The following is a 255,737-nucleotide window of genomic DNA, read 5'->3' as shown; positions in this document are numbered from 1 at the left end:
GGAACAGAATAGAGAGCCCAGAAATAGACCCTCAACTCTATGATCAACTAATCTTTGACAAAGCAGGAAAGAATGTCCAGTGGAAAAAAGACAGCCTCTTCAACAAATGGTGTTGGGAAAATTGGAAAGCCACATGCAGAAAAATGAAACTGGACCATTTCCTTACGTCACACATGAAAATAGACTCAAAATGGATGAAGGATCTCAATGTGAGAAATGAATCCATCAAAATCCTTGAGGAGAGCACAGGCAGCAACCTCTTCAACCTCAGCCACAGTAACTTCTTCCTAGGAACATCGCCAAAGGCAAGGGGAGCAAGGGCAAAAATGAACTATTGGGATTTCATCAAGATCAAAAGCTTTTGCACAGCAAAGGAAACAGTTAACAAAACCAAAAGACAACTGACATAATGGAAGAAGATATTTGCAAACAATATATCAGATAAAAGGCTAGTATCCAAAATCTATAAAGAGCTTAGCAAACTCAACACCCAAAGAACAAATAATTCAATCAAGAAATGGGCAGAGGACATCAACAGACATTTCTGCAAAGAAGACATCCAGATAGCCAACAGACTCATGAAAAAGTGCTCCACATCACTCAGCATTATGGTAATACAGATCAAAACCACAATGAGATACCATGTCACAGCAGTCAGAATGGCTAAATTTAACAAGTCAGGAAATGACAGATGCTGGCGAGGATGCGGAGAAAGGGGAACCCTCCTACACTGTTGATGGGAATGCAAGCTGGTGCCACCCCTCTGGAAAACAGCATGGAGATTCTTCCAAATGTTGAAAATAGAGCTACCGTATGACCCAGCAATTGCTCTACTGGGTATTTACCCTAAAGATACAAACGTAGTGATCCGAAGGGGCACACATGCCTGAATGTTTATAGCAGCAATGTCCACAATAGCCAAACTATGGAAAGAACCTAGATGTCCATCAACAGATGAATGGATAAAGAAGATGTGGTGTATATATATAATGGAATACTATGCAGCCATCAAAAGAAATGAAATCTTGCCATTTGCGACAACGTGGATGGAACTAGAGGGTATTATGCTTAGTGAAATAAGTCCATCAGAGAAAGACAAGTATCATATGATCTCCCCGATATGAGGAAGTGGAGATGCAACTTGGGGGGTTTAGGGGGTAGGAAAAGAATAAATGAAACAAGATGGGATCGGGAGGGAGACAAACCATAAGAAACTCTTAATTTCACAAAGCAAACTGAATGTTGCTGGAGGGAGTGGGGGGTCGGGAGAGGATGGCTGGGTTATGGACATTGGGGAGGGTATGTGCTATGGTAAGTGCTGTGAAGTGTCTAAACCTGGTGATTCACAGACCTGTACCCCTGGGGCTAATAATACATTATATGTTTATAAAAAAATGAAAAAACTTAAAAAAATCTGATCCAATAAAATTTGGGCTTTTTTGAATGGGTAGTTTCTCAGTCAGTGTTTGATATATCTTCTGACACCAGGAAGGCCCCTCCCAGCTATCTCTTTTCCTGTTTCTCTTAAGCAAACCATGTAGTTTATAGTTTAACCTATATCTCCAGTGAGTATCAATTTCATCCCAATTGTCTTTCACTGCACCTAGATTGCTTTTGAGAGCACCTTTAGACTTGAACTTCTCATGTTCTGTTGGAACTGAATTCAGTTCCTTTGGGGAACTGCTTCACCCTGTGTGCAAAATCTTTGAGCTTCTCCCTGTGGACAAAATCTCTGAGCCACAGGTTTGGTGTTGAGGGTATACTTTTCTGAGTAACTCTCCCACTTTAGGAGCTAAGCTCTTTTTTTTTTTTTTTAAAGATTATTTATTTATTTATTTGACAGACAGAGATCACAAGTAGGCAGAGAGGCAGACAGAGAGAGAGGAAGGGAAGCAGGCTCCCTGCTGAAGAGAGAGCCCAACGCGGGGCTCAATCCCAGGACCCTGGGATCATGACCTTGGCTGAAGGCAGAGGCTTAACCCACTGAGCCACCCAGGTGCCCCCTGGAGCTAAGCTCTTCATGGAGAGGGGGCAGTAGTCCCGGGTCTCCTTGGCTTTCCCCCTATGATGTGGGACCTCCACATCAGAATCCATGGAAAGGGCAACTGGTGTCCCAATATTCTCAGTGGCCTTGAGGTAAAACCTCCCTTTCAGGAGTGGGTTCTGGGCAGAGGAACAGAGCCCCAACTATCAACTCGAGTTTGGAAAATGTGATATATCTTCCATCTTCAAGGAGATGCATTTAATTTCTAGCATCAGAATCAAGGCAAAGTTGGCAAGACTGGTCTATAAAAAGAATTAGCATTCTGAGGAGTTCTTAGATTCAGGAAATGGGATCCCCAGGAGACAGGTACTAAACTTTCTGCTAATCTGGGTAACTAGGTTTTAGTGTTACATTGGAGCTGTTTCTAGGATGATCAAGACTACTCTACTCTCTTCCTCTAATAGGTACCTCTTTTTTCATAATCACAAGTAGATTATTGTTCACACCCCAGACTTCTTAGGACAATACCAGTTGTAAAAGATTGTTGCATCCTCTTGATTTTCTTAACTTCCTACCTGCTTACTACTAGAATCCTTGTATCTTAAGCTGGAAGACTAGCCCCTTATGTATTTTCCAATATGTGGCTATCTTTTATTTCATATGGATTCTGATTGTGTTAAAATGAATTTCTTTGTCCCACTATCTTGTCTCATTATGAGATGTAGAGTTCGGAAATGTCAGCCCATAGAGCTCTTCTCATCTGTCTCTACTCCCAGTTGAATAACATTGCAGAAAATGGTAGCAGTACTAATTGGGAAGGAAATAAAACATCTCAGATTGCCTTTGAAATTAACTCTGCATCAACCAAGTCAAACTTCAGAGGTTAAAAACCTGGTCTGAGTTGAAGGATTTGTTCTAATGTATTTTGTCCTATGACTTTGCAATTGTTTATAGATTTTTATCTGCCATTGGCTGGTAGAATTTTTCATAGAATTCATATCATAGATGAATACTGCATGTTTTTAGGGTTATTGAAACTTGCATTTCTCTGTGGATTTTCATTAAGGTTTCCATAGTAGGGAAAGGAGGTTAAAAAAAAAAAATTAGAAATTGGTAGTTTTCTACCATGCTAATTATAAAATCTAGATTTGTATACTCTTTTATGGCAGAGATGAGAGTATTCCCAGGAGTCTTACAGTTCAGTTGAGTCATGTGGCTAATTATGGCCAGTGGGTTATGGGGTAGAAATGACATGTGTCACTTCTGAGATGAAGCTTAGAAGAGGCCACATGAAAAATCTCCAGCTCTTATTTCTTTCCCATGTTGACCAAGAAAGCCATATAAAGGAGTCTCCATTACACAGTGGACTCCTGGAGTAAAGGAGAAAAGGCCCCACTGACCCAAGTGATGGGAGCTCCCTTTCAAGTATTGAGTAACAAAATTTTTGTTTTTTGTTTTGTTTTGTTTGTAGAAGCCAATGAGACTTTTGGGTGGTGTATTATTGCAGTTGCTTTTTCTGACTAAAATGTCTTCCTTCTACATTCCAAAAGTCAGTTTCCTTCAAGGCGTTGATGATAAAATAAAAATCCAGATGATCTGGTGGCTTTGAATTCAAAGTTGAATATGTTATGTATCTTTAGTAATTGAAAATGTGAAGAGTGGTGACTGGGTGTGTCAGTCGGTTAAGCATTTATCTCTTGATTTCAGCTCAGGTCATGATCTTAGGGCCCTGAAATCTAGCCCCACATCAACCTCCATGCTTAATGGGGAGTCTGCTTGAGATACTCACTCTCTCTTCCTCTTCCCCTCTTACCTCTTGGGTACTTTCTCTCTCTCTCTCAAACAAACAAACAAACAAACAAATAAACCTTTAAAAAAAAGTGAACAGAGATGGCAGGAAAGTTATTCTTAAAAGGACAGGATAGTGTTTTTTTTTTTTTTTTTAACATGCCTCCTGCTATATACTAACCTTGCTTTTTAACAAATCCAGTAGTGAGGTAACTATGTTTATCAGAGTTTATTCTCCAAGTATAGGTTTAAATGATGAGATTCTTTTACTTGAAAATGTTTGAGAGATTCCTTTGATTTTGCTGGCTAGTGGTTATTATTTATTGACATCTCCCTATTATGTCTAGTCAATATGTGATGAGAGATTGCATGAATAATCATAGGTATTAACCAAAATCTTTATTCCTCTCTCCATTTTTTTTTGTTTGTTTATTTGCCTTTTGGTGTTTATTCTGCTTTTATTTTTTAAAAATTTTAAAAAGATTTTATTTATTTATTTGACAGACAAAGAGCATAAGTATGCAGAAAGGCAGGCGGGGAGGGGATGCAGGCTCTCTGCTGAGCACAGACCACCCCTCCCCCATATGGGGTTCAATCCCAGGACTCTGAGATCATGACCTGAGCCTCTTTTAACACCTCAGCCAGAAGGCTGGAAAGGAAACGAGAGAAAATTAAACTCTTTTCCTATGCACTGATTATTCTGATTTTTAAAGGATATACCTTTTAAAGGATATATCCTTTTTAAAGGATAATACCTCATATGAGTTCCAGGAATGTGTGAGTGTGTGTGTGAGAGAGAGAAAGACAGAGGATTAAACATTGATTTTAAAGGTATCCACATTCTCTGAGCCTAGAAATTTAGGGTTGTTTCTGTTGCTATAAGAGTTAAATGACTGTCAGGAAACAAGAACAATGAAAAGAGCAACAAAAAAGAACATCAATTTAATATTTGCAAAATATTGACCCCACTAAATTTGAAAGAAGCTGAAATTGATAAATATGAAAGTTTTAAGAAAAATGCTGATTAATTGTATATAGAGACACATGAAGTCTGATGGCTAGATATGTAGTCTATCTAGTGGATGGTAATGTCAGTCAACGATATGAACATGGTTGAGAGATGGGGGAGGTTTTGGGGGGTAGGTCAAGAGTTCTGTTAATATTTGTTAGCTTAAGAAGGTATAATTATAGGTGGTTATTTCATTTTAATCCTCTATTTTTTGGTCCTCTAATTTTTTTAAAAGGATGCTTTAATAGTAAAAATAAGTTAATGACCAAAGAAAATATGTAGGTTACATTCCGAGTTCTGTGTCTGGGACATCTGCTGGTTCTAAGGCTCCATCCCAGCCTGGGCTTGGCCCTATCCAAGAAGGAGGAATGTTGCTTGAGGAGCCTGGGATGAGCTTCCTGTGGTTTTTTAGATGCTTCTTGCTGAGTGGAAGGGCAGGGCATATGGCTTAGGTTGCCAAGATGGTGCTAAATACCTCCATTTGGTACAGGGTGGCTTAATGGATGGTTTTGAATTTTTTAAAATGTTTCTCAACTTGAAAATATTTCCAAGTTCCATCTTTTTCATGGGAATTTATTGAACATAAGTAAGTGAAATGTTTTTCTCATTAACTGGAGGACTTAATCATGTAGCATGACAAAAGAAAGAAAGACAGAAAAGATTCACAATTCCCAAGAGTGGGCAATTCTGTTGAAGGGGTGGATTTTTCAGTGAAGCTGTTTGTTTGGCCTGGGTTTTCTCTGAGTTTATTGTTCTCCTCTCTTTGGAGTGCAATTGCTACCTTGAGTGTTTCTGACTACCTTCCTTAACCCTATCAGTTTTTCTCAGGCTTGTGCTCAGAATACAAGGCCATCCAAGGGGCTTGTGGGACCTCCAGCAAATGCCCTTTGCCTCTCAACTCCTTTTTAGAAAGGTAAATTCTCTTACAAGGAAAAATGAAGTTATGTAAGGATAGCCTGTGTACAATGTAGGCTAACCCAGTTAACTCAGGTCATAGTGATTTATGCTTTTTCGTTTGCTTGCTTGTTTCAACTGTTGCTGTTGAAAACTCTTATTGAAGAACATAGTTATTTTCCTACTTTGGTAAATAGATTGTTTTTTTTCTATGGCAAATGAGAATTGTGCTTGTGCAAAATAAGTCAATCAAAGAAAGACAATTATCATATGATTTCTCTGATATGAGGAATTTGAGAGGCAGGGTGGGGGGTTTTTCAGGGAAGCAAGGGAAAATGAAACAAGTTGGGACCAGGGAGGGAGACATAAGAGACTCTTATTCTCAGGAAACAAACTGAGTGTTGCTGAACAAGGTGGGGAGGGAGAGAGTGGCTGGGTTATGGACTCTGGAAACTGTATGTGCTGTGAGTGCTGTGAATTGTGTAAGACTGATGATTCACAGACTGGTACCCATGAAAGAAATTATACATTATATGTTAATTAAAAAAATTTTAGATCCACAAAAAAAAGAGTTGTGCTTGTGTCACATTGTAAATACGTAAGTGGTAGGCAATAAGTAGAGATAGGACATACACAAAACATATTTTTAAATATTTCTTCCACAAACTATTCATTTCTGTATTACTAAATGCTTGTCATATATTGCTATTCAACTGTATAGCAATTCGGAATTCAGAATTATTTTTAGGAATGGTAGAGAATGTTAAGATTAAGTATCTGGTCTTGGATTGCTTATGAACCAGATGGAAAGAAAACTTGCAGTTGGGAAAATAGCTACCAATACCTGGAAAAATATGACAAGTGCCATGTGATCCAAGAAGAGAGAAGTGACTACAGGAGTTCAGTAAGTATATAGTCCTGATGCACAGCATGATCTGAGAAAACTTCTTGGAAGAAATGGAATTAGACTTGAGATTTGCAATCTGAATTAGTGGAGTGGACAGTGGGGAGGAAGTTTTCAGGGAAGGACAAAGCAAAGGCATTGAGATGATAAAGTACAATACATGTTTGAGTGGGGCAGGGCAGCACTGCAATGAACAGATATTCTTGTTTGGAGCAGAAACCCTCCCACCCTGGTCACTAATCCTATTAACTGAAGGATTCATGGAATTAAAGTAGAGTAAGGTCTACTTACTCTTAGAAGGGTTCCTTACCCTTCTAAATCTGAATCAGATTTTTTTTTTTTTTTAATGAAGTTAATCCTATCGACCAGTCATGGATGCTGTAAGGATTAAATGAGATACAAAACTAAAAAGAAGGTTCTAAGCAGGGTTCCTCACACTATATCATCCCTCTTCACTTAATTCCTTGAGTTCAGCTTAATTCCAGTGCCACTACACCATAAATAAATCTGCTACTCCCTTTTATAGATCATATAAATTGGACTATTATTGCATTTCTCTAGACCAATGTCTAGTCATTTTCTAGTTTAGGAGAATTTTCTTGGCATAAGTCATCTGTATGTGAAAGGATACCAATGTTACAGTTAAGAGCTTTCAATGAATAAATAACTAGTGCAGGATGACTAGAGCCTAACAGCTAATAGGGAATAGTTGGAGATAAGAAAGCATTCTTTTCTTTTTGTAGTTATATCAACATCTTCTGTGATATAAATCTCCCTGTAAACAATAGGGAAAATATATGCCATTACTCTGAGAAATTCATTTAAAACTGATTGCTGTTACATTCGATCCATAGGGGAAGATGACTCAGGTCTGGGAAGAAGTGGCACCATATTATGTCTAATCTCCATGCCATATTAGAATGTTTATACCAGCTTGAGTGGTTGTGATGGGGTTGTCTGCATCATTTGGTTCTTGTCCTTGTGACTCACTGTTTCTGCTGTGGGGTTAACTCCCTGCAGCGGAAAAGGGAGGAATTACTTGCCAGACCATATGGAGTATAAAAGAGCAGATTGACTGAGGTTTAGGTAGAAGCTGAAAGCACATAACTTAAGCTTCCCAAAGGATAACCTTGGAAAACTCTTTTTAAATAGCATCTTCACAGAGGTGTCTAATTTTCAAGATTTATCTTGAAACCTTAAGATTCCAAAGTTAGTTTATGCAAAAATGTTGAGAGGACAAATGATACATGGGTATGTAGTTTCACTGCCATTTTTAAAGTTTCCAGTTTGGAGAATCTAGAAAAAAGAATGCTTTCCTTTGATTTGTTGTAATTCTTCCTAGACTAGGGGATCTGACCATGGCCATAGGTGCATTGGAGATTCTTGGTCTTCATCTCTGTAAACTGGGTTTCTGTAGTCCTATATTGGACAAGCTAACATTAAAGATTGTGAATAAGCCAATGAAACTGGAAAACTGGAAATGCATATGTTTCCAAGTGGGATTAGAGAATGCTCCTTCTGGCATCTAACTAACCCCAACAACCATAGATTTACTGATTAATGGTGGCCTTAAATCTATAGTGTACCTGGATTATATTTAGAACTATTACAGAAAATGTATCTTCTTTCTCTAACTTATTTGTGAATCAGTTATTAATTTGCTCAAACTTATTGAGCAACTACTGTGTACCAGGTGTATGTTAGATGATAGGAATAGAAAAATTAACAGGACAGAGTCTTGTGGAAAGTTATAGTCTAGTGGAGATCTGAGTGTAAACAGCTATAGAGTTGTGTGATAAGTGTTATGATAAAGAAATCGGTAGTGAGTTATGGTAGCAAAGAAGAGAAAGCATTTAAATCTGCTGATGTTTGGAGGGACAGGTCAGAAAGGGTTCTGTAGAAGAGCTAATCCTATAGTATGTCTGGTAGGATGGGTAGGAGGAGGCAAGTACTAAAGACAGATGGAAAGGCATGAGCCCATGGGTATGGGTTAGAGAATAATATGTTAGGTTATTAATTGTATTAGCCCTCACTTCTTTTAATTCCTGTAGGGTAAATAATCCAATTCAAAATGAGGCAGAAATATCATCAGAGAGATCTTCAAATTAATTGGCTGATAGGTCCCAAAAGTTAATGAGGAATGAGAAAGCAGAAATAAACTTCCAAGTTAGAACACAAGCAAACAAGAGTGAAATGACTTAGGGGGTCCTTGCAGGAAACCCAGCATACTTGGAAGAGATGAACTGATTTATAAAAGGACTATTTCAGGTCCAAGTTAAGGGAATCAACAAAGGATAGTGAAGCACCTAGGAACTAGTGACAGCAGGAAACCATTACTGCTTTGGGGTCGGAAAGGACAAGGTGAGAAAATGGTGCTATTGCAGCCCAGCGAGAGCTAAAGCCATGCGAGAGAAGAAACAGCTGCTCAAGCGCAGTGCCTGTGAAGAAGCACAGCTTCTGTCAAAATTACTAAGAGGCAAGAAGGGAGCAGGGAATGAACACCCCAAACTCAGCTTCCTTTACCCTCTGATATTGGTCAAATCAGTGGCAACCAGGGGACAAGAGAGCTGAGATGACAAATTCTGTAGACACTAGCCCTTAGATTGCTTCCCAGCCTCCAATACCACTTTCTGTGTTTATTTATATATATAAATTAAAGTTGTCCCAATGACACCTCATTGGATCACATTGCCCCTGGCTAGAACCAAACTGAATTCTCTGAATTCTCCCACAACAAACTTTCTGTTGCTACGATTAAAACACTAATCTCATTCTTCCTCAGGGTCTAACTGGTCATATACATGTCAATGTCCCCATTAGGTTGTTAAATTTTATAGAGAATGCTTGTGCTATACCTCCCAGAGTCCCTGTTCCTCTTTAGGACCAAGTCATTCATTTCCCTAGATGCAGGGAATATTGGGGGTTGACCGCTCATAGCTGTGTCCTTCATTGGGAACTGTCCTCCTCCTAGTGGGCAGCTTGGATTCAAGGACTGGACAATGTAGGGGTACAAAAGCTTAACCCCCTTGCTTTAATTGGAACCACTCTGTAGGCCCATCCATCTCCAGAATTCCCCATGGAATTGTCAGGGCCTTTTTGGGGGGGGGGGCCGTGTAGCCCACTATTCAATCTTGCTTCCTTCAGTGTTTCATAATGTTACTCTCAGGAGCACTTCCCAGTAAATCTTCTGCAGGTAATAATTCCTTATTACCTTGTGTTTTCTTGTATCCCTACTATAGTGTTTTGCACATTCTAAGATATTAAATCAAACATGATTGGAATGATTCAACAAACATTGAATGATTCAATGATTCTTTCACTTATTTATTGAGTAATAATTTACATAATAAAAATTCGGTTTTATTAAGTATACATTTGATGTGTTTTGAAAAATGTATAAAATCATGTAACCCCTGTCAAAATACAGAATCAAAATATACAAGCAAAATAAGGGTAAATTCATCACCACAATTTCTTTCATTGTTCTTTGCAGCTAATCTTTTTAACACCAAACTTCTGACAATCACTGATCTGTTTTCTGTACCTGTAGTTTGACTTTTCTAGAACATCATATAATGGAATCATATAATATTCAGTCTTTTGTATCTAGCTTTTTCACTCAGCACAATGCTTTTTATTTTTTTAAGTCATGAGGTACATATACTAAAGTTTGCCTTTTATAAGTGTAAAGTTCTACATGAATTTTGAAAAACAATATAGTTATGTACCCACTGCCATAATCAAGACAGAATATTTTTATCACATCAATTATTTTATTTATGTATTTATTCATCAAAAATATGCCATATGTAAGTGTAAAATGCTATCTCATTATAGATATAATTTGCATTTTCCTGAGAAATAATGATATTGAATTTTTTTTCAAGTGCTTATTTGCCATTGATATTTTTTCTGTAGTGAAGTCTTGGTCCAAATTGTTTGTTTACCTTACCTATTTTCAAATTGTGTAGGGGTGGCATTATTTTTCTTATTTTGCAGCTTTGAGAATTAATCTCAGAATTAATTTGTTGAACAAATTTTGACATGCTGCACTTTCATTTTAATTTGATTCAAATAATTTCTAATTCATTATTTTACTTTCATTTTTGACTTGTAGGTTATTTAGACATGTGTTGTTATTTTCCATGTTTGTGGATCTTTAGATCCCTTTTTAAAAATTTTAATTTAATTAGTTAATTAATTTTATTTATTTTAATTATGTTTAGTTAGCCACTGTATAGTACATTGTTAGTTTTTGATGAAATGTTCAAGGATCCCTTTCTTCTATGGATTTCTAGTTTCATTATTATGTTTAGAGAATATTCTTTATCTTATTTAATCCTTTTAAATTAGTTACTCTGTGGCTCAGAAAATGGTCTTGGTGAATGTCTATGTTTATTTGAAGAGTGTGTATTCTGCTGTTGTTAGGTAGAATATTCTTTTTTTTTTTTTTTTTAAAGATTTTATTTATTTATTTGAGGGAGAGAGCACAAACAGGACAGTGAGAGAACAGACTCCCTGCTGAGCAGGGAGCCCAGTGCAGGGCCAGTCTCAGGACACTGAGATCATGACCTGAGCCAAAGGTAGAGGCTTAACTGAGTGAGCCACCAAGAGCCACCAAGCTCTAGTATTTTCTTTCTTGGCATCCTATTTGTTTTCTTCATAGCATTCCTTAAATAGATGTTTGTTTATTTGGTTTTTAAGTTTCTCCCTTACTAGAATGTGAGCTTTATGAGGGTTAATTTAGCGCTCTATCACCTGTGTCCAGCACAATGGCTAGAGTGTAGTCAGTACTCAATAGAATTAGGTTTCTTTTCCACCTCAGTTTGTCTTCATTCTAACATATATCAAAGACAAGGGCGCCCCTTTTCTAATTTATATTTGTGGACTAAGAATTGAAATATGTGACATTTAAATGATGAAAAGCAGATTTCAGTCTGGTAAGTCAGGAGAGACTGGTTATGACCTCAAGAAGTCCTGGCTACCCTTAACTCCATGGTGGTCCAGCTGCGAGATGCTGTAAAAACCACTAGCCTTCTCTGGACTTTTGTTGTCTTGTTTGTACAATAATACATTTAAATCTATTAAAGGAGGCTAGAAATTAAACAGATTACTTATAATCACATAATTAAACAAACATCAGAATACAAAGCAGAATAAAAGTACAAATACAAAATGAAAATATAAGTGTTTAGAAATTTATCTCAATGCAAAGTGAGTTTATGAAATAATAATATATTGCCTGGAATTCATGTCTAAATTATTGCCTTGTGCTAGAGGAGACAAAAATGCTTTTTTCCATAGTTTGCAAAATACCATAAGAGAAAAATCTGAACTTATAAAGTAGATGGGGTACTGGTTTTTAAAGTGATTTATAACCAGATACTATTATTAACCTATGTCATTAAATATATTTAAAATACCTTATTGTGAAGATTTTATCTATGCAATGCTTTATAAGAACACATCTAGAGAGGCATTCCCAACTTATGCATGTTTGAAGAATCAGAGCATCCCATGAACATAGCCCTGAACTCTGAAAACTTAAAAAATATAAAATACTATTCAAAAAAGAATTCTGAACTATATTTTTGAAGAGATATCTCCTTGTGGTTAAGGATTCTAAACTTTAAATCATCTTATTTCAACTTTGCTTATTTTTTGACCTATATGCATTATTTTCTTCTCTTTCAAGCCTGACTCATATTTTTCACAGTTTATTTTTGCAAACAGACCATTGACTCAAAGCACTACATTTACTGATAACAGTGGATTCTTCTGAATCTCTTTATACCCTAATTGATAAAATGTCCCTTTGGTATAGAGTGCAATGCAGTTTGCTCAGGGTAGGCATGAAGAAGTCAGGATATCTGTCTTTATTCAGTTTCCTGGCCATTACACTTCATTTGGAAATAAGTCTCCTTCCTACAAGTAGTTAAATCTTTTCCTGGGGAACAACTCTTCCTTTATGTTTTTTCTTTTCTTTCTTCCTTCCTTCCTTTCTTTCTTTCTTTTCCTTTCTTTCCCTTCTTCTTTTTCTCCTCCTCCTCCTCCTCCTCCTCCTCCCCTTCTTCTTCTCCTCCTCCTTCTCCTCCTCCTCCTCCTTCTCTCTCTCTCTCTCTCTCTCTTTTTTAAATTACATCATGCACATAGTTTGACATGAGATCTTGAAGGCAATGGTTTCCTGTGGCAATGGTGACTTCCCTGTCACAGGAAGGGTTTAGTTGGGTGTAGATGCATAGCCATTTGGAACCATTCTTCCATTCAAGAATAAATATTTATTAAATACTTCCTTTGCTGGCACTGAGATACTCACTAGGAGTTCAAAGGTAGAACTGCGTGGGGTGCCTGTGTGGTGCAGTTGGTTAAGCATCCAACTCTTGGTTTCTGCTCAGGTTGTGATCTCAGGGTCTTGATATCCAGTGTTGCTCAGTGTGGAGTATGCTTAAGATGTTCTCCCTCTCCCTCTGCCCCTCCCCACTGTGTGCTCTCTTTCTCAAGTAAGTAAGTACATCTTAAAAGAAAAAAGAAAGTCATGCTCTTAAAAAGGGTCCATTTTAGGTGTCAGACATACAGCTTTAAATCAAGTGCTGATTATTCTAAGGGAAAATAGAGAGTTCAACTATCTACCTATTACATGGTCTAGAAGACCTTTAAAAACACTGAGTAATTTCTGAGAGTCTAAAAAGTCCCCTTCAAGCTTTCTAGAAGGATTATTAAAGAACAAAAGTGAGAATGGTCTTTAAACCCAGACAAACCTGGACTAGAAATCGGACTATACCAGCTCTTAGCTTTGTGAATCTTGGGCAAGTCCCTAAACTTTCTGAAGCTCAGTTAGTTTTTTTTTTTTTTTTTAATGTCTTTAAAAAAAGAATATTTTGAAGAGGACTAAATGGGATAATACATATAAATCCCCAGGACCAAATAGGTATGGTAGAGTAGAGGCATGTTTAATAAAATTGGAGATCGGATTTAAGCAGATACTTCAGGGTCTTCTTTTTTACTCTTTCGAGAGAGAGAGAGAGTTGGGAAGATGTATTAGGAAGGATGTTTTATATTAAAGAAGCAAAGGGGAAGAAAGATGTGAAGATCTAGGGGAACACTACAGTGAACTGTGACAGGCAATAAACTGTACAGCCTGAACCAGCTCTGAAGGCAGTGAAGCTCAAGCAAGAGAATCTTGTGTGCACACAAAGAAGATCCCGACATTCAGTACATTCATCCAAGTGTACGTGCCTGATGACAATTTTAAAACCGCTCTCTGTTCGCAGCCTCAGAGAACCTGTAAAAGTTAATCTCAGTAGTCTTTCTTTTGGAGAGAAAATTAAAAAAAAATACTTTATTGCTTTATTTATTATTTCTCACTAATGAAAGAACAGTACATTCCTGACCTAGTCTTAACTGGTTAGCAGCTAGCTCTCTGTGAGGCATTTTAGTAATAGTAATGAGTTTTGGGAGCACCTGGGTGGCTCAGTCAGTTAAGCATCTGCCTTTGGTTCAGATCATGATCCCAGGGTCCTAGGATCCGGCCTTTCATCCGGCTACCTGCTCATTGGGGAGTCTGTTTCTCCCTCTCCCTTTGCCCCACCTCCTGCTTGTGCTCTCTCTCCTCCCCTCTCCCTCTCTCTCAAATAAATAAATAAATAAATAAATAAATAATCTTTTAAAAAATAACCCACTTTGTAGCATTGTAAGTTGCAAATATTTTTACATGGGTGATCTCATCTTTGTCATTCCCATTTTACAGATAAGGAAATAGAGTTTCAGAAATTACTTGTCTGAAGTCATGTATTTGGTATGTGTTAAAGTAGAGATGAACTCTGGTCTTTCCCATCATACTGCACATAAATGGTCCATGCCTCAGATTAGATCAGAATTTTCAATGAAATAAAATTAAAATTGGATTAATATCTGTCATTCTATTTTATATCAGTCTTAAATATGATTATATAATCTTATAAAAGATCATTTAATTTACCCCTGCTGATCAATTTCTATTCTCAGTTTTTATGTTCTACAAATATGATATTACTGAAAACTTATGGAATTTCATGAGCTAATGAGATTGGACAAACAACCCACTCAAAACACACATATGAATGCCCCTAGGCACTTATTTAAATATAAGAACTGTATCAATAATTAATTTAAGCAACTAATATTTGCTTATTATATTATTAGTAAGTTACTTTCAAGTACTCCAAAACAAATGGTTTGATATAAATTAATTCATACCATAGGGATGATCAGTTATAGAAATGTAGTGGCAACAGAGCTCTAGGGAGGGACAAAGTTCTGATTTGTATCGTTTGCTGATTTCTGTTGTGCAATTATTCCTACCATAGCCAGTTTCAAGCAACAGTGTGAGGTCACAGAATGCAGTGTTGGAAGAGATATACGCAAATGACTCACAGCTAGTATAAACCAGCTCTAACATACCCCTGTGACCCTACAATTGTCTACTCAGGGCTCCAGATCCAAAACACTGCTGCTATTTAAATCTGCACCAGAGGGTTCAGTGATGAGTGCAAGGGAGGTTGGACATAATTTCTAGGGTGTAAGTGAATGATGGTGTGCAAGCATATATCAGACTAAAAGAAGATTACATAGGCATCTCTGTCCTTGAAGGAACAAAATTGAACGATACAACAAAACCCAGAAGCCTAACATCTTTAGTATATGTTCTAGGTCGAGAATTTTGATTCTGTGCTTCCCTATTTAATCAAATCTGTGTCACCTGATCTAATTAGAAGTTTTCCTAATTTTTGTATTCAACTCTTATTGTAAAGCTTATTGGTATGCCTAAAAGGTAGAGAGCAGAGACTTCCTCTAGTCCATTGGAATAGTCTGTATGGCTATTTTGAAACTTGTCTGCTACTAAATATTTCTATGTGGCAAAATTTGGTCCAATATTTACTTTCACTACACTTACCACCTAGTGGTGAGGTAGGGGAAGAAGTCATAGCTTCTACTTGTCTTTTATATTGCCAAATATTGAGGCAATCAGTACTTACCAAAAGAATCTGTAGGGCCAGCTCGGCATATATCAATTTTCATTATCACTGAATAGGTACTATGTTTGGGGCATTGTAGCATGATAAAGTCCTATCTACAGAGAGCTTTAAGGTTGACTGTATCATGAATCATTTCAAAATGCAATGTAACCATTTGTATTTGTAAAGAGTGAAAACAAATTGGATGCCAACATCACACATGCCAGCAAAGAATGGTTTATTCATAATATGGGGTTGTAGTCAAGGTGAATATACAGATCCCTTCACTTTCTTATAAGATAACAAGGGCTTAAATAAAAGGTAATGCAAGTGTGTAGGTGATATTTAACTCTAGTCATTATGTGGCACCTTGGTGTAATGGGTTTAAAATATGGCCTCCAAATTTCTGACCCTCCTTCCGTCTAGATGTGGGAGGTCTGTATCCCTTCTCCTTGAGTCATTATGGATTATGATTGCTTGACCATTACAACATGACAGAAATATTGTTGTGCCAGTTTCTTAAATATGAGTTTGGGAACTGGCACTGTAAGATACAGGACCAGGTTTTAACAAATTGCTTACAACCTTTGTAGAGTGAGGGAAAAGGCTCACTCTAATAAGGAGATACGTACTAGAGGAATATAAAAACGTGACCCCCACACACTACCCAATAACCAAACAATGTATAGTCTTTTGCACCAGTGAGCATTCTTTCTATCAGCCATGACTACTTGGAAAGGACTGGGCTCCGAATAGAAAACTCTGAGGGAACTAGATCTAAGGCTTGATGGTCTGTGCACCATGTGTTGGGGTTAGGAGATGTCAATAGGACATCAATAAGAGCCCATCGATCTGAAAAGATTAAACTCAAGTCCTGATTACGATTCCCTTCTCCCAAACCCCCTCCCCCCGGCAACCCTCAGTTTGTTTTGTGAGATTAAGAGTCACTTATGGTTTGTCTCCCTCCCAATCCCATCTTGTTTCATTTATTCCCTTCTGTGTGTTTCACTCACAGCCTTTCTCATTTCGGTGGAATGGAAACTCCATTCTTATTGTTGGTCAGGCCAAATCACCATAGATGACTCTTCTTCCTCTCACATGCCCTGTCTGATCCCTAAGGAAAACCTGTTGATTCTACTTTTAAAATACATCCAGAGTGGACAAAATAGATCCATTATCACTGTCTCTACCCTTGTGCACACATCCACTGTCTCTCACCTGGACTGTTGAAGTAGTTTCCTATTGGCTTTCAGCTCCTACCTTTGACACCCTACCTCCTCTCCATTCTATTGTTTAACACAGAAACTGGAGTAAGTCTGTTGAAAAGTCCAGTGGATGTTGAGGTGTAGATTGACAAGCAATAAATGCACAAATTTAAAATGTAAAATTTAAGAATTTTTGATACACTTATACACCCATGAAACCATTGCCATAATCAAAATAATAAACATATCCATCATCCCTACAAATTCCCTGTTGTCTTTAGTAAGGCTTCCTTTTCACCCTCATCTACCCCAGGCCCCAGACAACTATGGAGCTAGTTGTTTTCTGTTACTACAGATTAGATTATATTTTCCATAATTTTATATAAATAGAATTATAGAGTATATATATTTTTCTGGCTTCTTCCACTCAACATAATTATTTTGAGATATAGCTATGTATTAATTGTTCATTTGTTTAAGCTGCTAAAGAGTATACCGTTGTATGGTTATGCATTCACCTGTTGATGGATATTTGGTATGTTTTATCTTTTGGCTCTTATAAATAAATCTGCTATGAATGTTCATGCATAAATTCTTGTATGATGCTATGATTTCATTTTTCTTAAGTAAATACCTAAAATGGAATGGCTGAGTCATATGGTAGGTTTGTGTTTAACACCTACAGAAGAATTTCCAAAGTGGTTGCACCATTTTATGTTCCCACCACCACCCTGTGACAGTTCCTCTAAAACCTCACCAACATTTTGAAAGACCATTTAAAAAAATTTTAGCCATTCTAATAAGCATGTGGTTGTACCTCATTGTGGTTTAAATTTGCATTTTTCTAAAACTAATGGTGTGAAAATCTTCTCATATCTGCCATCTGTATATCTTCTTTGGTGAATGTCTGTCCAAATTTCTCAACCATTTTTTTATTATTGAGTTTCAAGAAGTTTTAAAAAATATATTCATGATAGAATTTCTTTATTGGGTATATAATTTATAAATATTTTCTCTCAATGGCTTATATTTTCATTCTGTTAATGTTTACTATTTTTTTAAAGAGTTTTAACACATGTGAATTATTTTACAAACTGTTTTATGCTTAAAGAGGAGGATAGGTGGATCTGAGAAGAAAAAAGTAATAGCAAACAATTCAATGGTTTGACATTGAATGCCTTTTGTATGATTTTATTTATTTGGCATGTATTGAGTAACCTTTCTTTATAAAGCATTGTAGTATAAATAAGCATTATGATAAGTAATGTTTAAACTTGAATTCTGGGCCCAAAACAAACTTTTAGAAACACTTTCCAGTTTAGGGGCACCTGGGTGGCTCGTTCAGCTAAGCGTCTCTCTCTTGGTTTCTGCTCTTGTCATGATCTCAGGGTCGTGAGATGGTGTACCTGAGTCAGACTCCACACTCAGTGGGGAGTCTGCTTGGGATTCTCTCCCTTTGCCCCTCCCCAACTCTCTCACTCAAATAAATCTTAAAAAAAAAAAAAAAGTTTAAAGAAGACCTTATTCTCATGATTCTCACTGTATTATGTCTGGTATGAAAACATAATAAACACCCATGCACTCTATCCGTATTTCTTTGCCTATATTGTCATCTGTATCTATAACTATTTTTATTTCTAAATATGTATGAATGACTTGCAAAAAAAAATCCAACTTGCATTCATATTCAACTCATATCTTTGGTCAGACATAACCATTGGGAACACAGTTATGAACTCAGAAGTAAACTAAGTGATAACATAACATATATCACGATACTCGTGTACTTTTAGTCCACAGTAAGAACACAGATCTTTAGTTAGGCCCTTATTCAGACAATTATTTATAGAGCAAGATAGATTATAACCAGTGAGGCCACGCTGACAGTATGTGGAATAATACTTTACAATTGTGGGAGGAGAGAGAGAGAGAAAATACACCTCCAACAACCACAATGCACAGAAGTCTTATTTTATATAGCTACAGAAAGCCTTATAAGCACGAATTCTCCAGAGGACTTATAATAATTTATTTCTAAAATTGTTGAAATAAATTATAACTTCTTAAAAGGAATAACGTTTTGAAGAACATATAATCAAATCATTGATAATACAAAAGGATTTATGTTATGAAAGGACCTGAGGCTGTATAAAAATTGTAAGACTTACAAAAGAATGGTGTCAGAAATGGAGCTAAGGTAGAGAGTTTATCTTGAAAATGCTTCCCCTTTAAGTATTCTAAGTATGGAATAGAAAGATACAGTTAATTGGAAGTGAGAAACTAATACTCAGTGAATGGGTTTCTGCGTGGTGGCAGTAATTGAAAAGAGTTATTTCCATGTAACTAATTACTAAGCCTCATAATATCAAAATTTTATCAAACATTTGGAATATTTGACCTAGAGAATTAAGAACAGGTAGGATCTGAAGGAAAGAAGTTTATTTCCTCTGTTGGAGCTTTTTAATGCTTAAGAGCTTAACTTTAGAAACAGCCTAATCGAGGTCTGAGTCATAGCATGATCTCTGTGTTGGTTTCCGGAAACCCTAGGGTTCTCATCTGCAAAATGGAGCTAGAAATCTCTATCTCACGGGATAATGGTGGAGATAGACATGGAAGGCAGGCAAAAGGCTTAGTACAGTACCTGGTCCAAGGTTGCAGACACTCAATAAATATGAAATATTACAATTATCATTCTTGATTCCTTAGACAGAAATTTGAAAGCAAAGAGACACTGGAAAATTCAAGCAAAGAGCATCAGCTGTTGGTCCCATAATTTGGGATTGAGGACTGAAATCAGAGTGTTTTGTTTTGTTTTTTTGTTTGTTTTTTTCTGTGTTGAAATCAGGTTTTGTTTTCATCTGCTTTTGTTTTTTTGATTTTAGTACAAAACTTGAGGAAACCTCCCAAATAACTGACCGCTTTTTGAGGGTATCCCTAAATGCTTTGTGGGCTCAACCTTGGTTGCTGCCATTATTCTACCTACTCCAGACAAGGATGTCTCTGAGGTTAACTTCTCTTCACAACTATACCCAGGTTGAAGACAGAGTTAAAGTATGCCCCAGGTCGCATAGCTCATTCTCTGTTCAAGAATCTTCCCTAATCCCCGGTGCCATTTGGGAATGGTTTCAAAGGCATTCCAACAGCAGAATCATGCCAGTGCACTGGTTATCAATTATTTTTTTGATCCTTTAGCAAATCCTCAAACTGATTTTTCTACCCTCCTGGGACACAAATCACAAAGCTGACCTTAACCGCTTTGGCATCCCCCTCCATTCCCAAGGCACACAAAAGAGCAATGCGGGGCTAGTGATTTACTGTTTTCCCACACAGGTCACCCTCTAGCCCAGACAGATAGAGAAGATCTGTCTTTAATGAGAGAAATGTACCATTACTTGGTCATAAATTCAACTTAATGGTAATTTTAGTAGGGCAGCTTGCCCAGGCTTTGTAGAAACACAAATCAAAAATCCCAAATTCCAGGCATATCCTCCTAGAAACTCTTTTGGCAACTCCATTCCCTTTGCTTTTTAAGGAACTCCATTTCCCTAGTTATAGTCCCTAGTTGCTTAGGGTAGATTTGTACAAAGTCTAGAATCACTGTGGCAGCAGAGAGGGGAGAGGGTGGCATGCTGCTCAAATTATTTTTGCCAAGCATTAGGCCCTGACTTCTGTCGTCAAGGAGGCACAAATGAACTGACACACAGATTCTGTATACAGCCCAGGAAAAGTAGTTTGCAGTGAGTATTCTCACAACTCTGTCTAAGGAAAGGTTTTATTTTGTTCAAATCTTTATATTCTTGACCAGTTCTAAACCAACTAATAGTAGTCCTTACCAGGCTTAGATTGCAAAACAAGTTTTTATCCCCAGAGTTGACTTAATTTGAGTTGCTCGGTTAGAAGTGTACATAGAGCACTGGGTATGGTGCAAAAACAAAGAATTCTATTACGCTGAAATAAAATTAAAAAAAAAAAAAAGATATTGAGAGAAGTTGGTACTTATATATTGAGAATGCTGCTCTCCCAACCCCCACTGTTTTGGAACTACAGGGAGGGTGGAAATGGGAGTGAGAGAGCAGTGGAAGCTGGAGAATGAGTCAATGGGGTACAAAGGAGAGAGGACGACCTCTCCTATGTGTGCAGGTGTGACCTTGGCCACTGTGGAAGGGCAGGAAGCTGAGAAAGTTGGGCATTGTTCTCTTGAGTGGCCCTGCTCTCCCTTACCTGTCTCAGAGTTGGTTGTGGGGGAAAATTGTTGTCTGTATACCACAATATCTTCTTTTTTGGTGTAACTAAGATTTAGGTGAACCTCAACTCAAGGTAATAATGGAGAGAAAATGGGGAATTATTTGGGGAAACAAAAACTCTTAAAAAACAGAAAAACATATTGATCCAATGATTAATAGAAAAGTTATTGCTTTATTTTCTATAGCTGAACATTTTTTAAAGTACTTCTGTTGAGAAGAATGCCTAAAACTGATTGTTGTTTTTTGGGGGAAGAATACCCACTTCAGCAGTTGAATACTTACAAGTGTAATTAAATGATTAAATGTGGGGAAAAAAATGTACATAGAACAGGTTCAGGCATAACGGTACCAGACACCTTGCCACACTTATAAGTAGACTTGAATGTATCCTCTTACTTTGTGTCATATCCTGTGCTCACTTCCATTTTAACAACTAGCAGCTCCTTTTGTGCTTAATTCACGTATGCTGCCTTGGACTAAACTATGTCCTCTCAGGTGTAGGATTAATTCTGAGTATGTCTTTCTAGTTTCTAGCTCAGTACCTGCCATGTGACAGATGTGTAGTTAACATTTGTTGAATGAACAGAAGTATGAATAATCATACCTTTCCAGTAAGGGCTGACTTTTAAGTAAGGGAGCCTGGTAAATGGCCATTTCTTTCTATTTTCAGGATGATATACTTGGCTAGGTGAGGCAATGCTATGGATGACAGAGAAAAAAACAGCTGAGGACAACTGCCTCCCATACATAGGGTAATTGGAATCTATTAAAAACATTAGTTGGTTAATTTAAGTGAATATGTACAGATGGCCAACATTGCTAAAGCAAGTGTGACAGCTACTGAAGATCATTCAGAGTAACCAGAAATCAAAGAGCTTATAATCTTTTAATCTTTAGTTCTAAGAGCCAATGTACAATGTTATCATAAACTGTTTTTTCCAATAGCAAACTCTATCCAGAGAAAAGACATGAAATTCCAGCTCTTTTCCTCTGATTTGGTATTATAGGTAGGTCTACTGGCACTCCTCTCTTCAGTTGTAGAGAGAAGTTTAATTGGCAGTTTATTTGTGTTGCTATTCATTCATCTAGCATATGGGAGGGTCAGGATTAGAGCAGGGAGGGAGGCCTGGAACACCCATGGGATGTTTGGATCCTTAATTCTCCAGGAAAAGTGATAGAGAGCTTATCATTTGTACACCTTCCATTTACATAATGTTAACTTACATATGGCGATTATAGCTCAGTAAAACTAGATAAAAGGAATTCAGCGATAATGACAAAAATACAGTGGCTCTCAAGCTTAGGCAAACATCAGAATCACCAGGAAGCTTTATTAAGACACAGATTGCTGGGCTCCACCTCCAGAGTTCCCAAGTCAGGGGTTCTGGGTTAGGATTCCAGAAGTTGTATTTCTGAAAAGTTCCCAAGCAGTGCAGATGATACGGGCCAACACCCGCTGATCCGAGGTAAGCCCTGATACTTACCTGATGTCTTTTTCTGCCATTCTCTTGTGCAACCCCATAGGGTGATTCTATTTTTATGGTTTTGTCAGGGTAGCCTGGGGTGAAAGAAAATCAGTTGGAATTATTCTGTAGCTATTTCTTAGTGACCCAGGGCAAGTTTTTAAATGTCAGATATTTTCCTTTTGCCATTTATCCTATGTACTTATGAGCTGCCTCTCCTGCCATTAGTTGGAGGTAAAAACAATGATAGTATCAATGAAAGCAACACATAAATGTACTGTTAGCAAAGACATGTATACATGTGAAGTATTTTACTTATGCCACTGACCTTGTGTAAATAGCTACTTGAAAGGATGAATTTAACATTAGCTCTTGGATTCTTTCTTCTTTCGTTCATCTGCTCTAATTAGGAAAATAATTGTAGTTTCAGTCTAAATGGGGAAATATCAGCCAGGTCTTTCTGTCTTCTAGATAGTTCCTGTAGTCCAGCCAAACTATCTGGTTTTCTGATTAGACAGTTTTTCTAAAGAGAAAAAAAAATTTTTTTTCCCAACAATCATTTTTAGTTATTTTCCCATCTCATGATGAAAGGCTTATCTAAAAGCTCAAACTTCATTCAGGATTCTTCTGCACTCTTTGTCATCCCCCGTCCTTCCCTGACCCAACTCACCCCTCAGACAGCCAGGGATTTAAAAATATGTTGGAAGATTTTAATGGTGTCTGCAGAGTAGAATTATATTCTTCTGTAATGTAGCATTTGGACACTGAGCAGGAAGATAATACAGTCTGTCTAGCTTTTTGTAATTAGTTTCATGATACTGTTTTAATTATGGCACAACTTAATCGCGGACTATGCACAGATTATGCCACATAGTTAAAATAATTATGGGGGTTTGATAAGATAATTCTTTGAATTCATAAAATGCTTCTTTTCCAATGGGCTCCATACTCGAAAAGGAAAGAGAACAAAGGAGGATAGCCAACTGAAGCTAGTATTTGTCATTTTCTACACCTTGCCAGAGCTGGTCAGGAGAATATTATTCATTTATTTCAGGTCATCTTCCAGCTTCCCAAGGCAACATTTTATCCAGTACTCAAAGATTCTGAAGATACTGTGAAATGATACATATCCTGTTTGCAGGTAATACGTAATACAGATTACATACCTAGTAACCGACACAAGCCTGTGTGGATGCATTAGTTCTAAATCCAGTGCTTTATTTACATAACTGATGGCTGCTGTCTTCATAAGCAGTTCTTCACTATCAGAAGAGTGCAGTCTGATCTCAGGTCTTTCTTAGAAGCACTCTACAATTTGTATGGTTTATTGAACATTCATTCGTTCACAAGAGTATGCCTCCTCTGTGCCAAGTGCTATTCTAAACCCTAACAGTAAACAAGATAAGCAAAATTCCTACCCTCATGGCACTAATGTAGGGGACATTCCAGACGTAGGGGAACTGACAGTAAACAAGCAATAAAATAATGACTTCAGAAATGATTAGTCCTATGAGTACAATAAATCAGGGTTAGGGAATAGAGAGTGTCTAGAGTGGGGAAATTTTAGATAGATCAGGAAATAACTTTTAAAAAAAGATAGCAGTTGAACAGAGTCCTGATGATGAGAAGGAATTAAACATTTGAAGATTAGAGGAGAAGGAATTTTAGGCAGAAGGAAGAGAAAGTGTAATGGGCTGAATCTATATTGAACTTGGTGGCTCTGGGAACAGCAGACAGAGTAGAGGGGTTGGAGCAGAGTGAGTAAAAGGGAGAGATGTTGGGGCTGAGGTAGAGGCAGAGACCAGGTCAGAGCGCTGTGCCCAAGGGCTGCAAATTTGAATTTTAAGCTGATAGTAGGTCTTAGAGGGTTTACATTGCCTGATTTACATTTTTTTGATTTTTGATTTCTAATCTGGCTGAAGAGATTAGATTTATGAGCAAGAACTGAGATGGGAAAGATAAAGGATATAAGATATTATTGTTAGATATTTGAATTTGAGATAGGCAGTATACATCCATAGGTCCAAGTGGAAGAGATATATGTGGAGTCCTTCTATATACATATAGTATTTATTATCTAAGCTGGATGCAGGGCAAGTGGAGAAATGAGGTAATACAAATGAAAAATAGACATCATTGCTCTATCCTAAAAGAGATTTTTAGGAAAAAATATATTTTTTTAATTTGAGCATAGCTGACACACAATGTTTTATTAGCTTTAGGTGTACAACATAGAGATTCAACAAGCTTAAACATTATTTTATGCTTTTTTATGATGCTTGTAATGAGTAATAAGAAGTAACAGAGTATGACTTTAATACATTTTTTATTTATCTGTTTGATAACAAACAGAAAAATTTAGATACTCAAAAAAATCTTATCCTTCAAAGAAGCCATTTGGGAGGGCTAGCCGATTGTCCTAACAATGCTGTCATTTCTTAGAACTTTCCTGTAAAGATTGGGAGCCAATTCTAGTTTGGCTTATGCCACATGAGAAAGTCAGCGTAAATTTTCATAAAATTGTATCTCACTTTTTTGGTTTAAAAAATAGAACTGGCTTAAAATTGACCTGCTATTATACTTGTAACATTAAAAAAAAAATAAAACCAAATACTTCACCATAGGGAGATGAGTTGACATCATGATGATTTTATTTTATTTATTTATTTATTTTAAAGGTTGTATTTATTTTTTTGACAGGTCATAAGTAGGCAGAGAGAGAGAGAGAAGCAGGCTCCCTTCCGAACAGAGAGCCCGATGTGGGGCTTGATCCCAGGACTCTCAGATCATGACCTGAGCCAAAGGCAGAGACTTCACCCACTGGGCCACCTGGGCATGCTTCATTGATGATTTTAAAATGAATTTTCTCTTGCTTTAGGGATTTTCTGAACATTTGGATATGTTTTGAGCAATGAGGGCATGAGTGGGCTATGTACACCCTGTGTACTCTGTGGTATGTGATAAATTTGTGATAGCTTGGAAGGAAATGCTGTTTTGGGGGTCTGAAGCTTTAATCATTCATGAAAAAAATGTTTAATCTGCCACATGGCAAGTGGTTTTCTAGGCAGTTAAAAGGCAGTTATGAGCAATTAAAAAATAAGAAAATGTTTATTTTCAGGACTTCATCTTCGGCCCAAAAGATTAGCTTTCAAAAATCTCACTTCTGCAAATGGATCCATTAATCAATTTATTGAAACAAAAAAATTTACATGAAGGAATAACATTTAATTTTACCTTTGCCTTCCCCATCTGTTTTCCTCTTCCTATTATATTTCCAGAAGCCTAACTCTTAACCTCTGATTTTAAGTTTAAAGTAATCTGTGCACATATGCCAGAGATCCCCTTAAGACATGGAACACCTTGTTATTTTCTTTGTCCCTCATTTTGTTACCAGGAGATGTTCATAAATTTCTGAGGTAGGATTCTAATTTATTAATTAATTCATAGTAAGGTGTAAATGACTTAATGCTGATTTACTATGGCCTGAATTTTTATTTTAACAACAGAACAAGATTCAGACCAAAGAAATACATCTGTATTGATGATAAGTAAAGCATTTGCAAGTAGTAAAATGATATATTTCTTAGCTGAGAGCTTTCTCCATGTCTATGAAATCACAGCCTATACAGCTTACTTAAATTGGCAATCATAATTTCTAGGAACAAGAAACTTTCAGTTTCCCCTTGTTGCTACTATTTCTTTTTCTTTTTAAGAAATATTCGTAGCCCTTCAGTGTCATATAATAAATTGGCAAGCCATCCTCATAGCTTTGCTAGAGCAATGGACCAAATTTTGCCTTGGCCTTTGTTTAGCTGGAAGGTGCCTACCCACTGAACTGGGGCTCTCCACTACCATTCCTCCTTCAGCCTTGTGCAGCATATTATTACAATCAGCTTCACTTGTTCCCAGTTCTTTCAGCATCTGTAGTGGCAGCTGGCGAATCTCCCACTTCATCAGGAAGTGCATTCAAGGGTATCCGGCTAGAAAGCTCCCCCAGCAAGCATTTCTTCATATTACAAAATGAAGAAACAAGGTTTCAGTTGGAGGTATTCATATTTGGGGTCAAGTAAGGTAGAGTAAAGTTGGGGAGATCTTCCATCATCAAAATGTCTTCATCATGGGTGAGACCAAAGCAGTAATAATAATAAAAATCTGTTTTTTTTTTTTCTAATGGACTGGCATTCCTGACCCTGGTTTAATCAGAAAAGGGATGAGCCGAATTATGTGATTGGCACTACCCTTGTTTGTTTTCTAAATTCTCAAAGAGAATTGTTCTCATACCATGGGTTTCCCTCAAGATCTACAGTTCCGATTACTTTGGTTCACTTTTGTGTGGAGTTTTCTGCATTTTGCCCTTGGACACCCATATCTCTCTTTATTCCAGCAGTTAATAGAAAAATTCCATTGTGCCACTTGTGGTTTTGTTCTTTTTTTTCTTGAGAAAACAACCTCTATTGTCCTCCACTTGCCTTTACCTGCTGTATTCTGTACTAATGTGTAATTGCTTGTCGGAGAGGTGCTGTTCATGTCAGAAAAATGTTCTGGTTAATTAGAAATTCTAGAGCTACGGTTTCAGAAGTTTAGTTCATGTGAAAATAATTATGGCCCAGAGAACTAACTTGTATATTTTCTCCCTGGGGAAGAGCTTTGGGACAACATCTTTCAAGGTCACTCATTTTTGCCTTTTAATTTTTTAGTATGCTATGCATCTAGTAGTGAGCACTAGAGCCAGAAGTGTTGCCAGCCTTCAACACTCTTTGACAGATATTGAGATAGATATGTCTCTTAAAGAAATACTAATTGGAGCCTGATATATTTAAGGAAACTAACAATTATTGAGTATTTACTTTGTGCCCGGCAATATGCTAGGAATTTCTACAGGTATTATGTCATAAAGCCTCAATGTTTTGTGTGTGTCTTAGTTGGAATATAGATTTTACTTAGTTTTTTTTTTTTTTTTGGAGATTTTACTTATTTATTTGAGATAGAGTGAGCGTGAGAGAGAGAGAGAGAGAGAAGGCACAAGCAGGGGAACAGCAGGCAGAGGGAGAAGCAGGCTCTCCACTGAGCCAGGAGCCCAAAGCGGGGCTTGAAACCAGAACTCCAGGATCATGATCTGAACTGAAGGCAGACACTTAACCAACTGGGCTACTCAGTGCCCCTGGTTTTACTTAGTTCTTCTTCTTCTTTTTTTTTTAATCTTGTTTTTATTAATTTGGTCTGAAATGTTACCTATGTAGTTTTATACTAGAGGGAAAGTGAATTTGGTGTTCTAAAAGAACAATGGTGGTAGTAAATAATTTGGAATTAGACCTGTTTGTGAAATATATCAACTCAAACAAATTTAAATTACAGTAGGGCTAGTCCATACAACCAGAGTCAAGTGAGTAATTCCAAGAATTTGGTACTCTGGTAGTTATTGAGACTATTCTTCATTATTCCCCGATAACCCCCCGAGGAATGCCCTGTGTCCTATAACATGTTAGTAAACAATCCTCATAGTTAGACTCTACTTTCCCACATCCTTAACATTAGGTGTGGCCATGTAACTTACTTTGGCCAATGCAATATGAACAAATTGATGAGTATCACCTTCAGGGAGAAGCCTTTAAAGCCAGTGCACAAATCACCATCTTCCTGTTCTTCAGTCATTATGACTAACAGCACTCCAAAGGGGGAGGCTCTGCCAACTGAGTTGTGAGTGAGGATAATACTAAGCCAAATTCACTACTGACCCAATACAGCATAAATGAGAAGTCACCTTGTTCTAAGACATTGAGATTTGGGGATTGTGAATGGAACACGACCTAATAATATAGGTTTCATCCATCCAGAATGTAGAAACCCCAAAGTCCTTCCTAAATGTATCTGCTTTCCTTATCTGAGTGGTTTAACCAGAGTTTTGAATTGGCTAGCCCCTTGTAATAATGGGATAGTTTAGAGGTTAAGAGGTCTGTGCCATTAGGCTGCCTCTGTTCCTGTACTGATCCTGCTATTTTCTACCTGTAACTTGATGGAGTTACTCCAACTCTGAATCTCAGTTTCCTTATTTGGAAAATCAGACAATTAAAATTCCTACCTTACAAGACTATTGTGAGGTGAAATAAAATATTGTATAATAAACACTCAGCTTGGAGGATACCCTTTTAAGGTCTTAGGAGGGAGGGAAGTGGGGAGTCACTAAAAATAGGCATAAAGTTTCTGTCAAGTAAGATAAATCAGCTCTAGGGTCTGCTGTACAACGTAGTGCATACCGTCAATAGGCATATATTGTACAATTAGACATTGCTAAGAGTGAATCTCACTTTAAGTGTTCTTTCTATGATAATTAAAAAATCAGTGTTAACTATCATTCTGATACCATGAGTGAGACTGGCTTTATAGATTTGATCTTCTTATAGCCTAATTTTTTTGGGTGAGTGATCCTTAAAGTTCCTGACAGCTTTAAAACTCTGTGCTTACATGAAATACCTTGCTTTCTAGTCCCCTAACTTTACTTAAAGTAGCTTTAGCTGTGGCTTGAATTTTGTGGTACATGAAGGAACAGATGCTAGCAGAATTTCTGTGGCTTAGGAAGAAATTATCTACCAAAAAATCAATTTATTCTGCTTCAACTTTCTCCTGTTAGTCCACTCCATCATTCTTTGAAGTTGCTCCAGAATTCTATTTAGCTTTCTAGTTGCTTGCTTCTTACTCATTCTGAAATATATTTTTATTTTTGGCCTTTGACCCTGGACAACATAAACTTTTCTTTTAGTAGACTTGCTTATGTATATAGTAAATAAGTCCAGGAATATGTCGAGGAGACTTCCCCAAGATATTATGGAGGTTTTTGGTAGTAAGTGTAGCATACTAAGATCTTCTAGAGATACTGAGGAGGAGAGAGGAGAAACATTGTTAGACACATATTGACTTTAATATGAAACCAAAATATTTCATATGCACAAATTTGTAGGAATATTTCTGATTTGCTATGTATATTTACCAGTACTCACTCTGGGAAAGAATGCAGTGTCCCCTGAAAAAGTAGTCATCATTGGCTAAAAATGTTTTGTTAAAATAAGAACGTGCAGTCTTTAAGTATTTCAGTAGTGTGTTTGGGACCAATGACTGTGCTTTGAAATGCAGATGTAGACTGTGAAGCTGTGGCCACCACCGCACAAGGAAAACGGCATTGTCTAGGATGGAGGAAAAGGGCAGGACTTGTGTCAGATGTGTGCAGGTAGTGCCAAGTTTATGTGTAGAAAAGATGATGAGAGAGGAGGATGGTTGGGTTCCTGGGACAATAGCCTGAGAGTTTGGGGAACTGGAAAGAGAAGGGGGCAGGAAAAGTGACGCTGGGTGTGGGGGAGGTGAGAAAAACTCAGCAGGAAGAGGGAAGAGATCAGAGAGGATGTAGAATCAAGGCAAGCTGCAGACAAAGCCCTCAGGACCAAAAGCCAGAGAGAATCCCAGTTTGTTTAGTCCAGAGACAGGAAAAAGGACATCCTCTAAAAAGACCTAGGTTAAGGGCTGGAGGGAGAAGATAGATAACAGGAAAGAACCCAGCTTCTCTGGGGACCCAAAGAGCAAAGCCTGCCCCTCCACCTCCCACCCCCTCTGTATCCCTGCCCTTGTAACAAGACAATAGCTTGAATCCGAAAGGTAGAAATGGAACAAACTGCCTGAAAGGAGAGAGAACCTGAGCCCCCCAGCCAGGGGACTGCCAGGGAGGGGCTGGCAGGAAGGCCAGCATACTAATGAAGCCGGCAGTCACAGGACATGCCAGGAAGAGCTTGTCTCATACTTTGAAAGCATTATTTTATTGAATAAGTGAGTGTGTGGAGTGGGAAGCATTGAGCTTGAGTTGAGCTTACCAGCAGCAGGGCATTCAGTTCCAACTCTAGAAGCTCAGAGCCTGCAGTTTCCTCACAGGTGGGAAAGTGCCTTGTCTGGAGTTGATGCCAAACAGGTACTCTGTGAGGGAGATGACTCCTTCCCAGAAGCTGAGTCAGATGTGAGTGGGGGTGGAGAGAGGGAGGAGGAGAGGTACCCTGTGCTGGAAAGCAAGTGCATTGCGGCAATTCCCTCTTTTCTACTGCTCTCCCTCCCCAGTTCTCAGATTAGGTGAGTACTGGGAAACTCAAATTGATAAATCCATCACCCTAAATGGCATTGTATAATTTACTGTAACATTTCCATCATCCAGGCTATATAAAGGGGTCACTGAAAATCCAAAGCAAATACAGGAAGCATTTGGAAAACAACTAATGCTAGACAAATTTCCAGAATCCTCTGTTGATTTGGTGTCTTGAGTCCTTAGCTCTTTTTCCTTTGCAGTCTTAATGGTTCCCAGTTGAATCAGATCTGATTTAACCTTAAGGGACTTTGATTCCCCTAGTTCGGGTAACTAGAGCTTTGATTTGCATCTTTTCTTCTGAGGGGTCTCAAATATTTCCTGGGAAGATAGCCTTGGATGCTAGTACCTCGATCTCTGGTTCTCCACTTGTTAGCTATATCTTTAGGAAAGTACCTTACTTCTCTGAATTCTGTTTCCTTATATATAAAGTGAAGTACTAGCACTACCACAGGGAAGTTCTATGAATAGATTATGTGATATATTTGAAATGTGCCAAGGTGTATAGCATCCAGAAGGCAACCAGTAAATATTTCCCTTTTCTCAGAAGGCTAGACATCTAGTATGTTTTACTGGGGGTCTTGCCCCAGCGAAAAAGCAAGACAGCATGGTGTAAGGGTGTCAGAGGCTGCTCTGAAGAGACAAACTTTCTCCTAAATGGATGAACAAGCATGAGTAAGGGACAATCTCATGGCCACTTTCACCACCCTGAGCAGTAGAGCTCTTGAGACTAGAGACAAGAACTTTGCAACTAGAGACAAGAGCTTAGGACTGGGTCAGCCACTCCTCCATCAGTACAACAGAGGACTGGGCTTGAGAATAGGTGAAAATGGGTACAAGTACATGAATGTTTTATGTGAGTTATACTTCCCTGAGATCAACTTAAAGGAAGTAGGTCTTAGCAAGCCTGAGGATGATATCAAATAGGGTCATTTGCTAAATTTGACCTTTTAGGAGCTTGCAAGTCTTAACAGGAGATCCAGTTAGGTGTTTCCCCAACTTCCAGCCACATTACCCTAGAACCCAGTGGGGTGATCTCATGATTGCACTAACATTGTATTCCTGTGTTCGCCACAGGTTATAAACTAATTTACTAGATGTCACACAAATGTGACCTTAAAGACTTCTATTTTAGCCTTCCACCTGGGAGAGGCTGAGTACCTCCAGCCTGGCTGGGACCTGCAAGGTTAGTGCTGACGGCTGCTGTGATTCAGAGGGTGAGCAGTGTGCGTAATGTGGAATCCTATGCCTTCTGGTGGACCTTGAAGAGTTCAGACCATCTGCATGCAGGGAGCTACATTAACCAGGTTTCCTTGCCACCTCGTTTGCAGGTGGGTCTGGCCACTGTGAGGTATTGGTGGAAGTAGGACAGACCAGAGTATTTCTCCTCCTTTTTGCTTCAAATGAGGCCTCCAGCACTAGCTGCTTTTGTATGCTTGTTTATTTATGTAGTTCCAGCTCCTATCAGGCAATCCCATCTTCTGTTTTCCCAGCTTCTGTGGCATGTTCCCTACCACAGTTCTAAATCTCAGCCACTGGCTTCAGTTCCTGGCTCTGGAAATGCCCCATCTTCCCTGGGTCCCTTCAGCCCTAGGCTGGGGGCATCTTTCTGTTCTTGCTAATAGCTGAGTTACCTTACCATCCTTCCTTGACTTCTTAGCTCTTTCGTCACCTGTGTAACCAGTTCCTTTGACATTGTTTCCCTCTGAAATTCTTTTGGCATGTCCGTTTACCTTGCTGGACACCAACTGCTACACCTCCTTCAGTTAATGCTATTTTATCTTTGTATTGGAACTGAGGCTCTCGGGCAAGGTTTGTAGTCTCCCAGGCCATACACTGGGAAACCAAGCAATGGTTCCTTGCAACAATTAGGTGCCTGTGAACATGCCCTGGGTTTCACTTATGCTTTGGGCTTATGACCCTCTGAGGAGGACAGGATGCTTGTCCTTTCTTGGTGAGCTACTTTATACAAACACTAGTTAAGCTTCTTGAGATTGCCCTTGTCCTTAAAAAACTTAAAAAAAACTGCTCTTAGCTCATCATTCATTTTCCCCTTTTCCTTGGTTTATGTTACATACTCTGTTATTTCTCTAGACTTGGCTACTAGAGACAAGCCTTTATATGAAACAAATAAACACACACGCAAAAACAAGTCAGGGATGCAGAGGCTTGGGGATGCACAGATCCATTACAGTGATCAGTAGGTACATTTGATTTCCAGGGACAGCAATGACCTCAGGGCTATCATCAATATACAGTGGTATTGGTAGTGGCAATGGTGTCTTTACCAACCAGGTTCTGTAACATGATTTTGAACATGATCACTGAATGTGTAGCATCCGAGCCTGGTTTGCTGACTTTCCTAGAGATTTTGTGAGCTACCTAACATCATTTTTTTGGTAAGTCATAAAATTGTTTCTGATACTTATAGCTAAATAAAAGATACAGAAATTGGAACCATGCACAATGTTTTCTGATCCATAAAACCCCTACATTCTGGTGTGCCCAGGTGTACTTTTTAACCTGTTGTATTTTCAAAATGGGTCCACAATATCTGAGTTCCATATAAAAAGTCACTAAAAGGGTTTGTGATAATTAGGTGATTAATTATGATCTGTCCTTTGAATGCCAGTATGTTTTTGACCTCAGCTGTGCCAATATGCTGAGTGGACTCATTAGTTAAGTGGGCATGGCAGCAGGAACTAACCTACTAGTTTAATTATGTGGAATTCCCTTCACTAAGGATTTCCAAGAATCACCAACTTGTCAGCTCTAGAGACCAACCCTAACTGTCTCAACTAATACCATTACAGTCATTCATTCACATGGTGGCAGGTTCATCATTTTTTACTTCTTTTGTGGAGGCAGAAGCAGTGTGTCCTTACTAAAATAGATAATATTTGGATTTGGATTTGTTTCCCTTCCCTCCATGCTTCTGCCAAAGCCATCATCTGTAGAGACTCTGAATGCCTTGTTCACTGTCACAGTATCTTACCCAATGTTGTTTCTCACCATGAAACTCACATTTTAGGAAAGGATGCTGATAGGCTGATGCCTATGGAAATTTGTAGTCTTACCATAAGCTCTGTCCTGGAAGCACCTGTTTTTTTTTTTGTTGTTGTTTTTTGTTTTGTTTTGTTTTGTTTTTTAACAGTAGAATGATTGAGATAAGACCCAGTTACTCTGCCAAAATAAAGTTAACATCTTGAAATGTTGGGGTACCATTTTAGAGGTGAGACTTATGTTTACTTGTGTTTGATATGTGGTGCAGACCCTTACAGAAAATATGGATCCAGGGACCAAAGTGAGGAAATGGGAGTGCCACTTCTCATAATTACATTTAATATTATGGTCATTATACTATGACTTCTGGGCAATAGTTGTACAGCAGCTTTAGTACCTGGAGAAGACATGCCTCTCCCAGAGGAAAAAAACAGAGACTGCCACTCTGCCATCCCAGGCTCCTTTTACCCTGAGCCAGGAAAATATAGACCATAATGTTGGCTGGGGTGACTAATGTGACTGATCTTGTCTACCAAAACTGTCTGATACAGTGTGGTCAGAGAGGAGTATGAATGAAATCCAGAGGAAACTCATAGGACTTCCCTCTTCAATCACAAGTTAAGGGAAGCTATTTTCATTCCCTATAAGCGAGAACCACTGAAAGCTCGTATCTTTCAGGAATAAAATTTTGGGTCAATCTGAACACTAGCCATCTGAAGAGAAAGTAAAGGGATGAGTAGTGGATGAGTACTGGAGTGGATGAGTAAATATGGTCGACCAAATTTGGTCGACCATATTTACTATGGTCTTCTTACCAGAGGAGTTATTGTTTGAGAGTAGACATGAAAAAGAATAGGAAGTAATACTCATTTTTAGGAACATAAAGGAAGCCCTCTGAATATTTACTTTTGCAACAAGAATAAAATCCAAAGTTTACTCTGATTTACTGTGTGAGTTTGCCACTGCCTAACTCTCTCACTTCATTCCATTTTAACCATTGCCTGTCATGTTAAAGCTTACCGGCGAAGTTCATTCTAGTCTCCAGGATTTGTACTAGCTGTTCTCCCAACCTGTAATGATTTCCCCCCAGATATCTACATAATCTCATCTCTCACTTTATTTGGATTTCTGCTCAAACGCCCCTCATCTGTGAAACTTTCCTTGCCCACGCTAAACTTTCCGTCCACCTCCTCATCCATGCTTTAGTTCTAATGACTATATTGCATATTAGATAGTAGACATTATCTATGTCCATTATCTATGTCTATGTATAATAGCTAGTAGGCACATACATATATTTATTGTTTGTCCCTCTCCAATGGAATATGATCTCCATGAGAACAAAAACTTTTTGTTTATTATTATATCTATAAGGCCTAGAATAGTGGAGGTGTTCAGATACACATTGAATAAGTGATCTAATTAATTAGTTAATTAGATAAATTATTATCTAAATTAGATAAAATGTATTACCAGATAATGGAAAGCCTTGCAAATCAGATTGTATCTCTCAAAGTTCAGACAACTTACTAAGCATTACATAAAAGAAGTTTGAGAGAGTTTTTGAAATTGCTCTGGGTCCTTTGCTATCTTCCAAGTTCTTTAGCCATTCAGAATTGTGCTGATGGCTTATTCTACTCTGAAATGCTTTTATGTATTATGTACCTATTCTTCCCAAACTACTCCCAATTCTTCCTTCCAAATCTCCCAAATGAGCATCCTCATTTCCTTTTCCAGGAAACTACTGACTTCTGTTTTTTTTCCCCCAACATTTTCTTCTCAAGTGATATATCTTAATTATCTGGCAGCTGGTTCATAAAGATGGTGGAGGGGGCCTTATATCTTTGTTATCACCCAGCATCCTGATTAATGTGCCTGTTTGCTTCTGTGTATCAGCTTTTGAAGTTATTTTGAGCGTTTGTTTGGTATTTTCATTATCAGAATGTCCACATTGCTGCTCAGATGACTGTCATAAAATATAGTATGGAGTTAACTCTTTACTTTCCCATCCGGGTGGTCAAGGTGGCCTTCTCTCCACTTGCTCTGTCCACACTATACTGCAGCTTCAAGATTTGTTCAGAAATTTCTGCTGCTCTTCCATGCCTCACTGCTTTTTCCCTTTGAGCTCATTTCACATATACAGTTTCTACCTCACATTTATGACCTTAATTACATACTGTTTGGCATTTTATTTCAGTGGGGGTTCAAAATCTTTTCTGCCTCCAGACAGTTATCAGATCCCACATTCTCATTACCAAGATCTCCTCTCCCACCAGTGATCATCAGTGAGGAGAATTTGCTATGCCCCGCTGCTTTCTATTTGAAAACTTCTGCCTATTTCAATTATCTCCGTTATCTTTCTCAACCAGTTTGTAACTTCTGGAATCCTTGATTGTGTCTCAATTTTCTATAGTATTCCTCCAAACAGTGACTTAACATCTGGGATAGTGCTAGGCACATAGCAAGTGCTCTTTTCAACAAAAAGTAATTGATTGATAGATTTTTTTTTATTGATTACTAACTGAGGGTTATACTGAAATTTAGGTGAGCCATTATATGTGTGTATACACACACAAATAACACACACACATACATATAATGACATATATATATATATATGTATATATATATATATATATATATATATAATATACAATGACACACATAATATATTTGAATACTTTTACCTCAATTCCAAACTTTCAGGAAGGCTGTTCTTGGATTGATGCCATGATTGCCATGATTATGTATTATGGATGGGGGTTCTACAACTCCTTGGAAAGTCCAATTTTAGTTCTGCAAACCTTACCTTCCATTTCAAGTATGGCCAAGACCGGGCACCGGGTTACCCTCAGGCCTCTTAGTCCAGCCTCCGGGGAAGTGAAAGTGCCACTAGAGACTGCGTTCAACAATGTGGGCAATCAATCAATCAATCAATCAATCAATTATAGCTATGTAATAAAAGCCAGTAAAAACTCTGGACACTGAAGCTGAGTTTCCCCAGTTGGAAATTACTGTATTTGTACTGTCACACATTGATGCTGAGAAAGTAATGTGTCCTGAAAATGACCCAAGCTTTGCATTTGGAGCTCTCTGAAACTCTGTCCTATATGAATTTTCCTTTTGTTTTAATCCCTGTAATGAGTCATGACTCTGTATAGCATAGGTTTCAATGAGTCTTTCTAGTGAATGATCAAAACTGAGGTGGTGTTGGGAATCCCCCAAACTTATATTTAGTGTCAGACATGGGTGAACTTTGAGAGACTGTGCCCTGAGACTTTGCAGCTTGGCTAACTCTGGTAATGACACCCCCATATTTCCCTCCTTTCTCAGAGTGTGAAACATGACCAGAAGTATTATTTTAGCTTGAGAGAGACAGGGCTGACCTTTGCTTTTGTTTTGATTTATTTTTCCACCCCCTCAGTCTGTGATGGTTTTATTTCTACAGCCTTTCTCAGCTTCTGTTTTCATTTTCCACAATGTCCATTACCTTATACTCAAACTTGCTCGGTTCTTTACTTCACAGAGGTCGAATGGATAGGAAGAGCTTCCTTTCAGCTGGTGTAATTCACTATAGGTTTTCTAAAAGTTAGACATGGTGTTCAGGGATCTAGGGATGACCCATGCCCAGTGTTCCCCAGACTTCAAACTTTCCTCATTCCCCACTGCATAGAGACTTAGTACCACAAGGACAGGTCATCAGGTGCTTGGGGGTGCTGACTTTCCTTTGCATTAAAAAGCTTTTCTGCCTATTCTCAGCACTTCCTAAATTTGCTTGGCCAGATGTTTCATAAACCTGAAGGATTATAAGTATCAGTTGAGACTCTTGTTAAACTTTCAGATTCTCAGCATATCTCGTGAAGATTTTGTTTGTAGGTCTGGGCTTTGGCTTGAGTCTGCATTATTTGAATTTAAATACTAAGTGTGTCAGTTATTCTTATGATTACTAACCATATCCTTGAGTCTGGAATTCTGCTTCATATATACTTCTAACTTCCAATTACTATCTTCTGTGTTTTCCTTATCCCTGCTGGTGTTAGGACACAAACCTGAGTCTGTTTTGTATCCTCTGTGTTGAAGGAGTCATGCCCTAGCCTTGGTCCTGGGGCTGGCAGTCCTCCGACCTCACCTTGTTATGGCCAACACTCCTCTTTGGCACTAGAATCTTTCCTGTTCCATATCCCAGCGTCTGTAGTCTTGCCACACATGGATGGATGGATATCAAATACGATGACCAACTTCACAAACAACTTCATTTAATTCAATAAACATTTACTGACTTGAATTATGTCCCAGGCACTGTGCTAGGTGCTGATGAGATGAAAAAAGGAAAATATTCATAGTTTAAAGACATATAAAGAAACAGCCATAATACCATAAGATAAATGCTTCAGCAACAGCATGTACAAAGTGCTATGGAAACTCAGGTGGGGAAAGTGATTAATTCCTCCTGGGAAGAGTCAGGAAAAGTCACAGAGAAGAGTTTACATTTGGAAGGTGACTGAAAGTTCTCTTAGAGGTCAGGGTGAGGGGAAGACATTCCAAGGAGAGAGCAAATCCGAATCAAAGCCAAAGAGAGTGAGAGTGCTCTCTGTGCTCAGGAAACTTGGACTGAGTAACCTGGTGGACAAAGAGCAGTGTTTTTTCCAAGTGTGGTCCTCATGCCATCTGCACCATCATTCTCTGGGGAATATGTGGAAAATGTACATTTCAAGGCTTTTACCTCTTACCGATTTAGAATCTCAGGGGAGGGAGCTAAGCCATCTTTCTTCTTAACAATCCTCCTAGATGATTCTTGAACCAATTAATGCAGTGATTCTCTACTTCGGAATGCTATAATCACCAGGGGGCTTTACAACATATTAATGCCTGAGTCTCACCTTCAGAGAGTGTCATTGATTGGATCTTGGGTGTGGCCTGAGCATTACAGCAAGCTCCCCTGGTGATTCTAATGTGGAGAACCAGTCCACCCCACATTGAAAACCACAGCACCACAGCATCAGATTCAAGAAGGTGAATGATGGAGATGTAAGAAGTTCATGAAGGAGTCTGCAGAGATTGCAGAGTTTGGTTTTGATTTTATGAGTGATAGAATGGGGGCGGGGTGAGTGGCTCCTACAAGCTCACATTTTACTTTTGGTCTCATTAAATACTAGTAGTAGGAAATAAGACCCAGTCTGGTGTGTATACACTTTTTGTTGGGGGAAGAGATATTTTCCTGGGAGCTTGTCTATATGAAGTGGCTCAGCTATGTGTGACCGTGCTTACCTGGTAACTGGGCACTGATTATTCCTGTTACTTTCTTCAGAGATGCATTGGGCACCTATATGATGCCCACTGTTGAAAAATCCCTGTCTGCATCCCAGGTGAATTCTTAGCCATGCTAAGCTTCAAAGAGGCAAGACTGCAAGGAGATTGGTAGTAGGAGTTACACATTTACATAGTCTCCTTTAAGCTCAGAGGTTAGAGGTATAAACTTCAACCAAGGCCTTGAGATTAATGAATACAAAGAAATGTGTGGATTATGGTGCCTTTGGAACACAGAGGAGAAGTTTTGGAGTAGAGCAAAATAGCATGGATGAGGGAGAGATAGGAGATGAGGGAGAAAGTACAAGAAAACATCCAGTCACCATCCCAGGTTAAGATCCTAGAAACTTTGTGATCAACTTGATCAAGATAGAATAAAATATTTCATGGGTACAGGTGTGAAGGCAAAGGAAAGGGGGTCAGAAGTACAGGAGCCTACCTAGCAGCTACTCAAGCAGACCTCAATGAAATCTCTTCCTCTTAGAGTCTGCTCCAATTACCCTTTTCTCTTCTGTATTCTCCATGCTTTCTCCTCTTCATTAACACCTCTGCTTCCTCATTACACATAGAGCTCCCAGGAACAACCAGCAAAACTTTCCTGACTCAGAAGTTTTTTATTTTTTATTTTTTTTAAAAGATTTTATTTATTTGTCAGAAAGAGCACAAGCAGGCAGAGGCAGAGAGAGATGCAGCCTCCCCGTTGAGCAAGTACCCCAATGGGAGACTCAATCCCAGGACCCTGGGATCATGACCTGAGCTAAAGGCAGCCACCTAATTGACTGAGACTCCCAGGCATCCCAGACTCAGAAGTTTTTGAATGAGCCCACAAGTCAGAGCTTTTGTTGAATCTTAGAGCTGAGAAAAAGATTCTTGGTCCAAGAAACTTTAATTTGTGTATCTTCTCCAAAAAGGAGAAGATACACAACTAGTCAGTGGTAGAAGTGAGACAGACCACTTGCTGTTATATGTAAGTAATGAATCACTAAATTCTACACCTGAAACTAGGATTACTGTATGTTAACCAACTGGAACTTAAGTAAAAACTTGAAAAACAAACCAACCAATGAACCACATAAATAAAAGATAGACCCATGTCTTCTGACTTTCTCTCTAGGACTGTGTCTGCTTGTACTAAGCTGTTGTCACAATGGTGAATTCTTAGGTTTTGCATGCTTTGAGTGAGAAATTTTATATTCAACAATTTGGTTCCTATAGCCACTTTATAAGAAGGCTACAGCAATTAGTTCCCCATGTTTGCTAAGTCAACTGAAGAAGAAAACTACCTTGCTTAAAAATACAATTTTCTCTGGAAAGGAAATACAAATTTACAAAATAGGGAATTTCAGACTCATATAATTTTAGGCCATATGATCAGATTTTTCATATAGTAGATTCTAGAATTATAGTTTGCCATTATCACTATTTAGAGTCCCAGAACCACTATCCTGGGACAGGGAGACAGTTTTTTGATTCTGTGGTTGAGTGCAAGAAAGGGATATTGTGTGATTACACTATGTGTGACCTTTGTCTTACTTTCTTTTCAAGTCTTCTGACCTTATCTGTTGCTGCTCTCACACTAGGATGTGGGAAATGAGCTCATTGCTTCTTTCACAAAGCAACACAGTGGCGCCTTTGGCTATGGCTTTATGGAACTTGGGAACCTAACATAGTATCCGACTCAGGGCCCGACACTTAGTGGGTACTCAGGTTATTTGCTGAACTGAGTTGAGATGACATTTGCAGAGTTGCACAGAATTACTATCAGGGCAACCTTGGACAAGTCGTTTCCATTCTCCAAGTTCACTCTTTGTTCCTACAAAATAGCAGACAAGAACCAGACACTTTCTGATGTTCCTTCCCACTCAGAGATTATATATATTTTGGCATCTCTTTCAAAAAATCCCAGAAATTTGGACCAAGAGTGACTTTGAAGGTCAATTAGCCCAACCCACAGCTTGTTCAAGGCAGAGCCAGACTATTCAAAAAAATGGAGATTTGGCAACTTTGTGGTTTGTGTAACAGTGAAAGTCAGCCAAAAGGAATAATTCAGATTAAAAATCATTTGAGGGCCAGAATTATTCTTTTTTTGCTCAATATCCATCAAGTCAATATGAAATAGTTAAGTCTCTGCTTTGGTTTTCTTCTTTGTTTTCTATGAATGTATACCATATATACAATAAAATGCACTAATGTTAAATGTACAGCTTGGTGAATCTTTACATGTGTATCCATCCATGCAACTACTTCCCACATCAAAATATAGAACATTTCAACACCAGGGGAAAGCTCTTTCATACTGTCTCTTAGTCTTTGTCCTCTCTCAAGGAATAGAGATCTAATTCCTACCACTACAGGCTGGTTTTGCCTAGTTTTGAACTTTACATGAATGGAATCACAGAGTACATGGCTGTTATGTCTGACTTTTTCACTCAGCATTAAGTCTGAGATATATCCATGTTGTTTTCACATGTCAGTAGGTTGTTTTATTTTTACTTACTATATATGAATTGTATGATTATATCATACTGTATGACAGTCACACAACTTAAGAATTTACCAGTGCAGAATATTAGCTACAGCTCAGGAGAAAAAAATCAGAAGACTTGGGTTCACATCTTAATTTTACCACTAAGTAGCTTTATAAACTTCTCTCTGGGCCCATTTTCCTCATTTGTAAATGAAGAGATTGAGCTAAAGAACCGCTAGTAATTTTTCTAGCTACAAAGTTCAACAAATAGTATGAGTCACAGACTCCATAAGGAATTGGAAGATAGTCGCTATATATATATCTGACTCATATTGAGAACTCATATCAAAGAACGCATATCAAGAATGTGTAAGCAAGAATGCTGTGTCAGGGATATGAGAATCTGCATATGGTTCACTGTCCATTTCCCAATTAGGTTCCCTCCCTAACACAACTAAAAGCAGGAAGTATGCTTATATGCTCTGTGTGTGTGCGTGTGTGTGTGTGTGTGTTACTGTTGTTATGATGGAGTAGAAATTTGTCGAGTGGGGAGTCTTGAGGGTGCTATGACCATGTAATGAATATACTAAGGCACTCAGAATCATTTGGTCATCTATATGCTGCAGAAATGGATTTTTCAAAAAGTGTCCCTTTGTGTTATTTTCTGTAAGGGAGGTACCATAGTTAAGTGAATGCATGAAATGTACACAAAAGGGCTTCATAGACTGTAAAACTCTGCAAATGAAAGGCACTGTTATTATTCCAGATATAATACGAATGCAGCTGACATCAACCTCCATTCATCCCATTTGCAGGTGTAACAACCAACAAGGGTATTTTCCTTTGTTCCTTTGCCATGGCCATGGGAGAGTTTCTGAACCCAACACACAAATCACAGCTGTAATTTTAATTGAGACTTCTGAGTGGATAGGCAAGGGGTACACTGAATGCATAGCAACAGATAGACTTTCACTTGGGCAGACACATTATTATTTCCTCAGACTTTGAAAAGGAAAAGTTTTAACAGACCTCTTGGAAGTTGACCCTTATTTTCCCCCAACCTGTTCACAGTTACTGTCACAGAAGGCGTCATCTCTCTCCCACGCACACAGTGGGAAAACAACTTTGCCATGCAGAGCAAAGAGACTTTTTTGGTTGTTGTTGTTGCTGTGTCAGGGATATGAGAATCTGCATATGGTTCACTGTCCATTTCCCAATTAGGTTCCCTCCCTAGGCACTGGAGTTTCCTGCCCAGAGAGCCTGTCTGGGATCCTTATCATTTCAGCAGAAATAAGTCATCATGAGAGGCTCCTGCAAATCAGAATTTGCCAGAATGCTTGTGGTCTCTGCCTTGCCCTTTCTAAAAATTTTGCAACTCTATTCTTGCCTTAGAAGGGTGAGAAGTTGTCCCAACAATGTAATCAACCCAGATTGGTCAACCGAAGGGAATTTGCTTGTTCACTCATATTTGCTTTCTGTATCTTCTTGGATAAAGATATGCCCAGGGCTCTGCCCTTTGACTAGAATGACTAGCTATTGGGTGTTTCCAGTAGTGGGCATAGATGTGTTTTGGAATGTGTATTTTCTGATTAATGTTTCCCCTATCATGGACTTAGCAGCTGTGTAGTTACACACACACACACACACACACACACACACTCACACACAAATGTAGAGTGAAAAGGGCTTCAGAGTTCAGAAAACCTGGGTTTGAATGTTGGATTTATCACCACACCTGGATGATAAGCCTCAGTTGCCTCATCTATAAAATGGGGATGAAAATACTTTCCTTGCTCTTAGGATTCTTGTGAAGTCAAGAGAGGCAAGGCATATACCCCTTCCCAGTGAGATTTGCCTCATGGTAACTGCCTTATAAGTGGTGGATTGTTCCATAGGTTGTACAACCGGAAGAGATTATCCAGTAGTGCAGGGAGGAGGCCAGCCCAAGTTTTGCAGTAAGTTAACGGCAGACTTAGGACAAAAGTTAAGGCCCAGAGCTGTTTTCCATTCTGAAGCAAATCAGGCCATGTACAAGAATTGCTTCCACAGGTTTTGGGAGGCAAAATGAAACAAAAGAAAATGAACCAACATATTTCAATGAAACAAATTTTTAAGCTTTGATGATTCTTTTTTATGTGAGGTTTTATTTTTTATTTTATTTTATTTTTTAGTGTTCCAAGACTCATTGTTTATGTACCTCAATGTTTATAGCTTTGATGATTTCTTAAATTGAGTAGACTATGGTTGACTGGCATGAAAGAGAGTTTTTTATTTTTATTTTTGTTTTTGAAATACTAACCTCTCTTTATATTTCAGCATTTCTTCCCTGTTTAGCCACAGACATCTATATTGCTTTGAGGACAGTTAGGATTGTTAGATAAGGAAGCAAAAAGAAAGAAACTAATAAAATATGTCCGTGCAGCCTACAACAGAAGCATAGATTCGAATGCCAGAACTTTGGATTTGGAAGAGACAAGTTTTGTTGACAGAGGGAAAAAAAATCCTTGAGAATCCTAAGGAAAGTTCCTTAAGGAAACAGGCTATATAATCTATGGCATAAAATCAGGTGCCATTTAGGGGAGGGCCGTGTTAGCTGTTTCAACCTTTTTTGTTGAGGACCTTCCATAAACAGCAGCCTGCATGTCACCTTTGCGTGGCTCTCAGCAGAAGGGAAACCCCACAAGGTCCCGAGATTTGCTAAGATTCCATAAAAGCACCTATTTGGATATTTCTCCTTTAGCGGCCAATGACACTAACAAATAACCTCCAACACAGCCACACTTCTCAGAAGGTGGGTGGAGATGCGGAGCGTGAGCCCCTAGCATAAGTATCCTGAGTCATCGGCTATCTTCATTAGGTTTAACATTAATTTTGGGAGTTAACAGAGCACAGTGATTATGAGTATGTGCCTAATATCTTGTTTCTCTCCCCTTTTTAGATGAGGACCTCTGAGAAAATTTATGAGACTCTCAACCCATTAGTTTCCTTGTCTGCCAGATGGCATAATCGCAACGTCTGCTACATAGGTTTGCTTTGGTTAAAATGAATTTATACCTATGAAGGACTTAGTTAGAACAGTGCCTGACACATAGAAGTGTCCACTAATTATTATTTCTAGTTGTTCTTACTATCTGTATTCAGCCACACCGGAGCAAATTTTTGTGTGTGTAGTATAGATCTGACAAACTGACAGTTTTTTTTTCTTTTACAATAACCCAGAGGTAAGTTACATTTCACTGTCTCAACTTTCTACATTGGGTTTTTTGATTTTCTATTTATTTATATGTGTTTTCAAGAAATGTTTATCCAGCCCCTTCTATCTGACTGCCAGGTAGTGTGCAAGGTGGTGAGGATAAAATGACATGAGAGACATATTTCCACACTTGTGTAGTTTGCGACCCCAGCTATATTTTCAAATAACTTCTTTCCCTTTATCTGATCTGGGGACACAGGGCAATCTCCTGAGCATATTCCCTAGTGCTGGCAATCTGGGGTCCTGCAGCAGGCCATAAAATGCATGGTATATGGATTTAATAATGTCAGGGGAAATTTTCAGTTAATCCCTTGGACTGTGGGTACACTCAGGATTCAAAGGCCAGACCAAAATGGCATGAAGAGAAACAGAGAACTGGTAATTATCTGGTGAATTTGGGTCATGTGGAAAGCCAAACTAAATTACTTTAGCCAAGGAAAAAATGATTTTTTTTTTCTCTTCACATGAATTGGTAGTTTTGGTAAGATTTTGCAAGGGTCTTCCTTCTTCTCTTTGCTTTTTATTCCACCAGGTATTTCCTAGAAACCAGCATATTGTGAGAAAGATCTGAAGACAAGGACTTTGAGGAAAAGGACAACTGTCCATTATGGGATATTATTTAGGGAGCACTGGTCTTTTCAGTGCATATATGGAAAATCAAAAAGGTTTTCAGTCATACTAAGTCTGCAGTACTATTAAAAATCCAATCAACTATTAGGTGCTCTAACTTTGAACTAAATCTGACAAATGTTTTTCATTTGTGAAACAAATGTTTTGAGTTAGATGCTTTATGTTATTTCTAAATTGTATTATTAATTTGCATTTCTAAAGCAAGAAAAGCAAATGAAGGAAACATGCTTTAATTTTTATGTTTTGAGTCATTTATCCTTTTAATAGAAGATTTCAATGTATTCCCCATCCAGGAAATGGTAATGGAAATCTCCTACTTCAACATGTAATCTAGAAAATCTTGTTAAATGGTGTAATGAGAATTTGTCACTTTGTCACCTAGCTGAACTTTTACAACCCTGAGACCCAAAGTGAAATGACACCTTCCCAATTCAGACGAAATGCCCACATATTTTACTGTGTTCTTACCAAGAAAACCCTTCAGCCAAAATCCAACTAGTCCAAGTCAATTTTTAAGCAAAGTGCATAACCAGAAATTGGCACAAACATTTGTGTATCATCCTTTCCATATTCAAAAGCTGTCTGAGACTCATTTGATTAAGCATAAAAATAACTCTGTGAATATCATTAGAAAGGCTGATGAACATTCCATGTCTGGTCCCTTGAATTTGTATTCTGAAGGTGCATTATTAAGTCACTGCTAAATACTTTCTCTTGTAAAAACCTGATCATACTCTCTAAAGTCTGAAGGAATTATTTTTATATTGAGTTTAGGAGGTTTAATTTTTCTATTTCCATTCAACAGAAAGGAAACAGCTGGTAAATTAGGGAAGACTGTTATAGTTTATTTGACTACGTAATCTCCACTGGCTTCTTTGGTTAATAGAGCATCTTTATTCCAACCAGGGCCCCCTCCCTGCCAAATCTCCTCATTAAACTGAGTTGTGATTAGAAAAGAATAAATGACATTTTATTTCATATGTGGTTCCTTCCAAGCTTCATACTCCTCTTTAAGTTTTCCTCTTACACTACTTTTCCTTGGCCTTAAGCATTTCTTCTCCCTGGCAGCTCTTCAACACAGGATGTGCAAAAGTTTTTTCCAGTCTTATAGATTCCTACTGAATGTAGCATCTCCTTGTTCCCTCCTTGGACTCAAGTGTTTCCATTCATTTATTCATTCCATAAACAAATCTTACACACAAAATGTTATTATGTACTTTAGACTCAAGCAGTCATCTCTGAGGGTAATTTATTGGTTCAGAGATGGAAGTCTTCTTCGCTTTCTTAGATTTGTTTCTCTATTAGGTGGGGCAGTGGTGTGTGTGTGTGCGTGTGCATATGTGTGTGTGCATGCACACACGTGCTTGCTTCTTTCCAGAGTCAAGAAAGACCAAAATATACCTTGCATGTGGTAGAGTGTGTTCCATACGTGGACAGATGTTGACTGAAAAAGTATCACTTGAGAAGTTTGACTGAAAAAGTATCACTTGAGAAGTTTGTTAAAAATGGAGATTTTAAGAGCTTAGCCTGAAGATGGCTTAGGAAGATCCTGAACTTACCTCCCAGAGACACAACGAATCTATAGCTAATGATTCCTTCTGAAAACCTGCTGAACAGCATCTTCACAACAAAGGATAAAAGGACCATATCAAGATAAGTAGGAGAGGCAGAAATGTAGTCTTGCTAAAATCCCACTTCTGGCATGATGACCCACAATTGTGAGGGATCTCACAAATATGGAGCTTATCCCTAAGGAACCAAGGGTTTGTGCTCCACATCAGACATCCCAGCCCTTGGGATCTGTCCTGGAGAGACAAGTCACCAAAATATGTGGCTCTGAAAACCAATATGGTTATGTCCAGGAGAACCAGAGTGCTGTAAGGAATGAAGATTCCACTTTTAAAGAGCTCACATGAAGACTCATTTAGCCTGGGACTCAGTGAAAAACCAGCAGTTTGAACAGTACCCAGACCAAGTGATAAAATTAATTTGCTAATCTTAAAACATCTATTAGAAGGACAGGAGCTTGTTAAAACTCTCTGGGGACTGAGCCACTGGCAAATGCCATTTTTGCATTCTCCTTCTTACCTGCCAGCAGGGGATCCACCTCTGTGCTGCTCCTATGGCCCCTTCAAAGCCATACATGCAGGTCATACGGGGGATGCCCCTTGAGCACTTAGGTCTGGTGGGCAAGGGAGTAGTTGTCTTTCTGGGCCCCATGGATCTGAAACAATCAGGAGATGGTTCCCGGTGGGCTAACACTCCAAGGCACTGCACAGACAGCAGACCAAATAAAATACCCTAGTCTTCCTGTGAGAAAGGCCTATATACTCATCCAAGAGCTTCAGTCTGAGGTGCAGGTTTAAGCTTACCACACATCTAGAGGCTCTCAAGAAACACAGCATGGGATGCCATTTTTGTGCTCTCTCTTGACCTTACTACATGTCTCCATGACCTCCCAGAAAGGAGCTAATATGCTTGTCTGGAGTCCTGATTTTTGCAACTGTTCCTGAGGGGACTTCTCCAGGTCACATGGTTTGAAGGCCAACTGGCTTTACAATTGCAACCCCACAGGACAGTATGCATTTTTATACAATAAAAGCTGCTTCCTGAAGTTCTAGCTTCCAGTCAGCCTGAAATTAGGTGCTGATGAGATCCTGTCTTCTGGAACATTTGACATACCTTTAATAATAGGGTTCTATCAAGAATAAATCAGGCTTCTTAGCAATCACAAAAGTTCAGGAGACAAGATCTAGGGCTAAGTTAAATGATAAGGTTCATCTTCTATACAAGGCTGCTCCTTCAAGACTGGGTGAGATGTTTCACCTAGTACACAAATATAAACCCAGAGTCAAGCAAAATGAGGAAACAGAGGAATATATTACACACATAATAACAAAATAAAACTCCAGAAAAAAACCCCATAGTAAAATATGAATAAGTAATTTATCTGGTAAAGAGTTCAAGTCATCATAAATATGCTCACTGAGCTAAAGAGAATGGATGAACACACTGAGAACTTCAACAAAGAGAAAGTATAAGAAGGTTTCGAAGGGGTGGGGGGTGGGAGGTTTGGGGAACCAGGTGGTGGGTACTGGGGAGGGCCCGTATTGCATGGAGCACTGGGTGTGGTGCAAAAACAATGAATACTGTTACGTTGAAAAGAAATTAAAAAAAAAAAAAAAAGAAAGAAAGTACCAAACAAAAGTCATAGAGCTGATGAATATAATTATTATATAAAAAGCAACAAGAGAAAAACAGCTTATCATTTACAAGGGAACCCCTGTAAAACTGTCAGCAATTTATCAGCAGAAACTTTGCAGGCCAGAAAGGAGTGGAATGATATATTCAAAGTGCTGGAAAGAAAAAACTTCCAAATAAGAATACTCTACCTGGCAAAGTAATCATTCATAATCGAAGAAGATAAGCAAAAGCCAGGGAAGTTCATAACCTACTCAACTGGTCTTATAAGAAATTATACAGTAAAGGCAACAGATCAATAATTTATAAAGCTAGTATGAAGGTTAAAAGACAAAAGTAGTAAAAATAACTATACCTATAATACTTAAGAGATATACAAAATAAGATGTAAAATGTGATATCAAAAACATAAAACATGAGGGGTTGGGGAGTAAAAATGTAGAGTTTTAGAATGTGTTCAAACTTAATACACTATCAATTTAAAATAGACATATGTATTTATATGTAAGCCTCATGGTAACAACAGAACAGAAACCTATAGTAGATACACAGAAGATAATGAGTAAGGAATCTAAACATTAACATTAGAGAAAAACCACAGGGGAAGAAAACAAGAGGAAAAGAAAGGAATAGAAAGGAACTACAACAAATAGAAAACAATTAACAAAATTAACTTTAGGAGGGTATGTGCTATGGTGAGTACTGTGAAGTGTGTAAACCTGTTGATTCACAGACCTGTACCCCTGGGGCTAATAATACATTATAAGTTAATAAAAAATGTAAAAATTACTTTAAATATAAATGGGTGAAACTCTCCAATCAAGACATAGAGGGACTGAATGGAAAAACAGACCCATATATGTGCTACCTACAAGAGACCCACTTCAGATGTAAGGACACACAGATTGAAAGTGAAGGAATGGAGAAAAGATGTTTCATGCAAATGGAAGCTGGGATAGCTGCTATACTTGACAAAATGACTTTAAAACAAAGAGTGTAATAGAAGACAGAGATGGACATTACAGAATGATAAAGAGCTCATCCAATAAGTATAACATTTATAAATTTTTATGCATTCAACTTGGGAGAACCTAAATATATAAAACAAATATTAACAGACTTAAAGGGAGAAATTTACAGTGCTATAATAATAGTAGTGGACTTTTATATCCTATTTACACCGATGGATATATTACCTAGACAGAAAATCAATATCAGCCTTAAGTGACATATTAGACCAAATGGACTTAATATATATATATATATATACACACACACACACATACACACACAGAACATTTCATCCAAAAGCAGAATACACTTTCTTCTCAATTAAATATAGAACATTCTCCAGGATTGAACATATACCAGCTCACAAAATAAGTCTCAAAAGATTTAAGAAGATTGAAATCATCGCACATTATTTCTAACTACATTGGTAGGAACCTTGAAAAGGTTAATCTCCACAAATATGTGGAGATTAAACAACATGTTACTGAACAATCAATGGGTCAATGAAGAAATCAAAGGAGAAATGAAAATACCTTGAGACAAATGAAAATGGAAATACAAGATGCCAAAATATATAGGATGCAACAAAAGCAGTTCTGAGAGGGAAATTTATGGTGATAAGCCCTACCTCAAGAAAAAGAAAAATCTCAGATAACAATCTAGCTTTACACTTAAAGGAACTAGAAAAAGAGGAACTAATGAAGCCAAAATTTACTAAAAGAAAATGAGAAAGATCAGAGAAGAAATAAATTAAATGGAGACTAAAAAGACATTAGAAAAGATTGATGAAACTAAGAGCTGTTTCTTTGAAAAGGTAAACCAAATTGACTAATCTCTAGCTAGACTCATTAAGAAAAAAAGAGCAGAGCAAGGATTCAAATAAATAAAGTCAGAACTGAAAGAGAAGTTACAACTGATACCAAAGAAATACAAAGAATCTATAAACAAGTCTATGCTAATACATTGGACAACATAGAAAAAAATGGATAAATTCCTAGAAACATACAGTCTTCCAAGACTGAATCATGAAAAAATAGAAAATATGAACAGACCAATTATTTGTTAGGAGATTGAATTGGTAATAAAAAAATCTCCAACAAACATAAGTCCAGGACTGCACAGCTTAAGTGGTGAATTTTGGCAAACATTCAAAGAAGATTTAATATCTATCCCCCTCAAACTCTTTCAAAAGAATCGGAGAACATGTCCAAACTCATTTTATATGGCCAGCATTATCCTGATACCAAAACCAGACAAAGATACCACAAAAAGAAAATTACAGGCCAATGTCCCTGATGAATATAAATGCAAAAAAAAAAAAAATCCCCAAACTCAACAAAGTATTAGCAAACCAAATTCAGCAATGCATTAAAAGGATCATTCATTATGATCACACAGGATTTATTCCAGGGATGTAAAGATGGTTCAATCAATCAGTGTGATATGCCACATTAATAGGATAAAGGATAAACACCATATGATCACCTCAGTGGATGCAGAAAAAGCGTTTGGCAAAAGTGAACATCGTTTATGATTAAAAAAAAAAACTTTCAATGAAATGAATATAGATGAAATGTATCTCAGCATAATTAAGGTCATATATAACAAGTCCAAAGCTAACATCAGACTCAATGATGCAAAGCTGAATGGTTTTCCTTTAAGATGGGAACAAGACCAAGATGCCTTCTGTCACCACTTTCATTCAACTTAGTATTGGAAGAGTAGTCAGAACAATTAGAAAATTTTAGGGGAAAGAAATAAAAGGCATTTAAATAGAAAAGGAAGAAATAAAACTGACACTGATTGTAGATGACATGATTTTACATACAAATGATCCTTCAATAAGGTTAAGGGGTTAAGGATATGGGCCCTCTGAACAGCCGAACATCTGTGTATAACTTTTGACTCCATCAAAACTTTGTTACTAATAGCCTACTGTTAACCAGAAGTTTTTCCAATAACATAAACAGTTGATTAGCACATATCTTGTATGTCATATTTTGTATACTGTATTCTTACAATAAAAGTAAGCTAAAGAAAACATGTTATTAAGAAAATCATAGGGAAGAGAAAATGTATTTATAGTACTGTACTATATTTAGTGAAAAAAAAAATCCATGTATATGTGGACTCACACAGCTCAAACCTATTTTGTTCAAGGATCAACTCTATAGAAAACCCTAAAGTCTCTACCCAAAACTTTCAAAGCTAATAAATTCAGTAACATTGCAGGATACAAAATCAATATAGAAAAATCTGTTGTGTTTTTACACACTAACAACAAACTACCAGGAAGAGAAACTAAGAAAAATATTACATTTATAATCAAAACAAAAATAATAAAATTACTGGAAATTAAAAATTTTAAATTTATTAAAATAAATTTAACGAAGTGAAAAAAACTGCACACTGAAAACTATAACACTGGTAAAAGAAATTGAAGAAAACACAAATAAATGAAAAGATATTTCATGCTCATGGGTGGAATAACTAATATTGTTAAAATATCCATAATACCCAAAGCAATCTACAGATTCAATGCAATCCTTATCAAAATTCCAATGGCCTTTTCACCGAAATATAACAAATCTAAAATTTGTATGGAACCAAAAAAGATCCCCCAAAGCCAGAGCAATCTTTAGAAAGAAGAACAAAGCTGGAGGCACCATACTCCCTGATTTCAGAATATATTACAAAACCATAATAATCAAAACAGTGTGGTCTTTAGAAGTTTTGAACCAGTTTGGATAGAGCTTGTGGATTCTTATGCTCAACTATCTTCTGCCCCACTGATATGCAGGGCTAAAGTAATAGCAGTAACTATGGAACACATTAGAGAAACACCCAAAAGGCAGAATGGGAGGGCTTGCTGGCTCGAGGTAGCTACAGGAAGGAAGGAAAGAGAAGGATCAAAGGTAACTCATTTACACCTATTGTTTCTTAGTTCATATATATACAAAAACAAAAAGAATACTTTTCATTTAAGAAACTTTTGGAGAAGTTTTTGGAACAGCTTTAATGAAACAACACTAAACAATATTCTCCAAATAATTCTTTGATTTCAAAAAATAAATGTTTGGTAGAATGTACACTTTTTGATTGACTATAAATTTACTGGAAAACTTAATGCTGCTCATTTTCTCTAGTATATTTAACCTATAGTCACAGACAGGTGATCATATTGGCATATATATTTGTAATCTTCAACTTCAAATAGATATTCTTTGCTAATACATTTCAGTACTAAGGTTGTCTTCCTACCTACCACAATAAATGTATTTTAGACCTTTTACTCCCACCTCAAACTTTGACTACCCTCACACCCTACACTGTCCTCACTTTATTTTTTTATTATATACGTTTCAGGCATATAGCATTATAATTCAACATCCATATACACCAAAAAGTGACCCTCCCCCCCAGAAAGTTTAGTTACCACACATCACCCTACGGTTGGCCACACCTCTAACCCCTTCCCTTCTGGTAACCACTGATCTGTTCTGTGTACTTATGACTTTTGTTTATTTGTTTGGTTTGATTTGGGTTTTAGATTCCATTCCATTTGGTGAAATCATATGGTATTTGTCTAATTCCTCTGATTTATCTCATTTAGCATAATACCCTCAAGATACATCCATGTTGTTGTTGATGAAAACGTTTCATTCTTTTTGTGATGACCTTGAATCCTACCTACTTCACAGAAAATGTAGACATCCTCAGACGTGCACACCCCATTTTTTTCTTTTGTTGCCAACGTTAAAAGCCTATCTGAAGCTTCACTTTTTTCCTTCCTGTTATCATTGAAGAAGTAGCTCCTCTCTTATCAAATATGACTCCCTCCACCCCCACAAGGGTCTGGATCTTATCCCTTCTCATCTTTTCAAGGACTTTGTTCTTCAAGTTTTCCCTTTCTCTCACTTTTGTCTTTGATCTTTACCTTTGCACTGGGTTCTTTCTGTTATCATACATGCCTTCTCTAGTATTTTCCATTAAAACCAACTTAGACTCACATCCCCTTTTGTCTCTGACACCTTCTTGATCAAAAGTTCTCTATACATTTTTCTTCATTTCCTCACATCTCATTGATTCTTTACCTTTACCTTAATGTGTGTTCTCTCTCTTATCTACCAATATTACTCAAGAAAAGTCATAATCTACTAATCATTTTTATCACCTTTCAATCTAGTGGAACACTGACAGTCTCCTTGTAACATTTTCTTGACCTCATTCTGTGGCACCTCAATGTTTTTGTTCTCTTCCTATCTTTGGCATTGCAGCTTCTCAGAATCCTCTTCCTTTACCCAAACTCTGAGTAATATGGCTCCTTGGGATTTAGTCCCCGGCCCTTCATTCTTCTGCATACTCTTTCCTTAGGTGTTTTTATCCATTTTCTTGTTCCAAATGATCTTCCTTTCTTTCCTTCCCCCTTCTTCCACCCTCCTTTTCTTACATCTATCTATCTAGTCTATTGATATGGTCTGAATATTTATATCTGCCCAAAATTCGTATGTTGAAAACCTAATGGTCATTGTGTTGATATTAGGAGGTGGGAGCTCTGGGAGATGCTTAGGTCATGAAGGTAGAGCCTCATGGATGGGATTAGGACTTTTATGAAAGAGACTCCATAGAGCTTCTTAACCCTTTTGTCATGTGAGGATATAATGTAAAGTCTGCAGTCCAGAAAAAATCCCTACCCCGAGCATGCTAGCACCCTGACCTTGAACTTCCAGTTTCCAGAACTGTAAGATATTAATTTCAGTTGTGTATAAGCCACCCAGTCTGTACTATTTTGTTTTGGCAACTTGAATGGATTAAGATATTTATCATCTATCTATTTATCTCCATAGAAAAATGTATTGTTTTGTTTTCTATTGCATATATTATGTGCCACCATAGATATCATTCTAAATCTTGCTTTAGACATCTATTCATGTAGTGTATAGAGATACAACCCATTTTTAATACTAAATGATAGTGTTCATTACCTGAATGCAATCAGAGTTATTTAATCATTTCCACACTGTTGACATTGATATTATTTACATATTTTTGCTTTAACAAATAATGCTGCATCAGATATCCTTATGCTTTCCTTATGCACAGACTTGTCAGGGAGTCCCTAGGGTAGTGAGTTGAATTGGTGGAGGATACAGACATTTTAAATTTTAATAGTTACTGCCCACTCACCCTCCAATGAACTAGAATATACATCCACAAGCAGAATATGAGAATACCTGTTTTTCCATACTCTTGTCAATACTTGATATTAACAAACCTTAAATTTTTGTTTGAATACAGGTTTTAGGGGGATTTTATTTTGGACTAAATATGCATTAGATGGTCAAATGTGTTGCTAAGGTGAACTCCAAGGTTCTGAACTTGGTTGATTGAGTGATGGTGCCATAGACAGAAGTTCCAAATGGTAAATTCCTTACAGAGGTGGGAGCCGAGAGAGGAAAATGGGTTGAAGTCAAAGTGATGGAAGATATCCAAGTGGAAATTTCCAGTAAGCCTTAAGATGACTAAGGGATTCAGAGAATGTAGTCTCTTTCCAAATCTTTTTTTCTTTTTTCCTATATAGAAAGTGTTTACTTTATGTGTTTCCCTGTGGCTCTGTTGATTACATTCTTATGTGTGGTTTGAAGCCAGAGGAACTTCAAACCTGTATTTGTTTTGGGCATGGTTGGAGTAGAGTGCTAATGAGCCCAAGGTCAAGGGTTTGATCCCCAGAAGGGCCAGTTAGTTTCATGGAGAAGAAAACTGTGTTCTGTGGTTCACAGACTTCACCCCTAATCTTGTCTACTTGTCTCTAAACTATGTAGCATTGGTCCCAAGCGGCCCATGAGAAAGTGTGATTGATTGTGTACAATCCATTAAAATACTGAAAGAATGGCTTCAAGTGGGTTTATCTGGGTTGCTTCTTCAAGAAATTTTGTCTGCCTCCCTCTTTCAGCTTGTGGACAGAGAACATATTTTCAGAGACAATGTTATGACCAAAAGCACATGGAACTGTATTGTTTAAGACCACCCACATCTGTTTTTCCACATTTATTTACTTCTCAGGTAAAAGGCAGTGTGATGATCTAAGACTGGGTTGTTCGGTGCAAGTGTCTTCTTGGAAATATTTGAATATTATCAGTCTGACTTTGTGAATCAGCTTACTAATATTGTACAAATAAACCCTGGCGAGCATGAATGTACCCAAAAGACTCTCTTAGCAAACCTTTCACTGACAGATTTTCCTTATCTTATCAGGCTGCTCTAGCTTGCTGCATACTCTTACTGGGAAATAAAAGTCTACTCTCAGAATTCTTGCTAAATAGTCATACACAGTCCTGTGTTTAAACGAGTGACAATGTCCATAGAACAACCTTTGGAAAAACCCACAGGAGGCATCTTCTACGCAAGCACAGAATTGCCAGGATTTGCTGGGATAATATCTGAAGTCTTGTTTGTGGATACTGCATTTTCAAAAATCAATCCTAGACGTTCTCAAATTGCTTTTCCAGTTGAATGATACATCCCTGGGTCCTACAGGAGCAACCCCAAAGAGGATTTGGAATAATATTTTGCACATATTGAAAGATTCAAAGTAAATCCTCACAGCTTAGGAAGGACTTGAAAATAGGTTCACTTTTCTTTCAGGGACTCTGTGTTTGCCACATCAGGGATATTTCTATTTGACATTATGGAAAATTTGAAAGGTCGAGGAGTAAGAGACCAGACCATCAAATGTAATTAAATAGATTGCCAAAAATTACAGTGATGACTTAGAAGAATATGGTGTAGAACAAATATGACTAAAAGTAAGTGGTAGAATAACAAAAGTTATATGCTGATGAATCCAGGAAAAGTGGTTAAAAAATTAGTGGAGTTTGGGTTATACATAATGACACACAAGGGACTTAATTACTGTTTTCTTGAATTGATTATAGTGACACGAGGAATTATTTTGGTACTACTTAGAGATAGCCTGAAAATACCATATAAGTAATTAAAAATCATTATTTGGAAAGTTTGTAGCCCTGATGGCTGGGCTGGGTGAATAAAGAGGATCAGTGACACAGCATGAAAATGCCAGATTTGAGATTTTACATTGCCTTTGTAGTGCAAGGAATTTTAGGTTCAAAGAGTACTGTTCACCTGGTTTTGCTAAGTCAGAGTAAAATTAGGGAAAAAAGTGACACTGATCACTTGGTCACTGTCAGAAAAGTTGAGGTTATGAGCCAGAATGTATACAGAAAAGAATATGACAAGGGACACCTGGGTGGTTCTGTCAGTTAAGTGCCCGACTCTTGATTTCAACACTGATCATGATCTCAGGGTTGTGAGATGAAGCCTCCTTGTGATTCTCTCTCTGCCTCTCTGTTCCTCCCCCTGCTCTCTCTCTCAAAATAAGTAAATAAGTAAATAAATGAACAAATAATAATTAAAAAAGAGTGTGACAAGCCAATGGAGATGTTCTACCTTGGATATCTTAGATCTTTAATTAATTGTCTCATAACTAATAATAACAATGGAAGTAGTGATACTGAAGGTGACTGTACAAATGTTAGGAATCACACCACACAAGAGCTGATAAGCAGACCAATGCAGAACTGCACCAGTGTTTTAATCTAGCCATAAAGAAACTGAAAAGATGGGGCGCCTGGGTGGCTCAGTGGGTTAAGCCACTGCCTTCGGCTCAGGTTATGATCTCAGGGTCCTGGGATCGAGTCCCGCATCGGGCTCTCTGCTCAGCAGGGAGCCTGCTTCCTCCTCTCTCTCTCTGCCTGCCTCTCTGTCTGCTTGTGGTCTCTCTCTGTCAAATAAATAAATAAAATCTTAAAAAAAAAAAGAAACTGAAAAGATGAAAAGAACAAATTAATACAATGTGATGAGTTTCCCTAAAGGTTAATGTATTAAACTTCCCTTTATTCTGAGATTATATCCATGTTATTTAAATAAATTCCCTTGTAATGACATAATGGTCGATGTTTCTCTAAAAGAACTTCTTATTTAGCCAAATATATTTTCCCACTGTAATTCAATTTATAGTTTTATTTTTGGAAATTTCACTATTTTGAGAAATCTAGAAGTTTAGGGACTTGCATGATCATGTTTAATCCTCAAATAATAAGAGGTATATTATATTGTTATTATTATTATCACTTTACAAAAGAGGCAGCAGCCTCACAGAAATTATTTTAATTTTCCAAAGCTTCCAACCAGAAGTGTCAGAACCACAACACAACCCATGTCTGCCTGATTTCAGTGCCCATGCTTCTTACCAGTATGTTATTCCTTTGGGTATTAGTTAGGGTCCAATGAGGGAAACAGAAATCATTCTAGGTATGTAAACAGAGGGTATTTAATACAAGCGATGGAAGAAATGATTAGACAAATTAGAAAGGGGAGTCAACCCAGATATCAATATCAAGAATTCCCCACCATCCCTAGGACTAGAGACCCAGAGAGGAGGTGGTGTTCCCAACTGAGAAAAACTATATGGATAGGTCTAGATTTCCTCCAGGGACAGAGTGCTGATTCTCTAGAGACAGGGTCCATGAGGGAGGAACTGCCATTGTTGCCAAAGATGCTACTTGAAGCAGAGAGAGAAAACGGGGGGCAATACCCTGGCTTCTTCCCTCCCCCTGCTCTGCTTCTTTCCTTAGTGCCTCTTATTATTAGGCAAACCTACTCAGAAACCAGAGAACACAGGGACTAGGAAATGTTCCTTATGAACATAGTCAAAGAAGGGAATGTTGGGAAATGGATATGAGAGCGAACAGATAAATGACCAGTATATTATAGCCTAAATATGTAATAAATTATTTCAGTGTACCTTTTACTATGGCAGTAAGGTCTAGAGATACCAGAAGGGACTTATCAGTATTAACAGTGAGTGTAAGAAAATTTATTTGGCCATAGGAGGGGGATGGGCAGGTTTCCATTTCCAAATGACCTTTAAAGCAGAGAGAGACAAAAGAAAGAGAGAGTTTTGGTCTTAAGGTAACCTTGCCTTTGAGTATTTTAGGTTTTATAAGGGTGGCTAAATTAGAAGTTCTAGGTCATAAGGTGGCAAAGCCCAACTCTATCATTTCTCCCTCTGTCATTATGTCTCCTTTCCTCTTTAGAGGAACAATCACTTTCTCTTTACTCTCTCTCTCCGTCTCTCAGAGATTTGGAGTTGGAAGGACAGTTCCATATTTGTGGAGTAGAATGATGGATTCGGCCATTGCACTTATATAGAGACTAGTCATAAATGGAGACTAGGACCTCCCCCCCACCACTCTCCAATTGCCATTTGGAGAAAGAGATTAGTATTTCCCCTGGAGGAGGCTGGGGCTAAGCTGGAGCCATTGAGCTAAATAAACAAAATAGAATTTGGAAATTATAGGACAGGTATTCCAGTTTTAACTTTCCTGGTAGTAGCCATTAGAAAGAGAAACCTCCTGGGGTGCCTGGGTGGCTCAGTTGGTTAAGTGTCTGACTCTTAGTTTTATCTCATATTGGGATCTCAGTTCATGAGGTTGAGCCCTACCTTGGACTCCATGCTCAATGTGGAGTTTGCTTGAGATTTTCTCTCTCTCCATCTCTGTTTGCACCTCCCCCTGCTCTCTTTTTTTCTCTCTCAAATAAATAAATAAAATCTTGAGAGAGAGAGAGAGAAAGAGAGAGAGAGAGACCTCCTTTATAGGTCACATTTCGTACCTTGCTTGAGATCCAAGGTCAAATTTTACTTCTGATGTACTGTTGCAATTGTCTCAAATCCAATTTACATCTGTTTCTGTTTTTACTGATTGCTTTATTCTTTTTAGAATCATCTCATCCCATCACAGGGTGAAGGAAAGAACATTTAGAAACCAGATGTTATATTAGCCATAACCATTATCCTTTATTGGATCCCAAAGAGATTTAATCTCTATCCATAAACAGGTGAGGAAGATACCAGCTTTCAGCTCAGCTTTACACTTTAAAGATGCCTCACTAAGAAAAGGACAAAGGCTCTGCCATCCACCTGTCATTATGACCCAGGAAGGTTCATAATTGGTATGTATAGACAAGTGGTTCATTTCTATCAAACCCAAGTTCTCCTTTATGTAACAAATATTTTATGATATATCCTCTGGTGTCCCGAAGAGAAATTTATAGATAATGCTGACATATACAATTTCAATAAAAATCAAAATGATGCCTGAACTATAATATAAAAGAGAACTAAAATGAAAACAGTTTATAATAAGAAAACATGCATTATAAGATAAAAAGGCTCAGACACAACTCTATTAGAACATGTAATGAAGTGGTCAGATGTTTACACTTAGGTGGAGATTCATGAATGTGACAGTTGCAAGTAGACTGATCTGCTCAGAGAATGGAGAGATTTAAACAGCACAATTAGCATTGTCATCAATGATGTTTTTTCTAAAATTGTGGACAATACTTGGCAAAGTTCCAAGTGAAAAAAAGTACCACCTTCTTCTTAATTTACATGGTAATTGCATTCCTGAAAAATTCCGTTTATATTAAAATCACGCAGAAATACTTTGAGTTTGTAAGTAAATTAGAGTTATAACCTAAGCCTAGGCTATAAATAAGTCGATGACAAATAAGTTTGTTGTATAATAAGTTTGTTGTATAAATAAGTTTGTTGACAAATAAGTTTGTTATCTACATGAGATTTCTGAAACCCTAAACCCTGCCCAATTAAATGCCAATAATGCCTTCCTCAGTTACCATGAATGACAACCCCAAATGTCCCTACACATTTCCAAAATGCCAAGTAGGGCTAGCCTTATACCCTTTGGAACTCCTGGAAGTGGGGTAACTAAGCCCTTTTGAAGGGCAGAGATATAAGAACATGGGTCTCATGAAACTGACTCTCCAAATTTACATTTTTAATCTGTGGAAGCCCTGATTCAACCATGTTCCTTCAGACCACACTGGCTTTGACACACAGGCAAGAGTGACAACACTTGGCAAGCTTCTTCATCATCAGCTTCTAGTTTTACTTATGTAGAAATGGTTTATTTTTGGACTGTAAAGACAAAAATCATACCTCCTCACTGAGGAATCCTGAGATTGTTTTAACGTCTGATATTACATACACCATGTGAAGGAATGCCAAGAACTGACATTGCAGTGTGAAGGAGCTGAGAAATGGCAGCAGGTAAGGTTGAAAGCCCAGTTAGATACATGGGTTATTGAGCAAAAATGCTTATTGATCTTGATAATGTAATATTCATAAATAGTTTATCACTCAAAGGTGCAATTACCTGTATTTCTGCCTGTACCATGTATAAACACATTTTAATAGGAATGTATCTGTCTCTTTCTGGAACTGTCCTTGTGTCTGGATTGGGGCATGAAAGGCAAAGTAGTAAAAACACAGGTTTGATGTCCTTAAACCCAGATTCAAGCCCATCCTGCCTTTCTGTGACCTTTAGCAAATTACATAATGTCTTTGAATCTCCCATTTCCTCACCTGTAAAATAGGGTTCATAATAGTGCCTGACTCAGATAATTTTTATAAAGACCAGTAAGATAATAGAGGTAAACCACTTGGCATAGTGACTAACCCCTAGTAAGTACTCAGCAAATATGGATACTATTTTTATTTGTTTTGTTTTCCATGGGAAGGGGCAGAGGGAGAAGGAGAGAGGATCTTAAGCAGGCTCCATGTTCAGCATGAAGCCTGACATGGGCTCAGTCTCACAACCTGAGATCATGACCTGAGTCAAAATCAAGAATCACATGTATAACCAACTGAGCCATCTAGTCACCCCAAATTGAATATTATTAATCAGCTGTATTAACCGTTATTGTTGGGGTGGTGATAATTACCACTCATATAGACCTTATAGGAAGGAAAAAATATCATTTTTTAAAAGAGGCTACAGTTCGACTTGGATGAAAGAAGGAAGACAGAATTCCTCTTAGGGACAGAATTGCTTTTCTCTTTAGGAAAAATAATCTTCGGGGCATATTCAGTAATAAAAAGTGAGTAATAAAATTGTCACTTCCGTCATGGGTAAATCTGGGTTGGTCAAGATTGCTCTGCAGGAGAACAAAAGAGATTTCCTTGCATGTCCTTATTTATTTTTAGGAAGGGGGAGGGATAGAGGGACAGGGAGAGAGAGAATCTTAAGCAGGCTCCACGTCCAGTGAAGAGCCCCACCGAGCGCTTGATTTCAAAACCCTGAGATCATGCCCTGAGTTGAAACCAAGAGTCAGATGCTTAACTGCCTGAGCCACCCAAGTCACCTAACCCCCATTACTCCCTGCAAGTTCTTTTTAAGGGAGAGGATGGAGAGTTGGATAGGAAGTAATTCCAGGAACAGTTTGCTGAGGGGAGGAAGGAGGCTTACTAAAATGACAAGAGGCACATGAGCAGCCAAAATTCCTCAATGAATTTTAGTTAATAGTGATGTTTGACATTAGCAGCCAATTTTTGTCACGTGCTTAATTGCCTCCCACTTCATCATTCCCAAAACCTTAAGTGAAAGACTGCACCCAATTTAGCCTAGTGTGGCCAAAGGGAGAAAAGTATTGTCTAGGGAGAGAAGCAATGCAGTTAGAAGCTCATGGCCATAGGCAGCAAGATGTTGAGCAGAAATAGGACAAGGAGGTCTAGAGGATAGGGTTAAGGAGAGCTGCGGTAACTCTGAGGGAGTTACGGGAGTCCTGGTGAGATGCACATGGGAAAATAATGAACTGGTATTGCTAGTCATTCCTTAAAATCAAGTACAAGTCTCCTGAGCCTTTTTTACATTCAGGTAAGTTTTCAAATACTTCATGGAAGTTTTAAGAAAAGGAAAATAGGACAAAATACTTTCAAACAAGAAAGTGCTTCTTCCACCCTGTGCTTCTACAAATGCTGTTGTGCGTTTGATATTCAGCAAAGATTTAGCGAGATTTATTGAAATAAAAACTCAGGGCTAAGAGACCACATTCTTATGGAATCTCACAATATGGGTGAATATTGAATGCTACTTGTGTATTATGTGCCCTGTTTGATAGAAAATCTTTTCCCAGACCCTTTGTGTCATGGATTATAACTCACTGTTGGGTTACAGTGAGTGGGATCAGTTAATTACACCTGCTTTATTGTTAATACATATATCGTACAATTCATACATCTCTTACATAGTTTGTACAAGCTCTTTGAAACATTTATTTTTAAATATAATCTGTAAATTCTATAAGATATCTCCATTCTGGTGTATGATTAGTTTTATTTTTCTGGGTAAGTTTTCTTGTTTATTTGTTGCAGTGACCTCAATTAATAAAAATGCTACATAACAACAGAATTCTTAAGGAATGACACATTACACCAACATTGTCCAAAAGAACTAGTTAATCAAACATGATTAATTTTAATGTAATTACTAAAGAAAGATATATCATTTTATTATGACGCTCTAGCCATACATTTTTCCAAATACGCTTACTTAACAGTAAATGTAAGATAATGATTCAGTTAGTTACAGTTTTAGAAGTCATTAGGATTGATATTCCTCTGCCATAAATGAATAATGATTTCAAATACAGAATTAATTTAATAAAAAATATGCTTTTGAACTAAGACAGATAACGAATGACCAATCATTATTTTCTGGTTTCAAAGTAGCAGGGAAAGATTCAGTGTCTGTAAGTATTTATCACACTTGGCCTTTAAGTGTGATAAAACCATATGAAGCAAAACACATGTTGCAATCCCAGTTCTCATTGTTCATTAACTCTTAGTAACAGGAGATCTAACATGGTGTTTGGGGCCTTTATGTAAACTGAATACAAGCTGCATGGTGTTTGAAAGTTTTTAATTTTTTGAATAGACATTTTAATGATACACAGACACAGATAAGAGATGTGAGTAGACAGTTCAAGGTTTCAGAGTCCCTCCTGCAGTGTGTTTAGCAGCAGGTACAAGATAAATATCCAAACAAAATCAGATTAAGGGATTAACAGAAGTGCTTTTGCTCTGGGTAGGTAAATGGGGCCAGTGGGTGACTTGGAAGGGATTTTTGAGTTTTTTTATTTTTCCTATTTTTACATCAGTCCATTTTGGCCAAAAGAAAATGAATAATATTTACCTTTAGGATGCAGTAGGCCTGGGCAATTAAATAAAAGGCAGATTCTAAGGCTTGCAAAAGGTCATTCTGAAGGTTCAGGTGATTCAATAGGGATTAAGTATGGGAAACTTTCTCCATCTAAACTCCCATTTCAACTGGGCAATAACATTTGGACTTTTGTGATCCTCTTTTAAAGTTAACAATTTTTTTTTTTCTTCAGACCCTACCAATGACAGCTGAAGAATGGGGAGAAAGAGGGACCATGTTTAAGATCAATGTGTCATCATAAATTAGGAGGGAACATGTGAAATATATATATTTTAAAGAGATCCCTTTAATTCCAGGGTTTAAGTTTGGTCACCCTTCCTTAAAATTTTGAGGCAAATACTAAATGAATAAGCACTTGGAGGAATAGAGACAGTTTCAAAAACTCCCTGGGCTTCTGTCTTATATATGAGAGGGTTCCCCAAAAAAGTGTTGCTCTAGATAGGACTTGGTTATTTCAATTGGTATCTTTATCCTGTACCATATGCATTTTAAAGTTTTAGACAGTCCTCTCATCCCCCGCTTTTTTTTAAATAGAAATCACATAAATATCTATGTATCAGTTTCTAACACCTAATAGGAAAGTCTTTTAGAATATTAAAATAGCAATAAGCAAATATGTACTATAGGATTAAACACTAGCATTGAAACAAACCAAAAACAAAGAATCAAGAAAATTTTCCTCTTGTTTTTAGCTCCCTCATATTCTGAACTTCATGATCATTGCAAGAGAGGGGCATAAAGAACCACAATTCTTCTATTAAAAATTTTTAAAATGAATGATACCATAATGATGGATAAATCAGATTCATCTTTTGAAAACATTGATGGGAAAGCCCAGGTGATTCGAATGAGATTGCTCTTTTTTATGAAGAGAGCCAAACATGATTTGTCTCTAATAAATTAGTACACTCTTTAAAGATTAAAAATAGGAAAAACATTTTAAATAGTCTGATTATAGCTTCAACAAGTCAAACATACACTTCTATCTAGCCTATAGTTTTAAAGAGTCTATGTGGGTTTAACTTATCATCCCTCGTTCCAATATAAAAAAGGAAGAAAGAACCAAGTCATTTTTGAACATTAAGATATTCATAAAGACTGTATAAAGTAAAAAACAGAAAAAAAAAACCCAAAACAAAAATAAGAACAAAAAATCTTCACAGATTGTTAGCCATCTCTTTCAACGATTTCTCATAAATTCTTCTCTTTCCTTATCAGTAGATAACCCCCATCTCATAAGGAAATACTTTCCAACACTTCCCAATGAGATCAGTGATTGCTTTTTATGAGAGCTACTGCTCTGAGATGTTTAGTTGAAGGGAGAGTATTGTCTATAAACCAGTAAATGCCAAAGAATGACTTAAGGGGGATGTGGCAGAAGCTATTTTTAGCAGATTTAATCTATGCATTGTTTCTCTTTGTTTTTATTTTCTCCATTGCTGAATTATCTGTTTTAGAGCAGAGAGCACAAAAATCAATAAGTAACTTTATCATGTTTTGTTCTGCCGTTTGCCTATAAGGTCCTTTCTTTTTTCCCCTATGTATACTCCATGCTCTTGATTGAGGTGTTCAGATTGGATAACATATTGCTAATTTTGCTGAGTTTGAGAGCCAGCAGAATAACAGAGCCTTCTGACTTTACAAAAATTCCATTTTCTGTCCCTACACCCCCAAACTCACAATTTGGTGAACAGTACTCTACTTGTGAGTGATAAAAAGTTGAAAGGTGGTGGTAACTAGACCTCATGCTATTTTATTAAGCCATCTATCTATAGAATTGTTGTTTTCATACTTTAAAAAAATATGTCTATGCTTTCTTTTTTTCTTTTATTTTCTTTTTTTTCTTTTTTTTTTCTTTTTTTTTTAGTCAAGTACTTTCTTAAAGAAACAATAGCACCACAGTGGCATAGCTGGCCAAACAATAAATGGGAAAGCAAGATGTGCTACATCTTTCATTTAAGAAGTCTTCCAAGTGCATAAACTAGTAACAGAAACCCTGGAGCCACAGTGCATGAGATGGTTTCATCTACACAAACATTGACATTCCAAGAAGGGGATGGATTCCCAAGGGAGGCCAGGCTTTTTTTTTTTTTTTTTCCTAGTAAGTTTCTTCAGGGAAGTGATTTCTTCTTGCTCTCTTAAATTGAATGTGTGTGTGCACGTGCTTGTGCATGTGGTGGTTGTGTGTGGGGATGTTGCAAGTTTTTATTTCTAGAAGAATGGATTCTGATGGAAGGATACATTTACTTTTTCAGTGGAGCCTCCTCACCTTAAAATGTTCAAAAGATACTGTGATGTTATTTGGGGAACTGGGAACCAAAATTTGATCTAGGCATTCAGTTTTGTCAGTTAAATTAGAACTAAGCCTGTAAGCTGAAAGCTCATTCTCACTGATATTTACAGCTTTTTCATAAAGCTTTTGAAATTGCCTCATTTGAAAAATCCAAAGCAAAGGTTATAAAAGTTTTGAGATATGAAATTTTAGGTGCTCCTTTCTATCGGTCCCGGGTCATTCCACTGTAGTGTGTAGATCAACTGACTTCTGAAGTTTTACATTGATCTGTCTTCTAGTTTTAGTGCATTTAAAAATTAGATAGTGAGTTAGTATAATTAGTTAATTTTTATTCATTGATTTATAATACAGTTGGAGAGGATTATGTGTCAGAAAAAATTAAAAATAATATAGTTTTATATATTTAAGCTTTCCTCACTAGGATAATTTTGGCTGTGAATAGAATTATTAAATGAATCAAATAAGTCATAGATATTCTTAGAATTACTATATCCAGCTGTGTCTGGAAACCCATAGGTCTGCAGAGGATTGCATGTAAAGTGTTGCTGGGAGACAGTATACACGAAGAACAAGAAATAAAAAGCAGAATGACTGTCATTTTGGAAAGGGAGGTCCTGCGTCTAAATCCACAGAACACAACGGTCTGAAAACAGATAAAGGGCAAAATGACTTCCTGTTTCTTTTACATTTGTGCGTAGTGATTACATTGCTCAGCGTGCCAGAGGTGCTCAATTCAAGTAATGCTGAGGATCTGAGGGTTTAAGCACTTACTGGCTGAGCAGGGGGACCCACAACATCGGGTTTCTTTTTGCATATGCTTGAAGATCCAGGAAGTCTTGGACTTTTTCTGGTTTCTGAACCTTGAGGTGAACCAGTGGGATGAAAACTAAAGATGTTATTTTTGTTTTCCGTGCACAATTTCCAAGAATAAAGAAATACAATTTGCATGAAGTAATCAGGCCTGGTTGCTTTTCACTAAAATGTTTGAAGGCAGATAAAAAGACGTGAATGATGGATGATTCATTGTTGTAATAAGAAAATCTTAGTATGTAGATGGGAAACATTTTCTAGGTCACCATGGGCCTGTCCTCACTGTTGGATTTTCCTGATATCAATTTTCAGTTAAATGGATAAGATGCATCTGCAGAGGGCCAGGGGTCACTCTGGTAAGCAGACATAAGGGAAAATTTCTAGTTCTAAAGGAAAGTTTTGCCTCTCAGTTAGCAACTCTTAGAGTCAAATATATTTTAACAAAAATTAAAAAAAATGTATATGTAAATATAGCTAAGGGTGAGAGCAAAACTCATTAAAGAAAGTGATTTTGTGATTATTTAGAATTAGATATTATTTCAATATTTGAAATCTTGGGCCATTTTTTTTAGATTGCCCAAAGAGAATTTGGGAAAGAGAAAGAGAACTATATTGTTCAAAATGAATAAAGTATCATTTATAATATTACAAGAAGTATTACTAGGTTACTAGTAACTGCCTGGAAGGGTCAGTGAGTGCTAACAGATGGCACAGTCACTCTTTCATTGGTGGAAATCTTTTTTTTTTTTTTTCCTTTTTCTTCTTTTCATTTTTCTCTTTGCACTTTGTATTCACAAATCCAAGTGCAGAATTCAGAGCAAATTGTAAATCAGATATTTCTTACTCATTTTGAAAGGGTTTTGAAAGAGATGGAGCTGGCAGCTTTTAACTAGGATAGTTGAATAGTTAGTAGGATAGCTACATTGACAAGAATTAGCATGTCAGGAACATTTGGCTGATCAGTTTCCTAGCTATGCCATGAATGGGTTGTTTCTATAATTCTTTGCAACCCAGAAACTGAAGGGCTCTGCCCTTGTGCCCTTCTAGCAATCCAGGATAAAATCTGGAGCTTTATCTTTGTAATCTTCATACCACCCCTGTGAGGTAGGTAGATGGCGTTTTGCCCCCATTTTGTAGATGAGGAAACTGAGGCACAGAGAGGTGAAGTGACTTGCCCAAAGTCACACAGTGGTGAGTCTGTGACAGAGTCAGCAGATGTTTGTTCCTTCAGTGAGAAATAAAAGCCAGAACTATTAAATTCCTAGCCTTCTGCTTCTTCCACTCCTCTCTGGACTCCCCAATCAAATTTGCATTAGCAGACTTTGTGTCTTAAGTTTTTTCTTGGAAGGCATCATTGGGGGAACTTTGCCTTCTTTCCCAAATGGATGGATTTTTAGGACCCTTCCCCTTTGTGTCATCTTCGGCTCCAGGCTTCTTTTGTTTTGCTTTCACCTTTTACCGTTTTGGCCAGACTCTTTCGTATAACAAACTACAAAATAGCACCATTGTACTAAAAAACAGAGTTTTACATACTGTTTGTGATATATCCTGTATTCTTGATATGCTAAATTTACATAGTGCTCTATATGGAAAAAATAAGAGAAAAGTTACTAATCACGTTGCACACTAACTCATCATTTGAAAGAACTGTTGAGAGTTTGAGACTTTCTATGCTTAAAACATATGCCTAAAAATGATTGGCCTCAAAATTGCAACTACTTGCATTTTTTTTTTTTAGCAAGATGTGGAAAAATAAAGCTTTGTGTCTAAAATAAATGCATCCAACTTATATTTGGCACAGATGCCACAGATGGAATTTTTTGGGTTAAAATCTTTTGGGTGTGCTACTTGACAGCTTGTGTTGCTCTTGAGGAGGCCAAATTTGGCAAATATAAAGATGATGAAGTGGAGGGTAGAGATAAACAAACAAGATTACCAGACACTGTAAAACAAATGGCCTGTGTTGCGTAGTAAGAAGTGCAAATTAAAAAAAAAAAAAGAAAAAGAAAAGAATAAACCACTTAGACAAGACTGCTGAATGAATGGCTCCAGCAGCCAAGACTCAGAAACAAATTTAGTGCAACTGGATCTATACAACGCCCATGCATTTGTGGCTCTTGAGAGGCAGGGACTAATATATTTATATATATATTTTTCTCTATAGAACATTATTGATAAAGGATCAACAGCAATCTACCAACTCCAGGACCATTGCTGCAAGGTGCAAAGCTTTTAACAATCACTCCTAAAGACAATGCTGGAATGTTTACTTGCGTATTTCATTGGGGGGGAATGCCCATCTTTTGAAATGTTATCAAACTTATTTTTTTGGTAGGTCTTCTGGTGTTTATCAGGTAACTCCTACAGAGCAAATGATCCTGCCGGTGGCATGTCATTCTTCACAAAACAGGAAGGTCTTCCTACATTCTGTAGTTCTTGTTTCCTGCACTCCCTCTGCTTGCGTTCTTCAAATGTACTTCCTAAAAATAAGGGAGAAAAAGTGACATTAACTGGTTGAAGTTTCATGTGCCCTCCCCATCCATTTCTAACACTGGGTCTCAACCTTTCATAGTTGATGCCTCATCAGTCAATCTCACAGAGAGCTTGGGCCAGTTTTGTTTGTTTGTTTGTTTTTTCTAAGAAAGACATATGTAAATAGGCCTTTAGCTTTCAGTTTAGTGAAAGTTAGGCTACTTTTATGTGCCCTGGTTTGTCATGGGGACTAGAGATTGCCTTATAATCACACAGAAGTGTGTTTTTATTCACCCGCTGCTATCACAGATTTGTTGACCAGAAGGAGACTCTGAAAAATCCAGAATTCTGGCCTGTGGCATCTTTTCCTACTAAGAGGGGAAAAAAAAAACCAAAACCCACAACACATTCTGGGATCATCCTCTGTTGTTTTAGTGCATTTTGGGGGGCTTAATTTTTGTAAAAAGGAGACATTTTTCATTTTTTTCTTTTCTTCCTATGGAGAGAGGGAGAGTTTTAGAAGTAAAAGATTGGGATGTTTTATAATTGACTTAGAATCTGTAAATCACATATACTGAGCTGGGTTCAAATTCTGACTCATTCAGTTTTAGTTACGTGAACTTGTGCAAATGGCAATCTCTTGTGTCTCAATTTCATCTATTAACTAGCATAATAATAGTTCCTACCTTATAGGATTAAGAATTAAAGAATTAGTACACCAAAAGATTTATAATGGGTTTGGCACATGGTAAGCACTACATAAGTATTAACAATTTATTTTTATTATTATTAATATTATTAAGTCATTATTATTATTATTTCATCTTCATTAGAAACCATTCCTGGACTAGAAACTCTAGGTTCCTTGTTTTGGTGCTACCATTCATTTATCTGCAAGCAATGCTGTTACCATCCAAGGAATATTGAGTTTTGCTTAGAATAGAAGCCCTATATATTAGAGACCCATCTCTATCTCTTCACTATTTACATCCCTGTGTCTAAAACAAAGCCTGGAATATTGCAGTTGCTCAATAAATAGCTATAGAATGAATCAAATGACTATAATGAATATCTAATAATGTCCTTATACTTTTCCTATAGTTTTTATTTTATACTTGAATATATTTAAATAGAAAAGTATATTTATACAAATAAGAAGATGTGGGTTAAATACAGGAGGAAATGGTATCTGTATGCATGAACATAAGGTGCCTTTTCTCTTGGTTTTACCTCTAGCCAGGAGGCCCTTAGTGGAGGACACAATGAATCATTATTGGTACAGAATGAAGTTCAAGAATCCCCAATATTGCTTTCTCCCAGAACATGTTTTCATCATGACCAAAACCAAGAGTTTTCACTATGGTGTCTGTAATCTCCAAATTATTCCTTCTGGCTGAGGTAATGACCTCTCAACCCAATCATTCTTAGGAACTTATAGGTCATTGTAAGGGACTTTGGAAAATGTTCAGACCTGAGCCTGCAGGGTGTGAGAAGCTGGGACAGAATCAACTATGGTCCCTGGAAATAATACCTACTGGCGGAGGCCCATTGGGATTTGGTAATATTTCTTACATGTATTTTTCAGCTCTGCATGGAATGTTGGAGTTATCATCAAGTTCTTCAAATAAGCTAGTTAGCATTTTATAAGTTGATGGTCAATATCCTGTACTGACTAAATAGAAAGAAGATAGTGTTGCTGTGTAAATATGTTTATTAAAGTAACTAACTCAGTGGCCATTGAAAACTTGTGGGAAGAAGTTTGGCATTTGTATAGGATAGCTTGAAATGCATCTGTTTAAAATACTGGCACTTTTCCTCCCAGATATCATACAATTTTACCAAGTCCACTTAACATGCATTTGTAACTATATAAAGCATTCCTGTTAAGCTACTGGTAAATTTACATTCCTAATCTTACATGTTATTCTGCATTCTTAAAGGAGTTCTCCTGAAAAATGGAAGAAAAAAAAAATGGAGCTACAGATTTGGATCACTGTTGTCTCAAACTCCTTGAAACTTTTCTGTTTAGTATGCAATGGACCCTGCAGATGGTATTTGGCTCATCAAAACCCCCACATGGTCATTATTATGGATACCACCTCTCTACAAAACTACTAATCAAATTAAATAACAGATCTAAAAATATGCAAATTTGATTTTGCTCTGTTTTCTTTCACATCCATACCAGCTTAGAAAAAGAAGTTTTTAAGTATCTGGATAATGAGCACACTAAGAGAAATGCTCAAGAATGAAATAGTAACAAATTAAAAAATGATTAATCTTTAATCTCCAGTCTAAATATATAAACATCGAAACTAAACTGTTTAGTCTCCAGTTTAAACATCCAGAGATGTTTAAACCCCAGATTTACAGAAGAAAAAGTTCAGGTATCTTCTTTATTTCCGTCCCTCTTCAAGTTCATGAGGGCTGTAGCAAAAAGAATTGATGTTAGATTGGTCAACCATAAGGATCTTATCCTTTCCCCCAACAGATTCTTCTTTTCTCTCAAAGCAGAGGTGAAGTGTCAGTCTGAGCACAGGGATCCTCTGGCGTATTTCTTCTGAGTCTATTTCGGCCTTGCAGCAAAGCCATGGGCAGAAACTCACTTGAGTGGAGCAGACACTGCTCCAAGTAGCATGGTTCCCATGCACACACGCATAAGGTGGAGGCTGTTCAAACCCAGCTGGGATGTTGTCTGGTTTGCATTTGGCTCCCTTCCCAGGCTCTCACATGTGACTTCTTTGTTGCAGACAATGACAGTGACAAAACAAAAGCACTCAGAGATTTGGTCCCAGTCGCATCTGTTGCTTTGCTCATTGTCTTAATTTAATTACGCTGGCCACCCTTGACAATGGGCAGCAAGTGGAGGCATGTTAGAAGTAGCCTGAGCTGGCACCCACCTTCAATGCACTTCTTGAGGGTTATGAAACTGTCCCACATTCAGCCAAGCAAAAACTTTTCACTTCAACAGCTTGTCCAAGACAAACAAACCAGCTGAAACTGTTTCTAGTATGCAACTAGGCAGATTTTTGAAAGGAAAACAGTAGTGAGTAAATACTGTTTCCTATTGACACCAGGGAAGGTAAGATTATTTTTAAAAAAATGTTGGTCCTCTAGCTCACTCAGGTTGATTGAGAAAATTTATCACCCTGAAGGAAACGTTAACCAACTCATCAGGGAAAAAGTTTTGGAACATCTTAATTTGTGATATACATTATAATACATTGTGTACCATACTCAGATATTTAGGAAGCTGGAAAATGCCCTGAGATATTACATGACATTCACATTCTCCTATTGTCTTTTGGCTCTTATCTTAGCTCCTGGTTTTACAAAGGAAAGCAATCCACAAACTTTTTGATTAAAAAGATCACTGAGAGCTAATAACGATGACAGTAACACAATAACTTGATTAACATTTGCAGACACCCTGTAGTTTATACGGTAATCACCAGTAACATGATATTGGCATCAGTCTTATTTATAACTTAAGGCATGCTAAGATTTGGTGACTTGCTTGAGGTCACATAAGAACAAACTGATAGACCTAGGACTAATAATTAGACAACTTATTATTTTAATAAGATAGTTCTATCTCTCAGGGCTGAGCACTATATTATACATGCTAATTGCACATATTTTTCTTATTTAATTCTCCTAGTTCTCTTGCAGATGGATACTATGTCTTGCTCATTTTACCTTTAAGGAATCTGAAGCTTAGAAAAACTAAACAGCCAATTTTTTTCTGATTCTGGAACTTACCAGTTAGCCATTCTACCATATTGTTTCCCCAAAAGATAAAACATTATCGGGTGCTTCAAGATCCAAATATCTTTCCAACAATAATAATAATTAACAGTGTTATAAGCTTCCCATGATCCCAGATGTGGTATATTCTTGTTTAGAGGGTAAGGCAAGACTCTAAATTATGGAGGGGTACCATTCCTTACCACAAGAGTGAGCTAGGACCCATTTATATTATTATTGATAGGAATCTAGTAGCACACTATTCATTTAGCAAAAGCTAACCCTGTGGATATTATAAGCCCTTCTTTTTGCCCCACCTATCTTTATGAGATTTTGCCTGAGAAACAGCATCTAAAAGAAGGATGATAATAGTCTCTTTAAATTTCAGAGAGGAAGCAGTGACATTTTCAATAGACTGTGTTTCCATCTCAACTACTCCAAACAAGTAAGTATTATATGACATAAAGTCGAATAAAAGCCTGGCACCCTGTGAGAAATGCTAGGAAAATATTGTCCAGCATGGAATATTAGCAGCCTATTGTATAGCATAAAGTCCTAACTCAGCATTGACCTTCTCCTAAAAAGGGCAAAATGATGGGGGGGATGAGCAATTACCATATATAATACAGTGGATGTACTTTAGCTATTTTGCTGGTTTGGTCTGGAGACACGTGAAATTGTGGAGGACAATTTATATGTTTCAGTATCAACTTTGATTATCTCTTTACTTCAGGGAATCACAAGTTCCAATTCCAGGAGAGTTGGGTCAGACTTTCATCTCTGGGAGCCAAGAGAGTAAGTGTCATAAGAACAACTTGGTGCTTTGGGATGTGACTTTTAAAACCAAAGGACAAATGTGCACATTTCAAGAGACTTGTGGGATATCCCTGGTGGGATAGTTGCCTCTTCAACAAAGTAAAAGTTATATAGACTGGATGTAATGTCGTTCTGCTTAGACTCTTTTTTTTTTTTTTTTTCTGGAAATTACCTCATCCTACCTTTTCTCTGGTTATGGTGGGAATGGCCATTTTTTCCCAATAAGACCCTTTTCTCTGGCCATGGTGAATGGCCCAGAGCTGGCATCTTCTCTAATGCCAAGACTGAGTATGGTGGGGATATAAGGTAGACCCATTCCTGGGAAACATAAGATTTCTTCTATTGCCAAACTTTTGATTCAGGGTCTACCCAGTGGCTTTTCTGAGTGTTTCCTTAGACTGTACAGCAGTCCAAGACACTTCACCCAACATTATCTCTGCCTGCCCTTCTCCTTCACTTGCGGTCAGACTTACATTGTGTTCTGATGGCTTGCCCAGACTTTCCAGTTCCTCCCCTCTTTCACATGGGTATTTCCCCTAATAATATCCTACTCATTTAACCCTGTCTCATCTGTTTCCCCAAAGACCTGGGCTTATATACCTAGTTTGGATCCTACCTCCCCACACAGGAATTAAGGACCTCAAGAATCATTACATTGTTCTCTCCTCTGTTTCCTCTTCTGTAAAATGAAAGGGTTGGATAAGAGCACCCACCTCATAATGTTGTTATGAGTGCAGGTGATCTCCCTTACATGTTTACCTGGCATAACTGCATGCGAGAGAGCCTACTCTTTCAAGAGCCCTTGATTTTGATCCATTCTGTGAAGTTATTTATTAGCAACACCAGTTTGCTCAGGCTTCGGTGCTATCAGAGTCCACTCTGCCTCTATCTTTGTTAAAACACCTGATGTATTGTAGAATAAATTGTATGTTTGTTTCCCCACTGAAAAGTAAGCACCTTGAGGGCAGGTAACATGTTTCCTTCAGCTCTGTATCCTCCCCAGAGACACAGTGCTTTGAACAAACATAGCAAACCCGAAAAGCTGGCTAAATTGTTTTAATCTTTCTATAGAAGTAGTAGAATAGAGTTTAAATAGCAACCCTTGCATGGCTTCCTACTTCCAGCTATGCTCTTTATGGAGACAAATAGCACAGAGCCCCCTCCTATTTTGGGACTTACAGTTGGTGGGTTATGGTACAAGAAGTATCAGTAAAAAAATGCAGAAAAGAGAGTGCAGTGCATGGTTAACACGCTGGAGTCCATCTTGAGTTTAGATTCTGGTCTGGCCATTAGTTAGAGCAAGACCTTGGTAAGACATTCAGCCGTACTTAGCCCAAGTTTTTAAATCTCTACAATGGGGATAATTTTAATATTTACCCTATATAGTAATGATGAAGATTAACTGAAATAATTAACTGTAATCCTTACCACAGGCATGTGCTTAATAAATACCAGCTATTCTTACTGCCCACTGACCTTTTATAGTTACTGGTATCAAAGCACATCCCATAGGAGGGTGCTGCCTTTCCCTGGCTGAAGAAAGGGAACCTATTTACTGAGCGCTCAGGGCTTCCTTGAATGCTGGGATACCAGATGTATACTTCTTTTTTCTAGAGACTGGTGCATCCCTAGGAATCCCTAGGATTTAGGGAATTTATATTTGTCCCATAATTATTCATGGATTATCCAGATTTAGAAACTTTCTTACTCTTCAGAGGATACCACCTGACTCTACTTCAAAAATTTCTGTGATGTAAGAAATCACTACCAAAATTGTTTAAAAGCCTGGAAAAAAAAAGAAAGGGAAAAAAAAGTGCTGAAGGGTATTTTCCCTTGTGGGCAAGAGGTATTTATGTTGCCTTTAATAGTCTTGAAGGATGTTGTAAAACACTTCAGGGTTCAGACTGCTTAGACTGTTGATTTTATGGGCAGCTTGTTTAGTTAGCTGTTTGTGTTTGTGTTACATTTTTAAATTAAAAAAAAAAAAGTTTAAGCACACTATCTTCCCCAGAGGGAGTTGATTTTGGAATTGCTGAAAGGTTCAAATGTCATGGTATTTTAAAAGTGAAACACCACATTCTAGCAATTTCACTGACATGTGCTAAAGTTTCAGCACATTTTTACCTAAAAACTAGATTTGACTATTTTTTTTTCTCAAGCCTCCAAAATGCCATACATCTGACATATAACTTACACTGGGATATTTAAAGTAGTGTATGAAGTGATTTATATTGCTATGTTCTGAGGAGATGTGAGGCCCAGGGTTGTACCTTTTGGTGTCATTTCAACGCCATAGTGATGAGTTCACAGGATTAGTAGGAAAGGGTGTTGCCTTCCTCCACTCATTCTTTGTGTGTGTGACACATCTGGGCAGAACACTCAAATTCTGTGTCTAAATTTTCCTCCTCACTGAATTGAGAGAAATTTTGGAAGTTTGGAAGACTTGTCTGAACTTTTAGGATGAGCAAAATAACACTATGACAAGTTAAAGTGATTTGCATCTGTTTGAGGTTGATGGGAGCCTTTCAGCATATAAAAGTAAACATGCATGGTGCCAGGGGAGCTTTTCCAAGACAGAAAATGGCACAAGAACAATTCATGCATGTATATAGTTTTTAGAAATCAAAATTGCTTCATTTCACTTCTGTCTCTATCCTAATATTCATTTGAAGAAGGAAATAAATGTCATTATTTACAGAAAGACCAGAACATCCAACAGTGGCCTAAGTCAGCCAATATTGACAAAGTGACAGTAATAATGCTATATATTTATTAATTCATTTATGCTTTCCTTATTTTCTAGTCCTACAATGCCTCCTGGAACTATTCAAACATGCCACACTCACACCAAGGCATAAATATTGCATAGTCCCAAGTCTACAACAGTCAACAGAAATCCTTACCCAACCCTCAACCTGCACCTAATCTTGCACCTAATCATTTGAAATTTTTGTCTTGTCATAATTGTTATTTATAGCTGTGAAAAGAGCACATCGTATTTTCGCAGATGGCAGGGGTCTTTGAGTTGGTCTTTGATTACTTGACTTCCTGGATCTGGCCAGAAAGAAAGCCCCATATAAACATTTATATATTTTACACAGAATTTTATAAAACATTTTGGCATAAGAATCTCATCTTAGAAGAATGGGCCACTTGGTCAGTTTGGGTTTGATGTTAAATTTCTTGGTCTCTCAGTGGAAACTTTGGGGTTATTTTACCAGATAGAAGAATTGCCATCATGCTTAGTCTTTCATAGGTCTTGCTTTTAACATCCCACCTTCCTATAGAAATTCTGACCTTACTAATTAGAAAAGCCATGTAGGATGATATAAATCATTACCACTTTCTTTCCAGAGAGATAGTGATACATGCCTACTCAAATAAATGTATGTAACTTCATATGATCCAATGGGAACAGAAGTGTATGTATGCCAGGGTGAATTGAGGAAGTTAGAAGTTTATGGTTATGGAAGGGGAAAGTGGTACAAAAGGCATTGGATTGTTTTTTCCAATATCCCCAATCTCTAATAGAAGTAGGGGCAGGGGATGCTGGAATGCAGGCTGGATGCACTGAGGCTATGATTGTGCTGGGTCAAGAATGAGACCTCAGAATTTCTAAAGTTCCAAATTGGTTCCATGTGAAAGTTTCTGTTTTCTGATCTATGGAGCCATTCTCTCTCTCTGTAGATCAGATTGGAAGTAGTTGAAAAACATGGACCTTTAGAATATACAATAGAAAGAAAAGTGACTACTTTCTGCCCCTTCAACAATGTTCCCATTATTTCCTGAATAATATTTAATTTAGGACTAAACCTGGGCCTTTGAGAAGATAAAGGAATAATGTGATTTCTCCTGAATGATGAGTAGTTTTCACATAAGAATTTGCCTTCTCTGAAAGAAAAGCCAAGATTCTGTATTTACCTATAATTTTGGAAAGTGATTCACTCCAAATCCCTAGTGGTTGCAACAATGCTATAACACAAAACTATATAAACACACATAAACACACACATACACATGAAGAAAGTAGAGAAAAGAAAGAATCCCTTTCTCCTCAAAACTATTTTCTGTAGTTAATTATAGATTGTAAATTACCAGCAAGGACATTTAGAATTAAAATTAGTTGGATGCATTCTTTTTTCTTTCAAACTTCCACTTTTCAAAAGAGTTAGTTTCCTGACCAATGGGTCTTAAGACTATAACCATATTAGCTAATAAAATAGAGATAAGAATTTTCCAAATGTTTTCTAGCTCTTGTTGCTTATCTAACAATATTCCATCAGATCTGTAACTGAGCTTCTAGTATATGGTGAGGACTTTCTTGGCTGTTCACTAGAAGTACCAGGTATGGACTTACAGGTCCATTGTCCTACATCTTGCATAATTTCCCTGTTATTCTCAATTTCTATTTCTCTCTTTTTGAGTTTAAACATAAGTCAGTATTTCTAAATAATCTCTTTTGGTTGCTGGATAAAAGTGAGGTAGCACTAACGGCATTAAAGAGTCCCATCAAAGATGAACTCCAAACATGTGGACATCAGGGACAGGTGCTCAAATTTCAGTTAGCACCCTAAGGATGGAGAAGCTGTTTTTGACCTGGAAGTTTAGTGGCCACTGAAGAACATTTGTTAACTTCACCTGCTCCTTCTTTAAAAGTGGAGTTATCTTGCTTAGGTCAATAAATACTGTCACTGATTTCCATAGCAGTTAGTAGCTAGGCTTTTAATCATTTTGATGAGCATATAACCTGAGGAATTCTTCACTGAAAGAAAAGCCAAGAAATTGTATTTACCAAAAATTTTGGGAAACGATTCACCCCCAAATCCCTATCTTCATAAAAGGGCATCCTGATTTGTCTAAAACAATTTATCTTCTTATTGCTACCAAAGGTGTCCACCACTTTACCTTCAAACTATCAAATTTACCCTTGGATTAAAAGTCAGCTCCCTGTTACCTATTAAATAATGAAAAAGACTTATTCCCTTCACACAGACAAGTAAGAGAATAGACCTCATCTTTCCCCATGGATGTTAATGGACTTGAGAAATTGCAAAATGTTATTACTTAAGAAAACATTATTTCCTGTTGGTGGTTGGTGGGACGGTGGTCAAGGGGTGAAGGGAGAGGCTAGGGGCTCTTGGAGGACTCCTTTTTTTGGGCTTCTTTTTCCACCCTTACATCCTAACAGCACGCACATTTGAAGCTGTATGAGGTTTTGTTTGTTTTCAAGAGATGTTTGAAAGAAGATCAAATGCTTGTGAAAGGCACTGGATCGGCAGCCCTAGAAACTGAAATGTCCCGGAAGCTGTGTGAGCCCGGAAATATCCCACATTTCTATTTATTTTGGCAATTTTATTTAAAACTAGTAAGAGCTGGAGTTCATGCTACAATTAAATTTTCCTCAGGCACCATGAAATGAAAACACATATTACATTTGATTTTAACTGGTTGAGAAAAATGGTGGTTTCTGAAAGTTCATTCTGTGACCTTGAAATAAAAGTTAACAGCTCCTCACATGGGAGAGCTGAGCTTTCACTTAAGTTGGAATTATTCATAGAACTGGGGTTCTCTGGGTTGGAAAGACTCTTAGGTCACTGAGTTCCCTTCTATCATCTGCTTGAAGTCCCGATACCACCTCACCAAAAAGTGCTAGCAAGCTTGGCCTTGAAGGTTTTAGTGATACAAGACTCACTTCTACTTAAAGGGATCTATTTCTTTTCGGATGGCTCTAATTTTCAGAACTAGATAAAATAATGTTAACTAAAACTTTAATAGTGATTACTATGTGCCAGGAATCATTTTAAGCAATATAATATGTATTTGTACATAAATGCTCACATATACATATATATAGATATTATCTCAATAAATCCTTACAACCATAGAAAGTAGATTCAAATAGCACTGTTGTTTGACAGATGAGAAAACCAAGGCACAGGTGAATGACATGATTTGCCCAAGGCCACTCTCAGTAAGTAAGAGTCGGGAATTCAACCTGGGAAGCATGACTCTAGAGTCTGTATTCTTAACTGCTATGTCTTACTTCATCTTCAATCTTTATAATTTCCCTTCATCTTAGTACAGAGATTAGCACATTGTAGGTGCTCAATAAAAGTATTTTTTGACAATTTTATTTCAGGATCATGACTCCTTCCATCTTCCCATTAGTTTTACACACAATCATCAATTTGCACCAAGAAATGGTAGAAACAGAATTTTAAATGATGATCAGTACTCAGCTCACTTCCAAGAAAACATCCAGGAACGCAACAGGTATATAACGTTCACTATAAAGTACTACTCAGCCAGTTGTCACTTTTAGCAGTGGGTCCTTGAATGATTTCAGTTTAATCTCTAGAAATGCAAAGCTAGCCTGTATCAGTGCAATTCCTTTACCCTCCTTTTTCTTTCTTTCTTTTTTCTTTTTTTTTACTCTGTCCATGCCTCATTGCCCTATGCAAGGATGAGAGGAATCATTTCATCTCAGCAATGATGCTTATTTTTATGGTCTCCCACCACCCATCCACCTAGCATTATATGCCATGTATCACTAGGTGCTTGGTATTGACTATAGAAAGGAGGAGATAGAAAGACAATAATAGGTTCTTCATGCTTAATTTCTTCATATTATTCAGAAATCATATGTAGGCATTCATGATGACTGCTTTAGAGTTGATAAAACCCTTTCCAAAAAGAAATGTATTTTAATCCACAGTATGAGAGTTAAGCATTTTTTAACTAGAAAGTTCCATTCCTTTTTTTTTCTTTTAGAGTCTCTGACTCACTTCTTTTGAATGAAGTTTATCATAGAGTATAATTTAGAGTTTATCCAAAACCCTGAGTCATAATTGACATTTTCCCAGTCAACAATAAAATAGGGACAAGATAATCCTTTAAGGAACCTTTCCATAGGACATGAATTGTTAATTCTTCTGTGGAACTTGAAGAACCATCTGTGTATGCAGGCTACTCTCAGGTGGTGGTCACAATAAACATCGGCTTATGCATGAGACTGGTCTCAAAGCATGGATGTCTTAGTGAAGAGCTCTGCATCTCCTGAATAAGGTGGCTGGCTAGATGGGCTAAGGCACCAGCCTACCCTTGTCTATTCAGATAGGCCAAGCATTTGTAACCACAGCAGAAGTGGCTTAGCTCCCAACTTAGGCTTGGCATGTTTCTGATTGGACTTTTCCTCCCAGGTTGAGCCTTGGGCATGGCCTTATATGTTTTGTTATATTATATTTATTATATATCCTGTGTTTTCACTGCACCATAGAGCAAAGATGATCCTGAAGTAGAAGCATCAGGGGCATGAAGGATCAGGCAGAAAAGAGGTTCCTCTATACCATGACATCTTCAAAGTAGGTTACTTGGATGAAATGTTTCACTTCTTGGTTTAGTCATCTTCTTACACCAAGTGTCATCATTTGCTTGGCGACCACTTCTTTCCTACACCCTCTCTTAGGTCTTATAATTCATAATTTGGGTGATCTTGAGACTTTGTTTTATATCTGTGAAGACTCTAAGCCTACTAATTAAATCAAAGAAGCTGAAGGAGAAGATTTACAAGACCTGAATTCTATGGTTCTACTTGGCTTTATTTTTTACCTTCAGGAAAAACTATTAAGTTAAGAAGATTTCATGTGCCATCTATTTCTGCCCTGTCTTTTCCTTTTGGAATTATTTCTTAGTCCATGTTGATTATGTGCTCTTCTCTGATGGCCAGAAGGAGGGCAGCTTAGAACTCAAGCATGCCTTTACCCTTATATGGATCTCAGTATTCTTATCTTAAAAGTGAAGGGATTAAACCCATCAACTTCAGAAGCTTTTTGTCCTAGTGTTTCCATGGAACAGAAACTTACAAGATTTCATATCTGAAAACCTAGATTTGTGTGTGTGTGTGTGTGTGTGTGTGTGTGTGCATATAGGACAGAGATAGACATACACACAGAGTTTTATAGAAGATAGGATAAGAAGGCAATAATCAGACATTAGAAGTCTTCTGTTATGGGCTGAATTGTGTCTCTCCTTGGCCACTTGTTTGTTAAAGTCCTGACTCTCATTATTGAAAACATGTCCTCTTTGTTTATAGGAACTTCTAGCTTCCAAAAATGTATGAAAATATCTGTTGCTTAAGACACCCAGTCTGTGGTACATTGTTATGGCAGCCCAAGAGATGATACAACTAACACATTTTTATATCTGATTCCAAAGTGCAAAAAAAAAAAAAAAAAAGGTTCAGTGACCTTCTCTTGTAGGTTACCTCACCGGCCTCACAGGCTTTTAGGCAAATACTTTGTGCCCTTTGGCCTGAACCTGGACTTGACTAAGAATCCCAGCCTCCAATGACACTGCAGGAAAGAAAATCTGGGAACTTCTATGACACAATTCAGTCTTGCTGAGAATTTTGGGCTAATATTTAACTTTGGAGATATATGAACCCGGGCAATTCTTCTATAATAGCTTCACACAAAGTTTTAAAAATGCATATCAAAGCCTTGATTTCTATCTTAATTCTTTAACTCTTATTTATTTATTTATTTATTTTTTTTGAGGGGAATGTAGTGTCTTATTTGCCTCTTTCATAATTTGTGTTCTTTTTTTCATTCTTGCCTCTGTTTTCCTTTGGACTTCCTCGGGCATTACATTTCTCTTTTCCATTATCTCCATGTTTGTTATCCACATTCTACAAGAGGTTCCTTCTCCTTCCATCACATGCATTATCTAGCTCCACCAGGCCTACTGTTCTTCATTCCTCTATAGCACTTCCCACTTCTCTTTATCGCTGTCTGCTTCTCTCTCATCGTCCTTGCCTCTGTCTGCTTAGTCCTTCTCTCCTCCAGTTTCCTTTTTTTGCCTCTGTGTTCAGTTTCTAGCTCCAGTCTCCCTTCTCTGCTCTTTCTTCTTTCCTTCCATCTGCTGACTTGCTTCCGTCCCCACCTTCTGTTCCCCTCCTGGGCGTTCCTTTGGCCCACCTTTCCTTCTCCTCTGAGACTTCGTTTTCTTGGTGGTAGGTGGGGGATGATACTGTAAACATCACAAAAATAATTGTATTGAGAACAGGTGGTTCCCTTGGTGTGATAGAGCCTTTGAGTCAGCCCAGAATGCCTGGGCTCCATGTGGTACAGGAGACAACATTGGTGCTGGAGGGATGTCTAGGCCACAGCCAAAAGACCCAAACTTCTAGAACTCTGGGACTTATCTCTGACCCCCACCTTCTCCCCAGCTAGAAATTTTGAGGTACTGGGTCACCTGGGAAGAGAAAGAATTAACCTGCCTTTGTCCCCTCAAGCACACTTCTCAAACACATTCACTTAAGTTACTTCTATGATGCTTGCTCCCTGACTTACCCACTGGTTACTGTGTTCTCTGTGCACCAGATTGTGCCCAAGCCCTTTCCATCATTCATGGTGGCTCCCTGGGGTCACCTCTCCACTAAGCTCCCTGGTCATCCTCCAGGCTCAGCTGCCGACCAGGAATCAGCACATGTGTCACTGTGAACTTCTTGGTTTCTCTTCTTATGCTTTCTGCACAATGCTAGTTTTGGCTCCAAAGAGTAAAACCACAGTTTTTTGTTTTTGTTTTCTGGTTTTGGTTTTTCAAACAACGTTCCCAAGGAGACCTACTTGGACTTTGCTCTCCTTACCCACCCTTCCTCACTTTCTTTTTTTCTCCTTCACCTACCCCTGACTCTTCAGTTCTCATTCTTTCTACTTCAGGACTAAAATTTAAGCACTTCTCATTTTTTTACTCATTTATTCACTCATTCAACAAAATTTATAAAGTGACTAATATGCTGAGATGATTTATGTACTTTTGATGGTATAGATAGTAGTTGTAAGGTTTCTTTGAAGTCTAGGTCATAGATAAAGACACCTACAGATATTGATCATTAGAAATTTCTAGGTATTTCTAGAGCGAAACAGAAATTTCTATGTGTAGTGGGGGTTTTCTTTAATTGAATTTGTTACTGAATGTGAACTTCAAATAGTTCCCATTTTAACATATATTTTTTTACACCTTTGCAGAATACTAGACTTGAAAAGTTACATGCTTTGTTATTAATTACAATTATGAAAGATGGTAACACTTGTCCAATAGTTAATTTGTGCAGGATGTGCAAAGAAGTGCATGTCTATTTATTAATTCTTAAAACAGCTTGATGCAGTAGATATTATTACCCCAATTTTACTGATGAAACTAAGGTTTGGATAGGCCATGTTATTTGGCCAAGGGCTCTCAGCTGGTGACTGGTGAAATTAGGACTTCAGTTTTGTCTGATACCAAGGCTCACGTTTAGTGACTGTTCTCCATTGTCTTCTGGTATTAGACTGTCCAAAGCAGTGGAAAGGAGAATATGCAATGTGGAGTGACCAAAGGGATGGATATCTGAGGTGAGAATGGTACTTTTTTGACCTGTAAGCCAGGAGATCATGGGGCATAATTTCTGTCTGGCCTACCCACAAGTATCCTCAATCTCTTGAGGATGGTGGATCCCTCCCCACCAGCTGGCTTACCTTCTGAGCCTTGGGCATGTCGGTGTGGCGCTGGGCACGGACAGAGCGGGCAGACTTGGCAGGCTTGAGGGGTGCGCAGTACATCTCTAGCCTCCTCAGATCACAGCTCCGGAAGCAGCACTCGTCCACAATGCCTGTCTGAGGTGCCCTCCGACTGCTTGAACCATACCCCGTGGGCTTGTCTGTGCAAATCAAACACACAGTGGCCTGGCTTTAGAGGGGAAACGGCTTTCTTCAGAGTTCCACCCAGCCCCTGAAGCCTCTTCTCTTTTCATACCTGGTCCACCTACACATCTCAACCTCTTCCTAAAGTTTCCCCAACAATTCCTGACCCCACAGATCCTTCTGGATTCTGATGTGTCTCTGGACTCTGCCCCACACTCCTTAGCATCAACTCATGCAGCATGTACTTGATTTGTGTTAATTCTCGAGTTTTCAGAAACCTGTAGTCAAGGATCTTGTCTATGCCCAAATCTAGTCTTTCCTTAAATACTCGCTTAGGTTGGAGGCTGCTATGAATATTAATGAAAAGAAGATAATATTTTAAGTTTTCTTTATCTTTTTAGCAAATCTGTATAGTTTTTATACAGATGTGTCACAGTTTATACAGTTTATACTGTTTATAAACTGTTTAAACTGTTTATACAGTTTTATATAGCAGGATGGCTCAAGTGTTTGCTCTTTTGCTTAACTACTACTATTGTGACGTCAGGTCGAGTATCAAAGGAGTTTTAAGTCTGGAAAGGGCTCCTCATTTTACTGATATGGAAACTGAGACTCAAGCAATGACTTGCTTTAAGTAATTCATGCAATAAGGGGTTGAATCAGGATTCAAACTCAGATATATTCCCTGCAGAGTTCAAGTACTTCAGAGAGCCCAGGAAACCTGTCGTGTAACTATGGACAAGTCACTTAAGCCTCTTGGGCCCAGTTTATCCATTTGTAAAGTATATTTAATAATATCTTCATTATAAGAATTCTTTGAGGATTACATGAGATAATGTATGAAACGTGCTTAGAACATCACCTGACTTAAAGCAGATCCTAAAGAAATGTTTGTTACGTTCTCTGAGTACCCTTTTCCAGGATCTTATAGTCTGTGACAAAACAGCTTCAGTGTTAAGTGCATCCAGAAGCCTTGGAATTTGGAATTGATAACAGTACAAGTGTGACGGTGCTTCCTCTACTATCACCCTGGAGAGACCAGAACAATCAATTCTGTTTCTTATAAAATAACTACTACACTGAGACAGAATGAACTAAATGTCCATCTTTCATGTGATTTCTAATTACCCAGAGGGCACATCATGAATCAAATTTCTTTTGATGTTCGCAAATTAGTTAGACCTCTTTACTTGGCAAGTAGGTTTGGGTTTAGTTTTATTTTGCATTGTTTTGATTTGGACACATTTTTCCTGGCTCTAGAATTAAAAGAGAGGGCAAAACAAGCTTACATGAATTTGCCATGGGAACTGAAAGTGTACCTAAGTTCTGTGTAATCTTTTTGTTAAAGTAGAACTTCTGTTAAACCAAATCATGCTTATATACCAATAGATAAGGCAGACAAAAGTGAAACTGCTGTAACTCAGGCAAACGTGGGGGGACTGGCACTTGGCTTTCTCTCATCTCCCTTACTTCACTTGGGAGGCAGGAGGCCTGGTCTTCTGCATTGATAACCAGCCTTCATGGAGGAAAATTTGTGAACCACTGATCCTGAAGAGTCCAATCAATCAATCTGGCATATATTCAATCTTTATTCCCGACACAGAAGACAATGTTATAGTTTAAACAAAAAGTCTTATGTTTGTGCAATAATGACACCATTTTTGCAGAATGGTGTTTTGAAGGTCAAAATCCCCATGTATATTTTGAACTCCCTAGTTAGGGAAGATCAGACCCTTGGTAATGGCGTGCTACCAAACTAGTTTGGCTGCCTTGCTGCTTGAAGGGCCAACCGTTCATGGCATCCTCTACAAACCCAAATGTTTTCCTGATGTTTGGCGCAGCAGTCTGAGGATGCTTCCTCCCCGTAAGGCAGGTTTATTGTCATTCTTAGCACAGCTGAGGGTAGTAACTCAGGGAGGGTTCATTTGTGGTCTCTTTGGGTGGGGTCTGCTTTCTCACTTAGGGGCAAGCCCTGTGGGTGCCTCATGGTTGAGGGGTTTGGGAGGGACAGGCAGCTGGCCCCAATTGAAGCCTCAGTAGTGTTTTCACTTGCCATTGGAGAATCCACTAGTACAGAAGACTCTCTGGTTCTGCTCGCCAGCCGGGCTCTGGCAAGCTGAGACTTAGCCAGTCCCCTGGGCAATGTAAACAATGTTTTTTGTTTTTTGTTTTTATAATCTTTTCCTGGGACTATAAATTAGAGGAAAGACACAAATGGGCCTACATGGTTCATTGTAATCCACAAAGGACTTCTACATACTTTTTGCTAAGTGGATATTTCAAGAGGTTGATGGGGTCAGCCAGTTAAGTGTAGCTGATACACTGGTTTTTCTCTTAGGGTGGGAAGAAGGGGACTTGGCCTACGTTAAGGTATCCCTATTGTTCACCATAGGTAATGGTTGCTCTTTGTTGAAATGATACATTTCTTAATGGGACATAATTGGGATTTTTTTGCTGTATAGTGTAGAATAGAAATTTGAAGTTTAAAGGTGGGGCAGTAAAGGAGGTTCCAAAAACCTTCAAACTTGGCTAACTCAGAAACAACTAATTGCAAAATTCATGCTTAGGGAGATGGAGAGGGGTTGGGTCTGAAATTCCAGGACCCCTTTAGCATTTCCATTTCATGCATTTCTAATGTAATCTTCCTTCTGGAGGAAGACACCACCCTAAACCTTGGGTAGACAGAAAACACGATGTACTGCATATTCCCTTCTTGGAGACTATCAGTAGACATGAACCTCACCACAGGTCTATTTCCTCTTATGAAATGGAAAGTAATCATGAGCATAGCAAAAAACAAAAAAAAAACCAAACAAACAACAACAAAATACCCACAAACAAAACAAACAAACAAACAAACATACCTGGGTACCTGCTTTGTCATCTTTCTTAGATGAGCTCAGAATTTAACATGGCTCAGTCTATAAAATAGCTATGCTTTTCCAGTCCATAGATGAATGAATTTAGGAACAGAAATTTAGGACTTTTTTGTAATGCCCCATAAAAAAGTTTACCTTATATCCATATCTTCTTAAAAAAATATTGTTGAAATGGTGGTATATAGTCTTGGATTTTATCATACATGTAACTGCTGGTTAACTTTAGTTACCACAGTTCTAGAAAGATGTTTTTCTTTGTTCATATATTCATCATAATCTACAACAGACTAATGGCCCTTCATTGGGAATAAATGAATACAGCAAATGTTTGCCTATTGCCTTTTAAAGTTTATTTCATCCTTTGAAGTGTCCAATAAGCTCTATTTCTGGTTCTACATCAAGATATGTAACCAAAGAAATCATTTCTCACTAATTGAGAGGCCACAGTTGAGGGTCAATGTTTTGTCCTTTATCTTCAAATGCCTCATATGACTTCTTTTGTTTCTTTAAATTGAAGTACAGCTGACATACTCTATTATATTAGTTTTAGGTGCACAGCGTAGTGATTCAATATTTATTTACGTTATGAAATGGTCACCATGATAAATCTAGCTACTGTCTGTCACCATACAAAGTTATTACAATGCTATTACCTATTCTCTGTGTTGCACATTGCATTCTTATTTTTTGTTTATTTTATACTCCTTCCCCTCTGATTTGTTTTCTATGGCTGTTAGGCTGTTTCTCTTTTGTTTTGTTTGTTCCTTTGTGTTGTTTTTTAGATTCTGCATATAAGTGAAATTGTATGATATCTGTCTTTATCCATCTGACTTTTTTCACTTAGTATGATACCTCTAGGTCTGTCCATCTTACGACAAATGGCAAAATTCCATTTTTTTAATGATTGACTAATATTCCATTATATATACTATATACCACATATTTTTTATTCATTCATCTATTGATGGACACTTATTGCTTCCCTATCTTGGCTATTATAAATAATGTTGCAGTGAACATAGAGGTACACATATCTTTTCAAACCAGTGTCACATTTTCTTCAGATAAATACCCAGAAGTAGAATTCCTGGATTATAGGTTCTATTTTTAATTTTTTGAGGAACCTCCATACTGTTTTCCATACTGTGGCAGGACCATTTTGTATTCCCACAACCAGTACACTCCTATTACTTTTTTTAGAGAACCAAAATTTGGTATTTGTTGCTTTGGGCTAAAACTAGAAGACTGAAACAATATGTTTCACTGGAAAGGTTGTAAAATCATTTGCTCCAATATCAATTTTGAGGAAAATAGGGACTTATTATGACATGTAAATTATAGCTGTTGTCATCATGATTAATTTTTAAATGAGATAGAATGAATTTTTCTATCCTTGCTTTTATAAACTCCTCATTAGGAACTATGTAATTCTGCTCCAGTGGGCAGTGTCAGAACTGGTAGGTGAATGGGAAACAAATATTGCCTTAGTATAAGAAGAAACTTCTAACAATTTGTACTCAAAAGTGTTAAAAAGGGGATAAACATCTTTTAAAGATAATGAACTACCCATTGTTAGAAACAGTTAAGTAAAGACTATATGAACACCTGCCAGAGATCTTAGGAACATATTCCTGTACTGTACACAGTGTATGACTGCCATGGTGCCATCTATTTCAGATTCTGTAACAAGTAAAAAGTGGAGGAGAAAACCCTTCTAGGTCAAATATTCAGTATGGTTGGAAGTTACTTACATTGTCTTCAAGAAAGAGGTTTAAATATTTTTTTAACTTAGAAAGTGAAAATATTTTTTTTTCCATTTATTACTTGAGTTCCCCAAGAGGCTTAAAGTATGTTTTCCTCACTTGGGACTACCAAAAAAGAAATAGAATAGAAAAACAAGAGTCCTTTCTACAAGTAGGTACATTCACAGAGTTCTGTGGTAGTGGCATTATGAAGTGACTATATACTCATGAAGTGACTATATAGCATGAACAGATAACACGTATAAAATCAGACAAATTTTTTTCTTGCTGACAGAGTCTTGACATTGAAATTTTACTTATTTATTTATTTAATTAGTCAGTACTTTTGCTCCAAAGCATGCACACCAAATGTTGCTTAGCAGACAAACTGGCCACCACCTAACCTAGGCTTTGACTCCACTACGCATAGGCATAACATGTAGTCACAGTGCACTGCTGTGTCTTGAAAGTAGGCGAACAGACAGAATTCCAATGGTTAAGCAGCTGGCTTCTATAATAATAGCACTTCCCTTTAAATAATGCATGGTCAGTGGAGTAATTCAATAATCTTCAGGGCAAACTTGCTAGTTACAAGGGTTTTGGGCAGAATTGTGGCATCATCAAAACCACACCAATTAGCTGAGTCTCACATTTTGTCATGGAGGCAAGCAACTTGCTTCCCTCCATCTCTGAAGGAGAAGGTGTAATGCTGAGATTAAACTGGGAGAATAATTTCTAAAACAAAGAACTCTAGTTGTGCATTACTGGTAGAAATGATACTAACTCTTCTGGTGCTACGTATGCCTGTGCTTCTTATAGGTTTCTCGGAAGGCAGTTGGGATGCTGTACTGAATTTTAATTTCCTTTGAAACTTCCTCTCCTATTGAGAAAGCTTTACTTTAATTATTTAAACCCTGTCAATGGAAAGAGGAGACATTGATTTGAAGTATCAATATTTAAACAATGAAAAATGCAAACATTTTGCAAACAGGGAAATATTCTGTTCTGAAGACACAACTTGCGACTATTTGGGTTCTGAGGAATAAAACTATTTTCTAGAAATTGCTAACAGGAATAGGTTCTAAAGTCAATCATACTTGGAAGGCAGAGAAAAAGAAATAAGACAATTCAAGTTGGCTGTTTCTAAAAAAAATCCACAACTATGTGTTTGATGGAAAACACAAATGGAGTTATTAAGTAATAAGAAACTACTTCCATTTAACTTTGATTAACTGAAGATTGATCTCAAAATTAACTACTATAGTAAGAATCCGCAGAAGCCAGAAAATTGGGTTTCTTACACCAACTATTTATCCAAAACCTCCAGACATGTTGACAATTCAGAGTAACTCAGAATGATTAATTTCTTAGGGCAATGTTTTCCCATGGGCCACCTTGTCTAATAAAAAATCATTCAGTTGACATAATTTTGCATGGTATACTCTAGGAAAGTTGGGTAAAATAGGAGTAATCTTGAACTTGTCTCTATTTTAGCATTTTAATTGTTATTTTCATTGGTGGAAAAGTGAGAATTACTTCTCAATCCTTCATACACATTTTATGGCTTCATATGGAAAACTAGACTCCTTTCATGAATTTCTAACATAAGGAAAATTGCGATAAGGCTATTTATCCAAACACAAAATGTGATACATTGATGGTTGATATTTTCTGAATTCATAGGATTGGCATTTAGCTTAAAGACTTTTGATGAGTCAGTATTTTACCTTTAAAAAATTTTTATGGAAATCACACTTGAATGAAAACAATTATTGAGATATATGTTATCATACGATTAGTAAAGACACAGAAAGAGGCTTTCACTTCTGTAAACTAGGTACATTATTATGCACTTAGAATAATATACATGCACACACTTACACATGTATCAGGGAGTCAAGTGACTTACCATCAGTATCAAGGCTATTGTCATACCCTTTGAAATTAAGATTGTTTTTGAAGAAGTTTTTCTGCCTTATATGTTGCTAGTGGATTCTACACATTTCTGCTTTTCTACACAAGAGCTTTCCAAGTAGGATTGACCTTTGGCATTTGCAAAAGTGAACACTGAGAAAATGTCCACTTTTCTATGAACTACCTATCATGAACTTTTCTGGAAAACCTATCAGACTTAGGCATTGATTTCATTTTGGCCTATGTTAATTTTTAACTGCCGGTGTTTGCTGGTCCCACTACTTCTCAGTTGGACGAGGTCATCTTTTCTAGGAATCTTGGCTCTACTTGACCCCACCCCCACCCCCACCACTCAGCAACTCTTTCTCAGCTACTAAATCCCCACAACCCCAAAAGACCAAAATCTTCTCGTTACCCAATCAAGTCAATGTTTGTGTATCTGTGGGTCTGAAAGGAATGAAGGAGAGATCTATGGGGCTTCCATTTTCTTTAAAGCCTCCTTTCTTTTGGAAGCCTCATCTCAAGGGCAGGTGTAAAAATAGTGTTACTTAGTCCACCTCTATCTCTAAGACCAGGAAACTAAAGCACAAGGCCTAGGGACAAGAGCAGAAATATTACCGTTTTAGGACTCTGGAGAAATGGGCCAACAGAGTGGGAAGCAACATGATGTATTACTTTAGCCTGATACAATGCCCTGGAGGACAACCGTCTTGCCAGGACAGCACAATTTACTAGCTTAGGTCTGATTCCAAGGCTTGGAGGAGATAGATGTAGCCAACAAAATTATGTTTTGGCAAGAGAAATGCTTTGCTGGACAGAAATGTTGCCCTAAGGGAATGGTTTGGTTTATCAACGTCTAAGGTAAACGATAATCAAATGCCAAGAGGTCATTTTTATGTTTGAATGACTTCAGTTGGGCCTGCTATATAAGTTAGCTACCATTTTCTAGTTACATAGTTTCAGTTATTTAGAACATATTGCAGGATTTGAGCATGATCTGCCTGTGACATCAGTCATACCAATGAAGGAGGCAATATGTGGAATGGCTAAAAGCACAGGTTTTGGAATCAGACAGATCTGGATTCTGCCACTTATTCACTGTTCACCTTGGGCAAGGCACCAAATATTCTAAGACCCAGAAGTTATAGAAAATGGACATATGTAAAAGAGTACCTCCAAGATTAAGTGATAATGTGTGCAATGTATCTTGTACAATGTCTGGTATGCAGTAAGGTCTGGATAAATGTTAGCTATTTTAAGCAGTATAATTACGGAGTTGAGTTGGATAACATAGCTCGCTGGGCAGGTGTTGTCCTCCTCTCTTAATCTTAAAAATGTATCCTTTCCAATGTTTTGTTGAAAAGATCCTTTCTAGATAGAGGAGGACTACTTGCCATTAAAGTAAATGAATAACCGTTCCCTTGGAAAGGATATCCAAACTATAGTTTGTCTAGATTGTTCTAAATAGTTTCAATCTAGAATAGACCCTTTGAAAATGGGTGCATCTATCAAGTCAAACAAGGCAAAGTCATATGGGCTTATCTTGAACTCTTGTTACCTTTGACTTTTCCCCAATAGCTATTCAGTGTTACCATCCCCATCCATCCACTTCTTTGAGAAACAGTGTTGCAAGGCATGAGGTGTGTGCGGGCAAAATAGGTGGTGAGAAGTGGTTTCCCAATCACTTTCCACCAGCGTCTGTATTTTTCTCCTCTCTCTTCACTTCATGCCTCAGCTCTTTCTTTCCTCTTCTTTTCTGAATCTTCTCCTCTCTTCCTACTGACAACCGCTGATGTTTTTACTTACTGATGAATTCTAAGACAATTTCTATGCAGACTTCATAGTAGCCTAGGAATTAGAGTTTAGTTCCCTCCCCAGAATGACTGAAAACTAGGGCTACCTCCCCTACCAACCTCACTTTGGGAATAAGCAGTCACCAAGTATACAGTGTCACCAGGCCCACTTAGTCACTACTCCATCTTGGACCCATGCCTGAATAAGATAAAAATAGACAACAAAGAGAAAGAATATGAAGGGATGTTGAGGAATTACGTATATGGACTTCACTTATCTCATTTTTTTAAGAAAGAATATGATGGAAATTGTAAGATGAGTCTGGCTCCAACCTGGAGATTGTAGCCATGCTACCAACTTTATCTCTTCTACTTGCATTGTTACTGTTCGTTTATTCTTTCAAATGTGGTAAGAGAGGCCTTGTAGGCAAAACATAAGGCACTGGTGAATAGAGGGTAACACCCTTCTCTCTGGTGCCACAGAAAGATGAATCAGCCAAAAGAGTATTGAAACACATTCTCTTTATTTTTAGTTTCACTCTAAAGTCTATCATTTCTCTTTTCTTTGCAACTTGGCTCCTGCTCTGCGTTCTCAGGGGCCCTGTTCCCTGTCAGTCTCCCCACTCAGGCCTCTGTGTTTTGCTCAGGGCACATCTGGAGATTTTCCCAGGGGTGGGTGTGACACAGTCAGGATGGCAGGTGAAGGGGTGACAGCTGCCAGGGCAGTCTGGCGTGTCTGACGGGAGAGTGTTGGGAGGGGGAGGCCCCGTAAGGAGAGGCACTGGGCCTGCCTCAGGGAGTGAGCTGCTGGAAGGCCGCCTCCACAGCAGCAGACATAGTTCTCGGCATTATTGTAGAGAAGGAACAGCCAGAGTGAGCGACAGATTGAACACGGGGAGTGAAGGAGGAGGAGGAAGGGAAGGAGAAAGTGGCCAGGGTGTTACATGATATAAATGACCACATGGCGTGCAGTTTAGTGCCAGTTGGGTTGTGTGTGATGTCCCTTTCATGCCGGTGTGTTAACAGTGCTGTTCCTGAATTGAAAGGTCCTGGGAAGTGTTTCTGTAACACCTACAAGAGTGTCATATGCAGAGAGGGAAGAAGAAGAAGGCCATGTGGTATATTGAAAGCAACATTGGATTTTAGCTCCAGATCCTTGGTGCAAATTCACAGGTCACCTCAACTCTCTGAGATCCAATTTTCTCACGTTGACCACCAAAGTACTGGAGAGCATCAAGCACTCCTAACAACATGACCGTAAGGATTATCTGGCTGGTTATGCTACCCACTTTTTAATCAATAATGTACATATGGCATATCAGTGTTTCTCCTTAATCATCGGGAAATATATTGTGAAGAGAAGTTGGATGAGACAATCAGGAATTTCCTCTCTGTCAGGTTTAAATTTATTATGAAATAAATTTTAGGAAGGAAAGAGTTTAGGAAAAGCAAGGATCAGTGTTGGATTTGACGGAAGAAAATAGGGAATGTCTAATAGGGAGGCAGGCTTGAGTAAGAGGAGGGGACAAGACCATGTATAGGGATTGAAGAAGCCAGTTCAAGGAGGATACAGGTGTGAATTAGAAAGAGGGTAATAGGGGGAGTTATTTATTGGGGCTGTTGAAACAGCAGCGAGAATCAAACTACATTGTATGAACCAAGGTCCTGAAGGCTTAGAGGAGTAGGTGAGGGATGGCCTTCATTTGTGTGGGCACTTGGAAATGAAAATTAGTGTGAAATTGTGGGCACAGTCTTTTACCATTACTTTTTACAAAGCTGCATCTTCAAAAAATGAATAAGCAGACAAGCCCTGGGAGGGTTGCTAATACTGTTGGCCAGAATGCTAAACTTGTAGCCCTCAGAATGGCTACAACTTTATTTCGCTGGTTTTCTTGGTGTCTGTGTATGGTATATGAATCCTCTGTGAGATAATTCAGTTTCTTCCAGGGGAACACACGCATAGTTTCCCTGGAAAATTCCAGCTACAACCATATGCTGTCTCATCTCTGATAAAGTGAATGGGCTTCCAGATCGGTCATCATCTCTACAATTGGTACCCAACATCTGCCCAGCAGATAAAATTAGAAGATGACCACTATAAACATGGCTTTTCAAACATCACCTCTTTTTTTGGTAAACTAAACTAATGTTACGGTTACTAAAATTTTAAAATCTGTACAAGGAGTTCTCAAATTGTAGTATTATTTATCAAAATACCAAGCGGGTATGCAGATTAGACTGAACAGTTCATTTAGGGTTATTATATTATTTCAGGAACTTTCAGGTAAATTCTGGACTCATGAGACCATCTTTTATTTCTTTTCTTTCAGTGGAATTTTGCTGCTATAATTTTTCTCCCTTTTCTCTTAACATTTGATTATTTAAACATGACCAATAGACTTGAAAGGCTTTCCTTAAATTATTGTATTTTAGAATTTCATACATCTTTGGACATCATAGCAAACTTAAAGTCAACTAAAGAGATTTCTTAGCAATCTGGCAAATCACTAAGCCTGTAAGCTTTTAACCACCCACTCATCCTAATCTTCTTCCCCCAAATATTATTTTTCTGAATTGAAGAAGTAAATTATGAATAAGGAGAGGGATACATGTGGTTAAGTTGTGGCTTGTGTCCACGATAAATATTGTTCTTAATTTAATTTCATCTAAGACCGATAGCATGCCTACCTCTTTAAAACTTACGAACGTTATTTAGCAAATATTATTCTCAACTAAGTAAAATCTCTGATTTTCTTACTTATTTTACTAAATTTAGCAAAGAAAAACACTTTCATCTTTGATATTCAAAATCACAAAAGAGAAACCAAACTCCTTTCTTTTTATTTTTTTCCTCACATAGTCAAACATGCTGTGAATGACCACATTGCTCCGCTCTGGGATTCCACTCTGAGGCAGTGGCCTCTTGGCCTTCTATCCAGTCGCTCATTTCCATGAATTTACTTTCTGAGAACTAGAGACAGTTGCCCCAGAAGTTGTTTTTCACTTTATCCATGATTGGGGAATTCATTAGCCTCATTGGGAACAAGTAACCTGAGGACTAATGTGTCATATTGGGACAGGATATTGCTTGTGGGACATTTTATTTCCTTTAACACTTGCCTTCTGTCTGCTCTCTTTGGCTCAGATCTGGGTTTGGGAAGGTTGCATGGAGGCACTGCTTATACTAATACTTAAGCAAATTAACTTTGTCTTAACTCCGGCAGGAAGTGAGGGCCCAAGTGAGGGCTAACAGATCTCTCCTGATGCTGAGTCTTTTAGCAGGGCAGTCTCAATTTTCTCTTCCCAGCTTTCCAGAAAGTATATTCTTCCCTGCAACCCCCCACCAAGTCTCTCATACCTGTGAGAAAGGAGAATATCAAGTCCATTGACTTCTTGATAGCTATGGTCTCCATAATCTCCAATATGTCAATTAGATGCGTGTTTGTATAAAAACTGCATATAGAAACCCTCAGTTTGATAAGAAGAAATGATCCTCAAGGTCTTGTAGCAACTTCTACGTACTTGGGGTGAGAGGAGAGAAGTAAAGCTCTTTGAATGAGTTGTAAGGGTTCTGATAAGAGAATGGGGGAGAGAGTTGCATACATCCTCATTTCTAAACTCAGAGTTCATGTCATTGATGAGGACTTCTTAAAGAAAAGAATGATAGGACAAAGGGGGCTGTTGGCCTAGAAACATTTTAATTACTTCTAAAGACTTGCTGACATTTATTTTTCTTTTCAAACAACTTCTTGTTTTCCTCTTCTCCTCCTCCTCCTTTGCTCTGGTTCAAGATGATACCCTGGTAAAGGTCACTTGTGAAGTCCTAGTCCTTACATATCTTCTCACTGAACCAGTGCTCCCACGGTCCACTGAGATCTGCCCTTGGCAGACATTTCCCGGAGTTAGACTATGAATCGTCATAAATTCCTTGCATTCTTCACAACATCTGTGCCTTCTTTTGCCACATCTTTTTTCCTGGTACTCAACAGGCCACAAATTACCCTGGACTTCTCTTTTCAGGCTGTTGATGTCTTAACACTCTCCTTTCAAACCAAATTCCTCTCTTGTCCTTGGCTGTTGCTCTTGGCTTCCCAGACTTCCCATCTCCCTCATCTGGGTTAGTCATCTGCGGCATCACCAGCAGTGTCTCTTTCTCTTAGCCTTCTATCTGGCCTGAAATTATGCATTTCTTCAAATGTCAGAGTTACTGTGCTCAACCATGCTCCCTGCTTGGATGCTTAGTTAAGCTCCCTAACATGATTTAAACACTCTAGTGCAGACAGTACCTCCCTGCATCAAGAACACTTGACAAGACTCAAACCCAGAGGATACTGGTTAGCCAGTGGAAGAGAAAGAACTATAATAAGACCCAAAGATACAATCAAATGAGGTTGCAAACTTTTCCAATAAACACAAGTTTCTCTTGGGAGTGAAAGGCAACATTTCATTCATTCTTTTGTTGATTTTATATTTAAACTTATTTTTTTGACATTTAGAACAATGGGGGCCTTTGCAATAAAAACATTACCTATAGCTTCCTTTTGCTGAGTGCTTTGTATTAAACTACTATAGTAAATAGTATTTTTCCTATTTTTTTTCATTTATATCCTACAGTACTACATGGAGTAGGCATTATTACTATATCCATTTTATGTATGAGCAAACTGATGCTTGGTAAGGTTAAGTAACTTGACCCAAATCATACAGTTAGAAAGTTGCAGAGCCAGTTCCCTTCAACTGAGGACACCTTGAAAATGGGAGAAATCCCTGGTGAGGAAAAACTCTGAATATGTAACTGTTACTCTGAATATGTAACTGTAACTGAATATGTAACTGATTCTCAAAGACATGTAATGCTAATATCCATAAAGGATGTGGAGGAGGCCATCTATGTCAGCCAACCCCATGGTTTGAGCATGAGCTGTGGACAGTTTTACACTAGGTATTTTAGACAGTGTCAGAAGGAATGGCATGCATGGCCTCAGCCCTTGAGAGAGAAGTCTATGCAATCCTGCAGTTTGGGGTACAGCTGGGTATGGGATGCTCACATCTCACCCCGTACACTGTGATTCTTTCCAGTTCCAGATGGGGCAGCAGCTGGGCCATCTTGTTTCCAATTCTTTTGAATTACCAATGTTATAACAACTTCAGGAGAAATTGAAATAAAGAAATTTTACCCATAATCTTGATATCTCAACAAATAATATTATCTTCACTTAAACATTTTTTTCTAGTTCTCATCCAGGTGCACACATCGTTTTGACATAGCTGTAGTCACAGCCTTAATTGAATGCAATATTGTTTTCTTTGCTTAACATTATATTACAAGCATTTTACACATTGCTACATAATCTTCATAATTATAATTTTAAAGCAGCAGAATATTTTATTGAGTAGATTTTTCATCATTTAGCTCTTTAACCGTTTTCCTGTTACTAGACATTTAGGCTATTTCCGGTTTTATCATTATTTTAACTAATCTAGCATTATTTTTGTGTACACATCTTTCTACTGTTTGAGATCATTTATAAGATCAGATTCTCGGGCGCCTGGGTGGCTCAGCAGGTTAAGCCTCTGCCCTCGGCTCAGGTCATGATCTCAGGGTCCTGGGATTGAGTCCCACATCGGGCTCCTTGCTCCACGGGGAGCCTGCTTCCCTCCATCTCCCTTTCTCTCTACCTGCCTCTCTGCCTACTTGTGATCTCTCTGTCAAATAAATAAAATCTTTAAAAAAAAAAAAAAGATCAGATTCTCAGTTGGAATGCCTGGGGGTTGCTCAGTCAGGTAAGTGGCTGCCTTAAGTGGCTCAGTTCATGGTCCCAGGGTCCAGGGATCAAGTCCCTCCTCAGTCTCCTTGCTTGCTCAACGGGGAGCCTGCTTTTCCCTCTGTCTGCAGCTCCCCCTGCTTGTGCATGGGGACTCTCTCTCTGACAAATAAATTAATAAAATCTTTTAAAAATAAAGAATAAATTCCCAGGAGTGGAATCATTAAGTCTCAAAGGATATGGTCAGACAACCCAATTTTGATGAAAGACCTTGATTTTTGCATAAAGATGCAAAGGAAAGACCAAAGGACTGAAGCAGAGAATTATATCCAGATATTTTCCCAGGATTAGAAAAGACACAACCAAGGTGGAGCACAAACAGGAATCTTACCTGCATCCCATGAATTAGAATAAAAGAACCAATTTCTGTTTTCAATTACTGGTACAGTTTCCTCTGAAGGAAACATGGGGTTTAACCAAGACTTAGGCTTGGCATCCAAAAGTTTGCTAAGTAAAAATAAAACCAGGAAAAATGAAATTGATGACAAGAGACCTTGGTTCTCAACTTTCAAAATTACCAAGTACCTATGAGGTTTCTTCTCTAAGGTGAGGAGAGTAGGACTTCAAGGAGGCCAGACAACATCATGCCCCAGTGTATGGAGCAGGGGAATTTGTATTGTAAATAACAAAAGTCTCTGTTCCTGTTCTCCTTCTGAACCCAAGTTCTACATGGAATGCCAGGCTCTTGCCTCACCCAGTTTTGGGGAGTAGTATCCCTGACCATTGGCCTCCCCATCTAACTCCAAATTTGGCAAACTATATCCGTCTTTCTTCTCCCACATTATTCTTCTCCTGCTTATTATCATTTAATCACAGATGTTTATGGAGCACCAAATATGTTCCAGATACTGCTCTCGGTACGGAGGATAAGTCAACAAAACAGATAAAAAGGGGTTAACAGGTCACTATTCCCTTAATAATCCTGATTACTGTGATAGCCTAGAAGGAGAATGTGTGCAGGGATGCTGAAATCAACAGTTCAATGACAGTTGCCCAGATCAACTGAAGTCTGAGTCTAGCAATAGGAGTTTCCTTCAGACCCTTGTGAAAATTCCTGTCTGAGGACTTCGCTTCTACCAACCTCTCTGAAGGTGTGAAATAGATTACTTTATACATCATTACCAGCATTTAACTACCTATTTAGCCTTTATTTTCTTTTTTTATGAAGATTGACACATTTTCCCAACTTGATTTGAAGCATCTTAAGAGCAGAAACTGTGTCTTATATTTCTGTGTCTAGAAGGACAGCACTGGGCACTAATGAGGCACTTCATAAAAGCTTATTGATTAGTGGATTGGTAAGTCAAATGCACAAACAGTATGCATAGGGGTGCAATATGAAGGCATTTTTATCTTGGTCAGAAAAAATCCAACATCAAGACTAGTCTCTGTGTCTCTGTTTATTTTAACTAATGTAGCAGTAAATACCTTCATTGAAATAGCTTTCTACTTCCTCAGATCATTTACAAAAATAAATCATATTAGTAAGGGCGATGATAATAGTATGTACCTCTCTCAAGTTGTGATGAGGTAAGGCACAAAGGGAGCTTGGAACAGTGAGCAGCACAGAGCAAACATGAAATGTCTCCTCTCCTCACCATCCATAGCATCACTACTCATGGATTAGTTGTGAGGCTGTGCAGGGAAGTTAGAGCTGTAGAACCTGTTTGCCTGAATTCAGATGCTGGCTCCACCATTTCTAACTATGGGGGCCTGGATAAGGTACTTAACATCTCAATCCTCATCCACAAAAGGGGATACAAATAGTACCCACCTCAAAGGTTATTTGATGATTGCATGAGTAAACATTTACCAAATATTAGTTATAATTATTCAGCAAAAAGTCAATGAATGGCCATTATGCTGTCTGGACTCAGGGTTCAGAATACTGATGAGGACAAAGGAGACGCAGTCCCTGCCTGCACCCTGCCCCTCTTCTCCTACTCTCCAGGAGCCTGCAGTTCATAATACACTTCAGCATTATTGATTTGTATAGTTAACTCTAGAGCTAAATGCATAGAGTGCCTTGCAGTTCAGGAATCACATTCACACACATTCTGTCCTTCAGCCAAATCAACAACCCTACAAGACAGAGTTGGGAGCTACAAAATGGGAATAACTCCCATTCCCATTTTGTAGATGAGAAAACTGAGAGTTCAAGTGACTTAGGAATCTGGAAGTTCCTTGGATTTCAGATAGTAAAATTCCCCCTCCCACCCACCACCTCACCCCACGATTTGTCTCTACTAATCTCCATGCAAGGATGGATTTCAGTATAAAACTGCCTGGGTTCCTGAAGCATCCGGTGTGCAACCAGGAGGTGGGCAGTTGCACAATGATGTACATCAAGGCTTCTCCCACTTGAGCCTACATCAGTATCTTCTGGAGGGCTGGTTAAAACATCACTGGCCCTCAGTGAAAACATCGCTGGCCCCAGAAACTCTTCAGAGTTTCTGTTACAGTAGGTCTGAGGTGGTGCCTGAGAATGTGCATTTCTAAATAGTACTCAGATGACGCCAAGGCCAATATCTCTGTGTGATGTAGACTTCCAATACATGCATGTAATATATGATTTACTAGAACACTAGCAAGAAGGAAAGGGCCAATGAGGACGGAGTTCTCCAGAAATGGGGGTGCCTGGGTGGCTCAGTGGGTTAAGCCGCTGCCTTCGGCTCAGGTCATGATCTCGGTCGGAGTCCTGGGATCGAGTCCCGCATCGGGCTCTCTGCTCAGTGGAGAGCCTGCTTCCCTCTCTCTCTCTCTGCCTGCCTCTCCATCTACTTGTGATTTCTCTCTGTCAAATAAATAAATAAAATCTTAAAAAAAAAATAGAAACTCCAGAAATGTTTGATATCTCTTTTGATGATTGCCTAATAAAAATATCCATATGTTAGTCTGGTAGCAGGACCAGTTTTATTGCAAGAAGGAAAAAAAAAAAAAAAACCCCTCCAAAATAAGAAACTAAACTGAAACGGAAAACACATGTTGACCTTTTCCCCTTCCCTGCATTTTTTATTTGCACAGTCTGTGTCATTCTGACTTCCAGCTAGCACCTGAAGACAAGCCAGGTCGCAAGGAAGGAAATTAGAGCCTTAACAAATTCCCCGATCACATGGAAAGCTAGAAACACAGGGACGTCCTCTAATATTGAAAGCCACCTTTTCTAAGTACCAGGTTCAATTTATTTTTAGGCTTTCAAAATTATCAGGTGGGTATTCAAGGCAATCTGCTCAATTGTAAATCTTACTTCAGAAGACTGACTTCCTAAGGACCCAAATCTACCTTTTCTATGACTTCACCCTTTACAACCACCCAGGGTAATGCAGAGAAGCCAAAAAGATGGGGTGGGGTTTTGGCACACCTTCAGGACCACATCATCAAAACATCCTTTCATGGATCATTCAAAACTCACGGCAAAGGAGAGTGAAAGGGAAGTATGCCACTGATGAGTGCCTATAGAATCAAGGTGGTTATATAAACCAGAGGACATTCAGTTTTGTAAAAAAGAAAAAAAATCATAATTTGTTATTTGTCAGTCAGGCTACACATAATCATCACAATTTCTCAAGCAAGTATCAGGATCAATCCTGCTGAGGAAACAGGGTTAATAAATCTTACTGCCTTCATACAGAAGTGGCAGGGAGAGGGCAAATGCTGCTCTATTTCTTTTCCAAGCCCTTCTCATGAGAGTGTGTGTGAGGCTCCCATAGCTCTAAATCAAACGGTACCCTGCAGGCAGGAAATCCATATTGGGAGCATGGGGAGGAAAGCAGGAGCCACTGCTGGCTTGGCAGTTATAACCCTCCTCCAGGTCCCTGTTTCCATTTCCCTTTTAAAGAAGAAGTTGGGTTTTTAATAATTCCCTTTTTAGTCACTTCCTTCTCATTGCCTTGCTAGGTCATTTCAGTGCACGCCTTCTTCACGGATCTATTTCTGGAAAAGATCAGAAGGAAAATGATCTCATTCACTAATTGGGAAGCCAAATGGGTATCCCCAGGGTTGGTTGGTACTTCTTTGTTGGGGGGGGTGTCTCCCCACTCTCCCTGGCTTTTTCTCAGGCAGCAGCCACCGCAGGACCCTCTGGGGAGGCGACCACAGGCACACAGATAATTAGCATCCTTTGCGTACTGAGCACTCCACCAAGGCTGAATGAGCCTGGGAAGAGGTAGAATAACCAGTTTCAAGAAATCCACAGGCTAATAAAAAAAATATGAACTGAGAGGTCAGTATGATCTGAGAGCAGAAACTTAGAACTTTAACGTTGAACAGATCCTTAGAAATCTTCTAGTCCATGCATGCATTTTTGTAGACCTGTGATCCCTCCGCATGAGTGTAAGTATGTATGTTTGCGTATTTTCCTGGAAAGAGGAAATTCAAGACACTCAAAAGACTCTCAAAATACCCCATGGTCTGTAGAAGCAAGAGAAGTACAGGCCCAGGGTCCTGGAGAAGCTCATTTTCACCCCTTTCATACCATTCAGAAACATCCGAGGCTAGCCTGCATACTGTGTGCTTATGATTTAGAATCATATCCTTAATGCCAAACCCAGTGTCAAAAGTCACCAAAGGATCTAAGACATCTCCTAAGCCCAGCATTCATCACAAAATATTCTTTCACAGATTTCATGCCAAAGCTTAGGGAACAGCTGTAAACATCCCATTTGAGATAGTCCTAAAGTTCATCAACCTATTCAAGGCTATGAGAGACCCTGCAGTGAAGAAATTTATGGGATGGTATTGAAGTCCACTCTCTCTATACCTTAGGGACCACTGGACCCTTGTTTTCCAGGAATGTCTATTAACTTCCTATGTAACTAAGGCATCTATATCCTGAAATTCATTTACTGTTCTTTTTGATTAAAGAACATGAATAGTAGAAATGTAAATAATTGGAAATGTGAATAATTACTAAGGAACAGTGCATTATCCACCATTAACATCACAGAAACAGTTATTTCTGTGTCTGAGAGAAGAGGCCATGAGGAGGGTTTGGTTTGCTAAAGAGGATTGGTTCAGAATAGCAGAACCCTGCTAAGTTGCAAGGTCTTCAGAGTTCCCTTCTTGGGGAGGTCTCTCCTGTCTGTCCCATCTAAGACAGCCACCACTATGATGTCTATCATCCCATTGTTTCTTTTAGAACAAAGTTTCTAAAGGACTAGACATATCTTATCAAGACTTGACATATTTGTCGACTTGTACTTTGTCTCCCTCTTCCTCTAGTTCCCTTAGAATGTGAGATCCACAAAGGTAAAAGCCTTATATGTCCTGTTCACTGTCATAGTCCCTATACCCACCACAGGTTTGCAAAGAGTGAGTACTTCATGAATACATTTTGTATACATTGTATGTATATGTTACTGGGTGGGTAAAGAAGTTATGATTTATCCATCACTGTATTCTCAGTGCCTATCATTGGTGCTTGAAAAGATGTTTGTTGAATAGAAGACTGGAGAAGGGTGGTCTGCAATGCTTTTCATGCTCAAACCATGCTTGTGGGTATTAGGAGAAAATTGAGACTCCTTTCTCAATGAAATAATAGATTAGAATGCTTTCAGATTGAACTAAGCCTGGAAAAGATCTTCAAATATTAGAAGGAAGGATTAGAATTTAAGGTGACCTTTAAAAAACGTAGAAAGGGGGAGGTCATGAAAAGCAGGAAGATGTTTAAAATGGATAAAAATGCACTCCAACTGGCAGAAACAAGTACTAAAGGTAAATAGCTATGGGCCCCAAGTCAGCGGCAAAGTACTACAACAAAATTGTAACATGAGGCAGGCGTATGTTGAGAATTATGAAATGAAAGCCTAGAGAGTAATCCTTCTACAAAACTTGGCATTGCTGAGGTTTTAATTAGAGTGGGAACTCAGATTTCATCCTCCTATTTTAAGACTCATTTGGAGAAGCTGGAAAGAATCCAGCTAGGAGTAAAAAGAAAAAAAAAAAAAAAGAAAAAAAGGAAAGGAAAAGAAAAAAAGAACAAAAAGAACAAAAAAGATTAACGGGATGGAAAATGGAGTTAAGATTTAGCCCCCCCCAACCCCCCGACCCCCAAAACCAAAAGCTAATAGCTGACTTATTTACCACTGTCAGGTATAAGAAGTGTTATTTTCACACGGAATATTGTTCCTCATCTCCACTGAGGACTAGACAAGGGCAAACAGACTAGTGCTATACTGAAAGTGTTTCCACTTAAATACCAGGAAGAATTTCTTGATTGTAAAGGGGAAACATGCTGACCCAGGGCACTGTGGGAAGCTGCCCTGGAGATCTTTAAATGTAGGATGACAACCATCTGCCTTGGAAGGCTTAGACAGAAACAGGGGACTGGACCTAAGGACCTCTTGGACTTCCTTCCATCTTTGATTTTGTGTTCAGAATCATAGCCGCTAAGCACCCCCATTCTACAGTAATCCTTCATTCCCGTCATAAGACAGACCCCGCACTGTCAAAATCCGAATGGTTTCCCCTGGGAGGAGCTCGATTGTTCTCTTCTGAATGGGAAGGAAACTGATAGTGTTGCTTCAGCTGCTTCCCCTCTCCAGCCCCCACAGAGAGAGGCCAGTTCTTGTCCTGATGGGCCTCCCCAAATACTGGAATGGGCCCGCTCTCCATCTTGTGTGGGATTAGAAAATGTGGATCCAGTTGAAGACAGTTGATACCTCCATGAATCAAGGAACATCAGAGCTGCAAGGCATTTCAGAGCTAATTCAGACCAATCTCCTTGCTACTCAACTGAGAAAACAGATATCTTGAAAAATTAAATGACTGCCTCCATGTTACATAACCAGTTCTTTCTGTATGGTACTAAAATCCAGGCCCTCCAACTCCTTTTACTACACTGTCTCCTCACTATCTGTGTTTGTACTTCAGTTGGAAAGAAAATTTTTCATGAGGCAAAATCTCTAAAACATACCATTTGTAGCTGAACGGTAGCTGAAAAAAATGAGCAAGGAAGAACAGAAATTCTACTAGTAGGTTATGGTTACCTGGCATCACTGTCCAGCATGAGTGAACAAGAATAGGTCACACAGGGTCTCTAGAAGGTCAATTTCCCCATATGTAAGTGAGGCATTTGGACCAGGAACATTTTAGGGCTTATTCCAAATGTAGTTTAATCCAAATAAAAAATGTTTTGAATTCTATAATTCTAAATTTTAGTTAGAAAAATAATGACTAAAAACTCGGTTTCTGGTCCAAAAGAATGAGCTTTTTGGGAGATCATTTGTAATGTAACTGGACGATGCTCAGTTCTTTTGAGACTCCAAAATGACAATTTTATTTCTTCCTTCTTATTAAAAAAAACAACATTAAAAATTAAATATTGGGGGGGGGGTCATGATTTGGTTATCATGTGTACAGGGAAACTTCCAAACCTATTTCCTTGGGCGCTGTCTCTCTGAGCTTTGGACCAGCACTAGTAATGAGCCATGGGAATTGTCTCCTGAATGCACCATTATGATTCAGTATCTCTAAAACCAAAGTCAACATCTTTGCCATTGACTAAAGTCAACTGAAGTCAAATCTTCCTTTGGACTTGTCCATGTCTGCACCACCATCCTCCTGCTTATCCGGACTCAAAATTTTACAATTACTTTTGTTTACTTGCTCTTCCTTTCCCCTTTTATCCAGGTATGCAATATATTGTATCAAGTCTTATTTATCATAGCTCTCAGGGCTTCTGCAAAATTCCAGGCACTCACGACTCTCCTGGATCTAGTTTTTTCCTACCTTGGTTCATCTTTTGAAGGGCTAGAGCAAAGGGGGCAGGTAATGGAAAAAGGCAGTTTCAGGAGTCAAGAGTGACAAATAGGAGTAGGAAATAGTGGGGAAGCAAACTGTGGAGTCAACTAAGGAAAAGTCTGGTGCCCCAAATATTTAGAGCTATTGGGCATGGAATGTGGAAAGGGGTCACAAGCCATTTTATGTAGATAGTGGATAAACGTATGACCCAAGAAGACCAGAAAACCTGGGGACATCTGGTTTATACGTGTACTATCTCATTTAATTATTACAACAATCCTATGAGATGAACACCATTATTATCCTCATCTCAAGCTGTGATCACCAAGACAGAATGGTACTGGCATAAAAACAGACACATAGACCAGTGGAACAGAGTAGAGAGCCCAGATATGGACCCTCAACTCTATGGTCAATTAATCTTCAACAAAACAGGAAAAAATATACAGTGGGAAAAAGACAGTCTCTTCAATAAATAGTGCTGGGAAAACTGGACAGCTATATGTGGAAGAATGAAACTCGACCATTCTCTTACATCGTACACAAAGATCAACTCAAAATGGATAAAAGACCTCAACGTGAGACAGGCATCCATCAGAATCCTAGAGGAGAACATAGGCAGTAATCTCTTCGATATCAGCCACAGCAACTTCTTTCAAGATATGTCTCCAAAGGCAAAGGAAACAAAAGCGAAAATAAACTTTTGGGACTTCATCAAAATCAAAAGCTTCTGCACAGCAAAGGAAACAGTCAAAAAAACAAAGAGGAAACCCACGGAATGGGAGAAGATATTTGCAAATGATAGTACAGACAAAAGGTTGATATCCAGGATCTATAATGAACTCCTCAAACTCATCTCGGAGTTGAAAACACCAAGGCTTAGAAAAGTCCAATAATATTTCTCAAGATAACCCAGTTATTAAGTGGCCAAGCCAGGATTTAAACTTATGTCTGCCCAAGTACCAAATCACTCAACTACAGTACTTTTCAATCAGAATATCAACTTCCTGACTAGATAGAACACAATGGGAGGAACTTAGTGCATTGCAGAGCATCTTCTAAGAGGAACTTAGTAGGGAAGAGTGGAAAAAAAGCCAAGTATACCTCTTAACCCATTTACTTGATACACCATAGTGAGCAGTGCCAAAGCAGTGTATATATTTCTTTACCCTTTTTCAGAGTGACTTTCCACAGTAGTTTGCTTGACCTGATAAACAGAGTGAAATGGCAATGAATACTCTTTGTATTCTAAAAAGCCCACTATCCCCTCCATCATTTTTGAGTACTGCTGATTCTAATTATCATCTCTTGCAGTGCTTAGAAGTTTATTTATTGCTTTTGTCTTGTTTGACACCATCCAACAAAGACAGAAAGAAAAGGACAACTAAGGATAAAGACACTCTCTTGAGCAGTCATTCATTTGCTCTAACACATCTGGCTAATGCATAGGATGTGAAATTATTCAAGAAACATGACCACCAGGAGCTTTATTAATGTTGTCATGCCCAACTTGGCCTAAAGCTTGGAACACAGCAGATCGGGATCTCATATGTGAGCAGAATGATAATAATAATATTAATAATAATGATAAATGTTGACTGAGCATCTACTCTGTGTCAGACACTGTGCTATGCATCACCAGTCATCCTATATCATCCTATAAGAACCTAAGAGGGAGGTATTGTTCCCATGTTTGCTAGCATGGAAAAAGGTTCAGAGATCACAGAGCTGATGAAGTGATGCTGCCAGAATCGCCATCTGCATCTGGCTGACATAAGAACCACCTTTGCTTTTTGCAGGGTATATGTGAACATCTATGTGATATGACTTAAAGATTTCTGGGATGGTCCTTCTGGCAGGGATTTCTTTTCATTGTCCAATATCCATTCTCCCTCCTTCCATGATAATCATTTTCATCTGATTATATTTCCCGGCCTCCCTTGAAGCTATGTGTGATCATTTGCTCAAATTCTAGACAGTGAAATATAAGTGAAAGTTTCACAATACAGCTTCTGGGATCCTTCCTAAAAAGACAAACAGCATGTATCCCTTTCTTCTTAAAAATCTTCCAGTTGGAAGGAGTGTTGTTCTAAGATACTCCAGCAGCTATCTTGGGCCATGTAGATGAGGGCCACACTTGTAAGCATGGTGAAACAGAAAATTAGAAGGAACCTTGGTACCTGAGCTGCTCTGGTCAGCTGATAGTTCAGCAGCTCTGAACTATGTATCTTGGGGCTTGTATGTGAGAGAGAAATGAACTTCCATGTTGGCTAAGTCAATGTAACCATGGAATTGTTACTTGCACAGAGTCTTAATGATAACTACTTCTTTAAAGAGCAAAGTTTATTGAAGGTCACTGGCTTATTATTAGAGCCTCAAATGACCTCTTTATGGCTTTGTCCCATTGGATTAGGATATATTTATACAGAGCTTCTGGGAAGGAAGGTAACAGATCATTCAGGGTGCATGAATGGAGTAGGAAGAAGTATAAAATAGGCAAGCCTGACCGTCCTATAATTCTGTGGCAGGGTTTACCAGGTGCTGCTACAGAGGGTGCAGTGGGGGAGGGGGTCAGGATGAAAGAGGCAGAAGAGAGTTAGGGCCTCCCTTGCACTTGACATTATGGAAGAGGCCCAATTTATACTTTGTCTACTTAACAGTTTAGTTCAGGGACTGTTCTTTTCTAAGAAATTCACCCAGATCTGTGATAACACAGAGCAAAAGTTCAGGTTACATCAGTATTGGACTAACGGTGATGATGACACCTTTGTATCAGCAATACTAGGCTGAAACAGAAGAGTGAGGGTCACATAATAAAGCATTCTCCCAATGCTGCCCTAACTTCACAGGGAAACAGAGTAGCCCCTTCCATGAGCAGTTGTTCATGGACTCATTCACTCATAAATTCATCCAAGAAATTATGGATTAATTATTAAGAGAATATTAAGGAAATTTAAATCTATGGTGACAAAATAATTTCTTTTTTTTTAGTTTTTTACCAGCAGGAAATATGTGTATTATTTGTAATAATATTGGCCTTATTTTTTATTAACATATAATGTATTATTTGTTTCAGGGGTATAGGTCAGTGAATCATCAGTCTTACACAATTTGTAGCATTCACCATAGCACAAACCCTCCCTAATGTCTGAGAGAATAATTTCTAATCAGGGTAGTCTTCCTATAGAACTAAGACGGAATTCAGTTTTAAAACAAGTCACTTTAAAAATCAAACACAACTTTTTGTTACCTGCCATTTTTAAGATGCACCATCTTAAGTGTTGTAAGGTATGTGAAAATAGTTGGGTAATGCAAAACCCTTGCTTTCAAGGAGTTTATGACCCAGCAGGGGATGGGATAACCCATTAATAACCATAATAAAAAGTAGAATAAGTCTAAGTGTCTGAGAAGGTACAAGGTACCATAGAGGTTCTAAAAAATCCTGCTGAATAACTAAGGCATGACCTCTCTTCGTAAGAGATGACCATATCATGGGTTGGTCTAACACCCCATTGCTATGCTTTTCTGTTTGTAAACCAAGGTGGGGTAGTAAAGTTGGGGGCTTTCAGCAGAGTCCTTCTGTCAAGATGTTAAAGAGCAGAGGGATTTTATGAGTTTGAAGGTTTTTTGCAAATTTATAATTCTATAGTCCTTTTATCTCCACTTTTTAAAAAGATTTTATTTAGTTATTTTAAAGAGAGAGAGAGAGAGAGAGCACAAGCAGAGGAGGAGGGGCAAAGGGAGAAGGAGAAGCAGACTCCTGAGCAGAGAGCCTGATGTGGGGCTCAATCCCAGGACCTCAAGATCATGACCTGAGACAAAGTTAGGTTCTTCACTGACTGAGCCACCCAGGTACCCCCTCTATCTCCATTCTTGACAGAAACTCTTACCTTATGGTCTACCAAGAGTTTCTAAGTCCTATCATATTTCTAAGTCTTGTCACTATGGTAAAAATGAAGCACAAACATGGGTAGGCACAGGGACCTCTGAGGGACTACACCTTATGGGTTCTCCTTTTCATCTCCAGTAAATGTAAGGCAGAGAGAAGGGAGAGGGAGAGAGAGAGAGAGAGAGCAAAAGGAGATATTCAGCCACATTAAATGAGAACTCCCAAAAGCATTTAGTAAAGTGATAACTTTTTCTGAGCTGAGAAAATCCATCCAGAGTGTATCTGTTTTACAAGTGTGGATTTTCACATAGTAGATTCTCTAAAGAGGAAGCACTCTTTTCCAGGGCTTTTATATTATTTCCCTATCACTCTTTCCCTAGCTGAATTTCATGCTTTTCTTGCCCAATTCACTCATTTGCTGCTTAAAGCTAAAAATCTCCTTACTTTTACACAACTCTCATAGAAATTGCTCCATTACAGAGTAAAAGAGCAACACAAAGAGCTAAGTGAACTATTTTGGCTGTGATAGGAACCGTATTTGCCTTTTGGCACTGCTTTCTGACTTTCTTTGTGAAGTCTCTCTTGCTCTGATGGCCCCAGCAGCTTTCTGCATGAACAGAAACACAGACACCAGGCAATGCTCCACTTGGAGACAAATGGACACCCAATAGCTCTGGGACTAAATTAGACCTGATAAAACACTGCTTTTCTGGACTTCTCAATCTCTTTTCACCTCCCATTTGAAGGCCAGGGTTTTCAACCCAGAATTTTGAACCATCTCCTTTAGAGATTATGATTTTTACTCTATGTTGGCAAATACAGATAAAGGACACATTGGCTCTTCTTTCAGGTTTATTTGGTGTACTTAAACAAGTTCTCTCCTGTTCTTGATTTTATTTTCCCAAGTTCTACATGCTGTTTATCAATATCCTATCCTACTATCTATGCAACTAATTTTGACTCATTCTTTCCATTCTAATAAGACTCCAATAACACCTTGTGTAAATTTTTGGAAGAGAAGTCTTTGGTCATTTCTCCTAAAATTCTGTTAATTACAGGATTTGGGGTCTAGGGATACAGAATCACAAAGGTTTAGTCTTGAGTGAAGCTTCAGATGATCTTGTATAGCAGGTTAGTCTGTGACAGTGTCAGAGAACAAAGAAAAGGATTTTGGAAAACCAGAAAGTCTACTGGTAAGAAAAATAAACAATGTCAAAATGCATATTCTAATATATCAAGTGACTCAGTTTCATATCTAATTTGATATGACTTGATCAATGGTTCTCTACATTAAATCTGACTTGTCTCTTCCCAGAACTCATCTAGGTAAATCGTTCGGCTCTTAGAATGGGATTGAGTTCATCAATGAAGTTGAATCAAAACCTGTGACTTCCTTACAGATTCAGTCAAGAACCAGAGACTATTGCTCTCCCTTGCACAAGGCACTTGGATATTTATCAAACAAGTAATGTGAGACTTACCCAGTGTTTCCTACCATTCTCTATTTTGTTTGTTTACACAGAATAGGTAATAAATTTACACAGAATAGGTAAATAAATAAATAAATGGTTTCTTTTACTTAACACCTCAGGAACTGTGGGCTCTCCCAGGACAAGAGACTCCAGTGTACATGGAATATCCGAGTATGTATAGTAAAACAGAGGAGAACAATGAGTCTGACTCCTGATAGAAGCAAACTGGTCATGAAATTTAAGCTGCCTCCTTTGATTGTCTGGGATAAGGAGAGGAAAGAGCAGGAATCCGAACTAACCCTGACATCGAGGCTTCTTTGCCACGAGGCATCTAAACCAATGCCTGAAACAGTAGGTGTGCAACAATGCCTGCTATAGAGGGCAACAATAATAAGAGAGGGTAAGGAGAAAAAAATGGGAGAATGATTAGAAAAAATATTCTAATGATTAGGAAGAAAAGAAATCTTGGGGACTGTACTGTATAGTTCTCCCCCCAGACAAATACAGAGCATAAGGGTCTCACCATTTCTTGGACTTAGGAGCTTTCTGGTTCAACTCTAAGTGCCTCAGACAGAAAAAGTGTCAGTTTGGTTCAGCTCTAAATTCCCAATACTGCTTCAGAGCCTGGCATATAATAGATGCTCAGTAAATAACTGTGCACTCATCCATCACATTTCAGCACTCAACTGTGCACATCTCAATTTGTTAGTGTTAGCCTTGACAATTAGATAATTGTAGGCCATTCCACATGCTTGTCTGACATCCTTCCAAAGGCATCACACTGTGCTTACTTGTTGTTATTGACTCTTTGAACTTAGAGGTAACTCATGACAAACATTAAAAGGATACTTTTTTTAAAAAGATAAGACTTTCTCTTCCTATTGGGTAACCCCACCTATGGGAGAAAGAAATCTTCCAGGCCAGAAAAGAGCTGGGTGGAAGAGGGAAAGATTGGGGCTGAAATCTGTCTGAGCAACCTGGACCTCAGATATATCTAAGCAGCAAAGCAATTTAAGGACGTGACCATAAAAAGAAAACAGCACCTGCCTTGCTGAGCAGTCTAATCTGGAAATTGCTGGGTTAGCAACACGTTGCACCCTGTGAAAGCTTGTGACTTCAACGTGAAAAAACAGAGGTTTTAATTAAATTGGGTGTTTTTGAGTCTCCCACAGGGAGTTGGGATTTGGGGGTTGAGAAACCGAGAACTTCATTAGAATAAAGGGAGCCTTCTCAGAAATCCTGGAACCCCACAGCCCTTGGTGAGATACTTTATCCACATGTGGCCATGTTTAAAGCACTGTTAGAGTTAGCATTCTTTTGCAGCCAAGCAGGGTAACCCTGGAATGGTGTTCTTGGTCTGTGGTCTAGGATTGTCCACATTGTGCTTTTCCAAATGGTTTTTGATGGGCTGTAGGATTTCAGGAGTGGAAGTGTTCCCTGTAGGACTCAAGATTTCTTAGTCTTTTGTCGTTGTTGTTGTCTTGAATTTGGAAAGATGATACAAATGGGGTATGGTGGGATTAGGGAACATTTCTCCAAGCTTCAGCCAGTAGACTTTGATATTCAATTCAGCTATGTTAATTGAGCACTTTGTTTCTTTCCATTTTTTTTTAAAGATTTTATTTATTTATTTGACAGAGAGATCACAAGTAGGCAGGGAAGCAGGCTCCCCACTGAGCAGACAGCCCGATGCGGGGCTCGATCCCAGGACGCTGAGATCATGACCTGGGCTGAAGGAAGAGGCTTTAATCCACTGAGCCACCCAGGCGCCCCAATGGAGCACTTTCTACATGAAAGCACTATCCCAGGGTCTGAGGGTATAAAAGGGGATATAAAGACAAGTCTGACCTATAGAAGTTTGTAAATGAGCACATAAATTTAACTCTAATATAAGTAAGATTGGAAAAATTACTGTAAATACAAGCAAAGAGGAACTTGGATTAGGGAAAGATAAATTCTTCCAACTCAGTGGAGTTGGAAGAGATTTCACTAAAGAAGGAATATATGAGCTTGCCCTTAGAGATTACCTAATATTTCCTCAGCTAGGGAAGAGGGAATGGAAGAAAAAGCAAAGAATAAAAGCATGCTATGGGCAGTATGCTAAAAGGCTATCAGGTACAATGGATGCTGGGGGCAGCTGCCTGAATTAAAACCATGGTTTTGTTCCTCTTAGAAGCTATGTGTCTTTTATACACATTATACCCTTCTCTATGCCTCAGTAGTCTCACTTTATTTTATTTTATTTTTTTAAAGATTTTATTTATTTATTTGACAGACAAGTAGATCACAAGTAGGAAGGCAGAGAGAGAGAGAGGAGCAAGCAGGTTCCCTGCAGAGCAGAGAGCCCGATGTGGGGCTCGATCCCAGGACCCTGGGATCATGACCTGAGCTGAAGTCAGAGGCTTTAACCCACTGAGCCACCCAGGCACCCAGTAGTCTCACTTTAAAGTGAAGATTATGGTAGTATACACTTCACAGTTTTGTTGTGAGGATTTAAAGAACAAATACATATTAGTGCTTAGAATAGTAGCAAACATATAATAAATGCTTAGAAAGTTCTAGTTATTATTAATCTTCAATATGAATGTTTCTCTAACATATCTATTTGGGCTTATTTTACACTATTCTCCACAAGCATGCTGCCCCAACAACTGGCTGGATGGCTTATGCATGTGCAAAGATGCCCTGTATTTTGCTGTTCATGGCTTTTCCACTAAGTTGTTTTCTCTACCTAGAATTTCTCCATCTATCAAAATCCTATCTATTCAAAGCCTCTCTTAAACACCAGATGTAACTTCTAGACAAATGTTAGTATCCTTATTTCGCTTCACAGGCATCATGGTAAATTTTCGGAAGCTTCCTTTCTGAAACTTCCCATTAACCAAAGTTACTACTGACTTTCTGGAGTGATTCGTGAGGTCTGAAGAATGTGAGGGTTTTCCCTTCCTTTTCCCTAGGGGGAGGGAAGGGCAGATTCATCTATCTGCTGTTTCTAGATTTCCCTGAAAGATGACAGCAACACAAAAGGAACAAGGTAAACCTGGTCTCTTGAATGTGCTAATGTTTTACCTAACCCAACCTGGAGGCCATTGCCACATTTGTGAAGAAGACAGGACTCAGAGAGAGCTCTTTGTGAAGTTCCCAAGAACATTCAGCCTATTTTAGAATGGAGAAGGGTCTCATCTCCTCAATTTTGAAAAGTGTATCATAGATCGAGCTAGAGGAGTGATCCAAGGGGAGGAGGATGGAAGATTCCCCATCAAAGAGTCATCAGGTTCAATGGCCAACACTGGAGGGAGAGTTTGGCTGTTGGAGAGAATCCTAAATACTTGACTGGGAATGCAAGACTGAGTGGGAAGAAGCCTTTCCTATTTTCTGTTTACCTATCTGTCTGGGAACAAATGCATGATCTCAGTCTCATGTTTTCACATCCAACTGTGTAAGAGTCCACCATAAGGCAGTGCTCAGTAGAGAAGTTCAGGCCTAAACATGCAAGGTCTGGAGGTTTGTTCACATTCAGCTCTCTCAAGCCTGGAGAATTTTGGCTCAGTGTGGGGGAAGGGAATGAGAAAAAGAGAGGACATGGCCCCAGCCACCCACTGTGGCATTCCTGGGTTTTGATTAAAGAAGAAAATATTGGCTCTGACATTCTCGATTTGCAAGATCCAAATGTATTTTGACTTTTTAGAAGAAACAAGGGTTCAGGTTTCGCGGGAATGATCCTGCTCAGAACTTCTGACTCAAAACCTAAAGCTGCTCGGCTTCTTAGTAGTTGAACGCACAGCAAGTGCAGTTAGCAAAGTGACATTGCAATGGCTGTGAGTTGCACAACAGCATGATGTCAGCCTTCTGATGAGAGCTGGGCTGTTGAGCAATGCCACTTGGAAGAGAGAGGTCACACACAGAAACCTGTCCAACAGTTCTAAGAATTTTATATCTTTAAAAATATTCAATATATTTCTCTATGTGTTGGGGCCTAGGCTTTCCAAATCCTTGATTAGTGTTTTTCCAGAAATCTCCCTTGAATCTTGGGTCAGGAAGTGAGTTTCCAGTTGACAAGTTAAGCTCACTTTAAAATATCCTGCAGTGAAATCAGGATAGGGCATTTATTTATTTTTTATTAAAAAATTTTTTTTAAAAGTTTTTAATTTTTTTATAAACATAAAATGTATTATTAGCCCCAGGGGTACAGGTCTGTGAATTGCCAGGTTTACACACAGGATAAGGCATTTAAAGTGGGGGAGGAATTTCCCAGAAAGATCCCTGCTCATTGCACCTGCCCTCTCTTCCCAATTACTCTCACCTACAGTCTCTTTCTTAATGCTGAGTCTTGGATAGTTGAAATCAAGAGTCTCCAAGAGGCAAGGTAGTTTAGACTCAGGTAAGGTTTACCATTCCCTCATCTTAGCAGGCAAGAGACACACATTCCATTGCATTCTATCATGCCTGGTACAGCAGCACCCTGCTGCTCCATCCACAAACCATCTTCCCAGGATGAACCTAGAAGACGGCTTGAATGGGAAGCTACCACTTCTCTTTCTGGCCCTGGGAAGAAATGAGTCATGGACATGAGCAGAGGACAAGGAGTTGGCTAACCAGACCTAAAGAGTTGGGATCCTTCTAGATATTGCTCCATATAGAATGAAAGGAAAATAGCTGCATATCTGACAAGTGCTAAGTAGCAACAGCCTATGGGATATGACCCTTCGTCTACAGATCTTTTACTTTGGCCCTTCAGTCATTATTCTATTATTTGTTTGCTAAGGACCTATAATTTGGTAAAGAGTCTCCTTCATGAAAAGGCAAACTTTTGTGATAGGGTATGGTGACCATCTTGGGAGCCTCCAAGAAGAGTTTTACCTCTTTTGCATTCCTAACACTGATATTCAATTTATTCAATTTTTCCATTTAAAAAGTGCTGTGTGTGTGTGTGTGTGTGTGTGTGTATTCTAATCTAGAAGATAAAGAGAGATCCTGAGGAAGTGATGAAGTATGAATAAATGTACTTCAAAGACTAAAAGTGGATTCTAAACACAAATGTCTTCATTTAGGGAAAATTAGAGAAAACACCCCAGGGAGGAAAAGGTATCAAATCTAACAGTTAGCGTGTAATAATATTTTGTCAGGAGTTTTTCCCTCATTTCAGTTCAACTACAGACTTTCAGCTAGAACTAATCTTCTAATCAAAAGGGAACAAATCTATTTATAATTGACATAAATGATAGTCCTATTTATAGTTCTCTTTGGTGTTCCATGTTTCTCTGTGGGAGATTTTCCTGAAACAAAAGCCTACTTTTTGAAGCAACTGTGTTCCAGAGACAGCCTTGATCATTTCTGTTGCCCGAGAGATCTATTTAATTAACCTCTTATCCCTACTCACGGGATGGTGGAATGCAGGAAGCCCTGTCCGATAATACAGCTATTCCTACTTTTCCCCTTGTATTTCCAGCAAAAAGGGACACATGACCCACAAAGGAATGGCTGTCCCAACCTCTGGAGAAAGGTGCCTGAATGTCATTTTGGCTAACCCAGTCGCAACTTTAGAACGTATTTTGCCTAGCACTCCATCAATTCAAACAACACCTCATTCAAGTTATCTCTAGAAACCTAGGCCTTAATTACCCAGAAACTATGGAATGACTCCAGAGGTATTATTTTGCCTGATACTCACAAACCCCCCCTTTTGGAGGCAGAACAGTTTTGATAGTACCCTGTTTACAAAAAAAAGAGAATTACCTAAAGGCACTCAGCTTATAAGTATCAAAGTCTTCTCAGGGTGTTCAGGTCTCCTCACCTCATAATCAGAATTCCTTTTGATACCCAACATTGTCCCTTTGGTTAAAAAACACATCATATAAATATATATTTTTATATAAAATATGTTTATATAAATATTTTTATATAAAAATATGTATTTCAAATATACCCAAATATGCACAGTTAGATTTCTGTTTAATCTGGGAAAATATCTGTTTTGAGGACTCCTTGTGCTGAAAGAAAAGGAATCAATGCTGCGCATGTTCTCTGTGTCAGACCATGTCTGGACAGGGAAATACAGAGAATCAGATGCAAAGGGAACCTCATGACTCCAGGTAGAATTTGGATACATCATTGAGATTGAGTTGGAAAGATTGGCCAGGCAAATTCACAGAAGGAGGTTTTTTTTCACGTACTTCCCATCAACTCAAAGTCAAAGAAACTTGTTTGCCTATTTCTTGCCTCTCTCAAGGAACAGAGCACATCCATACCTCTACCTAGTTAAGGACCCAGGCAGACAGAAGGTATATGAAGGTGACAAATTCCACTTCCTTTTAAACATCAATGGAAAATCTCACAAGACTATACATATAGAGAGAAGAATGAAAATTCTCAATATTCATTTGGAAATTTAGTAAGCATGTTTTGACATCTGCCATGTCCAGGAGGAATAGAAAAAAAAAAAAAAAGAATGTCATTTTTATATTTTATTACTTATTTTAATGCTTTCAGTTTACCTTGATGATAATTTCTACACATGGGTAAATGTTGCATTCTTAACCAGACTGAAGTAACTTAAGGCAGGCTTTTATGTCATATCTGGAGAATATGGTGTGTGCTTGTTAATATATTAGTTGTCCCCACTTTCATTCTTGTTTTAGCTTTTTCTTGATTTCTAGTACCATCCTGGGTACATATTAGTCCATAAAACACTGCCTAATTGAATTCTATTTTAGAAGAGTGGCTTTCTGCCTTTTAGTTCTTATTTTACAACTGGTCATTCTGATCAAAATCCGTTAAGTTGGATCCATTTCTGGAGCCACTAAGTTCTTTTTTTTTTTTTTAAGATTTTTTTTTAAATCTATTTGACAGAGAGAGAGAGATTACAAGCAGGCAGGCAGAGAACTAGAGAGCAGGCAGGGGGAAGCAGGCTCCCTGCCGAGCAGAGAGACTGATGCAGAGCTCTATCCCAGGACCCTGAGATCATGACCCAGCAAAAGGCAGAGGCTTAACCCTCTGAGCCACCCAGGTGCCCCTGGAGCCACTAAGTTCTGACTCTATAACCTTTAAACTTGTTGATGGGCTCTTCCTTCTGCCAGGGCAAACAGGAATGAGAGTGCTTTTCTGAGTGTTCAGTAACTCTGGAAATGGATATCTTTGAATGCAGTGTGCAAAGTTCTTTCTCTTTCATTTTTTTCAAGGGTATTTGTGCTTTACCTGGCACTGGCTAAACTCACTGTTTCAGCACCCCCCCCCACCCCACAAAGACTGACTCCTGTAATTCTAACAAAGTTAAGCATACTAAACTGATGCTGATGCTCCTTGTGAGACATGCAATAGGGATTTAATCAGAAGATCACAGCCAGCTTCCAACAGAAAGGATCATGTTCTATTTACCTAAATTCCCTCAGTAGTTTTCTTTAGATACAGCATTTCTCACTTTCTATCTGAAAATGCTTCAGAGTCCATGGGGACCTTCCAACTCAGCCATGTCTGCATTTCAAATGAGTTACTACCTTATTATGGGCACACACTACCAATCTAGGCCTGGGAGACTAAAGAAAAATGGATAGCTTAATTAATTCCATGCAGAAATTGACTGTGTTGTGTACAAGGGAGTATGTGGGATTTTACAGAAGATTAATAAAACAGTCGTCATCTTTGAGGAGCTTATAGCCAACCAGATGGTATAAAGCATGCACACTCACCAAAAAAACACAATATAGAATAGATTTTAAGTGTTGTAAGAGTAATAGTATTGTTATTCAGAGGAAAGAGAGTTGGCATCTGGTAGAATTTTTTTTTTAAAGATTTTTATTTACTTATTTGACAGAGATCACAAGGAGGCAGAGAGGCAGGCAGAGAGAGGAAGGGAAGCAGGTTCCCTGCTGAGCGCAGAGCCCATGTGGGGCTTGGTCCCAGGACCCTGGGACCATGACCTGAGCTGGAGGCAGAGGCTTTTAACCCCCTGAGCCACCCAGGTGCCCTGGTAGAAGATTTTCCAGAAGAGGTGACATTTGAAAGAAAAAAACAGGAAGAAAACCCAGGAAAATAATATATATGGTAGGAAATCATCTAGGTTAGATGTTGGACTATGTAGGGAGCACTTGTAAACTCAAATGCCTGTAACAGCCAAGCAAATCCTGTAAAGGAGTCAGTGGGCCACACTAATGTAATAGAGAGTGGTGAAGATTTTGGTACTAAAGTAGATGTAAGAGACAGATAATTCAAAGTTTTGTAAAAACACTGCATTTGCCAAACTAAATACTTCTGAAGATTGGATGCAATTTACAGACTGCCAGTTTTTGAGCTTTGCTGTAAGGAAATGTTAGAAAATAGAGTTGAAAAGTTAGATAGAGGTTTTATATAAAATGCCTTACTATCAAATTGTGGAATTTGGATTCAATTTATTTAGCCATGGATGGTCCCTGAAGTTGTTTAGAAAAGGAATAAAGTGATTAGAACTGTGCTTTAGAAAGATTAATTTCATGGGTGGGATGGCTGGTGTCAAGCAATATTGGACACAGAGCGATCATTGAGGAGGCTGTTGCAATAGTTCTGGTGAGTGATGAGGAGGACCTAAATAGTGATGGGAATGGAAGGAAGGACACATGTGTAATCTTCCAGTGAATTGGTAACAGCTGTTCTGGATCTTGGTGCAAAACAAACTACAATGCTACAACTCACTTTGTCTGAAGAGTTGAGTTTGACGGTCTCCATTGTCCTAAACACTTGGAGTGATTGCGTAACTTGTCCATTGAGTTGGCTGGGAAACTGGTCTTTCCTTCCTTACAAGGTCACTGTCCAAAAGCTCACTTACTCTTGAAGAAATATCCCTCTGATAGCCTCTAAATTATTGAATGTTCAGTTTTTCATACTTGGGCTCTTCCTTCACCAGGAAGACTTGATCATATTTTAAATTTTATCTGCACTATACCCTTGCTATGTTTGAGGAGAAAAATGAAACACTTTAAAGAAAAGTTTATGGAATCAGCAGTGGCTAATCTAATGTGTGGGTGATAGTACAAAGGCAATAAATGAGTGTTGTGTTGAATAAAGAAGAAAGGTGTATGGTTAATATCCAAAGAGATCTTGTATATCTGGGGAAGGGGTGGCACAGGTCTGTGTATGCTGAGGCCCCATGGGTATGTAGATGAATAAAGCAAGCTTGTAAGGCACTGTGGTGGGCTAAAGGGGCACATATCCCACCTAAAAACCTCTAGCTAATAGCAGCTACTCAGGAATGCTGATTAGTACCACTAGATCACCTAACTTGCCAAAAATCTTTTAGTTTTTATAATTCCAAAATTTAGAAAGTGTATTTGTTGGTGCAAAAAAACCATGTTTGTGGCCTAGATTCAGGTAGGGTAGGAATAGGGCACAATTTTGTGATATCTGCTTTAAAATAACTCTGTGAGGGTAGTAGGTATCTTTACTCATGCCTTTCATCATTAATGTTTTGCTAACAAGAGGGAACTCAATGGATGGTGTAGGTTCGAATAATATAGGGGAGGAAGAATTCTATCTGATCCAAGCTTGGGGTTCATGATTGATATTTAATGGGTTCTCACATACAAGTGAGAAATCTCTTTGAAGGCATGGCTTTATCCTCTCTATTAGCACAGAATAGGTGCCCAGTAAATGCTATTAATGATATTATAATTATATAATTATAGTAATTATATTATTATATTATTGATTAATAGATTAATGCCATAATTTTACTTCCATACATTTTACTAAAGCTCTGAATAAAAATAATGAAAGAAGAATTCTAGTAAAGAAACAATAATAGCTCTATGTCCTGTTGGATTTCTTAAATGATTTTAGAGGTTTCCATGAAATAACAGAAAAAGTTAGTTTTGGAAAAGGTTCTAGAGAGTGCCTGGTCAACATTCTTTCAGTGGGTAGAGTGCTGAGGAGTAAGGGACGTTGCATTAAAATGCTGAGGATTAAGTCTAAATAAATTAAATATATAATTGTGAGCTAAGTCCAGTACTACCAATTGAATTGATTATAATCAGGAGGTGACAGATACTTTAAATTTAAGGAAAATGTATATGAAAAAATTCTGAAAACTATATCTATGACTTACTTTTTCCCTCTGGAGAATTGTGAAAAGAGATCATAGTGACCCCATTTCAGAAGTGGAATGTCATGGTTCAACTTAATATTATTGTTCCAATGGAAACAGGTTTTGAGACTCATGGGACTATTCACCAAATTTACCAAGTTATTTAGTGGTAAACCTCTGGGTAAACCCAGGATACCCAAAGTCCCTCATTCAAAGCCCTCCCTCTTTTTTTCTCGTGTCATTCAAGGAAAAGAAGTTATAAACTGGACCTCTCTCACTTTTACCTGCCTTACTGTGGGATGAGGTCTTTCTGAACAAGCATGTCCTTTAGATATCTGGACTTTCATTAATGGGTTCAGTCTGGGGAACTTGTCTAGTTCCAGAAAGGGTCTAGTGAAGGCTTTCAACTGGGAGCCAGCTGCAGTTTTAAAGTTTACCCTTTATGTTCCAATAGGAGACAGAAACCCAGTTTTCTTAGCTCAAAACAATTTCTTTTAAATTCCAATAGCAAACCTAATGGAACTAATCAACTCAGAGTCATAAGAAATAATATAAAAACCTGGCTAAACATGACAAAGGAAGCAATTTGATATGAGTAAAACACATTTGTCCACTCAATGCAATTAGAAATATTTTTTTTAAGGACTCTTGCTTGGCTGTTCTTATAAAATGTAACTATTGAAAAAGAAGCTGGCAAGATCTAAAGGACTGGATCTCAGTTCCTGGCCCCAGTGATGGGTTTGGAAATTGCAGCTACAGCAATTAGGAGTTCCAATTTCCAGTTCACAGAAGGTCAGCCCTTGGGGTTATCCTTGGAGCAGTTCTATACTTCCTCCCAGGAAAGTCTCTACCAACGCGAAGGAATTGGGGACTTGATATGGTTGAATCGGCATATATATTGTTAATGATCATAAACATGTTTGGTTCCAACACTTTTCAGCCCTGACTATCTTGTGTTCTCTTTTCTAACAGATGAATCACCTACCAACATGTACCTGTTATTTTCTGTTGATTCCCTAGACCAGGGCTCCTCAAATCCTGATGTGCATATGAATCCTCTGGCATCTGGTTTAAAATGCACATTTTGTTTTAATTAGTCTGGAGTAGAGCCCCTGATTTTGTGTTTCCAAAAAGCTTTCAGGTTGCTTCGAGTAGCAAGGCTGTAGTCTTCATACACTAAACTGTATTTTTACTATGTAATATGTGTGAGCTTAGAACATTTGTTAATCAAAACAAACTTTCCTATCATAAACAAGAGACTACTTCTTGCCACTTTCGATGGTCTTCAATAACGTCTGGTTTCTTCTAAGAAAATTCTCTGTTTATTATTGACATTTTGTTGTTGTTGTTGGAGGAGGATATTGAAATCATTTATATTGACTGAAATAAACTACTTGATGGATGTCAGTGATCAGTGCCTACTTTAGAACCAGCCAGAAGTAAGTTCTTCTGTGTCTATAGCTTACACAGCATAGTGTTTTCATGCAATGTTCCTAAACCCTGGTCTGATTTCTCTGGTAAGGGAGATTTCCATAATTGCATGCAAAGCACTAGTAATCTACAGAAATGCCAGCCAGATTTGTGGCACTAATACCTTTTACAAGTCTTATGATTCTAATAACTCAGGGCCCACAGACTGTCTATCTTAAGGTAAGCCTGAAATGATGCTTATTGTATGAGTATGTCATTGATCTCAGAATCTATCCCTAAATATCTGTTCCATAATGGGAGGCAAGAATCAGCTGAAAAGAAGGAATCTTTGGAAAGCCAAAAACATCTCTACACCAAATCGAGAGAGTGGAATTATAAGGTGAATGCAGTTAACTGGCAGTCACATCTATGTCAAAAACATAATCATCCCTTTAATAAGGAACATTTGCTGTGCTTGACAAACTCACAGTGAAATGGCTGGATCCATAGGAAGGAACATGCTGAAAATGGTTTCAATATGATCCCGTTTTTTCACTCAATAACCATTGATTGAGGGTGTCCAGCCAAAAACAATGAGAAAATGAGCCAACAATAGTCTTAGCCTTTGACCATATTAGATATAGTTGAAATTTGTTATATATTTCAGTCATAACAAAGCACCCATATGGAACAAATATTGGCAGTATGGCAGCTGATGAAACTAGGAAAAATTAGACAAATTATCAATCGCTCACTCCCAAATTACCCCAAAAAGAAATTAGATCGATTTTCAGTAGCTTTGCTTTTAAATTTCTTCATTCCATGAGTCACCACTACCTTCTGCCAAACTAAATATGTCTATGAACGGCTGGAAACTTTAATGGAAAGAAACATAAAACTCAGAATACGTAGGAAAATTTAAGCTTCTTCATGGAAGACCTTCATGGAAGGCTAGCAAGTCAGGAATGTGTGGAGACAGAAATAATGCATTGACAATACCTTTTGTTTTGGGTGGCTTTTGAGTTAACAAGCAATACAAAATGAATAAACTAGGCAACCAACTGACAGGACTTGAAATTAAAGTTATCTCTAAAAGGAAATTAACTCTTTACTATTTTCTTTAAAATTTCTAATCCATCAAACTACTAGAATCTATGAAAATCCATTAGTGCTATAGTAAGGTTGATAAGATTTGGAATAAAGAGACTTGATGATGTTATCCAATGGGTGACAAAAGTTGGGAAAAAAAAAAAGTTTTCTGATTGGTTAAGGGCTCAGACTTTCAAAGTGCTGTTCTAATGCACTATAACAGAAGTGACTGACTGACAGTAATCCTGAGTTGCTAGTGCTAACTTTATGTGAGTTATCAAGGTTAAGTTTACAGTGTAGTCCTGTGCAAAAACCCTGGATGAAGTGAGGTGACTAAATTGCCGTTCTGGCTTTCCCACCAGTGTGCTTTGTGACCTCATCTATTATTTTATTTTCTGGATCTTGCTTCCTTCCTCTGGGAAGTGAGAGCACTGAACCAGATTGCTCTATATGGTTCTTTCTAGATCTCCAATTCTTCAATTATGCAGTGACAAATAAAAAATTACTTATTCTCAGAGGGCTTGTGCTCTCACTGTTATACTTGTATTGGGGGTTTATTTGCCAGAGATGGACCATTTGTTATGTGCCTTCCCTTGACAATCATCACTCCTTTTAGTATGAATATCTCAGATGAAACAGAGAGGAACTGAGGGGAGGTTCTGTTTTCAAAGCCACTTCCACAGATGGAACTTCTTTGTGAAGGCTCTTCTGGTAGACCTTGAAAATTCTCTGTTGACTAGAATTAGCTTACTGTTGAGCTAGCAGAAATTCTTACCAGGGCAATAGTGAAGGGGTCCCAAGAAATGATATCTCAGATAAGCTTTTTTATCCTATACCTTAAATCTCAGATCCTTAATGGTGGCAGTAACAAGTGGAAAGTCCTTGGGATATATTCTGGGGACTGGTAGAAGGAAATGGTGGAATGATTTTGTCAACATCAAATCAAACAGTTTTATTAAGTATCCAACACCAGATGCTGTGGAGGACAGAAACAACAACAACAACAACAACAACAACAACAACAACAACAACTTAAACTTAATTTTTCTGAAAGAGCTCAAAATAGAATGAAAATTCATGGTAGCAGTGACCAGTATTTGATTGTGAGGTTCAAAAGTGTCTTTGCTAAGTCAAATATTATGTTTCTGAGAGCTGTTGGATGTGAAGCCTCTGAAACAGAAGAACTACCTGCCACATGGTCACTGGGCCATATGGTGATAAAACTCACAATTTTTATTTCATCAAAGACATGCCCAAACAAAAAATTCAGTTGTCCTAAGTCAGCCTAAGATAAGGAAGGAATTACACTCAGCAGCCTGAGAGTTCAGAGATACTTTTCTGATTATTGAATACATTCCCTCTGCTGAACACTGCATTTGAGGCTGAGCAGAAATCACCAATAGCTTGGGAGAATGGAAATCTCTGACTTGGGAGAATGGAAATCTTTTGCCTACATGTGAAACCTCAGTGACTACCTAACCACCTTGAGGAGACAGAATATTTAAGCAAGCTTAGTGTGGTAAAGTGATAAGCTCTGCCTTTTTTTCCCTGCTTCCTGCATTGAGGACATGAGTAGTAATACTGGGTGAACATTCTGAAAATCCATTAGTTAAGTCTTGGGCCATCTAAATGCAAAGTGATATCTTAAAAGAAGATACCAATATAATTTTCTTTCTGATTAATAAAGTTGAGGTGGTACACTGCCAAATTAACTTTTCTAAATTATAATTATTGCAGAACACTTGAACTGATGGGTCAATACCATTAATAACTGAAGTTGAACCACTGAAATAATTCGTGGTGATGATTAGAGGGACAAGGTAAAGCACTCAGCTCATTCAATTAATGGTAGCATATTTGGATGGCCTCTTAGGTTTTCAAAGCCCTTCTATAGTTGAACCTCAAAACAAGGTGTAATATTTTAATTCCCACTTTACTAATGAGGAGAATGTAAGAACCAAGCATATTAAGTAACTGTGCCAAAGGGAAGAAATGCTATTAAGTAGGGGAACTGGGTGAGACTTAAATGTGGAACTTCAGTTTCCTATGCAATACTTCATTGATCTTTCTGTTTTCTGCTGGGGCTTCTGGGCAATAAAATGCCTCTGATGATATTTAGATCGGAAAGACACAGAAAGAAAGAGAAAAATTGTGGCCACCATATTTGAGCCAGGCGTTTTCACTTATGGGACATTAACAGCTATTTATTATATGACTAAGAAGGAAAATGCCATAAATATTGAGGTCATAGATAATGATCTCCTTTTTCATTTGCTCCAGTGGTCATTATCATATTTCTTTTTTTTTTTTTCATTATAATTCTAAGCACAAAGTTTTGCTTTATACCATTTCTACCTTCCTTTACTGCTGTTACTAAAATAAATGAGTTCCATAGCTATAACACAAAATGGAGTGCCTAAAATACCTTCTAGATAGCCTATAGGAAGAGTTCTTTTAATTTCAGAAAAAAGTTTTCAAAGCCACAGTGAATGTTCTCACTGTTTACTCTGGGCAATGGAACATAAACTCCTTATTCACCAGTGACTGATAATTAGCTTTTCTGTTTCCTTCACTCATGGCTTTCCCATCCCTCTAGCTGCTTCCCTTCTGGAGACCTCTAGTCCAGTAGTTCTCAACTAGGGGTGATTCCACACCCCTGCCTTGGGAGGATCAGGCAATGTTGAGATGCTTTTGATTGTCATGACTCAGAGGAAGGATACTAGCATCCAGAGGGTAGTAGCCAAGTCTGGTGCTAAACATTCACAATGCACAGAAGAACTCCCCTCCCCCAGTAAAAAGTTACCTGGCCCAAAATGTCAATAGTGTTGAGGTTGAGAAACTGTTGCCAATGACACTGCTGAGGGAGGTGACCGGGGAGTACAGGAATAAAATAGGATTTAAAAACATGCCCCTTAGTCTCACAAAGGGGCTAGAGCTGGGGGCAGTGGAAGGAGAAGTGAGGAGGCCAAAATCTATAATGTCCTCAAATCAGTTTAATGCAGAATTCTAACTCTTGGTGCTCCTTTCCCCAGTTTCGTAGATTATCAGAAGTTGTTGGCTGCATGTGCGTTGGCTCAATGCAGACTTTCTTCATCACTTGCCTCTGATGAAAGAGCCATTTCATCAGGGTAAATGGCACAGAGGCAGTGCCGTCTTCCCAGCCATATCCACAGAATTGACTCTATGACTAACCCAATTTCAAAGTTTAAAAAGACCATTCCAATAATCTTTTAATATCTCATAAAGACCACAGATTAAAGAAGAAAGGCTGAAGAGATTCATAGAGCATTTGCCTGGAAGTCTGCAAAAAAATCAGGTGTAAATTTCTTTTGGCCTGGGGCCGTCAGAGAAATCTCCAGAAAAAAAAAGCTGATCCAACAACTCATCAGACTGTTTCAGATTTTCCAGGAGCACAGCTTTGCTAAGTCATTCCAAAGCAGCTCTACCCAAGTTGACATTGGAGAGAGTGACCAAAGAGTCAGAATAATATAATATACAATAATAGTCTAAATTATGACCTTAAGTGGACTTGGAATGCCTAAAGCACATCTGAAGATTTTGTGTAATGTGTAAGAAACAGGCAAGGAATTACTTTAGTTTGTGCAAATTTCTACACCAAGGGAAAGTGTTAAATTTAAGTTTCAGGTGAGTTTACTGGAATGAGAGAGCCACCAAGATCTATATTCATTTCGGTGAGCCTGATTGGAGGCCTGTCCCAGCCCATTTTAATATACTGGGTAACTTTGACATAGGCAGGGTTCATTGTTGCCAAAAGACAAACACCACATTGGAATCAGAAAAGAGAATCAATAGTATCTTTTTCTATTTCTGCCACTAAGTAACAGTGTGACCTTGGACACGTCACCTCTCTATGAGTTTCATTCTTGATGTATGACTATTTTTCAAGGGGTTCCAACCTTGTAGCAGTCTTTAATTTTACTTCCTTTGAATAATCAGGTATTTTTAAGAAGCAGGGACTAGAGAGATATATACTTAATCAATAGTCAGGACCTTGGGTGTCTTTCCAGATGCTGAAGCATGGCATTTCTTTTTTTGCTTTCCTTTTTTTTTTTTTTTTTGGCATGGAAACCCTATCCTGTAGTATGCCTGAGCATTAAATGCAAAAGGTTTTAATTTAAAAGAGTGTGTGGTCTCTACAAGTTGCACAATTTTTCTTTGTAACCATGCTGCTGCTGATCAAATATTGCAAAGCCATTAATTACCCTAGGACAAATGCAGAGGGCCACATGCAAAAGTTCTGGCCAATTGTATAAAGCAATATGCCAGATATAAAGTAAGTGAAGGGTTTTTCTTGGTATTTAAGGTTCAGTGAAAAAGTAAGAGGGGCAGCTATGCCAAGAATGAAAAGCCAGAGCTTGCCAAGTGCTTCTTTAAGTCGCTTTAGCCAATGTGAGACTAAACAATGCATTAAATGGCCTACAACTTACTGCAGTTAAGGAATCACACGTCAAATAACAGCTCTTTGCTGTTTTAAACATGATATCGCATATAGATAAAGACAAACAAAATGCTGTGTTGTCATCTTCTTAGTCTAACAGCTAATAAGGCCTGAAGATTGGAACTTTCCAGGCAACCAAAAATAATTATTTGTGATGTAAGAGCTTGCTGATGTTTCAGAGAGAGGTGTAGGATGGAACTCTGCCTGGGCAGCAGCTCCGGGCAAGAGCAATTTTTTGCCACCATGGTTGTCAAAGACATCCGGCTTTGTGAAAGAGCAAAGGCTTTGTAGCCCATTATTGAGAACAATGAGAAGTCTACTTGAGAGAGATCTTGTACTTGTTTTCAGTGTCTGATTTTTTTGTTATAGACTGTGAAATGGGAAGGAAGTTTGCTAGAGGGGTGAGGTCGGCTCTTCACAGAGGCTCTGAGGAAGGCTGGCATGGTACATGATGTCTGGAAAACGCCTCTGGTAGCCCAGGGAATTTGAAAAATAGAGAAGACAGTCTTGACTGTCTTCTGGATCCAAAGTGCCTAACTCACTAGCCACTTAAGAAACAATACATCCCAAACCAACAGTGTCAAACAGCTGGTTGAATGGTATCTGCACAGGTGAAAGCCTTACATCTAAACCCCAGGCTGTCTCATACCTCCTCCCATAGTCAAGCTGGAGAAGTCTCTTTCTGCTCGGCACACTATCTGGATTATGGCACTTTGTGATCACCTCTCCTTTACCACCTCTCTTCCATAAGCCCAGAGAAAGATTCCCAGTCCCAACAAACAGCCCTTTTTCAGTTGGTCTTTGAGAAAAAACAACAGAACTAAGAGATGCAAGAAATGACGCACTTGACGTTTGCTAGCAGAGAAGGAAGAAAATGTGAAGTTGTCCAGAAGAAGAGTTCCCCCGGATTGTACTGCATATCCTGGTGCTCACAGGTGAGCTGCAGTATTTACCCTGAGTAGGGTCCAGTCTCTTGAACAGCAATAGCCCTTAATCAAAGATTTTCTTGGGCACCCTGAAGATATTCAATTAGTATTTCCTAAATTTTCTGGAAGATAAAATGTAGGGTCATCACATGAATATCTCCCTCATGCCTCTTTTCAAAGAAGTGTTCAGAATCAACTGTATTACTCTCTCTCAGAAAAGGATAGGATTTTTGGAAGCGTCTCCCTAAGCCATAACATTTTCGGTCTCTGAATAATGTAAACGGCCAAATGAACATGCTTCTTGGAGACAAGAGAACTTGACTTTTGTTCTAGATCTGTCCAGTGATGTAAATAACAAAATCTCAGCGTCTCATTATTCTAATTTGTCCAAGGAAGCAATAATTCTTCCCTTCCAGAGATAAAACCAAAATGAGAGAGCTGATACAAGCGAATTTTGAAAAAGTAAATATACTAGTCAAATACAAGACATTCTTCTTTCTATTTATATTGCTATTACTACTAATAATAGGTTTTATCAGCTACCCCTAAGGAGAGAAAATGAGTGTCTAACTAATTGGGCTGTTCAGATACCTCAACCTTTGCAATAGACTCTGCAACTGACCCCACAAGAAAGTAAATAAGTGTGGCTAACATATGTATGGCACTTACTGTGTGCCAGGCAGTATTCTAAGTTAATATGTCCTAATACATTAATTCCTTTAATCCTAACACCAGTTCTATGAGGTAGGCCCCATTTTACAGATGAGGAACTGAGGAACAAAAAGGTTAAGTAATTTGCTCAAGGCCACCCACCAAGTAAACTAGAATTCAAACTCTGAATTCTTGGCAGTAGAGACCATGCTCTTGGTCCTGAACCCTCCACTCTTCTGCTTCTTATAATTCTCCATCAGGGAGATAGTCTTAAAGAATATTAAAATGTCAGAAAAATGCAAATTATCTTCTAATTTCTCACAGAAACTATCACTTTTTAAGTGGTCCTTTGTTTGTATAGACTGGTCCTCTTGGGCATATTTAAAGAGTAGTAGCAAGCATTTAGCATTAATACAAAAAACTCCTTACTTTTCTTTAAGAATATCTGTGGCCTAGTAACTTAGTGGTGCTAATGAGGGCAGGGCCATAAGGTCAAACCGCACATGGGCCAAATAATTTCAAAGAGAAAAGCTTTTCCACAGCCAGAGACTGTACCCTTAATTTTGACCAGCTGTCATACAAATGCATGGCTGGCCGTCCAAGGGGTACCAAGCCATGGAATACAAGTGGTGTGGCTCAACCCCAGCCCCACTCAAAGCAATGCTAATGGTGTATATCTTTGTCCTGAACTATAGACTCTCTTCTTTAATTGGAAAGGCTGTTTCAGTAGGCCTGGCAAAAGGAAGTTGGTCAAGATTTAGAAGCCTATAGATTCTTATTTGCCCCTTCTGGTTATTAATAAAGGGCAACTAAAAACTGACCTACTCCCTTGTTCTCACATCCAAGAAAGTGAGAAAATGTAAAGATGAGAACTGTCAGCTGGTCGTTCCTCACAAAGAAACACAGCAATCTGCTTGCATGAGGCATGTGCTCCTTTGGTTAGATGACCTTCGCGTATTTGGTCATGTCTGAACTTCTGTTCCATTCCTGAGGGGTTGAAATCCAGCTTAAAACAAAATAAAGCAAAACAAAGAAGCTGGCTATTCTTTCTGTAAGTACTGGAATCTTATATCTTTGGGGGCAAACGGAAACTCTTTAGGGAAGATAAAGAACACTAAAAGTTCTTTGGTCACTACTTAAATTTAAGGTTCGACTTTCCTGAATAGCACCAAATCCTTGCTCATTATAACCTGGACTACGAGTCTGTTAAAATTAGAAGAAGTCATTTGCTTTAACAAAATCCCCTTGTTTTATGGACAAGGACATTTTGACCCAGGAAGCTTAAATGCCTGCCAAAGTCATACAGCTAATGAGTGACAGGTCCGGGAGCAGTTTTCTGAGCACTATATTTCAAATGAAAGAAGCCTGAGTTAATAATAATACCTAGATCTAGGAAGGTTATTACAATCAATAACTATGAATTTCGTTGCAAAGTTTCACTTAAACTCTATAAAGCAGTATGTTTTAACACATGAAGAATGGCCTTATTTTATTCAGACCTGTTCTTAATAACTGTGCATTGGAAGCATGTTTTACAAAACCTATAAATCTGGAATAGCTGAAAGGATATCCAACTTTCTTTTCTCATTGATTTACTTCTCCTTTTTCCCAGACCACTGAGGTAAAGCATATACAGTTTATTTAAGGGACTGTTTATAGACTCTTAAAACTAAAAAGGACCCCAGAAACTTCCTTTCTTTTGGTTGCTCTTAATTGAAACCATCCAAGATGGTTGGTTGTCTGTCAAATTTTTAAGTATCTCCAAAGACAGAAATTCCACAAGCCCCTAAAGTACATGTTAAAATGTTTAATCACCATGACTGTCAAAAAATTATATCTATGGCAAGCTTAACTTCTTCTTTTTCACTTGAAGCTCTGTTCCTCTTGCTATGTTTCATGCAAAATGAGGTTATAACAAGCCCTCCTCTATGAGGGCTCCGTCAATCTGGCGAGATAATAGCTAGCTCTTTCCCAATGTGCCACTTCATTACGCCACCATTTTTCTCACAGGACTGTGAGAGCACAAGACTGGCTGATACCTTCTCTTACTATGATGCATAGGGAAGAATTAGTAATTAGCCCTTCATTGGAACTTTCATTTTGTAAAATGTCTGGGGAAGCTGCATTAATTATAGAGGAACTGTTCTACTTATGCTAGAAAAATTGTTCACAAAACAGATAATCTAGAAGGTTGCCTCCACTATGTTGTAGTGGAACTTGTGCTTATAGAGAAATATGAGCTCATTCACACACTGGGTCAGTCTATACAAAGTAAACATTTTTTTTTTTTTTTAAATTCAGAACTGTTCTGTTTCTAATAGGTTAAAAAAATCCCCCTTGTTAAGCCTTCTGACCTGACAAAAAGGATAAATATTGAGGCAATTTTCTTTTAGATATTTGGATTTTAAACGAAGATCAGAAACAGCTTTCCATTCTTAAAAAAAGAAAACGACAACAAAACTATATTTTCAAAATGGATTTGAAGCAGCTCAAAATAAAAGTCACAACCACAATAAAACTTTCAAAGTAAGGGTAAAAACAATGAAAAGAGTCAATTGACAGGGAATAGAGTTGAAGAACACTGCTTTCCTCTAAAAAGTATCTCAAAGACCCATAAATGCTTAGAGCTGACTTGTCCACAAACACTAAATCTCAGGGGACAAAAAGGAAACTCAATAAAATTTGTTGACAACAGTTAATGCTTGTTAGAATAATTGGCTCAGACACAAAACAGACCATCAATGTAGGCTTACGGATTATGACCAAAATGCAGACTCCAAGTCATTGTTAGTATCCACCATATTCAGTTGAATGAAAGAAAAACAATTTTATCCAACCCCTGGGTAAATAGGAGGCAGGAATTATCCAAAGTACTTGACAAACTTAATTCTTTATGGTTCTGAAGACTAAGATTCCAAATAAGTAATTCCATTCCATTCCACTGGATTCAGTTGGATACAATTTAATTCAAGCTTGTCAGTTCAGTGATCAAGATGAGATGAGACCCTACTATCTCAGCCAGGCATTGAGCTAGATACTGGGATTCCATGGTAAATAAACAGTCTACAGCATCAAGAAGCCCATTGAGAGTGTAGATCCTGGTTAGGTGATTTCAAATGGGACAAAATATTCAGGAAAAGGGTAAAGAGCCATAATCTATTCTCCTATGATTATTTTTCTCTTATGACACTTGAAAATACTTAGGTGTATTTTTTTAATCTCCTAACTAGACTGTGAGTTCTTTGAAAGCAAAGTCAATTTCTCATTCATTTCTAGACATCTCATTCATGCCTAGTACAATGTCTAAAATGTAGCAGATGCTACATTGATGTTTTGAATTAAAAAACTTAAAGGGGTTAACTTCTTTTGGACAGAAAGGATTGTCCAATTCACTAGAAAGCTAAAAAGAGTAATTTTGGTCTATGTCAGACAAATAAAATATGTAAGTCATGGAATTCTATAAGGCAGAATTTATGAAACATAGTCTCAGTGACAATACTGACAACAATCACAACAATCTATGAAACCATTTTCGATCCAATGTCATACTCTAAACATCAAAAGCTGCTGAATATAACCTTTCCCTTTCAAGTTATTAGAATGGAATTGAAAAATATTTGCTAAAATTTAATCATTGTAGTAACAATAAAAGAACCTTTTTGGTGCCTTGAAATCAGTTTTCATCCTAGTTGTCCAATACTTTTAACCATCTGTGTGCACATATATCAGGATTATATGGTTACTTGAGACCAAATCATTATTTACATTCCCATTTTTCATTATCTAATGCAAACATCACAGGCACAGAATGATCCAGTTTTCTTGCACTCTACATGGAAATCCTGGAACACATCAAGTTGAACAAGACAATTCATCCTGGCACATAACAGAAGACAATTGTGGGCTTGGCAGTTACCTTGATCCTTGGATCAAAGGAAATTGCAAAAACAGATTATCAAGGCAAAAAAAAAAATCCTCTCGGACATAATATGTGAGAATTACTTATTCATTTTTTATATGTGGATCAGTAGCAGCAAAGTAAAGAATAATGACATCTCATCATTGGATGATGTTGATGTAACACATTTGCCTTTCATTGTATATTTCAAAGGTAAAAGAAGTCTGCTATTTGAAAAGTACTTGCCCAATGAACTTATTCATCAACCCTACAATAGAGAACTGGATAGAATTTCTTTATTGCCAGAAAAATAAATGAATTCACTCTATTAAAGCATTAGTTGGAAACAGAGAAGGGTGTTTGCCCATTCAGGTAGCACTTCTCATTCTCTGTCACTAGTTGTTTAAAGACTATTTGTTGCCAAATCTATGGTGAGTACAAATCATCAGTCCTCCATTGGCTTCTCCCTTCCCATCTCCCCGACTCATCCCAGACTGCTCTATACAGCCCCCCTCCCCACACACATACTCACACTTGTGCATACACTGCACATACACACAGGCACACACCACCTTCCCTGGGAAGAAGATGAGAAAGACTGGAAGTGTGTGAGTCATCAGAGGAGCTATTCAAAGCTTAGTGGGCAACTGAGGTAAGCTGTCTACACTCGAGTGATAATGAACCTCTAAGAATGATTCATGCTCACTGAGGACCTCAACATCAGTTTCCTGGAACTCTCTAAAATTCTAAATAATTATATAGAATGAGCAATTGGCTTTAAATCTTTCACAGTCCTATACAGTAAGGACAATAAGATATATTATACAATAAGATGGATGCCTCTGAGGTAGATTCTGTAAGTGCTCATTTCCCCCAGGCAACATTGGCTTATGTTTGTGTTTATTACTTGCAAACATTGACGGGGCTGTCTATTTTTTATTGACTGTCAGCTTTTTAATCACCTGAGACCTACTTATGGGCTAAGTAACCCCACATTTGTCAGAAACCCTTTTCCAGATGGAGAGATCACAGGAGAGTCCCAGAGAAAAGGAAGGCAATAACAAAACATCAAGGTCAATTTGCATAGAGGACAAATTAATATGGCATTTCACTTTGCATTTAGAGAGTGGCTATGTTTTTGCAAATGTGCCTTTGAGCAAAGTTCACCTTCTGTCCCTGGTGCTTTTGTATTGCATGGTGACATCTGGGATTTGCCCCTTAATTCTTTTTCCCAGTCCACCTTACTATTTTACTCGGAATTACCTAGCACTTAAAACAGGCCTTGGTGTTTCCATATGTTTATATGGGCATCCACAGATCACAAAAACAAAAACTTCAATTCCCCAGGGTCATTCTGTCCCCTTCCTTTTACTTAAAGGAAAGGGATAGTGAGGGTAGAGTACAATAATTTTGGGAAAGCTCGGCAGGAAGCAGTTAAAAGACAAACTGCTAAGGAGGAAAATTCCATCCTAAATCTGCAAAACCTGCCACAGCCCCGCTGACACACTAGGCTTAGTTTAAGGTGAGGAATCTTAGAGGCAGAGGACGGCAGCCAGCCATGGGCAGTCGCTCAGTTATTCACACACTCCCTGCGGTTGTAAATCCACAGAGCAGTGAGAGGGGGGGCTACTTACTGAAATAAAAACCCCTGTCTCCACACACGAACTGAAGAGCATCCACCAGTTCAGCCCCACAGAGCGTCTCTGGTCCAGCTGTGGCGGAGCTGGTGAAGGTGAGCAAGCACAGGGCCAGGTAGAAGAGATGAGAAGAGGACATGATGTGCAGCTTTACCTGCCAAAAGAATAGAAGGATGGTCATGTTTGCTCCTTGGTCCCTGCAAGGGCCGTGGGGGTGAGACAAAGGTGCATCAGCCCTAGCATTCCATTATTGCCATTAGTTAGAACTACCCTGCACAGAATTGCAACAGAGTGCAAGACAGACCACAGGGTGGTGTAAACTGAGCATGGCTTGGCATCAAACAACCTGTGTTTAACCCCCTTGCCACTCTGGACTTCACTGAACCTCTTCTTTACAAGTTCCATGGCAATTCAATGAGATAAAATAGCTAGAAACATTTACTATATAAGTGGAAAATGGAAAATGCTATTATCACGGTAGAATTCTATAGCACTCAGAGATCCTGATAAACCTTTTGAATTATCAAAGGTTAAACTATGCTCATTCCAGATTTGGGGCCAAATACATTTTATTAATTTAAATTCTCTAAAGATTGTTGTCCACAGATGGCATAGGCATTCATTATGGACCAGAATATTAAGTTAACTAGAACAACATTTTCCAGCTACTGATTAAAGATAATTTACTGTGGATAAAAAAGTCTTTGCGAAAATGTTATATGTCATTATAGGTTTTTTTTTTTTTTAAATTTTATTTATTTATTTGTCAGAGAGAGAGCACAAGCAGGAAGAGTGACAGGCAGAGGCAGAGAGAGAAGCAGGCTCTGTCTTGGACAAGGAGCCTGATGCAGAACTCGATCCCGGGACCCTGGGATCATGACCTCAACCGAAGGCAGCGGCTTAACCAACTGAGCCACCCAGGCATCCCTACAGGGTTTTGTTTTTGTTTTTGTTTTCACTTAATCAGAGAGAGAAAGAGAGAAACAGAGACAGAGAGGAAGACAGAGAGGCAGAATAACTTCTTACCTGGGGAATATCAACACTTAACAAAACCGCAAGTGGAAGTGAGAACAAAACAAAACAAAAAACCAGAAACAGGAAAAATAGGATTTAGGAATGAAATTGGCTCATGCTAAGTAGACCCTACATCTTCTGTATTCTAAAGCCTTCTGTGTCAAGTAAAATATCAAGTCAACATATGCGGAGAGATTGCCTTCCATGAACAGGGCATTGGGCTCAAAACCTGCAAAAGATTTTTTTTTTTTCTGTCACAGGAATTCTGACTTTATGTCTTAGAGGGACTTAAGTGTCTCTGTAACCATTTTATAGCATAATATACTGAGGGACCCCCATAATAGCCAAATAACAGTCTGGCTGAAGGCAGAATTTCTGTGGCTTAGGGCTTCATCCTCTCTCAAAGTAGTAGAAACAACGTTAAGGTCGCTAAGGTGATCACTAACTTTTCCATATCACTCCTTGTTGCACAAAGATGTGGCTTCTTCCAGGAAGCCTCCCAAGGTGAGTAGCTTCACTTCCCTTAGATGCATTTACTTTCAGTGGTCTTAGAAGAATCATTGGCCGGATGAAAACAAGGGACCTTATCAAAAGGGTCATGGAGTTACGCTGGAAGCGATCATTATAAAAAGAGGATTTCTGAACCTCACAGTAGTGGCAGGCCCATTCAACTCCAACCCTTTTGGTGAAACAGACTCAGTCATTTGCCTTCCTGGCCCTCCATGAACTCAGAACCTAATGGCTCTCTACATCAGTGGCAGAGTTTGCTCCATCATTTTAATTAAGATTTCCATTTTTGTGGCCACAACTTCAGCTCAGCAACTGGAAAAAAAAAAAAACTTTAAATCCCTGACTCTCGTTAACACAACATAAATACTTAGTTAATGCTTGTAAAACAGTTTAAGATGAAAAGTGCCCTCCATTTGCAAACCATCATAAATAATGGACATAAAATAGAAGAGGAGGTAAAAGCTCAACTGAACACTTCTTCCATTTTCTCAATAGGACCTCTGCATGGAAACCCTCTATCCCCACAGAGCCAAAGCCACCAAGACTGATAGAAACAGATTCTCATCCAATCTGCATTTTTTTTTTTTAAGTCATAAAATAATTGGGGGTTTTCCCCTTCAGTATTTCCAGTGGAAATCGAAACAGTTCCAACCTGTCTGGATTTCATTGCCTTTTTCAAAAGAGCAAACTCCGAATTGATCTTATAGAACATACCCCACACTCTGGCAATGGGCCAGTTCTAGAATGCATGCTATTCTGCCAATCTTATTCCTCCATCCCTCCCTTCTTTGTTGAGTTTATAGTAATGCTGAAGGCCAAGCACCTGTAACTGAAGATGGCTTGAAGTTCTTCAGTTCTCGTGAAATCCATGGAAAGAGGTAGCCTTAGTGAATTAAGAACTCCGTGAGATGTCAGAACTGTATTTTACATAGTTATTTCTGGCATAACACATGTAAGTTCTCACATATAGACCACTGGCACTTCAAAATATAGATTTATTTTTTATAATTTTTTTCTTTTTTCTTTTTCTTTTTCTTTCTATTTTGCTGAGTTATGTTGTTAGATTAAATATCAGCACTTACAGTTCTAGGATAAGAGAAAACCTCCACTGCATTTTCTTTTAGTTCAGGGAACAGTCCAGCACACCCACAGAGAACCAGAGAATTTTATCACATTATGTTCCCCCCAATGAAAGTAATAACAAACTTGCTTAGGGGTTAAAAGTTTGAAACAAGTGGCCCCATATGTCCGTTCTTTTCTTGTTCGTCTATTTTGCCAGGCACAAAAGAAACAAAGAGAGAGAAAGGAAAGATAGAGAGAGAAAGGAAGGAAGAACCAGAAGGAGAAGAGAAAAAAAAAGAAAAAAAGAATTCAGAGCACTGTTTCTCAAAAATCATTCCCAAATTCAAAATTTAAGAGACCTTTCTTTTTTATCTTAAGTAAATGGAATATCAATTGATTCCAGATGTGCTGAAAATGCCCAGCAAAATTTAAGGGCAATAGTCATAAGAAAATACTCACTGTAGGTGTAACCATTTTTTGTGTGTTCCAGATCTTTTACAGCAGGTCAGGGTGGGTATTATGAAGCTGATGTGAATAGAAAACTGAGGACTTAAAAACATGTGCTGCTTTGTGGGTGGGGTTTGTGAAAGCATCTAGTTACATTTGGAGACCCAGGCAGGTATGCCATTAGCCTGGGTAAACTGCCTTTTGTCCATTGGAACAATGAACAAATTGCACAGCTGGGATTTGAGTCCATCTTCCCCCCCCCATCCCCCCCCCCCCCCCCCCCCCCCTTTTACCCTTGACCCCACCCACCCACCCCCTGCCAGCTCAAGGCACCAATTTACATTGTGTGCCTATTGTAGCTGCTCAGAACAGGGATCCCAAGCTCCAGTCTTCTGCCTTACCCCCTTCCCTCTGAACCAAAACACTTACAAATACCTTGAGACTCACAGTACAATCAGCTTGTGAGTTCTGCCTCTAGGCAAGACACCTTTACTTAATTGAATTACATTTGAAGGACCATGCAGCTCCCTTAAGCCACTTCTTGCTCCAGGTACAGGGGAAAAGCAACAACATTGCTAGTACTATTTCTGAAACGTTCATTTGGAGACAGTTTTCCAAACTTGTAATCAGTGCAGAGATAACACTCAACGACACCTTTTATGATCACCTAAGTAGTGAGACAAAAACCTGAGCTGTCAGACCACGTATATATATTATATATATAGTATAGTATATAGTACATAGAGAGAATTCATTTCTTTTAAAAAGCAAGATAGTCAGCATGTGTCTTGGCAACTGGAAGGTAGCAGAATCAGGTGCCCGACAAAGATGTATTCTTAACTCCTAAGCCACTTACTTGACTAAGAAAAATCCTAGTGGTGGAGTATTTGAAAACAGCGAATGAATGCTGTACTAAGTGGCAAGGACGTTTTATGAATTGAGCTCTTAGGCAATTGTACTTAGGAGCCAGTGACAGCGGCTTAAAAATGCTTGCAAACTGGAAAAACACAAGTCTTGAAGGATATAATTTTGCTGAGAATGGAAACTTGAACTAGGGCCAGTGATTGGAAACGAGAAGTTGGCATTAACAGCGGCAGCCAAATTTACCTAAAGAGACTTTACAACACCGAGTATAAAAATCAGAGTTTTACAACACAAAAATCCCAAGTCCAAACTTCACCTATGAAAGTCCCCTTCCAAAGAGAAAACTTAAACATGCAGTTGCTAGAAAGTTTCCGCTTTCCATATATACAACATGCATTTGTTTAAATCATACAAATATGCAGGGTCAGCAAGAGTTGTCAAGTTCTGTTTCAGAAGAGCATATTAAACTTCGCTGTAACTTTGACTCTCTGGGCAGAAGTGCAGAGAGTTTTGGGACCTTAGCTCCAAAGATCATATTTAAAAGCTTTAACATCTCCTAAAAGGTAACTCTTCATATGTAGCATGCTTGTAATAAAAAGTCCTGACAACTTAAACACACACACACACACACACACACACATATGCATACACATGAACACAGTCTTAAAAATAAAACATCTGCACCTGCAAAAAAAAAAAAATCCAAAAGTTCATATCCATGCTCTATAGCCCTTAACCATAGTCAGGATTTAAAGGAATCGTCTATAATGATACCACAGAAGCCCTGCAGAAGTGGAGGATTTAGCATAAGTACCTTGCAATAGTTTCTACTCATACAGATATCTGTGTAAAAGCATCCATCTCCCGGAGCTAGTTTTTCAGATCCCACAGAATTGCATATTCAGCAATTTATAAATAACTCCCAGTTCCGAAACAATGAAAATTCTAAAGTGAATAACATTTCTAGGCAGAAGCAAACAGTACACAATTTAAAGAAAATTCCCCAATGACTTCAAAGAGTAAGAAATATTTACCTTCAAGAAATCACAAAAGCAGCACTTAAATAATTGGTTTGGAAGACTGCTGATTTTTCCCATTGCTTCTGAAGTGCAAAGTCTGGAAATGAATTGGTTAGCAGGAATAATGAGGCAAAAAGAAATCCAGAGAGATGGGAGATGTTGAGAGCAATGTCACATTTCAATTTTGAGGACTTTATTCCATTGCGCAGGCTCTATCTGCTCTGAATTTAGCAGTGACAGTGAGATTTAGCAAACAGAAGAGGGATTTAGAGAAAATCCTCACATTTATCTACAAAACACAGACACTGTAGACAGGAAACAGCTGGGGGAACATTTGCCTTCTCTCTCTCTCCCTCTTCTGGCAAAGTTATCGAGTAAGGACTTTTTTGGGCATGGTGACAAATAACATCATACCTTTGCATTTTAAAACTAGAGCACAGAAGCATTTTTTTCCCTTAAAAGAATGTGTGTGAGTGACAGGGTTAGCAGACATTAATATACTGATGCTGCCATAGAAAATAAGGATCTGTTCTCTGATTAACTTTCTACTGGGCATGGAGACAACACATCTGCTAATACACCTTACCGGTATTAAAGGAACATACGATGGGGGATGGGCAAGCAATTTAATATTCCAGGGCAAATGCAAAATTAAAAAACAGAAATGAAGAAAAAAACCATCTCGAGCAAACCTCACAATTTTAACCCTGAAACGACTGGGATAAAGTAGGTTGGAAGACAGCACTGGGGTGACCCCTTGTCCTAGTTGCCAAGCAAGGGGAATGATCTCATTTCCTAGAACCTAGAAAAGGGGCAGGCAGCATTGCAGTTGGCTCCCTTTAGGACACTGTCTCATGCTTTTTGCCCGTGACAGGGCAAAGACTTTGCTAAGCTATAAAGCCAATTGAAAAAAATAAAATCTTTTTCTTCCTTTCTCTACTAGGCTTCCTATCACCAGTGCCGCCCCCGCCCCCGCCACCCTGCCACTGCCCCACCAAGGGGAAGGGCACCTGAGGGGCAAACTTCTTTTCCATTACTCATATTTTTCTGCATAACTCAAACCTGTATGTGTGTGTGTGTGTGTGTGTGTGTGTGTGTGTGTGTGTGTGTTTTCTTTCTCCAATTTTTGTGTATTCTAAATAACACCAGCTGGCTAGCAATACCCTCTCAAGGGTTATGATGTCATTCAAATCCCTCAACTGGATGAGTGGCCAGCAACATGGTCCAAACCAGCTGTTTTGCTATTTATAATGTATACTTGCCTTTGCCATTGAGAATCAAGTTCTGATCTTTTATCAATACAGTTTGTACCAATTGCTCTTTGGTTTTGTGAGATAGTAGATAAGAAAGTGGATTATGAAATAAGGTTGCAAAAGCCCAGATCAGACATAACACTTTCCCTAGATGTCTATCCAAGCTTGGTTTCCCAGGGTTGGTGGAAATAACCTGGACCTTGCATTTCTCTCTCGTGATTCTCAGGGGACTTGATGAGACTGACGCAACCACTGAAAACAGAGGTCTGCTGGATACCCTAGTCTGGACCTTTATGTTGTCCTGTGGCCGGAAAATTGTTTGCAGAGGTGAGTGCCCTCAAAGTAAAACCTGGTTGGTTTTGAAAGGGAGCTGGGGCTGGTCAAGTCTTCTGTGTAGTTAATAACTTACGGCAATGTTTACCTTCTAAAAAGAAGAATTAAAAATCTGGAGTTATGCTGTCTGATGGTGCATCCCATTCAGCATCATTTAGTGGGTGTCTGCTATGTGCCCAACACTTGCATCACAGTCAAAGCCCTGCAAGGGCTTTCAGCTGAGGGGCAGAGCCAGAAAGGAAAAATGTCACTGGCATGTGGTAGGTATGTACTCTTTTAAAAATATGAACACTGCACATGAAAGGGAATAAGAAATTCTCTAGAAAGACAGGGAAGTGAAACTCTTTGGGCAATCCAGAATGACGGATGTGTCACGAGAGGGTTTGGGGTACATGGTTGGGAAATTTTGGTGAATATGATTTCATCCGAAGCCTATGCACATATGCATCTTCAAGAGGTGGCTTGGTAGGGAGCCACAGGTATATGGGCACTTCCTGTCCTTAAATAATAATCCAAATCTTCCTTTAATGAGCTCCTCTTCGTGAAGTTAATTTATGACTTGATTTACCAAAAATCTTTTCTGCAGCCTTTGTGGATCATGCCCTTTGTGAAAAACAAAGTCCATCCTTTCGTGGACCATAATGACGTAGATTGTGTTAAACCAAAGAACTGTGCCTATTGCCCCAGTAGAAAGAAACACACTTTCCAAGTGCGCACTCAGGTGTTGGCTGGAGTCTTGGTGCTGGGAGCCTTGCTTTACCGCTGTGCACCTTCACAGGTGAAGGCCAGGAGGTTCCTGTTGCAGTTTTCACATATTTTAATCTCTCCAAGATGTCCTAGAAGCTCACTGCATTTCTCCAAGGCTGTCACCCAGTCTGATGTACTCTCTTGGTATGCACTGTGCACAGATCACCTTATCCCCAACCGTTTCAAGTGAAAGGCTGTTTGGGATACAGAACACATATTGTTCCATCAGACATTGTGCTCCTGCGATATCGACACACTGACTCACAGTCTCTTGGTTTTATAACCCCAATTACCCTTAAAGGATAATTGGGTTTTAATTTATGTCCCAGTTTTTATGTCACAATCAAAGAAAACTGAAATTTCAGTGAGTCGTAATTATCATCAGCTGTGCTGTGGAAACATTCCGATGTGAGCTCTCAGTTTCCAATAGGGAAAGCAATTTCCTGAAGTGATTATTGTAGACTTCGATGTGGAGAATGGTCTGTATTTCTGGGTAGGGTGAGCCGGCGACAGAGCAGGGCAATAATTCCTAGAGACATAGCCATTTTCTTTGCTAATTCCAGGAGTCAGTCTGAACGGGAAAGGGGCAATAAATGTGCCGCATGATTACCTTTTAATAACTGAGAGCTGTAGCTGTTTAGGAGAAAAAGAAATGAAATGTATCTATTACTAGACAGACCAAGGTGGTAGTAAATCTAATCGGAGAAAAAGTTCAGGTCATGCGGTCCCACCGGGAGAGAAACATACAGGGTCATTCCAAAATTACTGGATCATTATGTAGTCTCCTGCCCAGAACAATCTGACAGTTAGGTATGGGAATTGTGTACCACCAAAATAGCTAACTGCAAGGATGCGTTCATCATGAAAATAGCCACTCCTGGAAATTCAGAGATTCACAGTTTCACCTTTTGCATGTGTAATGCCTGTGGGATATAAATAACTCTCCCCTAAAGCCAGCTTCTTGAGTAGTGTATTTGCATAAAGCTGCAGCCTCAGAAGACTTCTGACACCTTTGCTAAAGAAAAAAAGAAAGAAAGAAAGAAAGGGGGAAGAAAGTTGTTCATCTCTTGAAAGAACAGGCTGATTGAGATTCACAGGAAGGGGTGGGCAAGGCCCAGCCTTCACTCTTTTTGCTGAAGCCCTGTTCCCAGAGGTCCCCACGTTAACTTCAGAGGTGCTCATCCAAAAGGCAATTTCCTATCTATGGGCAACAGGGTGTATATACTGACAGTTTATTTCATTAATGTCTTTGCTGACTCCCAAGAAAAGCTCAGGGTGGATATTTAGCAGGAAGGGGACTTTGGGATCCGATAAAGGGTGAGGTCGAAGGTTCCAGGGCCATCCTCAAGGCAAAGAATGTAGGAACTCCTGGATGTATGTCTTGGATTATGATTTGTAAGGACAGTTGGTCTGGGAGTGTATTCTGCAGCATTCGAAATCAAGGCCTTGTTAAGTCAGAATGTAAAAATCAGAGAAAAAGGCCGGACCTTAAAAAATACAACATGCTGCTGACAAGGGCACCAATGTCAGCTCGGAAAGATCTCATAAAGAGCTCTGTTATTCCTCAGAAAGATCTTTAGCTCAAAGGAGCTGCTTTAAATCCTTAGAGGAGCATTTTCCCCACAGCTAGGGAAAACGGTAATAGGGAGAAGAAATCTTCTCACTAAATAAATCAGTGCTTTCTTTTCAACATTAAACTTGGATCTTACTTCTTCAAAAATGTCAAAAGGGCAAATGCTGAAAACAGTCAGAAGCAAAACTGTTGTGGTTTGGGGAGTGAAAGAATTCTTCGTAATGGCAGACAAGGAAGGAGTCACTGCATGGGTCGAGGATGGTTTAGTGGAGTGAAAGAACCTGAGGGCTCGCCACAAATACCCCAAGTTGAACAGAAAGTGGGGAAAGGAGACACCAATTCCAAAGTTCAGGGGTAGTACCTAGATACGCACTTTCTTTCGAAATCGAAAAAATGTGCGCGCCGCCTAGTGGCCTGTGGGGAAACTGCCACGGCAATCTTGGTTAATGTGTGTATTGGAGGAATGGGGCGTTTTGAAAAACGTTGGATTCAAATGTACTGTAAGATGCACTGATGTTTAATCTTTTCATCTGTTTGAAATAAATAAACAGGGATATTTGATTTGCTGTAATTTTTAAAAGGGGAAGAGAGCTAAGGGGAGAAAGAAAGATGATAACTCAGCGAGGGTGCAAATGTCTTCCCCGTGGTTGCAGTCCCAAAGCTGAGCTTCTGGTATGAGTTCAAAACATTTTGTTGATTTAATGAAAGCCTGGAAAATAAGTGATGTTAAAAATAAAGCTAATTCACGTGAAAACTATCATAAGCTCTCTTGAGAGTGAAAAAGGAAAATGAAGGGTAGGGCATTGGTGGATAGAAAAGTGACTTGTTTAATGAAACAAAATGCAGTGGTTTTATCCAGAATTTAACAATACGGTTTTATTTTCTTGGTATTTATTTTTAACGATAACTTCTATTTAAGGCAAGTGATGCTGTTTTTGAAACAGATATATAACTCTTAAAAAATCAATTTAAGAAAAAATTGTTTTAAGTAAATACTATTACAAGTGGCCAACAGTTATGACTAAAAAAAAAAAAAATAGTGTAATTGGTATTTGAATGTCTGATGTTTGAGAATCACTGCAGTAGAACATGCTGTGCGCTGGGGAAAAAAGTACATAGCCACAATGAAAAAGCAGGGAACAAAGAAAAATACCACCTATATATGTATTAATTATGGATCTTTGTAATTTAAATACCTTCTAAGCTCACACTCATTTTTATTCTAGTCTTTCATAGAGTTTAAAGATGTTGGAAAAAGTTTGGGGGAATGAATAGCATTTTTTTAAATTAAATTTATTTATTTTCAGCATAACAGTATTCATTATTTTTTCACCCCACTCAGTGCTCCATGAATAGCATTTGAGTTAGGTCTTGAGGTATGAGTTTACCTTCAAGATGACAGGAAAATAGTAAAGGCTGTTCTGGGCAGAAGGAACAGCATGGACAAAAGTTGTATAAGAATGAGGAAGTTCCCAGTGTTCGGGCAATGTGGGGGATGAGGTTGTAGCCATGATCTCAGATTTCTGTACTGTGGAAGCCCTTTGGTTTTCTCCTTTCCCCATCAGTTAGTCCTTGCTTAGCTAAAAGACTGGAAAAAAAATCTTAATTCTCTCATGACCCCCCAGTATAAAAAGATTTGTATGTAGACAAATCTGTGATTAATTCTGGGAATGGCATCATGCCTTGAGGTACATGTGAAACAACAGACCTGGGTTACATTACAACATAGGTCGATTTGAGAGCAGTGCTAGGTAAGAAGAACGGAAGTGTCTATCACTCACTTAATGGTCTTTCCAGAGCTTCCATTTTGAAAGATTGGATTGTTTCTACTTTGCTAAGTACTTTTTAGTAGAAAAATGAAATAATTATACTTGATAAAGATTTTGCAGAATAAAGGTTGATGCAAAAAGGTCTTGTTTCTGATGAGCCCTGAACTTGCTAGAAAAACTTACTCATCAGAGCTTACCACTCTTCATGTGGGTCAGTTAGAAAAGTATTGTTGTGTTCTTTGAGAGCAGGGAACACAGCCTCTAGCCTTAATTATTTATTTAAAGATGGCTGCTAGGGAATATTTCAGACTGCTTCCTGACAAGGTTCCCTGCATAAATAGCAGTTTGAGTAATCAATTGAAGAGGAGATACAGATTCTAGGGAAACTCTTGGTAATGATCCATTTGGTAAGCATGTACCCTTGGAAACTGTACCTTATCCTCTGCCAAGCACAGACCCCTGATCCCAGAGTGAAAGTCAGCTGTGGACACCTTGCAGGCATTCAGATATGTCTAGAACATACTTTGTTCCTTTTCACAACACATGGTGTAGTCCTCAGTTTCTTTCAGAGCTCAAAATAAATATTTAAACACAGTTGTACTGACCAGAGTTCTCCAGAGAAACAGAGCTGATAACATCAATTGATACCTATCTATCACTATCTAAATTTATTTTAAGGCATTGGCACATGTGAATATGGAGACTTAGCAAGTCCAAAATCTGCAGATAGGCCTGCAGGTGGAAGACTCAGGGAAGAGTTGCAGTTTGAATCCAAAGGTGGTCTATTGGTAGAATTCCCTCTTCTTCCCAGGAGGTGTTCAACTAGCTGGATGAGGCCCACCCACTTTATGGAGGATAATCTGCTTTTACTCAAAGTCTACCGATTTAATTCTGAATCTTATTTAAAAATTTTGTCTTCACAGAAACATCTAGAATTTGACCAAAATTGGCCAAGACGTATATATTAACCAGCACACCCCTGGGTCTGTAAAGGTATACTCAATAGTTCTCCCTCACTTAAATTGAACAATAATAAGAGTCTTTTCCCAGTTTCAGAAAGGAAAACCCAAGTTAATGGATTATATTTCCCAATTCTGAGTTTTCCTCCCATACATTTTCCTTAAACCTTTGGCTCCTGTACTCATTATTCCCTGATCATTTATAAAAGGAAGTCACAAGGCACTTGCCTTGATTATGTCATTATATTTTATGAAGATGCTAGTCATTAGTGCCCAAAATAACCCTGTTTTTTCCCTTACCACTAAGGGGGACAAGTGTGCATATAACACTCACAACACACTCATATACCTCAAACACATGCACACATAAATATTTGAGCTTAGTTTCTCTAGATAGTAGGTAATGTATTCATTCCCTTATTTTAGAAATAGCTGTTTATATCACTGGAGAGAAGTTTCAGGCCTATCGTGTTATCTTGCCTTTTGGCAAAATGGAGAGAGAAATTTCCTCATGCTTGTGCCTTCAGAGACTGACGCCTTGCCTGGCTTTATGGGGGTGATGGCCCTTTCAGTAGTGGGACAACAAGTAATTTTAACCTTCTTCTTAATACTTTTCTGCATTTTCCAATTATTATTATTTTCTATATTGAGCAGGTATTACTTTTATAATCAGGAAAAGTCCAAACAATTATTGAAGACATCATTGATAGGTGTTATCTGTTCCTAGTATTGACTTAATATGTAGCATATATGTGTGTTTTTGGAGTGGATGTGTATTTAGTAACTCGGTTTACCTCTGCAAATCTTTCGAACTTCTACGATTACTGTCTTCTCCTGGCTTACTTATAGGACACGTATATGTATGCACTCATCGAACATCACCCTCATTCTGGCGCTCTCCCTTATAATGTCTACAAAAGGTTCAGCCTCCTTCTCTCAACTTGCCCAGCCCTGTTCTAGTTTTGAATTAATGAATTCCTGGTTTATTACATGAGCTTCTAAACAGTCTTCCCTCATGTCAGTCTAGCCAATTCTGGTTTCCATCCTCAAATGCCATGTTCATGTATTTCACACCTCTTCAGAGTCCCTGGGCCACATCTAAGTCTCTCTCCTCCCATCCCAAACACCCCCTTCTTCAGCAACCTCTTCTCGTTCTAAGGCCTATCATGGCTTCTTCACAACCTGTTGTCCGTTAGTATAACACTAGCCCCAGCGTAGTGGTTGCTTTTTAATAGTTTCTCAATATATATTTGCTAGTTAATAATGATAATAATCTCTAACATTATTGTATATATGTTATATTCAATTTTTTATTCCATTATTACCTTAATTGTCTCCGTTAATTCTCACTTACCTCAAAGAAATACTCTATTTCCACTTTCATTCCAAAGTGCCTGGTGCAGTTCTTGGAACATACTCAGATTCTCAAAAATATTTGTTGGATGAATGAAGAGAAAATTGAGCTAGGAAAATTTAATGGTTTGCCTAACGCCTCATAGCTGGTAAACTACAGAATCAGGATTCAAATTCAGGCTGGTCTAATATACAACATTGCATGATTTGCACAACTTTGGTAGCTGAATGATCTTTTTCAGTATTTTGTTATATGACCCCTACACCCCCCATTGTAAAATGTTGTACTCACATTGCTGCTCAATAAAGAGATGATTAATTCTAAACATGAATTTAGAATAACTGTAATACTAATTTCCGAAATAGCTAGTCCGAAAAGTTCAGAGATGGGCCCTGAGGGTGGAGTCTGGGGAGAGCCATGTGTGGAGCATTTTAGGAGAAACCAACAGGGAAAGATTATGTTTACTTCCAGCCTGAGCTGCTGCTTCAGAAACATAGAGAAAAAAGTCCCTTCAGATTTTTCATTATACTATGGGACTTCTAATAAAGCAAAACAAGTAACCAAATTTGCTTAAATGGACAATTACTCTCAAGGCGCAAATGGTGCAGGAGTCCAAGGCAGAAAATCAGGCAGAGCTTGCCTCAGACAGAAAACCACTTTAACTCTTACGATTGCTATAAGAACAGAATATAGATTTGTAGGATGTCAATGAGGGCAGCTGTAGTGAAGCAACTCACGCTGTCCAGCATCTATCTACTGCATCCTATTCCGATTTATATTAATTTCGTTTCAATGAGTCACAAACACCTTAACATTTCCTATTTAAGGGTTATTTATGCTCAACTTCTTAGACACTTAGAGATTAGGGCAAACTCAATCTTTGGGCAAACTCAGTCTTTTTGTTTCTGTACTTCTTAAGTTTAGGGAAACATCTACGGTTGTCCTGGGATAAGAAACATAGCAAATCCCTTTCAACCTGCCTTAGAACCAGTGCCGCTTGACAGTTCTTAGAAAGCTATGACTTTACCTGTCTGGCAATTCCCAAGTGGAGCTCAGGGTGGATTAGGGACAGTTCCTAAAGTCTTACAGACTTTACTCAATTCAAGGTAGGATGGTTTGACCAGACTGTATGCTTACTAATTTGTATTTTGGCCTTTTGCTCCCAGTTATGCTTTGTGTTTGTTTATATCCCCCTTTCTTTCCACTCTTTTGCTGGCTAATGAATACTAACTGAACTAGTTCTCTTTAATCAACTGCTCTCTGGCTTTCCATCCTTGATTCTCCACAAGGAAGATGGTGACTTCAGATTTGGATCTTGCTGGGGCTAGATCACTGCCAATCCAACTGGCAGGCTCCCTCCCGGCTTGAGTTCCCATCAAGGTAGCAATCCCATGTCCTGGAATGACTAAATTCTCTGCAAGGTGCCAAGGTTGTTAAACTCACTCCACTACTTTGGAAAGCAAGAGACATCCAGAGGCATTTGTAGCATTCGCAGGGTTTGGAGAGAGGCTAGGGCTGCTAAGTGAAGGCATCTGTTTCCCCTAAGAGGCTATCTAGGTCAAGTTTTCCAACATCTAAACTTTTTCTATCCACTCACTTTTGTGAATTTTTAAGATGAATCAAATGTTGCCAAATCAAAGATAATTTGCCAGGTGTTGCCCCCAAAGACAGCCTCAGTGGGGCAAAGGACTCTTGTGATCCAAACCTGGCCAACTCTTAGGACCCAAATACAAAAGAGACAAAGCATAAACCCAATGTTCATGGTATGGGGAATGAAGGGAATCTTTTCAGTGGGAGAGAAGAACCAAGAACAGATGCTAAGTGCAGTCAGGAAAACCAGACAATAGCAATTGTCAGCATCTAGCACCAGTGGTGATAAATTTTCATTTTTTGCAATTTATAAATAACAATTCCACAGGATCCTCACTGAGCCCTTTTGAAAAATTTTAGTGACAACCATGTCCCAAACATGCCAAACCCAGAGCTGTGTTATCCTACACAGAAGGGATTTTCTTCGTGAAAGGAGAGCTATTTCTGAAACATAGGACTAGAAGATACAACTCATCAGATGGGGGTATTCCAGCCACCCACACTGAAGCTGGAGTTACCCCAAACTGGAGAAAACATCCTCCAATAACTACTAAACTATGCTGCTTTAGTTAGTAGTTAACACTAAAATATGCTTACATAGCTTATTGTCAAGTAAGTTCATTCAGTCCAGAAAATGGGCAAGAAATGCCAGGGCAGGGCTGACATGGGTGCCCCGAGTTACAGCATCACTTTGAACGAGACTATTATTTACTTTTTAAAGTAAATATCATGTGGCAAAATCATGCCTTATACAAACCAGCTGAAGTGTGTGATGTAACCATGTTAACACGTTTTTATAGTCTTGGAAGAACACAACAGGATTGGGTCTATCAGTAATCATGTAAAGAAGCCGAGTATATGTTCCAGATGTTCATTATGTCCCAATCATCTGCTGGGAGCAAAGTGGAGGCTTTCTCCTTGCCCGGGAAGTCTGATTTTAGTAACTGAGACGGAGACACACCTGAAATATGATATGTGTGGAGTTATAATGCGAAATACCATAGTTCCAGTTAAGTAAGTGTATGTGTGCAAAACAAAACAAACACATAAAAAACAATGGGACTAAAGAGAAAAAGAAAAGAAAAAGCAAGCAAAGGAGATCCTGAAGGACCTTTCCATTCTGAGATCTTTCCCAGTTTAGCCTGATGGTGCCATGCTCATTTCCACGGTCAAACAGAACCTTTGCTGGAAAGGTCTAGGGGCATGAAATACAAATGCAGGTACAGGTATAGATCAGCTTGACTATCACTCAGTAACCAACCTTTGTTAAATCAGATCTTTCAATGTCCTGCATGATCAGAGCAAGAGTCTTCTATTAGTTGTTTTGCTTAAATATAAAAATCTCTGAAAGGAGGAGTTTTAAGCAACCTCTAAAGAGTCATCTTAAAAAGTATTTAGAATTTTAGATTATAGATATCTGCTTCACAAAGTTCTCTATCCTGGAGGGTAATGCTTTGAATCACAGAAATGTTTTTAAGTTATTATGAAATTAATTCTATTTCCAAGCCCTTTGCAGTTCAGCCTGAACTGATCTTTGCAAACAAATGTACCTCTTGTTACATAACTTCATCTGTCCCTTGGGCCAAGTTAGACTACTTGCTGTACTCTAAACATGCTTTGCTCCATTTGTACCTGTAGCTCCTACTAAACTATCTTCACCTCCGTCTCAATCCCGGCATATTTAGCTTGAAAATTCTGGTACATTTTCCACCTTCCTAATCCTTCTGGCATTTCTTTCATGCCCTCCTCACCCCTGTGCTAGCTAGAAGAGACGACTCATCCCTGTAAGCTCTCATTTCACTTTTTCATGTCCTTCTCTTGTATGCATTATGTAGGCATGTAGACACTTATTTGTATATTTTTTCCTTCATTCATAAATCAGTCATTGAGCCGAATAGACAACATGCTAAGAAATGGAAATACAACCAGTATTCTTCTAGCTGTAGTCCAATATCCACTATGTAGATTAATTGATTGTGTCAGTGACCCACTTTGAAGAAAGGCCTCCTAGAAGCACAAAAGGATGGTGTGCTGTGAGCACTAACTATGGGCTTTAACTAAACAACATGAACCCCAAGTAACTTTTTTTTTTTTAAATGCAGGTAGAAATAAGTTAGATTCAAGAATTGGTAGACAATTTAAATTTGCAATAAGATTAGAAATAGAATCAAGAGGTAGTTCTTAAAAAAAAAAACTGAACATATAGAAATCAGCTGTTATAGTAATCATGGTGTCAAGAAGCAATAACAAAAACTAAAATCTCAAGTTGCTTAAACCTTTTACTGGCAGGATAAGCTTAGTACTATAAATTGAATCAAATGTCTTCCTCATTGAAATTGTAGTTTCTATAAATTGAAGGCACAGAGTTAAGAAACAAATATTCAAATGTTTTTAAAAAATGAGCAAGCAAATAGATTGAGAATAAATATTAGTAAACTCATCTAAATGTTACAGATATAAAAAGATTTTACTGTATTTGCCATGGGCTAAATAAACTTCTGTCATGCATTCCTCATGACATTACTTGAACATAGTAAGTCTTCCAAAGCCATCTCTGTGGTCTGAAGTCTCCACATAGCAGACCATTCTCCAGTGTTTGTTTCTTAGTTGGTGCTCTCCTAACCACTATGCCCAGCTCAAATCCCCAAGCCCCAAAGGCCAAGGAGCTCAAAATCAACCATTATGAACCACACCTTTTTCTGTGTTGCGATCAGACTTGTGAGCTCTGGCACACCAGGTCAATTCTGATTCTAGAGAGGTAGTGGTTATGGTTCTAACTGAATGCAGTGAGCATTCATTAAAACTCTGCTACATGCCCAGCACCTTTGGTAGGCACTATAGGATCACAAAGAAAGAAGAGATATGATCTATGATGGGCTTGAGAAGCTTGTTATCTTGCCTAAGAGACACTAAACACACACAAAAAAGATTAGAGACCATATAATCATGAAATATTAAACTGAACATGTGATCACTTTCTAGATTATCTGATTATTGATATGTGTTTATTGCTATGTGAGCAGAAAGGGGAGAATGGGTCTTTGATCTTGGCAATCATACTTTATTTTTCTTGTTTGTTCATTCACCTCCTCTTGTAGATGGCTGTTTACATTTCTCTCCCAAATTCTCTACCATCCTTACTCTTAGTTGAAAACCTTACTTCCTGTTTCATCAAAACGATAGAAGCTTTACCAGAGACTTCCTCCACGCTCTTCCCACAATACTTTTCTATCCACTCACTTTTGTTGCTACGTGTATTGCTTTCTTTTCTATTAGTAGGTGTGAATATCTATGCTCCTAGTTGACCCCAACCACCATTTGCATCCCCCTCTTGCCTCTTCAAGGACGTCACTCCAGAAATTCTTCCCCTTTCCTGTATTCTCAATTAGCCCTTCATCCTGCATCATTCTCACCAGCACATATATATGCTGGTTTTTCCATCTTGATTCTACCTTCCCAGGAGCAGGGGAAATCACAGTTTAACAGTGGTAAGAATTTCTAAAGGTCTGATTCCAACTGGATATAAATGAAGTATTTTCCTTAGGAAAAAAGCACTTCTCAAAAGTGGGTACAATAAAAAGAAAATTGGGATAAAAATAAAGGCTTGTGTGTTATAATGTGACTTCATAGCCAGTATTCTAGCAAGTGAGTTAATGTCTACATGCCTCAGTTTCTTCATGCAGCTATGATTTCTTGGAGTTCATAAACATTTAGAACATAAAACATCTTGAATGCATTTCTGAATTAGATATTGCTCCTTATATAACTGAATTAAAACTATGATAATTTTAGTTTATAGGCAGCAAATAATTCAATCTATCTCATAGAACTGTACCAAAATTGTGTTAGGTGTAGGTGGATGGCTATTTGAAAAGACTCATGAAAAATCAAAAGCTGCAATAGACAATGTTCAACTGATAAATTGCCAAGACAATTTCTAAAACAGCCAATCTGTAGACATCTACATGAAGAACATAAACAACTTGATAAATATATACCTATTCTCAGCCTCACAGACAGGCTAATCAATGTCATCTTTTCATCTTACTGCTGAGTATTTGAAAACGTGGATGGCAAGTACAGAAAATCATGACCACCTTTCATCCTTATGATGAAACTTTATTACTTGACATCATAGAAGAAACTACAGACATGCAAATCCAATACTTAAAATAATTACTATGCATATTTTTGCTGGAGTCAGGGGTGGAAGGGTGGTGGCAACAAAAACACATATCTACTATCAGTGCTTAATGTACTATATTTCAAGACAAGAATGAGAAATACAGATTGGGGGACTCATGGCATTTTAGAATTGGAAGGGACCTTGAAAACCACCTCAAGTCCAACTGCCTATTCATTTGATATCTTACTGAAATGGAGAAAGGGAGATCTGATGAAGGATATGTACAGAATAATGAGGTACAGTGATCTCAACTGGGCAAGAGAACAAGAAGGAAGAAATGTGTATTTTTACTGCATATATTCACTCGTGTGGCACTTTGTAGAAGAAGAAATGGTAAGGATGACCTCTTTGACACACTGATAGGCACTTGCCTGGGAAAAATATTTCTTTTAGATTTGTGTGTCTCAGGAAAGAGAGGTAACACAAAAAGAAAGGAAGTTTAGATTTTTCAGTGGATAAGCCAAGCTTCAAGATGGTCCAGGTTGGGGCATAGAAGCATCATGTTGGAAATAGTAAATGATAGCCCTCCAAAATGAGTGTCACAGAAGTTGAGACAAGATCTGGGTTTAAAATCCCAGAAGTATTGCCAACTAGTTCTATGGCCTTGGACAAGTTATTCATTCTGGTTTCCTATTTACAATCCCAGGTTGAAATGGACTGAGACTTAAATCCCAGCGGCATCATTAACTGTTGGTGTGATTGTGGGCTAGTCATCTATAAAATGAGGATATGGATATCTACCTCACAGATTGAGCACACAAAAAGTGCTAATAGAATAGATGTTGTAGGTATGAGAATGCTTGTATATAATTTAGTACAAACCACTAACATAAAGTTCTCCAATTTGGAATTTACTTTGTGTTATCTGTAATACAGAGTTTTCTGATGGCCTCTCTTTAGTAGAAAAGTTGGGTCAAGTTCAAGGTGACCCGTTTCAAACTGGTTTGGGTATTCCCAAATTTATGTAAGTCTTGATAAATAAGCTAGCTAACATGAATGATTGCAAACCTCTTAGGAAATACTACTATAAACCTAGTATAAAATGTATCATCCCTGTCATTAATCCACAGTGGAAACCAAATTTAAATATCCAACCTAAGAACTATCCAAAAAATTTCAGATTCTGAAATTTCTTCATACCACAAATAGTCACAGTGATCTCTCTGTCATATTTGTTAGCTTTAATTTAGAAAAACATTACAGTAAGTATTAGTATTTACTTTATTTTGATGATTTGATGATAGGAGAATAGCAGCTGTAATCTTTGTTCTGCCATATTAACTCTTTAGACAATTAGCTGAGATGAATTGGGGAACATATATAAAAATGGGTCACAGGAAGCAAGATGCAGAGGCTCAAGTCTCTTCCTCCATTCAGTTAAGGAAACAGCCTCACTTAAAAATACAAACAGTCCCTGAAAAGGTTACAGTTTATGCAGAGCTTAATAGAATTTCTTTGGGGTTCCTTATAAGGCTAACAGGGCCTCTCATGGTTTGTTGGTTTGGTTTTTTTTGCATTAAAATGAAACATTTTTATTGTACATATTTATAATAAATTGAAATCACATGTTCATTTCTCATTCAACACTTTGACATATCATTTTAGATGTCATCACCTGTCAAGGACTGTCAAAATTTTCTCTGCCCATCCAGATATTTAGTAAAGAAATTCAGTCATTCCCTTCCTGTGTCAATTGTCTTCTTTCTTTCTTTTTTTCCTCCCTTCCTTCCTTCCTTTCTTCCTTCCTCTCTCTCTTTCTTTTGTTACATTATGTTAGTCACCATACAGTACATCATTAGTTTTTGATGTAGTGTTGCATGATTCATTGTTTGTATGTAACACCCAGTGCTCCATGCACTCTGTGCCCTCCTTAATACCCATCACCAGCTAACCCAAACCCCACTCCCTCCCCTCTAAAACCCTCAGTTTGTCAGAGTCCACAGTCTCTTATGGTTCATCTCCCCCTCTGACTTCCCCCCTTCAATTTTCCTTTCCTTGTCATGTCACCCATGCTATTCCTTATGTTCCACAAATAAGTGAAACCCTATGATAATGGTATTTCTCTGTTTGACTTATTTCACGTCACATAATCTCTTCCAGTCCCATCCATGTTGATGCAAATTGTAGGTATTCATCCTTTCTGATGACTGAGTAATATTCCATTGTATATATGGACCACATTTTCTTTTTTTATTTTATAATTTTTTATTTTTTATTAACATTTAATGTATTATTAGCCCCAGGGGTACAGGTCTGTGAATCGCCAGATTTACACACTTCACAGCACTCACCGTAGCACATACCTTCCCCAATTGGACTACATCTTCTTTACCCATTTGTCTGTTGAAGGGCATCTTGGCTTCTTCCACAGTTTGGCTATTGTTGCTATGAACATTGGGTTCATGTGGCCCTTCTTTTCATTACCTCTGTATCTTTGGGTTTAATACCCAGTAGTGCAATTGCTGGGTCACAGGGTGGCTCTATATTTAACTTTTTGAGGAAGTTCTGCACTGTTTTCCAAAGTGACTGTACCAACTTGCATTCCTACCAACAGTGTGTGAGGGTTCCCCTTTCTCCACAACCTCATCAATATTTGTTGTTTCTTGCCTTGTCAATTTTTGCCATTCTAACTGATATAAGGTGGTATCTCACTGTGGATTTGATTTGAAGCTGGGGGCATCATGTTCCCTGATTTCAAGCTGTATTACAAAGCTGTGATCATCAAGACAGCATGGTACTGGCACAAAAACAGACACATAGGTCAATGGAACAGAATAGAGGCCCCTGATATGGACCCTCAGCTCTATAGCCAAATAATTTTCCACAAAGCAGAAAAATATCCAAGGGAAAAAACACAGTCTTTTCAATAAAGGGTGCTGGGAAAATTAGACAGCTATATACTGAAGAATGAAACTTGACCATTCTCTTACACCGTATACAAAGATAAACTCTAAATGGATAAAGACCTCAATATGAGACAGGAATCCATGAAAACCCTAGAGGAGAAAATAGGCAGTAACTTTTTGACATTGGCCACAGCAACTTCTTTTAAGACACCTCTTTAAAAGCAAGGGAAACAAAAGCGAAAATGAACTTTTGGGACTTCAACAAGATGAAAAGTTTCTGCACAGCAAAGGAAATAGTCCACAAAACAAAGAGGCAAACCATGGAATGGGAAAAGATATTTGTAAATAATAAAGTGTACAGATAAAGGGATGGTATCCAAGATGTATAAAGAACTTCTCAAACTCAACACCCAAAAAAAACAAGTGAATAATGGGCAGAAGACATGAACAGACACTTCTCCAAAGAACACATATGAATGACTAACAAACACATGAAAGAATTCTCTCATGCTTTTTAGCAAGACCATGTTGCTTTCCATACTTCCCACTCACTACTGAAAACTGTTTCAGGTACTAGTCTCAGAGAAAAGACTACAATCATAGCTGGTTACTAACTTCTCTCTAAAAGACCACATGGACTAATCCATCATGTTTTTGATCCCTGTTTACATTCCAGGTCATATCTCATTGTGAGTACTCTTTATCCTGCTCTACACATTCCTTAATCTGACTTAGTCTTCTGTATTCTTTCCCTGAACTCTTCTGCTGTGCTCTCTAGAACTCATGACATGTCATCAGCAAAATCCCCCGTTACTTCATCTTCTTTTGCTTCCCCTTTTTGCTCTAACTGAAACCCATCTGTCTCTCTAGAGGATGTAAATTTTTCCCAGTCTTCTCTTGAGATTCTTTTTATTTTTTTTATGTTATATTTCATAAACAAAAGGGTCTGGGATGATGGATAGGTATCCTCCTTATTCCCTATGATTACTTTCTGACTTTTCTTTCTCTTATCCAAATCTACTTCACTTTCACCTCCTTGGGAGCACAAACTCTCAGAATATGCCACCTTCTCTGCCACCTTATTGCTATTACTGATTGTCTTTTTGGTCATTCCCCTTTATGCATTGAAGATTTGTTGTCTGTATCATTGTTTTTCCTTCCATCATTGCTCTTGTCACCATTCTCGAGGACTTCAGCATCCATATGAACAGTACATCTGACAATGTGACCTTTGAACTCCTTGACCTCCTTGTATCCAATCTTCTGTTCCTCCACTCTATCTTGGCTATCACCCCCTCTCCCACACATACATTATACCCAGACATTACTATTTCAATTACCACTATCTTGGATATCTCAATTGGTAGGGTATCGAACTTTTAATCTGAGGGTTCTGGGTTCAAGTTTCTCTTTGGGGATTTGTGGCATTTGCCACTTGCTTAGGTTACCAAATATTATCACTTAAAATTCCATTGCTGAACCATGCTTCCACTTTAAAGTGAATTCGATCTATTTCTTTTCCATTATTTTCAGAATATGATAGATAAACATGTTTTCAGGAAAGGAAAAAAAAAGGATAATCTCCCAAATCCTCCTTTTAAGTATACTACTCCCTACATACCATTTTCTATCTTTCCAGCTCATCTCTTTTAATACTCTTCCATCATACTTGTCAAGCAAAACCTCAATTCTGAATCCCTTTCGAGTACCTGGAGCAGGTGAATGTGGCTGAAGAAAATATTAATCAGGCTAAGCAGCCTCACATTAAATTTATTTATTTATTTACTTATTTATTTATTTTTTACCAGAAACATCAAGTCAACCTACTGCGCAGTACTGCTTGGAAATCCATGACTTTTGGAAATAATGTGAAGAATGTTGGGGGAGGGGATAAGACTATAAGAAGAAGACTGGGTATGATTCAGATGAGAGAGTGAGAAAAGAGATGATGAGCCATGGACTAGAGAAGAGGTCACAGGAATGTAGGTCAGGGAATATTTTCCAACAGCATTTAGGAGGCAGAACTGGCATGATTTGATGAGCGAAACATGACTTGGGAAATTAAATAATCAGCTTTGCTCATATCAGGAACCATTGGGTAGAACCTGGAGACAACAGGCAAATGAAATTATTCTAGATTTAAGATTTTACCCAGAGTACTTCATTGGATGATTGGAAGGGACTTAATAGGAAGGTTACTCATGGGAAGTTGTTCATTTCTGTTGTCCATAGGTTTTTTATTTCTTTGCACTCTGGCCATCCTTCCACAAGCTTCCTACCTAAGACTTCTCAAAAATAGTCTTTGTAGCTTCTATCCATTCCTGTTGGTGAGGTTTCCAATCTATTATCCTTTGTTATTTATAACCTCCAATTTTAGGGGATAAAGAGAATAACTGATCCTATACAGGAATTCAGTAAAGTGTCAGGATATAAAATCAATGCACAGAGATCCTTATTAGTTTAAAAAGTCATGCATTTAAAAAGAAAAATCTATTCAAAGAAAACCAAGCAGAAAGTTAAAAGTAGGGAATGTGCTAATTTTAGTTTGGGACATTTTAATTTTACTATTAAGTGACAGGGTCAATAGGCAGTTGGTTATAATTGTTAAAGATGTAGATCTGGTAATTGTATCTATTGTTTTTACCCACCTAGAATTCTTTATTCCTATTAATATTCTGATAGTCTGTGGGAAGTTACCCCTATACCCCTCAGCAGTCTCATCACTCTCCACCCCTTTATCTTCCTATGCTTATATTTATCTGCTTGCTTGTTTTGTTTACTGACTATATATCCTTCTGTAATATAAGCTCCATGAGCCTAGGGACTGACTCTGTTGGTAACTGTTGCATTCCTAGAGCCAAGAAAAGTACTGGACACATAGTAAGTGTTCAGTGCTTTTAAATAAAGGTCAGTTTGTTAAAAGTTGACCTCACTCCTACCAGCAGAGATGGTGATATGACTCAGGCTTAAGGAAGTAATTATATTCTACTTTGTTGGAGACAATGGCTGGTTTAGGATAGGCACATAAACTAATATGGCTCTGAAACTGAGAATTTGTACTTTTGGAGCTTCAAGAAACCCCACTGAGGGGGCCTGGACTGGAAACCAAACTAACTCAGATGTATGCAAAACTAACAAATAAAGAGAATGAGGCCAAATCTTGATAAGATTATTTAAGATCCTGGGGCAAGACAAACATGTTACATGAACCAATAAATTCCATCTTTTGTTTAACATTGCTCAACATCACTTAAGTTGAATTGCATTTTCTGCCATTTATAACCAAGAATTTTGATTAACACAGGTTTTAACTAAAGTGTTATAAATAGATGACATCACATGGGCAGGACAGATTGGGAGATAATAGAACACGAGGAAAAACCATATTTATGGATGAATGGAAGAAAGAGACTAAAAAGAATAGTTTAAAATGTAAAAGAAGAGCCAGCGCTATCTAGTTCACAGAAACTAAGTGAAGAAAGAATTTTGCAAAGGAAGAGAAGAGGAAGTAGTAAACTTAAACTCAAAGTCACCTAGAGGGCTTACTAAAACAAAATTGTTGGGCCCAGCCCAAGCAGTTCTAATTCAGTAAGTCTTGAGGGTAGCCCAAGAATTTAAGTCTCTCAGGAGTTCCTAGGTGATGGTGTTTTTTTTTTTTTTTTGCTGGTCTGGAGACCACTTTTGAGACTCATTGTTATAGAGATTTTGAAGAAGGTGAGCTTTGGGAAAAGTTTACTGGAATTGAAAATGTGGAAGAGGAGAACAGTACACGTGTTTATGGTGCGTGGATAAAGATGTAGGGAGTTAGGAATGATTGGGAGAAGAAGGAGGAAAGGCAATGAAGATAGGCACTTATTTGAAGGCATCAAATTATCAAAGAACTGAGAGGGAACCAGTTAGAAAGAATGACAGAAAAAGCACCTTTTATTTAAAAATGGGAAAGATCTGGGCATATTTATTTGTTTAAAATAAAGGGCTATAGTAAGGCCTTGAGAAGGTGTTGATACAAGAGACACAGGAGGTGAGCCCTAGAGTAAGGGGTTGGAGAGGACCAGGGAAATAGGTGAGGTTCTTGAGTCCTCTCAGTAATAGTGAGCAGGAGTTGGTGCAGATGTGGAGAGATTTGTGGGTAGAGAAGCCCATGTTTGGATTGTCTGTTTTTTCCCTTTAAATTGGAAAAAGTTTCATGTGCTTAGGTTAAGGCCACAGGTAGAAGATCAAGGGTTTAAAGAGAAAGGAGAAAGTTGGAAATAACTGCTGAGAAAAATGGGGGAAAGTTAATCACAGACAAGTACAATTTATACTCAAAGTATCCAGGGCCCAGCTGTGGTTGGAGTCCATGATTATGGAATGGAGGGACTTCTTCCCAGCAAAGCTTGGCAGCCTGGTTTAGGAGCAGAGAAGGCAGACTGTGGCATTTATCCAGGATAGGGGTGACTTTCTTTCTTGTTCTGTTAAGAACAATAATACCTCCATTAATTAGCGCCCCGGGAATAAAGCTCTTTACTATGAAAACAGGCAGTCTGAAAAACAAAAACATGTTCATAAATCATGAAAGCAGAACATTTGTAGCTGTATGACAGAACTGCTCACTACACAGTTTCTTTTTGTCCTGGACCAGACCCTAGTCTAGATCACCATGTGAAATCACTGAAGAATATCTTCTGTCCCAGGTCCCCTTGACCTACTTCAAGGGTCTGACATCTCCTGTTCTTTTCAACCCTCAACCTCTACAAACCTGGGGAGGATTTGATAATCTGTCTTCTTGTTGCTGATTACAGATTCTTGGAATGCCTTATTCTTGTGCTTCTTTAATCAACATTAGGCATTTTTCCATGCTTTTGCTCTGACTGTGAAATAATATTGGACTTACCTTTCTTAAAAAAATTCAGGTTTCAACTTAAAGGAGGAGGAATATAGGTAATGGAGGTATGTCTGATCTCTAGTGCTTTGTATTATATCCAGGAGCCAGCTAAGTGCTCGAAACAAGGAAAATGCTCAAAAATTATCTTTTGAATGAATGAAAAAATGAAAAAATGAATAAATAAACAATAAAACTGATGGTGAGTTGGGGTGGGGATGGAATTGTGGTGGTGATGGGGAACAGACAGTCTTGGTGGAAGTGCAAGTTACAACAGCCTTTATGGAGGGTACTTTTAAATTGTGTTTCCTGGCCAAAATCAACAAGACAGTAAACAACAAGTGTGGGAGAGGTTGTGGAGAAAGGGGAACTCTCTTACACTATTGGTGGGAATGCAAGCTGGTGCAGCCACTTTGGAAAACAGTATGGAGATTCCTTAAGAAATTAAAGATAGAACTACCCTATCCTGCAATTGCACTAGTGGGTATTTACCCCAAGGAAACAGATTTAGTGAAAAGAAGGACCATCTGTACCCCAGTGTTCATAGCAGCAATGGCCACAGTCACCAAACTGTGGGAAGAACCAAGATACCCTTCAACAGACGAATGGATAAAGAAGATATGGTCCATATATACAGTGGAGTATTATGCCTCCATCAGAAACAAGGATGAATACCCAACTTTTGTAGCAACATGGACGGGACTGGAAGAGATTATACTGAGTGAAATAAGTCAAGCAGAGAGAGTCAATTATCATATGGTTTCAATTACTTGTGGAGCATAAGGAATAACAAGGGAGACATTGGGAGACAGAGAGGAGAAGTGAGTTGGGGGAAATCAGAGAGGGAGACAAACCATGAGAAGCAGTGGACTCTGAGAAATAAGCTGAGAGTTTTGGAGGGAAGAGAGTGGGGTGTTGGGTGAACCTGGTGTTGGTTATTAAGGAAGGCACATATTGCATGGAGCACTGGGTGTGGTGCATAAACACTGAATTTTGGAACACACACACACAAAATAAAATAAAATTTTTTTAAAAATGTAAAAAGTTTAATTAAAAAAAAAAAAGGAAGAACCCTGAGACAAAGATTTGAGCACAATTAGTTTTCTTAGAAGATGATCCCATATAGCACTGGTAAGGGAGCAGAAAGGGAAAGAAGTCAATAAAAGGGTATGTTAATGAGGGAGTTATCATTGTGGATAGCTGAGGCTCAGCTCAGTTCCACTAGGGAACTCTGTATAAAGTTGTTCTCTGCCAAAGGTGAAGAAAGTGGGGGCATTTATTTGTCATTGACTGAGGACTTCTCTTGGGTATGTTCAGTCCCCAATTTTTCTGGCCTACCTTGTGAGTGCACAAAGCACACTTTTATAGCCAGGAAGAAAACCTCATAAAAAGAGGTGCAGGCTTGCAGTAGGAAGTCATTAGTGACTGAGGAAGGGGTATGGTGGGAGCATCAAGAGCAAAGTTACAGAGCCTATCTGTCATAATCTTTCAAAATTTTAAACACGTATACTCTTCTATACGGTAATTCCAATTCTATAAGTTTACACACTTATGAAATGCTCACATCTGCACAAATACATACATGTATACATTCAAGGATATTCCTTGCAAGATTATTTATAGTAGCAAACTTTTGGACACGATCTCAGTGTCTATCAGTGTAAGAGGCTGATTAAACAAATTATTGCACCACCATATATTGGAATTCTATGTGACTGCTAAATAAATAAGAAAGCTCTATCTCTACTGACACAGTAGAATCATTGACATATATTATTAATATAGAAAAGCAAGATTAATAATGGTTTGAATAGTATGTTACCATATGTGCAAAAATGTGTGCATATACATGTATGTGTATATATGTATATATATATTTATATATGCATAGAATATTGCTAGAGGGATATTGAAGAAATTGGACATGATAATCCCTCTGACATGGAAATTGAGAATGAGAGAAAGACAAGGTGAAAGAGAAAAAAACTTATTTTTTTACTATAATATGTTGTATTGTGTAATTTTTTAATATGCTCAAGTAAGACTTATTTTAAGAAATTAAAATGGTAAGTGAATTGGAGTTGTGTGTGTATGTATGTGTATATTGTAGTTAAATAAAGAAAACAGACCCTTTTCTCGCTACTTCTATTCCCACCTTCTAATCACAAGGGAATTGAATCTCAAAGGATTCCAGAAAATTTCTGGAAATCTTAGATGTCCTGATGCTGAGATTACTCCATTCCCAGCCAATCATGAAAACCACCTCCTCCAGACTTCTTTTGCTGTTGCATGCTTCACAGGTCTCTGCTTTCCTGTGAACCAAAGAAATGGTAGCTGAAAACTGTTTTAAGACAAGCACAAACAAGTAAATTCTGGCACAAGCTGGACTAGATGTTCTTGATAATACACTTCCAGCAGAAATGTTCTCATCCTTGAGGGAAGTCCCTGAGTGGTCATGACACTCTGGGGCAGGGAAGCGACTCCTTAGGGGTGCCCAGAGTGTCTCAACATTTGACTGGGCAGTGACATGTCACAGAAGTGTATAATACAGATTCTCGTTTTGAATAACTGGTGCTTTCTCTGGAGTACTGGGGGCTAGTGGAACTATTTTTCCCTAATGAAACTGGTGAACTGTTAGAGTTTCTTCCGCCTCCTCAGCCTCTCCATGGAAGAGAGGATTAGTTAGCTAGTTGCTCAGCTGAATCAGTACAGGCATCCACATTTAGCATAGACTGCCCAGGTGGTTTAATCTTTGGCAGGGAGTTAGGGGAGAGGTGCAGAATTCCCATTTTTCTTAGTTGATTCCAATGAAGAATAAAAAAGATCAGAGTCACATCCAGATCATTGCTACAGCAAACCTTAAATCCTATTTCCAGTCTTGCCACTTTAAAAATCATCTTCCAAGATGTGGCCACAGTGATCTTTCCAGAATATATGATATAACTCTGATGATCCATTTCTTGAAAGTCTTCAGTGGAACCCTATTTTTCTATAAAGTAAAATACATCCCATAACCCTGGTACTGAAGTCTTTCATGGTCCAGCCTGTAACGTTTTTCTAGCTATACCACTTACTAGCGCCGTCCTTTTGTATTTTTAGCAGTGCCTACAGATCCCTATATAATGCTTACATTCTCCTCTATTTCAAAATACGGAAACACATTTCCTGGTCCTCTGGGTTCCCATGGATGTGTTAGAATCCTTTTATCTCATAGTACTTATTACATTGTATTACAATTCATGTTTGTTTGTGTATATCCTTTATTAGACAGTAAGAATTTCTAGATAAAGACAGTTTATTTTTATATCCCCATGCAGTAGGCAATCAATTCAAGTTATTTACATTGACGAACTAGACCCATCAAGTGTCTGTGCTTGAATGCCTTCAGCTTATCCTTTATGGACATCTCATTCTACTTTAATGATGAATAAGAATAGTGTTGCAGGCTGCGTTCCCCAAGAAAAAGATTCTGAAGTGGAGATTTGTGTGCAGGAAGTTTTGGTGGATGTTTCTCAGGATCTGCACCTGTGGAGGAAGTGAAAGAAGCAGATTGGGAGAGAGGATGTATTGTCGCATGGCAGCAGCAAGGCCTTTAGCTGACCCTAGAGAGTTCTGAAGCTGGGGAAGCCCTTCAGAACTGGCCCAGACTGGAGAAGGAGGCTGAGCTTTCATATCTCTACATGAAACAGATGTTGGATGCAAACTGTCCCTCGAGGGAGTCATGACTTTAGGGCAAGGTGTCTCTTTTCAGCCAAGGGCAATTACTCTGGAAGCCTGAGGACTGAGAGCTATTGGTAAGCAGCACACCCAGCGCTTGAATATAACCTTCTTTCCTTCAGGGGTTATCTGGGCAGTGCAGTACTCTGTATAAACTGCAAATGTGGACTTGAGAATTAGAATACCTGTATTCATTTGTGAGCGCCACCATTTGCTAATATGTCACAAACTACTCCCAAACTTAATAGCTTTAAAACTACAATCTTTTATTTATAGCATAAATCTTCAATATGGTAGGTTCAGTGGGGAAGCTTATTTCTGCTTTACATGGTGTCACCTGGGGGGGTACATTTAAGGTTGGAAGATCTACTTCCAAGATGGCTCACTTACATGGCTGACAGTTTCAACAGGGACCTCTCCACAGGACAACTTGGGCTTTCTTACAGCCTGGTGGCTGAACACCAAGGATTAGCATTTTAAGATAACTAGGTAAAAGCTGTATCACCTTTTATGACCTCCTCAGAAGTCACAGAGCATCATATTTTGAAAGAGGAGTGCCGAGGCTATATTGTAAGAAGAACATGTGAGAGTGGAGCTATTGTTATACCACTATTTTTTTTTTTTTTAAGAAAATACAATCTTCTCTAATTTACTTTCTGGTCACAATAATTAACATTTGTTTTTTATGCAAAATATACTTATACCCCTCTCTAGATCCCCAAATCTTATCTCATTATGGCACCAGGTACAGTCACTTGAATATTGTTCTTTTTAAATTTTATTTGGTTCATGAAACTTCAACCTGCACAGTACTCAGCAGGAATGTTTCATCTCTGCTTCTCCCAGTTGGGGTGGTCCTTCTATTGTTAGATGACTTATTCATTGTTCCAAGATGGCTTATTCACAGGACTGACAATTTGTGCTGATGGACAATTTCTCTCCATGTGGGTTTTATCACAGGGAGGACCTTATCTTCCTCAGAACATAGTGTTTAGGTTACAAAGGCAAATGTCCCAACCAGGGAACCAGGAAACCAGGTGGAAGCTATATCGCTTTTTATGAATTTGTCTCAAAAGACATATATGCCATCATACCATAGTTATAATTTTGGCCAGTGTTAAAGGTAGGAAGTATTGACTCTACCTCTTGATGAGAGGTGGTCAAAGTCTTATTGTATGAATAGCATATGTAATGGGAGATGTTGTTATGATTATATTATCTCTCTGTGCCTCAATATATTTCAAAAGTGTACTACTGGGAGAAGACACACTGCTGGAGAGTGGAGAGAACTCACCTTATCCTTTAGTCCTTTAAATCAGAGTTCTGCAATCTATAGCCCGGGATTAAATCTGGCTCACTTCCTGTTTTTGTTGATGAACTTTTATTGTGACACAGCCACACTTGTTCACTTACGTATTAACTATGGCTCCTTTTACATTATAATGGCAGAGGCCAGCTGTTTCAACAGAGACCATATGGTCTGCAAAGACTAAAATGTTCACAATTTTTCCTTTAGAGAAAAAGTTTGCAATGACTACTTTACATCCTATTTAATCAGAGAGAATGGGAACTGAGAGTCACTATAGAGATAGCCTTGAGCATAATCCATTCTGTGGATGAGTTTGCTGAGACTCACAGAGGACCAAGTGACTAGTGAGAAGTAATGACCATTTTTTGCTATCTGCTGTATACCTTGTTAATGTGTTTCTAATTTTTTTTTTACAAACATTGTCTCCTTTCATCTATATAGGAAGGTCTTATTTTCATTCCCAATTTATATCCAAGAAAAGTGAGAACTTAAGTCATTTGTCCGATTGCATAGAGAAAGAGTTGGAATTCCAACCCAGGTCTTCCTGACTTCAGAACCTGTGCTCTTAACCTCTGGAGTTGCCTTTCTCAAAGTGAAATTTTCTTTCTACTTGTCTCAGAACCCCAGTCTGAGACCCACTGCACCACACATATGCCATACTCAAAGTTCTTAGAAGTAGTTAAATATACATGTGCCCACTAAAAATATAAACCTTATCTTACTCCATTTGGGTTGGTATAACAACAAATGAGGTGGCCTATAATCAATGGAAATTTATTCTTCACAGCTCTGGAGGCTGCAAGTTCAACATCAGGGTCCCAGCATGGTTGGGTGAGGGACCTCTTCCAGGTTGCAGACTTTTTATTGTATCCTCACATGGTGTAAATGGAAAGAGATCTCTCTAGGACATTTTTTATAAGGGCACTAATCCCATTCACAAGGGCACTGCCCTCATGACCTAACCACCTCCTAAAGGTCACACTTCCTAATACTATCACCTGTGGTGTTAGGATTTCAGGGTATGAATTCTGAGACACAAACATTCAGGCCATGGCCAACCTACAGACTGAGGAAATTGATAATGGAACAGAAGTCATCTCTGTTTTTAACAAATATCTTCGGTGATTCTGATGCTCAGTCAAGATTAAGAACCATTATTCTCTACTCACTAGAACAACGTCCTCCTAACTCTTATTTAGGATTTCAATGGATAGTATTTTGGTTCAATTCACATCTTTCATTACTTCCTCCTTACTCCATTTTACCATTATGGCCACAAAGAGACCATGAGAAAGACAGTTATGACTGCTCTGTCCAATACTGGAGGATTTTAATTCCATGACCAGAAGAAGGCATATCTTTCTCCCATTGGCCTCTTTTTCCTAAGGCAAGTTCTCCTTTGAAGCAGGAAGAGCATGGGTAATGGCCAACCAAATCCTCACTCTGTTGCTATGGAGAATTACAGTAGGAAAGGAAAAAAATGGGAAAAACTAGGAGGGGGCAATGTGGTAGCTTTTACAGGTGGGGGACCAACTTCCTACCCAGCACTATGATGTGAAGCTTTTTACATTCAGCTTTCTTTTGCTTTCAATCTTAAGTGTATTGGCAGAGGATCTAAAAATGGAATAGAAATGCCAATAACAGTTCTAACCAGTCAAAGTCAAAGACACTAACAACTTTTTAAGTCATCACTACACTCAAGAGCTCATTGAAACCTTGAAACATTGAAATAGTACAACAATTGCAACTCCATTTTTATGTATGGGAGTTTGGTTTTATTTATAGGAGATGTGATTTCTACATGTATCACAGAACTTTGGAGTGCTGCACTATTGGGAGGGTAGGAATTTAATCCCTGTTCATCAGGCAAAAGACTGGCAAGACAGAAGCTTTCTAATTAAGATTCTCACATTCATAAATACTTTAAAGCATTACTATTATCCTAGGAAGCAGCTTTTGAAAAATTATACATTCTTTGTATGTGGGAAGATACATTTTCTTTCCCCTTTTGGTCATTTAACCTGTTGCAAAACTTGACAGTGTTTTGCAAAATTTGACAGTCCTTTGGATTTTTAGGGAGCTATTTTGTAAACTAGATGTTAAATGAAGTCTTCAACTCATTTAATTAATACATTGTGAGGACAATGAGTTGTTGCCCTGGAGTGATTAGCTACCCTAGTGTGTCCAAGACTGGGGGTCTCCTGGGACATGGGACTATGACCACTAAACTGGGAAAGTCTTAGGTAAACTGGGATGATTTGGGGCACGTCAACCTACTGGTTTCCCCAACTTGGGTGCAGAACACAGTTCTTTCATGGACCTTCCAAAAAACGAACTACTCACCAACATTTCATGACCAACATTTCATTCTCTCCTCTTTCTTCATCTTTCCCTTTTAAAGGAACACATACAATCTTCTCCTCTAATGGAGAGGGATTCTGCTCCACCTTCCTGAAGCCTTGGCACAAAACCATTTCATGGCCCCAAGGCTTCAACTTCCAGTCCAAGTAAGTTTATCACAACATTCCTTGAAACAAACACTATGCTCTCCTTCAATGGAATGTTGGTGAACACAGTATTCCTCTTGTCTTATTACTGTTTGTGTACCCACCTTGTTGCAAATGGATAGTTTTATGATGGGTCTTTCTAATCTTTGATACTCTTTCCTCATTCATCATATGGACCTCAATATACTTTCTAAATTGTGTCATATATAAGGACATGACTAATTCTGCAGCCTAAGACAAGTCAATGGGCTTCTTTGAGCTTAGATATCTCATCTAAGAAAAAGAGCAAAACAAATTGATTTTGAAGATTCCTTTCTGCCCTGAAATTCCATTGTATTATTCACTGAGTCAAATGCAACTGGTCAAGACAATCTTCTACATGTAGCCTGGAAAAGTTATAACATCCTTTAAACATGTAACAATACAGAAGAGGGAAGTATCAACAAGGCTGATCCTTACATCTTTCATGACCATAAATGGCTATTTTTGTCTCCATCATTTTCATAAATCACTGCTCTCTACTCCATTCCCCTATGGTGGAGTGCTATTTAGAGTTGTTTTTAAATCTACTACTTAAAAACAAAAGACACATCCTTCATCCCACCTCCTAATTTTGAAAACAGTGTAAGTACTTTATATAGATTGCTGAAAATTTAGAAAATATAGAAAAACACAGAGGATGACAAAATCCACCAATAATCCCTTCATGCCAATGTAACCATTGTTAAACTTTTGGTGTATTTGGTAAAAACAACAAATAAGACACAAAACAACAACAACAAAAATCCATTGTACTGTACTGTTTTATTTATTTATTTTATTATGTCTGATTAGCCAACATATAGTACATCACTAGTTTTTGATGTAGTGCTCAATATACTGTGCTGTTTTATAATCGGGTTTGTTAACTTAGCAATAGATTAGAATTTCTCATTTCATCATGAAAATTCTAGTGGATCATTTTATTCCATTTTATGGGAAGTTATACTTGATTTAATTAGGTTTCTGGTTGGATATTGAGAAGTTCCCCTCCAAGATTTTATAAGCAAACATCTAATATATTATTTTCCTGCCAGATGTTCTTAGTGATGAATTTCTAGAATGTGAATTATATACATTTCGGGGTTTTTAACATGGACTGTCAGATTGTCTTCCAAAAAAGTATCCTCAATTTATACTTCCCATAGCAGGGTAGAAGAGTGACTCTTCCTTGCAGCTTTGCCAGCAATTAGTCATAACCAATGATCACACTGGCCAAGGGCTTTGGGCAGTGACAAAGTCCAGTGTGATAGCCAAACTCCAATATTACTCTTTGATATTAGTGTGTTTATCAAACATCCAAAAATAGAACAGGAAAGCAAACAGCAACATTGATCATTTGGGGTCAGAGTCATACACTGAGTATTAGAACACCTAAACATACATCAGGGATTCTTAACCTGCTGTCTATGAACCTTACCCCAGACTATTATTCCACTTAATATAAGTGTTTGCTTCAACTTGTACAAACTTATTGGAACCAGAGGGTATGGCGCCACAAGAAAAACTGAGGATAAAAAAAGCATTTATGGAAAAAAGAAGAGGGACTTTTCTCATAGTGAGTGTATTTGTCATATGGATCAATTTATTTCATTTTAAGAGTATAGTGTAGGTATTTTTTATACCCATTTTATCAAAGAGAAAACTCAGAACTCAGAGTCTGAAATTTGTCCCATGGTCATGCAGGTAATTAAGAACAGATCTCGGAGCCAAAGCTTGATTTTTCTGACCCTAAAAAGAGTTGTTTTGTTGTAACATAAAGATCTTCCTTGAAAAGGAGAATAAGGCTAGGATTAAACATAAAGTATAAAGATAATGTGAAGTAAAAGGCATAGTGCCTAGTGCACATAGGACTTGAATGCATTTGTGCTGAGGAATTGAATGAATGACTAATATTTCTTTCTTATCCTTGGCTTTAAGTATCCTAAGCATTGGCAAGGGGGTTGGGAGGTTATCCCTTCTATAGAATTGTTCGGTCCCAGACTTCACCCTTTAATTATGGTCCATATTTTCTTCACTCCAGATTACTCTAAAACAACTGACAATACCTTTGGGTGCCATGAATGGGTGGGAGAGGCAGGCAGGAAATGTGTTGGGCTGAATGAATTAGTCGTCTTTTTTGGTAGGTAGCATACTGGGAATTTCATGTGGTTTGCCTTAATAGTTCAAGTCTGCCCTGTTGATGGTTTTTTATTCTAAGTGTTTATGAGAAAAACGGACTTACTTCCTCTTCCTTATCAAGATCTTGGAGACACCCTTTCCATCTTCCATAGAGGAAAAGCAAGCCAAGTTTGCCTGATCTTAGTGTACCAGCACTTAACATCACCCACCATTTGGATGTTGGCTGCTTTGGTCAAAAGTTGGTGGAAGGAGAAAGTGAAAGGTTTTGATGGGGGATATGGAGATAGATCCAGAGGAGACCCACCATGTCAACAGTAGTGTGGTCCCAGCACAGGGATGAGATATGGACCAGGATCTAATGCCTAAGATAGAGGGTGAGTGAATAAGAAAAATGCAAGGGGAAGGGGTGAAGGAGGGAGAACAAGGCAGAGTTTATAGATGGCCTGAGAAATAATGTGGATATTTAGGTCAAGGAATAAGCCACAGCCTTAGGAGTTAGATCTCAGGTCCAAGATAGAGTCAAGCCCAACATGATGGGGATTATATGTGAGATCCAAGCAAACCAGGGCTCCTTCAACATTTCCTAGAGTCCGGGGCCAATTTGAGCCATAGTATCTCAAAACGCTAGGCTGTGTATTGGGTTGAGGGTAGAGAAGCAGGCAGGCTAATGCAAGAATCCAGGCATTCTGCATTCACAGGCTTTTAAAGGTTTGCCTTGCTTCATTTACCTGATAGTTATTGAGCTTATATTCTGTTCCAAGCTCTGTGTTAGTTGTTGAGAATAGAGTGGTAAAAATACAAATTATCTGTCTTCATGGAGCTTCTATTTTAACAGAACAGAGAGATAGTCAACAAGGGAACAGATAAATAAACTAATTAATACAGTAATTATATACAGTGTTATGAAGTAAATACCCAGGGCGATGGAATAGAAACAACATGGAGGAGGCTCATTTTAAATAAGGTTTTTCTAGGACAGTTGATTAGAGGCCCAAAGGATGAAAATAAACCACCCTTAGGAAAACCTGCAGGGGAACAGGCCAGGCAGAGGGAAAAACAGGTACAAAATCTTAGGTGGGACCAGGCTGCAGGTTTTAGGATCAGGGAAATGAAAAGAGGCCAGTTCAAGAGAAGAGATGCTGATATGAGGCTGGAGAAAGAGATATGAGTAGTATGGGTGGAAACTTGTGGGTCCTAGCTTGGAATTTAGGCTTTATTCTAAGCACAATGGAAGAACATCAGAGGGTTTTCATTGGTGGAATGACATGATCAGAATTGCATTTGAAAAATTTCACCCTGGTTGCTGTCTGGAAGTTGTAGAGGCACAACAGAGCACCCAGGTAAGAGACTTCAAAGCCCTATTGGGGAATGAAAATAAACCACCAGGAGGTAAAGCCATTCCTTTACCTCTTGTGAGATGTCTCAGAAAAGGCACTTGGCAAAGGATTACACTGCTTTTTACAAGTATCTAAAATTTATATTGAGATGGAATCATGGCCAGAAGCTGTTAAAATCTATTGGGACATTCTTTTATGAAGACATCGATAGAAACATATGTTTAGAAAAGTGATCCCAAAGTTCTTGCATCTTTTAATTAAATCGACTAATCATTCACTTTTGTATTTCTTTTATATAACAAATATGTATTAATCCCTTTTTCTGTACCATCTATCCAAGGAGTTAAATTGTGAATAAAGCTCTCTTCCTTCCTGTGGCTTGTGGTCTAGTCTAGGAAGTTTTATTTTCTTAAGATTTTATTTTATTTATTTGAGAGAGGGTGAAAGAGAGAGAGAGAGACAGAGAGAGCACAAGCAGGGGATGTGGCAGAGGGAAAGGGAGAAGCAGGCTCCTCACTGAGCAGGGAACCTGACAGGGGGACTTGATCCCAAGACCCTGGGATTATGGGATTATGACCTGCTTAACCAACTGAGCCACTCAGGAGCCCCTCTAGGTAGTTTTCATAGCCTCCTAAGTTCTTTTTTTTTTTTTTTTAATTTTTAAGATTTTATTCATTTATTTGTCAGAGAGAGAGAGGGAGAGAGAGCGAGCACAGACAGACAGAATGGCAGGCAGAGGGAGAAGCAGGCTCCCTGCCGAGCAAGGAGCCCGATGTGGGACTCGATCCCAGGACTCTGGGATCATGACCTGAGCCGAAGGCAGCCGCTTAACCAACTGAGCCACCCAGGCATCCCATAGCCTACTAAGTTCTTTAAGAACTGAGCCACATGGAAGCATGAGGAAGAACAATGGACCTCTACATGGAAAGAGGGTTGGGTTCTCTCAGGAGAGGGAACTCGATAAATATTACTTGATACATGATGCTGAACAAATCATTAAACTTCTTTGGTCATGGTTCTTCCTGTGTACAGATGAAAAAAGCGGGTTCATAAACTCAGAGTAATTTCTTTCTTTTTCCTTTTTTAAGACTTTATGTATTTATTTGAGTTGGCGGGGGAGAACACAAGCAGGGGGCAGGGGCAGAGCAAGGGGAAAAGAAGACTCCCTTCTGAGTAGAACCCTGAGTTTGTGACCTGAGCTGAATGCAAACGTTTAATTGACTGAGCCACCCAGATGCCCCTCAGAGTGCCTTCTTCCAGTGTTGAAATTCTATCACAAAGAAGTCAGATAGAAGGATTATAGTGACATTGCCTGAGCAACCATAATATCACGAAAAGCAGGATAATCAGAGGTTATTATCTCTTAAAAGGCACAATACAATGTATGTCCCACTCCCTGTGAATTCTTGCCAAAAAACTGTATGTTAGTCCAAGTCTGGTCAAGTCTCTGGTCCTACTACCAGCTTTCAGCAATATTGGGATTGAGGAGGCTGACATATCCTTTCCAGAAAGCATGTGCCATCTGTCACATGGGAAATTCTATAGAACAAATAACCTGGTTTCTCTAACAAATAAATGTCACAAAATTGTGCCAAATTTTGGGGAGAGGATTAAAGGAAATTTATCTTAATAATATCGTATTAATTTTTTAAGGATGAAAATGGCACTGAATTTTGCTACAGAAAAAGTCCTCAGGGGTTTCATGATGCAACATGAATGAACCTTGAAGAAATTATGCCAAGTAAAATAAGCCAGACATGAGAGGAAAATATATATGATTCCACTGTAACTAGGATCTAGAGGACTCAAACTCATAGACACAGAAAGTAGAGTGGTGGTTGCCACCACACTGAGGTATGGGAAGTTAGTGTTTCATGGAGATAGACTTTCAGTTTGGGAAGATGAAAAAAGTTCTAGGATTGGATGGTGGTGATGATTGCCTAACAATGGGAATATTCTTAATACCACTGAACTATATACTTGAAAAATGGTTAAAATACTAAATTTTATGCCATTTTTATTTTACCACCACAACAAAGAAGTCCTCAGTATTAGAGATAAATTCTGGAGTAGGTACAGCTGAACAGTACTACCACTGGGATTTAATTTAAAATAATCTAACAAAGCAAAACAAACCAAAACCCTGGAAAACAGAGAGGAAGCAGAACTGGTAAAGTCATCCTAATTGTTGAAGTCTAGAGATCAGTAATGGGGGCTCAATCATGCTGCTCCCTCACTTTTATGTATTTTAAACACTTGATAATATAAAGTTGAAAATACATCTATCGTATTTGGGATGTTGAGTTTAATTTTCTGAGGTGCTCTGAGCATTTATATCTTTTAGAGGACTCAATTAAAAAAAAAAAAAAATCCCTTGCAGCCTCTTGGTATCCTGAGCTGTCATAGTATGAAATTGAGCATGAAATAGGCCCAAGCTTGAGGAGGGGGTCACTAAAGCTGTTTTGTATGATCAATCCCCTCATGTGTTATACCTGATACTTCTGCCAACCTTGCCAGATTGCAGGAGAGAATAAACGAAATTGTATATATCAGCGTTGCTTACTGCTGCCTCCACCTTAGAATCACTAGGGAGCTTTTAACAATACTAATGCTCAGCCCCCACCCCACACCAACTGAGCTAGAATCTCCAAGGTGGGCCCCAGGGAGCAACATTTTTTAAAAAGCTCCCTCTGTGATTCTAATGTGCAGTCAAGGTTAAGAACCACTATGAACCACCGGGTACCTAGAAGTGCTCACAAAATGCTGATTGAAAATTAATCTGGAACTAGTTACCTGGCATGTTCTGTTTCAGTCATTTGATAAAGCCTTTTATGGAAAAGAATTTATATGCAACCTTTTCTCCCTCCCATCCAGGAGATCCAACTTCCAGAGGCTATAAACTTATTCCTTGAACCTTTGCTGGGCACACTTATGCCCAAGAGAGTATTGCGGTGGCTGTTAGCAAGAGCCTGGAAAGATAAGAACAGTTTCAAAAATGTTTTTGGGGCATCACAAAAACCCCATTGTAACACAATGCTCTTTGGAATAACATTAAAGAAAAGTGAATTATGCCCGTTTATCAAAGGGAAAATGAAAGCCCCTTGGACATGAATTTTATTTTGAAGCTGAAGCCTTTAATCAAATTGACAATAAAAGATATGGTCCTTCTATGAACTGAGGAATGATAAGCAACCATTTGCAATCTCAATATGTGGCTGCTGGAATTTAACTCTATGTTTCACCTCTGATGTGTAAAGAATGGACAGATTTTCAAAACAGAGAGAGAAACATAGTCCTTACACTGATTCAGTTAGCTGCATGAACATAGAGTACAAACAACTCCAAATGTCTTCTTTCCCTCACCTTGGCACCTTGGGATTTAGAGTGAATATTCACAGGGCAGTCATTTCAAACTGAAAAAAAAATGCTCTGAACTTTCACTGCAAATAATTCTTCTATGAAGTGATAGAGTAGGTGATCCTAAGCCTGAAGTGTGTGTGTGGGTGTGGGTGTGTGTGCGTGCGCACGCGTGTGTGTGTATGTGTTTATGTGTGTTGTGCAGGAGGAACATCTCTTTTTAGCACCAACCAGAATTAAATAGTAGAAGAGAGCGGTTGTTGGATTTCATAAATAAAAAGTGTAGAATGCCCATTTAAATTTGAATTTTAGATAAATATTTGCAAATATTGCTCACAATACAGTAACACTAAATAATTAGTGTTAGTAATTCAGGGTTTCTTTCATAATTTCATTTTCTACTTTATTTCTTTATTTTTAAAATATAATTTAATTGAATTTTTGTGTGTGTGTGTGTTCCAAAATTCATTGTTTATGCACCATACCCAGTACTTAATGCAATATATGCCCTCCATAATATGCACCATCAGGCTCACCTCATCCCCCAATCCCCTTCCAAAATGCTCAGTTTTTTTCTCAGAGTCCACAGTCTTTCATGGTTTACCTCCACCTCTGATTTCCTCCAACTCACTTCTCCTCTCCATCTCCCAATGTCCTCCATGTTATTCCTTATGCTCCACGAGTAAGTGAAACCATATGATAATTGACTCTCTCTGCTTCACTTATTTCACTCAGTATAATCTCCTCCAGTTCCATCCATGTTGATACAAAAGTTGGGTATTCATCATTCTGATGGAGGCATAATAATCCATAGTGTATATGGACCATATCTTCTTTATCCATTCGTTTGTTAAAGGGCATCTTTGTTCTTTCCACAGTTTGGTGACTGTGGCCATTGCTGCTATGAACACTGGGGTAAAGATGGCCCTTCTTTTCACTACATCTATATCTTTCGGGTAAGTACCCAGTAGTGCAATTGCATGGTCATAGGGAAACTCTATTTTTAATTTCTTAAGGAATCTCCACACTGTTTTCCAAAGTGGCTGCACCAACTTACATTCCTACCAACAGTGTAAGAGTGTTCCCCTTTCTCCACATCTTCTCCAACATTTGTTTACTGCCTTGTTGATTTTGGCCATTCTAACTGGTGAAGGTGGTATCTCAATGTGGTTTTGACTTGAATCTCTTGATAGCCAATGATGATGAACATTTTTTCATGTGTCTGTTAGCCATTTGTATGTCTTCTTTGGAGAAGTGTCTGTTCATATCTTCTGCCAATTTTTTGGACATGATTATCTGTTTTGTGTGTGTTGAGTTTGAGGAGCTCTTTATAGATCTTGGATATCAGCCGTTTGTCTGTAGTGTCATTTGTGAATATCTTCTCCCATTCCATGGGTTACCTCTTCATTTTGTTGACTGTTTCCTTTGCTTTGCAGAAACTTTTGATCTTGATGAAGTCCTAAAAGTTCTTTTTCACATTTTTTCCCTTTGCCTTTGGAGACATGTCTTGAAAGAAGTTGCTGTGGCCCATGTCGAAGAGGTTGTTGCCTATGTTCTCCTCCATGATTTTGATAGATTCCTGCCTCATGTTGAGGTCTTTCATCCTTTAGAGTTTATCTTTGTGTATGGTGTAAAAGAATTGTTGAGTTTCATTCTCCTATACATAGCTGTCCAATTTCCCCAGCACCATTTATTGAAGACACTTGTTTCCACTGTATATTTTTCCCTGCTTTGTCGAAGATTATTTGACCATGGAATTGAGGGTACATATCTGGGCTCTCAACTCTGTTCCACTGGACTAAGTGTCTATTTTTGTGTCAGTACCATGCTGTCTTGGTGATCACAGCTTTTTAGTAAAGCTTGAAATCAGGCAACGTGATGCCTCCAGTTTTGTTTTTCTTTTTTAACATTTCCTTAGCGATTCAGGGTCTCTTTTGGTTCCATACAAATTTTAGGATTGTTTGATCCAGCACTTTGAAAAATACTGGTGGAATTTTGATTGGGATGGCATCGAAAGTATACATTGCTCTAGGCAGTATAGACATTTTAACAATAATTGTTCTTCTGACCCATGAGCATGGATAGCTCTTCCATTTTTTTGTGTGTCTTCAGTTTCTTTCATGAGTGTTCTGTAGTTCCTTGAGTATGGACCCTCTACCTCTTTGGTTAGGTTTATTCCCAGGTATCTTATGGTTCTTGGTGCTATAAAAAATGGATCAATTATCTAATTTCCCTTTCTGTATTTTCCTTGTTAGTGTATACGAAAGCAACTGGTTTCTGTACATTGATTTTGTATCCTGTCACATTTACTGAATTGCTATATGAGTTCCAGTAGTTTGGGGGTGGAGTCTTTTGGGTTTTCCATATAAACTATCATGTTATCTGCAAAGAGAGAGAGTTTGACTTGTCAATTTGAATACCCTTGCAGATGGAAAGGTTGCCATAAATCTCCCATCCTCTTCTTGAAACCAGTGATAACAGAGTGTAAATGGAGATATATGAGTCCTATTAAGGCCTAGCTTGGAGCTAGCACATTGTTATTTCTGCCCACATGCCATGGGCCAAAGCAAGTCATAAACTTGCTAAACTCAAATTCAAGGAGTAGGGAAGTACATTGTTCCCATGAAGAGGCCATGGCAAGATTGTGAATGCAGGAGTGAAGAACAGAGCCTGATGATTTTATCTACTATAGGCAGACATGGGGAAAGTGAGACACAGGAGAAGGAAATGAAGTGTCTTGCAGCTTCAAAGCCAAAAAGGATTGAGACACAGAGGGAAGGGAAGCAGGAGGCCAGTTCCTGGGGAGCTAGGCTTCAAGCATTGGAAGGACCCAGATATGAGGCCTATTTGATTCCAATACCTCCATGTTTGTTTAGAAAAGTTCTCATGAACTGACGTAAAAGTGAGTGCACATGTAGGTCTTTAATGGTCTCAGCTGTGAAAGTTAGAGGCCAGATATACGGTTTGAAGTTCTCTTAAATGTTATACAAAACTCACATGAACTCCTTGCCACCTTGTCTGCCATTAATTTCTCCTTTGGTTGAAGAGGTAAGGCCCTAAGGCCATTATAAAATGAAAACTAATTTGTATCCATCAGTGTTATAGTCAGTACTTTTCCCATTCAAGTAAGAGAAACCCAACTTAAACTAGCTGAAGCTGAAAAGGGAAATTATTAACATAACTTAAAAGACCAGGGACACTAGTTTCACTAGTTTCTGGACCTATGTGCTCAAATGATGTCAATAGGATTCTGTGTCTCTCCATTCCTAGGGTCTGCACTGGCATCATTCTGAGGCAAGCTATTGCTTTATAATGCCACAGTGGTTTCCAAAAACTCCAGATTTACTTTATCAACTTGGCAACTCAGGCAGAAAAAGTATGTCTCTTTTTCTTTAGTTCAGTGAAAATCCTAGAATTGAATTTTAGGCTTAATCAGGTCAAATGTCCACCTCTGAACCAACCCCAGTGATCAGGATTTGCAAGACCTGGATGTCCAAACCAGGATCATGAGATTTGGTCAGCTCCACCTAAACCACGTGGACTGAGAACGGGAGAGAGAAAATGGAAGTATGGTAACGGATAGGAAATGGGTGCTGGGTAGGCAACAAAGCAACAGATGTCTCCATTCAATGGTTCTCCATTTTCCTTAGAGTAAAAGATACTACGGTGTCTTCCTTCCATAACTCCTTCCTTCATCTCCTGTCACTCTTTCCTTTCCATTCTATTTCAGCTGTACTGGGCACCTTGCTCACATATGAGCATTTAAGGATTACCTTGTCTTAAGGACTCTGGGCCACCTGTTTTGTCACTTTCTCACTGAGACCTACACTAGAGAGTTCCAGTGCCCACTGACCAATTTCCATTTGGTTTTCTAAGGAAGAAATATTTGTCACTCACTAATACTTAAGTTGATACTTTAGAGGAATGCACTGGAAAGATGAAGAGTGAGCTGGGATTAGTAGTGGGTGGGAACGTGTGCCACTTCTCGATGGAGCAAGCATTTGGAATAGAATACATTTGCAAGGTCCTATTTGAAAGGTTATTTCTTATGGTCTTTCTGAAAGAGCTGCACTTTAACTTAAAAAACAGTAAAAAAAAATATATATATATATATATATATATATATATATATATATATATATATATTTATGCAGCCTGTGGTGAAAGCAGAACAAAGGGGAGAATCCTAGATTAACAGTTGAGAATGTCTTAACTTGGGGATCTCCAGGACAGCACAGATCCTTGGGTATGTCTTTCTTTGCCAGTGATCTCATGTGTTTATCTAACTCTCCAGCTGAGGGCTCACTCTGACATTTCAGCAACTAGGCAGAGTCTGCCCATTTAGGGTGACATAAGAAAGGGAGAGTTGTCCCACAGGGCTGCAGGAAGACAATTCAGGAACCTTCTGCTTTTCAGGATTTTTCTTTTTTGATCTTTTTTTTTTCTTTCTTTCTCTCATTGCAAGAGTCTGGCAAACGAGCTCTCATCCTTTCATTCCATGGTTGTGCTCAAAATGACTTGACTGTGTAAAAGTTGGCAAAGGCAATTCCTTCCTCCAGGGGAGGGCAAAGAGACCTAGGGACAGAGGTGGGGCAGGAAGGTAGGAAAGACATAGGGAAAAGGCAAAGGATGGTTTGTGTCCAGAGAGTACTGCCCTGAAATTTCAGGGGGGTGGTGGGGAGGATAAGAAAAGGTGACCTAAAAGAAAGAACTGCTTTTTTGCATATGCAAAGGGGATTTCTGCAGAACATGCTCCAGAAGCGTTAGCTGTTACCCTCACAGAGGTGGACTGGAAAGCTAGAAAGGGATAGCCTTGTAGGGAGACTTCTGCTTTTCACTTTATTACTCAGTCTACACAATGTTCAGTTAAGTTATCTTGTGTACATATTGTTTTTTAATGGAAATTTTTAGAAAAGACAAATTTAATGAAAACAAATTAAATCATAAGAACTTTACCCACTCTATCTTCATTTCTTATGATCCAAGAAAAAGGGCTTCATTTACTTGTTGTGTGGACTTTGGCAAATTATGTAAGCTTTCTGTGTCCCATGATCTCATCTGGAAAATAGGGTTAGTGATGGTGCCTGCATCATGGAATGGCTGTGGGGATTCAGTGAGAGAAGGTGTGTAAAGCACTAAGCACCAGTTATCACAAGCACTCAATCATCCTAGCTATTGTCCAAATTTTGTCCCAACACAAAACTCAGCATTTCAGACTTGTTCATCCTAAATTCAGTACCTAATTGTCATGGAAAGTGACCACAGCATCTGGGGGGTGTGATGGATGATGGTGGTGGTGGTGGCAGTGGTGGTGGTGGTTATGGTATAGATAGTTCCTTAACATTCGGCACATTGGAAGTGGGGAAAGAAACAGATGTTTGGGACTGAAGCCATAGAAATAGGCAGAAGGCAAGGTTGATGGGGTCACAAACACACCTGTCATCATAGTAGAATAAATTGTCTGCCTTTTGTCATGTCCTGAATATGTCTGAGATAGACCTGAGAGGAATAGATAATGTGTAATGACCCAAGTGGTAAACAAGAAAGGAAGTATTCTTTAATTTGGTGAAAAACTTAGTCTTCTCTGTCATCTTCTACCAGAAACTCTTTGAATTATTTACCTTTTTATTGAATATTTACAGGGCTAGAAGCCACAGCTAGATCTTAGTCACATCTAGAATCATAAAGGACTGATAGGAACCATACAAATCAATTTTACAGTATCTCAAGTAGCAGGAGATATGATTCAATCTAACTCATACAACTAGGACATTTATTTATCTCATATAATACGTTTAGCAGTAAGGTGGACTTCAGGTTTCATTGATCCAATAGCTCAATGTTGCCTTAAAGTTCAGGTTCTTTTTCTCTCTCTTCTCTGTAATCTTTGGTGTATAAGTTGTGTTCTTGGACAACTTTATTCTTATGGTCATAAGATGTTTGTCAGCGACAGGTGGGACAACATGCTTTCTTGTTTCTAACCAATGGAGAAGGTGGAGGTGAAGAAGAGAGAATGAGTCAGAGGAAGAGAAAGAGAGACTCTCTTCCAACCATGGGGGAAAAAGTCTTTCTTTGCAGTCAAATCAAGCTAATTTAGGATAGTGCTCACTCCTAGACCTGTACTAGTGGTCAGGTGGGTGCTGTGTGGTGCAGGAATTTTAAATGAAGCATGAGTAAGGAGTATAAAATGATTAGCTTAGACTGGGGTCTTCAACTGTGGTTCTCTTGACATTTAGGGATAATTCTTTATGTGGGGGTCTCCTGTGCATTGTAGACGCTTATCAGCATTCCTCATGTCTACCCATATGATACCAAGAGCAAGGGGCAGGTGAGTGTGGGCAGAGGGCAGGGACTAGATGAGGGACTTTGGTGTTTATCCAGAAAGTACCAGTAAACTACTAAATTATTTTAGCTGGGATCTGCAGAAAGAACAGAAGAGTTGGAGGGAAAACAGTGGGACCAGTAATTGCATGAGAGCAGTTTCAGTTAGGATGGTGGCTATAGAAACAGAGAGAGATGGACATATTTGAGTGTTATTTAGGAGCTAAACTAGGTAGGACCTTCTGCTGAATAGATATCAGGAGCGAGGAAAAGAAGATAGTAAGGATGTCTCATAGGTTTCTTATTTTCTCACTGCAGTGGACTATATATTTCTCATGAAATGAGGAACACTAGAGTAGTATCTCTCCACTAGACTGTGGAGAGATTATGTTCTGGTTGTGTTGAACTTGAGGCCTGTATAAGTTGCTCAAGTTGAAATGTCAAGTGAGCAGAAAGAGATACAAATGTGGTGCTAAGGGGAGAATATAGAACTGGAGATAATAACTGGAACCATGTGTGTGATAAGAACTCACCTTGGGGACTCTGTGAGGTAGAGAACCATGAGTCTTGGGGAAGAGCAGTCGGAAGAATAGAAGAGATTCCCTGAGAAGGCTTTATTCCTTAACCTATAGGAAAAAAACATTTTGAGAGGGAGGGCTAGATCAGTAGTGGTATATGATTGGGAGAAGTGGGAGATAAGGACCAAACTATTTATTGTCCTCTGGATTTAATGACATGGAGGCCATTGGTGAGCTCAGCAAGAGCCATTTGGGAAATGGAGGGTATTGGGGTCAGAAGATAGGCAGGAGAGGCCCAAGCAATGCCTGAGAGATGATGAGGAGTAGATTCTTCTTGGAGAAGTTTGGCTGTGGAAGAAGGGAGAAGACATTAGCGAAAGGGGAAAGTGAGAACCAGGGAGAGTTTTTCTTTAAGACAAGAGACCTTCTTACCATGTTTAAATGGTTTATGGATCCCAGGAAAGAGAGGTGTGAAAATATAAGAGAGTTAGAGATCAGAGTGAGAGAGATTGGGAATGGATAATATAAGTTTCCTGAAAGGGGAGGAAGAGATGGAATCATCCAGACCCATGAGCCTTAGAAAGGAGAAGGGGTAGCTCTCAATTATAACTAGAGAGGAGGAGGAGAGTAGGGACAAAGCTGCAGGTGAACTTAAAGTGTTTGTGGTAGGAAGTTGATAGCATTCTTATTGGAACTTTTCTATGGTTTTTTTCTTCCTTCCTTTCTTTCATTCTTTCTTTATTTCAAGATTTTATTTATTTGACAGAGAGAGAGAAAGAGAGAGAAAGACAGTGAAAGAGGGAATATAAGGAGGGGAAGCAGGAGAGGGAGAAGCAGGTTTCCCACTGAGCAGGGAGCCCGATGTGGGGTTTGATCCCAGGATGCTTGGATCATGACCTGAGCCGAAGGCAGGCACTTAATGACGGAGTCACCCAGGTGCCCCTTTTCTATGGTTTTTGTAAAACAGAGGGCTCAGCATCTATATGGAGGATGGGGGAAGTTTCTGTCGTCAAATAAATTTGGGAAACACTGTGTTAAGGTCAAGCAATTATCTCCACTGATGGTGTTTTCAGAGCCTTTACTGCGCAGGAATCCATTGTGAGTGTCCAAGAAGGGGATGGAGCACCCACCGTCAGAGGAAACTGCAATCCAAAGCCTGGAAAGAGCTTGAAGAAAGTCACTGGGTTGGATTAGCAGGTGTGGAGGGCCTTTCTTTAAGGAGAACAGGAACTTCCTCAAACCTTCCTTTCGGTGAGCTTAGTCCTCTCATTCTTGACAGTGTTGTGTGACCCCAGACCCTGGCCATACACAGCAATCTGGTTTTACTTGGGCATATGAAAATTAGACAGAGATAGCCATTAAACCTTTCTATGTAACATGAAAGAGTGTGAGTCAGGACACAAATCTATTGCCTCTGAGTTCATTGTACCTGGGTCCATAATAGAACTCTCTGTGTGTCCTTGAGCCTATTACTTAATTTCTCTGTGACTCAGTTTCTTTATCTGTACAAAAATGGCATTCATGGCATTCTTACCATGTGATGATTAAATATAACAATACTTATAAAGAGCTTAGAATTGTGTCTGACCATGTGAATAGTAACTGTTAGCTATTACTGGGAGCAGAGGGACAGCTGTGTTCCATCCCATAAACAGGGCAGCAGAAAAATCTACTCTGGCAAAGAAAAGAAAAATGAACAGATGTGTTGAACAAAGTAGAGAAGCATAATAGAGAAAGCATATTCTTTCCAGAGGCCTGGATTGGCCTTTGGGATCTATGAAATACTCCATGGCTTTATGATAAATCTTCCTGTTGGTTCAAGCTATACTGGTGACTTGCAAACAAAAAAATATAATAAGTACAGTGGCTGAGACAGGATTTGAACCCAAGTCCCCTGGCTTCCAGTACTCTGGTGATTACTATACACAGTTTATTTAGGATCTGCATGTGACTTAGTGAGAAAAGTCTTTTCCCAGAGGAAGAAAGCAGAATTTTACAGCCAGGGGCAGATTGTGTCAGAGATTAAATTAAGTGTCCCTGGTTTCAAGAGAGGCAGACTTTTGACCTTCCAGCTGCTGCAGCCCACACCTGACTGAAATAGCTACAGGTATTACAGAGACTCAGGGACTGAGGATTCCAAAAGCATTTCAGTCCTTTAAGATTTTTTATAAAAAATAAAAAATTTATAAAAAAAAAAGATTTTCAACTCAGCGGTTAGTCTATGACATCATCTATAAATGGATGCAATGGATTATTTTTGCAGATTCTGAGTTTTCCATAAATGTCCATAACTCCAGACGTCAGCTTGCACACTTCTCCCTGCCCGAAATGTTCTGCCCTTTCTTTTTTCCCTGCAGAGGGACTCCATTGGTGGAACTCAAACTGTAAGTGGGCTGGGGAATCAGACTCCTTTTAGATAGGCATCAAATGATACTGAAGTTGGAAATTTGAGGACCACTCTTTGAAAAAAAACTCCATATTTTTTTAGCCAGACTTTCTGTAAAGATTCCAAAATTGAGGAACATAAGACATGGGGTTTTTAAATACAATTTTGATGTTGAAAGTCAAAGTTATGTGGGGGCTAGTTTTTTGTTTTTTTTTTTAAATCTCAAACCTCAGTTTTCTCATTTATTAAATAGGGTTGATAATGGAGACACCTCTCTCCAGAGGTTGGTGCACAGCTCAGATGAACTCAGTGCAAGCAAAGGCAGTTTATTAGCTGTAAAGTCAGTGGCAGTAGTTATTTTGTATTAAAATGTGAATCTTTTCTGGAAAGGCTCTTAGTTGGTATGTAATCCAGCCTTTCAATTTTTTGCAAGAGAGGTTTGGAGCAAGAACCACATCTTATTTTCCAGTATCCCCATCCTAGCTCAGTGTGTAGTGTGTAACAGCAGGCTTAATTTTTGTTGATAAGGACCTAATATTTTTAAGCTTTTGAATGCAAATGAGTCATCGTCCAAGATGCTGATTGGCTGACACCAGTTCTCTTTGGTCGGATACAAAATAATGAGGAGGGAAAAACTGATTATTAATGCAAAGAGGCTAAGAAAAGGCAGTGAATAGCAGCGCAAAAATAGCCTCAATAATTATAAGTCTTACAAAGCCTGTTGCGACACACTTTATGAGTCAAAAATGAAGTGTGTGTGACATGAAATGAATCATTGTGTGAATAAGAGAAGGAATCTTATTTATCCAAATGTGTTTTGTCAGCGGCAATGCTCTCTCTTGAATAATGCGTGCCCTTAAACAAAAGTGATGGATATCTTCATTGCTATCTAACAAAATATAAATCTAATGCTTATGTACATAATATGTATCAACATAAAATAGGTAAAATTCTTCTTGTAAAAAAACCATGGTAGGTCAGTGTTAAGTTGGCTCTGGCCTCACCTTAATGAAGACACTTAAGTAAGTTTTCATGTTTCAGTTCCTTGCTCTTTGGAAATATATGGATAGCATTATTCTTTGACTTTACAATTGGATCCTAGATATAAATAAGAAGACCATATTTTCTCACTTATCTTCCTCCAGAGCAAGCTCTAATTATTGCTATATGCTATTCTCATGCTTATCTCATGTACTAAAATGTACATAGTTTCATACTTACACTATCTGTAATTTTTTCTAGTGTTTTTATTGAAGGGGGTAAGGAAGGTGTTTCTTTGGTATATCAGTATCTTGTTACCAGAAGAAAATTGAGGTAGATATATTTAGTTTACCATTTGTACTGATTTGTTGTGATACATTGATAGTATTAGGTTTCAGTAAATGAAACTCCTCTTCCACTTCTGAGTTTGAAACAATTGAGAGATTCACATAAAAGGCAAGCCAAAGGAGATCCACATTTTTCCTTCATGACTAATAAACTGAAAATGTAGGTCTAAACTATGGAGAGATGGGTTTGCTAAGATTTCTGTTATGAATTAACCAAGACTGCTAGGCCTAATATCCAATTCCTCTTTTTCCTTAGTAATAAAATTCCCAGGTTTTAGTGGGACACATAGACAACCAGAATAAAGACCGTATTTCTTAGCTTCCTTTACAGCTAAGTATTGCTGTATGATTGATTAAGTCCTGTCCAGTGCAATTTAACACTGTGTGTAACTGCTAGATAGCTCTTCAAGGGAAGTGGTTTTTTTTTTGTTTGTTTGTTTGTTTTTTTTTTAATCACTTCCTTTCTTCCTCTGAGGGGAAGGTAGAAGTGATGACTAGAACGCAATAAACCATCTTGCACCGTTAGGTTCTAACTACATGTTGACAATGATAGAACAATAGGAAAAAAATGTTGGTTTTCTGATGGCCACTGTGATGGTTAATTCTATGTTTCAATTTGACCAGACCACGGACTACCCAAATATTTGGCTAAACATAATTTCTGGGTCTGTCTGTGAGGGTGTTTCCAAATGAGATTAGCATTTGAATTTGTGGACTCAATAAAGCAACTTGCCCCTCCCAGTTATAGGTGGATATCATCCAATCTGTTAAGGGCCTGAATAAAATAAAAAGGCGAGGAAGGGAGAATCTGTTTGGCTCCTCTAGTTCTCAGGCCTTTGGTCTCCAACTCAGACTATACCACTGTCTTTCTTATATCTCCAACTTGCAGGTGACAGATCATGGGAATTTTCAGCCAATTATCTCTATATCTCTTTCTCTGTCTTCATCTCTGTTCTCTCTTTTTCTGATCTCTCTGGAGAAGGCTGACTAGAACAGATTTTGGTTCTGAGAATTGTCCAGAAGGTGAACCTATTGCCCCATTGGGTCTGAAAGACAGAGCATTGAGCTAAAGAGGATTAATCATGAGAGTTAACATCTCATGGAGTGTGCTTTGCTAAGTTTTAGATTAGCCTGAGACCCATCATCCCTTCTTTCTTTTCTATTTCACTTTTGGAATGGGAATGTCTATCCTATGCCTGTTCTATCATTGTAGGTATTCATGTATTTGAAGCACCTAGTTCGTTTGGTTTCACACGTTCACAACTGGAGAGGCATTTTTGCCCTAGGATGAATCATATCTTTAGTCTCACCCATGTCTGATTTAGATGATATTTCGATAAGACTTTGGATTTTGCACTTTAGAGTTGATGCTAGAATGAGTTAATACTTTGGGGTAATGAACATGGAATTAATGTATTTGCATGTGAGAAGGACATGGATTGTGGACACTGAGAGCAGAGTTCTATGGAACAAATGTGTCTCCCCAAATTTACATGTTGAAGCTCTAATCTCCAAACAGATGGAATTTAGAGGTGGAAACTTTGGAAGGTAATTAGGTCATGAAGGGAGAGCCCTCATGAATGGGATTAGTGCCCTTATGAAAAATATAAGACAGAGATGATCTGTCTGTCATGTGAGCACACAGTGAAAAGGTAGCAGTCTGTCTGCAAACCAGAAAGAGGGCCTTCACTTGAAATTGAATTGGTTGGCCCTTTGGTCTTTGACTTCTAGCCTCTAGACCTGTAAGAACGAAATTTCTGTTATTTAAGCCACCAGCCTGTGATATTATGTTATAGCAGCAAAGCTAAGGTAGTAATAAGGTGCCATGCTGGTCCTGAATGCTTACCTCTGAATTTCATTTACAAAAGGTAAAGGATAAACTTTTATTTGACTTAAACTCTAGTCATTTGGGGTTTTCTGTTATTTGCTACCAAACTTAATCTTAAATAATAGTTATTTAAGAAACTGAAAAGCACCTTTGGGATCATCTGGTCCAATAACCTTCATTTTACTGATGTGAATCAGAGTGGATAAGAGAATTTTTCAAAAATTATTTACAAGCTTCCTATGCGTGCCATTAAACAAACCAGAACCAGATTTAATCCCTCAAAGGTCGGTGTCTTTCCACTGGGACTTTGACAAATAGGGCGGAAAGGAGGATCGGTACAGATAGAAGAGAAAGACATGAGAAAAGACTGAAAAATAGAATTGCCAATGTCTGTTCCACAGACAGTAAAGTGGTTACAGTAAGGTGATTCATGGGTCTAAGAGATGGGACAAACAGGGCTGTTTATATGGGTTTTTAAATGCCAGATAGAAGTTTTGTGAGTTTATCTTTTGGCAAAGAAGGAATTACAAGGATTTTGGAGCTAGTTTATTTATTGTTATGTGACCCTTGTCCAGGCACCATGCAGAGAATATGGCATGGGAATGTGAGTCCCTAAAAGGCCTGAGGGCTTGACTAAAGCATCTTCCCAATGATTTGCAAGACCAAGCTCAATAACTTCAGCATGCACATGAGATACATCCCTTAACATTCTCCTCCTTGATTTCAGGCTCCAGAAATACTATGGTGCTTTCAGGTTGCAGTATCTGACAATTCCATATTTTAGTGGATTAAAGCAAAACTTATTTCTCCAGCATGTCGCATGTCATTGCAAGTGAGCAAAAGTTCAGGCCTCCAGACTGATGGAGTCTCCATCCCAAAACATACTCCTGGTTGGCAGAGGCAGGGAAAAGAGAGTACAGTAAACCATGCATTATGTCTTAAAGCTGCTGCCCAGAGGTAACACATCCCTCATTCACATTTTGCTGGCCAAAAATTCACATACCCAAGAATGCCTCCATGGAGTGCCAAATACAATCGTCTCTAGGGATGAGAAGCAGGTAGCACAGTTTACTGCAGTCACCACAACTTACTTTGTTATCTCTGCCCCCCTGTGCAGCCCATGTTCTGTGCTCCTTTACCACACCTGTGCTCTACCCCATCATTGCTCACTATATGCGAGCCAAGACTTCCTCACCCTTTCTGTCATTCAATCTTCAGAGACTCCACAGAGTCAGTGCTATTATTAATCTACCTTTACAGAAGAAGACATTGAGGTGGAGAGGTTAACAGCTAACTTCACTCCCCACCGCTGCCTGTATTTCTGGCGCTATGGTGACCCATTCTGATTTTTGCTTCCAATGGCCTTTCTTGTCTTTGTCTCCTCTGCTGGTTCTGGTGAGAGATGGCTACAGTTTTGGGAACCTCAGAGGAGGGACCACCTAGAATACCTCTAGCCAAGGATGGGGAATTAGGGACAAAGACAAGGTGCCTTGAGAACACAGAAGAGTTGACTAACTCTATTAATGAAGAGAAAAAGTAAGGGCAGTGACTTGGGAAACATGTCAAGTACCAGTTTGCTGGGCAAAATATAGAACTGCCTGTGTGACATATGGCAGGCCTGGAAAGGACAGGTGTTTCTTATGTGCTCTTATTAGACAGATGTTTTTTATCTGCTCTCTTACCTATGTAGTTCAGAATCTGAGCTACACATATTATGATGATGATGATGTTGATGGTGGTGGTGGTGGTGCTGATAGAAAACATCATATTGTATGATATATGGCTCAATAATATTGCCTTTGTTAAATTCTCTACATATCAACAAATTTAATTCTTAACAGTACTCTTGGGAGAAGAGAATATGATTATCTTCATTTTACAGATGATGAAACTGAATCAGGGCAGTTACATGACCTTCCCAAGGTCACACAGCTACTAAATAGCAGAGAATGGGTTTAATCCCAGGCAGTCTGTCTCAAGGGTTTGTGTTCTTAACCTCTGTAATTATAACATAAGTGTTTTCTATGGGCTGAGTTTTAAGTGTTTTATATATATTCATCCATTTGCCCCATGCAACAAGAAGTTTTTGATGTGTGTACTCTGTACTCTTTTCATTTGACATATAAGATGTTGAGGCACAGACCAGTTAAATAATTTGTCCAAGCTTTTACTGAGGTAATTAGCAGAGCTGGGGTTTAAACCCAAGGAATCAGACTTGAGAGCCAGTGCTCTCAGCTCCTGTGCCACACTACTCCAGTGTTCACTCATTTATAACCTACTAGATACAGAGTTCTCTATATTGAGACCAGATGGTTCTGAGTCTAGATTTAACAAAGACAACACTGACTGATGTATCCCATGAAATGAGCTCTCTATAGTTCAATGAGTAGCTAGGTATGTGTGTATCTGTAATTGATACATAAGCCTTAATGTGGTGCAATTCCAGGATTATGTCAATTCCTCTTTGCTAGGAATTTGGTTAAACTTTAATTTAATAGGCCCATGAAAATCATCTCTGTTATGGTTCTGATTAGATGCTATTCTGTGTCCCTTGAAGACCCACATCCTACACTGATCTGTGTAGTTTTGTTTGTTCATTAATTCATGCATTCATTGAGCCATTCAATAAATATTTATTGAACCCTACTAAGGCCCAGGCATTGTTGTAGACACTGAATTTACAGAATTGAGTAAAAATAGTTAGATGCCTGCCCTGTAGAGTCTACATTCTAAGGGGAAGAGTCAGATAATAAACAAAGAAAAAAGTGGTAATTCCTAGGGAGAAAAAGAAAACTGGGAAGAAAGAGATGGAATTCTAAGGAGGAAGGGGTGTTGCTTATTTAGGCTGGGAAGCTAGAGATGGTCTTAACTGAGAGTCCTGGAGAAGGTGAGGAAGTAAGCTATGTAGATATTGGTGAAAAGATGTAGACCCAAGAGAACAGCAAGTAAAAAATCCAGAGACAGAAAGAGTGTGTAATGGGTTTGAAGAGTGACAAAGGAGGCCAGTATGGCTGGAACAGAGTGAGTGAGGCAGAGAATACCCAGAAATGGTAGAGGGAAAGTGAGGGTGAAAAAATCATTCAGGACCTTGCAGGCCATTGTGAGGCCTCTGGATCTCATTTTGAGTGTGAAAGGGCACCTGTGGAGGGCATTGACCAGAAAAGTCACAATCTATGAGTGGCATTTAGGCTGTGGAGCATAGGAAACCAAATGCTCACCAAGAGACAATGGTTAATAAATGATAGCACAGTTAAACCACAGATTAAGCCATAATGAAGACTGACTTATTGTCGCTTGATTTGCAGGTATTCCACAAGGAAATGTTGAGTGAGAAAGCCAAAATACAGAAAAGCACTGGACATTATATCAAAAACTAATAATGTACTATACCTTGGCTAATTGAATTTAAATTTAAAAAAGGAAAAGCATGAACATCCCATTTTTTAAAAATAAGGGCTTTCACAACTTTCCATCTGCAATACAAACAAGTATTTATTGATGTGATTATATAGACATGGAGAAAATTATAGGAACCCACAAACTAGATAGTTCACAGGACTACATACTTATGAGAGGAAAAATTTGCAAGGGTTGGGGAGAGAGGAAGGGAGACACCAAGTTAAAAAAGTGATTGCTCTTAAGAAATCCATTATATCTGAATTGATCACATTTAACATTTATGGGAAAAACTGTGTGTGTACGTACATGACATGAATTTATAGATATATAATGTATATGTTATATATATGTTACAAACATATATGAAGAAATTTTAATATAAATGTAGCATCAATCCTATGACACAAGCATGACTATTCATGCTGAGGCTTGGTGAGTTCCATGGCTGCCCAGGGCCACACAGCCATGTAGCAACTGCAGAGGAGGGGTTAAGAATTCTGATTCTACAGGCTGCATTTCTTCTTCATTCCCACATTATTCATTCCTGTGCCTATTTTTCCCTCCTCCTAAAGGGGAACAACTTTCTTAGCAAAAATAGAAAGAGAAATCACCTGCAGGATTTTCTATGATGAGAAAACAGATTTCCTGAGACTTTTAAACTCTGGAAAAGCACTTTAGACCCAAATTCAGACTGGCATGGACTGTGGCATTCATGAAAAGAGTGTCTGCACCATGTAGAAGAATTCATTGGTGAGATCATTGCCCTCCTCTATGGTGAACAAAAGAAGGTGAACTGGAGTCTCTTCACATTGAAAAGATAAATTGCCCATTTGGAAGAGAAACCAAAAGAAAGAAGGCCCTATTACAAGAACAGAATAAAACAGAAGAGAAAATGACACAATTGCTGGTGAGACTGTGTAGGAAAGGAACCCTTGTGCATGGCTGGTGGGGATGCAAAATGGTGCAGCCTCTGTGGAAAACAGTATGGAAGCTCCTCAAAAATCTTAACATAGAATTGCCATATGATCCAGCAACTCCACTTCTGGGTATATAACAAAAGAATTAAAAGCAGGGTCCTGAAGAGATATTTGTATACCCATTTCATAGCAGCATTATTCATAATAGCCAAATGTCTATCATCAGATAAATGGATAAACACAATGTGCTCTATACATACAATGGAATATTATTCGGCCTTATAAAAGAAGGAAGTCCTGATACATGTTACAGCATGGATGAACCATGAAGACATTATGCTAGGTGAAGTAATCTAAATACACAAAAGAACAAATATTGTATGATTCTACATATGTGAGGTTCCTACAGTAGTCAAATTCATAGGAACAGAAGGTAGAATGGTGGTTGCCAGGGAATGAGGGGCAGAGGAAACAAAGAGATAGACTTTGATGAGTATAGAGTTTTGGTTTAGGGTGACAAAAAAGTTTTTTAGGTGGATCATAGCAGTGACCAACTGTGAATGTACCGAATATTATTGAACTGTACAGTTGAAAATGCCTGAAAAGGTGAATTTTATATTGTGTGTATTTTTTAATAATTAAAAGAAAAAAAAAGAAAGAGAAGAAGACTTGAGTGACTGAAAATCCACCATTCGAAGTGGTTGGGGTCTTATGAAGATCACATCAAGAAGAACTTGCCTGAGCCTATGGCTGCCCCCCTCTTAGAACTCTTTATAAAATGGGGTTAGTTCTTTTGTGCTCCACCTTTCATGGCATCAATTAGCTGGCAGAAACCCTTGTGTTCCTTGCCCTGTTCTGTTCTCACAGCCTGATTGCGTGCGCCCAGATGTCGAGGTTCCTAGGGGAGGACAGATGGCAGTGGCCATCCATCACAGAGACAAGATCATGGAAATGGCCTTCCTGTGAAGTATCGCCTTCAGAGGGAACCCAATGGAGCTGGGAAAATGCTAGAAATGGGCTCTGGCAGCACAGAGGGGTGTGGAGCTCAGACGGCAGTAGAGCTAACAATCACACTGCAATTTCCAAGTGTTACTCAAGACTCCACTTCAGTGCCTGTTGTATTGAACCTCCTTTTCACTTCTCTCCTTCCCCCATTAAGCCTGCCTTAGATAAACATTTCTCCCCAAGGAGAAGAGAAATCCATTTTACTTGGCTGAAAGCAGCAGGATGTCACAAAATCCTTAGCCTTGGTTATCTACCATCAGGATTGAAGATTGAAGTCTTCCATTAGGAGAAGTCGTCCATTATGAGAAGCACCTACAGGGACTCTCCTCACTTCCACCCAGAGGACCTTGTTGTGTACGAAGCATCCTGTTTTTCATTCTCCTTTCTCCTTAACCAGCACCTTGCATCGTGTCCCTTAAAAGGAAATGATGTTCTTCATCAGGCTTGCATGACCACCTAGCAGACTCCTGGCAGCGCAGACCAACCTTACTCTTCTAACCAGGGATAACCTGCCAAGGCATGAAATACCTCCATGGAGAACTGGCCCTCAGTGACAGCAGCCAGTGGAGGGGAAGAGTTGGTGCTGAAGATGCAGGCCACATTGCTGAGGGGAGGTGGGAGTAGTAGGAAACCCAGAACTCAATTCTATCCCTGGGGACTGTGTGGCTGGAAAGAAGCTACTGCTTAACTTATAGGGACAAAGCCTTAACTGTGAGCAAGGGCAGGTGGAAAAAGAAGTGTTTCTGAGTATAATGGAGTATAATGAAACATTTATAGCTACAACCATTTGGACTTTGGCGGTCTCCCAGCCTCAACTTTGCCTGGACAGTAAGGATGCGCTGTAAGGCCTTTGATTTCCCCCCGGCCTGGCTCCCTAGCATTCCTGACCTGTAAACATGAAGCTGAGATCTGAGCCTACTCTGCCCATGAGGTTGCAACTATGTCCGTCTTACTATCATCCCTCTCTCTTGCCGCCATCAATTCCTTAGTCATGAACCAGACTGCCTGGGTTCAAATCCAACATCCTTAGGCCTGAGAGTTGGCCAATGGGCAATGTTGGGGGTGGGAGGACACTGGGTGCATCCTGGGGCCCTCAAAGTGCTAGACAAAAGAGTGCCCACCCTGTCCCATCATCAGGGAGCTGTCTGAAGCCTGTCTCTGCTGCTTTCTCTGGCTGGCTTTGTTAATTCATCCCACATGTTTCCTTGCTGGCTGGTGAAAGAAAACTCCAGTGTCAGGTTGTGCCTGAGATCAAGTCAGAGCAGCTTCCCCTGACATCTCTGTGACCCTGGGCAGATGTGTTTCCAGGGCAGGGCAGCATGACCACTGGTCCACAAAAAGTCTGTGTCAGAGTAAAGAACATGCGTGGTCTGGGGGGCACAGCAGGCACCTTTCAAGGGCACTCTAGTGTTCAGCCTTCCAGTGTTGGAGGCAGGAATGACCTAGCTGTGTCAGCTACCTTCACTTTGGCCTTTGGCCTTCACTTTTGGTTGCTGCTTTGCAGTTGCAAATATATAATTCCTCGATAAGATCTATCAAGTGCTAGTGCAACCTTACACATTCTGCTATCTGCTACTAGTATGTTGAAATGATCTTACAAATGGGTCTGGAATACCTTCACTCTCTTTTATCAATGAAGAAACAGACTCATGGAAGCAGATAGCTTGGTTAAAGCCATTCAGCAAGGAAGCAGTAAAACCTTGCATATGAACTCCGTGGTGGTGGAGACTGTACTTTTCTCCTACTGCAGGGTATGGGTTGATTTTGCAGAGCTAGAGAGAAGGGTGATAGGGGAGTGACATTTTGCACATCATAGTTCAAGTGCCACTTGAACTGCTTCTAATGCCCTCTCTTAGTCAATCCCCTTTCTTATCTGGAAACAAGGAGCTTGCGGGATCTTAAGTTTACTTTTATTTATTTTTTATTTTTAAAAGATTTTATTTATTTGACAGAGAGAGACACATCAAGAGAAGGAACACAAGCAGAGAGAAGGAGAGAAGCAGGCCTCATGCCCAGCAGAAAGTCTGATGCAGGGCTTGATCCCAGGACCCTGGGATCATGACCTGAGCCGAAGGCAGATGCTTAATGACTGAGCCACCCAGGTGCCCCTTAAATTTACTTTTAATACTCTTTGCTCTTCTTATTTATTTACATTTACTCATATGTTTGTTTTTGCTTGCTTACTTTGTCTCCAATGTAAAGCCATTTCTGTTTTGTTTCTTTAGGAGATTTTAACTCTCAAAGTGCACTTTTCTCCCTCCCAGCACCAGGCCTGGACAGGGCTGCCCTGATGACAGGATGAATAAACATGATACTAAAAGATATAGTATAGGGTAGTGTGGGATGACAGTACAGGATCTCTGTCCTCATCTGACCATGCATACGCTCCCATGGAAACTTCAAATCCCAGTGCAGTTGTCACCACCACAGAGAAGCCTTCCTTACTATAATCTTGTGCTCTAGCTACCTCTAAATAAAATTCATTCCCTTGCTACTGTAGTTTGTACCTGCTTTTGTAGCTGTGATGTCTTGGGATCATTGCTTAATTACACACAATGTGTTTTCTCTACAAGTATGTAAATCTCCTGAGTGCAGGTATGTCTACAGTTCTTCTCTACAGTTGTGTCTTGTACTACAGGTCTTCTCTATAGGTATGCGCATCTCTTGAGTGCAGAACTAGGTCTTATCACCTTCATTTACTTAGTATGGTACATGGTGTAAAGCAGAAACTCAATCCATCTTTGTGGGAGGGAGGGAGAGAAAGGGAGGGAGGGAGGGAGGGAAGGGAAAGACATCCAAATTAGTTGGCTCTTCTATAGTTAGATGTTTAAGGAAATCTTCAAAGGGCATGTGCCATTGAGCAGGGTTGTACCACTATCTGATGACATTTTGCACATCATAATACACACACACCACAGCTTCACCTTTGAGCAACATAATTAATTTTCATAGTCCTCATTTCCCTTCCCTTCAAACTTAGAGAAATTTCATGAAATCTCCTTTAATTACTCTTTAGCAAAACTCATGGGTGACATTTGAATTATTCAGATCCATTTATATATCTATGACTATCACTCTTCTCTATTTGTTTCTTCCTCTGGGAAGCTTTATTTTTTTATTTATTTACTTATTTATTTTTTAAAGATTTTATTTTCATTTATTTGACAGAGAGATTACAAGTAGGCAGAGAGACAGGCAGAGAGAGAGAGAAAGAAAGACAGAGGGAAGCAGGCTCCCTGCTGAGCCGAGAGCCCGATGCGGGACCCAATCTCAGGACCCTGAGACCATGACCTGAGCCGAAGGCAGCGGCTTAACCCACTGATCCACCCAGGTGCCCCGAAGCTTTATTTTTTTATTCATAAAAATATATGTGTGTATAACATGGAGCAGTAATGAATTTTTAAAACAGGTTTGTTAAAGCATCAAGCATCTTGAAACTTTTCCCTCATTACTTATTTTCCTAAAATAGAAGCTGTGGCCAAAAAGTATAAAAGAAGTATAATCCATGGGATTAGAAATACTGTTAGCTATAGGCACATCCACTAATTCCTAGAGGTCATGTCTACAGACTAAAATATACAGATACAAAAGAATTAGGAGGTGTGATAAGTACTCTTAGAAATAACTTGAGGAGCAAGACAGGCAGAAATGGGTGTGGGTAACATCTCTCAAATGAGATAGGAGAAGACTGCTCTGAGCTGAGACCTAAAGGATATGAAAAACAAGGGGAAGAGATAGCAGGAACAGCATGTGCAAAGGGCAAGAGGTATAAAACTCTTTAGTATGTTCTAGAACTTGGCAGAATGACAGTAAGGTTGTAAACAAATGAGGAGAACAGCAGAGGTGGCATAAACTGAGATGGTAGAAGGGTGCAGCGGCCAGATCTTATGTGCTTGGGTGAAACAACTGAATTTCATCCAGAGTTCAGTGGGACACCACTAAGGGCTCCAAGCCAAGGATTCTATGAAGAATGTGGTCGATTATACATTAAGGAGAGTGGATGAGACAGAAAAGACAGCATTTACATGTCCTGTCAGGAGACAAAATGAGAATCCAAAAGAGTATTACCAAAGACATAGAAAGACTAATGATAATAATTATAAGTCACAGGTCCATGGCACTTCCTCTGTGCCCTGTTCTTAGAGCTTTATGGCATATTTAATTCTTGTAATACTCCTGTGCAATCAGTTCTACTTGCTACTTCTATCCTACAGATGAGGAGATTAGTTCATAAAAAAGTTAAGTAACTTGCCAAGGCCACATACCACTTAGCGTCCAGCAGGGATTTGAATCCAGGCAGTCTGGTTCACAAGTAAGGAGTGAACAGTGATGTGAGAGAGGAGAGGGTGACTGGTTGGAAGAAGAACTGACTCTACATCGTGACTTAGTGGTAGAAGGGTGGAAATGGTAAAGGAGAGAGAAGGATCAGAGATCCTGAAGGTTGTGACTTGGATACTGGTCTAAGTGGTGCTGGAGAAAGTAAGGGTCTAACTTTTATCTGTGCTGCACACAGGACAACTTAGAAGAGTCTGCCTTTTTACCTGAATGGCATTAAAAGAGCCCCTTATAATACTGTCTCTCAACTTGATCTGCTCAGACTGAGGTTCCCCAGCTAGGGCTGGCACACATGGGTGTAATGTGAAGACTTCACTGGAATGCCACAGGGATTATGACCTTGCATTTCTGACCTCCCAGGAATACTGAGACCATCGAATGAGATAATGAGGGGCAGCTCAGTAGAGCTGGAAGCCAGAGTCTGGGACCAAGTTGCTCTCCCTATCTCTGAACCCTTGTGGGAAATCAGCTAATGCCAGCAAGCCTCAGTTTTCCCACTGGGGAATGGGAGTCGTTCTTTCCTGGAAGTTATTGGAAGAACATACTTTGAAAACGGTTAAACTCTTCACAAATGTGGAGTTGTTGCCATGATCATAACTACATACCAGTGGGACAATGAATTCTACACAGTGCATATTGTCCGGGTAAATAATTTCCATTAATAAACATTTATAATTGTTGAACAGAAGCAATATTTTGACTGAAATTTTCAAATAACTCTCTGAAATCACTGAACTTTAAGCCTTAAAAAAGATAGGATATATTAAATGATCTTAGTCCTAAATCTCTTTGTGGCATCTCCAGCCGGGAATTCATTCATTTCACAAGCATTTTTAAAGCAACTGGCCAAGATACAAGTGCGAATAATTCAGAAACATTCCCAGGCTTCAGTGATTTTGCATTCTAGTGAATCCAGGCAATAATAAAACAACCAGATAAACAAGCTGTCTGATTTCAGATTGCGTTAGGTACTGAGAAGGACACAATCAACGTGTTGGGTAGAGACTGACTTGGGGAGCAAGAGGTGGCAGTTACTTTACATGTGCAGCCAGAATAAGGAGGAGGAAGCTATGGGAATATCCAGGAAGAGAAGTTTCTGGGCATAGAGATTCTAGAGTGCAAAGACCCTTAAGTAGGAACCAATAAACAAGAAAGTCAGTGTCTCTGCAGTGTCGTGAGTGTCGAAAAATGATGCTGAAGTGATCACATCATGCAGGAGAGGTCACATAGGGCAAGGTAGAGTTTGGCTTTATCCCAAGTATAATAAGAAGCCATTGGAGGATTTGAAGCAGGAGGATGACATCAACTGAGTTAAGCAGCTTAAAGATCCCTCTTGTCACTAACTGGGGATAGGACTGATATGGGGCAAGTGAGGCAGGACAAGATCAGTCAGGAGACAGTTGTCTTAGGTCAGAGGTATAAGGAAGTAGAGAGAACTTGAGGCATGCTTTGAGTATAGAGGTAAAAGGACTTGCTGAAAGATTAGATGTCAATATGAGAGAACGAAGCTGAAAAAAATGCCCAGGTTTTTATAGATATAAGGAAGCTCTTGTACCAAACTCTTTGCTCCAGATTTTCATGAAGTATAGGTTCTTCTGTAAGACAGCCATCAACAAAGGAGCTTTCATTTGTCCACACCCAGAATTGTTCAGTCATCAAAGCAAGGAAGGCCTACTCAGAACAAGAGTTTGGGAACTAAAACTGGACCAAAACAGTAAGAAAACTTGAGGTGTACAAGTAGGAAGAAAATTGCAGCTTCTTTCCTTCTTGTCTTTTCACTGAGATTATTATTGACTGCTCCTCTGCCCTGATACTTCTTCTTTATATCTGTGAACAAAGCCAGAAGTACAGGGAAAAATCCCTAATATGTTCATCCTTACATTCATTTCAATGCTGGCTGTTATTTCTCTTCCCATGTCATTTCAGAGATTATCCCATGATGCCACGGAGGGGCAGAGAATGGGAGATGGGTAGACACATACTAGGGGAGATGGGAGATGAGTCAGAATTTACACTAAAGAAGGGGGTTTGCTGTGAAATTTGCTTCTTCTGCTCCTCTTCCAACCTCACATACTGGGCTTGAGGTCCTTTCTACATCTACCATGGATGACTGAATTGAAAGGAGGATATACACCTGGACTACAGAGTTTTATCCCTACAGCCTTGCAGCTCTGCCCCAAGTTAACCCTGAAACAAGAAAACAGGCTTAGTGGAGCATTTATTACAACGTTTCATAATCTCCTCTTTGACAGCAGCTGGTGGTACAAAGTGCGGAGTCTACTGGATCTGATTATTTAACAGATGGTTCTGTTTTCAAATTTACTCCAAATGTTCAGATGCTTTTACACTACATTCATATTTCCCATCTGATGCTACCCCCTGGGGCTGAGCTTTAATCTGGGTTGTAGTTTGTAAGTTTTTAGAATTTTCTTTTAATCTCCCAACAGAGAGAGAATTCCCAAACACCAGAGGCATCCACAGGGGCCAGACAATGACTGCACATGAACACAAGAGGATTATTCTCTAAGGCAAGTCTTGCCTCAATCAAACCTCCTGCCAGAGGCAGACTCAGATATGCCCGATTTGGAGAAGCCTCAAAACCAGGCTCAAATGACCTTGAGATCTGAACAGTGTGTTCCTTTCCTTGGGCAGTACATGTTAGCACATCAAAATTCTTAGTAGCAAATTAAAACCCCTTTAGCAGAGAATAAAGGCACTAAATAACTGTGTTACTGGCCCATCATGTGTCTCTAATTGTGTCACCTCGCTCCTCAGTAGGGTTTTACGTTCATTATTTCCAGGTCCTTTTCCCACTGTTGCACGTTAATGGTCTCCCTATTCTTTCTCTTCATTCCAGCTGCCTGCAGCTGTCAGCCACCCACTCCAGCTTTGCCTTTCTAGTGTTTTCATCTTCCTGCCAGCATTATGAGATTGAATTTATAACAACAATAACAACAACAACAACAAAATGTTCCCTGATCCTCCTTTTCTTGACGAATTTCTGGTTTCCTTCACTGTTTAGGATCCTCCACATTTCTGTGAGCACCTGTTTTGAGAGATGCCCTTTTAAAATTTTGCTTTTTCTCTGCCCAAGTGCGTGTTCCTAGTGGACATGGGAAAGAGAATAGAAGCTTTGGAAGGTGGGATGCCCTCGGGAGCTAGGGTGGTGCTAGGTGGGGAATGCTGCTTCGGAGGCTTGGTTCTGTGTCAGTGTGACACATTTCTAGGGATCACTATTCACATAGAGAATCTAGCAGATGGTGACTTCTGCAGCTTCTAAGATAATGAGGCTGATGGCACCTGGAGTTGTGCTGAGCAATGGCCCTCCCACCAATGAGCTGTGAGACTTGGGGCCGATTACTTCATATCTCTGGGGTTCCATTTTTCTCACCTGATGAAAAGGCTTTGTACATAATGACACTAAAACCATTGCTGCCACTGTTTCTAAGACCACTCTAAAGAAAAGGCCCACCCACTGTTCCGTGTGTGTACCTCGTCTATAAATAATGGTCAGAGATAGCTACATAATTTGTGGGGCCCAAAATGAAAATGTAGGACAGGATCCCTTATTCAATGACAATTAAGAATTTTAAGGTAATGACTGTAGAACATTAAAACAAGTATGGGGCCCTTCTGAGGGTGAGACATTGTACGACTGTCCAGTCACCTGCCCACCAAGCTGTCCTGGATTCTGCCACTACCATGTGACCATGAATAATCTACTGGGGAAAGTCATACCTGCTTGAGAAGTCATGATTTTCTCAGAAGGCAAAGATTTCCTGAGTCAGTCAAATGAATAATAGACAGATTGTCAGATAGAAAACCAGAAACTAAAAAAAAAAAAAAAGAAAAAAAAAAGTTCTTATGTGTGTTTGTCTTGGTTGAGGTCCCTTGGGTCTAAATGTCAAGGAACTTGTGCTGTTGGATGGTGGTGGTTTCCACGTGATGTTCTCCACATCAAGGCAGGCCTGAAGCTTAGATAAAATCAGGCCTATGACAATTGAAGGCAGGTAATATTTGTAAAGTAGATTCTCTAATTTTATATTACTCTCCAGGTTTTTACAAAGACAGAGAAAGAAGGATTCAGCAGATTTATTCTTAGAAATGCACAGTATCTATGTGGAGGGAGTTCTTTGATAAATTTCTCGGGCCGGAGCGTGAGATTCCAAGCGTGTATTTAAATAGCGGAGGATGGTTTCTAACTGCTAAGAGGAGGAAAGAATCTTCTGTGGCTCCTGAGGGGGTGAAGGATTGAGAGACCACAAGAAGGAGGGAGAGATGAGAGAGGAGCAGAGGCTGGGCATTGCTAAGGAGAAGGGAGAGAGAGAGAGAGAGACGGCCGCTGGCCTCAACACAGGTAGGGGACTTTGGGATAACAAATGTTCAAGAAGAAAATTTCCCCCTGTTTGGTATATTTGACCTTAAGTCCTCCCTTCCCCTGGGTTCCTAGGTAGAATCTTTAGGAGTCTGGATTGTATGGTGCTTTGTTTAGTGTTCATGTGCATACACCTGTTTGTACAATGCTTTCTTGGGAATATGAATAGATGTTGATTTCTGTGTGTTCCTTGATTCAGTGTAAAGGCAGAAGCAGCACCTGTGAACAGAACACCCAGGACCAAAGGGGCCAGAGGCTGTGGAGAGTTCTAACAAGCTTCTGGACATTCCCAGACCATGATAATTAAGAATGGAAGCAGTTGGTTTAAAGGAATTTCTTCTAGAACAAAGGGATAAGGAGGACTTCAGCTTATATCTGTATTTTCTTTCCTTGTGTTATTCCCGAGCCTTTAGAAAAGCCTTGTTTAAACATTCCAGCTTGGTCTCAAGCTGTAGTACAGATGAGGAAGGAAAGGCTCATGTGTCCACCCTTGGACCAGAAAGTGAAACAGGGGAAAAGCACTGCCTCCACCTCAGAAGGCTAGCACAGTATTGGCAATTGTTCCTAGGAGAGATGGTGATGATGATGGTGAATTTTGGGGACAAGTGTGGTGGTTATATGATACAACTTCCTTATCCCCACTCAAATGTGAAGATTTTCTCTTTTCCCGGAATCTTTGAAGCATCTACATACAGTTCTATTTTATTTAAAAAGATATTGAATATCTTTTGATCCCTCTATTGTATATGTGTCTACTTCACATGTTTGCAGTTTGGGATCCAAAATAAAGGCTATTTCTGTGCAGTAATGCTTCTAAGAATTCTGGAGTTCTATAAGTCTTAAATCATGCTATGATACATGTCTGTGAAAGCTTCCCCTTAAAATAGAAATGCTGTTATAGATCTTACAGCATTAATATTTTTAAAAGTTGATAAATGAGTAAAAGTACAATTTAGTCATTAAAATTTAACATATTCTGCTCATGCTTCTTATCTACTCAGTTATGTTCTCAGAACTAATTTTCACATTGTATTTAATGTGTGCTTTATTGATAGCTTCTTTGATCTGTGTAAGATGATAATTCAGGGAACAAAATGAATGGGATTTTTGGTGTAGGGAAAAGTACCTTTCCTAATAAGTCATTTCTTAAAAATAGTATTTCAGTCAAGGTTCTCTGGCTCCAGGGAACAGAAATTCACAGTTCAAATATAATTCAAACTAGTTCAAATATAAGGAGAAATTTTATGGACTTCCAAGGACAGGAAATGAGTAGAATTATCCTACCTGGACATTTGAACTAGGGAGTCACAAACTAAGACAAGACTTCTGTGATAGTTAGAATTCCTTTCATCTCTCCTAGGTTGGATGAAAACTACCTTTCAATTTCCTGCCTTGGCCCATTTATTTTTTTCTTTCAACCCTGGGATCCTAGATAATGCCATGTCTCAGTGGTGGTTTGTGGCTAACAACAGCAATGTAGTTCCAAATTATCTACATGATGGGTACTAAGGAGACAACTGTGCTATGCATTCAGAATGGTAGTGTTCAGATTTGCTCATGGTTGCTTTATTTGGGGTGATGGTGGCAACACTGAAAAGTTATACCTTTGGATATAAAGGAGCTTTTATCAATTCTTGGGGAGAATAATGCAGGAGATGCTGAAGGAACCCAAGTATCATCCAGCTGATACTGAGCAGGGAAGAAATTGGAAAAGAGAGGATTTTTGATTCTATGTATTTAGCTTTTTGTACTTTGAGCTTTAAAGGGGGATTTTGGGGGTTAACTTTTGGGTTTTCATTTCACTGGGAATTGAACAATCAAGGGAAACTTCTGATATGTAACTTTGGGATAGTCTTCATTGTATTAGTTGGGTTCCTTGTGTAATTTCTGACAAGCTCTACCACACCATGTGGCTGGCCATGATTGGAGATGGGAAATAGAATACATAGTTATTCTTTAGCCTATGAAGAAACTGATCTTGAAGGTAAAAAATGTTCTTTTCCAACCCAGAAACCTCCAATAGCTGAATGGCTCACTTCAGAGGTCATGGAGAGCATATTAACAGTGATGGAAACCCGAAGGTAGGGAGACCAAATGTCCTGATTTGCCCGGGACTGAATGGGTTCCTGGGATATGGGGCTTTTGGTGCTGAACTTGTAAAAGTTCCAGGTAAATTAAAAAGGTTGGTCAATCTGCCTAACGGATGGAGCAGATTGGGTCTCAGATATGGCTGGGCTTTTCCCCTGAATGGCCATGATGATGAAGATGAGGAGGAGACAACTCCTGGAGTTGTCCATAGTCCTTACCTCCTTGCATTATAGTGGTCTCATAGAGATCGGACTTCTGATACGGTGGCTGGTTTTTATTTTTTATTCTACTTTATCTCTCTATTTATTATTTTAAATATATTTTTTAAATTTTTTATTTGATATAGAGAAAGAGAGAAAGAGCACAAGCAGAAAGTGTGACAGGCATAGGGAGAACTGGGTTCCTTGCTCAGCAAGAAGCCTGATACAGGACTCGATCTCAGGACCCTGGGATCATGACCTGAGCCAAAGGCAGACGCTTAACTGGCTGAGCCACCTAGGCATCCCATGGTGGCTGGTTTTTAAAGAGGAAAAGCAGAAGCTGACAATTCTTCTAAGGCCTAGGCTTGAAAGTTCAAAAACATTTACTTCTATCACATTCTTTCGGCCAAAGAAGAGACAAAGCCAGTCTAAATTCAAGAGAAGAGGAAAAAGTTCCCAACTCTTGATGAATGGAGCAATATGCACATACAACAAGGAAAGGAAATGATGATGGCAATCTTTGGAGACTATCTGCTACAAATACATATATTTTTTTTAAATTATGAGGCACACAGGAATATAAAATGTTGATGTGTTTACTGTAAGTCAGGTTTGTCTACCCTATGGTAAGTAAGATAGTTGCTCTCCTTAAAAATTTATATTGTAGGGGTGCCTGGGTGGCTCAGTTGGTTAAGCCTCTGCCTTCAGCTCAGGTCATGATCTCAGGGTCCTGGAATCGAGCCCCACATTGGGCTCTCTGCTCAGTGGGGAGCCTGCTTCTCTCTTTCTCTCTGCCTGCCTCTCTGCCTGCTTGTGATCTCTCTCTCTGTCTGTCAAATAAATAAATAAAATCTTTAAAAAAATTTATATTGTAGAAGGAGAGACATACATGCAAATACACAGATGCAATACAGAATAATGTATATCTACACATACACATACATTTTCATATACATAAGATATAGAAATATTATATAGATATCAGTGATTTTTTTTTTAATTTGGAGGTGGTAGAAAATAACCAGATTTCATGAGAATATACAGGGTTTGAAGAATGAATAGGAGTTTTTGTGGTGTATAAGAAGGGTTAGAGCGTATGAGGTACAGGGGAATCATGTACTGAGTTTCAGGAATTAAAGAGCATGGTTTGCACTATAAGATTAGAGCATAAGACCTGAGAAGTGAAAATGAAAGACAGGTAGGAAATATAACAAGTAGGATCTTGTCTGCCATGTTGTAGAATCAATGTATTTTTAAGTGAGGAAGTGCTTTAATTAATTTTAGTTTTTTAAAAGTTTACTCTAACAACAGTAAGTAATAGTAACAACAATCACAATAACTAATACCTAATGAATATTTATTGTTTTCCAGGCACTGTTCTAAGCACTTTGATGTCATTTGATATTACAGGAACCCTAAAAGATTACCATTACTCATCCCCATTTTACAGTTCAGGAAACTGAATCATAGAAAAGGCAAATGACTTGCTTAATATCTTACATTTGCTAAAAGGCCAAGTGTAAGTTTGAAGAGAGGTAGTCTATCCCCTTAACCACTATGCTATATAGCCATTTTTGGTGTTAGGAGTTTTTGGAGATGTATCTCCAGTAACTTTGGAGACTACTGAAAAAATTCAGATGCATGTTGTAATATCGTGAGAAAAGGCAGCAATCATAGAAAGAAGTGATACAGATGAGTCCCAAAGATAAAATACAGATAATAGGATTCAGTGAACAACTGAATACATGGAAACTGAGGAAAGAAAAACTGAAGATGACTTTGAGTTTCTAGTTTGGGTGAGCTGATGAATGCCAGTGCCATTACCAAGAATATGAAATAGACGGGGACAGTTTGGTTTGGGGAGAAAGACAGAGAGTTCATTCTTGACACTGATTTTTAAGTGTTCATAGGACAACTGAGCAGAGAAGAGAGATGAAGTTGAGAAAAATTTAGTGGAAAAGGGAGTGCTTCCTAGTGCCAAATGGATTAGGAAGGTCAAGTAAGGTGAGACATGCAGAGCTACCATTGGATCTGTAAATACAGAGGTCGGCGTGACCTTGACAAGATCAGGGTGATTGGAGAGGTGGCTGGAAGCCAGACTGCTGTGGGTGAGGAGAGAAGGAAGTGAAATCAGCAAGGGGTGGCCTAGATTTCCAAGAACTTGTCTGGGAAAGGAGGGAGAAGCATAGAGTAGGAACTACATAGAAAAATGGAAGGTAAGAGACAGGGCATGTTGTTATCCCACTTGCTTGTATTTTTAAAGAATGGGTTAATTTTCTGGGTTGCAAGAATCAGAGAAGAGAGAAGGAGACTTAAGATTTATGAGGAAAAGGGCAGGAGGGATGGATAAAAATGTGAGAGTAGACCAAAGGCAGGGGTAAACAAAGGACAGATGGCAGGACATTTCTCCTTTCAAAAGAGGAAGGAAGAAGATAAACATGTTTAGAGAAATGGGTATATTTGTATTTGTGGGGGTGAGATAGGAGATTGAGAAATTTCATATAATCTCCAAGAAGTATTAGCAAGTCATTTGCTTAAGGAAGAGAAGAGGGCTAGGAACCTGGAATAAGAAAGATATTGGAGGCTGAAATAGCACTTTGGTGAACAAGATGATGGGAGAAAAATTGCATTCGTGGAGGGTTCAGTATGTGCTAAGAACTGTGCTAGGTCTTTATGCATAATTACAGTGGTAATAATACAAAACAGCTGGGATTATATCCCTTTGAAACTGCCCATACAAAGTTGGTCCTCCATAAATATTTATTGAGTGATTGCATTTTGTTCTTTGTGGCTAGGTTCAGGTAAGTCCGTCCCCTCGTTGAATCAGTGAAAGTTAATTCACAATTACTGTGTAAAAACCTGATGCTAGAAGCAAGAAAGTGTCTCAGGAAGTTACAATATTGTTAATGACACTTTTATTTTTATGGTTATTAATTGAATGATTATGAAGTCCCCAGCCCATGTAGTTTACATGGGATCACATTTAATCCTTATCAATAGGTTTTAGTTTATGTCCACTTTTCAGATGAGAAAAGTGAGGTCAAATTGCTTTCTCAAAGTCGCTACAGCCACTAAGTGGTACTTGGGATTCAAATTGAGACTTGTCTATCTCTAGGCACTTAAGTCACCAAGTTATAGTGCTGACTATATAAGAAAAGTCTTAGGTTCTCAGAAAATACCCTATCATTCTCTCTCCATCTCTCTCTCTGTTTCTCTTTTTTCTCTCTCTCTCACACACACACATACTCACATGATTTTATCAGTGATTTTACATTGGCTTAATTGATGGCTATTACCCATCTGAGGAAGAGATTCCTGTCTCTCAATTCATCTATCCTTCCTTTCATCTTAAGTGCAAAATGTCTTTTTTTCTAGAACTCATTCTTCCTACAACTATTCTGCACAGTTCCAGCAAAATCCACAAGGGTCACTGGAAAGTACAAGGTGTTATAAGACAGCACACGGTATTCCATTTCACTGAAGCAGATGTCATAGTTCTCATTTCTCTCTATGTCTCTCTTCTCTCCCCCTCCTCCCTCCCTCCTTTATTCTCCTGTGCTTCCCCTTCCCACTTTCTATAAGCAGTTTTCTTACTTAGTTTCTTCAATGAACCCATCACATTGGACTCTCCATACAGTTACTTTTACAAGAAGCTAATAATTGAATATGCAGTGTACCAAGTACTGGGGAATTCTTTTCCATAAAGAAGTGGGCATGGATCAGCTCTGCGACTACATTCTACATTGGCCCTGACGGAGAGAAGATACTTTCTGGAAAAACTAGTCAATTTATCCCACTTCTGGCAGCCTTTCCCTTCTCACCAAGCCTGTGGTTAGGTTGCTGGAGCACAAGAACTGCTGTGAGCCCTTTCTGTATCTGTGGCTGTGGAAGTAGCAGAGGAAGCCAGAGACTGCCGTCAGCACCCCAAGGCCATCAGAATGAAGCTCTGAAGCTCCTCTGAAGAGGTGGATGTTGGGGTCGCAGGGTACCTGGAGCTTTCTAGGGCTTTCAGTGCCCTGTTGGCCTGGAAATACATTCAGGGCAAAGGGCTTCGGCTTTTTTTCCCCCTTGTGGTATTTGGCTATATTGAGCTCAAATCCTAACTCAGCCCTGGCAGAGCTGAGGACTGTATAAGTGAAAAATAGTGGAATGAAACCTCAGAACACGTTATGACCTTCAAGAAGGTTTGGTTTGGATTGGGTTCTAGAAATGGTCTGGGTTTTTTGGTAGCAGACTTTATTTTCTTTCCAGAACACATTTTGAACCTCTTCAGAGAGCTCTTCATGACCTCTGAGAGGCATATGAGGCTCTGGTGGTCCTCACTTGGCCCATCCCTGTAACCTCCCCACCCCAACAGTAACAATAGGCATGAAAGAAGGGTAATGTTAGAAGTTATCATTAAACGAATGTCATGTATCAGGAACTGGGATAAAGAGCATTACAATCATCATTGAATGTCATTTTCAAAAGACTCCAATGAGGAAGGTATGGTTGTATCCATTATACTATGATGGCACTAAGGCTTAGGGTATTTGATGTCTTGTCCATGTCCTCAGGATAATGGCAGTGTGGGATTTGAACATGAGGATGTTGGACTTCAGGGTGTGGGCTCTGAACACTACTGTACCACCCTCTCCTTTTCCTTCTGCTCTCCTTCCCTACTTCTTCCTACTGCCTTTGTCTTGCTTTCCTCTCCCCTATGCTCCCCTCCCACCCCCTCTTCTCCTCACTTCTCCTCTTATTCTTCCCTCTTTTCTCCATTCACCAGGACAATTCAGGCATACTTTTGGAGTGCCTGCTATAGAACAACTACTATGCTGTCAAAAGTGAAGAAGACACATCAGTGTCAACTGAGGAGACCTTTAAACACTGACAGGATAAGATGGGAGCTGGGTCAGTGAGCCTGTTCTTCATGGGGAGGGTCCTTGAAGCTAGTCTTATTTAAGAACACACATTCTTCCCTTTAATTTCCAAATATGGCCCTCAAAAATCTGATGCTTAGATCTTAATTAATTGAGAAGAGAAAGGAGTAAGGATTATCTATTGTGAATTGATCGTCATTTGTAGCTTCATGTTTGTGACTGTCACTGTATATTTAAGTTGGGACAATATGAGACTGAAATTAGCTTAGTTTGTTCAAGGTCGGTCACCTGACCCAAGCTAGACCAATCAGAAATCTCTACTGGACTTTTACTGGTATTATCAATAAATATGCTTCCTCTTTTTCTTGGGAATTGCACTACACAGTAGACTTAGGGCTGCCAGCAACCATCCCACTACCATACAAAGAATGTCTATCTGAAAATAAAGCCAAGAATAGGTGTCCAGGATTGAGGAAAAAAGGGGACTCCTTAAGAAAAGCATTGGAATGCTAGATCTAGCCATACGGGAAACTAACATATTATAAGTATCCCCTACTTTCTGAAAGTTCACATTATGCCACTTTGCTTTTGTGAAGACCTATGTTAGTACCTGTTTTCACTGATAGAAAAAAAATCCAAAGAGAATTTATGAAAAAGTCTATTACTGTACTAATGAAGTTTTTTTTTTTTCGTATTAAGCTGAAGTTTTTTTTTTTTTAACCCATGAATAACTCTTTATTACCAAAGTGGATTTTTTTGTTTTTTCAACTTATTTTGAAATAGTTACAGGTACACAAGAAGTTTTGAAAATAATACAAAGAATTCTTCATACCTTCCACTGAGTTTCATCCAGTAGTTACGTCGTTTTTAAGTATAGTATAATATCAAAAATCAAGAAATTCATATTAGTATAATGTGTCTATACAGTTGTATGTAATTTTTAAAAATAGGAATATTTTTTTTAAGATTTTATTTATTTGCCAGAGAGAGGGAGTACACACAAGCAGGCAGAGAGGCAGGCAGAGGCAGTGAGGGAAGCAGGCTCCCTGCTGAGCAAGGAGCCTGATGTGGGACTGGATCCCAGGACCCTGGCGGGGATCATGACCTGAGTCGAAGGCAGTGGTTTAACCAACTGAACTACCCAGGCGTCCCGAGTTGTATGTAATTTCATCAAAGGTGTGGATAAAATTGTCATTTTGAGGATATCATAGACATGGAATAGTGAGGATGGTATATAACCTTTTGTGATTGGCTTTTTTTTTTTTTTTTTTGCACTCAGCATAATACCCTGAAGATCCGCTCAAGTTATTCTATGTATTGTGACATTTTGAGGAAGATGTTTTATAATAGCAAAGTGATATAAACCAAACTTTTGGAAAATGGGGATTCTTCCCTTTATGCCATTAAGGCTTTCAAAAGACTTCATAGGAACACACTGCTTTCAGATAATGGGGGAAACCTGTCATTATATGAGCCAGTAAATTCCAAATTTTGCTTAAACTGATTTGAACTGGGTTCTAGTCACTAGCAGACTAAATATTCTAAGCAGAAACAGACAGAAAGAAATAAAGCAAGGTGGTCATATGGGATGTCTGACCAAAAGATGAAAGGAGAAAGGAATCTGAGTATAGGGACTTCTCTGTCTTGCTCACTGGTTTGTACCTAGCACGTAGAACAGTGTTTGGCACGTGATAGACACTTAATAAATGTCAGTTAATTGAATGAAAGAATTCAGGGTGGATCAGGCAACTTGCAGATCAGACTTAGCTATCTGAAGTTTAGAGCATCGTGGTGGTATGTTTATCCATTTGCCATGCTTTTGTATATTTCTTTCAGTTTATGCTTGGCTCCGAAAAGAGTTCTTTTCTTCCTTCCTTCCCTCCTTTTCCTTCCTTCCTTTTTTTCTTCCTTTATCTTTCTCTCTTTCTTTCTTTTTTTTAGATTTATTTATTTGAGTGGAGAGGGGCAGCAAGAGAGGGAGAGAGAGCCTAAAGTAGATTCCATGCTGAATGCGGAGCCCCATGCAAGACTCATCTCATGATCCTAGATCACAACCTGAGCCAACACCAGGAGTTGGATTCTTAACCAACTGTGCCACCCAGGCACCCTGATAACAAAATTCTTTAAAAAAAAAAAAAATTCAAGCTTGTTTCTTGTGACAAAGTGGCAAAGAAAAGAAGATTTATCCAGTCCTGGGCTAGAGAGAGGAACAGAATGCCCTTGGAGGCTGGGTATGTTAAATGAGGTAAGGAAAGGATTTACATAGTGCTGTGATGTGAAGATATGGGGAGAGATGGTCTGAAATCAACAGTGAAGCACTCTTCTCTCTCTCCCTCTTTCTCTCCACACCACCAGCACCCCCACCCCTCAACTTTAAAGTTTTTCTTCCTCTGTTCAGTGGAAAGTTTTCTGTTTGCAGGGAAACATTGTCCCTCTCAGTTACTCAAACATAGTTGTCTTTCTCCTTTTTCTTTTCTGCTTCTCCCTCTTTTTTATCTACCCCCATTCTTAACCAGGGGTCTCTCCTCGTTCTCTGTGCATTCTCTTTTCTTTTCTTCCACTTCAACCTCAATTCCTCAGTGTTTGTTTTCAAAGCTACATGACTTTCAAAGGCTGGTCCCTGTGAACATACCTCTCCAGGCTCATCCATGTTCCACATCTTCCCTCTGACCTACCATTATTCCAAAACTTGGTTATATTACGGAATGACATGAACAGAGGCACATACATAAACTAAGAGGAAAGAGCTTCTGGAGAGGCTACCAGAATTTTCCAACTCTCCAATAATGGTTGGCTTAGAGTCAAAAGGATTTGGGCATAGCCAAAACATTCTGCACAATTTGCTACCTCAAAAAATGTTACAACTCTCTAGGCAATTAGTTGGGGCAGGGTGGGAGAAAACAAAAAGCAGGAGATCTCACAATCCAATAAAAGCCTAAGAATTGAGGGAAGAGTGGAATCCTTGGAGTTCTTGGGGTTCCTGATTCACATCCCAGTCCTCATCTATAGAAGGCTGAATTTAGCCAAAGTACTTAACGTTTATGTGTCTTAGTTTCTTTATTTGTAAAATAACCCCCTATGAGGGTTTTTGTGAGGATTAGAAGATTTAAATTACCTACTTAATAATTAATACTTGGTAGGTATTGCCTCCTTCTCTAGTTGCAGAAACAAAGCTTAATATTATAACTCTTCTCTTCAAGAAGAAATTGCCAGCCACCACAATTCGCACCACCAAGAGATCTGTGGTAGTTTCTCAGCCTTACAGCTGGGGTTGCAAATTCAAAAGTCTATTGGGGTCAGATAGATAATGTGAATGAGGGAAATTGGTTAGGTTTACTCAGTTACATAGGGTAGTATGGAATAGTGAGAATTGTGGCAAACTGGATAGTATGTGCTTCATCTAACAGGGAAAACCAACTTCCATAGGTTATTTCTTGTGGGACTGTGGGCCCAGAGTTGCCACACCATTAACTGTTTTTCAAGAAAATCTGAATTTTTAATAGTGAAACTTGCTGAATTTTATGGTGTTGTCAAATTCATCACGATTAAAAATGACCACAGCAAGAAAATGCCATGATGGATCAAAACACACACCTCTAGAAATCAAACATTTTCCCTCTTCTTGGCAGTCCCTTTGAGAATTATAGCTCATCTTTTGGGACCCCTGATGCTTGGACTTCTGCATATAGAAGCTTCTCCTTTACTTGCTTTCACAAAAAGTCCAATAATCTCAATGAGGATTTAGTGTGACAGGAGATTTAGCTGGGAAGTTGAGGGTCACAGAAAAGTCACATCATACCATATGTTTCTTTTGCCCCTTTCACCTACACTCCTCCTCACCTTTCCCCCGCTTCCCCTCCGCTGTCTCAGGAATAACTAATTTTTCTTTGTCTTAGCTGAATTTGTGAAGCTCTTTTCTTTGAAGCTCTGGTAGCAACTGACATGTGTGCTCCAGAGGTGCTCTTATCCCAAGATTGCCCCTCAAACATTTTCCTATTAAGGTTGGTCCTTCCTCTGAAAGAATCCTCTGACCAGCTGCACAAGGGGGAATTTATCACTTATATTTTTACAAATGAATGTACCAATTAGCAAGGAATGCATGGTTTAATAAAATGCCAAAGGAAGTGGTTCATAGGTTGAATGCCATGCATTAGAGGAAAGAGAGATGCCCAATTCCGTAGGGCGCTTTTGTCTTAGAAAACACTTGATGGTCTGTGGCCATCCATAGTGGCTCACAGAACACTGGTTGAAACAAACTATACCAAGTGGATCGCCAAGTCTGTGTTTGTAGAGGGATTGTCTAAAAGTTCTGCAGAGATCAGAATGGTGGACCTAGGGAGCAAGAACAGAGGGTTGATATCAGAGAAGACTATCGTGGTTATAAGGGTAAGCTTGGGATCCCAAGTCTGTCCTTTGCTAGTTATATACTCTCTTTGAACCTCAGTTTCCCTCATCTACAAATAGGAGAACACAATACTGTTTCCTACAGAAAACCATGTGTAAAGTACCTGGCTATTGTAGACACTAATGAATGCAAGCTTCCTTCCTTCCTTCATAATTCCTTCTCATTCTTCCAGTTCAGCATAGGTATCATCCCCTTCAGGTTGCTTTCATTGAACTCTTTTTCATTTCTTCCACATTGGGTAAGTACTCTGCTCTTTTCCATGTCACAGACTTCCTGGCATATCACCTGTATATATCATTCTTATCACATAGTGTCAAATGTCTGCTTTTATTTCTGGATTTTCTTGAATGCTAGGAATAATCTCACATTTACCTTTGTCTCTCTAGCTCCTCACACAGAACTACATGAGTAGTAGAAATCCATTAAATGTTTCCTGAACTAGGGGTTCTGAAGTGGGGAGAAAATTGTCTTAGCTAAACAGATAAACTTATACTTTAGAAAGGTCTTATAAAATACTCTATTTTTGAAAAGGTGTTATTTTAAGAATCTGTATCTCTTTATATATAACTTATTACCCAACATCAGTACTTGGTCAAGCTTTAACACTTATGGAGAACATTAATAAGGGCAAAACATGGAATTTAACCTGGTATCAACTTGAAAGTTTGGTCAAGATCTCAGAGAGAGAGAGAGAATTGAGTGGGAAAGAGAATGCTTGTTTCCCTTGTGGAAAATGTCTTTGAGGGATGGCAATTGAGACCCAGTGTACTTGAAAGTGTCTCTTCCAATCTGAAAATAAACTAAGTTTCCTGAGCTGCTTCTGGAAAACCAAAGCTTGGAGGATTTTTCTGACTTTCATCCTGCCTGCATCAGCATTTGGAAAAGGAAGAGGGAACAATTAACAATTAAAAAGGACCAATTGTATTAGCAATCAGTAGATTTAGGGGAGAGGGAGACAGAAAGGCTAATGACTAACTTTTTAATTGTGTGAAGAGTAAAGAATTATGGAATTACCTAGAACTTAGCTTTTTATCTTTTTTCATTTGATCTCTAGCCAAATAACTACTGTAGAATAATTTAATATTCTCTGTGTCGTCAATAATAAGGCTTGCAATGTGATAGTCAAATGCACTTGAAATTTTGATGAGATCATTAATATCTCTTGTCAGTGACTTAACTCTAGTTAATAACTTCCTTGTGACTTTCGTCAAATGGATTTTCCTGGGGGATATTAATTTCCAAAGGTTTATGGATGTCCTTCAATTGTTAGCCAGTGACAGAAATAGCTTTTCTGCTGTGGCATGTTTTGAGGTTTTGCCCTTACTTCTAAGAAAAAGGCGATAATTGTGTAAACCAACTACTCATCTGTGTTTGGCATCAGATTTTAACCTAAAACCTGAAGTAATATTTTCTAAAAAGAATAGTTTCATGTAATTTTCACGACAGCATGCCAACACCAACTATTCTAAAATGGCAGCCTGTTATTTTACGAGTTATATAAGTCTAATAGAGGAGAAAAAAAATCCTCTTACCACCTCTCTTTGGGAACAGTTTCTTAGAATTTCTCGGACTAATAGGAGAATACGTCAGTATGCTCATTTCTCATCTTCTGCAGCTCATGCCACACTACCAATCCAAACCCACTCCCATTCCAGAGCCAAACCCAGAGTTTTCAAAGTGAACTGTATTTGTATCTGTTCTGTGGTGAGGAGGAAAAGCTTGAGAAAGGGTCAGCAGATAATTGTTCATCAAATCCTAGAACTGTTGAGCAGTGGGTCACCCTTCAAATTTGGAAGGAAGTATTGGAGGGCAAAAAAAGGAAGAACGGTGCTATACATTGAATAATATTCATTCAGAATTTGTCACTTTGCATAGGAACCTAGAGCCTCTGTGCCAAGCCCACATGCATTTTTATTGAATGAATGAATAATAAATAGAGCTAAACAGGGTTTGGATAAACGAATAGATAATTGATATGTAACTGATTGAGAAGGGAATTCAATTTCTCTTAGGTTACAGACCCTCCACTTCTTTCTTCTCTCATCTTCCTCTTCTGATTATGTGAATTACTGGAAAGACTCTTGCCCGTGGAACCAGGAGAATCTTTTCCACTATGATGTTCTTAGAAAACAAACATATATTCTTTGAAATTTCTTCTTAAAAAAACTGAAAGAGAGAGAACTTTGTACATTATCTCTAATGTCCTTTAACCATGCTGCCCAGGAAACTACCTCCAAATGAAATAGAAAAGAAGCAAAGGACTGGATTAAAAGGCAGTCTTTTTCTGGGCCTGCACGGTCTTGTTGGGAGACAGGAATAGAGAAATAATGGTACAAATGAACGTATGTTGAAGTCCAAACAATCAGCATGTCTATATGCTGTCACCCCAGGAGATAAGATACCCTTTTACCCATCAAGAGAGACACTGGTCCTAAGGTCTTGCTCCAGTCTTCTTCCTCTTCCAGGTCATCATTCCACCAATATATCCTTTCTTTATTAACTCTAATATCTCTATCTGTGTTGGAGATTTCTTTTGGGCTCAGAAGAGTGCTCAAAAATTTCCTAATCTAAACAAACAAACGCCAGCTAACTTACTTGGGCAATGTCACACTCCAACTATTGGCCTTTCTTTGTCCTATCTTAATTCCACAGCTACTTCTACATTCTCATCTGTCTTTCATTTCTCAACCTTCCCAAACTTAAGTTTTTCTGACTTTCTGTTCCTAGAGATAATATCTCTAGGATATGGTGGCCTCCCCACACTAGCTAGATCACTAGCCCAGTCTCTAGACACTTTCTGTCTTTGTTTTATTGGATGGATCACTCTACTTCCTTTGGTGCCACTTTAATGATCAACTGAGATCTCTAATTTTTTTTGCTCCTCGGTTCTCTGATCTCTTTTTTTCCCAAATTTCTCACCATTTTCACCATCTCCGTTGTGAATTATTCCTCTTACCTTCTCTTAGATATTGGTGCTTTTCCTTTTTTTTCCTGTTCTTTTCTCAATTTATATGTTATCTTGAGGCAATTAAATTTAATTTTAGAATTTATGTATTTTTGTCTCATAAAACTATATCTTTCTTGAGCACCAGACTAATATATTCAACTGTCTGCTCACTGGATAGTTTTCTATCAGGCATGATTGGTTTCATGCTGGAGATTGTGAACTTTTCAAAGGCCTAGTAAACCTGTGAGACTTAAATAAATAAGTGATAAACTTCAAAAATATTAAAACAACCCTGCAAAAGCTTAATTAATGTGTTATTTAAAAATAACATTTTGTTAATTTTATTACAAAAGTAAATTTATTATTTAAAATACTCAATTTGTAAACAATTGAAAAAATCAAAATAATCAAAAATTAAATGTATTGTAAATAATTTAAAAAATCAAAATTACAAAAATGTTCTCAATTTTTTTTATTGCAAAAGCTACATTTAATGTGGAATGTGGGTATATTTTAATATGTTTGCTATGATGTGGGATGGGGCTTCCAGAAATAAGTGTGCCTAGGACTTTGAAGGTCTTACAAACAGCACCACTTCCTGTATTATCTCCATCTGGATATTCCACAGGCATCTAGAAACTTGGCATATCCAAAGCCAAATTCATCTTCTTCCCTCTCTGGTATTCCCTATCTTGGTTGGCATCACCCAGTGATCCAAGCTGGAATTCATCCTCGGCTTTTTGATCTTATCCAAGATTTTTCATATTTTCCCATTCAATCAATTACTACATCTGATTGGTTTTATCTCCATATGATGTAGTAAATCTATTCATTCCTTCACTTTCTTTCTTGCTGCTATAGTTTAAGCCCTGGTCATCCCTCACTTTGACTTTTGCGATAATCTTGTAAGTGGTCTCCCTGTAGCTGCTCTGTCTGCTTCTTTCCTTATAGTTGACTTAAAGTTCACATTAGACCTTGTCACTCCTATTTAAAAGACTTCAGGAGCTTGGTAGTGATTACAAAAGAAATCTTGAGATCCTGAGCATGGCCACACAAGGCTTTGGTGACCTGCTTGTATCTGTTTTTTCAGTCTCATCTGTCACTGCTCCCTCTCTGGCACTTGCCAGTTAATGAATTGCTTTCTAGGCAATATGAGGGCTCTCCTGGCCTCAAAATGACCTCCCTGCTTGGAATGCAATTTTTCACTTTTCTCACTTAACTTTAGTTTATTCTTGAACATTCCCTTCAGTTACTACCTGTTAAAGAAAGTCTTCCAAGAGTGTCTCAGATCTGAATAGAATTCCCTCCCCTGTAGCATTCATACCTACTTCTATCACAGACTTACCACGCTCCATGCAACAGTTTGTTCACATGTCCTTCTCTACCCTCTCAATGATAGGTCACAGAATGGCAGAGGTGCTCTCATTCTTATCTTCAAATTCTCATTTCAAGACAGAAATCAATTTCATTTTAAAAATTTGTTTTAATGGAGAGGGAGAGATAGAAGAACAGTGAATTTAAGCAAATTCATTTGCTTAAGCTCTTTAGGTGTGGTGGAGGAGTTGTCTCTGTCCTGGGCTGGTCCAGATGTGTTTTTCCTTTAATTTCCCACTTTCTGCTGATCCTGTTCTAGGACCTTATGTTCTTATGGTCTCTAATGTTCACATCCAAGACTCATTCCCTTTAATGCCATGGTCTCTGCTGGAAAGAGAAGCTTCATTTTCTTCATCTGCACTTGTTCAATGTCCATGCCCACATTTGAAATAACATCTATACTCTCTACATGTAAGGAGGTTGTTTTTCTCCAGCACTCTGCCAAATGTTCTCTGACAGCTCTTGATACTCTAGGTACTTTTCTTCTACTTTCCCTACACAACCATAGCAAAAAGTTAATAAGACAATAAAGGGAACCTGGAGGCATATTTGTTTTCTGATGGCTTCATAAATAGGGTTGTTGGATTTAAAAAATAAACAAACCCAGGATGCCCAGTTACATTGAAGTTTTAGAAAAACCATGATTGTTTTAAGTATGTCTCATGCAATATCTAAGATATACTTACACAAAGGAAAAAATCCATGATCTGAGATTCAAATGTTATTTTATATTTTATTTGGCAACCTACTCTTAAGTTTTATTCTTGGACTCAGACTCACTTCATGTGCCTATTAAACAAGTAGGATTATTTTTAATTTGTACAAGGAAATTTTTCATTCCCACTTTTTTAAAGCAAAGATTTCCTCTTGTCTGTCTTTAATTTCTCTACATGGAACAGGAATCCATAAAAAATAGTTATTTTCTTCTTAATTCTACAGTTAAAAAAAATGGCATCACTAATTATGATGATACCTGTCATCTGTCACCACAACTGGATTTTAGGGAGTTAGGGGTGGGTATTGGGTTCTGTGGGAAATCAGAGGGCATGTATTCCATCTAAAGGAGGTGCCACAACTCAGTCTCAGTGTTGTTATTTGACAATACAGATTCAGTATTTTGAGAGTCTGGTTTTTGTTTTCCTCCAAAAGAAATGTCAGGTACCTTGATTTAATGTGAAATCCCCAGAATTGTAATCATTGATAACCAATTCAACTGTTAATGGAAACAAATCAGCACAAGGTAAAATGAACAGTCATGACCTCTGCATTTGAGTGTCTCCTCTTTTCAAGTAGTCAGCTTGCTGCTGCTGGAGTCCTGTACTTTGTCCCAGGGTCTCAGGGCAGAAAGAAAAAGGTTAATCTCTGAGTGAAACAATTTTGGAAGAGTTTCTGATGAAAATGTTCCCTCAGTGGGACAGAAACACAGGTGTCAAGGTAGCAAGATGCTTTTTCTACAGATCTTTCCTTCTGAATTTTTCTTTCACTGTCCCCCAGTTAAGCAGGCAGTGGAATCTTGCTTCCCTTTCTCAGGGAGTTTTATGGCAGGGAACAAAGGATGTAAACAATTACCTTTTCTGACTTTTGTTTACAAAATTCCATGCCCGTTGAGGAAATTTTCTAAGGCTGTAGTCTAGAGAGTTTGAGGATAGAAAAAATGGCCCTGAGGGAACCATAAAGAGTGAGATTCTCCTAGACCAAAAAAAAAAAAAAATTCTCAGACAGTAGAAATGGCAGATGTTTGTGGTTTCTGTGAGCAGTGGACAACATCCTTCTCCTCACCATCCCTCCCTGGCAGTGCTTCAAGAAGGTGGCTGGATCCCGGAGGGAACAGTGGCAGAGGAGGCAAGAGTAAACACTAAGCTCCCCAGAGGCATGTCACAAACCCACAACCTGAGGGAACCACCTGAACAGAAAAAGCACAAATCACAGAGTGAATTGGTCTCTATAGTGATTGGTGAATAAAGGGGCTTCCCTGTTATAGGGTGCTCCTTAAAATACCAAAGCTTATCTAGTGCCAGATGTGAGAGGAGACCCCAAAACCATGGTTGAATATCCTAACTGCACAGTGTAATGAAGACTTAGAACTGAAATTAGTTAATTTCTAAAACACAAGGAAATAGGCACAAAAGAGTAGGAATGAATATTCACCTGAGTGTATGGATAGAGGTTCCTATCTACAACCCTTTGATACTTCCCAAGCAAATGTCTAATTTACAAATAACCTTATTTGTACCTACTCTGGTGGCAACAGCTCAGAGATTTACTAGTTAGACATTTCTCCTCGTTCAGCATATAGGGCACACTTAGTCAAGGTTGGGCTTTTTTACAGACTAAAATATAAAAACATAGAAACTCTTGGATTACTTAGCATAAGAAATGCCTGTGCTTTTGCCAGAAAATACTAAGTACTCACCACTAGGTAACTCACATAAATTACTACTTGCTAAATTCCTGACCTCCTGTTGCATGTCCCCCAATGCTGTGAAAAGCATTAGCTGTATTTGGTATTTGTCTGTAGTTTAGCACTTAAAATTAATCTTCATACCAAAGGAATTTATGATATAATAATGATAATGATTATGATAACTATAACATAATAATAATAAAATTTATGGCATAATAATGTTAGATAATTAGTCATATTATTAAGTAAATAATTATTATTCAATCTTTTTTTACAAATGAGGAAAATAAAGCACAAGAGGTAAAATAACTCATTCAAAATTACACAGCTAGAAAGTTCTAGAGCTAAGACTGAAATATGAATGTTCTGATTAGCTCCAGAGTCTGAAGCCATCCCCCATCTGCTGTCTGGACTCTCCATAGGCTGCTCTTGCCTCCTGAATGCTCTGGACTTGACCAGGTTAGTCTCTCCATTCTAGGCTCTCAGGACCCATATGTGTTTCTTTCATGATATTTATCATAGTTCATAAGGATTTTATTATTTTGTCTCCCATCTAGATTATGGGCATACATAGTAGGGAAAATGGGAAGGTTTGATCCACTGAGGTCGAGACAGTAAACTATCTTTGCAAACACTTCCTCCTCTCATCCACAGTGATAGAATTATAGCCAGGCTCATTGACTTCCAGATACCTACATCTTCCAGCTTCCCTTGTAGTTGTGTGTGGCCACATGTTTAAGTTTCTACAAATAGAATGTGGGCATTTTATTTTCCTTTTCTGTTCTTGCCAGCTGGAATCAATTGTGACCCAGTGTCCACTGCATGGAGGATGCAAAGCAAAGCCTCAAAGAATGGTGGGGAGGAGGGAAGAAACCTGAATTTCCAAATGACCAAGTGGAATCAAACTTCCCACTAACCTGTACCTTACCTCCAATTGTCATACTAGAAAGAAATTTACTTCAATCTTCTTCAAACCACTGAATTATTTTGGTTCTCTTTGTGATGGTAGTGTAACCTCACTCTAACCCCCCACTGCATTCCTAGAACCTAGCAAAGTGTCTGGCACAGGGCAGAGGCTCAACATATTTTGGTTGGGTAACCCACTGCATTTATTGAGTAACCAACATGGATAATTGTGCCCAAAACTCCTTGAAAGTTGGGACTGTGTCTTCCACTTGTTTTCTTCCACATCAGACACAACATTGAACCTACAATAGGTGATCAAAGAATGAATGGAGAAATGATGGAGAAAGAAATATTGGGTGTGTATATGTTGATATCTGTATGTCTTTTCACATCTTTTCAGCAATAGAAATACTTTTCAAGTAGTTATAATTTATTCTTATTTGAAAAGGAATTCAACATGAAGCTTATGTATGAAGTATGTTCATGTAGCTTAATTATCAAAGCAAAATAATTGGGAAAAGTTAAGGCACTATATCATGTATGATGGACTTAGAGTTAGGGGACCTGGATTTTAGTTCTATTTCTAAGTCTGTGATCTTGGACAAATCACCTAGTTATCCAGGCATCAGTTTGCACCTTTGCATACTCATGAAATGAATAAAAAAGTTTCTTCTTGAAGGTTCCTCCTAGTTCTAAAAGTCTATTATTCTATATACTACATTTAAAAAAAAAATTCGGCACTATCTTGCTTCCAAGTTAGATTCCAACTCCTTTAAAGACTATTCTGTGATTCATACAAATGATTATTTTCATTTTTTCATTATCACATAATGAAAAATAGTTACTTTGAACCAGGCACTGTACTAAGCATGTTAAGTGCACTTAGCCCTCACAGTAACTCTGTTGAATAGGTAAGGTGAGAAAGTTAAAGCTCATAAAGGTTAAATGTTTTCTTAATGTCCCATAGCTAGTAAATGCTAGGTGTAGATATCAAGTCCAAGTCAAATTGTTTATCAGTTAATTCATTAATATATTCATTTAGCAACTAGATATTGAACATCTACTATGTGTTAATACAAGTCACTTTTGAGATGGTAGAATCACAGCAGTGAACAAGACAGACATGGGTCTACACTCATGAAGCTTAAATCCTATCTTCCTAGCTGGAGGTGTGGCAAACAGTAAATAGGTAAGACACAAGTAATGAAATTTCACAGATAGTAATAAGTTTTATGAAGAAAATAAGATAAAGTAATATGATAGGGTCATAAGTAGAAATGAGTTTTTAAAGGAAAATCTAGAGATTTGACATCAAGAGAACATACTTCAATTGCTACTTCTGGTCTTAATAATTGCTATAATTTACTGAGTGTCTGCCATGTTCTTGGAACTGGTATATATTTTAAATGTGTCAACTCATTTAATCTTTTTTTTTTTAGCTTTTATCTTTTTTATTTCTATTTATTTAATTTTTAATGAATATTTTATTTTTTATAAGCATAAAACCTGGTGGTTCAACTCATTTAATCTTTAAAAGAATCCTAATCCTGTGAGGCATTATTCCTATTTCATAGATGAGGAAATAAGTTCTTAAATTCCCGAAGTTCTGAAGCAAATAAATGGCAAGTACGGATTCTAAGTCAGGTACTCTGACTGTATGGGGTCCATGCTTACTTCTCTTCTAATCTCTGTCTGACAAGGGGACTGTTAGAGGAGTAAGAAGTCCAGAGACAAAGCCAGGATAGGCAGGGTTGTGAGTGTACATATGGCATTAAGACCACTGGACAGGACCCAATGATAGAGAGACAGACAGAAAGACAAAGAAAACAAGCTGGAGTCCTAAGACACAGCAGGATTTCAAGGTCAGGTGGACAGCCTGGGAGATAGCAGGGAGGTGGAACTAAGAGAAAGTGGAGTTAACAGTAGCCAAGAGAGAAAATAAATATTTCAAACAAGGAAGGTGGTCCTTATGTGTAGAAAACATAAGGACCTTTGTTGCTGAAAAGCCAAGTAAGATAAGGGCAGGAAGTTGACAATATGGAGGACAATGTTGAACTTGGTATGAATGGTCTGGGTGTGAGAAGACAGCTGCCTAATTGTGGTTCTGGGAAGAATGTAAAGTGAGGAAGTGGGACACATGCATAAATATATGTAAATAACTCTTTAAAGAGTCTCTTTGTGAAGGAGATCATGAAATGACTCGGTAAAAAGAGGAGGATGGGTGGTCAAGGGAGGGAAACACATGCATGTATATATGCCTACATGCTCACATACATATTTTTTTTTAAAGATTTTTTTATTTCTTTGTTTGAGAGAGAGAGTGTGTGCATGCATGAGTTGGGGGAAAGGCAAAGGGAAGCAAGAAACAGACTTCTCACTGAGCGGGAAACCCAATGCAGGGCTTGATTCCAGGACCCTGAGATCTTGACCTGAGCCGAAGGAAGACACTGAGCCTACTGAGCCACCCTGATATCCTTACATGCTCACACACATATTAAAGACAGGGGACACTAGAGCATGTTTGGTTTCTCTGATTCCTATACCATGCTCTCAACTCCATGCCACACTATCCCCATTATTACATTAAATGAGAAGTGACTAAATAGGCTTATTAATGGACTGAAATGGACTCCACATGCAATTGATTAAAAACAACAAAGCTATAAAGCTATGTTAATGATGTAAAGGCAGTCCTTTGTGCTGGAATCACATTGGCAATTTCTTCATCTCTACATCTTATTTATGCATCACATAGGCAAATAAGTGTTCAGGGAGTGGCAGGTGCCTACAGTGCATCTTCATAAGTTTACCCAAGATAGGTTTTTGAATCCGAATTTCAGCTTCAGCCTTTCCTTAGCTGTGTGACATCTGTGCTTGGGTAGTTTTGAAAGCCAAGAAGTTGCCTCATCATTTGGCAATTGGATTCTGTATGTGTACAGTCAAACCTTAGTCAAAATAGAAATAAAACCTGTGTTTATGTACACATTGACATTAGACTATTTTTCAGTTGTTTATCCAGAAAACATTTATTGAGTGTCCACTCTGATGAGCACAGTGCTAGACACTGATAATATCAAACAGAAAAGACACAGCCTCTTCCCCCGAAGGACCTCTCAAAAGTGGAGATAGGAAGAAACCTTTTAGAACTAGATGTCATAGAGAAAACCAAATGCAGTGTTTGTGACATAACAAAGTTTGATGGTACCTTTGTTAGTGGAAGCAATTTGTGTGTGTGAGATGTATGTGTGTGTGTGGTCTAAATGTACCTAGTGGAAAGGGGAGGTTTGATCTAGGCCCTGAGAGTGAGCATGATATACCTCACACAGGGCACAGTGTAAACAAAGGTACCTGGGCACATCAGCTGGGTTCATGATATGAGCTGCCAAGTATGTCTACAACACTGGAAAGGCAAATGAGTGATGAGGAGGTCTGAGTGGTAGAGAATGGTTGTAGGTAAAGCAGCAGAATGTAAGGCTAGAAATATATGCGGGCCCAAATTGTTCATTTGTTCATTCATTCATTCATTCGTTCATCTTTCCATTCACTTGATAATGACTTTTGAAGACTAGTCAATACTAGGGTCCTGAGTGTAAAGGCCTACTTAAACAGAGCGAGCCATTTTGTTGCAGTAAACTTAGATTGACTCTGCCCCTCCCAGAGGAACTTACTTGCAAAGCCTAGATACAAGGGAGGGTCAGGCCACGTGAAGACATCCAATCAGTGGGGCACGCATATATCTACTAGGGTAAATTGAAATTCAATTGGCCACCCGTGTGTTACCTAGCAGTTTTTTTCTGTGTATGGCAGACTTAGCATGACTGTGTAGTTTTCTCTGTGTATTGCAATCTCATTGGCCGCCTGTGTATAGCCTGGCTAAACTACCTCTATAAAAGTTAGTTTGTGAGGCTGGGAGGGGTCGCCTCTTTGCAAGAGATAGCCCTGACTGGTCAGTTTGATTCTTTATGCTTGGCATGAAATAAAGCTTTGCTTTGTATCAGTCTCGCTCCTTTGATTACGGACCCTAACACTGAGGATGTTGTTAAAGATGCAGTGGTGAGCAAAAATGGACACAGTTCCTGCACACATAGAGTTTTTAGTCCAGTGCGTGAAGAACATTGACTGCTGTGCTAAGTTATTAACTCTAATGTTTAAGAACTGTAAATAAGAACTTTTCAGTAGTAATGATCATATCTGTGTTGTGAAAACTCACCTCTGGAGGTCATGCAGAGAACAGACTTGAGAAAGGAGAAAGTAGAAAGAGAGACATTATTTGTGAGGCTGGTGCAGTGGTCTCAGAGAGAGGAGGGAAATTAGGGCAACATAATTGAGGATGCTGGAACTCAGCCATTTGTGACCATGTTATTTATTCATTTAGGAAATATTTTTTGAGAGGCAGGATAGTGAAGCTGTTAACATGGACTTTGGATCTCCATCTGGGCTCTGTTGTTGACTATCCGGGCAAACTTGGAAAGTTGTTTCATCTCTGTGCTCAGGTCTTTTAATCTCAAAAACTGACATGACAATAACAGTCCCTACTTCTGCTGGCCTGAATAGTGTCCCTCCAAATTCATATCTACCTGAAACTTCATGTAATATTACTTGGAAATAGGGTCTTTGCAGATATAATTGGTTATATTAAGATGAGCTCATAGTGGAGTTCAGTGAGTCTTAATCCAATAGCTGGTATTCTTATAAGAAAACAAACACACAGGAACACCATGTCACAATGGGGGAAAGACCAGAGTGATGCTGCTCTAAGCCACAGATGCCAAGCATAGCCCACCACTACCAGAAGCTGGAAGAGGCAAGGAGGGATTCTCCCCTACAGATGTAAGATGGAGTATGACTCTGCCAATTCCTCAATTTTGGACTTCCAGGCTTTAGTCCAGCTTGTGGACTTGAGAACTGTGAGAGAATACATTAATGTTGCTTTAAGCCACCTGGTCTGTGGTAATTTGGTATAGCAATGACAGGGAACTAATGCATAGTTTGTGCTGAAGATTAAATTTGTTAATACATGTAAAGCGCTTAGAACAGTCACTGTAGTATGTGTTCAATGTAGTATGTAGTATGTGTTCAGTAAAATATAGTCCATTATTATTATGTGCCTGACACTATCTCATTGCAGTCTCCTGGCTAGTCTCATTTGGTTGGGAAAATGTACCATTGAACCTGTTGTTGGTAGTTATGTGTGATTAGGTGCTTTGGTGGGTGAAAGCAATGTTTGACAGTACCTTATAGAGAAAACCTTTCTGGAGAGATGGCCCATTTCACTGGGTATCACATTCTTTTAAAAGTAGAATCCAAATGGCAAGTTTTCATTCTTTTTGATGACCTAGTAATATTCCATTGTGTGTGTGTGTGTGTGTGTGTGTGTGTGTATACGTGTGTGTGTGTATGTGTGTGTGTGTATACCACACAAAACTAGAGGGTATTATGCTAAGTGAAATAAATCAGTCAAAGAAAGACAAATACCATATGATTTCACTCATATGTGGAATTTAAGAAACAAAACAGATGAACTAGGGGAGTGAAGGAAAAATAAGATAAAACAGAGAGGGAGGCCAACCATAAGAGACTTTTAATGATAGAGAACAAACAAGCTTGCTAGAGGGGAGGTTGATGGGGGGAATGGGGTACCTGGGTAATAGGCATTAAGGAGGACACTTGATGGAATGAGCACAAGATGTTATATGCAACTGATGAAATCACTAAATACTACCCTTGAAACTAATAATATACTATATGTTAACTAAATTGAATTTAAATGCAAAAATTTTAAGTGAAAGAATCAACACCCTTTGTCATCCATTCAGTACATGTATGTCCTTTTTGGGGCACAAAAGCTCCTATTCTCTCCTGCCATCACCTAGAGAGCAACTGAATTAGTTTGTGGTACTGCCACAACAAAATAGCACAGACTGGGTTCCTTAAACAACAAAAATATATTTTATTAAGGTTCTAGAAGCTCAAAGTGCAAGACCAAGGTGTTGGCACATTTGGTTTCTCCTGAGGCCTCTCTCCATGGCTTGAAGAGGGCAGTCCTCTCACTGTGTCCTCACATGATGTTCCGTGCATGTGAATCCTTGGTGTCTCTTTTTGTGTGTCCACATTTCCTCTTATAAGGATACCAGTTAGATTGAATTAGGGACTACCCTAAAATGATCTCATTTTTACTTAATCGCTTCTGTAAATCTCCTATCTTTAAATACACAACTTGAGGTATTGGGAGTTAGGACTTTAATGTACAAATTTTAACACACAATTCAGTTTCTAACAGTAGCCTAAGACACATAAAGTTCTAAGGTACAGTCATAGGCTAGAAGCTGGTTGCTCATCTTATGAAGCTCTTATGACCCAGAAAGGTCTGGTCAAAGATTTCAAGTCTTTTACCTGGATTGGCAGGAAGTGGAGTGTGAGATAGGAAGAGGGCCTGGTGTGGTTTCTGGTGGAGCTGTGGGGGGCATCAGGGCACTATGTGAGAGATAGGACCCTTGTGATTGCCCATTTCCATGAGTGCATGCCTTCTAGACTGTTATTTTCTGGAGGGAAGGGACCATTTCTATCTTGTTCATCTTTGAATTCCCTGATGCCACATAGTTGGCATACTTGCGGAATGAATGATTCACTTTTGCAGCCTTTTCCCTAAGTGAAAATTACTTTCCATGTAATGAAAGCAAATTCTTTCTGCATCAAGAAACCTTCAACATCCTCCAGTCTTTATCTTAAAGAGGGCTTGTCTTATTTTTTTCTCTTTGGAAATGTTTGATGCTCACAGATGTAGGCACTGTTTATGGAAGGCTTACCGCACTCCAGACACCAGGCTAAAGGCTTCACAAATATTTCAGTTAATCCTCATGGCAATCCTGTAAGGTGGTTGTTACTTCAGTCATTTAATAGGTGAAGTATCCACCACTCAGAGAGGTGAGCTTTCTGTTCCACGTCACACAGCTAGCAAGTGACAGCTAGATGGGTTTGGAACCCAGGTCTCTCTGGCTCTAAAACTCAGGCCCTTAACTGTCAGGTTTTCTGCCGCACAGCCAGCATTCCTGCTTCAGATTTGTCAATTCTTATAGTTTTTCAGAATGGGTTCCCAGGGATAGCCAGGCCTCCTGACTATTTAGGTCAAGTGATTTGATTTCATTCATAAATGTATTAAGAGAAGATATACATTCTTAAGCTAAGTAATAGTAACACTTGTTTCATTAAAAACCTTTGCTTAGAACTCATGATTCTAGGGAAGAAAACTCCAAGTGTCACCAAAGTTCATTTTCCCTTTCTTTCAGCATTTCGTCTGTGTGTGTGGCATGGTAGGGGAGGGGGTGGATGGGTGCACATGGTATTTAGGTCCACACACAAATGAAAATTCACAAAAGGAGACTGGTTTGTATTTCTTTTGTCAACCAGACTTGAACTACAAGGTTTTTCCCTTTTGCCCCCTTTTTTCTTTGGTTTGCTTTATTTTCTTCTTCATTTTCAACCAGTTTGACTTATTGTCTTAATATTATGTAGACACAGCCCTGGTGATACCCTAGGATGAGTTTGATATTCTTCAAGATCTAAACACAATGGGGGTGACTTAAGGACAGAGTTTCAGTTTTGTTTCTGATTCTTCTTGGTTTTGTGGGTTTTACTTAATGTTATTTGAAAGTTTTTTTGTGTGTGTGGTTGAATATATACTATAACTTGTTCTTTTGTGACAACAAGATTTATACTGGCGGTGTCTCTCATACCACTGGAAACTGGAAGGAAATCTACAATGTGAACCTCTGAGAGTTTTAAAAAGACAGCAGCCATTATTTGGTAGTGATGGGTTCAAGCTGCCCTTGAGCCTAGATAAAGGCTTGTGCTCCATCCTGGCTCAGCAGTGAGATCAGTATGCAAATGTTCTGTCAGATATTTAATACATCACATATGCATTTAGACTACTTCCCTGCCTCCTTCTTAATTAAGGTTTCTTCAGTGAGTAAGACTTCAGGAGAAAGAAAATGATCTGATGGAATTGTATTAAGTACCAATTTACTTTCCAAGTTTCTGAGTTTTTTTCACTTAAATTAACTTGGCCTGAAAGACGAAGGGATTTGAACAGACTATAGAAGCTAGTGTTCCATTTTGTATATCATTTTGGCTCCAGGGAGCTGCTCCTGGTAAAAATGAGCCTGCGAGATGTAGCTGTTTTATGGAAGGGCTAACAATACTATTCTTTTATAAATTATAAATCCTCTTAACCTCAAACAATTTGGAGCCACCAACTGTAATCTATAAGGTTTCAACTGACAGGGATTTCATTTCTTCTCAGTGCCTTTCAGGCCATTAGGCAAATATTTATATGAAGTTCTCAGCTATTAGGGATTTAAAATCATTTTGTGTGGGATAGAAATTTCTGGTCTATACCTCCTCAGCTGAATTTTTTGATATGAGTTTTATGTTTTCCCTTTTGTATTTTCTGCAGTTTTGACAGCCATTTGATTTAATTTTTTTTCAGATACAATTTGTAATAGAAAAAAACTTTTTTTGGGGGGATGAGGAAAATGGTGAGGTACACAAATTATCATTGCATAATTCTTTCTTTTGGTGGTTTTCTTTGCACCATGTGTTTCTGTTTTTGAAAATAAATAGTAATCAATGATAATTATTACTTGATACTTTAGCGATTCCTTTAGCATAAACAATAGCAAACGACTCTAGAAAACTTGAGCAGAAAAGGAGTTTATTACAAAATCAAAGAGAGGGCTAGAGGATTGATTTCTGATAAGCAGAGAAATCAGAGCAAGATTGTGCGGTCAAGGGCAGAAACTATTGAACAAACCCATCAGGATGTGACTAAGGAGTAAGACAACCAGTGAGCACCAGCTGTTTATTCCCTTCCTCCCTTCCATGTTTTCACCCTGAGCAGACTCACTGCAGTCCTGGGAGACAAGGTCTGATTAGCATAGCTCCATCTTCATCCTTGTCTGGACAGAGATGGGGCCTGATTTTTGGGATCCCCAAACCTCTAACAATGCATACAATGAAATCTTCTCTGAAAGGAAATAGGGCACTGTTAGGAAAGAAAACTGAGTGCCGAGCAGCCAAAAACAACATCTACTTATTGCTTAACATCACATGGAGAAATAAGAAAAAAAAATCCATTCTCTTCTCAAACCAAGAAATTTAATAAGTCTCTTGGCAAATTAATTTCACCTCAGTAAGAGGAATTTGATCATCTTAGATTCAATTCAATGAAACAATTGTGAAATCCCTTTGGCTTTAAAGTGCAGAGAATCCCAGGAACAATACCCTTGATTCAATTCCACACTGTAAGCTGGGCAGTTTAGAAGAATGGCCTGGGTTTTTCTCCAAGCCCTAATGAAAGTTAATGATCAAGAACTGGGCTACATGCTTTTTTTTTAATGGTTGCTTATTATGAGCTATTTAACTTTTACAGCTTTATTAAATGTTTTATGGAAAGGTTTATTTCATGTTTTATTACAGCTTTGTAGGATGGCCATGTTTGGTTAAGAAGAATGACAGATGAGCACAGATATTTTGCAAATATTGCTGGTAAGCATTTTCTGGGTAAAGTCATTGTTCATTTTGACATTTTGTGGGGGCTGGGTGGGAGTGTTCTCTTTAATGAAGCCCAGTAGAGCTGGGTGAGATGATGGGAGGGGAGTAGAAAGTGGAAGGAGCATTCCCCACATTTTGATTTTTTAGACTTAAAAAATTAATTAAAATATGTTATAGAAGTCCATTTTGGCTGACAGTGAACATTTGAGGTAAGAACAGCTCGCCTCACTCATAATACATCTAGCTGGTATTAAACATGCTTTATAAAATTAAAAATAATATTTTACAGTGTGTTTATTTCACTGTTACAATAAATTCAAGAGGTGGGTAAAAATAATAATAATTACCATTACCAGGTGTTCTAAGCCTTTTTCTAAGCACTTGACATTCAATATCTCATTTAGTCCTTATAATGAGATAGTAGATGAGTACTAATATTGACCCATTTTATAGATTTTATAAGACTTCTATAAGTATCCCAAGCATTTACCCAAAGTTAATTTATATCTCACTCTGTCACAGAGACTTAAAGTCCTAATAGTTTGATGTGTGGCTATTCAAATTATCAATCAATCTTTGAGACATCTCTTTCTTATTTTTCTGCAGACAACAAAAAATACAAAAACTGTTGAGGATACACATTCTAAGGCTATAGTCACACTGGCTGACATCTCCAAATTCTTGGTTGCCATTTGCCACCTTTGCTGGGAAGTATGGGCCATAAGTTGAAATTCTCCCTGCAAAGCAAGAATCTAGCTATTTGGAGGGTGCCTGGGTGGCTCAGTGGGGTAAGCCTCTGCCTTCAGCTCAGGTCATGATCTAGGGTCCTGGGGTCAAGGCCCACATCAGGCTCTCTCTGCTCAGCGGGGAACCTGCTTGCCCCTCTCTTTCCACCTGCCTCTCTGTCTACTTGTGACTTCTCTCTCTGTCATATAAATAAATAAAATATTATAAAAAAGAATATAGCTATTTGGAAATCAAAGTCTCATCCAAAGAATTCCTAAATACTTGCTTAATTTTTAATCAAAAGCCCAAATTTTGTTTTTCCCCTCCAAATTTTGTTGATGTTGCAATGAATTCAGCTGAAGTGCTATTTCTTTGTAAAAGAATCTCACATCTACTCTTTAGACAATTTGGCTTTGCGCAACATCTCATGTGTTTAGAGTATAACACATTTAACCTATCATTAATTGAAAGCCTATTTTGTCTCATAGAATGTGATGGGTACTTTACATATGTTGGCACACTTAATTGTCACCACAACACTAAGTAGTGAGTATTATCATCTTTTTACACATGAGAAAACTGATATTCAGAGAACTTATGAAGCCGATATGGGTTTCAAACTTAGGTCTCTGTCTCCAGGACTCAATTGCTTTTCCTGTACTCCATGTGGACTTTCTGACAGTGAAAGAAGGACATGCTTCAGGATGTCCAAGGTAAGCTCATTGGGGAAGTTTTCCAAAGTGTTGTGACATTGTAGTCAGGAAGATATTTGCAGATAAGTGCCTTAGATTGGGACTATAAAATAAAAAGTCTTTTGTTTTATTAATAGGGAAATCTTCCATTTTACATTCTGATTGTACTACATTCTTCTCCCTACTTTGCAAATCCTCCCTCTTTTGCTCAAGCAACAGTCTCAGTCCCTAGGGCGAAGTCCAAAGAATTTACTAGGCACATTTAGGGCCTGAAAGTTGATTGGACTCTTGAAACTTGGCATTTGTGTGTGAGTGCATGTGTATAAGTGCATTTAGTTACATGGATGTGGGGTAGGGCATGAGCACTAGGAGACATTATCTCCTAGGGATATGTGTACGTCCTATGTGTCCATATGTGTCTTTCTAGGTAGTGTAAAATCAAAAGGTGTGTGTGTGTGTGTTTATGTGTATGTGCATGTTGTATGTGTGTATAAATAAAGTCTGTGTGTATAAGGGCTGATTATGCAGCCATGTGCATATTCAATAATGGTTTGTGTGTGTAATTACAGAAATGAACATGTAAATTAGAACTCAGGTAGCAGGGAAGAAATATTCACATCCAGGGTTTCAAGTTCAATTGAGGAAAATGTATGGATTTATGCAATTCAAAATATATATACAATGGAGTATTACTGAGCCATCAAAAAGAATGCATCGGCCACATGTGGCCTCTCAACATCGGCCACAGCAGCCTCTTTCAAGATATGTCTCCAAAGGCAAAGGAAACAAAAGCAAAATAAACTTTTGGGACATCATCAAGATCAAAAGCTTCTGCATAGCAAAGGAAACAGTCAATAAAACAAAGAGGCAACCCATGGAATGGAAGAAGATATTTGCAAATGACACTACAGACAAAGGGCTGATATACAAGATCTATAAAGAACTCCTCAAACTCAACACACATGAAACAGATAATCATGTCAAAAAATGTACAGAAGACATGAACAGACACTTCTTCAAAGAAGACATACAAATGGCTAACAGAAACATGAAAAAATGTACATCATCATTAGCCATCAGGGAGATTCAAATCAAAACCACATTGAGATACTACCTTAGACCATTTAGAATAGCCAAAATCAACAAGATAGTAAACAAGAAGTATCGGAGAGGATGTGGAGAAAGGGGAACCCTCTTACACTGTTGGTGGGAATGCAAGTTGGTACAGCCACTTTGGAGAACAGTGTGGAGATTCCTTAAGAAATTAAAAATAGAGCTTCCCTATGATCCTGCAATTTGGGTTAAATACCCAGTAGTAGGGTATTTACCTCAAAGATACAGATGTAGTGAAAAGAAGGGCCATCTATACCCCAAAGTTCATAGCAGCAATGACCACAGTCACCAAACTGTGGAAAGAACCAAGATGCCCTTCAACATATGAATGGATAAAGAAGATATGGTCCATATATACAATTGAGTATTATGCCTCCATCAGAAAAGATGAATACCCAACTTTTGTATCAACATGGACAGGACTGAAGGAAATTATGCTGAGTGAAATAAGTCAAGCAGAGAGAGCCAATTATCATATGGTTTTACTTACTTGTGGAGCGCAGAGGACATTGAGAGATGGAGAGAAGAAGTGAGTGAGTTGGGGGAAATCACAGGGGGAGACAAACCATGAAAGACTGTGGACTCTGAGAAAAAAACTGAGGGTGTTGGAAGGGGGTTGAGAGATGAGATGAGCCTGATGGTGGGTATTATGGAGGGCACATATTGCATGGAGCACTGGGTGTGGTGCATAAACAATGAATTTTGGAACAATAAAATAAAATAAATTTTTTTAAGGTCAAGAAACTAAATTGAAACAAACAAAAACAAAACAAAACAAATAAAAAAGAATGAAATCTTGCCATTTGCAATGATGTGGATGGAGTTAGATGGTATTATGCTAAGTGAAATGTCAGTCAGAGAAAGACAAACACCATATGATTTTATTCATATGTGGAATTTAAAAAACAAAACAGATGAACACAGGGGAAGGGAAGGAAAAATAAGATGAAAACAGTGAGGGAGGTTAAAACATAAAAACTTTTAACTATAGGAAACAAACTGAGGGTTGCTGGAGGGGAGGTGGGTGGGAGGTGGGGTAATTGGGTGATGGACATTAAGGAGGGCACCTGATGGAATGAGCACTGAATGTTATATGCAAGTGATGAAACCACTAAATTCTACCCCTGAGACTAATAATACATTATATGTTAATTAATTTGAATTTGAATAAAAAATTAAAACAAATCTGCTAAGAGATGGCCTATTTAAATTTACCCTAGACTAATGATATAGGAAAGAGAAGTGTGTCACATACACATCAAGCTACTCTGAATAAAGCATAACTAGGGATATGACATTCATTTTGGTTAGTTCCTGAGGAATCAGTACAAAAGGAATTGAATCATAGGGCATTACTTACACTTTCCCCTAAGCTAATTATTTTTGTCTTTCCTGATTTTTCAGAGTGGGGTAACTCTCTAGTAACTGTGGTTACTAGAGAAAGGTCACTAGTAACCTTTCAAATATATCAAGATATTGGTTAACAAGGGGGGTGAGAACAAACAATTAGGAATTTGGCTTGTAACCTACCAACTTTTTAATAACCTGGGAAAGTCATCTAGTCTTAGTGTACTTTAGACTTCTTACCACTAAATAAGTACTACAGTATTTGTCCAATCTAATTTGCAGGGCTATTTTCTGTAACCAATGAAATAATATGAACACTTCTGAATAACGTAAATATTGTAAAGTAAATAATTGTTATTGATTTGGTTGTTGTTTTGGAACCAGTTATTGAATGTACTTGTTGCTTAGGTTTCTCTGCTAAATGAAACGAGCCCCTAAAAGAATAAGAATATGAATAGAAGGAGAAGGAGAAGGAAGAGGAGAAGGAGGAGGGGTAAGGGAAGGAGGAGAAAGAAATGAGGGCCTGATGTAAACACAGGATGTGAATTTGAGCACTACTTTCATCACTTTTTGGGAGAATGGTTTTGGGGTATTTCATTTTACCTATTAAGCCTTAGAAGTGTCCACATTTGTTAAGTAAATTTATGAAACTCTAATTAACTCATTGGGTTAGTTTAAGGATTCCATGGGATGTGAAAGCACTTTGTAAACTTACAAATATCATTGACATGAATAGGGTATTAATGTTTACGTAGTACTCTACTAGCAAAGTTCACTTTATTTTGACAAAGGGAAGGTTCAAGAGCTTTCCCAATAAATAAATATTTTATTTACATCCCTATCTCTGAGTATATAATTAACAGCTGAATGAATTTCATGGACCCAGATGTGTTATTGCAAATTAGGATTAAAAATGAACCCTCCTATACTGTTAGTGGGAATGCAAGTTGGTGCAGCCACTCTGGAAAACAGCATGGAGGTTTCTCAAAAGGTTGAAAATAGAGCTACCTTATCACCCAGTAATTGCACTACTGGGTATTTATCCTAAAGATACAAATGTAGTGATCTGAAGGGGCATGTGAACCCGAATGTTTATGGTAGCAATGTGCACAATAGCCAAACTATGGAAAGGACCTAGATGTCCATCAACAGAAGAATGGGTAAAGAAGATGTGGCATATATATATACATATGTATATGTAATGGAATACTATGCAGGCATCAAAAGAAATGAAATCTTGCCATTTGCAATGATGTGGATGAAACTAGAAGGCATTATGCCTAGGGAAATAAGTCAGTTGAAGAAAGACATCTATCATATGCTCTTCCTGATATGAGGAAGTGGAGATACAACATGGGGGTTTTGGGGGGTAGGAAAAGAATAAATGAAACAAGATGGGATCAGGAGGGAGACAAACCATAAGAGACTCTTAATCTCACAAAACAGAGGGTTGCTGGGGGGAGGAGGGGAAGGAGAGGGTGGTAGGGTTATGGACATTGGGGAAGGTACGTGCTCTGGTGAGTGCTGTGAAGTGTGTAAACCTGGCAATTCACAGACCTGTACCCCTAGGGCTAATAATATATTGTGTGTTAATTAAAAACAAAAACACAAAAAAACAAAACCTCTCTAGCTACTCAAGCTTCTTGAAAGTTAGTTGATCATGTAACAGTGAGCAGTTGGCTAGTCAATTGATTAATATTTAACTAATGAGTTTGTGGAACATATATAAAATGGAATATTACTCAGCCATCAGAAAGGATGAATGCCTATCATTTATATTGACATGGATATAACTGGAGGATATTATGCCAAGTGAAATAAGACAAGCAGAGAAAGACAATCATCCTATAGTTTCCTCATATGTGGAGCATAAAGAACAGCATGGAGGACCATAGGGGAAGAAAGAGAGAAATGAAGGGGAAAAAATAAAAGAGGGAGAAAAACTGAGATTTTTTTCTCCAACTGAGGATTTCAGAGGAGATGGGAGTGGGGGGATGGGGGGGCTGGGTGATGGGTATTAAGGAGGGAATACATTGTGATGAGCACTGAGTGTTGAACACAACCGATGAATCACTGAAAACTACATTCGAAATTTATGATATACTATATGTTGGCTGACTGAACATACAAAAATATCTTAAAAATTTAGGTAATGATTTCGTGTTGTTTTATCAACTTAGGTATCTTTAGTTTTATATGTTCAAGCTTAATATCTAGACACTAATTGATTTGTTCATCAAACATTTATGGAGTTCTTACCTGGTTCCAACTAGAAGCTAGATATCCAAAGATAAGAAATACTTGATCCTTGTTTCCAAATAGCTTCAAGTCTAGTTAGGAAACAGACCAATAAAAACTAAAAACATGATTCCAAAAAGGTGCATTAGGTACATAAATGGAGGCATAGATGCAGGTGTTGTGGGGGAAGAGAGGATTTGCCCCAGATATTGGAGGTTATGATGGACCTGAGTCTGGAAGGAGCTATGAAAGTTTACCATGCAGAGAGGAGGAAGGGAGGAAAATCTGAGGCAGGGAAATGATAGAGGTAATACAGACATGGAATTGTGAGAATGAATTATATATAGTGGAATTGAAAATAGATTGTGAATGACACATTAGGATGCTTATGAGGGTATATTTAGAGCTTCTCTCCTAAGAGTATGAGAAGTTGGAGCCAATTTATTAAGGACTTGGAATTCCAAACTGAGAAACTAGAATTCTCTCTGCATTCAAGGACACACTAAAGCACTACAGGCATGCAGGAAAATGCTATAATCAAATTTGCATTTTAGGAAGAGTCAAAATCAAACTTTTATTGAATATCTACTATAAATTCTGTGTGAAGCTGTGGCAGACTAAAGGTAAATTATCTTGAGGATTCTGATCTTCTGGAACTTAGAGTGCAGAAGGAGACTATGGATTTTTCAGGCCTTGATTAATTTAGAGGATAAAGGCACCAGGGTGAAAAAGTTAAGTCCATTAGAGCAATAGCAGAAGATGGCCTGATAGATGAGAGTGTTTGGGCAAGAATTTGTTCACATCAATTTGTGTCCCCTCCCTACCCTACCCCAGGATATTTTGATAGAGGGACTCTTCCAAACCTTTATGAATGGGGACAAGTGCAAGTCACATACACTATTATTAGCAAACCTCAATTACAGTTCTCTCCTACTTTCAGGAGAAGAAAAGAGAAACCTCTGAGAAGTACGAAAGTATACTCTGTAAAAGAGAAATCCTCTATGCCTATGAAAATTTATGGCAGAAAAAAGGAACACATTTCTTTGTGTTGGATTAGAAGATAAAGATCATTATCTTCAAAAATTAATTTTTAATGGGAAACAGAAAATTGTTTAATAGTAAGATGCAAATAGACAGGCTTTTTAAAGATAAGAGCAGAGAATAATGAGAAGAGAACATTCTGAAATGAAAATATAGCAAGATGAAATGTGAAAACAATAAGTTGAGCAGAAAAGAGAACTGGGTGAGATGAGGAAGATGCAGTAACAAATTTAGTTAATCAACCTGCTTATTCCTTTTTCTGAGTCAACTCTCCTACTCCCCATTCTCACACTGGGGAAAGGCACATACATGATTTGCCTTGTTCCCAGTTGATTAGATGAGAGATGGCACATGATCCAAACTTGGCTCCTCAGTTTTTTTTCTTCTTGAAAATCAGAATAGGGACTCAGGAATGCTATGCAGGCTTAAAGGGTTTTGAAGGAGAAAAGTAGAACTACCGTGGAGGCCATTTTTCTTTTCTGTTCATAGAGAAATAGAGACCTGAATTGTAGAGAGGAATGAAGTAACAAGATGAACAAAGAAAAGCAGATACAAGAAACCACAGAGTCTGGAAGACCCAAAGAGAAAGTAGCTATCTTGGTTCCTGACCACTTTCCAGTTCCTCATTCCAGTCTCTCATGAGGCCTCACAAGACTTCCTGACTTTGGGTACTATGAATTACACTTGTATTATTTTAAAAACATTCCACTTTTGGCTTACCCTAATTTGAATGGGATACTATTATTTACAACCAAATAGTCCTTGACCAAAAAAGAGGGATTACAAGAATACTAAAAACAAAACAAAACAAAAAAAACAGTACTAGTGTAGACTTCTGTTTTGAAAGTCAGCTGGAGAACAGCTTCTGCTGCAGAATTCCTTGATTTCCCACAAAAATACATATAAATTAAAGGATTTAGAAACAAGTCACAAGAACACTGAAAATTTAGACTTGTAGTCAACTTAATTCTGGAATCAAGGGAATTGATTTTCAATACTTATTTAGCTTAACCTCTCAATGACATTTGTCCCTGCAGGCTATCCCCTCTTTTCTGAAGCATTTTCTTTCTTTGGCTTTCATAACTATATTCTTTTGATAGTTTTTATACCCCTTAAACTACATCTTTTCCCATTTTCCTTGTTCCTCCTTCTGTACTTGACCCTTTAATGGTTTCCTTAGTGCTGTTTCTTGGCATTCTTCTCTCACTCTACCTACGGTGGTCACACTCATGGTTTCTGTCTGTATGACAATGACTTTGGAATCAGTTCAGTTCATAACCCCAAAATATACAGACAGCTTCCTACTAGAAATTTCCATTGGGATATTATGAGAGTAAATCATATGTAACCCAAACCAGTCTTTTCCTAGCCAAATCTGCCCCTCTTTCAATAAATACCACCTTCTCCCTCTTCCCATTCAAACTAGAAACTTGGGAACTATATAGAAATACTTCTTCTCCCTTCTCCTTAATAGTCAGTCACTCACTAGGTCCTGGTGTGAAGATGATAGAAAATAAACTAGGATGACTGTCCCCCATTGACATTTGATTTAATACCAGCAACCTCTAAACTTCTGCTTCCTTCCATGTTCTTGACTTGTAACACAATCCTGATAGGTTCACAGGCCCTGGCAAAATGAAAACCACACAAAGGGAGGCATATACTGAAATAAAGAACTGTAAAACAGTGGATGATATTTATAAATATAATATATAAAAATATATAATATTTATAAATATTTATAAATACTATGAGATCAGAGTATTGGAGAACAAGGTGATGAGTGTAGGGAAAGCAGGACATTAAGTGAAATTGTATCAGAACCTGAGGATTGGACTGGAATGAAGCATACTCACCTAACCTCACCTCTGTATACCATACCACCACCATCACCCTCCATCCACAGTTGCATATCTGTAAAGGAAATTTTTCTATCATATGACAGAGTATAAATCCAATACAATCCACATACTGTCTGTGGACAAACTCTGTCTGAAAACACTTTTCTATGTTTAAGAATGAATAAAGGTAGACAAAAAGGAAAGAACTCATATGGGATTTATGTAAACAATACTGAAGAATGAGGGAAAGGGACAAGTATAGGAAGACTCAAAGGAAAGACCTATTTCTGAAAATGATCTTTTGCACTGTATTAAAGTATAGGCAAAGCTTCTGTAAAAAAAGATACTCCATAATATAAGGTATCTTTCTTTTCAAAGAAAATAGAATTTTATTCTTCTTTCATATAATGGTCTAGTGCTGGATGGTTAAGAATAGGAAGAATTGGAAAAGGCTCTAAGAGATACCTTCTATCTTGCTACGCTGTGGTTATTTAGAGCAATGCTACTCAAAGTGTAGTTCAAACCAGTGAGAAGTCTTTGGAGTCTATGAAGAGTCAACAGTGAGACAAATACAGAAGTTGACAGTGTTTATCTTCTCTTTTGCACTAACAATACTTATCACTGACCAGTAACAAGCAATTTTCAGTTTGTACCTGTCTATGCACCACAATTTGAAGAGCACTGACTTACTGGCATATCCCCCATGGTATGCTTAAAACCATGCTATATACAGAGAGATAAAAAAAAAAAATCCTTCAGGAAGAACAGGTGGCAATTGAATCAATATAAAATTGATAGACTAAAGTGGAATAAAGCAGAGTATGATAAAAAGTCAAAATGAGATTAGAAGAAGATGAAAAAAGAAACAATGAGCTAAAGAAGTTGTTGAAACTACAATATAACAGTAACCTTAAAATCTACACTGGAGGCAGTGGAGAACATAATCAGTGCTGTACAAAACCCAGTAAATAGTGTAAGAGATAAATATGAGTTGTTCTCCTAGAATGCAGAAAAAAAATCTCAAAGAAATTTAAAAATTTGAAAAGGAAAATGACTTATGTGGAAGCCAAAAATAGAGAACCTAAACCCAAATAAATTACTCCTCTGAAACAAAGAAAAAAAACACAAATAGAATCAAATTACTAATTAAGGATATAAGACAAAACAATTTTAACTGAGATGAGCTAAGGGATGTTTAAAGATTTAAAAGCTTACCCCATTCCAGGAGAAAATCAGTGAAAATGTAATTAAACTTATGTTCATCCAGATAAGATTTCTGGACTAGAAGGGTAAAGAAAAGTCCATTGAAAATCCAGGCAGAAAAAGCCATAATGGAGGGAAATCTAGGTTTATTCTTCTTAATAACAATAAATTCTATGGGTACAAAAGTTTGAGGAAGGAGAAAGTCCCACAACTATTAGTCAAGACTTTTATATCTAACCAAATTATCTTACTCTTTCTTAGGTAAAGTACTAAGATGTTATTGAATTAATTTGTTCTACACATACAGCCATGCTTGTTAAGTGTTAGACCCTTTGGATACAGTGGTAAACAAGATATAGATAGATGTAGATATAGATCTATAGATATAGATAGATATCAAATTGGAAATATAAAATGAACAGTATTGTTATATTATAAATAATTTGGATTTAAAATTCAAGGTTGTATCAACAAAGATCATGGAATGAAGGAAATAAAGTAAATTAAAGGATGCAAGATACTTTCTCATTTCTAACAAACATAAAAATAACTATAGGTTAAAAATGCTTTTTAAAATATTATAAGTAGCAATTTATAGAATTAACAATAGGAAATTATTTTAAAATATTATTTTAAAATTTCTTTAAAATAATATAATAAAATAATATAAGATTACAGATCATATATGTTAACTTTAATTAAAAGCATTTATGGGAAAATTTGTTTTATTAAAAGAGTCTCAAACTAGATTAAAATAATCTAATTATTTGCTTCTTCATAAAGAACATATATAACACACCTTGAAAGCTTGAAAGCAAAATTATTAGCAGTGATAGATGTTGAAAATTTAATGATAAATAAACAGACTGTAATATTAATTTCAAGGCAGAATTCAAGGATAACATCATGTATAATAAATAATTATTTTGACATACAATAAAGATAAAACTATCATGAACCCAATTCTGGAAAAATGAAATAAAAATATATTTAAATATTAAGCCAATAGGAACCATATTTAAAAACAGGAAAATAATTTTTCTTGGCCCAAAAATCAGTCTATAGAAGAAAATGGATAATGGAGATCTCAGCACTAAGTTAAAACTGCTTTTGCAATAAGCCACCTATAGACAGGAACCTAACCTAGAAAGCCACAAGTAATAGGGAAAATACTTTAAACCAAGGACACAGAGATGAGAATTCTGTTGCAGAAGTTGAACCCACAACCAAACATCACTGAATCTATGAGAAACATACACCTCAACAGGGAATAGCAAACCTAACAAATAGAAACACTCTCAGCTTAGGAAATAGAGTTAGTAAGCCAGTCAGAAAAGGACTTTAGATAAGCAAGATCTTCATAGAGATAAAGGAAGAAATCTTGAGATACAAACAGGGCTTATAAAATAGGAACAGGTTGATATATCAATATATCTGTATCTATGTTCATTTATAGCCATATCTCCTATTAGAGACCTGGGAGGAAGAATGTGTGTATGTATTTATATGCATGGGTGCTTCTGTGTACAAAATAAAATAAAAAGGTATAATAAATAACATGCTGGATAGAGCTAAAGAACAAACCAACAAGCCAAACTTCTTAACTGAGGAATTCTTTTCAAAATACAGTAAAAAATAATAAAGAGGTAGGAAAGAGGAAGAATAAAGTTAAGAGAGTTGGAAACTGGACCCAAAAGTTCCAACCCTTACCTAATAGAAGTACCATAAAAACAGATAAAAAAAAAAAAAAGATTAGTTAAAATGGAGGAGAGATAATATTTAAAGGGATTTTCAAGTAACAAACCCGAGAAAAAAATTACACATTACAGTGTTATAAGACTTTAGAAAGATGAAGGACAGAAAAACAATTTCTAACCGCCATGAGAGAAAAAGGTCAGATCACCTGCAAAGAAATGACTAAGAGATTAAAATAATTTTTCACCAATAACCGTGGAAACAAGAAAACAATTGAAAATACTTTCAAAATGTTTTAAAAAAATACTATTGAATCTGGAATTTGATATCTAAGCAAACTGTCATTCACTAATGTGTATAAAATAAAGATATTTTCAAGCAAGCAAGGGCAGATGAACTTTACTCAGGGCTCTCTTAACAAGAAGAGGAGAACTACTAAATAATACAGTCTATCAAGAAGAAAAATTAATCCAAAGGTATAGTACATAATACAAGAAACAATGGTAAACAAAGAAAATGGTCTCCATACTTACTTCATATGAAAAAAATCTATTTAAATATTATTAAATTGTAACTAAACTTACATATGAGACTTTAGAGGTAAGGAGAGTAGCTAAGAGAACATCTTGTCTTATTTGGAATGAGGAAAAATAAAAATGAAAATGCTGATTAATTCTATAATATTTAATAAAAATATATATTTGAAAGCTAAATAAGGGTAAACAATTGGTGAAGAAAGTGCATAAATTAAAGCAATAGAGAGAAAACAGAACAAAAATGTACTCAATCTAACCAATTGCTTAAGAGAGATAAAGCAGGTGAGGAAGTGGTGTTGCAACATGGGGGCTTAAGTGGGTACGAGAAGAATAAATGAAAGAAGATGGGATTGGGAGGGAGACAAACCATAAGTGACTCTTAATCTCACAAAACAAACTGAGGGTTGCTGGGGGGAGGGGGTTTGGGAGAAGGGGATGGGATTATGGACATTGGGGAGGGTATGTGCTTTGGTGAGTGCTGTGAAGTGTGTAAACCTGGTGATTCACAGATCTGTACCCCTGGGGATAAAAATATATGTTTATAAAAAATAAAAAATTATATTAAAAAAATAATAAAATAAAAAAAAAGAGAGATAAAGCAATGACATGGTAAGGGAAAAACATAAAATGTAAAAATATATGTAATAAAGTATGAAGTAGTTTGAATTACACATTTAATAAGATTGATCTAATACTAAGAAAAGGGCTCTGAATTAAACAAATAGAAATAACACAGCCTTTAGTCAAACAGACGGAACAGGTGCAGAAGTTGATTATATACTATGCCACAGGGAAAGACTTGTCAAAGCTGATATTGCATAAGCCTTGTTCATGGACTGCAGTAAAATAAAAATAAAAGTTTATGACAAAAGTAGAGCTTTCCAAAAGACCAGATATCAGAAAATTAAAACAAAACAAATAAAACACATCAATTTAATTCATGAGTCTAATGAAAATAAGTATTTAGAATAGAAATAAAATAAAATCTATCAGGTATTAACCAATGTGGTATATAGAGAGAAATTTATATCCTTAAGTGGCTTATTATAAAACAAAAGGCTTAAAAATAAACTATTTTTTTCCATCCAGAAAGCTAGGAAAAACCCAGAGAAAGTAGAAGGGAGGAAATGAAGACAAAGGCAAAATTTAATAAATTAGAAAAATGCACAAATATCAAAAGTAGAGTTGCTTAACAAAACTAAAAGCTAGTTCTTTGAAAATGTTTGTAAAATAAACACTACCCTGGGAAAAATCTATTAAAAAAAGAAAGAGCACAAATAAATGGAATCTGAATGAAAATAGAGACATAAAATGCTTTAAATATTAAAATATAGTATGAAAACAATAAGAACAATTTTGTACCAAGGAATTTGAAACATAAATAAGCAGAATGTTTTAAGGAAAATATTAATTATAAAAATGAGCTCAAAAACATAGGCCAATAAACATTAAAAAAAAAAAAAAAAAAGAAACAGAAGCCAAAGACATTTCCTAAGAAAAGGCACCAGACCCAGATAACTTCATGGGTGAGTTCCAGAAAATCTTCAAAGAATAGATTATTCTCATCTAATGCTAACTGTTCCAAACAATATAAAAAGGTGGGAAACCAGCCAACATATTTTGTAAGGCTAGCTTAACAATGATATCAAAACCAGACTATGTTTATATGTTAGATTTGGGGTATACTTGTATACTTTCTTTGGCGTGTGTGTATGTGTCTGCGTGTGTGTGTGTGTGTGTGTATGTGTGTGTGTATACATGCATGCATGCACATGTAGATTTTATTTATAGGTAGTGAATTACAGTTTTTGTTGTGAACATGAATGAGAACATTCTTCCTCTTATTTGATCTAATTGGCTATCTCTGCTTCAAATAAAATGCTAACTATTGAAAATAATTCTGAAATTAGCATAACCTAATAGAGTTTGATAGAAAGGGACATTTTGGCCTTAAAGGGATGTATTTAGTTTTATGCTGGATTTCAATAGTTGTCTCATAACTTCAAGGTATAATAATTTGTCTAGCGTAGACATATACTCTGATATATGTGTATTTTATTTGGAAAGAAAAAACAAAGAAATGAGAAAACAGTCTCTAAAGTCCCAACCATCATACATCAAGATCCCCTTTCATCTTTCTACATGTTACAGATACTTCATCTATAAGCTATAGAGAACTATACAGATGTTAGTCATTACAAGAATGGTGACTCTTCTGTGACAGGATTGGGAAACAGTTCTATTTCCAATCCCAGGGAAATAAGTTTCTCTTCATAGTTCCTTTTCTCTCCAGTGCTTTGTGAGACCATTGCTGGAAAAATAACTAATAACTTGAGTTGCCACATTTACTGTTCATGAGTTAGCAGGAGACGAAGTGGTTCTGGCCAGAGGCACACAGATTCTCTGAGTTACCATCACCTTTTCTTGCCATATACTGTCATCCACTTTCCTATAGGCCCAGTGTTATAAATGGTGAAGTAGCACCAAATATACATGTAGAGCAGCGAAAAGAACATGTAGACTCAGTTCTAATTCAAATCTTGACTCTACTGCTTTCTAGTTGAGTGACATTAGGCAGGGTATTTAATTTCTCTGTACCTCAAACTTCCAATTTGTAAGATGCATCTATTAAACATCCCGGGGTTACTAAGGAGAATATAGTATATAATACATACAAAATTATCTAGCACAAATTTTCTTATGTATAGCCAAGTATCCCATATACATTAGCTCCCTTACACTTAATTTATAATAAACTTAGATCTAGATCACTTGATAAATGTCTTTTTGAAAAACTGGTTTGAATTTTAACCTATTTACAAGGGAGTTTTAGAATCATAAGAAGAAGTTTCCTGTAAAGTGCTGAGCATCATGACTAATTTGAATTAGCCTTTTGAATAGGAGCTGATCTTCATCTGGTACCTGTTGTACAGCAGAAATCAGATATTTGAAGAATGAATCTGACATTTACGTTTATGTGATTATTAATAAAATTAACATGAGGCAGTACTTCCTAGTTTACAAAGCTCATTCACTATCACAGTTTTATTTGTTCACCAAACCCTAGGGGGTAAAGTCAGAACAATATCATCATTCCTATTTTACAATTGAGGAAACAAGACTCAGAAGTTTTCAGTGACTGTCTTAAGGTCATAGTTAGAACTTAGAACAGGGGCTTTGCCTACTGCAAAATTTGCAAAATTCAGTTACTTTTCCCATGGTATCTTATGCTTTGGAAGAAGTGTGAACTAAAAGGGGTAAGAATAAGAAAGTCGTTTGACAGTAATTTGGCAATGTCCTTCAAATTTGAAAATGTGCTAACCCAGCAGCTCTATCTAGGTATATACCCTATTGAATCTCTCTAGAGGTACATAAGGACACGTGAACAAGAATGCTTACTGGAGGGGTGCCTGGGTAGCTCAGTGGGTTAAAGCCTCTGCCTTCGGCTCGGGTCATGATCCCAGAGTCCTGGGATCAAGCCCCACATCGGGCTCTCTGCTCTATGGGAAGCCTGCTTCTGTCTCTCTGCCTGCCTCTCTGCCTACTTGTGATCTCTATCAAGTAAATAATTTTTTAAAAGAATGCTTATTGAAGCATTGTTTGATAATATTAAAAATTGGAAACAATTTAATGCTCATCTGTAGGAGAAACAAATAAGCTATTTTTTGGTAAGATGAAATGTTATACAACAGTTAAAACAGTAAGTTAGCCCTCAAAAATGTGATATTGAGTAAAAACAAAATTTTAGAATGATACATGTATCCTGAAATCCAGAGTCTTTCATGGTTTGTCTTCCTCTCTGATTTCTGCCCATTCAGTTTTCCCTTCCTTCCCCTGTGGTCCTCTGTACACATAATAAAAGAAAAAAGAAAAACAAAATAAAAACAAATGAACTTTAAAAATAAAATAAATTAATGATAATTGACTCTCTCTGCTTGACTTATTTCAATCAGCATAATCTCTTCTAGTCCCGTCCGTGTTGCTACAAAAGTTGGGTATTCATCCTTTCTGATGGAGGCATAATACTCCATAGTGTATATGGACCACATCTTCCTTATCCATTTGTCCGTTGAAGGGCTTCTTGGTTCTTTCCACAGTTTGGCGACCGTGGCCATTGCTGCTATAAATATTGGGGTGCAGATGGCCCTTCTTTTCATGACATCTTTATCATATGGTTTCACTTATTTGTGGAGCATAACAAATAGCATGGAGGACATGGGGAGTTAGAGAGGAGAAGGGAGTTGGGGGAAATTGGAAGGGGAGGTGAATCATGAGAGACTATGGACTCTGAAAAACAATCTGAGGGGTTTGAAGTGGCCAGGGGGTGGAAGATTGGGGTACCAGGTGGTGGGTATTATAGATGGCACGGATTGCATGGAACACTGGGTGTGGTGAAAAAATAATGAATACTGTTATGCTGAAAATAAATTAATTTTAAAAAATAAATTAATTAATGAAAAAATGATACATATCACATGCTAGCATTTATGTAACTTTTTAAAAAGTGAGATAATACTATTTAATCTAGATACCACAGACTATCTAGATATATATTTATGCCACATACAATTCATCTAGCTAATATATAGAACATATATGCTGTTATAAAATAGAAAAATGTGAACTATAACCCTACAAAGCAATTTCAGTATAATATTTGCTTCTAGGAGAGAAGGCGGAGATGAAAGAAAGCAAAGGGGACTTTTATTTTATCTGTAGTGTTCCTTTTCTTTCATGTAAAAATTAAAAAACCATGATAAAATCCTAGCATTTGTTAATTTATTGTACTGGGTACCCAGATGTGTTTGTTTTATTATTTTCTCTTTTTATATATTATTTAAGCTTTTCAAAATTAAGAGAAAAAATATTCATTTAGAATGGAGCAGTACAACATAGTGATTAAGAGCACGAGCTTCAAAAAGACCAGGTTTGAATCCCAGTTCTGCCCATTTCAACATTGTTAAAGTGGAACAGGTCTCCATAACTCAACACTTCACAGTGCATTTAATATGCATATGTGTACTGTGAGCCATTAAAATGGGTATATTTAAAAAAATAAAATAAAAGAGTATATAGCATTTAGTATTTCACAAATTTATTTCATCATAAAATCAGAGTTTCTTAGAACCCAGCCTGATAGAATAGATCCTGTCTTATAGATATTCAGTATTTAAGTATTAACTTAAATGATCAGTTGTCTTCAATCTGAAAAGGTTATCCCTTCATCTCCTTCCTATTTAATCTGTCTGTGTGTCTTTTCTATTCCCGCCATCCCTAAGGAAATAGGCTCTTTCAAGACAGCAAGTTTCATTTGATGTGGAAAATTTAAAAAGATTTTGTAAGATCCTTTTAGAAAATGTATTTTTCAGTATCATTTGTTATTTCTACTTTAGGCAATATCTGTTAGATATCTGGTCACAGCATTAAATCCAATTTCCTCTCAGTTACTCAGATATCCATTTTCATTTATTTTGTTCAGTGTTCATGCTTTATAACAAAGAGCACTAGGATCTTCCAGGCTTAAGTTCCCTGAAGAGTATCATTTTTTTTTTTTTAGTTGTGTTGTGTTAGTCACCATACAGTACATCATTAGTTTTTGATGTAGTGTCCTGATTCATCATTTGCATGTAACACCCAGTGGTCCATGCAATCAGTGCCCTCTTTAATACCCATTACCAGGCTCACCCATCTCCCGACTCCCCTCCCTTCTAAAACGCTCCTTTTTTGTTTTGTTTTCTGGAGTCCATAGTCTCTCATGGTTCATCTCCCACCTCAATTTCTCCCCCTTCGTTTTTCTCTTCTCCTAATCTTCTCCACATTATTGCTTATGTTCTGCAAATAAGTGAAATTTGATTTTCTCTGTTTGACTTATTTCACTTAGCATAATCTCCTCCAGTCCCATCCAAGTTGATGCAAAAGTTGGGTAGTCATCCTTTCTGGTGGCTGAGTAATATTTCATTGTCTATATGGACCACATCTTCTTTATCCATTTGTCTCTTGAGGGGCATCTTGGCTCTTTCCACAGTTTGGCTATTGTGAACATTGTTGCTATGAACTTTTGGGTGCATGTGGCCCTTCTTTTCACTACCTATGTATCTTTGGGGTAAATACCCAGTAGTGCAATTGTTAGGTCATAGGGTAATTCTATTTTATTTTTAAGATTTTATTTATTTGACAGAGACCACAAGTAGGCAGAGAGGCAGGCAGAGAGAGGGGGAAGCAGGCTCCCTGCTGAGCAGAGAGCCCAATGTGGGGCTGGATCCCAGGACCCTGGGATCATGACCCGAGCCGAAGGCAGAGGTTTTAACTCACTGAGCCACCCAGGCACCCCGGGTAACTCTATTTTTAATTATCAAAAGCATTATTTTAAAATGCTGGAAGAGACAATCCTAAAATTTGTGTGGAACCAGAAATGACCCAAGTTACCAAGAAAATGTTGAAAAAGAAAAACAAAGCTGGGGGCATCACGTTGCCAGCATGGTACTGGCATCATGTGCCAGCAGGTTACTGGCACAAAAACAGACATAGACCAATGGAACAGAGTAGAGAGCCCATAAATGGACTCTCAACTTTATGGTCAAATAATCTTCAACAAAGCAGAAGATAATATTTAATGGAAATAAGACAATCTTTTCAATAAGTGGTGCTGGGAAAATTGGACAGCTATATACAGAAGAATGAAACTTGACCATTATCTTACACCATACACTAAGATAAACTCTAAATGGATGAATGACCTCAATGTGAGACAGGAATCCATCAAAATCCTAGAGGAGAATGTAGGCTGTAATCTCTTCAACATCGGCCACAGCAACTTCTTTCAAGACACATCTCTAAAGACAAGGGAAACAAAAGTGAAAATGAACTTTTGAGACTTCATCAAGATCAAAAGCTTCTGCACAGTAAAGAAAACAGTCAACAAAACAAAGAGGCAACCCACAGAATGGGAGAAGATATTTGCAAATGACACTACATTCAAAGGGCTGATATCCAAGATCTATAAAGAACTTCTCAAGCTCAACATGCAAAAAACAGATAATCAAGTAAAAAAGTGGGCAGAAAACATGAGCAGACACTTCTCCAAAGGAGACATACAAATAGCTAACAGACACATGGAAAAGTGTTCATCATCATTAGCCTTCAGGGAAATTCAAATCAAAACCACATTGAAATACCTTACAGCAGTTAGAATGGCAAAAATTGACAAGGCAAGAAACAACAAATGTTGGAGAAATTTTGGATAAAGGGGAACCCTCTTACATTGTTGGTGGGAAGGCAAATTGGTGCAACCATTTTGGAAAACAGTGTGGAGGTTCCTCCTGAAGACTATCTTAAGTTATGGTCTCCACCATACCCATAGGTGGGCTTGCCAATTATTTTTCAGTAATTCCCCTAAGAGACACCTCAGAAGGTGTCACACATGCCACACACATAATATAATCTTGTTCTTGTACTGTCCACTAATTAAATCCTATAGCCAATGTCCCAAAATGGGATTTGATATCAGTGAACTTGTTTCATTTTACTCAGGGCTTACAGATTTTTGTTGTAATGCTGGTTTTAGCCTTGTTTGTAATCCTCAACATGACTTTGGAGCCATAGCCTGCACATTGAGAATTAAGGGTTCTATTTCAGGTTCTGCCTCTGGCCATGGTCTTCATTTGAACTTGGGTAAATCCAGATCTCCTGGAGAGCAAGCTGTCCAGACAGAGAACCGTTAGCTATGGTTTACCTTGGGTTTGAAATGTTTCCCCCCAGTGATTTATGTCTTTGACGTGGTATCATTTTAATAACCCCAAATAAAGACTCAGTTATTTCCCTTGGCCTCTTCAAAATCACCAGAGCTTCTTACTCCATATATTCAGGTTTTGCAAAATTCCCTGGAATGTATCCCCTTATATGTAATAAAGCAGGCTCTGCTTTGTCGATTAGCTTGGTGATCATTTGGGCCTCTTTTGGGATTTCAGAGCTTACACTCTCATAGTTAAATATGCCAAAGATAACATATAGAAAATATGAATCAGCTCTTTAGAACAGAGAGGGTCCCTGAACTCACTTCTTAGAAGTTCAGCTCTGAGCTCTGCATCTTTCCATAATGAGCTATTCATTGTTTATGCACCTCACCCACTACTCCATGCAATACATGTCCTCCATAATACCCACCACCAGGCTCACGGAATCTCCCACCCCTTTACCCTCCAAAACCCTCAGTTTGTTTCTCAGAGTCCACAGTCTCTCATGGTTCATCTCCCCCTCTGATTTCCCCCAACTCACTTCTCCTCTCCATCTCCCAATGTCCTCTGTGTTATTCCTTATGCTCCACAAGTAAGTGAAATCACATGATAATTGATTGTCTCTGCTTGACTTATATCACTCAGCATAATCTCCTCCAGTTCCATCCATGTTGATACAAAAGTTGGGTATTCATCCTTTCTGATGGAGGCATAATACTTCATTGTATATATGGACCATATCTTCTTTATCCATTCATCTGTTGAAGGGCATCTTGGCTCTTCCCACAATTGTGGACATTGCTGTTATGAACATTGGGGTACATATGGTCATTCCTTTCACTACATCTGTATCTTTGGGGTAAATACCCAGTAGTGCAGTTGCTGGGTCATAGGGTAGCTCTATTTTTAATTTTTTTTTTTTTTTGAGGAATCTCTATAGTGTTTTCCAAAGTGGCTGTACCAACTTGCATTCCCACCAAGAGTGTAAGAGGGTTTCCCTTTCTCCACATCCTCTCCAGCATTTGTTGTTTCTTGCCTTGTTAATTTTTGTCATTCTAACTGGTGTAAGGTAGTATCTCAATATGGTTTTGATATGATATTTGTGCAAAGGAAACTATGATGCTACTGAGTGTCCGATCTTCCCTATACACTCTAAATGACAAAAAGTTAGTGTAATCCTTAATAAGCTTCCAAAGAATTGTAACAGCATTGTCTCTTGTGTATGTCTAAGTAAGAGTGAGTGAGTATATTACTGAGGCAGTTTATATATAGAAGAGATACAAGAAGACCAGATAATTTGGACCATCATGATACTTTCCTGGTGCCTGGACAACTATAGATAATGGATTTTTCAGATGCTTTGAAACTTTCATTATATGTTGGGATGGATGAATAACCCATAACACTGAGAAACAGGACTGTTTAAATAATAAATTTAAATAAATAACTGTTTAAATAATCTCTGCACCCAACATGGGGCTCAAACTATGACCCCCAAGATCAGGAGTCACCGGCTCTTCCAACTGAGCCAGCCAGGCACCCGGTAACAGTAGCTTTATTTTTTTATTTTATTATTTATTTATTTATATTAAATTGATTTATTTATTTTCAGAAAAACAGTATTTTAAAGGAGCATGTTTTTACCTAATGAATATGGGTGGATCTGTACATACTCAGGAATGACAGTAAAGTTAAAAAGCATTTCATATCACCCTTTCCTTTCCTGTTGATTTTTATAAAGCTGTTTAAAAAAAAAAAAAAACTCTTGGACTGCTTCAGGGAGGCCCATTCTTCCCCTCAAATGTCAAGCTTTCTTCTCAAAGCAGTATTTCTTGGATAAATGTAATTCAGATCTCTGACTATGCAATGTAGTGAAGTGGAGAGTTTCAGATAATTCAAATGGCAAATGAGGTTTCCCCTCGATTATCCAAATATTTTAGGTGAATGTGTTAAAAAAAAATTGTCTGACGTTATCTAGATCAAGAACTCAATTCTATATAGGTTGCCTGGGTGGCTCAATTGGTTAAGTGTCTGCCTTCAGTGCAGGATCCTGGGATCAAACCCTGAGTTGTGTTCCTCACTCAGTGGGATATCTGCTTGTTTCCCCATCCCTCTCCCTCTGCCCTTTCTTCCTGCTTGTGCTTGCTCTCTCTCGTGCTCTCTGTCTCTTTCTCTCAAATAAATAAATAAAATATTTTTTAAAAAGAACTGAATTGTCCATATTACTTTACATAAGCAGAGGATGTATATATCTTTTGTTAGGGGTTATTAACCATAAAACCCCCAGAATTGGTGGTTTCAATTCGTTTTTTATTCCCATTTCCTGTAGAAAGAGAATTCAGCAAAGCATTCTGTGTTCCTTCTTTACCCCCTTATATTCTCAGAAGCAGCTGCTGTTGCCTTGGCCAAAATACAGCATTTATTTGTTGATTTGGGGACATTTATGTCCAAAGTTAGCTGAGTTGTGGGAAGGTTGAACTTCTCGGAATACAAGGGTATAAACCATGGTTCATGGTCCTGTGAGGCACCGTGAACAGAACACCCTTGCTAGTCATAAGCACAGACCCTTGGTTTTCCACTGACTACAGCCTAAAACCAGAGGAGGCTACTGTGATTTTAAGTACAACTGAAGTGGGTAGACTTAGCCAGGCCTTTACACACAACTTGCATGAAGCCAGGAGTCTCTTCTAGTCTTCTTCAATGATCTAGAGACTCACTACCTATATGCGCTCATTTATCTAACTAGTCTTTGGGCTTAACTAGGAAATAAGGGACACAGTCTTGGTCAAAAGGACATTTCTGGATTCCTCCATTTTTGATGTTTGACCCAAACCCCATTCACTCACAAAGACTTAACTGCTGGGACTGTTAAGGAGCAAGCTGTCCTCTATGCTTCCTGCCTTGGGCAAACTGCCATGGTACAACTTTATACTGTCCTGAAAGCTCTGCTAACAGATGAGAGAACTCTGACAATGATGCAGTTGGAGGCACCACATCTGTGATTTAAGTCTCTGTTTTAAAACCTTCAGTGGCTCGTGGTCTAAAATTTCCTTTGTTATCTAGTCCCAGTCAACCATTCCCATCTTATCTCTTACCACTGCTTGCCTTGTACTTTATATGCCAGAAATTCTAAACCATCCAAATTCTCTATAGTCACCAAACAAATCTGTGGTATTTCTTGCCTTTTGATTTATAAGTGTTCTTTCTATCTGAAATGCCTTCTTCCCAGTAAATGCTCAACATCTTCCTCCTGCATCCCCCTTTATCTCTTAATTTTTACAACACTTTTTTTGTAATTTCCAAAGATAGTCATCCCTGAACCTGGTCAATCAAGCCTCATCCCTGTTAGTGAGTGTACACGTGAGACACTGTCTTATAACTGCCTGACTATATGACTGTTTTCCCCCATTAGACTGTGAATTCCTTTAGAGCAGATACCAAGTCTCTTTTACCTTTGTTTTTCTGATGTCTGTCTCAGAGGCTGGAACATAGTAGGCACTCAAAATAAATTCTGAGTATGTTGAGTGAATAAATAAGTGTTCCCATATAGGTAGTAGACAATGCTTTTTGGTTGGGAGTTGTATTTAATGGTGGGCAGAGAATAAACATCACAATAATAATGGTTGTGTTCTATCTAAGCAGCTATTATCTCATAAGTGTTTTTAATATGTATAACTTGCAATAATACTATGATAAAGATACCAGAATTATTCCTATTATGATTATGATAATGATAGCAATTATGAAAGAATTTAAAATAAAAAACATAAGAGAACCACATAAGAAAGAAGTTAAGTGACTTTCTTAAGATCACACATAACTGAGGTGCCTAGGTGGCTCAGCCACCCAGGAGCCTGTTTCTCAGTCTCCTCCCCACTAAGG

At 38.3% G+C, this 255,737-nt stretch overlaps 1 protein-coding gene and 1 long non-coding RNA gene across 8 annotated transcripts; one reads left to right on the top strand and one right to left on the bottom strand.

The window, feature by feature from the left end:
- Positions 1-22,411: 22,411 nt before the first annotated feature.
- Positions 22,412-74,270, top strand: LOC132019317 (uncharacterized). The gene is made up of 4 exons (XR_009404736.1): positions 22,412-22,487; positions 23,539-23,625; positions 73,285-73,341; positions 73,630-74,270. It is a non-coding gene; the product is annotated as an uncharacterized LOC132019317 (long non-coding RNA).
- On the bottom strand, positions 62,540-141,018 carry IGF1 (insulin like growth factor 1). 7 transcript variants are annotated; one of them, XM_059402226.1, is made up of 5 exons: positions 140,701-141,018; positions 135,767-135,923; positions 84,230-84,411; positions 82,653-82,739; positions 62,540-69,157 (listed from the first exon to the last, which is right to left on the bottom strand). In XM_059402226.1, the coding sequence occupies exons 1-5, from the start codon at positions 140,761-140,763 to the stop codon at positions 69,098-69,100; spliced, it is 549 nt and encodes a 182-aa protein (XP_059258209.1). In that variant the 5' UTR covers positions 140,764-141,018; the 3' UTR covers positions 62,540-69,097. The 7 variants fall into 7 exon arrangements, with proteins under 7 accessions (XP_059258209.1, XP_059258208.1, XP_059258211.1 ...); XM_059402225.1 differs by having other exon boundaries at positions 82,688-82,739; XM_059402228.1 differs by lacking the exon at positions 140,701-141,018 and adding an exon at positions 140,481-140,540 and having other exon boundaries at positions 82,688-82,739.
- Between the last annotated feature and the right edge of the window lie 114,719 nt (positions 141,019-255,737).

This window comes from Mustela nigripes, chromosome 6 (genome assembly GCF_022355385.1).
Source record: "Mustela nigripes isolate SB6536 chromosome 6, MUSNIG.SB6536, whole genome shotgun sequence".
Taxonomy (NCBI): domain Eukaryota; kingdom Metazoa; phylum Chordata; class Mammalia; order Carnivora; family Mustelidae; genus Mustela; species Mustela nigripes.
The sequence above is the reverse complement of the archived record's forward strand: the minus strand, read 5'-3'. Positions and strand labels throughout refer to the sequence as shown.

Coding starts and splice junctions, on each gene's coding strand:
- IGF1 (XM_059402225.1), bottom strand. CDS start 140,763: ATGGGAAAAATCAGCAGTCTTCCAAACCAATTATTTAAGTGCTGCTTT. Junction 135,924..140,700: donor GCTTTTGTGATTTCTTGAAG/GTAAATATTTCT, acceptor TTCTTTTGGCAG/GTAAAGCTGCACATCATGTC. Junction 84,412..135,766: donor AGACAGGGGTTTTTATTTCA/GTAAGTAGCCCC, acceptor TGATTTGCACAG/ACAAGCCCACGGGGTATGGT.